Source organism: Chiloscyllium plagiosum, unplaced genomic scaffold (genome assembly GCF_037043375.1).
Source record: "Chiloscyllium plagiosum isolate Xiang-an unplaced genomic scaffold, Cpla_swu_hap1 HiC_scaffold_19, whole genome shotgun sequence".
NCBI classification, from domain to species: domain Eukaryota; kingdom Metazoa; phylum Chordata; class Chondrichthyes; order Orectolobiformes; family Hemiscylliidae; genus Chiloscyllium; species Chiloscyllium plagiosum.
Window position 1 is genome coordinate 29980946 of NW_028270157.1, and position 254779 is coordinate 30235724.

A 254779-nucleotide genomic window follows, 5' to 3' on the forward strand; every position below is an offset into this window, starting at 1 on the left:
CATTTCAGAAAATGATGATGGAATAAAGTTTGAAATTAGCAAAAACCTCAAGGTTGCGATCTGTCAGTTAAAAGATTCTGTTGGCATATGTCATTCATCTGCTAACCACAGTTCAGGAATGAAGACTGCTCACTTTCCGACATGTCACTTTTAATTAACATTGTAATGCATTTGATCATGCATTAAATTTGGATCTGAGCTTTTTAATACCATTATTATTTCATCAAAAACACTTCCTTTCATATAACGGAAAATCATTTTGGGAAATTACATATGATGCAACAAGGGCTGTTGGCAGGGCTGCCAATGAAGTAGTTTTGTTCTTGGCTGTTCGAAAAAGTTGAAAAGAAACGTTCGTGATTTCATTACTGATGGGTTAGTAAGAATTTGTCAAGCCTAGACAATGCCTCATCTCATGAATCCCCTCCCCATCCACACTCCATACCTCAGAAATGAATGTCTATGTACAACATATATGCAAAGAAAGATGTTGCATTCTGCTTTGTTTGGTCCACAAGTTACTGTTGAGATAACGTTGAAGCTGCTGGGAATCTCATATTTTATATGCAAATTCGAGTCACCGTTTCAGGACAGAAAACAAAAACCCAGTTAAATTTGAAAATCCTGAGGTTATTCAAAATGCAATATATTTTGATAAGCTACATGAAAATGGAACTTCATCATTGGTGTTACTTGTCAAAAAAATATTTAATAGTGCAAAGTACCTGTACTTAGCAAATTTATACAAACTAAATTCAGCACAAATCGATAAGGCAACTCATTACCTTATAAAAACGCTTTTAATGTAGTCATGATTTGGAGATGCCGATGTTGGACTGGGGTGTACAAAGTTAAAAATCACACAACACCAGGTTGTAGTCCAACAGGTTTAATTGGAAGCTAGTGTGCTTCCAATTAAACCTGTTGGACTATAACCTGGTGTTGTGTGATTTTTAGCTTTTAATGTAGTAAGTCATAAGTGCCATCAAACAACCTGCCAGCATTAAGTACATTTAAATGTATGTAGCCTCCTACAGGTTTTCATTGTTGTTTCAAATGGTCATTTTTAAATAAAATCTATCTAATATTACTCTTGAAATATAGAAATTTTGTTTGCTTTTGAGTTGCCATGCTAAACATTAAATGGAATAATTAAATCTCAACCATGAATCAAATTATTCAGCATAACTGACGTGCTGAAGTGATGTGTTCCACTATGGGAATTCACTTTCTGTTCAGTCACATGTATGGCTTCTGGTTCAGGTCAAACATTAGATTACCCAGTGGAGGTTGTTGAATAAGCTATTCCATTGGTGCACACATGAGGTATGAACTCTGTTAAAATTTACATATGTAATCTTCCTGTAAATGTGGCTTTTACAGACCATGTTATTTGCATGCGAATCACTTTGATATACATTTAGGAGCCAACATTTGTTTCCTGTGATGCTGAAATCTGAGTTAGCAGGCTTTTCCGTTGTATAGATAGTGGTTTAATGTTTCCTTGATCATTTGTAATCTTATAAGCTTACGAAAGGTGCCATGACTATACAAATAGGAGACAATAAAGCAATGTAATATGAGCAATCATTTGCGTTCTTCAAAATAAATTTTCAATAAATAGGCTGAGTGGTGACCTTATAGAGGTTTATAAAATCATGAGGGTCATGGATAGGGTAAATAGTTACGGTCTTTTTCCTGGGGTGGGGGTGTCCAGACCTAGAGGGCATAGATTTAGGATGAGAGGGGAAAGATTTAAGAGGGACTTAAGGGGTAACTTTTTCACACAGAGGCTGGTGTGTGTATGGAATGAACTGCCAGAGGAAGTGGTGGAGGCTGGTACAATTACAGCATTTAAAAGGCATCTAAACGGGTATATGAATGGGAAGGATTTAGAGAGATATGGGCCAAGTGCAAGAAAATGGGACAAGATTAGTTTAGGATATCTGGGCATCATGGATAAGTTGACCCACGGGTCTATTTCTGTGACTCTATACTTGTATCTTCTATAATAATTTCAACACAATTTACAAGCATAAAATAGATGTATTGATGTCCAGTTTAAGGGACCAATTTTCGTCAGTTCCTAAAGCAGCTGAAAGATGTTTGGTCCTAAATTGGATCCAGCCATTTTTCAAGTATCCAGGTCCTTCACCTAAAGGAGCTCCTTGAGTATACTAATGAGAACATAGTATTGTTTTGAGACATATTGAAGAAATTGGGCAGTCAAGGGCTGAGAGGACTGCTCCACACAGCTTTTCCAAGATGGAATGTAGCTAAAGGTCCACTGTTACAGTTTTGGAGTGGCACAGTGGCTCAGTGTAGACAAGCAGGAGGCTGAAAGAACACAGCAAGCATCAGGAGGTGGAGTTGTCAACGTTTCGGATGTAACCCTTCTTCAGGACTGGGGGTGGGTGTGGGGGGATCTGAAGATAAAGGGGGGATGTTAGTGGGGGAGGGTTTTGGGTGGGGAGAGGGGCGGACTGGTGAAGTAGTGATAATGGAACACAGGTAGAGGGTACAGCCTGGTTGGTCGATGGGAGAAATGAATCCTGTTGATAGCTGAAGGGAAGGGTTGGTCAGAGGAATGGAAGAGAGGGGGTGGCACTGGGAAGGGAGGCTATTTGAAATTGGAGAACTCAATGTTGAGTGCTCCAGGCTGTGGGCTGCCCAGACGGAAGATGAGGTGTTGTTCCTCCAATTTGTGGTCTGATTCGCAGTGGCAATGGTAGAGGCTGAGGATGGTTATGCCAGACAGGGAGTGGGAAGGGGAATTAAAATGAGTGGTGACTGAGAGGTCAGGTTGGCCCCTGCGGGACCAGCTGAGATGCTCAGCAAAACATCTAGGGGAGACCACATCAGGAGTACCGGATCCAGTAAACTAAGTTGGAGGAGAGGCAGGTGAACCTATGTCTCACCTGGAAAGACTATTTGGGCCACTGGATGGAGTTGAGGGGGTTGGTGTGCCAGTAGATTTTGCATCTTTTACGGTTGCAGGGGAAGGTGTCTGGGGTTTCAGAGTCAGTTGGTTTGGAGAATGGCGCAAACCAAGGATTGGCAGAGGGAATGGTCCTTACGGGAGGCAAAGAGGGCTGGGGACAGGTAGATGTTCTTGGTGATGGGGTCTCATTGGAGTTCGTGGAATTGTTGGGGATGATACATTGTATGTGGAGACTGATGGGGTGGTATGTGAGGACAATGAGGACTCTGTCTTTATTGCATTTGGAGGGGAGGGATATAAAACAGTGGAGCAGGGAGTGGAGGAGGTGGGGTGGAGGGTTGTCTGTACGACAGAGGGAGGAAAGCACGTCGTTCAAAACAGGTGGACATCTGGGATGCTTGGGAGTGGACTGTCTCCTCGTCCAAGCAGATGTGGAGGAATTGGGAAAATGCAATGAAGTTTTTGCAGGATACTGGGTGGGAGGAGGCGTAGTCCATGTAGTTATTCAAGCGGTGGGTTTGTAGTAAATGTCCGATAGATGGAAATGGAGAGGTCAGGAATGGAGAAAGAGGTGTCCAAGATGGACCAAATGAATTTCTTTTTGTAAATATTTTTATTGAGAAAAAGATTTTGAATTTTTTACAAAATTATAAAATTACTACAAAATGGTATAACAATCTTATAATATAACAACAATAACAGTAAACAAACTATTACTTTACTCCACAAACAGTTTAAAAGAAGAAAAGCCCCAACCAATACTACAATTCAATAAATAAATTTAAAAAACTAAATTAAATCAAATTGAACCAAGGCAAATTAAACTAAATTAAGTTAGAACACTCAGCGCAACCCCATCAAAGCTCCCCATCACCAGGAACATCACTTGGCATATCCGTATTTATTCGGACTTCTTCCTCCCAGGGGCCCCCGGCCTGCCAGACACAGCCCTCATAGCTACATAAAGGCCCTGACCAATATAGCCAATACGTCTGTGAATATATGGTTCAAAAAGGGCCCCACATCCTATGAAAGAGTTCCATTTTCTGGTGCACCATACTTGTAAGGAAGTCCAGGGGGATGTGCTCTATAACTAACCTACGAGGAGAAAGTGAGGTCTGCAGATGCTGGAGATCAAAGTTGAAACTTTATTGCTGGAACAGCACAGCAGGTCAGGCAGCATCCAGGGAACAGGAGATTCGACGTTTCGGGCACAGGCCCTTCTTCAGGATTCCTGAAGAAGGGCCTGTGCCCGAAACGTCGAATCTCCTGTTCCCTGGATGCTGCCTGACCTGCTGTGCTGTTCCAGCAATAAAGTTTCAACTATAACTAACCTACACCACCCTGAGAATCCCAGAGGATTTTCCAACACACAGCTCAGGGTTCAGAAAAGATTTATAAGGATGCTGCCAGGGTTGGAGGATTTGAGTTATAGGGAGAGGCTGAACAGGCTGGGGATGTTTTCCCTGGTGTGTCAGAGGCTGAGGGGTGACCTTATAGAGGTTTACAAAATTATGAGGGGCATGGATAGGGTAAATAGGCAAAGTCTACTCCCTGAGGTCGTGGAGTCCAGCAATAGAGGGCATAGGTTTAGGGTGAGAGGGGAAAGATATAAAAGAGACCTACGGGGCAACTTTTTCACATAGAGGGTGGTATGTGAATGGAATGAGCTGCCAGACGAAGTGGTGGAGGCTGGTACAATTGCAACATTTAAGAGGCATTTGGATGGGTATATGAATAGGATGGGCTTGGAGAGATATGGGCCGGGTGCTGGCAGGTGGGACTTGATTGGGTTGGGATATCTGGTCAGCATGGATGGGTTGGACCGAAGGGTCTGTTTCCATGCTTACATCTCTATGACTCTTTGACTCATCAGAATGTTCTTTCTTGCACAGTATGAAAGAATATTAAACAGTTTCTTCCCATGTGTGTCCAAAGAAGGGAGATTCGGCAAACCCAAGAGGAGGGACATTGGCTCTATCTTGACCTCGGTTCCCAAGACCCCTTCCAGACACTTGCTATAGTGCCCCAATACCTACAAAGCTTGTGGCATGACCACAAGCAATGAGTAAGAGTACCAATATCCATTTTATATTTGGGGCACATTAGAGACGCTCCTGTCTTAAATTTCGCAAGCGGCTCTGGTGCAAAATAAGCCCTGTGAAGTACCTTCAGTTGCATAGCCTGCGTCTTGTTGCAAATCAAAATCTTTCTTACATTCTCCCAAATATCCTCCCACACCTCTGACGAAATCTCCATCCTCAATTCCTGAATCCAGATCCCATACAGCCATTCAATGTCCTTCAAGACACTACCTCTTAATAAATGATATAGGGTGTTGACCGAAAGAGTACCTGTGGACCGGAGTACCCTCCTCTCCACATCAGACTTACAGGAACTAACCATTATTGTAGTCTTTTTCTGTATAAAGTTCATAATCTGAAAATAATGAAAGAGGTCCCTCCTAGATAGTTCATATTTCTGGCTCAACTGCTCAAAAGACATCAGGACCTCCCCCTCAAATAAATCTCCCAAACAGGAAACTCCTCTAGACTCCCAGAGCCATCAATCCATCAATCCTGCCTGCAATCCTGGCATCCCTACTATGGGAATAAAGGGTGAAGTGTTTTGTAAATTGCCCTCGGAACAAGTGAATTGGAGGGTGGGGTGAAAGTTATGGGCAAAGTTGATGAACTGCTCCAGTTCAGCCTGGGTACAGAATGCAGCACCGATGCAGTCATCGACATAATGGTGGAAGAGTTAGGAGACACTGCCTGTGTAGGCAGCATCTGTGTTTGACATAGCAGATAAAGAGGTAGGCATAGCTGGGATCTCTGGTTATGCCCTGGATTTGGATGAAATGGGAACAGTTGAAGGAAAAGTTATTGAGGATTAGTTCAGCAAGGTGGAGGAGGACTGGATGGATTGGTTGGAGAGGAAGAAGCTGATAGCCTAAGGCCCACCTTTGTGTTGTATGTATGTGTATAAAAACTGTACGTCCATGGTGAAGACAAAGCGCTGGGGATCCGGGGAACTGGAAGTTACTGAAGAGATGGAGGGCGTGGTTGGTGTTGCGGATGTAGGTGGGCAGTGTCTGGACCAAGGGAGAGAGGATGGAGTCAAGATAGGAAGAAATAAGTTCAGTGGGCAGGAGCATGCTGAGACGATGGGTCGGCTTGTGGATATTGGGGAGCAGAAAGAACCACACAGTGTGGGGCTGGCGGACTAGGAGGCTGGAGGTGATGGAGGGGGAGATCACCGGGGCATTGAGGTCACGGACAGTGCAAGTGATTTTGGCCTGATGGGTCACAGTGGGCTTGTGGGCAAGGGGGAGGTAGGACTTGGTGTCAGAGAGCTGGCATTCAGCCTCTGATGTAGATGTCCCACCTCCAGGCTATCACCGCCCGCCCCTTTGTCAGCGGGTTTAATGGTGAACCGGGGCTTGGTATCGAGAGAGTGGAGCGCTGCACGGAGTGGGGTGGGTTTGGAGTGGGTGAGGAGGGTGAAGAAGGCAAGGCCATTGATGTCACATTGGCAGTCAGCAACGAAGGGGTCTAGGGCAGAGACAAGGCCGGTGTGGGATGTCCAAGTGGAAAAGTAAGGTTGGAGGCGGGAGAAAGGGTCCTCAGAGGGAGGTTGGGAGTGTTTGTTGCAGAAGAAGGTGGAGGTGGCGGAAGAAGAGCTCCACATCATGGCGGGTGCAAAATTTGTTGAGGATGGGGTGGAGGCACGAATGACAACCCTTTGCCCTCAGAGAGGTCAGGGGGATGGTGACTACATGGCAAGGCTGAGGGGGTAGGGTTTTGGAGGGGTCCCTAGGAGGCTAGAGGAGGACTTCTCCACCTCCTGATGCTGCCTGGCTTGCTGTGTTCTCCCAGCCTCCTGCTTGTCTACTTTGGATTCCAGCATCTGCAGTTTTGTTGTCTCTAACAGTGGCTCAGTGGCTAGCACTGTTGCCTCACAATCCCAGGGACCTGGGTTCAATTCCAGCCTCCACAATTGTCTGTGTGGAGTTTGCACATTCTCCATTTGTCTGCATGGATTTGATCCAGTTTCCTCCGACAATCCAAAGAAGTGCAGGTTAGGTGGATTGGCTGCAGGGATGGAGTGGATCTGGATGGGCAATGTGGGCTGAATGGCCTGTTTGAATACTAATAAAAAATTTGCTTTAATGAAGTGAAACAATAGGCTGAACTTTCCTGAAAATCAGCTAAGACTAAAGGCTGAGGAATTTCGTGATGGGTGAATCTCAGGCAGGTTTTTCCACATAATTTGCCCTCGCTTACCTTATTACCTCTGCACCACACTCCTCCTGTTATCCTGAGCTACCTTGCACCCACTAGAGATTCTCACTGGTGGAGGGACCTTCCAGGTTTCTCACTGCCAGCACCATATTTAAAGTTAAGCTGTGCAGCAATTTAAATTAAGTGAGCAAGAACTTGCCTTTTGCAGCCCCAGTGTGAGAAGAATTGTCCCAAAGATAGGCAACAGTAGGCACCCCGATTTGCTGACAGGGACCCAGAGGCCGTGGTGGCCCTGATGGTGGAGAGGAAAGCCTCAGAATCAGCAAAAGGCACCATCCTGGTCTGACTTGGCCACCCAAGTTCAGAGTCATTTCTACAGTCCAGAGGAATATACATCTCTGCCACAAAAAGGTTCTTTGCACTCTATAAGGATAAGTTCCACTACCTTCTGTCTGCTACCTCATTCTCAATCTAACTCTGCACCCACCTCCCATCAAGGTTCATTGTCTACCACTTTCATCATTGCATGCAGCATCTTTCCTCAATGGTTCACATTCACTCCTTCCTACCAAACAAACTGCAAATTGCAGGGCCCCTTGCAGACATTTTTGTATCATCTATAAATATGGGTGAGGTGCTGGATGACTGGAGAATGGCGAATGTTGTGCCTTTGATTAACAAAAGATGTAAGGAGAAGCCGGGGAACTATGAATCTGTCATCTGACTTCAGTGGTGGGTTCGTTGTTGAAGGTGATTCTGAAAGGTAGAATTTGCAGGCATCTGGAGAGGCAAGGAATGATTAAGGATAGTCAGCATGGTTTTGTGCGAGGAGGTTTGACTCACAAACTTGATTGAGTTTTTTGAGGAAGTAACCAAGAGGTTGATGAGGGTAGAGTTGTAGACATCATTTACTCAGACTTTAGTAAAGCCCTTGACAAGCTGCCGCATGGTAGACTAATTAGTAAAGTTAGAACACATGGGATTCAGGGTGAGCTTGCCAACTGGATACAAAATTGGCTTAACGGTAGGAGAGTGATGTTAGAGGGTTGTTTTTCAGACTGAAGGCCTGTGACCAGCGATGTTCCACAGGGATTGGTGCTGGGTCCACTTTTGTTTGTCATTTAGTATGGTTAGTAAATTTGCGGATGACACAAAATTGGTGGTGGAGTTGTTGAAGGTGATTCTGAAAGATAGGATTTGCAGGCATCTGGAGAGGCAAGGAACGATTAAGGATAGTTGGCATGGTTTTGTGCGAGGATGGTTATCTTAGATTACAAAAAGATCTTGACCAGTTGGGTCAAAGGGCTGAGAAGTGGCAGATGGAGTTTAGATAAATGTGAAATACTACATTTTCGTAAAACAAACAAAAGCAGGACTGATACAATTAAAAGTAGGGCCTTGGGTAGTGTTGAGAACAAAGAGACCTAGGGGTTCAGTAGATAATTCTTTAAAATTTATGTCACATGTAGACAGGATGACTAAGATGGCATTTAGCATGCTTGCCTTCATTACTCAGACTTTTGAGTATAGAAATGTCAGATGTCTTTTGAGGTTGTACGGGATGTTGGTAAGCCCTCTTCTGGAGTACCGTGTCCAGTTATTGGTCTCCCTGTTATAGCAAGGATATTATTAAGCTGGAGAGGGCTCAGAAGATTTACCAGAATGTTGCTGGGAATTGAGTGTTTAAATTATAAGGAGAGGCTGATAGGCTGGTACTTTGTTCACTACAGCATAGGAGGTTGAGGGTTGACTTTACCAAAGGTTATAAAATCATGAGACGTATAGATAAGGTGAATTGTAGCTGTCTTTTCCCTAAAGTAGGAGATTTCAGGACTAGGGGGCATATTTTTGAAGTGTGAGAAGAAAGATTTAAAAAGACATGAGGAACAACTTCTTTACACAGAGAGTGGTTCGTGAGTGGAATGAACTTCCAGAGGAAGTGGTGAATGTGGGTAAAGTTACAACGTTTAAAAGATATTTAGACAAGTACATGAACAAGAAATGTTTGGAGGGATATGGGCGAAAGGGCAGGCAGGTGGAACTATGTTAGTTTGGGATTATGGTTGTCATGGACTATTTGGACCCAAGGGTCTGTTTCTGTGCTATATGACTCTATGACTCTATAGGTATACCTTACTGCCCTCTGTGCTTCCTACTCACTCATATGGGATACCTCATCACCTATTCCCCAATCACACCAGTGCCAACATCTATGCCAGGCACTTGCATTTCACTCAATCCCACCCTTTGTCCCATTCCAGGGAAAACCATTCCACAATAAGACAGAAAAATATAACACTGTGGGTGGGGTGCCTGACATTCATCTCCTCACCCGACACATGGAAACAATCCCTGAACTCATGGGAGTGGATAGAAATAGTTCATGTGATGATGCCAAAACCTCCATGTGCCAGAACCCAAGTAGGATTCATTGGCCATTGCTGTCCTATTACCACCTCCATGATGTATCCTTAACATGGCCAAGCTTCTACACCTATTTTTGTGACTCATTTTCTTTCTGTTGTCTTCTGCAGGCACAGACTCCATCCTCAAGAGAGCACCTTTCTGTAGTCAATACAAAATTGAATTTATTCGTCTGGGCTAAGAAGAACCAATGATAAACTCTGGCTGCATCCATTAAGATGATTTTCCAATATGTATTGAATCTGAATCCACCTGTGCTTGTTGTTCTGTGCTCAGTTGTTAAGGATGTTGCTTTCATTCATACCATTCTCATTCATCCATATTATGCCTAGCTAATGTAATACATCCATGTGTATCTACAGACTATCTTATCCTTCCGCATAAGATCCTCCCATTGTCCTTTCTCTAAATATCATTTCTAATTATCCCAGAATTTCTGCATTGGCTAATCAAGTTATGGGAGGTTCCCTTTGGGAACTACACTCTGACCTCACTTTTACTGTTTCTGTCATTTCCTCTTTCTTACTATCTGTCACACTGTTCCTCCTTATTCTTTTCACTATGATGATACTTTCAACATACTTATGTGACATAACTGACTTCTTCCGACAGGTAAATCACTTTACAAACTCTACAAACTACAAGATACGGACCACTGGATTTCACTTTCAGAGGTTCACCTTACAAGGGAAACAATACCAATACCTCTCTCTTTCTACTGACACACTATCAACATCTTTTCTTCACTGGCACCCTACATCCACTACCCTCAGCACCAAAACTATTGGATAAGTGCTACTGCCTCCACACTTTATTTCAGCTCTAATGAAGAGTCATCTAGAGTTGAAACATTAGCTTGCTCTCTCTCCATGGATGCTGTCTGACCTGCTGTGATCTCCAGCATTTTAATATTTCTCCCACTTGAGATGTTCTTGTTGTAGAATATTTATCTGTCCATTCTTCAATTGTGTTAATCTACATGTTCCTATGAGTCTTTCTAGAATCATGGACACGAAATCCTACATTGAGGATTCATCTTTAGCTTTTAGAACTTTTTCTGAATCACTTTTAATGGACTTCTAATCTCATAGCCATAAATCAATTGGAATTGACTGAATCCAATAGATTCATTTGAAGAACCTCCAACAGCAAATGGGTATTCGCAATACTGTGTTTTCACAAAGTTTTGAAATTCTGATGGCATCGCTCCAAAACTGCCTGTATTTGTGGATGATTCACAGTGGACTCCAACTGTCTTATTCTAAAACTGCTAGTGATCTTCTGGAAAAGTTTTAACATAAAGCTGGAGCCTTGATCAGATTGTGTTTGATTGGTCATCCATAACAAGTAAAACACTGAGTTAATTGCTGGTTGCAATTGTCCTTAAAGGAATTGCTTCTGGGAATCAGATCATCATAAATATATTCTGATGTCCTGCTTTTGATTTTAGAATGGACCTTCACTACCTACCAACAATCGATTGAATAGCTCTTCAAAAACTGATTTGGAGAAAGTGAGGACCACTGATGCTGGAGATCAGAGTCGAGAGTGTGGTGCAAGAAAAGTACAGCAGGTTAGGCAGCATCCGAGGAGCAGGAGAGTCGACATTTCGAGGCTGATGAAGGGCTTATGCCCAAAATGTCGGTTCTCCTGCTCCTTGGATGCTGCCTGACTTGATGTGCTTTTCTAGCACCATACTCTCAACTCTAAAAACTGACATGAGTATTGAAGGTGCTGGTTTAATTACGCATTGAGATTTTCCTATTACCTGATAAGTATGATACATTTTACAAAACTGCACTTCATCTTTCTGTTGACTGTGTAAATTACCTGTTTATTCATGTTGCATTTTCTGTATTCCTATTTGACCTGCCATAGAAATTTTACGTGCAACTCACAATACTGCATGCATTTAAATAAAGAGACATTAATTTTGCCTTTTTGCCATTTTCCCCTCTTTGACCCTATTTGCAGGTTTTTTTTGTACACTCTGTCGCTGTTTGGGTATCTTCACTTAAACAGCTCTCCTGAAATGCTGTTGACATTTTACAAGCCAATGTACTTCCTCTGCAGAACCCATACACTTTAATTAGTTTAATGCCCTCCCAACAGCCGTAGTTATTTGATTTTTCCAGGACATTGGTCCCAGCACAGCTCACGTGAAACCTGTCTGATTTTAACAGCTCCCTTCCACCCCAGCCCTGGTGCCAGTGCCCCAGAAATGGACACCCATTCTTCCCATGCTAATCTTTGAACCAAACATTTAACTCCTTGACTTTATTTGCTCTTATGCCATTTAGTTTATGTCTCAGGTAGTAATCCCAACATTATTATTTTGGAAATTCTGCTTTTTAATTTAACTCCTAACTGTGCAACATCAAAATGGAAAGTTGCAGGAACTTAATGGTGTTTCCCATAAACACCATGGCAACTCCGAAATAAATACACAGACCACTAAAATCTAGAATCAATGGCCAAAAATGAGTGGAATATTGATGGAGTGAAATCCTTTTCTGTCGATGATCCCTGCAAGTTGATTATAAGGCACTTTCAAACCAATTGGAAGGCACAGTGAATAGTGCCATGCAGCTGAGGAAAGCCAGTGATAATGGAAAATCCCATGGCCTGGAGTATTTTCCCTCCTTACCGTAGATGAGGGCTATAAACAGGTGTAATCTGGAGAAAGCAGTGACAGCCCTAATATATTTATGGATCAAGGCCTGGAAGATACCACACTGGTCCCCAGTTGCTCCTTGAAATAAGCTGATGGCATAAAAACTCAGGGCCACTTTCACCTTGCTAGCAACAAGAATAGAAATGCCTTCAGACCTTTAAAGTGCAAGATCAACTCTAGCAGGTAACACAGTTTGTTGATGATAGCCCAAGGCTTCCTTAGTCTGCATTGTGTTTCCAAGAACTGCAGAAAATGACAGTGAGGTCTATGAATGCGGAGTCTGCACATTGTCTTTGACCATCTTCATACCAATTTTTCACATTCTGCTTCTCCCTCTGGAAGCTGCCATTGGAAACTACTGTTCTTGCGGGGTTTGCTGGCAATGTTGTAATTTTCTGTTCTCTGATACTGTCTTCACTTGGGAAGCAAGGCCATAGGGAATCCAGCAACTGTGTTGTCCATATCAGGTCTGTGAGATGATAATCTGTGGAGGATGTCAGCAATAGGACAGCATATCAGTAATGGTTCTCCTGAGCCCTCACATCAATTACAATGAAGTGTCATTCCCTGGCAGAGTGTGGCCCTGAAGTTTTGCGAGGAGTGAAAGTCTTAACGAGGAGCTCTGAGCTATGTAATCTTATGTATATTGCGGAACTAAATTGTTTGTGCTAAATTTGTGGAGTAAGATGCTGACATTAGTCCACCATATATAACCCACCGCCCCAAAATTGTCAACCCTTGAATGTTGCAGACTATGTCCTTGGATACTTACAGCTCAGTGTGCGAATCTGATAGCTCTGAACCAGTGTCAAATATGAAATTTGATTCAGAAATGGCAAACCCAGAGGAGAATTTTCAGTTAGCAGTTGATTAGACTTATTTATTTGATATGATAAAGAGGAAAATTATAGTGATCATCATTATTTGAGGCCATAATTTCTAATGCTTACTCTTGGAAAGAATTGCCCTGAAAATAAATTGTAGTTTGATGTCAGATGGGTGGTATTACTGTATCAGTGGCTGTATCATTAATGCAATTGCTTTAGTAACACTTCAAATTCAAACAATTTTATTCCACGCCAAAGAAAAAAACAGCAAAATACTCTGTACCCTCTATATGCGGTGACAGCCATTATGTCTCATTACTGCACAATTAACTTTGGATTAAGGATGAAAAGCTTTTTACTACATACTCTATAGAATGACTTACAGGTCCTGTCTGAGACATTGATTGACGTCCCCTCTCCTTTCCATCCTTCAAGTTCCTTTTTGAGTTGATGTCTCTGTCCATGATGAACTTTCAGCTTCAAAGCATTTCAGTTCAGCCCCATTGTGTTACCATTAACAACCCAACTTTCCCCAGAACACGTGGCTTTGCAAATTTGCCATACCCTTGCTGGCCATGCCCACTCTTCACGTAGAAACCAAAGTGATTGTGACTTGTGAAATCATACCTGTCCCAGAGGTGTCCATCCCTTCCTATGCTCAATCAGATCCCATCCTTCTTTCCTGAATTGTGTTCTTTCATCAGTGACCCAACTGAATGAATCCCATTCCTATTGAGCTTTTCTCCCTGTTTAGTCCTCTGACTATTAATGCCCGAGGATTAAACATGGCCGACATCCCCTATACTGAGAACAGCCAGACATCAGCCTGATGTCTCCACTGCAGTCCAACTGAGCAGCCTGTAATCCCTGGGTGCACCTAACCTACAAGGACGACTGTGACCCAATCCCCAAGTGCAGGGACAATGATCCCCTGACTCTGTTTGCACCAATTGCCTGACTGACTGTGGCAAAGCCCCTGGACCAGGATCAGATGAGCCCCATGACTGATTATGGTTACACTTTCTGACTGACAGAAATCCCTCTTGACGCCAGTAAGGATATGTCCTGGCTTTCAGAAATTTCTTCAATTCTATTTTGAGATTCTATTTTGTTTTGATTTTCACTATCTGTTCCCAACCTTTTGACCATTGCCCACTCCATTCAAGGAAGCAGAAAATTCCACACTATAAATTTGATGATTTTCGAATCTTTTTTGTGGTTAAAAGTATCCTTGTGGAATTGATTTTTTTTTTAAAAAGGCACATTGATTCAGTTTGAATTACCACTGCTTTGTTTTATTTCATACATCACACCAAAACAGGCAGTGTACGTTTTATACTTGACGTGTAAGTAGACTCATGTCTTTGGAAGGACACTTTGGGGCTCAAGGATGACTTATATACTGTGATCTCCAGTAGATTTTAAAGGAGGAATAAACAGAAAGGGTTATGGACGGAATTCCATATCTTAGGACACAGATAGCTGAAGCCAGCAATGATGATGAGATTAAAATCAAGGATGCATGAGAGAATAGAACTGCAGGAGCCCTAAGATTGTAAAAGGTTGTGGGGCTAGAGGAGGCTTGATAGACGAGCAGGACCAGGCCTTGGAAGAATTTGCAAACAAGGATGTGAATTTTAAAATCAAAGTAGTCAAAGGTAAGTTAATAAACCACTAACAACATTTATTCCCAGTGCAAATCTATTGAGAGCTGCTCAAATTTCTTAAAAGACAACTTTATGTGTATAGATCATTAGTTACAACACAACACTGGAGATTGTAAGAGAACTGGAATTCCTACCTAAAACATTGACCTCTCTATTTTCTTTCTCCTCCTTTACCATGTTCATTAAAACCTACGAGGAGAAAGTGAGGACTGCAGATGCTGGAGATCAGAGCTGAAAATGTGTTGCTGGAAAAGCGCAGCAGGTCAGGCAGCATCCAAGGAACAGGAGAATCGACGTTTCGAGCATAAGGGCTTATGCCCGAAACGTCGATTCTCCTGTTCTTTGGATGCTGCCTGACCTGCTGCGCTTTTCCAGCAACACATTTTCAGTTCATTAAAACCTACCTCTTTGTCCAAGCGTTTGACCATCTCTCTTAGTATCTTCTTAATCAGCTCCATGTTATATTTTTATTTGCTGATGAATTTGCTAAGTACCTTGAGATGCTGCGCTTTGCTTGAGATGATAAAAGAGCTGTATAAATGCAAGGTTAAATAATCACATTCAAATAATCACACTGAGGTCTTCAACGGCTGCAGCTCAACGGCTGCAAAACTTTCATTTTAAAGCAATCTACAGTCAACAACATTTTACAGATGGTACCCCCTCTAATGTACCTTTCACGGGTTTTTTTTGCAGTGTGCAATCCCTTTACGTTGTTGTGAGGCCATGTATAAACACATATAGGGACATTCTGCTTTTGGATGGCATTTTATTCAAAATGTGCAGCACTTTTTTTTAATTGCTGCAGGCTGCACACCCACACAGCTATGGGGGGGGGGGGGAAGAAGATTGGGCACAGGTAGTAAACACTGCAAACATCATTAGTCTTATGCTGGAGTGAGCATTTGAATTGTACTCTTTATCTCCAGGAAATACGATGGTTAATCGAACATCCCTGGTATCTCATAGTTTCAATGATTATAATCATGCACTTTCGTTTAATGTTCACCTCTGGGTTGTGGGCATCACTGGCCAAGCCAGTATTCATTGCCTGTCCCTAGTTGTCTTGGAGAAAGTAGTGAGAGATAAAATTTTATCTCTCCACCCCGGAGGCTCCCTGTCTCATTCCTGATGAAGGGCTTTTGCCCAAAATGTTGATTTTCCTGCTCCTTGGATGCTGCCTGACCTGCTGTGCTTTTCCAGCACCACTCTAATCTAGACTCTGATCTCCACCATCTGCAGTCCTCATTTTCACCTTGGAGTAGGTAGTGGCAGGCTGCCTTTTGAACCACTGCAGTCCATGTGTGCAGGGAGACGTACAATGCCATTAGGGAGGGAATTCCAGATGGAGGGAAATCCAGGCAACACAGCTAACATGATACTGACACATACATGACAAATTAAGGATGTTAGATCATGTTTATGTCAAAAACTGCTCCTTGGTATAACATTTAAAAAGTTACAGAGTAATTTTATATTTCATTTATTTATCAATCATAACTTGCTTGCTGCGGGTGCAGAATTTGCCTGCTCAGCGCTCAATGTTTATGGTGCAAGAGTGCTATTTTGGGTGCAGACGACACCTGCAACATTTGCACACTGTCCTGTTTCAAAATGAGCCAGAGACCATTTCAGAGAGGGCGTTAGTGTCTGTCTGGGGAAGAATGTAGACAATCATGATGCTGACAGCATGTTGTACTTAAAAACTCACAACTGAGCAGCAAGAAGCACTAAACTCTCCAATAACATTGTTTAAAGGATCATCAACTACATTCATGTTAAATACCAATTGAATCCTACAGTCGTTTGTGACACTTGTGAAGTGTTTGGTGGTTTCTAGTCTACAGCTAGAAGAATGGCTTGTGCTGTAGGATTGTCCTGACTTCAGTGCTCTGCACCAACCTTTTGCTCTCAGACATAGGTGAAGTTTTGTAAATCCCTTTACCCCAAACAGCAGCATGACTGGAAGTAGACACAATACAGAGGAGAGCAAGCTGCTGGAATGGTGGAAGAGGAAGATGGGGTTAAAGACTCTCGGCAGAAGACCATAGTCAATGGGCATATTCAGAGAGGAATTCTCCTACTCAGCAAAGAGCAGTGTGTCATACACCTGTGTTTTCAGGAAAGACATTCTCACTGGAATCTTTCATCTGCTGTAGCAACAACAAGGACAACCTTAGCACCAGGCGAGAAGTATGCTGTCAGCAGCTGTGAAGGTGGCCAAGAACCTTTAGGCTCCTTCCAGATTGTATCAGGAAACATCTGTTGTATCTCCCAGTTTGTCATCCACTATTGCTTAAGAGAGGTCACTAACACTCTGTATTCCAAGTCAACTGAATATGTGAGTTTACAAGAATTGCAGACTTTCCCATGGTGGTGGGTGCCACAAGCCAAAGGCTTCCCTTCATAATGCTTCATTCTGCAGCAGACTGCTGGACTGTGGAACCACTACCACAGAGGCTAACCACTCGGTAACAAGGACTTTCCTCTGACAGTGTATCTTGTGACTTAAGCACTGATGTGTTTCAAATGCATTATGAAAGCCACAATGTCATGTAAAATGTGATAGATTAGGTCATTGAACTGTTAAAACAATACTTTCACTCTCTAGGCCATAGTGGAGGGGTCCTTCAGTATTCAACAGAGCAGACATCACGAATCATGTTGGTCTTCTGTATGCTGCACAACTTCACCATCGTGAGTTGCCCTTGTCTTGCAGCAGGGTTAAAGCTGAAGAATGCAGTAAACCAGTTATATTCATGCCATCACCAAGACTGTCAATTGTCACCTCCATAACATTGCCCAAACACTTCTGTCTGATATCATCTTCTGCTGAATCTCTCATCCAAAGTCTTGGCTTGGGCTATTAAGTATCGAATAATATTTGCGCCATAAAGTGCCAGGCAATGACCACCTCCAACAAGAGAGAATCTAACCATATCCCTCTGTCAATCAATGGCATTACCATTGCTGTACGCCCTCCCCCATCCCCTCACCACCACAATCAACATCCGAAGGTTACTATGGACCAGAAACTGAAATCGACCAGCCATAAGGTAGATGGTACAGAGCAATCTGAGGCTGGGAATTTTGTCATAATTCACCTCCTTACTTTCCAAGTGTGTTGAACATTTACAAGGCACAAGGCAGGGTGTGATGGAAATAGAGTGTGAACTGCTCACACCAAGATGGCCTGCAAAGATAGCCAATATCTGTGACTGCCCAGATGGCACCAGTAATGTCGCACCATGGCAACATTAACTTAATATTCAGACAAAAGAGGGAACTGATAATCTCAACATCTCACAGTTTCAGAAGAGCAATGCTTACTTTAATTTATCTAACAACAATGAAGCATTTTACTCTGAGTGTCAGTTAGGTTCACTTTTGTTGTCCTATGGGACAGGAAAAGTCCTGTGAATGTGTGTTAGAATGAGAAGGTGGCTGTGTGCCTGTGAGGTCTGCCGTTGCGTGCATTTCTCTCCATGGGTATATTTGTAAAGGGAGAGAGAAACTGTGTTTGTCTTTGTACAAGTGTCTATGAAAAATTATGTTGCTTCTCATTAGCTATAACAATAGCTAATGGCATTGCCATTGCTGAAACCCCTAGTTGTAATAGTTGGGTAGGTGTTGGCATTGTTGTAAATCACAAAACTAATAACCCAGAGGTTCTGGTTTATGTTCAGGGACATGGGTTCAATTTCCACCACGGTACTGAGATAATTTGAATTCAATTTTAAAAAATCTGAAGTTGCAAGCTCATCTCGGTATTTGGTAACCATGACAACTATCATCACTTATTGTTTAAAAACCCATCTAGTTCACAAGAGTCCTTTAGTGAATCAGATCTTCCATTCTTCAAACCTACAACAATGCGGGCAACTTTCAAATGCTCTTTGAAATGCCTGAGTGTGATGCTCAGTTCAGGGGTAATTAGGGATAGCCATGCCAGTGATGACCACATTCCATTAAAGAATAGAGGAATAAAAAAGGAGTAAGTGTGGCACGATGGGTCAGTGGTTAAAACGGCTGCCTCATAGCGCCAGGGACACGGGTTCGAGTCCGCCATTGGACAACTGTCTGTGTGGAGTTTGCATGTTCTGCCCATGTCTGCGTGAGCTTGCTCCAGTTTCCTCGCACAGACTGAAGATGTGCAGGTTTGGTGGATTGGCAGTGTTAAATTGTCCATAGAGTGCAGGGATGTGCAGGCTAGGTGGATTAGCCATGGAAATGCAGGGTTACAGGGATAGGGTAAGGCTGGATGGGATGTTCTTCAGGGGGTTGGTGTACACTCGAAGGGCTGAATGGCCTGCTTCCACACTATAGGGATTCTATGAAAACCATACTAATGATGTGCTCTCCATTTGCCTAGATGAATGGATCTTAAACAACACTCAAGAACCTTGACAACATCTAAGACAAAGCAACCTTTTTGACTGGCACCCTATTCACCGTTCTAAACATTCAATCCCAGTACTACTGATTGACAATGTCTTTCCTCAAGGACAATTAGGAATGGCTAACAAATGCTGGTCTGGTCAGTCATGCCCAGAACACGTAGACAAATACGTTTTTTTTAAGACTGGGAGAGGTAGTTGGGAATTTCTGGGTGTGTGAAGGTAAGAAGAAGTTATGAAATATGATGATCAGTCCTAGTTGAATGAGATTGTCAGTGGGTGAGTGATGGGAATATGTTGAAGTTGTAGGGAAAGGGCATTTGAAAATACATTCACTGAACTTACCTACACATGGAAATACAGAGAACAATTTGTACTGCTGCATCCGAGTCTGACTACTGCCATTGACCATGAAATATACTTGCTCCCACTGCCTTTACAGGGTTTATCCAGTAGGGCTCTTGGTTTCTTGTTACACTTCTGTTCTCCCTTTGTATTTTCTTCAGCCTTGATATACAGTGTAGAGTCAGAGAGTTTTCTTGCCCCTATACAACCATAATTCACTCTCTTGGTACGACTCCTTTTTTAAGAGGTTCCCACTCCCACTCTTGTTTCCAATATAAATGGCTCATGGACTTCAGAATTTTATAAAGATAAAACCTGCACCTCCAAGGACTCCCCTTGTCCTCACTTTCAACATCACCACCTCCGTATTCAAAGGATCACCTTTCTCCATTTCTGACCTCCAATGTGATGTTGCCACCAAACACATCATCTCTTCTCCTCACCGTCAGTATTTTGAAGGGACCATTCCCTCTGGGCCAACCCAGTCCAATTCTCTATCACCCCAATATCTCATTACCGTTCATTGGCACCTCCTCATACAATCACAGAAGGTGCAACACTTGCCCTTTTACCACCTGCCTCCTCAATGTCCAAGGTCTCAAACACTCACTCCTGGTGATTTGCTTGTATTTCATTCAATTTAGTCTACAGTATTCACTGCTCACAATGCCATTTCCTCGAATTTGTGCAGACCAGACATGCACTGGATGACAGTTTTGCAGAACAATTCCGTTCTGTCCACAAGCATAACCACAATCTTCCAGTTGCTTACCAGTACATCATCTTGTTCTCATACTCACATTTCTGTCCTAGCCTTGTTGCAGAACACCATAAGTCATAGGAGCAGAATTAGACTATTTAGCCCAGTGATCATGGCTAATATGTTTCACAGCCCTGTTCTCCTGCCTTTTCCCTGTAACCTTCGATCCCCCTATCAGTTAAGAACCTAACTATCTCTGTCTTACATGCACTCCACAGCCCTCTACAGCAATGAGTTCCACAGATTAACCATCCTCTGGCTGAAGAATTAGTAATCAGATGTCCCTTCACTCTGAGGTTGTACCCTCAAGTCCTAATATCTCCTACTGGAGGACATATTGCCTCCATGTCCACTCCATCTAGGGACGTCAGCATTCTGTAAGTTTCGATCAGATCCCCCCATCCTTCTAAATTCTATTGAGTACAGACCCAGAGTAGTCAACCACTCCTTATATGACAAGCCCTTCATTGCCGAGATTATTCTTGTGGACCACCTCCAATATCAGCTGGAGAAACTCAGCAAGTCTGGTAGTATCTATGGAGAGAAAAACAGAGTTAATGCTTTGAATCCAATAGAGAGGTGGAAAAGCAATGGCCGATGGTGATGGCAAGTGATGAAAGAACGGTCACTGGACTCAAAATGTTAACTCTTTGTTCCACTTTGTTTCTCCTGCTTTCCCTCATCACTCCTTAGCCCTCCTTCCCTAGTGTATTGCTTGCTTGGTTTTGCTTTCAGCAGGATTGGTTGATATGTGACAATTAACACCAACTCTAGGCCTATCTTTCTTTTCTACCATTCTTACCACTACTTTTGCCTTTATTTCTGTAACAGCTGTGACCTGGAATCTTGCTCAGTGGTTAGCACTGCTGTCTCACAGCACCAGGGTCCCAGGTTCAATTCCAGCCTCGGGTGACTGTCTGTGTGGAGTTTGCACATTCTCCCTGTGTCTGCGTGCGTTCCTCCAGGTGCTCCGGTTTCCTCCCACAGTCCAAAGTTGTGCAGGTCAAGTGAATTAGCCATGCAAAATTGCCTACAGTGTTAGGTGCATTAGTCAAAGGGAAATGGTTCTGGGTGGGTTACTCTTCGGAGGGTTGGTGTGGACTGGTTGGGCTGAAGAGCCTGTTTCCACGCTGTAGGGAATCTAATCCTTCCCAGATCTTCTCTCTGTTCCACAGGCTCTCCCCACCTTATTCTCTTTACAGTACCTATTTTCCATCTTACGATTGGGTTTAAAACATTAACTCTAATTTTCCTCTTCACTGATTCTGCCAGACCCGCTGAGTTTCTCTGTACTTTTCTAAATTTTATATTTGTGATAAGAAGCAGCTGCAGTATTTTGCATTATAATTATTATTGCAGAATTATTTGCCTACTTAGAGCAGGTTTAATTAGTAACTCATCTGTTACAATTGCAATAGTTGTAGCTGGAGTCTAAGTTTGTGTTTTGTGGCTTATTCTGCACTTGCAACAAGTGACAAGCTGCTGGTATTGCTGCAGTGTGTCAGTGCTGTTTCCTGCCGGCTATTCTGGACACGATGATGTTTTTGGTTAATGCTTGCATCAATTTCCAAAAAAAAAACTATTGTTGCTATCTGGTTCAATTTAATTGCCCAGTTTGAGAATAGGCTGCAGTGATACAGGCATTTAGCAAGTATTTTATTACACACAATGTTGCTGCATAGCTTTATCAGTAACTGAGACTGACACACACCAACAGGAAATATTTTCTAGCCTTCATGAATATCCTCTTCTTTTATAATGGTGCCCCCTGCAGTTTCATTGTAATGAAAACCCCTGCAGGCAAACAAAACTGGAGTGGGAGTGGAGGGGGGTTCTCTTGTGAAGCCTGGGTTCAAATGCTGTCTGCTCCAGAGGTGCGTAACAAGAACTCTGGACAGCTGGATTATGGAAATATCTGCAAACAGAACTGCAGAAAATCCATTTTCCACTCCAGTGTTTGAAAGTTAAAGACACTTGGCATTGTTTCAGATATGAACAGGCAATTTGTTTAAAGAAAGGAGCTAAGAACCCTTGGATGTAATTTATTGACCTACGTGAGTACGGCCAGGAATCCCATTGCATTCGTGGACTTTATTTTTGGTCCTGCAACAGTGTCTGAGACAGGGCCTCATTGCAATGGATTCACGAGTCAGAACATGCACTACTTGGTTTCCACTTGAGGTAGGAGTGAGGAAGGAGCGGTGCTGGGAAGCAACATTGATGAAAACCCTTGAGGACCTAAACTGTCATTCACATCAAAACCTATATAATAGTCTGGAGATTAATTCTCACCTAAAATCCTGGCTACTATCTATTTTCAGCTTCAGTATCTGAAAGATAATGACCGTAATAATTATTCTACAGTCTGAGGCTTCCCATTGATTGCCCCTACGTGATCATTTATTTCTGATAATTGATCTTTACATACTTTAGTCATTCAATATGAGGTCATGCTTACACAGAGAGTTGCCTCGTGCATGTTCAAACCAGTTCTACAATTGATAATGAGCAGCAATTATATTTTAAAGTTCAGCATTCTTGCCTCAAGAAAAACAAAACCTTTCAAGGAGACAATACAAACCAGACAGTTCAATAGACTGGATCTTAATGACACAAGGCACTTTCCTGCTTCTCCTTTTAACAGATGACTAATTAACAAGAGAACTAAGGACAGCAAGTAGGATCATGAAGCTAGAGATCCTGCAAGAAGCCCTCAGCAATGTGATTGACAGCCCCACTGACAAATACAGGAAATGCCAGGTAAGAGAAAGGTAGGGCCCTCAATATGAAGGAAACTTCTAATTGTTTTTGAACAGCTAAAAACAAATTGATTTAAAGTTGTCAGACTGCTACTGTTGAAGCACAATTAGAGCCATCTAACTGCCTCAGCCAGGGAAAATACTATGAAAGCTCTGTATATCTGTTCCCCGTACCAATAATTCCCCATCATATTCTATCTGCTAATTCTTGCCCATTTATTTATCTTGTGCAAATCATTTTAAAGCTGGTTTATATTTTCCTTACAAAACACATTTTCAATTAGCATAGTATCATCTGCAGGTTTGGAAATATTACATTTCTTCCCCTCTCTATATATTTTTATTTAAACCATTTTTCTAATCAGCCTGTTCAGTGATGTTACCACATGCCTAAGGAGCAGGTGGGACTTTAACCCAGACCTTCCAGCCTAGGGGCAGAGACACTACCAATGTGCCACAAGAGGACCCCTTCCCCACCTTTAAATCATTGATATATATTGTGATCAGCTTGGGAACAGGGACTAATCCCAGCATTAACCCTAAAGTCCCTGAGAGCTGCTGGCTTATCAGAAGGTGAATAATGCCCTTAAAAGGACCATAAATGGCACAGTGCAGATGCCAATTGGACATTTTCAGTCGGCAATAACATGAAAATAACCCATTTATTACGACCCTCTATTTTCATGCTAGTACATTCCCTCTTATCCCTTGAGCTTTAATTTTTCTAACCAGCCTCCCATGTGGTACTTTATCAAAGGACTTCTGAAAAATAATTGTACAATATCCAAAGGCTCTCCTTTATCAATCTTGTTCACAACATTTCAAGAAACTCCAATAAGCTCATCAAATACAATCTTTCTTCAGAAATCCACACTTACTATGCCCAATCAGATCATTATCTCAAATCATTGTCAAGCAAGTGTGTTTTATCAGATCCTTAGTAGTAGATTACAGCATGTTCCCTACAACTAATGTAAGGCTAACAGGTCTGTAGTTCCAGGATTTCTATCTCACTCCCTTCTTAAGTAGAAGGGTGATATTTTCTACCTTCCAATTCACAGGAATCATTACAGAATCTATAGAATTTTGGAAGATAGTCACCAAGTCTTCAACTATCTCCACAGCCATTTGCTTCAACAGTCTGATGTAAACAATCAGGTCCTGGGGATTCATCAGTTTGTAGTCCCATAAATTTCTCCCTTTCATCATCTTTTTGCTTACCTATCAAAGATTTTACAGTCCAATTTTATGTCTTCTTGCCAGATTGCATTCATATTCTATTCTCCCATTCCTCATCAGTTCCTTGATGCTCCTTTGCTGTATTCTAAAAAACTTCATACTTCTCAGAATTATTGCTTTGTAAATAATTACAGGGGAGCTGATGGCCTAGTGGTACTATCACTCGCCTATTAATTCAGAGACCCAGGTAATCTTCCAGTGATTCAGGTTTGAATCTTGCCTTGGCAAATTTTAGAATTTGAACTCAACAAAAATCTGACATTAAGAGGCTAATGATGACCATGAAACCATTGTCAATTGTTGGGTAGAAACCTATCAGGTGCACTAATGTCCTTTAGGAAAGGAAACTGCCCTCCTTACCTAATCTGGACTACATGTGACTCCAGACCCACAGCAATGTGGTTGACTCTCCTCTGGGATGGGCAATAAATGCTGGCCAAGCCAGCAATCCCCTCATTCCATGAATGAATAAAAAATAATGACTCACATTCTTTGTTAACCATAGTTCACAGAGTCATAGAGATGTACAGCATGGGAACAGAGCCTTCGGTCCAACTCGTCCATGCCGACTAGATATCCTAAAAGAATCTAGTCCCATTTGCCAACACTTGGCCCATATCCCTCTAAACCCTTTTTATTCATGTACCTATCCACATGCCTTTTAAATGTTGTAATTGTACCAGCCTCCACCACTTCCTCTGGCAGCTCATTCCATACACACACCTCTGCATGAAAAATTTGCCCCTTAGGTCCCTTTTACATCTTTTTTGAGCTCTTGCACCTTGAAGGAATGTATAGTTGCTGTAAGCCATGTAACAGTTATTCAAACTCTATTCATCCCTATGTACAAGCATGCCTTTAAATGTATTTTCCTAATCCACCTCAGCCTCATGTGTTCATTCTTTCCCTTATGCAAATTTAACAGCCTTGCTTCTGAGTGAACTATCTCACTTCCAAACACGTAAAATTCTACTGTGGTCACTCATCCCTAAAAATTGTTAATTAGCCCTTTATCATTACATAATATTAGATCTAAAATAGCATGTACTCTAGTTAGCAGTTCAACAGACTGCTCTAAAAAAATCCTTAACACACTCCAAAACCTATCTGCATTTATGACATTGACCATAGAGTAGCCACCTACACTGTTCTACCAGAGTCCCTCAGGCTCCCAAAGGTGATAGCTGTCAGCCATCCTAATTAGGAGAGAAGAGATCACTTTATGATCTTCAGAAAATGTTTTACACATTCAGAGCAATGCTCAATAACAAAGTCTAAGTGTTCATATTCATGCTGTTTGGAATAAATATAAACTGCTTAGGAACATTAAACAAAAACAAGCCCCATTACATGATGAAAACAATGATAAAAGCTAGAATACATATATATATATTTATATATATATATATATATATATATATATACAAAAATTTATATTATATGGTAGCTTTAACTAATAAAATTCCTCATGAAACCTCTCACAAGCATTACAAAGTTTAACGTTAAGTCACACTTAACAGAGCATGGTCAGAGTGATAGATTTTAAAGAATGTTTTAAGGTAGGAAGCAAGGCAGAGAGACATAGAGAAAAAATTCCAGAGCTGAGGGCCAAAGTAATTGAAGGTGTAGGCACCAAAGATGGACTGATTAAAATTAGCAATGTACAAGAGGCCAGAATTAGAGGAAAGCAAATGTCTTGGGTTTTGGGGGGGTGGTTGTGGAAATGGAGTACATTAGACATAGGGAGAGAGCCAGGCCATGAATAAATTTTAAGAACAAGACTTTACTCAACCAAGACCCACTGTAGGTCAATGGATGAAGGTCAGTGAGCAGAGGGGTGATAGGTGAATGTCACTTGGTGCAAGTCAGGACTATGGGCAACAGAGTTTTCGATGACCTCAAGTTTATCGTGCACAGAATGTGAGAGACCAGCCAAGAATGTATGTAATAATTAAATTAAGAGATAACAAAGGCATTAATGAAGACATTCACAACTGATAAAGTGAGGCCATAGTTTAAAGGTTTGAAAAGGTTCATGTATAGTTAGATCAAAGGAGACAAATTCTATATTTTATTCATCAGATTTTTGTCCTACAAAAAAACAAAGGTCTCTGAGAAATCTACATAACCTAGGTATGTGAGTGGTGGTGATGAATATGGGCTATCAATTTTCAACAGAGTACAATGGGACCTTGATCAGATGGGCCTATGGGCCAGGAGTGGCAGATGGAGTTTAATTTAGATAAATGTGAGCTGTTGCATTTTGGTCAGGCAAATCAGGGCAGGACTTGATTTGCCTTACCAAAAAAATCAAGGCCAAACAAAGAGACCTTGGGGTGCAGGTTCATAGTTCATTTAAGATGGGCTCACAACTAGACAGATTAGTGAAGAAGGTGTTCAGTATATTTGCTTTTATTGGTCAATGCATTGAGAAAAGGAATTGGCATGTCATGTTGCAGGACATTGGCTGGGTCACTTTTGGTACATTGTGTTCAGTTCTGGTCTCCCTGCTACAGGAAAGATGCTATTAATCTTGAAAGGGTGCAGAAAATATTTACAAGGATGTTGCAAGAGTTGGAGGGTTTGAGCTATAGGGAGAGGCTTAGTAGACTGGTGCTGTTTTACCTGGAGCATTGGAGGTTGAGAAGTGACCTTACAGAGGTTTACAAAATGATGAGGTGCATGGAGAGCCAAGGTTTTTTTTCCCACAAGATAGAGGATTCCAAAACCAAAGGTCATAGGTTCTCATAACTTGAGAAGGAAAAGATATAAAAGGGACCTAAGGGGCAACTTTTTCATGCAGAGTGTGATGCATGTATGGAATAAACTGCCAGAGGAAGCGGTGGAGGCTGGTACAACATTTAAAAGACATCTGGGTGGGTACAGGAATAGAAAGGGTTTAGAGGTACAGGGGCTAAATGCTAGTGAATGGAACTAGATTAATTTAGGATATCTGGTCAACATGGATGAGTTGATTCTGTGCTGTACAACTCTATGACTCTATAATTTTCATCACCTGATTGTTATTCCTGAGACGTTTCGTAGGCTTGGAATGACAATGGAGCCAGTCTGAGAATATATTTTCTGCAGCTGCTTTTGAGCAGCATAACAGACAGAAGGAATTCCAACAATGGAGCCTGGAAAACCCTCTCTCCCTTTCCCCATTGTTTTGGAAGACAGTATCTGGTGTGAAAACAAACTGGAAAAACAACTATTTACCAGAAAGTCAAAGGGTTCCATTACTGCTGAGGATTCACATCAATGATTAAATGGCTCCAGTCCCAGGTTAAAAATCTATCATCTCATTCAAGGACTGTAAGGACTTTTAAACTGTGCAGCCTTAATTCTTCCTCGCTCAGACCAATTATCTGTTTTTGTTTGTGTGTGTGTTTAATGTTGTTTTTTTTTCTTGAAGTTCTTAGAAAACAAAATTCTTTTTCTTCCTTTCAATTAAATCTTGCAAGTGGCTTCTTCATTTTGACAAGGTGCTGCATAGGAGGCTGTTAAATAAGACAAGTGCTCATGGTGTTAGAGGGCAAGGTACTGACATGGATAGATGATTGGCTGACAGGCAGAAGGCAGAGAGTGGGGATAAAGGGGTCTTGGTCAGTATAGGCAGCTGGTGACAAATGGAATTCCACAGAGGTCGGTGTTAGGACCACAATTACTCACGTTATTCATTAATCAATCTGGATTAAGGAACTGAGGGCAATGTTGCTAAATTTGCAGATGACACAAAAATAGGTGGGGGGGAAGTAGTGTTGAGGAAGTGGAAAAGCTGCAGAAAGACCTGGATTGGCTGGAAAAGTAGGCAAAGAAATGTGAGAAAGTGTGAAACTATCCACTCCGGTAAAAAAAATAGAGGTGAATAGAGGTTCTTTTGTAAATAAGAAAATCTGAAGCACAAAGGGATTTGAGAGTCGTAGTTCAGGGTTCTCTTAAGGCTAACGTGCAGATTCAGCTGACAGTTGGAAAGACAAATGCAATGTTAGCATTCATTTCAAGAGAGCTAGAATACACAAGCAGAAATGTACTGCTGCAGCTGTATAAGACGCTGGCCAGACCCCGTTTGGAATATCGTGAGCAGTTTGGGCCCGGTATCCAAGTAAGGATGTGCTGGCAGGAGGGGGTCCCAGGGATGAAGGGCTTGTCATATAAGGAGCAGTTGAGGACTCTAGGTCTGGACTCAATAGTGTTTAGAAGGATGAGGGGGAATTTGGTTGAAACTTACAGATTACTGAGAGGCCTGGATAGAGTGGGTATGGGAGAAGATGTTTCCACTAGTAGCAGAAACGAGGACTCAAGAGTACACCCTCACAGTGAATGGAGAATCCTTTAGAACTGAGATGAGGAGGAAGTTTTTCAGCCAGAGGGTTGCTAATTTGTAGAACTCATTGCCGCAGAAGACTGCAGAGACCAAGTGATTATGTGTATTTGAAACAGAGATAGTAGGTTATTGATTAGTCGGGGATCAAGGGTTACCAAGAGAAGGTTGAGAAACATGTTAGCCATGATGAAATGGCAGAGCGGACCTGATAGGCTGAATGATCTAATTCTGCTCCTATTTCTTATAGTCTTCTGATCTGGTCAATGACTGCTTTAACTGAAATGTGATATTGCATGTTAAAAGAAGCAAAAACAAGTTTTTTTGTGAACAGCAGAGAAGAATTAGAAAAAGCACCTGAATCACGCATCCTCACTAGATATGGAGAAACATCGATCACATGGTTTCTTATCAATCAAGTGATTTTCAATCCTCATGCACAATGGTAAAGGAATATGCCTCTAGAGACTAGAATCAATTGCTTCCATCAATTTCCAATTTATTAATCCAATAATAATCAATTTGTGGGCTGTGACTCTTATTAGCAAGGCCCAAATTTATTATCTGTTCCTAACTCTACTTGAGGAGGTGGTAGTGAGCAGCCTTCTTGAATCATTGCAGTCTGTGTAGTCTAGGTACACTCACAGTGCTTTTACTGTGAGACTTCCAGAGTTTTGGCCAAAGAACAGTGAAGGAACAGTGACATAGTTCCAAGCAAAGATGGCATGTGACTCAGAATGGCTTTGACCCATTTGGAAAAGGTTGAGCTGCTGGCAGACTCAACTGGTTGAATAGCTAAATGTTAAAAACACTTCCGTGGTGTGAGTTTCAACATGGTTTTCCCCAGTCACCTTGTGTAACTTTAATACAAGGTCTGCAGATACATCAGAGAAATTGTCAAAGTGAAAATCTTTTGTCTTGCGAAGCTGGCTCAAATGATCAGGAGAATCCCTCCTAAGGTTCATTCCTGTTCATTCTAAATGCATCTGCAACATTCTTACATATCAGGAACAAAGCTATCCCCTGGTTTGTACCAATATTTAAGTTGGATCCGATTCCTTCTTCTAAATTACTCTATGAAATATATTTCTGTGTTAACCTTTGTTTATGTTATTATCACTTTTCAATATCTGACTCCCATTCCAATGCTATCTCCACACCTAACCCACCAATTCCCTGGCTATCTAATCTAGCCCATTCCATTGTGTTGTGTGCAATTGCTGAATGAGGCAGCTTTGGAGCAACTGCATAAACAATGTCAATACCTAACTAGCCCACCAGGAGGTGTATTTGCATAGAAAAACTTCCCATCATTTACCAAGTTGAATTACAGTCCTCAATAACTGTAGTCTTTCAGTATTGCTTTTGATATTATTAGTCCACTGCTAGATAAACATTAAACAAATATTTTAGTACATATGAGTGCCAACAAAATAAAAACTTGCAAGAAAACAAAGGAATCATAACATTTCAAGATTATAACTATTTGTGAAGATAATGCAGGCATAAATTTAATTACCAACAAAATGCTTTAGTAACTTAAGTTATTGTGTAGAAGAAAAGTGGATCTCAAATTTAAACTAAAACACCTCAATATTTAAACAAAAATGTTTCCCTGCAGTTTTGCTTTAAATTGCTGTGTGTCAACAACATTGGACTGCTGGATATTTGCTCTTATAAAGTAGTGATAATATTAACAGCGCTTGCTACAATTCAGTCAAAAGCTGTACAGCAACTTGTGCTGACTGCATATCTGCAATTAAATGCAGAAATCCAGTTGTTGTCCAAGAGGCAGTCCTCCTCTAAAAGATTCCTGCAAATTTTATCTCAGCATATGGATTCCATATTCAAATGTGTTGAATAGTTTGAGGCTACCAGATATTTTCTCCCCTTAACTTTTCTGTTTCTTTTATTTCTTTTTTGCATGCAATTGTACTGTTCGTCAATTAAAACATAGTCCTCGTCAAAAATTAAGAAGCCTATTACAAGGATTTTTTGGGAGAAAAGAAGTATTTACTAATCCCAAAGAGAAATAATAAAAGGTGACATCTAACACACATCCTACAAAGGTAGTTATAAAGGCTATTAAAATAGAGGCTATTTGGTTCAAAACGAAGGTTGAGAATATGCAGTTTTAAAAGTCCGTAGAGTCCTTGAAGTTGGATTTCAACTTCAAATGTTTTTTAATGGATGATAGGTATCTCAGCAGCAGCAAATTCTGTAAATACCCTTAGTTCTTGGTGTACCCACCAAGGGTTAAAAAGAGTGAAGTTGATTCACCCCTCCTGACCTGGCCATAACAAGTGTCATCAAAGAATCTGCTGAGGTCTGTACAGTAATTCACATTTAGGATGTGGTTATGTCGCAGTACCATTCTGAGGTTGGCACCTGCAGATTGCAAAATGCAGCTAGTATGATCCATGTTGCATTGCACTGCCCTCAACTTTGAATTGTGCATCTATACTACCAGCAGATGGCGCTATTCAGACAGGCTGACAATTCGTTTTCAGAACAAGGGCAGGAGATTACAATACTGCAAAGTATTTTAAAACTTTATGAGCTCTCTTGTACTGGTGTTACATCGAGCTTGTACTTCACAAAATATTAAGATCCCATGTTGTATAACAAGCTCTCCAAGGATTCACTCACTGCTTAACTTTAATGTGTTCTACCGTCAGGTCACATGCTGGATAGAGATTTGTTTTCACATTTGTTTTAATTGCTCCTATGTTACCCTTTTTAAAAATCAATTTAACCCATGAAGATCTCAGGTATTGAAACCAGAAGGTGGAAGTTGGATGTTGCTAGTCCATATTTACCATTATCAGAATAGGTTTGAGCACTGATGGAATGGCCAACCACATGGACATCCCATATGTAGCATCACTGCTGTAGACATGCAAAGTCTGCAGCACTGACAAAATCAGCGGCGCAAATGGCATGAAAAAGTGTGAAGAGGATGCCACCTGCTTCCCAGCTTGTGGTTCCCTCCGTATTAAAGGATGCCACCAAAGGGTTCAGGTGGTGATAAATGGCAGTAAAGAGGTCAGCCCTCAGGGGTTTCCATCATTCTCATTGACCTTTATAACTCTTCTGACAGTTCAAACCTCTATGAAGTCACAATGATGCTGGTGTTGCAGTTATTGAGGTGCCCAACCCATGGCACCCAGAGGCATATCTGTCCCAGACAAGCACTAATGAATAGTCTGCCTCCAACCCATTCTCAACCATGTGGGAAACATCTTATTGGAGTGTTCATGAGCATAGGCTACTGCATCAGAAATGTCACTTCATGGGATTGCTTTGGTGTCTCTGATGTAAATAATGTTACATTATATTTCACATAACAATGGGAATGATATTGCACAAGACAGACTTGCTTGTTGTGGGCGACACTCCATGAAGCCCCCAAATTACGTTCAATGTGAACCTAGAATTCAGCGGCAACAATCTGGACAGGGCTAGCCTTCTGTACCACTGACAGTCTGACAGATCAAAGCAGCTGTCCCAATGATGAAAGACTTTTCTGTGCCTTGTTCTTCATCCCTGTGTGCCTTGTGACAGTGTGTCTACCCACTGCTCCTCATCTACTTCAGTCCAACCTACCTCAGAATATCTCTAGCCAATGTCTTTTTACTACCATTATCATTTATATCTTTCCTTCCATTCCACTGAAATGTGTAACATTCCTCAAATTGTCAGTCCTTTGAGTGAAAGGACCCATCCAGCATCCCTCACAGCTACCCTCCACTAACATGTTCTTAGTGAGAATGAGGCGAGCTAATAATTAATTCCCCTGACTGTGTGGGACCAGAGATTATGAAGGCCTTTTATGAACCTTCTCTCTTTGATGAAACATTGTGCTGCAGTCCTGCTATTCTATTTGGCTTCCCACTTTGTTTATGCCTCCTCCAGCACTGTTTGATTCAGATCATGTAAGGAACTCATGCCTTGGAACTAAAACTGGAAAAAAATTACTATGCAGGATAGTTATGATATGCCCTATTTTACCATCAAGTGGGTTCAAGTCCCACCTGCTGCAGAGCTGTGTAATAACGTCTCTAAACAGGTTGATTAGAAAATAACTACATGGTGTGCAGATGGCTTTTCATGAGATTTCCAAGAAGATTGTTTTTGTAGCACATGGGACGTAGGAATTCCAACACATGCGTATCCTAAAAGCTAAATATATAAATACACAGGACCCTATTTTACCTAAACAAAAGGAATTTGTATATAGAGTCATATAATTTTTGCAACATGTAACAAGTCCTTTAGCCCATTGAATCTGCACTGGTCATCAAGAATCTATCTATTCTTGTCACATTTTCTAGCCCTTTTTCTGTAGTCTTGTATACTATGGCATTTTAAATGCTTGCTTAAATACTTTTTCAATGACTAATTGACTCCTCCCTCTGTCACCCTTTTAGGTAGTGAGTTCCAGACACCAGTAAATTTCTGGGTGAAAAATCTTTCCTCACATCCCTTCTAAACTTCTCGTTCTTAAGCTTAAAACTGTGCCCTGGTTATTGATCCCTCTAATGAGGGTAAAAGGTTCTCCCTATCAATATCTATCATAACTTTGTACGCCTCAATGAGGGCCCCCTTATCCTTATCTGCTCTAAGAAAACAAATCCAGCCAATCTAGTTTCTCTTCAGAGCTGAATTGGTTCACGCAAAGCAACATCCTGGTGAATTTCCTCTGCATGCTCTATAATGCAATCACATCCTCCTAAAGTATGGTAACCAGAATTGCACACAGTACTCCAGCTATAGCCCAACTAACATGACATACAGATACATCATAATCTCCTTGTTCTTGTATTCAATACCTTAAACAAACTGGCAAGTATCCCATATGCCTTCTTAACTATCTACCTGTCCTGCTATCCTCAAAGATCCACACACAAGCACATCGAGGTCTCTCTGATCCCCTCTGCTTCCTAGGTCCTGCCATTCTATGTGTACTCCTTTGCCTTGTTAGTCCACCTAAATGCATCCCTCACACTTTTAAGGATTAAGTTATACTTGCCAATGTTCAGTCCATATGACCAACCTATCTATATCATCCTATTGTCTAAGGCTTTCCTCCTAGCTATGTACACCACCAATATCCATGCCATCTGCGAATTTACTAATCATTCCTCCTACATTCATGTCTAGATCCAGCATTAAACCCTCTGGTCTGCCAATGGGGACACAAGCTTCCAGCCACAAAAAACATCCTCTCTCCTTCACCTCTTGCTTCCTGCCATAAACCAACTTTGGATTCAATTCACCAAATTGTCCTCAGTCCGATGGGCTTTTAGCTTCTTAATCAATCTGCCATGTGAGACCTTGTCAAAAACCTTATTGAAATCCATTTGGACTATATCAACTCCACTACCCTCATTTACACAGCTAGTCAGATCCTTGAAAATTTCTATCAAATTTGTTAGATATGATGTCCCCCAGTCAAAGCCATGCTGACTCTCCTTGATTAATCCATGTTTGTCTAAGTGTTGTTGCTCAGATGTACTTTAGTTTCCCAATTGCAGATGTTGGACTCACAGGCGTGCAGTCATGGTTTATTCCTACCATCCCTCTTGAATAATGGTGTCATATTAGCTGTCCTCCTGTCCTCTGGCCCCCTCCTATGACCAGACAGGATTTGAAAATTAATGTCATATCTCTCAAATAAAGAGGTCATGGAGTGAGTCAATCTCTGCTACATCCTCCTGGCAGTGCCCCAGTCTGAGACTTAAGGTTGACAAGAATCTGCTCTTACTTCATCTCCATATCAATAATAGCCCAACCAATCAGGATTCTCTTCTCATGCTGTATAAACTATGGGTCCTTTGTTCAAATCTTTTTCTTGTATTCATGTTCAAGTCTCTTCTGCCCCAGTAGTGTATCATAGCCTGTCATGGAGTCATAGAGATGTACAGCACAGAAACAGACCCTTCAGTCCAACTTGCCCATGCCAACCACATATCCTAAATTAATCTAGTCCCATTTGCCTGCATTTGACCATATCCCTCTAAACGTTTCCTATTCATATACCCATCCAGATGCTTTTTAAATGTTGTAATTGTACCAGCCTCCATTACTTCATCTGGCACCTCATTCCATGCATGCACCACCCTCTGCATGAAAAAGGTGCCCCTTAGGTCCCTTTTAAATCTTTCCCCTCTCACATTAAACCTATGCCCTCTAGTTTAGGACTCCCCCACCTTGTCTATTTACCCTATCCATGCCTCTACAACGTCACCCCTCAGCCTCTGACCCCAACAGGTTGATTAAAATAACTACATTCTTAACACAAACCTCAAAATGTGGCTGTCTTCCTCACAGAATCTCACACCACTGACTTCCAAGATCAGGTCAAGTTTGCTTCATCCTTTTACTGTCAAATTTGAATCACTTTAATACAAAATGACAGTATATTTTCTCTATTTGTTTTTATTTTCTAAAATTTATGAATAACCTTCAGATCTGCCAAATCTTAATAAAAAATACTGTTTTCTAATTAGGCTAGTTCTAACGCCCTTAATAGATTGTGTTTGTTATTTTCTATAAAGTGAAACATTTTTAAACAAACTTAAGTTCTCTATTATGGATTTGTTCATAATTTACTGTCAAATGCAAGTTCAGAAAATATTATTGCGAATACAATACTTCCAAATATGCAAACCAATCACACACATGTAGCCTTGAATACAAAAGAGAAAGAGAACCAAAAAAAGAAGTTTGGAGAGCTCAGTGGACACAGTTTATGCCTCAGCTGAATGATTGTTCCAATGAATGAATGATCATTTGCCATGGACTGCTATTTAATCTAAATCTGTGGTATTTTGTCCAACGCAGATGTTCCCTGTGTGTACATGGTATCAGGCAATGAGTTTTTTTTTGTGTAAAACCTCGCCTCCTTTTCTAAGCGAATAAAATATGAGCAGTATTTTTTTAACTGCAGTTTACATGTAAATGTCACATTCCACTTGCCCCACGGCCATCAGCAATTATACTATCTGCTGTGGCCCTCTGTCTTGACCTGTTTTATATCAACGGGAGTCGTAAAAAAATTCTCTTGGCGACATTCCATAACATTGTGTGTTTATTTGTAAAAAAAAGTTACCAAAGTGAATACTATTAAATAACATGAGTAAACATCAATACAAAAACATATCTGTAGGCTGCGTGGAACTCTTAGTAACACTCGTTCAACTACAGGCCCTACCCACCCATGGTTATCTTGTGATCAGTTGTTGCTTCAATATACCCCTATCGATGACAGCCGTGCATCCAATGCAGGCCTGCCTCAGGACTTCTTGTTCCCAATTCTAATACATTAACTGTCGGGTTATGAGTCCAAGAACAAAAATAACATACTTTGGAGCAAAATGTTACCATCTTTCAAATTGTATATGTATTTTGATTTTACGTGTAATAATGTACGCAATTAATCTTTCTGAGGAGAGAGAAGCCTTTGTTGAGTTCACTCAACGTTATCGCTCAGTGTTTGAAAGGGACATTTAGGAATAATTCCTGGTTTCTCTCTGATTAATCTGAGCTGATCTCATTGATAATTTAATGCACATGAAAGAGATTATATTCCACATAGACTCAAGGTTTACAGAATTTATTTTTTATTTCCGGTGTGATTATCACTTCCTTCAGACAAGATAAGCGGTCGTTCTTAACTTCTTTCGTTGAGAAAAAAAAGTTGTCGAGTAACCTGTAGATTGTGATCGATATCAGTATTGGAGAGATCCGGAACCTGCCTGCTTCTGCGGTGTGCTGCAGTACAGTTGTCGCGTTTTTTTTTCAGGTGCCTGGGCAGTACGGCAATACAACTGGCGAAACTGCAGCCCACCCCCCAAAACACCAAACTCTGCCGATTTAGTGGGGAGTGGGAGGGGACCAAAAGAGAAACTGTCGGCTCCTACTGATCAGGTTGCGTCGCTTCTGGTTGGACGTCGACGGGAAATACTAACTTACTGTTTCTGTCTGCACTGTCCCGAGTGTCTCCAGTGTTTCCTGATTTCAAATCTCCTGAATCTGCAGTGCATTTGTGCAATTACCCTTTCACTGGAGCTAAGAGTGTCACAGTTTTGTGGGCCACAGGCTGTTACTGGGGTTTTTTTTAGACAAAGGATGTTGTTGCCTATTTGAATCTTGAAGGAGGGCGACCAGAGAGCAGTGAAGAAACCCACAGCTCCAATGTGCACAGTGCCAAACCTGCCTTTGGACTCAAGTCAAGTTAGAAGCAATGCTTGATCGTGGTTATGTTCAGATCAATTATCTGATTTTTATTTCTTTGTGAGGTAATAGAGTCGGAACTTTCCTTGTAGTCCGATCAATTGACATGCCTCGAATTTCAACTTTTAAAAAGTTTACCTCTTAGGGCCTGTGACGTTCTTGTCATCTTGCAAGCTTACTGGAACTGTTCAGCTGCCTCTTGCTTCCAAGCACTATGAGGTTTTCAATTCATCGCCACATCAGAGATTCTTCAGAAGACCAAGTTTCACTTTGAAGTGCTGCATTGGGGCCCAAGGTCACCGTTATCAATTCATCGCCACATAACGGTGTTAGCTGTGTTTGAAATGTACTGAACTCAGTTCAGCCAGCCCTGGAGATAAAATATCTGCTGAGCTAGATGCTGGTCAGAAAAGATTCTGTCATTCTCCAGGTTCGCTTTATTAAACCTTACAAGCCTGATTACAATCAAATATAACCTTCTCATTTACAAAAACAGTGAAATACAGATCTCAGGTATGGATATCATCTACATTTAAACCAGCAATATATTTTGCTTCATTAAAGTAACAAAAGGATTGCAAAAAGATCCATTCTCAAAGATCTGCTTTGAGTCATTGGACTACCCCACGGCAAGGAAAATATAATGTAGGATAAGGTCAATCTTGCAAGGCCTGATGCGCAGATTTTTATTCAATGAGATTGCATAGTCTTGAAATGTGTGCAGAGGTAACAATATCAAAAAATGTCCTATCTATTTGCTGATACCTGTTTATGAGACAAACATTCTGACATTGGTCTTAAATTTGCCTTTAACTGGCTTTAAGATCTTTTGATAGCACCTTCTAAACCCACAATCACTTCCACTTAGAAGGACAAGGGCAGCAGATACATGAGAACATCGCCATCTGCAAGTTCCCCTCCAAGCCAATCACTATTCTGACTCAGAAATTTACCACTGTTCCTACACTGTCACTGGGTATAAATCCTGGAGTTCCCTCCCTGATAGCATTGTGGGTCAACCTACAACACATGGACTGTGATCCATCATGGATCAACGTACAACACATGGACTGTTATCCCCATTGTGGATCAACCTACAACACATGGACTGTGATCCATTGTTGAAAAACCTACAACTCATGGACTGCAGCTATTTAAGAAGGCAGCTCACCAGTACCTTCTCAAGGGCAACTAGGAACTGGCAATAAATGCTGGCCAGCTAGTGATGCTCACATTTTACAAGTGAATATAGAAAAAAGCTTAAATACTGCTATATTGTTCCTATTTTACAATACCACTGTAGTGTCAACTCTCAACTATTTCATTTTGAGGCTGAAAAATGCAATTTTTATCCTCTTTACTTGTAACTTAATCGTCATTAGATCATGAGATCTCCCGAGCTTGCATCTTCTTGTGCCTCAATGACTAAAAAAGGAAATGGTATTCAATGTTGACCTGATGAATATGTTATATAATTGGAGTTTGACATTCTCAAATTTGTATTCTTTTGTTAGTTGTATCATTCAACCTAACGTTTGTCTTAATGGATACTGCTTTTCCATGGCCTCAGATTACAATGGGATCTTAATTAGATGGACCAGGAGGCTGAGGAGCGGCAGCTGGAGTTTAATTTAGATAAATTTGAGGTACTTGTTGAGGTGTTTAGCCTCATAACTTTTAAAAATGGACTCAAGACGATACTTGAGGTCTCAGAACATTCAAGGCTATGGGCCTTGTGTGAAAAAGTGGGACGAATGTCAGTAGTAGTGTATTTTGGGCAGTGCAGACACGATAGGCTGATGGGCCTCTTCTACACTGTATGATTCTATGATTTGCCTGCAATAAAAAATTTGCCAGAGGCAAAATGAAGGAAACCATTATCTTGCAGCAAGTGGTTAGGATCTGAATTGCTTTATCTGAAAATATCATGGAGGTGAATTCAATCATGGCTCTGTATCTAGAAATGACAATAGCAATGTACCATTAGATAAAATAATTAGCACCAACCAATGGCAAAGGAATCTCTATCCTGTCCTCTGTTTTGAAATTATAATACTCTCTTTGCACTGTTTTAATTTAGTACAGCTAAAGCAATCACCGCGAAACAGAGATGTCAAAAGCCAGCGATGTTTAAAGTTAAATCAGATGTAACATCGAAAACAGCAGCAGGCAGTGAAGATGTTAATCTGGGTAACATTGTGGCTGAATTTTATGAGAATGAAGTTTGCTCTGGAAAAAATCTGTTTGAGGGTAAAGCCCTTTGATTTGATTTGATTTGGTTGCTTACATAACTCAAAGTTTCACTGATGGGTGAAGTGATATGTCAAGCAATGTTGTGTCACAAACCAGAATAACTGTTAAGTAGGTCAAGCAGACTTTCAGTGATTTCAACAAGAAAACCAAATTAAATGCATTTATTTTAGAACTGTAACCAAAACTGTTTTGCATCATGCATAGGCATTATTTCTGTACAGTCAACAGGTTTAAGAAAGATACTTTATTGTGACAACAGTACTTTTATGGAGAAACAAATCTGATGCATTAATAAAACTAAAGTTAAAATTGAGCAAGAGCAGGTATATATTTTTTTCAGTATTATAAGTTCGAAACTTATGAAGTTAGTCACTGAACTGAAAGAATAAATGTGAGGTGCTGCATTTTGGAAAAGCAAATCTTAGCAGGACTTATACACTTAATGGGAAGGTCCTAGGGAGTGTTGCTGAACAAAGAGACCTTGGAGTGCAGGTTCATAGCTCCTTGAAAGTGAAGTCACAGTTAGATAGGATAGTGAAGAAGGCATTTGGTATGCTTTCCTTTATTGGTCAGAGTATTGAGTATTGGAGTTGGGAGGTCATGTTGCGGCTGTACAGGACATTGGTTAGGCCACTGTTGGAATATTGCGTGCAATTCTGGTCTCCTTCCTATCGGAAAGATGTTGTGAAACTTGAAAGGGTTCAGAAAAGATTTACAAGGATGTTGCCAGGGTTGGAGGATTTGAGCTATAGGGAGAGGCTGAACAGGGTGGGACTGTTTTCCCTGGAGCGTCAGAGGCTGAGGGGTGACCTCATAGAGGTTTACAAAATTATGAGGAGCATGGATAGGGTAAATAGACAAAGTCTTTTCCCTGGGGTTGGGGATTCCAGAACTAGAGGGCATAGGTTAAGGGTGAGAAGGGAAAGATATAAAAGAGACCTAAGGGGCACCTTTTTCACACACAGGGTGGTACGTGTTTGGAATGAATTGCCAGAGGAAGTGGTGGAGGCTGGTAAAATTGCAACATTTAAGAGGCATTTGGATGGGTACTTGAATAGGAAGGGTTTGGAGGGATATGGGCTGGGTGCTGGCATGTGGGACTAGATTGGGTTGGGATATCTGGTCGGCATGGATGGGTTGGACCAAAGGGTCTGTTTCCATGCTGTACATCTCTATGACTCTATGACTCTAATAAGCATCTAATTGAAAAAATAATATATGATATGCTGCTTCCATTATACAGACAAAACAAGGTTTCTGTCAATTTTCTTTTTGTAAAGCTAGTGGTCGTGGTACACATTGTTGCCAACAGCATCCGTACAAAAAGGGATGAGCTCTAAAAAGCAGAAAGTAGGAGTTAAGAAGCAAGTTAAAAAGTAGAACCTCAACAGTAGTGATCTCCAATTGCTACCAGGCCACATGCTGGTCAGAGTAGTAACAGCAGCAGATGGATTGGGAGATGGGGCAAGGGGGAGCATTTCAGATTCCTGGGACATCCCAGATTCAGTATTGTGTAATGAGAGAATAATAATTGACAGTAAAGCTGTACAAAACTCCTTGGGAAAAGTGACCATAAAATATAGAATTCTTCTTTAAAGTGGAGAGTAATGTAGTTAATTCTAAAATTAGGATCATGAATCTAAAGAGGTATTAGATGTGAGCTGGCTATGATAAATTGGGGAACATCACTTAAAGGAGTGAGGTTACAGCAAACAAAGAGAGCATGGATGAGCTGCAGCAGTTGTTCATTTCTGTCTGAAATAAAAATAAAATAGGAAACGCGACCTGAGCGTGGCTATTAAGGAATAATATTAGATCCAAGGAAGGGGCATATAAATGGCAGTACATCTGAGGATTGGGAGCAGATTAAATTTCAGCAAAGGGATTGATAAGGGAGGGGAAATGTAATATGAGACCAAGCTTGAGAGGAATATAATAATTGATCATAGAAGCTTTTCATAGAATCCAGACAGTGTGGAAGCAGGCCATTCAGCCCATTGAGTCCACACCAGCCCTCTGAAGGGCAGGTCACCAAGACCCACAGACACACACACACAAAATCTTTGTAACCCTACATTTCTCATGGCTAATTCACCTGGCCTACATATCCCAGCATACTATGAGCAATTTAGTATGGCCAGTCCACCCAACCTGCACATCGTTGCATTGCTTCTGTAGGAATGTGAAGAGAAAAAAATATGAAATGATTGTAAGTCCCTTACAATCAGAAACAAGAGGTGTTATACTGGGAAACAAAGAAATGGCAGATCAATTAAATTTGATTTTGTCTTCACAAGTGAGGATATAAATAATGTCCTAAAAATGTTGGGAAATGCAGGGTCTAGTGACAGGGAGGAACTGAAGGAAATCAATATTAATAGGGAAACGACAGTGGGAAAATTTATGGGATCAAAGGCCATTAAATCCCCAGGACCCATTAATCTACATCCTAGATTACCTAAGGAAATGAACCTAGGGATAATGGATATGCTGGTGGTCATCTGTTAAGATTCTATAGACTCTGCAACACTTCCTACAGATTGAAGGGAGCTAATGTGACCACACTTCTAAAATGGAAATAGAGAAAACACAGGAAATTGCAGACAGGTTGGCATGAAATTAGTACTAGGGAAAAAGCTAAAGCCCATTGTAAAATATTTAATAGCAGAGCACTTAGGAAACAATGACAAGTGCGGAGGAGCCAGCATAGATTTACGAAAGGCAAATCACGCTTCACAAGCAATCCTTTGAGGATGTAACTAATAGAATTGATAAGGGGGAGCCAGTCTTTCTTGGACTTAAACGTCCCACATAAGAGATTAACATGTAAAATTGAAGCACATGGCATTGGGATAGTGGACTGAAATGGATAGAACCCCAGTTGACAAAGAGGAAACAAAGAGTAGGAATAAATGGATCTTTTCCTGAGATGGCAGGCAATGACTAGTGGGATACCACAGGGATCAGCGCTCAGACCCCAGCTATTCACAATATCATTTAGTACTTTAGAAAAGGGAAGTAAATGCTATGTCCCCTAGTTTTCAGACAATACAAAGCTGATTGGGAGGGTGAGCAGTGTGGAGGATGCGGAGATACTTCAGTGTGATCTGGACAGGTTAAGGGAGCAGAAAAATGCATGGCAGATTAAGTTTAATGTGGAGTTATCCACTGTGATAACAAAAACAAGAAAACAGATCATCTGAATGGTGATTGATTAGGTAAGGGGGAGGTGCAGTGAGACCTGGAGGTCCTTGTACACAGTCACTTGCTTAAAAATATGTTGCTGGAAAAGCGCAGCAGGTCAGGCAGCATCAAAGGAACAGGAGAATCGATGTTTCGGGCATAAGCCTTTCTTCAGGAATGCTTATGCCTGAAACGTCGATTCTCCTGTTCCTTTGATGCTGCCTGACCTGCTGCGCTTTTCCAGCAACACATTTTTAAGCTCTGATCTCCAGCATCTGCAGTCCTCACTTTCTCCTTGTACACCAGTCACTCAAGATAAGCATGTAGATGCAGCTACAGTGAAGAAGGCACATGGTATGTTTGCCTTCAAAGTTAAAGGAGTCAAACACAAGAGAAGGGGATGTCCTGCTGCAATTGTGAGACCATCCCGAAAGTATTGTGTGCAGTTTTGGGCTCCTTATCTGAAAAAGGATGTTCTGACTATGGAGCGAATGCAATGAATATTAACCAGACTGATTCCTGGGATGGCAGGATTTACCTTTATGAAGAGAGACTGGATTAGTTAGGACTATATTCACTGGAGTTTAGAAGAATGAGAGAGGATCGCTTAGAAATCTATAAAAGTTTAGCATGACTAGAGGACTAGACAAGGAAAATGGAGCAAGGGTGTTCCCAATGACCAAGGAGTTCAGAACCATGGAGTCACAGACCAAGGATAAAGGGTAGGCTAAATAGGACTGAAATAAGGCAAAATCTCTTCAACAAGAGAGTGGTGAGCCTGTGGAATTCACTGCCACAGAAAATGATTGAGGCCAGAACATTGCAAATTTTCCAGCAGGAGTTAGGTACAATTCTTAGAGCTAAATGAATCAAAGGGCATGTGGAGAAAATGGGGCTGGACAATTACCCATGGTCATATCGAATAGTGGAGTAGACTCAAAGGCGAAATGGTCTACTTCTGGCTTCTCCTTTGCATCCTCAATCTCTAGGAACACAACTTAAGCATGTATACATTGTGGGCTGCACAAAAATCATAGAATGCTCATGGAAGGCAGGAAACAACAAGGTCAACTTTATCATGGAAACTCATTTTCAAACATTTAGTGGTCATTGGCCTTAACAGTGATATAACAGGGGGCAACAACAGTCTGAATAAATAGTCATCACTGCGCTTAGACATCTCAACAATTCTGTTATAGCAACTCAGCTAAACAGCGTGACAATTACCATGACATATTGCTGTGGTGTCAGGCAATTTGTTTCTCTGACCATAGCAACATTCTCAAGTGCTTCTTACTTCCTTGAAGGCCTCAATTCATTATGCTACATGTGCTAATGCAACTCTTGATTGCTATAAGTGAAGTAAATCAATATGTTATTGCTACCTTGCTTCATGAGAAGGCCAGGTGTCAGAATCTTGGCTTTTATACTTTAGCATGAGCTTTGTGGAGGCTCTTCCGGCTGGATGCAATGTAAACATGGTGTAACCAAGCTACAATCAATCCCAGTATTGACTGTTTGTTAAAAAAAAAGGCTTTGAATTTTTGATAATTGTGAAAAATAAGAGTCATGGCAATTTCCAGATGTCTGGTCTTAACATAAAAGACATCAAGGTTGATACAAAAAAACTATCAGCAAAATACTTTTCTATGTTTTTTTCAGGAAACCTTGCCCTGACAAAGCCCAAAGGTGGCATTTACCATGCCATTCACCCTTTGAAATTCTGCAGGAGCAGAGAAGGCATGTTGCCCTGTTGATAAGGCATCAGTGTCAAAGTTCACATAATGCCTATTGGTGCATTGCTGCACTATGCTCCAGCAAGCCCCTGTCAACCTCCTCATGAGTATTGGAAGGACAGAGAAACAAAAGAAAATGTAGGATTGTGGTCACAGGCGAAGCTACTTCACCATGATTAGTTACCCCTCATGGCTCACGAAGATTCTCTTAAGTTGACTTCGATCCTGACTTAAAGTGGTTTCCTTTGCAAAACTGTAGTCAAACAGATGGTAACTGGGGTGGTGGACATATTGCAATACATGTTTGGATGAGGTGAATGTTCTATGGATTAAGGATTTTATTTCTACCTTGTATCTGCTGATCTTAAGCACTAAAAACAAAAGGAAATGGTTTTCCTTAGGCTAAAAACTGTGCTATAATTGTGATATTATAATTTAAAGTAATTTAATCTAAAGAAGGAAGAAACAAATGGAAAATGCAAGTTAAAGTTATTTGAAGACAGCGCCATAGGATAGTTACTGCACAGAAGGAGACCATTTAGTTCTTCATGTCAATCAGACTCTTTGCAAGAGCCATCAATGAGACCCACACCACTGCATTCTCCCCGTAGACCTGAATATTTTTCATTATGTATTTACCTAGTTTGCTTTCAAAATCCAATCATGTTTCTCTCCACCACACTCAGATAGTATATATCAGATCATAACTAATTGCTGCGTCACTGGGAAGAATAATTCTTGTAAAGATTGGATTTTAAAAACATACAAACGTAAACAAAAGAAAATGCATGTTAAAGACTTTGGCTCAGATTTTCAGGAATTAGGTCAACTCTGGAATTATTTATAAAAGACAGGTCAGTCCTGATTCCAGGATTTTCACTTGCATTCCCAGCACAGGCTACGTTCACTGGCATGGGATAAGGGTGTGGCAGAAAGCTCTGGACTCCTGACTGAGATGGCATAGCCTGTCAATTTTCATGAAGCGAGGCCAGTTTTTCCATGGTGCCTCAATGGAGTTATATAATATCATTTGGAATCTGGAACCATTTTGAAAGGTAAGTTCAAAAAATTTTAGCCATGCCTTGTTGCTGATTCCATGTTCCCCATGTCATCTGCATGGTGTGCATGCCCTCTCCATGGAGTGCTCCGGTTTCCTCCCTCAGTCCAAAGATGTGCACGTTGGGTGGAAAGACCATGCTAAATTTCCCCTTGTTTTATGGGATGTGCAGGTTAGGTGGGTTAGCCATGGGAAATGCAGGGTTACGGGGATAAGGTAGAGAGCTGGGTCTGGGTGGGTTGCTCTTTGGAGGGTTGGTGTGGACTTGTTGGGCCGTATAGCCTGTTACCACACTGTAAGGATTTTATAATTCTATGATCTATGATCATACACCGTCACATTGCATCATGTGGTAACAATAGCAAGTATTGAAAGACACCTATTAAGAAATCATCTGTTAAAAAAATCCCGCTGTTCCTAAAACTCTAGACAAACCCACCATAAGTGTCAGTCATCAGATAACTATCAGAAATGGAAGCTTTGATCACTCTACATCTTTGATTCATATCCAAGTATTCCTTAGAACTTGACGAAAGAGATTTCAGAAAAATAATTATTATAGCTGCATTAACATAATAATCAAACAAACACTCCAACAAGTTGTCAAAACGAAACACATGCTGCACTAAAGCATTTCATAATCTTGGAGCTCAGCCAAGCATTCATAATGAGGTCATCTGGGAATTGAGAACATGTGGTTTCTCCTCTTCATTATGACATCAATGATCTTCTTCTAATGTCAGTGATGTGACTCTGACTTGCCACCTTCACTCCCCAGAATGAAGATCAAACATTATGAAATCCTTAAAACTAAGACAGTAAAGTATCCCAACTCAAGCTACCCATCTCAGTTGTGCAAATCTGAATTTACAATTCCATTTGAGTCAATCTGCAACTTGCTTTGGGAGTGACATTCACTGGTACTTACTCAACATTCCTTGTTTTTCTTTACTTAAGTACTTTGGTTCAGCTAGTGCCAACTGCCATAACTCCCAATGTAGTTAAATGATATTGCTTAGTTAAATATTTAAAGATAAAAATGCATTTTATAAAATTGTGGTGAAACCCGAAGTGATTAATGCCATAGAACATCAAAGATTACTCATCGTGCGCTTAACACTTTCCTAGAATTGGGGCTTTCTGGTTAGAGTTCAACGGCTAAAACCACAAACGTTGGCACATTAAGGTTGCACTTTCATTTTGCTACAATTAAAAATGTGTGTATGTAGAGATATGTAGGTTGGGGATGGTGAGCTGGGTATGAAACAGTATGAAATAAGTACTAGAGAAGAAAAACCTTTCTATCCATCTAGTGGGAAACCTTCACATAGACAAGACTTGAATATTACAATATTAATACCATGTGTTATACATATGGGTCCACATAGCAAACGTATTTCTGGACCTGTCTTAAGTACCCAAGAACACAAGTGCTTTTTACAATGACAATTGATGTCTTATGAATCTTCGCAAAGCTCTAAGTCTATACAAAGTTTCCTAAGAGCAAAGAAAGCTTAGGCAAGGTTTGATAGAATCATTCAAAATCATGAAGGGTCTGGAGAAAGTAAATGCAGAGAAGCTGTTTCCACTCATAAAGGATTGAGGATGGAAGGAGGCTGATTCACAGTATTTAATAAAGAGCAATTCATATAACTAAAAGACTTATTTTGCAGCAGGTGGGTAAGGTTTGGAATTCACTGACTGAATGTGGTTCAATTGAAGCTCAAAAAGGGTCTTGGACAGCTTTGTGTAAAGAAGAACATGCAGGCTTATAGGGGGAGGTAGAAAAACATAACGTGCAATGATCTGGCGCAAACGCAGTGGTTGAAATGAACTCTTTCTGAACTGTAACATTCATAAAACTAGGGAACATTTGGATGGAAACATGAGATACAAGCATAGAATTTCTACAGTGTGGAAACAGGCCTTTCGGTTCGATAAGGCCACACCGACCCTCCAAAGAGTAACCTACCCAGACTCATTCCTCTACGTTTAACCCTGACTAATGCACCCAGTCTAGACATCCCTGAACACTATAGACAATTTAGCACTGCCAATTCACCTAATCTGCACATCTTTGGATTGTGGGAGGAAACCAGAGCACCCGGAGGAAACCCACGCAGACACGGGGAGAATGTGCAAACTCCACACAGACAGTTGCCCGAAGCTGGAATCAAACTCGGGTCCCTGGCGCTGTAGGGCAGCAGTGCTAACCACTGAGCCACCGTGCTGTCATGTGCTATCAAACTCAGCCCAATTAACAATCAGGTAATTTTCACTTTTAGTAGCAATTTAACTTAACTAATGGCAAGTTAATTCACTTTACAGATTTCTTTTGGGCAACCTTTTGAGGTTATTATAGGTTTGAAAGTCTGTGAACTCATACGAAAATGATAAACTGGGAAAGCTGGGAACTATTGTACCCATCACATTGTAAAAGGGAGTAGCAAAGCCCTTCTTTCTCTTATGCCTATCCATGGTTTGAGTGAGACAAAGGAGTGATGTGGTAACAGGCCTACCTGGCATTTTGCTCAGATTGATGATACATTGCACCTTCAAATTTTACATTGGAAAAGTAGATGTCCCTGACCGAGTTTCTCCTGATGTGATGCTCATAATTATCTCAGACTCAGTAACCCTGATTCGATGTTGAATAATCATTCTCTGGCACAGACTCGTCTTTTTACATTCAATTCTTTCAGCTGATTGCCTGCATTGGTTAACCAGTTAGGAAGGCCTAGTCTTCCTCATCCAGCTTAGAGCTGAAATAATTACAGCTAGAGTCAGGTGAGGCCTTTAAGCGGTCAGTAAATAAATTATGTAATGGTCCCAGTTGATGGTGAGGCAAGAAGGTGGAGCTGAAGTCTTTCTGCCCAGTACCTAACTCAGGCAAAGTTGAGAAGCTGTGGGTTTCTGGTCCACCTATCCTGACTGTTGCCTTCCTGCCTGTGGGTGCCTCATCTCCTAGGCCAGGCAATTTCACCCAAAGTTTTGGTTGATACCTGACTGAAGTTTAACCTGCACCAAACAGTTCTGTAGACTATCAAAAAAAAGAACATGAGAACATAAGAACTAGGAGCAAGAGTACGCCATCTGGCCCTTCAAGCCTGCTCCACCATTCAATAAGATCGTGGCTGGACTTTTCGTGGACTCACCTCCACTTACCCACGTTTTCAACATCTCCCTTAATTCCTTTATTTTTCAAAAAAAGTATCTACCTTAGCTTTAAAAGCAATTACTGAAGTATTGTCAACTACTTCCCTGGGCAAGGAATTCCATTGATTAACAACCCTCTGGGTGAAGAAGTTCCTTCTCAGTTCAATTCTAAACCCCTTCCTCTAATCCTGAGGCCATGCCCTCGTGTCCTAGTCTCACCTGCCAGTGGAAACTTCCTCTCTATTTCTATTTTATCAATTCCCTTCATAATTTTATATAGTTCTGTAAGATCCCCTCATTCTTCTGAATTCAAATGAATATCATCCCAGTCTACTCAGCCTCTCCTCATAAGCCAACCTCCTCAACTCCGGCATCAACCTTGTGAACGTCCTCTGCATCCCTCCAATGCCAGTACATCTTTTCTTAAGTAAGGAGACCACATCTGCATAAAGTACTCCACGTGTGGCCTCACCAGCTCCTTGTACAGTTATAACATTATCTCTCTGCTTTTAAACCCAACCCCTTTAGCAATGAAGGACAAAATTACATTTGTCTTCATAATTACTTGTTGTACCTACAGACCAACCTTCTGCAATTCATGCACAAGGAAACCCAAGTCCCTCTGCAAATCAGCATGCTGCAACATTTTACCATTCAAGTAATAATCTATTTTGCTGTTACTCCTACCAAAATGCATGACTTCACATTTATTAACATTGTACTCCATCTGCCAGACCTTTGCTCACTCACTCAATGTATCAATGTTCCTTTGCAAAGTTTCACAGTCCCCTACACATTTTGCTCTGCTACTCATCTTAGTGTCATCGGGAAATTTTGACACTGTACATGTGGTCCCCAACTCCAAGTCATCTATATAAATTGTGAATAATTGCGGTCCCAATACCAATCCCTGAGGCACACCATAGTCACTGATTGCCAGCCAGAGTAGCACTCATTTATCCCCACTCTTTGCTTCCTGTCAGTCAACCAATCCTCTATCCACTCTAATTCTCTACCCCAACACCATGCATCCTTATCTTATGCAGCAGCCTCATGTGTGGCATCTTGTCAAAGTCCTTTTGGAAATCTAGGTACACCACATCCACTGGGTTCCTTGAAATGTCTTCATCGAATTCCAAAAGATATGTCAAGCATGACCTGCCCTTCATGAACCCATGCTGTATCTGTACAATGGGACCATTTTTTTCAAGATGCCCTGCTATTTCTTACTTGATATTCTAATAGCCTCAAGTATCTTCCCCACTATAGAGATTAAGCTCACTGGTCTATACTTCCCCAACTTTTGTCTACTTCCCTCTTTAAACAGTGGCATCAGATTTGCTATTTTTGAATCTGCGGGGACTGCCCCAGAATCCAACGCATTTTTGAAAATTACCACCAGTCCACCTGCTATTTCTCCCGCCATCTCTTTTAGTACCCTGGGATGCATTCCATCAGGGCCAGGAGACTTATCTATCCTTAGCTACATTAGCTTACCCAACACTAACTCTTCTGTAATATTAGTTGTTTCCAGGTCCTCATCTACCTTTGTCTCTTTGTCACTTACTGGCATGTTATTAGTATCCTCTGCTGTGAAGACCGATGCAAAGTACCTATTCAATGCCTCAGCTATTTCATCATATCCCATAACTAATTGCCCCTTCTCATCCTCTAAACTTTAGCCACTCTTTTTCATTTTTTTTAGAAACTTTTGCTATCTGAATTATATATTCTGTACTTTTTTTTATTATACTCTATCTTACTTTTCTTTAGAGCTTTTTTTGAGGCTTTCTGGATTCCTGCTGTTTTTAGCCTTTTGTTTGGTCTTCTATTTCACTTTGATAGCCTGCCTTATTTCCTAAGACACCTATGGCATATTACCCCTCCTCTTAGTCTTTCCTTCCCACCGGAATATATTTTTACTGAGCAAAAGGAGCTCCAAATTGTTATATTTCAACAACTAATATAACTGGAAACCAATCATCTTTAATTACATTTCATGGAATTATTAATGAATTTATTATAGCTAATTCTAGAAATTAAAATTTTATATTTGTTCTTGCTCATTAATCACATAATTAATATGATAGCCGCTACGTGAAAGTTGACCCATTCACAACATTGAAATTATTATAAAGTCTGGTAAAGAAAAACTCATGGATGCATTTTATCTTGCCAAATATTTTCCAAATTAATTTCACTAAGAATGAGTACTGCTCTTTCCTTACAATTTTGGAACCATTATAATCTATGTGGAATTTTAATAGCTTAAAAATATTCTAGAAGTAAAAGGAAGATTATATCCCACAATATATTCCTTGGGACTGACACAATGCAGTTTTGTTTCTTGCTTACCCATCTGTTCCGTTCATTTTAAAGTTAGTTATATTATTTGACATCACAAACTATCAACTCAAAACATGAAACCTGAGCACAACATCACTGCTGGGCTACAAAGGTGAAAAATTAGCTTTGGTTTCCCATACCATGCTGCAGTCCAATGAACTAAAATGGAAATTACTCAATTATTGAACTTTGATGATGACAAAATAGTTCATGGCTTTGTTACCCTTGATTGACTGGAAACCCCGTGGCAACACACGTTCTCAGTTTGTGTATGCAAATTCGTTTGGGTCAGGTATGGGAGATCCACCAGTCCTTGAGCAATCACATCTCAGCATGACTTTGTGTTTAAGGGAAGAGGGGAGAAAGATGAGAACAAAGCAAAACCTTATGAAGTGAATATGCATTCAAACCAATCACTCTATCAAATCTCTTGGCTATTGCAGATACTTGAGTTCACGTAATAAAACACTAGATAATCACATTAAACTTAAATTTTTTATGAAGATGTGGGTAGTCAAGTTTGGAAATAGAAGATAATCATTGCTGAAAAGGAAAATTTAACTTGCGTCATTTTGCACTTTGACAATACTGACTACACCGTGCACGCATGTGTAAAATGTAAATCTTTTGAATCAATCCAAGAGTTAATGACCTGAAATAAGAAAATTAAACTCCCAACTTCACTAATCATCAATTTATTCAAACCAGGCTTGATACTTCTCTCAGAATGAAAGTTTCAGAGCTTCTGACCTAAATTACCACAAGTCATGGAGTTTAGTAATGGACAAAATAAATCCTCCCCCATGGATGCAGCCTGCAGGACTTTTATGCCGCAGTAGGCATGGTGCCCATGGATCAGTTGGCTGGTAAAGACCAGGTTGGTGCCAACAATGTGTGGTTCAATTCCTGTTATGGCTAAATTAGATTTCGAATCTGCCTGGTGAAGCTCATAGTGCTGTTGATTGGACCTGTCCTTCAACAGACAGTTGTTGAAAATGCAACCCATGTAATTCTTTTTTAATTCACCAACAGTGTTTCCCTTGACATAATAGAATTTAGAGAGCTGCAGAATAGATTATTGTTTATTCTTGAGGTCCTTATGTGCTGACCACAGCCTGATGGAGCTCTGGTAAAAGGTATTTTTAGTGTTAACATCTCCATGAACGACAGATACCACAGCATGGTCCAACTGCTTGAAGTGTTCAGCAGCAATGTAGCCAGACCCATTGTTTGCAATACCAGGAACTAGTAGAACATCAGCATGTCGTGATATTTAGTGTTTGTGTATTGAGGATCTACACATAACCTGATGTAGTTGCATGCAAAGCTGGCCTTCAGACTAAGTTGGTTATAACTTTACACTTTTTAGCAAGTGGTTTTTAATTATGTCCCTACAAATACAGTTCGTCTGAGATTTCCAGATGAAATGGAAGATGGCTCAGGTTATTGCCATGGTTGAGAAATGGATCAGACCTGCACCACCTGCAATACTGAGAGCACCTACCACCTGATGACCAGGTTCTTACTCAGAATGAAGAGGAAGCATTGCTTCCACATGCACAATTCTAGCCATGGCTTGTCTCTATTTCCAGTTTTTCGAGCACATCCTTGCCCCTCCAATCTTATCTCCAGCACCATGATCTCATTTGACCTGACAGTGAAGAGGACAAATGATCGGTCAGCCCAGTTCCCAAAGAACAGGGCCATGGTGTTGGTTCGATTTTCTTTAGCTATTTCTATATTTCTGTGTTTAAGTCAAACCAGCTTTGTAACACTGAGTGCATAATTTCCAAGTACTACAGCCGAGTGCAAAGTACCTTTATATCAGCATAACTAAAATTTGTAATAAAGTTTTAGAGAAAATATCAGTGATCCAGCTCAACATCAGATACATATTTTTGAGAGTTAATTAAAGTTAAAAGTTCAACCACACTCTATTGCACTGACAAGTGTATCCAATTTTTAGTGTTAGAAATGCCATTCCATAAAATTTGAATGCTAACAGCAATAATGTTCGTACATAGCTGAGCTATTTTGCACTTTTCAACAATTAGTACAGGGATTGGAATTCATGGTCATGGAACCACTTAAACTGTTTTGACATGAGCTACAGTGAACAAGTTCTTATTTTACAGTTTAGGTTTAAGTTGTCATAATGCCTAATGATTCTTTTATTTGAATTTCTATCAACTGTAAATTTGATGAAGAGGTCTCTAAACCAGCAAAGTAATGTGCATGTTTCACACATCCATGTTAAGAATGAAGATAAATATCTTGAGGTAATGTGTATGGTGTAGGTTTACCTGATGATTTACACATGATGAGCAAGAGAGGATTAGGACTCAGGAATGCCAAATCATACTTATTCCTCTTCTATTTATCATATTTATAGTTCACATCCATTTTTATTTATTTAAAGTATCTACTTTTATGCAAAGTGGTTCAAAAAAGGTAGGTTTTGCACCCTGCCACAACTGAGGACTGTCATTTGAAGCACGGTACACTATGTTGTTACTAGAGAAACTGATACATGTTTTGAATATTTCAGATGAGTACACCAGCTTTATAAATAACATTGTCAACCAAGTAAATGATTTTTTTTGTGCAGATATGTGTTATTGTATGATTGAATGTTTGCAATGTAAAGTTCAGACAGCTCAGGAAATTATCTCAGTAATATAACTTGGTTTATTGTAAGCATACTAACTCTAAAAGTGTGAAGCACTTAGTGATTTATGATGGTAATGCCACCAAGTGATAGCATTATTGTCTTAAACACACGTGGCTGCTATTACAAACATTGTCTCTAATGTATAACAGATAAAAGAGTGTGAAAATGTTTCTATGTGGGATTATTTTTCTTGCAGAAAACAGGTTCAAATATTTTGTGCTACAGTATCTCAGATTTGATTTGTGTTTGTGCTTACCAGTATGCTGTACATAAAGTATTTATACCACAGAGAGCACATTCGACCATTTATGAAAATGCTAGCTCTCTAAAGCAGTAATTCACCAAGTGCTACTCCCCTCACCTGCATCATATAGCACTGTACCTTCTTACTTTTTAAAGAATACATTTATTCTCTCTTGAATGCCTCAGTTGAATCTGGCTCGACCACACTCTCAAGTACTGAATTCCAGATCCTAACCATTTGACGCATAAAAATATTTTCCTCGTGTTGCCTTTGTTTGCCAATTTCTTCAGACCTCTTGTTCTCAAATACCTTCCATCCAGACTGTCCAGAACCTTCATGCTTTTGAATATCTCTATCAAGCCTCCTCTCAACCTTCTTGTTTCTAAGGACAACAGTCCCAACTTCTCCTGTCTACCGAAATGACTAAAGCTTTTCGGCCTCATGCTCATGAATCTACACACTCTCTAATTCCTTCACATCTTTCCTGAAATGAGCTGCCCAGAACTGGACTCAATATTCATAGAGTCATGGAGTCATAGACACACAGTTGAGGCCAAAGGAACGTTTTGCACATATTTACCATAACTTGTTTGCCCTTCGACTCTGTCTCTCTTTACTACCCAACTCAACCTGTCAATGTATTCTGCCACTGTCAATGACTGTATGCACATATAAACCCAAATGCCTCTGTTCCTATAAACCCTATAGAAATTGTTATCTTTGTTTTGTATTGCTTCTCTCATCTTTTCTCCCAAAATGAATCAATTCACATCTCATGCTTCCCTGCAGTGAATTAATAAAGAGGATTTCACAGGCACTCGGTTGTAACCTAAACAGATGAGTGGCTGTGGTTTTTCCATTCATTCACAGGATGAGGCCATTGCGAGCTAGGCCAGCATTTATTATACACCCTGAATTACCTAGAGGGTAGTTTATTACACACCCCTAGTTACCCAGAGGGCAGTTAAAAGTTGCCCACATTGCTGTGGATCTGAAGTCATGTAGATCAGACCAGGTAAGAATGGCAGATTCCTTCCCTAAAGGACATTAATGAACTGGAAGGGGTTTTCCAATCATCGGCAATGGTCATCGTTAGACTTGTAATTCCAGACACTTTATTGAATTCAAATTCCACCATCTGCCATGATGGGAATCAAGCCCATGTTCCCAGAACATTTCCTGGGTTTCTGGACGAACAGTCCAGTGGATTATCACTCTGCCATCGCTTTCCCAGGAGATGTGTAAGGCAGGTAACTATCTCAGTGTGGTGCCTGGCATCCCTTTTCTTGCCTTTACAATCATCTACAAAATCTATTTCTTTCACCAAGTTTTTGATTACCCATCCCGATGTCTCATTGCTTGGCTCAATGCTTATCTTTTTCCTTATGTCTTGGATTATTTTTATTCATTAAAATAATTATACATGTATTAAGTTTTATTGTTTAATGATTTACCATATTCACTCATGTAAAGATTCAATTGTTGAGATCAATATTTTTAAGTCATGTGCAGATGATGGCAGATTTCTAAGTGAGAAGTGTGTTTGAGGGACTGTCATACATGATTGATTTTAACCAGCCATTCTCACAAATGTGGGGGTGCTGCTGGCAGTACATTTTGTCCCTGTTGCCACTCTGGACACTGCTCCACCAACGCAGCTATGTCTGCATCCAATCTTGGCCACCAGACATAACTTCTCACTAACATCCTCATTTTGGAAACCCCTGGATGACGCACTGGTAGAGTTACACCAGTATCTGGCAGCAACCAATACTTTGGGCAATCACAGTTCCTCCCCATAATAACATGCTGTCCTCTACTGTGATCTGGTCTCTCTGGGTTCAAAATGATTTCAATTCTGATTGAAATGGCCCTTTGGTATTCCCCATCACCGTTTGCCAGGAACAGATCTTTCTGCATCCAAAGTCTGATATTGTCAGCTGTGACTGGATGTGTATCCAGAAAATTTTAAATCATTATGGACTCTTCTGGTGGTGTATCTGCCATTGGGAGGCAGCTCAATGCATCTGCATTCGCTACTTGACCTCCCAGATGGCGTTTTAACTTTAGTTATACATATTTAATATTAGAGCTACTGCTGAATTTGGCCTGAAGCTATGGGCGGCACTGCCTTTTCCTCTTTAAATAGACCTAGCAGGGGTTTGTGGTCCAAGCTTGCATCCGAAAATATATTGGTGGAACTTTCTGACTCCAAATATGACCACCAAGCTTTCCTTCTCAGTCTGGGCATATTTACACTCTGCATCAGCCAATGTCCAGGATGCATACGCTATTGGGCATTTCTCTCCATTGGACCACTTATGAGCTAATACTACCCCAATACCATATGGGGAGGCATTGCTTGTGAAAACCAGATCTTGCCTGGAATCACAGTATGCCAACACCTTAGAGAATGATAGCTGTTTCCTCACTTCCATGAAAGCTATGGTTTGTCTGTGCGACCATTTCCAAGGTAGACTCTTTTTTAAGAGTTGCTGCCATTTTCTAGTCAGTAAATATTGAGCCACTCCAGTAGAATCTTTCTTGACCAATTTCACCCCATCAGGCTTGGTTCTGAACCTTTTACTACAGTCAGTGGTAACTGAACCAATTGCATTTCACAAGAGATCTGAACTGAAGTTCAAACATAAGAGCATAAGAAATGAGTGCAGGAGTATTCTCCTCAAGCCTGCTCCACCCTTCAATAAGATCATGGCTGCTGTTTTCGTGAACTCAGCTCCACTTAGCTGACCGCTCACCATAAAAACATTAAACAAGGCAGCCTCAACTGCGTCACAGGGCAGGGAATTCCACAGATTCATAACCCTTTGGGATAAGAAGTTCCTCCTCAACTCAGTCCTTAATCCTCTCCCCTTTATTTTGAGGCTATGCCCCCTAATTCTAGTTTCACCTGCCAGTAAGATTCCTGATGAAGGGCTTTTGCCTGAAACGTCAATTTTCCTGCTCCTCGGATGCTGCCTGACCTGCTGTGCTTTTCCAGCACTACTCTAATCTTGACTCTGATCTTCAGCATCTTCAATAATCACTTTCACCTAACAGAAATAACCTCCCTGATTCTACCTTTTCTTTTCCTTTCATAATTTTGAATGTTTCTATAAGATCCCTCCTCATTCTTCTGTATTCCAAAGAGTATAATCCCAGACTACTCAATCTCTCCTCAGAAGCTAACTGTTTCAACTCTGGAATCAACCTAGTGAACCTCCTCTGTATCCTCCCCAGTGCCACTACATCCTTTCTCAAGTAAGGAGACCAAACCTGCACACAGTACTCCAGATGGGGCCTCAGAAAACACATCATATAACTGCAGCATAACCTACATGTTTTTAACCTCCATCCCTCTAGCAATGAAGGACAATATTCCATTGGCCTTCTTAATGACCTGTTGCACATGCAAACCAACTTTTTGTGATTCATGAACAATGATACCCAGATCCCTCTGCACAACAGCGTGCTGCAACTTTTCACCAGTTAAATAATAGTCCATTTTGGTGTTATTCCTACCAAAAAAATGGATGCCCTCACATTCACCAACATTGTATTCTATCTGCCAGACCCCCTGCCCACTCACTTAACCTATCTATATCCCTCTGCAGACTTTCAGTGTCCTCTGCACACTTTGTTCTACGTCTCATCTTAGTGTTATTTGTAAACTTTGACACAATGCACCTGGTCCCCAATTCCACATCATTCATATAAATTGTAAACAATTGCAATATCAACACAGATCCCTAGAAAACACCATGAGTCACCAATCGCCAACCAGAAAAACACGTATTTATGCCCACTCTCTGCTTTCTGTTAGTTAATCAATCCTTTATCCATTCTAATATATTACCGATAATGCTGTGCACCTTTATTTTCTGCAGCAGATTTTTGTGTGGTACATTGGTGAATGCCTTCCACAAATCCAAATACACACATCCACCAGTTCCCCATTGTCCACCACACATGCAATATCCTCAAAGAATTCCAGTAAATTAGTTAAACATGACCTGCCGTTAATGAACCCATGCTGCATCTGCCTGATGGGATAATTTCTATCCAGATGTCTCGCTATTTCTCTCTTAATGGTAGGTTCAAGCATTTTCCCCAGTACAGAAATAAAGCTGACAAGCCTATAGTTTGCCCACCTTTTGTTGTTCCCTTTATCTGTAAAGGTTCCCCAGTATGAATTCTCTTGTGCAATCTTAAGGTCTTGAGTCCAGAGCTAATTTTGAAAAGACTGGTTCTGCGATCAATGTAACGGCCGTGACAGTATCAACCTCCATTGGAACTGGGGGACAATTTAAACAGACGTTTATTTTGACTGGTTCTGATTTGGATATTGCTAAGCTAATGAAATGCTTCAAAGCAGATGTTGGTGGATTTTGCAGCACGTGCACTCTCCTGGATACCGATCTATGAGTTATTTTACTCAATTTAGGTCTAGCGGGAATCTTTTGCTCTCTCAGTAGCAACTACAATGGTATACTGGTAGTAACTACAATGGCTTGCTAGCCCAGATCCTGAAGAGAATTTTAACAGTTTGGCCAAGGCTTGGCTTTGTTTTGACATTTTGCTGTGGGCTAACCTAGAGTAGCTCTGATCAGGATATGTCCTGAGTGAGGCTATGCAATTGTCTTCACTCGAGTGGTGTTCCCCAAGCTCAGTCAGCCTAGTTAGGGTGTCCACTTCCATTGGAATATCCTCTGATTCATATGCTCCAGTTGCTGCATTTTCCAATGGTAAAGCCAGTTGTAATGCTTGTTTGAAGTTCCAGTTGGGCTTCACTTAGTAAGCACTTTTGTACAGTTACATCAATAATCCCACTCTCCTCGACTAAAATAACTCCTCAGAAGCTGGTACCCTGTTAGCAAGTCACCCTTTATTTACACACGGAGAGTCCTTAACACTGATCCAGCTTCCTCAGAGCCAGCTCGCAGAGTAAACAGGATGTTGACACTCCTGTTTTTGTCAGGGCTCCCTGATTGGACTAGATTAAGAGTCCCAATTAGGGAACTCATATTCTATGAGATCCACCTGGCTGACCCCTTTACGATCACTACAAACATTGTTTTTTAAGACAAAGATCATGGGGCTGGCTTCTCCATAGGATCCATTTTTATCCGAATGTATGCAGTAAACAAGTTTAAGTCCATCAAATTAAGAATGATATAGTATAATCTTTGACAGTCTCCAATTATCAATTTTGGACAAAGCACAACATTATGACAATGAAGCCAAAATTCTAAAGGACTGAATTAACTTGGCCTCAAAATATTGACTTGTTTCTGTTTTCAGAGATAGAGTCATAGAGTCATACAGCATGGAAACATACCCTTTAGTCCAACTTGTCCATGCCGACTTGTTTTCCGAAACTGAATTAGTCCAATTTGCATGCTTTTGGCTCACATCACTGTAAACCTATCCTATCCATGTGCCTCAATGTCTTTTAAATGTTATAATTGAACTCACCTCTACCACTTCCTCCGGCAGCTAGATCCATACACGCACCATCCTCTGTGTGAAAGAATTTCCTCTTGGGTCCCTTTTCAATCTTGCCCCTCTCACCTTAAGCCCCCAATTTTTGATTCCCTGTGGAAAAGGCCTCGACTGTTCACCTTATTTATGACCCTCATGATTTCATAAAACTCCATAAGGTCACCCCTCAGCCTCCTATGCTCCAGGGAATAAAGTCTATCAAACCTATCCAGCTTCTCCTTATAACTCAAACCTCCAGTCTCGGTAATGTCTTTGTCAATCTTTGTGTACCTTTTCCAGTTTAATAAAGTTAAATCACATGGGATTCAGGAAGAGCTTGCCAACTGAATACAAACTTGGCTTGAGGGTAAGAGACTGGAGGCTTGTTTTTCAAACTACAGGCCTGTTATCAGCAATGCTCCACATGCATCAGTACTGGGTCCACTTTTGATTGTAATTAATATAAACAATTTAGGAAACTTGGTTAATAAATTTGTAGATGACACCAAAATTGGTGGTATAGTGGGCAATGAAGAAGGTTCTCAATGTAGGTTTGCTCGCTGAGCTGAAAGGTCAATTTCCAGACGATTTGTCATCCTACAAATAACATCTTCAGTGGGACTCCAGGTGAAGCACTGCTGATAACTCCTGCTTTCTATTTGTAGGATGGATGTTTTGTCCCATCAGCCACCAGGATACATGGACATCAACTAGCCACAAAACCCTCTCTCAGTAGTATCCTTACATACAGATAAGGAAGGACACCACTTCTACAGGGACAACACATCCATCCTAGGACAAGCCAAACAGAGACACGCACGAGAATTCCTAGAAGCATGGCATTCCATCCGGAACTCTATCAACAAATACATTGAGTTAGACCCCATCTACCATCTCCTGAGAAAAAGAACAGGAAATGACATCACCACAGGAAATGACATCACCAACTCAAAGAAACCAAAACATATAAATAGAAAGCAAGTATTATCAGCAGTGCTTCGCTAGGAGGCCCACTGAAGATGTTACCTAGTAGGATGACGAAATGTCTGGAAATGAACCTTCCAGCTCAGTGAACAAACATACATCCAGAACCTCAACCTGAGCCACAAATCTTCTCAAAACTAGCAAATGAAGAAGGTTATCTGAGATTACAAAGAGATCTTGATCGATTGAGTCAATGGGGCTGAGGAGTGACAGATGGAGATTAATTTGGAAAAATATGAGATATTGCATCTTGGTAAAGCAAAAAGGGCAGGACTTATAATGTTAATGGTAAGGCCCTGGGTAATGTTGTAGAACAGAGAGACCTCGGGGTTTGGGTACATAATTCTTTGAAATCTGCGCAACATGTAGACAGGGTGGACAAGAAGGCATTTAGCACACTTTCCTTCATTGTTCATTTGAGTATAGGAGTTGGGATGTCATGTTGAACTTTGTACTAGATATTAATGAGGCCTTTTCTGGAACACTGTATAGAGTTCTGGTCCCCCTGCGATAGAAAGGACATTAGTAACTTGGCAAGTGTTCAGAAAAGATTTATCAGGTTGTTGCTGAGAATGGAAAGGTTGAGTTATAAAGATAGGCTGAATAGGCTGGACCCTGTTTCAATGGAGCATAGGAGATTGAAGGGTGACTTTATAGAGGTTTATAGAATCACAAGGGATATAGATAGGGTGAAGAGCAGGGGTATTTTCCTTTGGGTTGGGGACTTCAAAATAAGGGGGCACTTTTTAAGATGAGAGGAAAAAGATTTAAAGAGGACATGAGTGCCAACTTTTTTTATACAAAATGTGGTTCATATGTGGAATGAGCTGCCAGAGGAAGTGATGGATGCAGGAACAGTTACAACATTTAAACAACATTTGGATCAGTACATAAATATGAATGGTTTGGAGACATATGGGCCAAATGCAGGCAAGTGGGACAAGATTGGTTTGGGAACATTGTTGGCGTGGACAGAAGGATCTGTTTCCATTCTGTATCATTCTATAACATCCTTCCCACAGCAGGGCAACCAAAATTGTATGCAGTACTCCAAATGTGGCATTGCCAATGTCTCATATGTCATAACATCACATATTAACTCCTATATGCAATGCTCTGACCGATGAAGCCAAGTGTGCCAAATGCCTTCTTCACCACTCTACCTGTGATGCTACTTTCAAGGAACTATGTACCTGAACCCTGAGATCTCTCTGATCAACAACCCCCACCTCCCACTTGCCCCACAAGGCCCTACCATTAACTGTGTAAGTCCTGCCCCGGCTTGTCTTACTAAAATGAAACATTTAACCATGCTAAACTCCATTTGCCATTCCTCAGCCCATTGGCCCAGCTGATCAACATTCCAGTGTACTCTTAGATTAGATTTAGATTAGATTATATTACAGTGTGGAAACAGGCCCTTCGGCCCAACAAGTCCACACCGACCCGCCGAAGCGCAACCCACCAGTGCAACCCACACATACCCCTACATTTACCCCTTGCCTAACACTACGGGCAATTTAGCATGGCCAATTCACCTGACCTGCACATCTTTGGACTGTGGGAGGAAACCGGAGCACCTGGAGGAAACCCACGCAGACACGGGGAGAACGTGCAAACTCCACACAGTCAGTCGCCTGAGGCGGGAACTGAACCCGGGTCTCTGGCGCTGTGAGGCAGCAGTGCTAACCACTGTACCACCGTGCCGCCCAATTGTGCCACCGTGCCGCCCAGGTGTACACTTAGATAACCTTCTTCGCTGTCCACTATGCCACTAATTTTGGTGTTATCTTAAAACTTACTAATGATGACTCCTACTCCACAAGCCTCCAGTCTCAGCAAAAGCAGCCATCTACCAGCAAATTCTGTCTCCTACTGTCAAGAATCATAGAATCCCTACAGTATGAAACAGGCCATTTGGCCCAACAAGTACACACCAACACTCCTAAGAGCTCCACACAAGACATGCCCTCTACTCTATGCCTGTAGCTCTACATATTTCCCATGCCTAATCCACCTAACCTGCTGGACTCTATGGGCAATTTAGTACAGCTAATCTATCTAACCTTCACATCTTTGGACTGTGGGAGGGAACCAGAGCAAACCAAGAAATATCACACTGACACAGGGAGGATGTGCAAACTTCACACAAGCAGTCACCCAAAGCAGGAATTGAACACAGGTCCCTAGGGCTGTGAGGTAGTAGTGGTAACCACTGAGCCACTGTGCCACTGTGCCACTCACATCCATTTGGCTAAGTCTAAGGTATTGAATCTAAAGTATCACATCCAAATAAATACCTCTAAGTGCCTCTAAAAGTTTGAGGAAATGCACTTCAGTCAAATGGAGCTCTAACTCTTAATTTAGACTATATATACTACACTTGTAAAATAGGCACAGCTGTAATTTTTGGATTATGGGAAATAGCAATGGGAAGAGTGGGTTGCTCATAACATTTGAAAAGATTTGATACAAAATGTGAAAGGTACTCAGCTGGTCCAATGATCAGTCTTTTCAACACTTTTTTTAAAATGGCAATGTGCATTAGATCGAAATGTGCCATCATCTATGATGGTAATTTTGAAGCAATGAACGACTGACTTTGAGAGGAATTGCAACCATTTGTTCTTTTCTTACCCCTGCAGCAAATCAGGCACATGAGTCATGCTGCAACATTTCCGAAATTGCTTCACAAACATTTCGAACTGAATGTAGAATCACACCCCATGACATCACCAAACGTGGAAATTCTACTTACATATGTCCATGATCTTCGGAATATTTGAATTTCAGAGATATGTAGGAATCAGTTACAAAATGTTCAAATCTATTCAGTACAATGTTTACTTCCTTTTAATAAAAAAATTCCTTGCTGTAATTTACATGGCAATCGCCAATTCTACGTCAATACAGAATGAGAAACTGTCTTTATAAATATTATTGCACTTTGAACATAAAAATAGGCTATGGCATGTCAGATTGAACATTAACTTAAATTTCATTATATGTTTCATAGCCTGCAATCATTAGAACTGGTCTCATTGTGAAAAACAGCACAGACTTGATCGCCGTATTTTCTAAATGTATTTTTATGTTTTAGGAAATTGATTATGTAACATATGCTTTTGTTCAACTGGAACTCAATTTTAGATCAAGTAACTATCCATCACTTTTCTTTTGCTAAAAAAAGTCTCGTAAATAGTTTTGAAATATTTTCCCCTTTTGATAAATAGGATGAATGACTTAATGAGTTTGTTGCCTTCAGTTACCACACTTGGCAACCATCTGACATGCATTTATCCTGTACCAAGTTTTGGTGTTATTATGGCATTTAACTGCACAACATGAAATTAATCCAGAAGTGCGCCAGTTCCTCAGATTATAATTTAACAATCTTTGCGGCAAATCTGCATATCAGGTATTTGCCAGTATTTAATCTGTTTTTGTGATAGACCAGTTAATGTATGTGCTAGCAGTGTTAGGTGCATTTTACACATTTAGTCCATTGGGTTAGAAGCTGTGCTATGTTTCATAAAATAGCTAGTGCCATATATTTGTTCAAAAAGAATGATTCATGAAAGGCAATTAGAAATTATTGAGTAAACACTTGTATAATAAATGGCGACCAATGTTAAAAATTATTATATATTTCAGTGTCTAAATCTGACATAACCTCTCCTATTAATGCACATTGGCTTCACCACACACCAATATTGACTAAGGTGGGGCTGGAATGATATACTCTCGGCCTCTAGTGGCAATGGAATTCCATGAAAACAGATATGCTTGGCTCACTTTCTCCCCCTTCTCCTCTGCATACAACTCTGTTACAAATACGCCTATGTGAAGAAACCTGATAAAAGTGCAGTATTAAACTGGGTTAGTGGTGCTGGAAGAGCACAGCAGTTCAGGCTGCATCCGAGGAGCAGTAAAATCGACATTTCGGGCAAAAGCCCTTCATCAGGAATAAAGGCAGAGAGCCTGAAGCGTGGAGAGATAAGCTAGAGGGGGTGGGGAGAAAGTAGCATAGAGTACAATAGGTGAGTGGGGAGGGGATGAAGGTGATAGGTCGGGGGCGGGGGGAGGGTGGAGTGGATAGGTGGAAAAGAAGATAGGCAGGTAGGACAAGTCACGGAGACTGTGCTGAGCTGGAAGTTTGGAAATAGGGTGAGGTGGGGGAAGGGGAAATGAGGAAATTGAAAAAATGCCATCCCGTATTCCCAATTCCTCCGCCTCCGCTGTATCTGCTCCCAGGAGGACCAGTTCCACCACGGAACACACCAGATGGCCTCCTTCTTTAGAGACCGCAATTTCCCTTCCCACGTGGTTAAAGATGCCCTCCAATGCATCTCATCCACATTCCGCACCTCCATCCTCAGACTCCACCCCTCCAACCATAACAAGGACAGAACGCCTCTGGTGCTCACCTTCCACCCTACCAACCTTCGCATAAACCAAATCATCCGCCGACATTTCCGCCACCTCCAAAAAGACCCCACCACCAGGGATATATTTCCCTCCCCACCCCTTTCCGCCTTCCGCAAAGACTGTTCCCTCCGTGACTACCTGGTCAGGTCCTCGCCCCCCTCTACAACCCACCCTCCCATCCTGGCAACTTCCCCTGCCATCGCAGGAACTGCAAAACCTGCGCCCACACCTCCTCCCTCACCTCCATCCAAGGCCCTAAAGGAGCCTTCCACATCCATCAACGTTTTACCTGCACATCCACTAATATCATTTATTGTATCCGTTGCTCCCGATGCGGTCTCCTCTACATTGGGGAGACTGGATGCCTCCTAGCAGAGTGCTTTAGGGAACATCTCTGGGACAACCGCACCAATCAACCACACCGCCCTGTGGCCCAACATTTCAACTTCCCCTCCTACTCTGCCGAGGACATGGAGGTCCTGGGCCTCTTTCACCGCCACTCCCTCACCACCAGACGCCTGGAGGAAGAATGCCTCATCTTCCACCTCGGAACACTTCAACCCTAGGGCATCAATGTGGACTTCAACAGTTTCCTCATTTCCCCTTCCCCCACCTCACCCTAGTTCCAAACTTCCAGCTCAGCACTGTCTCCATGACTTGTACTACCTGCCTTTCTTCTTTTCCACCCATCCACTCCACCCTCCCCCCGGCCCTGACCTATCACCCTCATCCTCTCCCCCACTCACCTATTGTACTCTATGCTACTTTCTCCCCACCCCCACCCTCCTCTAGCTTATCTCTCCACGCTTCAAGCTCTCTGCCTTTATTCCTGATGAAGAGCTTTTGCCCGAAACGTCGATTTTACTGCTCCTTGGATGCAGCCTGAACTGCTGTGCTCTTCCAGCACCACTAATCCAGAATCTGGTTTCCAGCATCTGCAGTCATTGTTTTTACCCTGCAGTATTAAACTGTTGAGCTGCGAGAAGGGCCATCCACTATCTAAACTGTTCACTCAACAAAGTTTAAGAACATGTGATTATTCACTAAGTGTTCATTTGGGAACTAGTGAATAATTATTGACCAATGTTTTTGGAAAACATTCTAATATAGGGTCAGAAACAGTCATTCAGCTTACTGTATGTGGTAAAGCTCTATTTCTTCAGATTGCTTCATATCATTACCCAACAAAAATCAATCAATCAAAATCTCAAAGTTTCAAATGGCTTTCTGGGAGATGGTTTTAGATTTCTGCTGCCTTCTGTGGAAAAATGCATTCACTCCACTTTCTATACTGAAGGGAACATAGACCACATTTGTGTAAACTATCTTCACTATTTAGCATTTAACCAATGGTGCCATTCTAGTGAATGTATTATCTGTCTTTCAAACTCAGTGTCACTTTCCTTTCAAATTGAATGCAGTCCTCCAGATCAAGCTTGAGAAAAAAATAAACATCTGAAGAGTCAGAGTCGTAGAGGTATACAGCACGGAAACAGACCCTTCGATCCAACTCGTCCATACTGCCGAGATATTCAAACCTAATCTAGTCCCACTTGCAGCACCCGGCCCATATCCCTCTAAACCCTTCCTATTCATATACCCATCCAGATGCCTTTTAAGTGCTGTAATTGTATCGGCCTCCATCACTTCCACTGGCAGCTCATTCCATTCCATACACGCACAACTCTCTGCACGAAATAGTTGCCCCTTAGGTCCCTTTTATATCTTTCCCCTCTCACCTTGTACTCATACCTCTAGTTCTGGACTCCCTGACCCCAGGGAAAAGATCATGTCTGTTTATCCTATCCATGACCCTCATGATTTTATAAACCTCTATAAGGTCACCCCTCAGCCTCTGATGCTTCAGGGAAAACAGTCCCAGCCTATTCAGCATCTCCCTAAAGTTCAAATCTTCCAAACGTGGCAACATCCTTTTAAATCTTTTCTGAACCCTTTCAAGTTTCATAACATCCTTCCATAAGGAAGGAGACCAGAATTGCACACAATATTGCAAAAGGGGCCTAACCAATATCCTGTACAGCCGCAACATGACCTCCCAACTCCTGTACTCAGTACTCTGACCAATAAAGGAAAGCATACCAAATGCCTTCTTCATTATCCTATCTACCTGCGACTCTACTTTAAAGGAGCTATGAACCTGCACTCCAAGGTCTCTTTATTCAGCAACGCTCCCTTGGACCTTACCATTAAGTGTATAAGTCCTGCTCGGATTTGCTTTTCCAAAGTGCACCACCTCACATTTATCTAAATTAAACTCCATCTGCCACTCCTCAGCCCATTGGCCCATCTGATCAAGATCCCATTGTCATCTAAGGTAACTTTCTTCACTATCCACTACATCTCCAATTTTGGTGTCATCTGCAAACTGACTAACTACACTTTCTATGTTCACATCCAAATCATTTATATAAATTACGAAATGCACTCCTTGAAATAAAGTTCCATTAGTCTTTTTGAGTAGCTTTTCTTGATCTGTGCACAAGCTTTTAGCAATTTGTGCATCTAAATCCATTCACTCCACCACAAATCCAAATCTCTCTATATTCTAATTCATTCTTCTTGAATCATTGATGGATTATCTTTCAATTTCCAATCCTGATCTATGCCATAGCTTGCCCACTCTCTTAGGTTGTCTATGTCCTTTTCTGGCTCCCTGTGACTCTGAAACAGAACAATTGGATAGAAAACTTCCTATTCATTCATCCAACTAATTTCTGTATTACGTGTCAAAATAACACCTAAATTTAAATCCTTGGGAGCGTAAGTTATCACATTTAATGAGACCTAAAATGTTCCCTATCCTGTCTACTTGCAACAAATTACCAATGCAATTTGAAAAGTTACATTCAATTGTGTGCACTTTCATTTGTCCTAATAATTTCTTAATAATTCCTAAATGTGTATGTGAGTTCAACTAGACAATATCATACAACCTTTTACAGATTACTGATGACCTCCTCAAAAGATTCAACCAGCACAGTCAGTTAGTTCACTTTTGTCCAAATACTCTTATCTGCTGTTGGAATCTAACAACTGCTCCTAACATGGTGCTAAGCTGATGACAGATCTGTAATATTTTCTACCTTCTTAAATATCACTGTATGTGACAATATAGATAGTTCCATTCATGGTAAATTGACCCATAAATTAAATGGCAAAATTATTTTTTTTGGACACTAAATACAAGGTTTTGCTTATTCATAATCTTTGGGCTCCTGACATATCTTGTTCTTCAGTATGCAAGTTAGCTCACTAAACTTGAAGGTTTGTTTTCACTGTATGTGACAATATAGATAGTTCCATTCATGGTAAATTGACCCATAAATTAAATGGCACAATTATTTCTATTGGACACTAAATACAAGGTTTTGCTTATTCATAATCTTTGGGCTCCTGACATATCATGTTCTTCAGTATGCAAGTTAGCTCACTAAACTTGAAGGTTTGTTTTCAGACATTTCATCACCATACTAGGTAACATCATCAGTGAGTGGCTCTGGTGAAGCCTTATAAAATTTGTGTCAATGTTTTCAATGTATTGTTTCTATTACTCTGCAAACAAAATTGTGTACAGCCTCTACAAAGCATGCTGTTGCTTAATATATTTAAATTATTTGGAATTGGATCATATGCAGAATTCATGCACTCCAGAAAATCTTGCATTTAATTTACTTTTACACAGAACAATCTCATCATTTGGCACTAATTCATTCTGATCATTATACTAACACAGTAAGTTAATTTCAAAGTGAATGCTTTCACTTACCTAAAAGCAGTAGATGCCTCTTATTAAGAGATGGATGAACCTTTCAACACTGTATATTGAAGCCTTACTGCTTGCTGTGTTGCCCCTGCACTAACAAGAATAGCTGTCAACAGAATCTTGATTATTAATAAAGCGACCTGTTTAATAAAAGCATTGAGACAGTACTGAGTCCATTGCTATTTTGTACGAAACAGTGTTCTGTACTCTTTGACTATACAGCTTTTACAAAATGATTTTAAGATGGACAGGATCTGTTACTCTGACTACTTCAGGTATTACTAAGCAAGTTGCTTTATGAGCTGTTTTTTTTTCAAATTGACCTTCTGCCTCCATAAGTGGGTGCATTTTCTAAAATGTATCAGCATAAGAGGTTTGTGCGTAGTAAGTGGTTTAATCCAGGGTTTGCTTCAATGAATAACTGGTGCAGCAGATCACACAATGAAGTGACACACTTCCTGAATGTTAATTTAAGTGAGGACTTCAGTTTTTTCCAAACTTTTCAGATCTCCAGACCTCTGAATAATCCTTTTCTTTTCCTGAATTTTAGCTAATAATTTATTTCACGGTATAAAACCGTCAATTAATACTTCAAATAATCAACAGCTTTGTTATATCATAATGAATAGTTTAGTTAATGAATCAGAAGTTCAGAGGTTGGTTACTATCTTATTTTTAAAACTCCATAGAAAATGGGAAAACTGATGAAAATTCAGGAATGAAATCAAATCTCTGAAATCCAAAGTAAATATACAGAGTCCAAAAGGAGGACTTAAGAACTAAGACAATTAATACAAAAGAGAAATATCTTAGAAAATATTATAAATTATTGCTAAACATATTCACTTATTCATACAATTTATATCAGACATGGCCTGAGCTTGACAGTAATGTTTGTTTTTAATGACTAAACCAGACAGCCTTGGGTACAAGCTCCACTCCAGGAATTGTGTACACTGTCTAGGGTTGATATTTTAGTTCTGTGGAACTAAAACAATGACAATATGGGAATATTGCATTGCCAGGGCATCTATCTTTCAAATTAGAATTTAAATTGAGACCATGTCTGCTTATCTCTTTGCATCTTCCTCTGGTCATCTGAATTATTTGGTCCACCCTGTTGTTTTCATATTACCTGGCAGATGTCATGAATCCTTTTGTCCCAATATTGAAATTATTAACTTGCATACTGAAGAGAAGCTGTGGCAGAACAAACCCCTTAGCTTCCAATCAACTTTTTTACTCTACCACTAATTCCATACTCTTTAATCTTCTGTTTGATATTTTGACAAATTCTTTTTGAAGTTAGATACTTTACAGGCACCGAATGTTTCCATTCAGCATCAATAACCAATGTGAAAAGTGAAAAATGCATCTTGATAGCTCTCAGTTTGGTCATGATTCCAAGGGTTGGATTCATGTGTAAGTACAATTTCCAACTGGAAAACATGGAACAATAAAGTTCAAAATCCAGTACTACCTTTTCATTTTAATTTTAGTTATTAATTACCCACTCAAAATTATCTGAAAGAACATTTCTTAAAGGGACATTGTCTGCATCTTAAATCACCAAACATTTTGACTACATGAAGAATACCTGGAAGAGTTGAGAATCATCTCAATTGACATTGTGCTCATGATGGACAACTTTATAGATATACTTTGGCTTTTATTTTGCATAATTTATCAAAAGGATTACCCAACATTTCATAATGTAAATTGTCGTTTAAAATGCTTAACAATTGTTCTATTATATGATTACAATAAAATGTTTGATCTACTTTTGATTTCCCATTTCCCTTACGCGAATGTGAATGAATATAACTTGAAATCTATGTCATTTTACATGTCAATGTAAAGTCAAATTGTGAGCTTCAATCACTTATTGAATTTTATGTCATAATTGTTGGAATGTTTCTTTGGTTTGTGATTTCAATACCTCTGAGCTTCCTGCCTCATTATTTTATTCTGAGTTTTCAGTATGTTTTTGTGCGTATACTTACATGCATATGTAGTGAAAACAGTGAAAACAGCATTTCTGAAATCCAATCTATAAGATCATAAGAACATAAGACATCGGGGCAGAAATTATATCATTCAGCCCATCAAGTCTGACCTGCCATTCAATCATGGCTGATAGGTTTTTCAATCCCATTTTCACACTTTCTCCCCATAACACACTTGATCCCCTTGGCAATCAAGAACTTATCTATCTCTATTTTAAATATACTCAATGACCTGGCCTCCACAGCCTTTTGTGGAGATGAATTCCACAGATTCACCACTCTCTGGTTTAAGAAGTTTCTCCTTATCTCCATTCTAAAGGGTATTTCCTTTAGTCTAAGGCTGTACCCTCAGGTCCTCAGCTCTCCTGCCAATGGAAACATCTTTCCAACATCTACTCTGTCCAGGCCATTCAGTATTCTGTAAGTTTCAATCAGATTCCCCCTCATCTTCTAAGGTAAGCATGATATAAAATATTGTTAGTTATTACTGTTGTAGTGATGGAAAATAGTTTTTAAATAGTCAAACTAAATCAAAAAATGCCTGGTACCTTTTAAAAATTCTGCCTAACTTTTATTTGCATGACTACAAATTATTTGCACAAAAAAATCATGTTTTATAGACTCTCAGTATGCTGAGTGCATTTAAATGAATAAAAGGAAATAATTAAAGTGCAGGATCAATTGAATATATGGTTTCCTAATTTGTCATGCACATGTTTTCAACAGTTTGTTTTTGCATAGAAGATATGAACCATTTTCTGAGGTTTACATGTTTGACACAACCTTGGAGTTTTAGCACTTATGATCTCAATTGGATTTTTTTTATTCATTTGCAGAATGTGGGGATCACTGGCTGGCCACCATTTATCTCCTATCACTAGTTACCCTTGAGAAGGTGGTAGCAAGCTACTTTCTTCAACTGCTGCGCTCCACCTGTTGTGGGTTGACTCAGAATGCCACCAGGGAGAGAATTCAAGGATTTTGACTAACGATGGTGAAGGAATTGCAATATATTTCAAGTTAGGATGGGGAGTGGCTTGGAGGTCATTTTCCATTAAACTCATCAACTAAATGAACAAGAATCTTTCTACAGTCAACAAAATTTGAATATTATTGACTTCCAATTTTAAAGGGGAAAGTGTAATTTAGTTTATCTTTTGCACTAATTATTTGTTTTATTTGCAAGTTAGGCACTAGACCATTCAACATAGGAATAAGTTGTAATCTGCAATAACGTAATGGTTTATATATTATATCCATCTAAGCTGGATAGAGAACATTTTCTACAGAAAACACCTACTACGTAAATGGCAAAAAAATGAATTGATCAAATACTCTGTGTTATTAAAAATATTTATTTTTAAAAATTAAAGACACAATCTTAAATTTTATGCCACTTAGCAATGCTGATTGCTACACATAGTTTACAGTAAGTAAATACAATGATGTGTATAAAATTATACACAATAAATACATCAGAAATAAATATTCTCTGTTGTTAAGTTAAGAAAATGTGTCCTTCAGAAATTATAACAGATATTCAATGGTCTTGACAGGGTTCCATTATTCGTCAGCTACTGGTTTCCTCTAGTGACCAGGTTCCTTCATGTTTGGTACTGAACAATACTTTCCAATCTCCTGAAGAAGCATGAATAGCTCTCCTATGACCTTGGCTGCCCTCTTCTCACTGAGCTGGAAAAACATTAGCAAAAATAACAGTCAGTCAATCAATGCTATTCATTGGCATATATGCAGACAACTGAGTATCATGCAGCTGAACTCTGGTGAGATCAATTCTGTTTGCCTCTCAGTCTTAGACCAGTGATTACTTTAAGATTAAAATATTGTAAAAGAAAAGAAAAAATAGTGGAAATACTCTGTAGGTCAGGCAGCATCCGAGGATACATCATTCTGCCTGATCTGCTGAATATTTTCAGCATTTTTAACTTTTATTTAAGAATAATGGCTCTCAAAGACAAAATGAATCAGTTTTGTCGAAATGATTACCAGGATTGTCAGAGAGTATTACAATTAACATCTTCATGGTTAGGTTATGCCAAAAACATGCAATGTGTGGGCAATTTACTTCAATCATTACCTGGTTCAGTTTCTGTTTTAGTAGATCAATGTTATGTTTTGCTTGAGTTCTGTTTTTTGTATTCTAAAAAAAAACACAAGTAAATCAATTACAAACATTTAGCAAGTTGTTAGCAGAAAATACTTTTTTTTACTATAGTTGGTATTAACGTTTTATCCTCCAAATGGAGTGTTATAACACTCTTCTAGTGTCTTTTGAAGACACCCTGTGCACAAATAAAACAAAAAACTGCAGACTCTGGAAATCTGAAACAAAAACAGAAATTGCTGAAGAAACTCTGCAGATCAGGCAGCATCCAACCAGAGAAAACACAATTAACCTTTTGAATCCAGTGACCCTTCAACAAGTAGTGGGAGATATAAATATTACCTTTCCCTAGCTACTTTCATTCTAAGAAAGGTCACAGGTCTCGAAAGTTATCTCTGTTTCTCTTTCTACAGATGATGTTGAATTTCTCCAGCACTTTCTGGTTTTGTGTGCTTCAGCCTCGAGTGCATCTACTACAAAATCAACAGAGATAAGGAGATGCTTACGCAATCGGACATGTGCTGTTTCGTCAGAAGAGCCAGAAACTCCTTGATCTCCTTTAGATGTGAATATTTGGCATGCAGGTCCTCAGATGATAGGACGTTTCCAAGGTAGAAATCAATCACCTCCTTAAGCACGTAGCATCTACCATGCCCCTGCAAAATAAACCAGCCATATTTCATTTACTCTACAAATAAAAACCCTCCATGCTAACCAATTTGCATTCAGTCAGCTTGAAGAATGAAGATAGTATCAGGCCAAAGTTTTACCTGGAGTCCTTGAAATAAATCTTTTCCTATAAGTCTTGTGTCAGTATCCGTGTCGATCTTTTGAGCCTGTGAAAATGATACATTTGAATTAATGTTATTAAAAACTCCACGTGAATTGCATGGAATAGATTGAAAAACGGTGGTCTTTTTCTTACCTCGTCAGACAGGGCATGGAATTTGTGTCTCATATATCGTAGCAACTGTTCTTCCACATGGCAAACCATGTTATGGTGCCTTGATTTCAACCAAGGTGCACAACTGGCCATGACTGCAAAATAGCCAAGTACCAGTGCTGCTAAACCCTGGAAGAAGTACATCATGGAGGAATATTATGAGACAGAGCTGGTCCACTTGCAAATCAAAGTCGTCTTACTCTTCACGTTAATCAAGGTTAAGATGAGGCTGGCTGATATTGTGCTGCACCAAGTTATACACAGGACTTAATTTTCTGAATCTTTACACCACCTTGCATTGTTTATATATCGTTCATTGGTAGTACGAAAATTTCCCTGAATGACCTTATGACGTCTATCATTTACTCATCAAGTTTCCGCTTTCTTCCAGGTAATAAGCCGAATGTTTTGCTGAGTGTGCAAATTGATTGCGCTCGGTATGAGATCATTTAGTCAGCTTTTTCTACCTAAAAAAGAACTTTTCAGAAACTATCTATTATTTCGATGTATTGCCTTACAATAGTAATTTTCCACTCTGGTCTCTTACAATACACATATTTACAATAAATATAAAACACTGTTTTACCTTTTAACTAAACGAGAAGCATGAATATTTGGTACTTAAGAGTTTATCACATAACCCGATCAAGCGATTGCAGAAAGGTTGCAGAGCCCCCAGGCGGACTTACAATAGCAAATTGTTGATGATCTCTGCCATTGAACGTTGAAAAGCTGCGTGTCCATCTAATAGTGCTTTTAATAACAGGCTCTGAATTCTTCAGCAAACTGCAAAGCAGGTCGCGTTCTTCCAAGGTCTATTTTCATTCATTGCAAAGGTTGAACTCAATACATTTTGTATTAGAAGGTCTGTCAAAAGACGACTTGGTGTAGGAGTCATGGCAGAATCAATGTAGACATATTTTGTGGCACTTTCTGTCTTAATTAAGGACCAACACCAACAAAATAATTTCATGTATCCCCTCCTTTCTAATCTTCTATACCCAATGATGAGATTTCCTCAATTTCTTCACCTCTAAAATTGCCATCATCTATGCCTTCTTATCTGTCACCTTAAGCCTTTCCCAGTTCACTCCACCGACCTCTCCTTCTTCCCCATCTACTCCCAAATCCCACTCCCAACAGCACCACCACCCAATCCTCCATCATTCTGCTTCTCTCTATTTTCTTTCCTCACCCTTTGCAAACTCTTCAATAATACCCAGTTCCTGCTCTCAGTTTACCCATACTGAACACAACACCGCATGTCTAGCCTTTGTGTTTGCCAACATTGTTGAAACCTCTGTTTGTTTTCCACCACTGTAACTTTGCCTTTTAAAGTCACTGTCACAGCCTCTATCATGAAAAGAAACATATTGAACCACCCCCTCTCCAATTAGTCTCCCGTCTCAAATCTGCCTTACCTCTCTAAAGTTGGCAAGTATAGCATCATTTCTCAGCCATTTGTCCAGTTCTCACTTTATTTATACAAAAGATGATATATAATTACGTTAGTATTAGTTGCTGCTTTCTTAGATGAAATAGCTTTGATTCAAAATAAGTGCTATGAAGTATACCTTCATTTTAGAACAATAATCATGATCTGTTAGAAATTATAGCAGAAACCTACCCTGTAAAAATAAAACAAAAACTACCTATGATTGGAATCTGAAGTAAAACAGAAAAATATTTTCATGGGTCGGTCAGTATCTGAAGAGAGACACCACAGATTATGATGGTTTGGGTCTGTACCTTTCAATGGTTTGAATGATAGTTGCAATGATGTTCAGCCAAAAGTTCTGAGTGATTATCTTTCTTAACCTCCTCCTGAAGTTTCCAGCTTCGCAGATCCCAGGCTTGAGTCAATCTGTTTCACACTATACTAAAGGTACTTAAGAGCAATTCCCTGCTATCTACCAAAAATTGAAGAAAGTTGTCCAGTCCTCAGTTAAAATGGAATTAGCCTATTCCCAATCATTAGCAGAGCTGAGAACAACCATCAAAAGGTTTATCAATCTGCAGATACTTAGCAGTAACATATGCACAGTTGCCCAGTTTGGCTTTCACAAGCACCACTCCAGCTCTGCCTTCACTGCAGCTTTAATTCAAACATGGACATCAGAGCAGAACTCTAGAGTTATAGTGAGAATGACTTTCCTCAACATCAAGAAAGCATTCAATTCAATGTGATATCAAAGAGCCTGGGAAAAACTAAATTCAATGGGGATCTCAAAGAAATTACTCCAGTGACTGGATTCACACCAAGCACAAAGAAAGATGGTTGTGATTGTCATCATCTCAGTCCCAGGACACAGGTATCAAATTAACTATTTTCAATTGCTTCATTGGTGGCCTTTCTTTGATTATGAAATGAGAAGTAGGCTGTTTTCTCTTTGCAAGTGTTCAGCTCCATTTGCAGTTTCTGAAATAATGAAGCATTCCATGTCGAAGTGTGTCAAAACTTGCACCAGTACCAAAAGTAACATATATACTACATTAGTGTCAGGCAATGACTATCTCAACAAAGAGAGGCCCTCTCATAATTTTCCACTGATGCCACAAGATTGGCTGCAGTAGCTCAAGAAACCAGCTCACACCAACCTATCAAGATCAGTTAGGAATGGAAAATGTTGAAAATTGCATTGTGTTTTTTTTTCAACTTAAGGCCACCATAGTCATACATGTACCAGTAGAAGAAGTCTAGAAGAAGAATACAGGAGCCCGTGTTTTAACAGCACTTGCAGTCTGATTGTGAATGCTCCTTCCTCAATTTTTCTAAATCTTGTTATTCCTATTGAAAAGCTTCACAATGTCAATGAAGAGAATGAACTTATGCAACATTGTGTTCATTGATGTACAATGTTTGAAAGATTTTTCTACTTTCTGCTGATGTTTTAAATTGGATTAGGGAACACTTTACACCTGCAGCTTGTTTTAGACACACAAGAGACATTCCAGTTTCAGGCCTTGGTAACAGGAAAGCCTGTATTGTGTACGCACAGACTGATATTGCAAAATAAAACACCTGAACCAAAGTATAATAATTTCAGGGCATTACAAATAGATTTTGCTTATGAAAGAAATGTGATCATGGGCCTTTGAGTACACAATGGCACTGTATTGCTGATTAAAATTGCATTGTCAATGCTAATCTACCATTTCTTTATGTATTTGGAGTTTTTATCCGCATTCCCATGTCGGCAATAGTGGCTGCAATGTTTTGAAAGAATAATAGCAGATTTCACAATCACAAATGAAAGAAGGAAAAGGTCATACTTTTCCACATGGAGGTAAAGGATTTGAAGGTGTTTTCAACACAATTATACCTACATGAGATGAAAATAGCTACAACTCAACAAAATGTTGCCCCTGTCCCCAGACAACTATTCCAAAAACACATAAAGATATCAGAGATGCCAAAATCATTTTTTTTTAACTTTCAGAGTCCAGAGTCACTGAGGTCGAGGCCATGGACAATAAATCCCACATTCCAACTCCTGTGAATGCTGGTAATTGCAGGGAACCAGCTGCAAAGCAATGACACCAGTCTCAGGAATAGAGTTGCAACTTATTCCACTGTGGTGTTGCTTATCCACACTGGATTGTGTCCTGTTGCTGTCAAACAATGTAAAGCCTACGGAAAACTCAACCACTTTGCGTGCCTTTGAAGGTCATCAGTGAAATATTATCTGTTGATTTAAAAATCAGTCATTTCACTGTACATGACTAAGTGCATTGTTAATTTAATAGAAAATGTAAAAACTTCAGAATATATAAGTGTTATTGTTGAGGCTGAATGTTTATAACCATTGAAATATGCTATCCCTCCCATTTATTTAGAAATGGAGATTTATTGAAAATTGCATTTTGTGCACTTGAGGCTACCATGCACATGTACCAGCAGAGAGATTCTAGAAGAAAAAATAATGGAAACAGCAATTCACCTTCTGAATATTCCTTGCTAAATCTTGCTTTTTCTTCCCTATTACAGGTAACAGATGCTAGTTTTGACAGTGAATCTTACAACCCCCTAAGATTATGAAATGAAGCAGTCAGCTTGAGTGTCACCATATTCACTAAATCTGTCTTGCCTCAGTATAGAAATGTGGCTGCAATGTGCATTATGAATTGATGCACAGCAGCAAATAGTGGAGAATTCTCAGCAGCATCTTTCAAATCTGCAATCTCCACCACCTAGAAAGAAAGATGCAGATATATTAGTTTATGTTATACACTATTTGGCTAAAGCTCCTTAACTAAACATTCTGGGGACATTTCATCACTGTCTGTGTGGAGTATGCACATTCTCCCCATGTCTGTGTGTGTTTCCTCCAGGTGCTCTGGTTTTCACCCACAATCCGAAGATGTGCAGGTCAGGTGAATTGACCAAACTAAATTGCCCATAGTGTTAGGTGCATTAGTCAGAGGGAAATGGGTCTGGGTGGGTTACTCTTCTGAGGGTAACTTGTTGGGCTGAAGGGCCTGTTTCCACACTGTCGGCAAATCTAATCTAAATGCAAATAGCTTAACAGAATGTTTTACTAGCAGCACGGTGGTTCAGTGGTTAGCACTGCTGCCTCACTGTACCAGAGTCCCAGGTTCGATTCCAGCCTCGGGTGACTGTGTGGAGTTTGCACATTCTCCTTGTGTCTGCGTGGGTTTCCTCCCACAGTCCAAAGATGTGCAGGTCAGGTGAATTGGCCATTCTAAATGCCCATAGTGTTAGTTGCATCAGTCAGAGGGAAATGGGTCTGGGTGGGTTACTCTGCAGAGAGTCCTGTCGACTGGTTGGGCCCAAGGGCCTGTTTCCACACTGTAGAGAATCTGAAAAAAACTTCTCGCTAATCAACAACGGCCAACAATCCCAGCAGTGCCTGCATCCCAGTAGCGAGTATGCTGCATTGGCTGTGAGTCTATTTAGAGGATGAACTCTCAGGTAGTAACTGCAACGAATGTGAAACCAATATTTTAGTGAATAACATTTAAGGGAGGTAGATCATTTTCTGAGTAATGCTTAAGCTATGATTGAAATAAGTGAACTGTTTAATGGACTCTTATGACATTAGGCAAAAGTGAGGACTGCAGATGCTGGAAACCAGAGTCTAGATTAGAGTGATGCTGGAAAAGCACAGCAGGTCGGGCAGCATCCGAGGAGCAGGAAAATGGACGTTTCGGATAAAACGTCAGGAATTCCTGATGAAGGGCTTTTGCCCGAAACGTCGATTTTCTTGCTCTTCGGATGCTGCCTGACCTGCTGTGCTTTTCCAGCACCACTCTAATCTATACTCTTATAACATTAGACACTGCAGCAGGTGTCTGAGACACAGAAATAAGAGAGATCTGGTTCCTTTAAGTAACAGAATGTTGAAAAATGTACATAGCAGAATGGATTAAATCACTGCCTTCTGTGCTATAAATGTTCGGTGTTTCTAACCGGGGAGCGTGCTGAGATGCAAAATTTGGGCATTGTTGGGAATTAATGTGTATACAAGCGACTGTAACTTGCAGATCCAACCAAGCACCCCCATCATTTGCAGTATCGGCAATTTGTGATAAATGTCTGTCACAGATCATTGATGAATCTTGTCCATTTGGGTGTACATGCTGTTTCTGATGCTAAAACTCCCTCTGAGTTCACAGCTCCTTGTCAGCGTGGGGACTCGGCGCTGCTTTAGCCGAAGCCTTCCCACACACGGTGGGATACTGCTGGCCACTGATAGCCACCTCGGTCGCGGAGTTCCCCGCAGTTCTCTCGCTGTAAGCGGAATGCTGCTACTAAGGTGAGCTAGCTGCACGTGTGGCAGGGGACTCTCTCCGAAACCAGAGCACCTAACTTTCGATCACTGCATGCAGTTGACAGAGGAAATATTGGGCGAGTTGCAGCCCTTTCCTGGAAAGCTCTTCAAATATGCAAATCTTTACAGTTTATATGCAAGAAAAAAAACGCCGCTTTGTTTTATATTTGTGAATTTTACAAATAACCGTCACTTCTCGACATTGTAAGATGCTCGTGCACAAAGAAATACAAATAAGCATTTTATATGATGCTGTGTTTTGGCACGTTCGTACTTTTATAGAGAAAGATACATTAGCTATGCTAATCAATCACTTACTGAACTGCGGACAGCAGAAATTAATTTTGTTACTTTTAAAAGAATCGAACTCTTTGAAGTTGCCAGTTGTTATTCTTACACTGTACGCTGGATTTCTTTTTTGGAGTTGTTGGTAGTAGCTGTTTTGAAAGAAAAGTTTTTTTTTTAATCGTGTTTCCATAGCAGTTGACAATATATGATTATCAGTTCACGACACTCCATGCCTCGTACGGTAGCAATGCAGCAACAGAATTACTGGCGGCCAAAGAGTGATAACTGGCAGGTTCTTCAGCTCTTTATGGACGTTTCATCTGTTTCTTGACAGTTTGCCATCGCCTTCAACTCTCAGGGGCAGGCCATGAAAGTAGATCCTGAGTGTACCTCAGCCAGAACAGAATTGAACCTGGACTGTTAACATTATTTTGAAACTCACAGAGCCATACCAGCAAGTCAGTCTCTTAGGTTACCTGTATGAAACATAAAAAATGTGATCCTCTTTTTCTTTTATCATGGTTTCCACAAAGAACCACAGTGATTGTAGACAGTCTGGTCACATCCTCGCAGGATTACACAAGGTCCGTCATCAAATACTGTACTGATTACAGCAGTTCATGGACATGGCTGCAGTCATTTTTTTTATTTCACCGATGAATTCTGACCACCTCCAGCACTTAGAACAGCTTCTCTCAACTCACGTGGTTCCCAGGATGAGCGATTTTAGTTACAAGGTTAGGTCAACAAAGCTGAAGTTGTTCTTGCTGGAAAGGAGATTAAGGGGGATTTGATGATGAGTTGTCTAAGACCATGACAACTTTAGATAAGGTAGTCAAAAAATGCTTTTTTCTCTCCAAACTCTCCCCCCCCCAAAAAAAAAGATGGATCAATGATTAGGGATACCTGATTGAAAGTTTTGGCCAAGAGAAGTATACAAGAGAGTTTCTTTTCACGTAATGAGTAGCAATAACCTGGACCTCATTGCTTTTGGAAGTAGTCAAACAGGAGACATCAGTGATGAAAGGAAAAGGAAATTGAATGGGCTGTTGTTGGGAATAAACTTACAAGACGACAGCCATAGAGTGGATCAATGTGACGGACTGGAATGTTCCACAGAGAGCTGGAATGGTCTTGAGTAGTCATACCATTTTAAGAGGACATGTGACCTATGTCCTGCAAAAGCAGGAAAATGCTATGGCTGATCAAAAAGCAGAATGCTGCTAATGTCAGAAATATGAAAATGCTGAGAGGCAGGAGTGTGCAAAACAATAGACTAGACAGCATCTATATAGAGAGAAACTAGTTACTGCTTCAGGCCTGTGACCCTTCATTAGTTTTGCTATAAATTCTGTGTCTTACAATTGTGTACTCCACAACCATCTGATGAAGGAGCAGTGCTCTGAAAGCTGATGTTTCCAATTAAACCTGTTGGACTATAACCTGGTGTTGTATGATTTTGAACTTTGTACACCCCAGTCCAACACCGGCATCTCTAAATCATGACATTTCATTAGAACTGGGAAAAATTAAATGTGTAATAAGTTTTAAGCGAAAGATTAATGGAACAAAGACAAAAGGAATATCTGTGATAGGGTGGAAGAACAGAGGTGGAGATGAGTATTGCAGATGCTGGAAATTAGAGTCAAGATTAGAATGGTGCTGGAAAAGCACAGCAGGTCAAACAGCATCCAAGGAGCAGTAAATCGATGTTTTGGACAAAAGCCCTTCATCAGGAATCCTGATTAAAAAAGATCTAATTTCAAATGTTACATAGGGACACAGGAACAGGAAAAAGTTCTTTTGTCACTTGAGACTGATTTCCTTTCAATGAGATCAGGACTGATCAGCAACCTAACTCCACATACTGCCTTTTTCTCATATTGCTTAAAATCTTCAAAGTTATCAACCTCAAATAAAGAATTTACAACTGATTTGTTTGTTGAAGAGAGCTTCAAACTACTACCACCTAATGCGTACACACCTTCCTCATTCAATTGGTGAAAGGTCTGGTTCTAATCTTTGAGACAATACCCCCGAGTCTGAACCTCTGTATGCAGCAGAAATAAGTTCTTACCTATCCTAATAGTTCCTCTTGATAACTTCAAACAAATTATCTATTAACCACAATTAATTTATTCTTCTTTTCTGGTTTACCCTTGGAATCCAGGAATGATTTTAGTAAATCCATGTTGTTCTCCCTCCAAGGCCAATGTGTTGGTCTGGTCCTCACAGTACTGCAGCTCTGCAAAGTCTCTGTTAGACTACACCTGAAATATGAGTTCAATCCCCTTACATTTTGATCCTCTGGATATAAAGCTTAACAGTTGCTAAGACTTTTTTGATATTTTCTGAAGCTGTTGACAGCATCTTAATGTACTAAATTCCCATTGGATCATCACTGTTCATAACTTCTCACCATTTAGAAAGCACTCTCCTACTTTTTATAAATCCAAAGTGGATGACCTCATGTCTACTTACATTGAAATCCATTTGTCACATTTCTGTACATTCTCTTAGTTTATCCATACTTCTTTGTTTTATTTCTATTACACAGTTTACAGTATCATTACAAAATCTGGACATGAGGCTTTCTACCCCATCATTAACTTATCAATTAATACATTGAATAGTTACAGGACATTAATTGCATGATGCCAATTAGAGTAACTGCCCATTATCCTTACCCTCTGTGTCCTTCTGCTCAGCCAATTCCAAAACTTTATCATAATTTGCCTTCAATTCTATCAGCTTCAACATTAGTTGATAGCCTCGGAGGAACTTGAGCCAACAATTTATGGAAGTTCACGTAAATAACATACATAGCCAATTCGCTCCCCACTGTTTTAATTACTTCTTCAAAAAATTCAAGTTCATAAGACATGTCTTACCTTTTGCAAATCTACACTATCTCACTCTGATGAACTGAAAAAATTCAGTGTTCAATCACTCTATTTTTAATTAAAGATTTTAAATTATCCAAAAACATTAGATTGTAATCCTCTAATTTCCCTCAACCTTCTTAAATAGCTTGACAATATGATCAATTTTGCAATCTAAAGGAACAATTCTCAAATCGAAAGAACTTTAGATTAGTCAGTATGAGGGACTAGGTACCAAATTAGAAGCAGAATCTCAAAGGTCACAATCTCTGCATTATCACATGTGCCACATCCAAATTAGCATGGGGCAAATCAAATGAGAGAGCTGAATCCACATCTAAAAGACTGGCTTGGGAAAAGGAGTTTCTAGTTCATAGCATCACTGCATCACAACGAGGGAAATCAGATGGTCTTCATTTGACTTGATCTGGGGACAGTATTCTTGTCAACTACACAACCAAGATAGTAGAGATAGTTTTAAATTGAATAGCGGGGCAGGGATCAAAGAGTAGAGTCAAGGCCAAAGAGAAGTAATAAAGAGACAATGGCAGGAAGAGAGAGAATCTATAAATCAAAAGTCAACCAACAGATAAGACTAAAATCTACAAAGAGATTAAGAGTATGAAACTAAAAACCCTATATCTGAATGTATGTAGCATTCAAAACGAAAGATGAACTGAGAGTGCAAATAATAATGAACAAGCACAATCTGGCATAGTTACAAATCCACGGTTGCAGGGTGACATGAATTGATATCTGACTGTTGAAGACTACATGGCATTTAGTAAGGACAGGATGGTAGCAAAAAGGGGAGAGATGACTGGGTTAGCAAATGGTAGTTTGAGAGAGAAAGGAGCAAATCCAGAAGGATGTTCTAAAAATTAAATAAGGGCTGCAATGAGAGCATGAAAGCAAAACTGGCTAAAGCGAATTGGCATTAAAAAAATAGGTCAATAGAGATGCAGAGATAGACATTTAAAAGAATATTTCATGATACACGGAATAGATACGTTCCACTGAGTAGGAAAAAAATCTAATTCTAACCATCTGTGGTTATTGAGAAATGATAAAGATAGTATCAAGCTTAAAGAAAAAGCATATCAATCTGCAAAGATAGGGGCAGTTTAGAAGATTGGACAGCAAAGAATGACCCAAAAAAGTGAAAAATTAAAGTATGAGAGAAAGCTGGTCAGAAATATAGAAGCAGATAGTAATGGCTTCAACAGATATTTAAAAGAATAGTTAATAAAGCAAGTGTTAGTCTGATAGAAAATGAGACGAGAGAAGTAAACATGGAAAATAAGCAATGGCAGATATTTTGAACAATCATTTTGCATCAGTCTTCCCTAAAAAGGATACACGTAACATCCCAGAACCAATGATAAATCAGGAAATTGAAGTGTGATCTGAAGTCAGGAAAATCACAATGACCAGAGAAGCGATACCAAACAAATTGTTGGATTTGCAGGCTGATGGACTTCATCCTAGGGTTTTGAAATAAGTGGATAATGATATAATCACTGCTTTGGTTTTCATTTTGCAAAAACTTGTTGATTTAGGGATAATCATCTAGATTAGATGACAGTGAATGCAACTCCTTTATTCAAAAAAAGAGACAGAAAGCAAGAACCTACAGGCCAGTTATCTTAATATCTATCATAGGGAAAACGTTAGAAGCATTTATTAAATAAGTTACAGCAGAGTACTTAGGTAAGTATGAAGTAATTGGGTAGAGATTGGATTTTATTAAAGGGAAATCATGTTTGACCAAACTACTGGAGAATTTTGAGGAGGTAACCTGTGCTGTGAATAAAGGGGACCAATTGGATGTACGGTGCTTTAGTTTTCAGAAGACATTTGATATGTTGCCACATCAAAGGTAAATGCAAAAAATAAAATCTCCTCGTGTAGGGGGAAGCATATTGGCATGATTAGAAGATTGGCTGGCTAACGGGAAGCAGAGAATTGTGATAGGTTGGGTTTTTCTATATTGGCAAGATATAATGCATGGTAAACCACAAGGATCAATTTTGGAACATCAACAGTTTACAATAAAAGGAGGAAGACAGACAAAAAGTCGCAACCACATGGTCAGTGAGGGAGAGAGAAAGAGGGAGCTACAGTGCTGACACAGCAGTAAATCTGCACAATTACTGCCTCTGTTGTTTGAGTTCATTATCCCTGGACGTCAGAGTGTGTCCAGGAAAAATTAACAAAACAGTGAAATGCACAGCTGACCTTGGAGGAACCTATGTGAGAGAGCTCACAGTGCAGGAACAGATAAGTGTATAGCTTTTACTTGCTGTAAGCTTGCTGCAGGTCTAAATTACTGAGTAGAGTGTGTTCTTTTAATTGATTATGTTTTATTGAGATCTGTGTCTTGATTAAATTTTTAAAACATAATCTATAAGTACTAAGTTAATCCAGAGCACTTTCTTTTTAGAGCAATAAAACGGTGCTGTTTTCTGGGTCTGTAGATTATGAAGGAGCAGAGATGGCCTTTAGTAGAGTAATACACTCTTACTGTTGGACGTGGGAGTTTAGGGAGAGTTTCCATATTACTGATGATTGTGTCTACAGGAAGCAACTTTGGGAGCAAATCCTATTGGATCGCATGGATTGGTTGTTGCAGCAGTTAGACGCAATGACGAATTTACAAGAGCTAGGGGGTGTGATGGATAGCAGTTATAGAAAGATAGAAAGACGCAGATACAATCAGGTAGACGGGTTAACTCCAGGAAAGATAGGAGGGGGAGGCAGGTAGTGCTATTCCCATTTCAAACAAGTATATTGCTTTGGAAAATGTCAGGGGGTGGGGGAGGGGGGATGTGGACTCTCAAGGGAATATAGCATGAACAGCCAAGTTTCTGGTATCAAGACTGACTCAAATATAATTGGGGTACAAGCGAGCAATTGCGATAGGGGACTCTCTAATCAGAGGCACAGACAGACACTTCTGCTAACAATGCCATGTCCCTAACCATGCCCTGAGTTCATCTCAGTTTAATTTATCAGTCCTACCGTGTTCTCTGCTTTGTTCTTGCCTGCAATGACTGTTTGACTTGTTCCTTTCCTAACTGTACCAGTCTCAGATTGATCTCTTTCCCCAATATTGCACTCCCCCACCCCCCACCGACTTTACTAGTTTAAATGCTCCCGAGCAGCTCGAGTCAAATCTCCCTGCCAGTATATTAGTCCCCTTTCAATTCAAGTGTAATCCATCCTTCTTGTACAGGTCACTTCTACACCAGAAGAGATTCCAATGATCCAGAAATGTGAACCTTTCACCCCTGGACCAGCTCCTCAGCCATACATTCATCTGTTCTATCCTCCTATTCCTACCCTCACTAGCTCGTAACACCAGACTTAATCCAGATAATACTACCCTCAAAACCTCATTTTTAAATTCCTGCCTAACTTTCTATATTCTCCCTTCAGAATTTCATCATTTTCCCTCCCTATATCATTAGTTCCAATGTGTACAGTGACCTCCTGCTAGTCCTTCTCCTCTTTGTCTCAATCCCATAAGCAGGGACTGATAGCAGTCCCATGCAATTATGCCAATTACAGAGACATGACTCAGGGATAGACAAGAATGGCAACTTAATATTCCAGGATACAAATGGAATAGGAAGGACAGAAATGGGATTGGCATCTTGGATAATGGATAGCATTACTGCTATACTTAGGGAGGATATTCCTGGAAATACATCCAGGCAAATTATTTGATTGGAACTAAGAAATAAGAAAGGAATGATCACCTTATTGGGGTTGTATTATAGATCCCCTCATAGTCAGCAGGAAATTGAGAAATAAATTTGTAAGGAGATTTCAGTTGTAATAATAGGGTGGTTATGGTAGGGGATTTCAACTTTCCAAACATAGTCTGGGACTGCCGTAGTGGTAAGGGTTTAGATGGACAGAAATTTAAGTGTACACAAGAAAAAATTCTGATTCAGTATGTGGATGTACCTACTAGAGAAGGTGCAAAACCTGACCTACTCTTGGGAAATAAGGCCTGGCATGTGACTGAGGTGTCAGTAGGGGAGCACTTTGGGGCCAGCAACCATAATTCTATTAGTTTTTAAATAGTGATGAGAAAGGATAAACCAGATCTAAAAGTTGAAGTTCTAAATTGAAGAAAGGCCAATTTTGACAGTATTAGGCAAGAACTTTCAAAAGCTGATTGGAGGCAGATGTTCCCAGGTAAAAGGACAGCTGGAAAGTGGGAAGCCTTCAGAAATGAGATAATGAGAATGCAGAGAAAGTATATTTCTGTAAGGTTGAAAGGAAAGGCTGGTAGGTGCAGAGAGTGCTAGATGACTGAAGAAATTGAGGACTTGGTTAAGAAGAAGGAAGCATATGTCAAGTATAGACATCAGAGATCGAGTGAATCCTTAGAAGGGTATAAAGGCAGTAGGGGTATACTTAACAGGGAAATCAGGAGGGCAAAAAGGGGACATGAAATAGCTATGGCACATAGGGCTAAGGAGAATCCAAAGAGATTTTTACAAAAACATTAAGGATAAGAGGGTAACGATGGAGAGAATAGGACCCCCTCAAAGATCAGCAAGGCAGTGTATACATGGAGTCACAGGAGATGGGCAGATACTAAATGAGTATTTTGCATCAGCGTTTACTGTGGAGAAGCATATACAAGATATAGAATGTGTAGAAATAGATGGTGACGTCTTGAAAAACTTCCATATGACAGAGGAGGAGATGCTGGATGTCTTGAAATGCATAAAAGTGGATGAATCCCCAGGACCTGATCAGGTGTACCCAAGAACTCTGTGGGAAGCTAGGGAAGTGATTGCTGGGCCTCTTGCTGAGATATTTGTATCATCGATAGTCACAGGTGTGGAGTTGGAAGACTGGAGGTTGGCTAATGTGGTGCCACTATTTAAGAAAGGAAAGGAAAGGTGGTAAGGAAAATCCAGGGAACTATAGACTGATGAGCCTGACATCAGTGGTGGGCAAGTTGGAGGGAATCCTGAGGAACAGGATTTAGATGCATTTAGAAAGGCGAGGACTGATTAGGCATAGCCGGCATGGCTCTGTGCATGCCTCACAAACTTGATTGAGTTTTTGAAGAAGTAATGAATTTATTGATGAGGGCAGAGCAGTGGACATGATCTATATGGACTTCACTAAGGCATTCAACAAGGTTCCTCATGATAAAGTGTTTAGCAAGGTTAGCTCCCATGGACTACAGGGAGAACTAGTCATTAGGGTACAGAACTGGCTCCAAGGTAGAAGACATAGGTGATGGTTGAGGGTTGCTTTTCAGACTGGAGGAGTGTGACCAGTGATGTGCCACAAGGATCAGTGCTGGGTCCACTACTTTTCATCATTTATTTAAATGATTTGCATGTGAACATAGTTAAAAATCACACCACCAGGTTATAGTCCAACAGGTTTATTTGGAAGCACTAGCTTTTGGAGTGCTGCTCCTTTATCAGGTGGTTATCCTGAGCAGCGTTCCAAAAGCTGGTGCTTCCAAATAAACCTGTTGGGCAATAACCTGGTGTTGTGTGATTTTTAACTTGGGTACACCTCAGTCCAACACCAAGACCTCCAAATCATGTGAACATAAGTAGTATAGTTACTAAATTTGCAGATGACCCCAAAATTGGAGGTGTAGTGAACAGTGATGAAAGTTACCTCAGAGTATAACAGGATCTTGATCAGATGGGCCAATGGGCTAAGGAGTGACAAGTGGAGTTTAATTTAGATAAATGTGAGGTGCTGCATTTTGGAAAAGCAAATCACAGCAGGACTTATACACTTAATGGAAAGATCCTGGGGAGTGTTGCTGAACAGAGATCTTGGAGTGCATGTTTATAGCTCCTTGAAAGTGGAGTTGCAGATAGATAGGATAGTGAAGAAAGCATTTGGTATGCAAGCATAGCAGTTGCAAGGACATTTTGCAGCTGTACAGGACATTAGTCAGGCCCCTTTTGGAATATTGCATGCAATTCTGGTCTCCTTCCTATCAGAAGATTGTTGTGAAACTTGAAAGGGTCCAGGAAAAGATTTACAAGGATGTTGCCAGGGTTGGAGGATTTGAATTTCAGGGAGAGGCTGAATAGGCTGGGGTTGTTTTCCCTGGAGCGTCCCTGGAGAACAAGTCAACATGGATTTAGTAAAGGGAGGTCATGCCTGACAAACCTGTTGGAATTTTTTGAAGAGGTAACAAGTAGGTTAGACCAGGGAAACCCAGTGGATGTGGTCTATCTAGACTTTCAAAAGGCCTTTGATAAGGTGCCACACGGGAGGCTGCTGAGCAAGGTGGGGGCCCATGGTGTTCGAGGTGAGCTGCTGGGATGGATTGAGGATTGGCTGTCTAACAGAAGGCAGAGAGTTGGGATAAAAGGTTCTTTTTCAGAATGGCAGCCGGTGACGAGCGGTGTCCCGCAGGGTTCGGTGCTGAGGCCACAGCTGTTCGCATTATATATTAATGATTTGGATGAGGGAACCGGGGGCATTCTAGCGAAGTTTGCCGATGATACGAAGTTAGGTGGACAGGCAGGTAGTACTGAGGAAGTGGGGAGGCTACAGAAGGATCTAGACAGGTTGGGAGAGTGGTCCAGGAAATGGCTGATGGAATTTAACGTGAGCAAGTGCGAGGTCTTGCACTTTGGCAAAAAGAATAAAAGCATAGACTACTTTCTAAATGGTGAGAAAATTAATAAAGCCAAAGCACAAAGGGATCTGGGAGTGCTAGTCGAGGATTCTCTAAAGGTAAACATGCAGGTTGAGTCCGTGATTAAGAAAACGAATGCAATGTTGTCTCTTATCTCAAGAGGGTTGGAATATAAAAGCAGAGATGTACTACTAAGACTTTATAAAGCTCTGGTTAGGCCCCATTTGGAGTACTGTGTCCAGTTTTGGTCCCCACACCTCAGGAAGGACATACTGGCATGGAACGTGTCCAGCGGAGATTCACACGGATGATCCCTGGAATGACAGGTCTAACATATGAGGAACGGCTGAGGATACTGGGATTGTATTCGTTGGAGTTTAGAAGATTAAGGGGAGACTTAATAGAGACGTACAAAATAATACATGGCTTGGAAAAGGTGGATGCTAGGAAATTGTTTCAGTTAAACGAGGAGACTAGGACCCGTGGACACAGCCTTAGAATTAGAGGGGGTCATTTCAGAACAGAAATGCGGAGACATTTCTTCAGCCAGAGAGTGGTGGGCCTGTGGAATTCATTGCCACGGAGTGCAGTGGAAGCCGGGACGCTAAATGTCTTCAAGGCCGAGATTGATAGATTCTTGTTGTCTCGAGGAATTAAGGGCTACGGGGAGAACGCTGGTAAGTGGAGCTGAAATGCGCATCAGCCATGATTGAATGGCGGAGTGGACTCGATGGGCCGAATGGCCTTACTTCCACTCCTATGTCTTATGGTCTTATGGTCTTAAGCTGAGGGGTGACCTTATAGAGGTTTATAAAATCATGAGGGGCATGGATAGGATAAATAGACAAGGCTTTTTCTCTGGGGTGGCACAGTCTAGAACTAGAGGGCATCGGTTTAGGGTGAGAAGAGAAAAATTAAAAAGGACCCAAGGGGCAAATTTTTCATGCAAAGGATGATAAGTGTATGGAAAGAGCTGCCAGAGGAAGTGATAAAGGCTGGTACAAATGCAACATTTAAAAGGATGGATATATGAATAGGAAGGGTTTTGAGGGATATGGACCAAGTGCTGGCAAATGACTAGATTAGATTAGGATATCTGGTTGGTATGGACGAGTTGGACCGAAGGGTCTGTCTCCGTGCTGCATATCTCTATGACTTAGATGAAGGGACAGAAGGCATTTTTGTCAAATTTGTTATTCACACAAAGATGGGTAGGATCTTTGTGAAAAAGAGGGTACAAAAAGGTATTAATAGGTTAAGTGAGTGAACAAATTCTTAAGTGAGCAAAGATGTAGGAAATTGAGTGTAACATGGAAAAATGTAAAAATGCCCATTTTGGCAAGAAGAATGAGAAAGAAGCACTTCTTCTGAATGGTGAGAAGTTGCAGAGCTCAGATGCAAAAGAATCTGGGTGCCTTTGTACATGAATCATAAAAGTTTAGTATGCAAGTAATTAGGAAAGTTAATAAAATGTTACCATTTATTGCAAGAGAAATTGAATACAAAAGTAATTGTGCTTCAATTATGCAGCTGGGGAGTTCACTGCACAGTGCTCGTGAACTTACTTAAACACATTGAAGGCAGTTCAGAGAAGGTTTACTTGGAATGAGTAGGTGGATTTTTGAGGAAAGTTTGGACAGGTTTAGCTTGTATCCATTGGAATTTAGAAGAGAATACTTGATCAAAACGTAAGAGTCTTGACAGAATAGATACAGAGAGATACAAGAATAGATATTTCTTGTTATGGGAGAATCCAGTACTGGGTTAAAAGAGATTAGTTGAATCTTTTTTAGCTGACGACACCCCTGTTGTAGGCGGATAGCAAACAATGAGGTGACAGAATACAGGAAAGAGATAGAGTTCTTGGTGGTGTGGTGGAAAGATAACAATCTCTCCCTCAATGTCAGCAAAACTAAAGAGCTGATCATTGACTTCAGGAAACGAGGAGGGCAAGCCCCTATCAAATCAATGGAACTGAGGTAGAGATAGTTGAGAGTGTCAAGTTCTTAGGAGTGACAATCATCAATAACCTGTCCTGGACCACCCACATTGATGCAATAGGCAAGAAGGCACAGCGCCTCTTCTTCTTCATCAGAGTGCTAAGTACATTCAGCATGTCAAAAAGCGCACTCACTATCTTTCACAGATGCACCATGGAAATCATTATCTGAATGCATCATGGCTTGGTACGGCAACTGCTCTGCCCAGAACTAAGAAACTACACAGAGTTGCGAACACAGCCCAGTCCATCACGCAAGCCAACCTTCCATCTATTGACTCCATCTACACGTAGCCAAAGACTCCTCCCACTCCAGTTATAATCTCTTGCAACTTCTTCTGTCATGCAGAGATACAAAAGCTTAAACGTACGTACCAAAAGGTTTAAGAATAGCTTCTTCCTTGCTGTTATTAGACTTCTGAATGGACCTCTCAAATTTCAAAACCAATGTTATTATGAATTTTGGTGCACCTTCTTTGCAGCTGTAATTTTGTATTCCTATCTCGGTTCAGTCACCCAATGATCTTTGTATGTTATGATCTGCCTGTACAGCATGCAAAACAAAACTTTTCACTGGTTCTTAGGTAGGTTACAATAATAAACCAAATCAAATATGGAGTCTTTGGAATCATCCCCCTGAAAAGATGGTGGAAAGAGAGCTTGAATATTTTGACAGCAGAGGTAGATAGATTCTCGTTAAGCAAGGAGCTGAAAGAAAATCAGAGGTAGTTGGGAATGTAAATTTGAGTTACAATCAGATCAGCCATAATCTTATTAAATGTTGGATCAGGCTTGAGAGGCTGAGTAGCTTACTCCTAATTCATGTGCTTGTCTTGTTATTTGGTGAGAATATTTTCAATGCTTTTTCATTTGAAACCTTGAAATGGAAACCATCTGGTCTTGCGTATTTATCACTGTTATACGCAATTAATTTCTTCATTACAATTACTTTGTTTACATTGACTCAAAACGAATAGTGTCCCTTATTCAACAATAGATTGAGGGGTGCTATTATTATAAATACTTATTCAAGGTTGTAATTCAGGATGTCCACCATTCACTTATCATTAATAATACCACAACATGCTTTCAAGAAATACAGCTTGCTTACAATCACCCACTTTTTACTAATGCAACTGTAAAACTTGTTGATTTTAATATGCATCACAAGCCTTTCATTCTCCCTTTTGTAGCTTATATTGGGCATTCTTTGCATCATTTATCAGGAACTGTGCTGTTTTCACATTTTAAGTTATCTTATATTATCACTCATCTCCTTAGCTGTGTATGACTATCTTTGATGGCAAGTAGACCCTTTGGCCTTTAGGATATAAACATGTTCAACATCATGATCTTTTGAGAACAGTACTGCCACAGCTTAAAAAAAATTTACTCATCAACAGTTGTGCAACATTTACAATGGAAATTCTGTCTCATAGTGCTGAAGTTAACCTTACATCAATCATGAATTTTAATAGTTATTTTGATACTGAGGCAGTATGAGACTAACGGTGCCCTGCAAGAATCTGTGTTAAGACCACAACTATTCAATGCATTCATTCACAATCTTAAATGGTGGTGTAGAAAGCTGAATACTCAAACACTTTAGTAGATTAGATTAGATTCCCTACAGTGTGGAAACAAGTCCTTCGACCCAACAAGTCCACACTGACCCTCCAAAGTGTAACCCACCCATACCCATTTCCCTCTGACTAATGCACCTAGCACTATGGGCAACTTAGCATGGCCAACTCACCTAACCTGCACATCTTTGGATTGTGGGAGGAAACCCACACAGACACAGGGAGAATGTGCAAACTCCACACAGGCAGTCGCCCAAGGCAGGAATCGAACCTGGGACCCTGGTGCTGTGAGACAGCAGTGCTAACCACTGAGCCACCATGATGCTTGACTATACTTGACATAAAAAGTGTGTTTGGGTGAATGTGCCATCAAAGAACTGAAGTAAAAGTGAAGTAAATAGGTATTAAGCAGAACATTCCACTAGCTACAGGTATATGCAGTTACAACTGCCAGAAACTGTTCAGGCTAAGGACCACAAATAGCGAAATTCTGCTTTGTGTTGATAATATGCAAGTTCAATAGCTGCCATGCAATAACCAACCCCAAGGAAAGAGTGTCTAACCACCTCTCTGTGGCATCCTGTGGCATGGTCAACTATCAACATCTTAGGAAGTCAACCATTGACCTGAACCTTAACTAACTGCATAAGTAACTTGGCTACAAGAGCAAGTCTGAGGTTGGTTTTCTATGTTGATCCACTCCTAATTTGTCAAAATCTTTTGCAGATGGTAGAAAGACATGCCAGAACTAGAATGGAAAGCACTTCACTTGCCTGGAAGGGTGCTGTTCCAGCAACACAAAGTCCCACTCTGGACAAAGAAGCCTATCACTTTAAACAATCATTCTTCCATCACAGTGCACCATGGGTACAAGATGTATTGCAACAATTCACCAAGGCTCAAAAACATTACAAAGACAACAGCAGCAAAAGTATGGAAAAAAACATTACCTATAAAGTCCCATCCAAGTCACACACCAACACAACTGACATATATTGTAATTGCTTCATTTTAACTGGATCAAAATCCTCAATCTCCTTCCTTAAAACTATAGTTACTTTCACAATATGGATTTCAGTAATTCAAGAAAGTGCTTCACCAACATCATCCAAAGAATAATTGGAAATGAGTAATAAATGTTGGCTTCACTAGAAGCTTCCACATTCCATTTATGATTTTTATTTTTTTAAAAAAGAATTCATTGAAATTGCTGCAGACAAGATTTACAAACAGTAATTTAATATTCTCCATAGAAATTAGCTTATTTTAAATATCAACGTAACGTAAAGCAATATACTGGTAATCAACTTGACTCTTAGATCACAGCTCAAAAGCATGGGCCAATATAAAAACAAATATATTTTAAATAACAAAAACATTGGGAAAAGTCAACATTTATTTTATACCAAAGAGATATTCATATTCAAAGTTGAAGTGGATTGATTGCTCATGTTTTATTTCAAAAATGTTAAAGCCTTAAAAAAACCTAACAGGTCCTTCCATGAAAAAAAACAATTTAAAAAAGTTTAGTTCATGAATTTTTGACCCAGAAATTATCTCTTCTTTTCTGAGCACGCTCAAGGACTTGAGAGGCAAGTGAGCTGGATGCTGCTGATCGTGCAGAAATCTGTGACATTCGATCATCTTCTGAAAGAGAGAATAAGATGGGGTTGAATCATAGTTATTAAATTATTGTAAAAGTTTTGTAACAACAATTCATATCACATATTTGCACAAAATAGGAGAGTTTGGATTCTAATTGGCACTCAGCCTGGGCTAAAGTGCTGTATCTCAGTGTCAGAGAAACTCAGCAGGTTTGGCAGCACCTGTTAAGGGTGACACAAAGTAATCATTGAATCTAATGACTTCTTCAATTCTGTTTAGAACATTAACATTCAGAAATGTTAACAGTTTCCCTCTTCACAAGGCTGTCAGACTTGCTGGATTTTTCCAGCACTTTGTTTTGTTTGAACTCTTCAGCATTTGCAGTACTTTGCTTTTAACTCTGTGTTACCAGGCTGCACTAATTTTAATTATTCGAATGTGGGTTAGAATCATAACCTGGGATAAAAACATCCAGAATGTAATAGGCTAACAGAGTACATGGAGAAGGATGGGAGCAGGTTAATGTGGTATATAAAAACAGGATAGAACATTTGGGCTGAATGGCCCATTTTTACTGTACATTTTATGGAACTTCAGTCTCTGCTCCTTTCCATCTTCCCAAATTGAAAAATCTATTAGTCTACAAGAAATCTAATTTCTTTCAAACTTATTCCTCCTCCTTTTTTCTGAGGTGGCATTGGTTTAGGCTAGAGTCATTCCACTGGACTTATCAAAATACAATCTGAACAAAAGCTAATACCAAAAACACATATGAAGACAGACATGGTTTAAATATGACAGTGAACAAACATCAATATTTTGAGCTTTTACTTTGGAGTTGCAGAAATTGACAAAATGTATTTAGATCGTATTCGCAAGACAGTGCTCGCTATCTACAGCAGTGAATGCATTTCTGCTTTCTTATAGACATCAGTCGGTCAAACAGAAAACATCTTCACTGTATTTCAGCTTCCTTAAATATGATAGTAACGTCAATTGATCTGCTTTAACAGTTGACAGCAGAAGAATAAACACTTCACTAGATCATGAATTCAGTTTAAAGACAATCAGATTTGTTAAACAATAAATGGCTAAATGAGCAGATGAAACTATACATTAGGCATTTATCTAATGTTAAACTTACAGCTATCATTCCTTACAATGCAAAAATATTTGTTGGGTGTACCAAAACGTATAACGCTATTTGTTTTTCAAGTTGCTCTTTATCAAGTTAACTCATCTTTATGTTTCATCTTTCCTGCACCTTGACTTCTGTAATTAATCATTTCCTCCCCAGTTTATTTGAATATGGTTAATAGTCAGAAATAAAAGTTATAAAACAATTTAAACTGCTAGACAATGACAACTTTTGTGAGAATCTTTGATCAAATAACATTAAACTGCTCTTCGAGTTATAATTAACAATTCAATAAGATGGGACAGCATGGTACTGGTTTACAGTAGGCAACTTAATTTTGTTTCAACTTTAAAATCTTCAAATTACCATTATCAGCAGCAACTGGGTCTGTTGGTGGTATCCTCAGCAGACTTGCCCTTAGTCCTCCGGTATTGCCTTTATGGGAAGTTGTAAAATAACTTTATTTTATTGATTCTTAGTTGTGCTACAGAATTACTAGATACAGTTGTACCAAGCTTGTTAAACCCCCATTACTCTTCTTTACACTTTCTTGAAACATTTTAATGCTAAAACACTACAATTCCAAACAAATTTCTAACATGGAAAAACCATACAGAATAATTGTACTCAATTCACTACTGTATCAGGAGCTGCAAACCGCATATCACATTTACCATCAAAATTCACTAAAGAGGAGAGCATTTATGTTATAAGAGAACCAGGCACTGTGTGAATTTGACAAGTTTAGAATGATTAGATAGCTACCTACATTGAACCAAGGAACTGAAAATTCCAACTAGCTGAAGGAAAAGGCCATAGTAATTTAGAAAGGTTTAAATATCTCTAGAAAACTATAATTTCACTTTTCTAATTTTGTATCTATCGTTGTATCTTGTTTCAATAAAATTATGTATTTTTAATCAGTTTGTCCTACATGTACCCCAAGGCACCTCTGTTCCTGCATGTGGTTTAAAATTATGCCATTTTGTATTAAATGTCATTTGTCACATGTCTGCCCAGTTCACCAGTCTGTCTGTGTTCTCCTAAACACTGATTAATATGTTGATTACCATTATGTTGGAACTCCGGATGTCTAAGAGTTCCTTGTATCCGATGAGGGCAGTTCTGAGATGGTAAAACAGTGACTGAAGCAGATTTTGCATTAACAGTGGGATGAAATTTCAACGATGTTAAAATAGAAGGTTCAGACTTTGCATGAGATGGGCTGTTGAGATTTGCAGATCTGTATTCTTCCCTCATAGGAATGGGATCAGAAGTCTTAACACCTGCAGTAGGGGACTGCTGGAGTGATTCAGTCTAAAAAGTACAGAATAATATGCATTACTCAAATAATTTAAGTACAATGCTGCAAAGATTACAAAACTATCTGGTAAATCAGCTTCATCTAGTGATTTAGTGGGTAAATGAAGTCACGTAAGACAAAGTTTCAGGTTCCAGTGTAGGGCTGCACAAAGTTATCTGAATTCAGCCTAGGCAGTAGTGGGGGCACTATAATAACTTAATGGCTAAGCAGGAGGGAAATCATCTAGGATTCCAACTCTGATTACAGTTTAATAATTTTACGATATTGCTCTAGTGAGACTCGACAGACTGATGAGCCTTCTTTATTTCTATAAAGACTCTAGAACCCTTGTTGGAAAGTTTAGAAATGTTTAAAAAACTGAACTTGGCTATGCGGTAGTCTGGAGTCAAATAACTGAACAGATACTGGTTATCTCAATTTGCAAGGAAATAGGCGCTCAAGTTATATACCCCAAACTTGAGGATGCTAGTTTCTTTTCTCTCCAACGCATCCCAAGATGCTTGTGTTAATTTATTTGTTAAAACATACTTACTTACACGAATCTAGTGTGCCACTTTCTAAATAAAACTATTTTCCCTAATCCAAGTGCATGTAAATCAATTCAATCTCACTCATTAGCACATCACCCGAGACCAGTTGATTGGTCATACATAGATTGAATTTCAGGCCTGCTGTATTGCACAACACGAGTTGGTCAAGAAATACCTTTGCTAACGGGAGCCAAGATATCTCTCATAAAAGTTCTGTACCTTTTTCAGTATTTTGCTTGGTGATTCTGATAAATATTTATAGGGCGAATATGATTTTCCCAATGGAGGCTCTCTCCTTCTGCAATGGGATGGTGGCAATCTGACTTTACAAGGAGAAACTAAAACAGCACCCCCTGGTGGAGAAAAATTAAAATTAGGATGTAACAATTATTAGGTGGTTAGTCTAAATGGATTTGTAGAGGAGATTGAGGCCTTTGTATACCACCCCTGTCCTTCCACTTACACATACCACCTACAATTTCAGCAGTGGAAGCACACACAAAACTTTCTAAATTACAATTACCTTGAAGTATACATTTTGTTAAAACAAAATATATAATCTTTTTGAAGGCTGTATAAGCTGTATTAACTGATCATTTTTTCCAGACCTATGTAAAATTGGTTATTGTTCTGCAACAGTTAATTTGCTGCAATTTTAAACATCCTTGTTTTTGGTATCTCCATTTTACTACATTGCTGGCTTTCTGCATACTGTGAATAACTGATACAACCCATAGTCATAAAAAAATTAAACCTTTTTGGTTACCTTGGTGATTTACAGAATGAATGGAAATTTTCATTTGAGTTCAGGTTTTAATAACTCATAATTACATTAATATTTCTTTGCAAAATTAGTCATTCTTGAAGCGCTCAGCCCTTCTCTCCTTCTGGTCTACATTTCTGATTATTCTGACCACTTCCCACATCTTGATTTAATTTCTGCTTATTCTCTGGATGGTGGGAATTAAGAATCCCACTAATAAAATTAAATTTATTAATTAAACTGAGCCATGATTAGCTAATGCCAGTCAGCATGAATATGTTTACTTTCCATACCATAATGCTGAGCAGCAAGAAACACGTACATGGTGCAGCTGATATAAACAAAGAGGGGAGCAATTTGGGGTAAACAGGAGAAAAAAGGCGCAACAGGGAAAGCTAGAGCATATTTTGTAAAGGATTTCTCCAAAATAGTACACAAAGCTGCCTTCTAATCTAGTAAAAAGTACATGTCAAAACTCTTATTACAATTATTAATTTCCACAACTTTTGAAATCGCACTTAAGGGTAACAAAAAAAAGCTGAATCTCTACAATTATTATAGACAAATGATATTTGTACCAAATTAAGAAATGCCCATACCAACAGCTGGTGTGGTCAGATCATGATGTGTTCTCAGCGTTCCACCCGTTGACTTAAGTTTTGGTGTAGGTAGCCGCCCACCTGCATCAGAATCAAGCTCGGAATGTCCATTTGATTCTGAATTTACTGTTGCATCACCTCGTACTTTTACAGGGACAGGATCACTAGAAATTTAATTAAATTAATATTATTCCATTCTTACAGCAATTAGTTCATTTGGTTGAAGAAAAAAGGATCTTGTGCAGAAGAAAATAAAACTGTACAAATAATCAGCTTTCTAAAATGGTGCAGAAAGCAGCTACGAAAGAAAGTTTCTACTGAGCAGACAATTCATTTAAAGCACCACTTGTGCCAGCTAAGTTTTATTTCTGTAAAAGTTTAATTTTAAAGTTAAATGGGGACTATTCACACTTTGAGATTTAGCCAAAATCCCATGGATAACTTTTTAATTCACCCCTCAAGTACATGCAGAAAACATCGAAAATTACAGGTCTACACTAGACCAGCAGTACAGTTGCAACATAGTACGGAGAAGATAGAACATACAACAATACAGCACAGTACAGGCCCTTCAGCCCTCAATATTGTCCCAATCTTTTATCCTATTCTAAAGATTAAACTAACCAACATACCCTTCATTGTACTACCTTCCATGTACCTATCCAAGAGCAGTTAACAATTATTATAAATAGTTCTAACATGGGGAAATAAAGACAAAATTTAAGGACTGCTCATTACCTATACATTTGAAATGGGTCAAAATGACTATTGACTATATAAAAGGCTGTGACAAAATTTCATTCCAAAGCTTTGGAACTCATTTTAATACACATTCCCAAATAACCCCTTCTCCAGTTAATACATCAATACCTTTCAATAACTGTTTCCACTTCTGCATTTCTCTCAATTTCAATTTCCTTCTCAGTTTCATTATTTTGGCTTTGGTTGCCTCCATGTTCTGGTGCACATGGCTTCTCTTCCTCATCATTCCATGCCAATTTCCTGCTAACTGGAAGGGTAGGAACATCTGACATACTATTGTCTCCCATACCATTATATTTTGCTCTGGCTTTCTCTGGTGATGCTTGTGCTACAGAATCAGACTGCAGTTCTTGTTTTGTTGTGCTGGAAGTATTTGGTATTTCTGTTGTTCTAAAAATATTAAACAAATATCCTCTAAGCCAGCAATATTGAGATATGTGCTCATCATTTAACTGGAAAGACTTACAGCAATACTTACATGTGATTCATGAAATGTATTAGATTCAACAAAGCCACTAATTGTGTATAAATAGGAGCACTTAACATTAGATATTTTTGAAAATTATTCAAAATTACATTGGTAAACTCTTAGTGCTGCAGTAGAAAGCATTCTGGAGCTCTAAATATGATGGATAAATTTTAATTCACACTTGCTATTGTATGAGAAAACATGACTGCTGCCAAGGGGTTTAGACTACTTCCTGCTGCGACAGCATATGTTAAAAATAAGTTCCAAAATATGTACTAATCTACTGATTCATACTTGCAATTATTTTATACACACAATCAAATACCGAAACTGCTGGAAAGGCTCAGCATGTCTGGCAGCATCCATTGAGAGAAATCAGAGCTAATGTTTTGGGTGGAGTGACCCTTCCTCAGAAGGTTCTGCTGAGCTTTTCCAGCAGTTTCTGTTTTTTTTTTTGATTTCCAGCATCCACAGTTCTTTTGATTCAATTAATTTATGCAGGTTTATTTGTTATTAATCTATACCTTGCAAGGTCCAGAGTTTCGACATTGTCACTAACTGTTTCTTCAGTATCAGATGAGGAGGACACCTCCCATAACCTATTTTGTTCTGACAAAATTTGGGTGAGATGATCTCTGGAGAAGTGAGTGCCCAGTGCTCTCCTTTTATATGCTTCTGCTTTTTCTCTAAGTTCTTTTACCTGCGACAGCAGAGCAGAAGGATAAAATTAAATCTACAGCAGCTCTGATCAGTCTTTCCATAAAATTGTTCAATTCCTGTTATGGTCGACATTGTGTAATTTTAAAAGCTACTTAAAGATAAGAGATCTTTCTGCTCTAAATATATAAAACAGTTGCTGATCTTGCATCTTCAAAACTGCAAACAATGGTAAAGAACAACACTAGCATAGTAAGGTAGTTGCTAATCATAACTACTTAAAGAAAAAGTTCACTTTGCTAAATATGCATTTATAAAAACCAGAACATGCATGGAAAGTACAATCTAAAAACTAACCTCAGCATACCAATAAGAATTTAGGTTATTTTCAGTACCCTACAGAGAAAGAAGGTAGAAATAATTTGTAAATAGTTTGCTTTTGAAAATCTAATAGCATTAAATGTATTCTAAATTGAAATTAGTGAAACATCAATAATTTGCTGCAAGCATTGGCTGAGGAATTGTAGCATGGTACAAAAGCGCCCCCTGGAGTGTCCTATAAAGACCAGTTTTAAAAATATAACTGGATGAATATACAAATCTTCAAAAGAAGATCATTTCAATTACCACAGTTATCACTGAGGTATTGGATTCAGTTAGGCTATTTTCAAATTAACTATCCTGTTTAAAGGGGTCCCAATAAACTTCAGGAGTGTTAAAAGCAAATATTGACATTAGTACTGTGATCCATTATTCACCTACCCCTTCAGATCGGTATGCTCCTCTACTGTAGTCATATTGACAAGGAGGCCTAAACTTAGTCTTGTATTCAGATTTAATTTTTCTGGAAAAAAGAAGATGCAAATTGTAACTTTTGCAAATTTGAATGTGGCAAATCATACCTCATAATTAAATTGCACATTTTAAGCATACAAAGATTGTACCTAAGCCCTTTGCGTGAGCAGATGCGTTTATGTGGATTCTGTTGCTTTAGAAGCTGTTTATCTTGAGGTGGTTGTTCCTTAGTCTCCTGACCCTGGTCTTTTGAGGTGGATTCTGTTGACTTAGGATGAACAGTCTTCAGCTTATTATATTGAATAAATTAAAATTCAAAGACCCCCCAATGAATGTAACATGCATTTTTCACAACTTCTCTCCAAAGAAAATTAGACTCCTTTAATTATGGATACTGCTTTCATTATTGTATAAAATGATTATTTTATACAATAAAATGGAAAAAATAACAAAAATTGAATCTTTAAGAATAAAAATAAGAATAGAAAGAAACAATATTTAAGGTAGTTGTCAATTATATTTGATATATTTCAATCATCATTTTGAAAACAGGTACAAAGATTAGATACTTCAGGTGACTATTTAATCTGGCCTGAACTGTGCACTGATGAACATGCTAGAGCAGGGAGTGTCATACCTTGGGATAACGTGAACTCATGACCTATTAAGAGAATTGATATCCTTGCAGAATCATCTAATAACCATCTACAGAAATCTGAAAGCCGATTCCTTGTCAACCTTTTCTGCTAAAGACGGTTGCCAAAAAGCATCAAGAGGGTGAGACATTTTGATCCATGTTCAGCAGGTCACAACTAAACTACCATTTTTCCTTGACCATAAACAGAAAAAGTGAGCAAACAACATCCAATTACCTTTATTGGAGACAGATTTTCTTGCTCAAATGCTAAAGCTTCTTTTCCTTCAAAGTCTTTACGGAAACGCAATCCTTTAGGTGGCTGCATACCTTTAAACTGACTTGAATATTCAGTTTCACTGAGCATCTTACTGAATTTAAATGGATGCACATGCTTATTTCTGGAGTGAAAAATCTAGAGAAAGGGACAATATTTCTTAATGTTATGAATAATAAAGATGATACCCTTTAAGGAAACTTCCTACTGCAATCCCTCCTTGTTAAAATATGAACATTCTTTGTGGTATGACATAGACCATATTAACGAGGTAAAAACAATGACTGCAGATGTTGGAAATCAGATTCTGGATTAGTGGTGCTGGAAGAACACAGCAGTTCAGGCAGCATCCAAGGAGCTTCGAAATCGATGTTTCGGACAAAAGCCTCCTGATGAAGGGCTTTTGCCCAAAACGTCGATTTCGAAGCTCCTTGGATGTTACCTGAACTGCTGTGCTCTCCCAGCACCACTAATCCAGAAAATATTAACTTGAACAAGGAGCTAGAGAAAGAAACATTAACAAAGTATTAGTTTTGATCATCTAATATGAATTAAGGAGAGATGGTGGCATAGTGGTAATGTAATTGGACTAGTAATCCTGAACCCCAGACAGAAGCTCTAAGCACATGGGTTCAATTCTCACCAAGGCAGATGGTGAAATTCTGGAATAAAGTGCAGTGGTGACCATGTGACCACTCAATTGTTGTAAAAACCATCTGGATCACTAATATCCTTTAGGAAAGGAAATCTGGCATCCTTATCCAGGTTGGCCTACATGCAAATGCAGTTGACTCTTATCTACCCTCTGGGCAATTAATACTGGCCCAGCCTCTCATTCGATAAATGAATACAGAAAAAAATAGCAGGTTAATAAACCCAATGTCTTTTGTTTACACAGATATATTTAGTGGAATTACAATTTGAAAATAATATTTTCTAAACTATCCTCCATTCTCACTACAGGTAGTGCTGCAATAACACCGTTGTTGCATTCCAGCGGAACCTCGCTTAACAGAAAATCACTTAATAGAAATAATGGGGCCTATGGGAAAAGTGAGGTTAGAGGCAGACCAGCAAAAACAAAAATCACAATTGAGCGATTGATCAAAAATCACCCAAAAGTCTAATGCAAAGAATAGCACAGCCTGAATGAAGGTTGAAATCACATTTATTAACATAACAAAACAAAAGCAAATTTAACACAACACATTTAAAAAATGTAAGAAAGCTGGTCTCTGTACAGTACCTCTCACAGAAAGTTGCTCTGTTGGCAGCTGACATTAGCGCATGCACAGAACAGCAGACAGACTTCGGCGCATGTGCAAAACGACACGAAGCCCGGTGTCGACAGCGCACATGTGCAGACACACACGCATGCATAGCACGGCAAGAACACTGCCGCATACACAGAACGGCACTGAGATTTTGGGACACACATTGGCACATGCTGGAACCATGATATTGCCATGAACAATTTAGAAAATGATGCAGCCATCCAGGCATTCAGCTCCCAAAGGTCAATCCTTAGCACCTGGTTCGCATTTAAAGCCCTCCTCTAACATATGCTTAAAATCTAACTCTTTGACCATGCATTTGCCACTCCCAGCCCTTCAACTGGCTCAATTTTTAAAAACTAATTGCACTCCTATGTATCTGGGGATGATTTCTTATTATATAATTAATGGTAGGCCTTGGGTAGCATTGTAGAACAGAGGGACCTAACTTCACAGCCAGTCTTATTAAGAATTCCTATTTTCTTAAATCAAATAAGCAAAGATAAACGAACATAAAAATAATGAAACACATAAAAGAACACAGGAGCGAGAAGGGGACATACAACCCATCGAGTCTTTTCCATCATTGCTATGTTCATGGTTGATCTTGGGCCTCAACTCCATTTTCCCACCCACTCCTCACAACCCTTAGTTCCAAATTCTCAACCAGCCCTAAATATATTCAATGATGGCACATCCACAACACTTTGGGGTAGTAAATCCCAGAGATTTGCAAACCTCTGAGTGAAGAATTTCCTCCATCCCGATCCTAAATGATCAGATGCTTGTCATCAAACCATGCTCCCTTGTTCTAGAGTTCTCAGCGTCAGGAAAATTTGTCTTAATACTTACAATGTTAAGCCCTTAATAATTTTGATTGTTTCAATGAGATCACTTCTCATTATTCTAACTGTCAGGGAATATAGACCCATAATTCAGCACAGGACAACCAACTCATCCCATAAGGCCATACGAGGTAGGAACAGAATTGAACCCATTCAGCCCACTGAATCAGCTCCCCCATTTGATCATGGCTGATATGTCTGTCAATCCCATTCTCCAGCCTTTTCCCTGTAACCTTTGAACCCCTTATTAATCAAGAACTTATCTATCTGTGTCTTAAATACACCCAATGACTTGGCCTCCACAGCCTTCTGTGGAACTGAGTTCCGCAGATTCATCACATTCCCAGAAATCAGTCTAGTCAATCTTTGCAGTACTGCCTCTTATGCAAGTTCTCCTCCTAGGCATTCACATGGATAGTGGATGATTTTCTTCTGCTCCTTTGTTGTGGGTCCTATGATGACTAAGTAGTCCAATGCTGGATATGCATCTCTTGCGTCAGATGTTGCTCGAAGACGTAGGAGTGTGATGCTCAGATTTTTGTGTGCATCTTCCAGTGTTTGTATTGATTTCCATCTGGACATAGCACTTTTTCTCCAATTTGGGCAGTCTTGAGTTGTGGTCTCACCAAAACCCTGTACAATTGTAGCAAGCCTTCTTTATTCTTGTAATCCAATCCTTTTGTAACAAAAGGTAAAAATAGAAATTGCTGGAAAAGCTCAGCAGGTCTGGCAGCATCTGCGAAGAGAAATCAGAGTCAACGTTTTGGGTTTTGGGTCAAGTGACCCTTCTTCACAACGTTAACTCTGATTTCTCTCCACAAATGCTGCCAGACCTGCTGAGCTTTTCTAGCAATTTCTATTTTTGTCTCTGATTTACAGCATCTGCAGTTCTTTCCGTTTCTTTTGTAATAAAAGCCAATATGCATTTTACTCCCTCATTGCTTGCTGTACCAACATTCTAACTTTCAGTGCTTGTTGTACAAGTATACCTCTGAAAACCAACACTTAAAGTTCCATTCATTCAAAAAATGTTTTCTATTCTTACAAAAATCAATAACCTCACAATTACCCATACCAAACTCAGTTCAAACATTGTTACTGACTCATCCATATATGTATCTTTCTTTACAGGCGATGTATACCCCTCAATGCTTGCACTCCCTGCTAAATTTGAATCAACAAGTGTAGGTTTGTTTGACTACCTCTTCACCTAAGTTATTAACACAATTTATGAATAGCTGAAGCCTCTGCCAAACTCCACTGTTCAAAAGATCAATATCCATACGTTGAATTAGGCAGCAAAAAACTTTCAGAGATTTACAGATGTTTTATTAAATCCATAGTTCAGCAAAAACATCAGTTTCCACCTTTTCTTTCTGGAGAAGAAACAAACTTTTATTTTAAAAAAGATAAATTAACAAATTAAAAAACCTGTCCCCTGGGGTACCGTGACCTTAGACAAAAACCCACCACCAAAAGGTAGAAACTGAGGGGGACTAAATCAAAATATCATGGGAAGGGAAAATAATGCATCCCAGTTACCCCCCCCCCCCCCCTCCTCCTCCAAGCACACAGAGAAACCAGCTTCTATTTTATTTTCAGCACCCACCACAAATCACCCCACTAATTAAATAATCCAATAACAAATTACATTCTCTGCCTGCCAGGGGCAGTATCGCAATAACAAAGTAAGAAGAGCGGACAAAACAAGGCAGGGGACAAAATCAAATTAGAGTCAGTGAGGAAAACTGATTCACTGTAGCCACCATGGTGACCCCCTACTCAAATAGGCTTCAAGGTTAGCAGTGGGGACAGTGTGTTTGCTCTCAGAGGATGTGGAGAGAATCCAGATTTTCCTTCAATATTTTAATAATAGGTCTTTGTATTTTCGAATCAATGTTGTTACATATTTGTTTCGAACAATTGGGACACAGAACTTGCATTTCTTACACTGACATCAGCCTGTCAACTTGAAAATGCCTCATTTATCCCCACCATCTCAGAAAGTATATAATGTATGAGCAGGTAGGGAAAGAGTTCAGTTTAAAGTTGCTTGACAAAGACTCAGCTAGCATGACTTTGACTAGATATGAACTTGCAGTAAACAATGCAGGTGCTGGAGGCAAGGGGAGTGGTTTAACAAGGTGAAGAACATCTATTGTATCATACCAGATGGCTTATTCTTTACTGTTGATGCTTGCTGATTGTAACGGTCACCCAATCAATGTAGATGTTGCCTTATTTGGATGTTGCTCCCTGTAAGTAACGATATAATTCCTTAAGAATCTGCTGCTCGAGAGAAGACAGAAAACTCATGTCCTCGTGTACATGGGCGATCTCTCTCTCTCCAGGGCTCGGAATAAAGGTGAAGAAGGTAGAGCCATACTGTGCCTAATGGTTTGCTTCAACTGATACGGAAACGTGACAAGATTGGCGTGCCAGGTAGGAGTCCAAACGAATAGTTACAATCGGATTGTGTCCAGTGATTGCCCAGAACAAGACGGACAGGCCCACAAGGTAAACCTCAGTCCCTCTCGATATTCCTTTGCGTTGGATACTGTCTCCTCATTCATTCGCTTTATATTCTTCGGACTCCTCGAATGGTAATTAGTTCAGTCGAGAGACACAGTTTCGTAAATGCACTGACAAATAGGGGTTCTGGTCCCCTGGGCTTAATAAGGTTTCAAGTCCCTGGACATATAGAGTAAGAAAAGGGGTTTCAGTCCCCATGAGAAGTAAAGTGAGAAAGGGGTTCGAGCCCCCAAGGTAGAAAGGGATTAAAATCTCTGAGGTAAAAGGGGGTTAAAGTCCTCTAATGGTGAAGTTTGAGGCTCTGAAAAAAAAATTTAGCAATCAGGAACTTCAAAGAAAAACTTCTAAACAAAATTTGGTACTTCTTAAAGTTATTGCCTCTATCCCTTACACCTCCCCTTAGAAGTACCTTTAGGACAACATGGGAAAAGGGAAAACAAAAGTGGAACCCGTCTGTTCAGATCCCGACACTGAAGTGCATTGACTGCCACGGAAGCTTTGTCCGGGTTTTTATTGTGGGAGTCTCAGTTTCTGGGCTGTGGACTTGACTTGTTGAGTCTTTTTTCTGGGTAAGGGGAGTGGCTTGTACTGCAGTGCCGTGTGGTCCACTGCAAATGTTTTATTTTTTAAGTGTAATTTCATCAAGAGGATGCGAGAAAAAAAATTAGATATGCTGAAATTATGGTTGTACTAATACTTGGATTGAAAAAGGAAGTTTCAATATAAATTATGCCATACTAAAAGTGTTTGATATTTAAATATTTTGGTTTGTTAAAATACTGGTTCAGAAAATCCTTTTAAGTAACTGTCTTGCCTTAGTTGAATTAGGATCTCAATTCAATGTGTTTTATGGGCTACGTAATAGGGCAGATTTTGTTTTTATATTATTAGGAGTCCAAGGACCTGCATGTCCTTGGTGGAGTGGGAGGGGGAGTTGAAGTGTTGAGCCATGGGGTGATTGGGTTGGTTGGTCTGGGTGTCCCAGCGGTGTTCTCTGAAACGTTCCGCAAGTAGGCGGCCTGTCTCCCCAATATAGAGGAGGCCACATCGGGTGCAGCGGATGCAGTAGATGATGTGTATGGAGGTGCAGGTGAATTTGTGGCGGATATGGAAGGATCCCTTGGGGCCTTGGAGGGAAGTGGGGGGGATAAGATGTGGGAGCCTCAACCTCTCCACCCCTCTCACCCACTCCAACATCTCACCCTTGGAATATGCACCCTTCCACTCCCTCCGTTCCAACCCCAACCTCACTATCAAACCGGCAGACAAGGGAGGCACGGTGGTAGTTTGGCGCACCGATCTTTATACCGCTGAGGCTAAACGCCAGCTCGCGGACACCTCCTCCTACTGCCCCCTTGACCATGACCCCACCTCCTCTCACCACCAAACCATCATCTCCCAGACCATCCATAACCTCCATCTCCTCAGGGGATCTCCCATCCACTGCCTCCAACCTCATAGTCCCACAACCCTGCACCGCCCGTTTCTACCTGCTGCCCAAAATCCACAAACCTGACTGCCCCGGCCGACCCATTGTCTCAGCCTGCTCCTGCCCCACCAAACTCATATCTGCATACCTCGACACGGTCCTGTCCCCCTTAGTCCAAGAACTCCCACCCTACGTTCGGGACACCACCCACGCCCTCCAACTCCATGATTTTTGCTTCCCCGTTCCCCAATGCCTTATCTTCACCATGGACATCAAGTCCCTGTACACCTCCATCGCCCATCACGAAGGACTCAAAGCCTTCCACTTCTTCCTTTCCCGCCGTACCAACCAGTATCCTTCCACTGACACCCTCCTTCGACTGACTGAACTGGTCCTCACTCTGAACAACTTCTCTTTCCAATCCTCCCACTTCCTCCAAACCAAAGGAGTAGCCATGGGCACCCACATGGGCCCCAGCTATGCCTGCCTCTTCGTAGGATATGTGGAACAGCCCATCTTCCGCAGCTACACTGGCACTACCCCCCACCTTTTCCTCCGCTACATCGATGACTGTATCGGTGCTGCCTCGTGCTCCCACGAGGAGTTTGAACAGTTCATCGACTTTACTAACACCTTCCACCCCGACCTCAAATTTACCTGGACCATCTCAGACTCCTCCCTCCCCTTCCGAGACCTCTCCATTTCTATCTTGGGCGACTGAATCAACACGGACATTTACTATAAACCGACCAACTCCCACAGAGACTACACCTCCTCCCACCCTGCCCCCTGTAAAAACACCATCCCATATTCCCAGGAGGACCAGTTCCAATACCGAACAACCCAGATGGCCTCTTTCTTCAAAGACCGCAATTTCCTTCCAGACGTGGTCGACAATGCTCTCAGCCGCATCTCCTCCAATTCCCGCTCCTCCGTCCTTGAGCCCCGCCCCTCCAATCGCCACCAGGACAGAACCCCACTGGTCCTCACCTACCACCCCACTAACCTCCATATACATCGTATCATCCTCCGTCATTTCTGCCACCTCCAAACGGACCCCACCACCAGGGATGTATTTCCCTCCCCTCCCCTAACAGCGTTCCGAAAAGACCACTCCCTCTGTGACTCCCTCGTCAGGTCTACACCCCCCACCAACCAAACCTCCACTCCCGGCACCTTCCCCTACAACTGCAAGAAATGCAAAACTTGCACCCACACCTCCCCCCTTACTTCCCTCCAAGGCCCCTAGGGATCCTTCCATATCCGCCACAAATTCACCTGCACCTCCACACACATCATTTACTGCATCCGCTGCACCCGTTGTGGCCTCCTCTATATTGGGGAGACCGCCTACTTGTGGAACGTTTCAGAGAACACCTCTAGAACACCCGGACCAACCAACCCAACCACCCCATGGCTCAACACTTCAACTTCCCCTCCCACTCCACCAAGGACATGCAGGTCCTTGGACTCCTCCATCGCCAGACCATAGCAACACGACGGCTGGAGGAAGAGCGCCTCATCTTCTGCCTAGGAACCCTCCAACCAAAAGGTCTGAACTTAGATTTCTCCAGTTTCCTCATTTCCCCTCCCCCCACCTTGTCTCAGTCCCAACCCTCGAACTCAGCACCACCTTCCTAACCTGCAATATTCTTCCTGACTTCTCCGCCCCCACACCTACCCCAGCCTATCACCCTCACCTTAACCTCTTTCCACCTATCGCATTTCCAAAGCCCCTCCACCAAGTCCCTCCTCCCTATCTTTTATCTTAGCCTGCTTGGCACATTTTCCTAATTCCTGAAGTAGGGCTCATGCCCGAAACATCAATTCTCCTGCTCCTTGGATTGAAACAGTCACCCAATCAATGTAAATGTTGCCTTATTTGTATGCTGCTCCCTGTAAGTGACTATATCATTCCTTAAGAATCTGCTGTTCGAGAGAAGGCAGAGAACTCTCATCCTTGTGTACATGTGCAATTGCACACTCTCTCGGGCTCGGAATGAAAGGCGAGGAAGGTAGAGCTATACTGTGTCTGAGCCAGAAGGTACAGACTGTATATCTGAGTATTTGCTCCGATTAATACGGAAATGGGACGACACATTTACTCTCTGTTCATTAACTAATCCTTTACCCATGCTAACAGATGGCATTGTCCACAGTGAACCCTTATTTTGTGAGCAAGATTTGGTGTAGCACCTTATGATTATTTTTGGAAAAGACAAACATAATAGATATATACTAATTATATTTTTAAAAAATGTCTAAGAATTTTGTCAAAAAGGATTACCATTTTAAAAAATGTCTAAGAATTTTGTCAAAAAGGATTACCATTTTTTTAAAACCACGTTGATGTATTCTAACCAAATGAAGCTTTTCTAAGAGAATTGTTAAGACTTCTTTAATATTAGGTTCCAGCACCTATTATGTGACTGATGGAAAGCTAACTGACCACTAGATCCTCATTTTCCCTCACTCCTTCTTTGTGATAGCAGTGGTACATTTACTAGCTTCTAATTGGTTAGGACCATTCCAGAATCTAGGAAGCATTGGAAGGTCGTAGCCACCTTTGCAGCAATTTCTTTCAAAACTCTGGAATGCATGCCACCTGGTGATTTGTCGGATTTTAGTCCCTTGAATTCTCTTACTACTTGTCTGCTGATTTTAATTATTTGATTTCTTTACTCTTATTCCCTGAATTATTCGGTTTCAGGTATATAATGCATGCCTTCTACCAAGAAGACTAAAAATATCTTTGTTCAATATACAAAAATTAAAACTTCCCACAATTTTTGTGACAAGCTCCAATATTTTCTTGCTTAATGCCATGTTCAGTAGTATACCTATTATTATTGGGCCTAGAAAACACTCCCACTAGTGTTCTGCAACTATTATTATTGCTAATTTCCAACCATACTGATTCTGTTTCTTGATTTTCTGAGCTAAAATTCTTTTCTCCGAATGCATAATTTTACTTTCAGGGCTGCCTCTTTTCCATTTTGCCTGCCTTCTCTAAATATTGTATATGTAGAAGATTTATTTTCCATCTTTGCTCATCTTATAACCATGATGATTATCTCTCAACCATTTTTCTCAATATGTGTTGCCATATTCGCATGCAGCAAGACCTGGACAAAATCCATGATGTGGAGGTGCTGGTGTTGGAATGGGGTGGACAAAGTCAGAAGTCACACAACAGCAGGTTTTAGTCCAGATTTATCTGAAATAACAAGATTTCAGAATGCTGCTTCTTTGTCATTTCACCTGACAAAGGAGCAGTGCTCCAAAAGCTTGTGATTTCAAATAAGCCTGCTGAACTACAACTTGGTGTCATTTGATTTGTGACCAGACAAAATCCAAGCTCGAGCTGCTAAGTGGCAAGTAATATTTACAACGTACAAATGTCAGACAATGACCATCTCCAATAAGAGAGAATATTACCTTACCTTCATGACATTAAACAGCATTACCATTGCTGAATATCCCACTATCAATATCCTGGAAGTTACTATTGACCAGAAACTGATCTAGACAGCTATATAAATACTGTGACTATAACAACAAGTCAGAGAGAGTGAGAATTCTAAAGGGAATAATTCATCTGTCAACTCCCCAAAACCTGTCCACCATTAATTCCACAAATCAGGGTTGTGATTATGAATACACTCCACATCCTGGATGAGGACTGCTCCAACAATACTCATGAAGCTCAATACCATTCATCACAAAACAACTAACTTGATTAATGCTCCAGCTTAAACATCCATTCACTCCGTCACTGATGCACAGTAGCAGCTTTGCATACATTCTATCATCTAGAGGATAAGGAGATAGGACCTGTAAATTTCCTTCACAGCCACACACCAACAACAATTCCGCTCCCTCACTGTCACTAGGTTAACATTTTGAAACTCACTTTCAAACACCATGGGAACACTTACTTCAAGTTCAAAGTTTGTGAGAAGATTTGTAGCTCGGGTGCTTGTTGCTGTGGTTCTGTTCGCCGAGCTGGAAGTTTTTGTTGCAAACGTTTCGTCCCCTGTCTAGGTGACATCCTCAGTGCTTGGGAGCCTCCTGTGAACCGCTTCTGTGGTGTTTCCTCCAGCATTTATAGTGGCCTGTCCCTGCCGCTTCCGGTTGTCAGTTTCAGCTGTCCACTGTAGTGGCCGGTATATTGGGTCCAGGTCTATGTGTTTGTTGATGGAGTTTGTGGATGAGTGCCATGCTTCTAGGAATTCCCTGGCTGTCCTTTGTTTCGCTTGCCCTATAATGGTAGTGTTGTCCCAGTCAAATTCATGTTGCTTGTCGTCTGCTTGTGTGGCTACTAGGGATAGCTGGTCGTGTCGTTTCGTGGCTAACCGGAAGCGGCAGGGACAGGCCAATATAAATGCCGGAGGAAACACCACAGAAGCGCTTCACAGGAGGCTCCCAAGCACCGAGGATGTCACCTAGACAGGGGACGAAACGTTTGCAATAAAACTTCCAGCTTGGCGAACAGAACCACAGCAACTTACTTCAAGTGTACTGCAGCAGTTTAAAGTGGCAGCTCACTGGCATTTTCTCAAGGACAAGGAGAGACACTAAATGTCATCTGCACAGCCCAACACTGTAAACACTCTGTCTTACATCAATATACTTTTCTACTACCTCAACTTTTACTTTTGTTTGTCTTTGGTTTTCCAAATCTGTCTTTGATTAAACCCTCCTCCCCACCTGTCAATTTAAACAATATGTACTAACGCACTCTTATGTTTATCTGCTATGTCCCTTCCTGCCACATCCTATTTACTCTTACTCATATTGACATATTGTGCTAATCCTCATTTAAGTTTCCAAACCTCTCCTGATGTGAACCATTTCCCTTCTCCACCCTTTTTTTACTTAAGGTCCTCGCCACAGTCCCAATTTAATGATTTGCCAGAACACTGATCATAGTGTGGTTCAGATGAAGACTATGCCAATGGTACAGCTTCCTTTGCTCCTCTCGGTATTGATGTCTGTGCCTGATGAATCAAAACCCATTCTCCCACACACAATCCTGCAGCTGGCCACATTAAGTTCTCAGATTTTATTTTCCCCACGCTAAAATAATTACTTGTTGTAAATGTACACATTTGTAGTAATTTAACATTTGATAAGTTACACGTTTCTAATGGAGATTATATTATGAGAACAATTTAGTTTCCTCAGCAGCTTTTGCACTTTCACTTATTACTTCCATACTCGGGTATTTACTAACAAGAATTTTCTGTGAAGCAGAAAACAGAATTATAAACTATACCTGTTCTGCAGTCAGTAATGGGGAATTGTCCATCCGACTTTTCCAAGCAAATTGTCTCTGGTACTCGGAGTTTTTTTTTAAACTCTTCTGTGGTACAGTTTTCAATGGTGCTGTTTCCTTAAATGCATAGCTCATCTACCAATAACAAGCAGAACATCTTTAATCCTAATGCTGACTTTTCTCATTTTAAAGCATACTATATGAAAGTTAATTTATAAAAATGGGGAATTCAAGCCACACACGGAACCTACCAGTATGGAAGATAAAGTTATTTTTTGTTATGTTATGATGGAATTAAATTTTCTTTTTATTTCTGATCTCAACCATTAACAATACTCCTCTTCTAACACTGAATTTTTTTCATAATTTTTAAGTATACTTTTACACAACTTCAACATCAATCTTAAGTGAATATTACTCCCTATTTCCACCCGTTTTAGAAGACCAGTCACAGAGGACTTGCACCTATGCAGGGTGTACATGACAGTTTTCCTTCCGTTGAACTGGAAAGTGTTTCACCAGCTAACAGGGAAAACAAGAAGCATGGCTGGGAGGTAGTGTAGTCACAACCAAAAGGGATTCTATATTTGATCACTTCTAGCAACAAGCCGAAAATAAACAGCAGTCACCAAGAAATGATTAAGCTATGATTTTCAGCTAAATATATTTTGGGCAAAAGGAGTATATTTAGCAAATTAATTGTTGTTAACACATGAACTATAACGGTCTTGACAGAGCCCTATGCAATGCTGAGGAAATTCCTTCACTGGGAAATATTATGCAATAAGAAGGTACAACAGTGAAATGAAAAATTGGAGCAGTCATAACATGCCATTACTTGAGAGCTAGTTTGGAGTGGAAAATGTGGTGAGAGAAAGAATGTGTAAAGGCAACTAGTAAATGGAAAGCAGCATTCAATGTAACAAAGAAGCAATAGTGATCTTGAGGGGAGATTGACCAGATCAAATCAAGATATTTCATACAGTTATATGCATCCTATTATTTAAAGGAATTTGCCTGATTAAATGGACTGCCCAGCACCAAACGCACATGAGGTGGGCTGAAAAGTTCAACCTCGGTATCGGAGGTATTGCCACAAATATTCTAATTCCCAAGGTAATTCATTCACTGTTATCAGAACAGAAATAAATTACGAAATATTATTTTGGTTTTTCGAAAGACTCATTAAAACATTAATTGCATAATAAGAGCAAAACAACAATAACAATCAGCAATTAACCTGACTGCTAAGATCATTCAGGATAAATGTAACAAGGGCTAACTGTGCCGTATATATTAATTTCAAAACACCAGTTTTATTGTTCTGCAATTGCAAAAAGTATTTTGCAATACCATTACCCACAGCCCCTTAAAATTAGTTTGAGAATGGGTGAATATTAGAGAAGACATTTAATTTTCAGTTGCTTTAGGGCAGCTTGCTAACAGGATGCTGATGTGTATTTTTAAATAATTCACATAAGTAAACAAAACAATTGTTACTAAAGATTTAAAATATAATTCTCAGTTCACAGTTACTAACCGATCATAAACTACCATGCCAGCAACTTTGTTGCTCTGTTTGCATCAATTGTTCTCTTTACATATTCCAGAAATGACTATTCTATAGCTGTGTACATTTCTGAGAATAGTAAAATCGTACTGCACAGTCTAGTCTTTTTCTGCACAAGCATATGCTTGCATCCAGGGCTAAATATCTGCCAGAGAAATAGATCAGGTTAAGATTTTTTTGACTTTTGATTTATTGTTGTTACATGGATATGGATACAGTGAAAACTGTTGTTTCATATGCTATGCAGGTAGATTGTATCATACAAAGTGCATCAGGGAGCAGAATAGAGTGCAGAATCCAGTGTTGCAGTAGGAGAGAAGGTGCTGAGAGAGAAATAAACATTAACATTGAGAGAACCATTCAAAAGTATGATAACAGCAGGGAATAAAACATAATATGTTCTAAATGACTGCTGTAATCCATTAACTACTAGGACTATGATTCCTCAATAAAAGATGTGCAATTGCTTTAAAAGACTGACTTCTTAATAAGGTGGTAAATGTAACAAGGTTCCACATAGACATCCTCATGGATCTTAAAAACAAATCGAAGGATTAATACAAAATAATTAAATTTTTTGATATTTTCAAAAGGTAGTTGTAAATATAAAATTTAATTTTGTCAGTTATTTAATACAGTCTACAGAAGACTAAAAAACAAGTGGCATAAAATTTTAATTGTCATTCCTACTTACACCATTATGAACTGCCTTATCCCCACTCTTTTTTCCAGAAGACATGTTGTCTTCTTTTCCTTTCTGAACAACTGCAGCCAATTGCCTGTCTCTAGCCAGTGATGGTTCTAATTCTGAATGCAAATGACAGTCCGCAGACCGTGATCTGGCAACTTTAGGCTCTCGAGGAGCATTGGGAGTTTTGGATTCTTCTTGGTTATCTTGAGCCTTCTCAGTTCCTCTTTCATTTAAAACAGAAGACTGTGGTTTCATTAGTTCAGATATTTTGGGTTCTGGTTCATGAGATCTACTATTTGAATCACTGCTCCAGTCCCACTGAAAAGATTTTGAAGCTTGAAGTCTGTAGTATGGCACACGTTTCTTAGAGATAAAATTTGGCTCCTTTGTATTCCCTATAATACAAAAAGATATTTTTTTAAATCCTTACCATAATCAATAAAATTGTAAAATCAGATTTCAGATTTTGCCCCAGTAAACAAACTGCATTTATACAGCAGATTCCATATCCATTGGACTCAAGTTGTCTTACATTCTGGATTAGTGGTGCTAGAAGAGCACAGCAGTTCAGACAGCATCCAAGGAGCAGCGAAATAGACGTTTCGGGCAAAAGCCCTTCATCAGGAATAAAGGCAGAGAGCCTGAAGCGTGGAGAGATAAGCTAGAGGAGGGTGGGGGTGGGGAGAAAGTAGCACGGAGTACAATGGGTGAGTGGGGGAGGGGATGAAGGAGATAGTTCAGGGAGGAGAGGGTGGAGTGGATGGGTGGAAAAGGAGATAGGCAGATAGGACAAGTCTAGCTTGATGAAGGGCTTTTGCCCGAAACGTCGATTTCGCTGCTCCTTGGATGCTGTCTGAACTGCTGTGCTCTCCCAGCACCACTAATCCAGAATCTAGTTTCCAGCATCTGCAGTCATTGTTTTTACCTCAAGTTGTCTTACAGTCATGGCTAAATATATTTGAACAAGCTAGAGCATCATCATCCTTCTAATGTAAAAAATATGACAGCTTGTGCACTCTCAGCAAACTCCCATAAATAGCAATATGATAACGACCAGGTATCAGCTTCTCTAATGTTAATTGAGTGACAAATATCGTCTCATATGGAAAATGGCATCTCCAAACGTGCAGGGCTCCGTGGTATTGAACTGAAGTATCACCTTTGATTTTTGTTCCCGAATGTAATTCAGAAGTGAGTGTGCTGCCAACTGTGTTCCACCAGCTGATTGTTGTTTCAAGGACTATTTGTGACACTGCAGGTTCATGTCCTGTTAGAACTGATTCCTGCATGCCAATCTTTTTTACGTCTCTTGTGGAGGAATGGTAGTGTCCTGACCTCTAGACCAGGAGACTCAGATTTGAGTCCTACTTGCTTGAGAGGTGTATAATAGTAACTCTAAACAGGTTGAATAGAAAATTTAAAATATCAACCCCTTTTTGAAACAAAATATTCGTGACAAAATTTAGTTTTAAAGCTTTACATGACATTTCCAACAAGCCTCACATTCCCCAGCACACAATTTATTTTTGGAGATACTTCAGCAATGTACCTTGGGATACCTACATGAAATATAAGATTAAAATAATATTTTGTTGTTTTCCAATTTAGCTTTTTATCTTTTGAAATGTACTTTTCTGCACATGTTCAAAATCCTGCATTAGATTCATTGTAACTTCCTCTGTTCCAGCATCGATATGGTTGGAGTGTGATACAAGGAAGAAATAACATTCAAACTTTTCTTAAAAAAAAATCTTTTATTCTGATTAATCTTTACAGCATCATATCCTGCCTCTAGTTGGATGCCCATAATTGCATGCAACATTCCAATTTCACCAAAACAATTACTCTGCAGCTGAGTATCATTAGTTTGCCACTGTACTGAACACTTCTATCTAAAACCATCTGTAGCTTTCATATGGTCTTTCAATTTAAATTCCCACCTCTAAAATCAATGCATCCTGGTACCCTTTGATATTTCTCTTTCTCCAATTTATTACTGTTTTAATTTCTACTTTTCTCACTGCTGATTTGCTACAAAAACGATAAGCTCATGTTTGCCTGCAATGATCTGGCAACCTATCTCTGAACTCCTGCACTTTTACCTTATAATTTGTTGTACTCCTTTATTTGGTATTAGCAAACATCAATATAATTCATCCCAAATCAATATCAAATTTATAGGGAGCATGGGATAAAAAGAGGGAAGAATCACTTAATTACTTTATACCTTATTAATGAAGTGTTAACTCTTTTTCTCTCATCATAAATACTACTTGGTTCAATCAGTATTGTTAGCACTTTATTTTTAACTATCTAACACTCTCAGTTGGACAATTGTGAACTTATTTTGGTTACAAAAGCAGCGCCTACAGTTAAATGTTTATTGAAAATTATCACTTGTGTATAATAGGCTTACCCAGCTGGTCTGAGGGCAAACCTGCCCAAGGTACTTTTTGCTTAGAAAGGGGACTAGAAGAATTTGATCTCCGAGAGTCGTTCCATTTGAAATTTCGTTTGTATTCGCTTAAACCCTAAGTAGTAAGGTAGACAAAATAATTTGAATTCAATGTCAATTACTGAAAAGTCAAACATTTTCTTTCAAGAAACAAAACTATCCAATACATAATATATACCAAAAACAGACTTTAAAAGGATACATCTTCTTGGTTGACTGTAAGATAATTATAAGAGATGCAAGGAAAAAAAAAATGTTTCTTTCACATCTGCATATCCCAAACTACATCACACTTAAATAATTACTTTTGAAATGTAGTCAATATTGTAATGTAAGCTAACATCACAATCAACTTGCTCACTGTAAGAAATTATTGATTAGATTCTATTTGATGGTGGCATTTCAGCTGTGTAAGCTGGTCTGGATAGAATATCTATGGTTACCAATACTCTTCGCATTCCTGAAGGAGTGATCACAAAACTTTTATCAAACATTTAGAATTTTCAAACATTGTTGCATTTTTTAAAATAAAAGTTTGGTTCCCTAAAGGAGCACGTTTACTCCTTTTTCAGACTGTTTGTAGTAACTAACTGCAGTACCAAAATTAGGGAGAAAAAACAGGATTTTATTTTCCCCCAAGGGCACCATATATCTGCAAAAGATGCACTCTGATGTCTTCACGAAGTGTAAACTGAAGTCTTTCTATCATCCGAGGACTGTGCTCTCTGATCCCAAGAGATGAAAATAAGGCCACTTCCTTACAGTTGTTATTATTTTGCTTGATAACTGCCATATTCACTCAGTTTACTGGTTCACACGTGTACTAAAGTAGTGCTACCAAATACTGTCCACTGCACAATGCCCATCAAAACTCAGTCTTCTCTCAAATGATATATTAGTACTGTTTATCAATCCTACTTTTTCCCAAAGCTGCTTGCATTCCAAAGGTGCCCAGGCAAAGAACTCTATTCCTGAAGACTCCCAGAAAATTGTAGGGAGAACACTACTGCTCTTTATATTGTGCCAAGGAAACTCGTACATGCACAGAGTAGGTAGAAGTGGGAGGGCCACAGCTTGACATGCAAATGGCAAGAAATCAGACAATACAACCTCTTTCAGAACTATACTGGAGCGTGTAATGATTTATTTAAATCCTTAAGACTGGCCAGCCATCCTACTGATTCAAGGTCTATAGTGATTAATCTACCAACAAATTATAAATCATACTCATCATGATGCTATTTTTTAAAATTACAATTTCTATTTAAATACACCTAATCTATTCATATTCCTGGTTCCAGTTTAGGCAGTAATAAGAATAAATCGTGGAGGACACTTTCACTTTCTGTCCATATAACTGATTCAACTACTTCATTTTGTGGAATAGAAATTAAACAAATTATAGGCAAAATATTCAGATGTAACCTTTTATCAATTGCCTTTGAAAAATTAATCCAACTCAACATCAAATAATGCGCAATCACAGCCAGATGGTGTGTTTATTTATAGGTACTGTGCTGCAGCAATAATGCATGTAGCTTTGAATCCTTACCTAATCCGAATGGTTTTAATCACATTCATCTCCTGAGGGGTAGTTATTGCCAGATTATAGGAACTGATTTTAATTTGTATTAAAAGGGGACTGGAACTGTATTTTTATTTGATCACATCTATTATCTGATTTTGTAATCATTTTTACAAAGGTTGAATTTTCATTAACACCTGTTAAATAACTGGGCCTGGACAGGAAGAAAATATTTCAAGGATGGAATGAGTAGGGTGAGAGATGGGGTACGAGGGGGAGTAGGTGAGTCAGAGGTTAAGTGATGGGGTTGAGGGCAGGCAGGGGTTGAACGAAGGAGATGAGGGATATTGAGGTTTATAGCAGGGGGAGGGCTATGAGTGAGAGGAAACCGCATAAGCGGAGGAAAAGGAGAAAGTGAGGACTGTAGATGCTGGAGATCAAAGCGTGGCACTGAAAAAGCACAGCAGGTCAGGCAGCATCCGAGGAACAGGAGAGTTAATATTTTGGGCATAAGCAGTTCATCAGGAATGTTGGGGTAGGTGGGGAACTGAGACATAAATAGGAGGATGCGGTGGGGTGAAGGTAGCTGGGAAGGAGATAGTGGAAGGATAGAGTGACAGGGGAAGAAAGAGGGGAAAAGGAGTGAGTGAGGAAGAGGGGAGGTGAGTAAGCCACAGGCAACAATTTTGGCAGAACTGCATGTTACTAAAATTCGACTGTTTTACATTAAAGATCAGAGAGAGAACTCACCTTAAAGTGCAAGGGCATGTTCCCGGCAATCCGGCCTTTTGACCCCCCCCCCCAGTTTCTCAGAACCTAGTGGCACCTCCCCCTTACTGAGATCCCCATGCCAACCCCCCGTATCCCTCCTGCCTGAGATGTTCAATACCACCAGGCCCCCACCCAGTCCACTAACCCCTCTATTCCACCCCCCCCCCCCCAAAACTGAGATGTTTGGTGCCTTGTCCCCAATATCGCCAGTAACCTCCCCCCCCCCAGTATCTAACACCCCTCCCCCCGAAATCCCCACTGTCCCAGTATCTCCGTCCCCGGTATCTCCCCTCACTGTCCCCTGTACCTCTCCCCCCCCGCTATCCGTCTGCTGTCTCTGTTGCTTTCGCCGTTTCCTTGGCGAATGCCGCGTCCTTCGCCACGCGCAGGCGCACTGAGCACGCGAACTGAGCATCAGAAAGCAGAGCCTCTCTCTTAAAGGGCCCACCGCCCCGTCTCAGCAGCGCTCCTTGTGGCCGTGGTCATGACTCACAGTTGACTCGGAGAGGAGTGTGCTGCGACAGCTTGCAATTTTACATGCGTGCTGTGGTATGGGGATATCCGAAGTAATGGTAGAGGCTCCAGCTTCCTTTCAATAGCGTGGCCTGCTAAGGACTTGTTCTTATTTCCCTGTCATGGATGTACATGTTGGAAGGATATGCAGGTTGATTCTCAACCTTTTTGTCATGTAATTTATGTAACTTCCTTTGTCATCAGGTCCTGGAGTGGAACGCAATAGCTGAACTTCTGCTTCAGAGGCCGGGGCACTACTCACTGTACCATGAGCCTCCTTCTAGCAATTGCATTTGACCATAAACGTAGTGAAGCAACAATGGGGATGGGATGGGCTTTGCATTTCAATTGAACATTAATTACAGATGCACTTCTGTAGTGGATCAGATGAGCATCCTAAATACCAGAAATTAGCCATATGTTGCCACTCTCTTTTCTGTCTCGTTAAAACAGTTCACAATCCATGATGTTAGCCCTGAATTCAAATTTAGGAGTTAGTAATCTTCCATGAAAGACAGAGATGAAGAGAAAACTTTTCTCTCATAATTCTTTGTAAGTCTCATGGATCTTTAGAATTCTGTTTCCCAGAGAATTGTCATTGGAAGCAAGATCATGTAATATATTTAAGGTGAATGTAGACAGATTCTTGACTATCAAGGAACTGAAAGGTTGCTAAATTAGGCAGGTATTAAGGGAAGAGGACACAATCAGACCAGCCATGATCTCACTGAATGGTAAAGCATTTTTGAGGGACTGAATGGTCCACTGCTGCTTCTAAGGCATATATTTCCATGAGCCTCCATCCTATGAAAGACTCTTGTGTAGAGTCATAGAATGATTACTGCTAAGGAGGTGGCAATTTGACTCATCATGTTTGTGGCGGCTCTCATATTTTCCTCTTGGTCCAACTTCCAGCTCTATCTCTGCAAAACCCATAAGGTTCTGTCCTATGAAATTAATAAACCATATGTCAGGTTACTATGCTGCTATGTCACATGCTTAATGAAGTAATAGAGCTTTGAAATTGGTCATTAATATCTGATGTTTGATGTATATTTCTTAATTAGAATTTTATGACAATTTTATTTGATGCAGAAAGTTTTTTTTTGTTTCCTCGGGTTATTGTGCAAAGTCTATTTCCAGCAACAGGACAAATTTACTATTCAATATTGAAAATTAATAAAATGCTGTTAGATGTATAAACAAATTAACAAAACTATCTTCTTTCCTCCAATTCAACTATGAGTGTGTTTCTAAATATTTAATGATCAAGATCTGTTTAGAATAAGATATTGAGGGTACAGTGATATGGTCTCTCCCTCTGGGCCAGGACATCTGGGTTCAAGTTCCATCAGCCTCAGAGACATATCCGAACAGATAGATTAAAATAAAGTATTGGGAGCTCTTGTGGTACAGTGGTAGTGTGCCTCCTTCTGGCAGGTTCCACAAAGTCTAGCTTCAATTCCCAGCTGCCCTAAACATGGGGCAGGTTGGTTAAAAATAAAAAGAGAGTTGATAGCATAGTGATAATGTCACTGGATTGGTAATCCTGAACACCTGGTTAACGTTCTAGGAGCTTTTGTGGCACAGTGGCCAGGAAAGTCCCACCTAACAGGTTGATTAAAAATGTCTACAACACAATATTCATAATGTTTGTGAACTGCAAGAAAACTGTATTACTAATGTGAAAGCTGGGTTACTTACCTTTGATATTTTCTCTTGTCACATAAAGCTTTATTACTAGAATTAATTCAAACATTTATTCAATCAGAATCATTCCTACAGGCAATGATGAATGTTATCACAGAAGTATGCAAAGTAAATGCATACAAAGGATCTAAATGAAGTAAAACAGATCATGTTAGTTGCAAAGACCATGCTGTGCATCATTCTGTAATAAGTCTTCAAGATTGTCAATAAGTTACACATTTTTAGAACAATCCACAAGTAATTCAAAAAGTGTTTTTGTTTGTTTAATTGTAAGTATTCAATTTTATCTTAGAATTAATTCAAGGATATTAATTTTATTACTAATTTGATTTAGTTAATATGTGAAAGATGTGATGTCCTTATGTTAGGTAATTCTCATATAAATATGCTTCCCAAAACTGCAAATATCAAAGCCTATAATTAAAATCTCAATACTGGTCACTGACATCTTTGCATATCTATTGCAGTGCAAGATTTCCAGATACGGTTTTCCTAATTTGTTACACTCACCTGTGGATATAAATAAGTTGAATTATTCAGTAGGACCATGTTGACACCTTTCACATTTACAGTGAGACTTTGTAAAATGAGACTTTTGTATTCTGCTGACCATTGGAGGATGAAAATATTTTCCACAATTTTTCAGGATGAGGATACCTCTTTGGAAAATAATATTATAGCAATAGAAAATAGTCTAAAACTATTTGATGTTTGTGTTTTGTCATTAAGAAGTAATGGTTATAACCACAAATTTATTTTGCTTCCATTATTTGCAAAATGCATTACAGCTTGTCAATTCACTACTGAAAACAAAACTGCAAAGAAAAATGGCCCTGGATGAAGCATCAGCAGACAATGAGCCAAGGACGTCTCTTTGAGCAGAATAGAACTACAATATTTACTTTATGGGACATATTATGTTATTATGGTAAACCTAACTACAATGAGAAAAGTCTGAAGACCATTTTGTTTAATATGAAGCAAGTGCCAGCTGCTTGAACATAATAAAGGTGCCCTCAGTGATGGGACTTATGCTGACATCTTTTGGAACTTTCATAGCAGCTCTCAGTGGAAATTCTTCCTTTTATCTCTGCTGTTCTTGCTCCTCCTGTCTTCCTGAACTTGCTGACAGTTTAGCCTGTCTTTCATTATCACCAAATTTTGCAGTACACAACATAACCCTGGAAACACAGTCATAACTGTGGTAAAGAAATGCTCAATAAATTTTCTGTTGGTAACAGGATTCTCATGCTATCACAGCTGTGCCATGGCCCCAGCAATGAGTTATGAGCCATGTCAGAAGATGGTAGTTCTGGTCACCTAGTAGCCAGCTGGGAACATGGCAGGCTGGTTGAAATGAAGACGGTAGCGTTAACCAGAGCATGATATGAACACCAGCCATAGAGATGCATGATAAGCGGGTTAAGTTGGAAAGCAGATTGGATGTTCAGAGTGTGGATTTTCTTTCTCTTCAATATATCAGAATACTGGTGGTCATGACATACTGTGTGTTTGACTGGATGAAGTCCATTGCTCTCTGGTCCTGTTTCATATTCTGTTGATTAGGAAAGTAATGCAGCTTTTTCTTCTGGTATAGAGACCCTCTGAGACTTCACTGACTAGTTGGTATATAGTAAACTAGGATATAGCGATGTACAACTAACAGGAAATTGTCAATGTCACCTGCTGCAGTCTGCAATCATAGAAGGTACTCATGGAATCCCTACAATGCAGAAAGAGGTCCATCAAGTCTGCAGCAATCCTCCAAAGAATATCCCAACCACACCCAGCCCCCTACTCTCTCCCCATAACCCTACATTTACCTAATCTATCTAGTCTACAAACCTTTGGACTGTGGGAGGAAACCAGAGCACCCAAAGGAAACCATTGTAGAGATGGGAAGAACATGAAAACTCCACACAGACAGTCACCCAAGTTTGGAATTAAATCTGGGTCCCGGACACTGTAAGGCAGCAGTGCTAACCACTGAGCCATTGTGTGAAATATCCCTGTAATATAAAAGTTAAGGACCAGGAGACCAGGACAGCTACAGTTAATACTCTTCTTTTGGTTCAAGATTCCAGTTGTGGCTGCAGCAGGTAAAATAACTTGGTGGAACATCTTCAGTAAAATTGGATGGATGGAGCCCAACGTATATTGCAGACATCTATATTTTTGCACCCTCAGGCAACTTAAACAATGGTAATTAATGATTACTACCAAAATTCTGTATCAAAGTCAAATCTTCAGAGGTATCTCTTCTTAACAGAGATTCCATTCAGCATGTATTTTCACCTTTTTACCAAAATAACCCTCAAAATGCCTAGAAGTCAGCTTTAAGGTTAGATACTAATAGGACAGCCGAACATATAGACAGAAGTAGACTCTTAACTCAGGTTAAAATTAAGAACCTAAAATCAGCTATTTCCTTTAGAATAATTCTACATTTAAGATTAAATCCATTCGAAAATAAGTATCAGGCTATCATAAATGGTGTGAATGTATCTTAAATATTCAGCATTGTGGTTATATTACAAATCAATATTATCTCTAGAAAGGAGAAGATGGAAAAGTGATCTAATGGAAGTCTTTCAGATTATGAGAGGCTTTGACAAGGCAAACATAGAGAAAATGTTTCCACTTCTGGGCAAGATCAAATTAGGGGTCATATACATATAGCACAGTTTTCTTTGCAGTCAGGAGCATTATTTTATGGTTTTGTTTGTACAACTATTTAAATATTTAGTAGCTATACTTCTGGGACTCAGTATAATTTAGTTTTGTTTATTTTTCAATTACATAATTTAATTTCCACTATTTTTAATAGAGTTATATAATTTTGGTCTGTTCGCCGAGCTGGAAATTTTTGTTGCAAACGTTTCGTCCCCTGTCTAGGTGACATCCTCAGTGCTTGGGAGCCTCCTATGAAGCGCTTCTGTGGTGTTTCCTCCGGCATTTATAGTGGCCTGTCCCTGCCGCTTCCGGTTGTCAGTTTCAGCTGTCCGCTGTAGTGGCCGGTATATTGGGTCCAGGTCTATGTGTTTGTTGATGGAGTTTGTGGATGAGTGCCATGCTTCTAGGAATTCCCTGGCTGTTCTTTGTTTCGCTTGCCCTATAATGGTAGTGTTGTCCCAGTCGAATTCATGTTGCTTGTCGTCTGCGTGTGTGGCTACTAAGGATAGTTGGTCGTGGCGTTTCGTGGCTAGTTGATGTTCATGGATGCGGATCGTTAGCTGTCTTCCTGTTTGTCCTATATAGTGTTTTGTGCAGTCCTTGCATGGGATTTTGTACACTACATTAGTTTTGCTCATGCTGGGTATCGGGTCCTTCGTTCTGGTGAGTTGTTGTCTGAGGGTGGCTGTTGGTTTGTGTGCTGTTATAACTCCTAGTGGTCGCAGTAGTCTGGCTGTCAGTTCTGAAATGCTCCTGATGTAGGGTAGTGTAGCTAGTCCTTTGGGTTGCGGCATGTCCTCGTTCCGATGTCTTTCTCTTAGGCATCTGTTGTTGAAATTGCGTGGGTATCCGTTTTTGGCGAATACCTTGTATAGGTGTTCCTCTTCCTCTTTTTGCAGTTCTGGTGTGCTGCAGTGTGTTGTGGCTCTTTTGAATAGTGTCTTGATGCAACTTCGTTTGTGTGTATTGGGGTGGTTGCTTTCATAGTTCAGGACTTGGTCTGTGTGTGTGGCTTTCCTGTATACCTTTGTGGTGAATTCTCCGTTCGGAGTTCTCTGTACCATCACGTCTAGGAATGGGAGTTGATTATCCTTTTCTTCTTCTCTCGTGAATCGGATTCCTGTTAGTGTGGCGTTGATGATCCGGTGTGTTTTCTCTATTTCTGTGTGTACTAATGTAGTGTACAAAATCCCATGCAAGGACTGCACAAAACACTATATAGGACGAACAGGAAGACAGCTAACGATCCGCATCCATGAACATCAACTGGCCACGAAATGCCACGACCAACTATCCTTAGTAGCCACACACGCAGACGACAAGCAACATGAATTCGACTGGGACAACACTACCATTATAGGGTAAGCGAAACAAAGAACAGCCAGGGAATTCCTAGAAACATGGCACTCATCCACAAACTCCATCAACAAACACATCGACCTGGACCCAATATACCGGCCACTATAGCGGACAGCTGAAACTGACAACCGGAAGCGGCAGGGACAGGCCACTATAAATGCTGGAGGAAACACCACAGAAGCGCTTCACAGGAGGCTCCCAAGCACTGAGGATGTCACCTAGACAGGGGACGAAACGTTTGCAACAAAAATTTCCAGCTCGGCGAACAGAACCACAACAACGAGCACCCGAGCTACAAATCTTCACCCAAACTTTGAATTTTGGTTTATTATGTACAGAAGCTAAAAATGTGCATATTCCACTCAGAAACTGTTATATTTTAATCCAATTGATGAGTTTACTTCTCACTGTTATTTTTCCTGTCAGTTCATAGAATCATAGTTACTAAATGTAAATTAATTTATAGTAGATGGTCTCATTTGCACTCTAACTGTGTTTCAATGGTAACATACATAGGCCAAGCAACCTGAAATGTAACGCAGTGATTGAACCTAATGGTTCCCACTTCCTGAGAATTCTTGCATTTTATAATGTCTAAAGCTATTGAAAAGATACTGGTATTGAAATAACTTCAAAATTAATTTTAAGATACTTAATAATATGGATGTTTTATTCAGGTGGCTGCTCACAACATACATTTATAGCCATTTAGGTAATAGTGAGGCTCCTTAACAGAACTACGCCAGATATGGAGTTCAAAACAGATTTTCTGTATTTGTAGTTATAATTACTGTGTGCAAGCAATGATTAAAAGCTGGATTGAAAGACCAGACACTCAGTACTAATAATACTTCTCTCTTCTAATTACATTTTTGCTCAGCTGAACCTCATCCTGTTGCAGTGTCATTGAATTTAGTTGGTTTGTAATGATCATGGAATTGGAACTTTTAGCATTAGTAGTTTACCCTGCAGTTCTGAGTGGAACTATTTATTTTTAAAAGCAGCTTTAATTAAAATGAATAATATCAAGAGCTCACCTGGCACTCCTCCAGGACGATCAGCTTTAATGTAGGCTCTACAATTGAGGACACTACAACAGTGAACTCATACCCAGCTGTAACCTGACCCCATTTATGTTGTGACAGGCTTAATAGGCTCAAGAGAACAGCAATCCCTGAACTACTGAAATCTGAAGCTATGTTGAATTGTACAGTAAGAACATGCATTTTTAAAACATTGGTAAAACACTTTGTTGTTTTCAATTGCAATAAGTATTAGAAGTGTGAGAAAAACAAAAATGTATAATGGTTAAAAGTTTTTTAATTAACATGCAATCCCTTTATGCACAGATTGTTCACAGTATCAAGACAGCTACACCTGCATCAGAAAGTTCCATCTCCTCAGCTCAGACTGGAAATTGGTCCTTTGCTGCAGCAGTGTAACAGTCTCCCAGTTTCCACAACATGCATATTTACATGGGAACATGACGCCTGACAAGCCTGCTCTATCATTTAAAAGGTTAGTTGAATATTTTAATGTATTTTTTCCATAATATCCTCATAACTTTTTTATGTCAATGGTAATCAGAAATCTATCAGTATCTGTTTTAAATATACTCAGATACTGAGATTCTGCAGCCCTCTGACATAGAGAATTCCAAAGATTCATAACCTCTCCAAGTAAAAGTAAAATCTCCTCATCTCAGTCCTAAGTGGCATCCTCTCTATTTTTGAAATGTGCCTCCTGGTTCTAGTCTCCATAACCAGGGGAAATATCTTACCTGTGTCTATCCCTTCAAGTATTTTGTTGGTTTCAATGAGACAACACCTCATTCTTTGAAAATGTAGGGAATACAAGCTCAGTTTTCCCAAACTCTTTTCATAGGACAGTCCTGCCATCCCAGGAACTAATCCGGTGAATCTTCATTGCTCACCTTCTATGGCCATAATATACATCCTGAGGTAAAAAGACCAAAACTGCACACAATGATCCAGGTGCAGCCTAAGCAAGCTTCTGTACGATTGAAACAAGACTTCATTAATCCAGCACTCATATTGTCTTGAGATAAAGGATAAAATTCCATTATTCTTCCTAATAGTTTATTGCATCTGCCTTTTTGCTGTCAATAACTTATTGATAAGGATATTTAGGTCCCTTTGTAATTTACACTTTCCAACCGCTTTATAAAGGAAGTTGGTTCAGTGCTGAATTAGTGGAAGTTCGTGATATCTATAAACTGGGGCTGGTGAAACTGAATTCACATATAGGTCCCTACAACCAGCAAAATGAAGAAACTCATCTAAACCAGAGGGCTTAAATTATCTAACATTCCTATTATTTCATCTTCTTAAAATTTTCCAAAAAAATTAGGATTCCAGGTGTGTAGGATTCCAGGGATCTGTTCCCTTCCTGCTGGGCTGTATTTTTCCATTTTAATGTTTTTATACTTCCACTCAATGTCCAGTGGTTGACTATGTGAAAATTATTGATTGGTGATTTGATCACTAATACCATCTATTTCACCTTCATAACATCTCGACTTCAGCCATCTTAGCTCATCTTCTACTGAAACTCTCATTCATGCCTTTGCGATCTCTAAACATGACTATTCAAACACACTGCTTACTGATGTCCCATTTTCTTCCCTCCAAATCAAGCTACAGTTGACTTTAAAATTCTCGTCCTTACTTTCAAGTCTTTCAATTACCTTGTACTTCTCTATATTTGATATCAAGACTGACAATCCTCTAGATATTCCTCTAATTCTGACCTGTTGTACATTCCCACATGTAATTGCTCCACATTGAACACCATGCCTTCTATTGCCTAGGCCCCAAGCACTGCAATCCCCTGCATCTCTACTCTTTCATCTTTTAATTCAATTTTTAAAGCCTACCTTTTTACTAAGCTTCTGTTTTTCTGGCCTAATATCTGTTTGTATGATTCAACATTTTATAGTTGCTGTATTAATTTACCAAGATTACTACACACATGTAAAATTTGTAAAGTGCCACTTGTGTTAACCTACGCTAATTTGTTGTACCGGTTATGGTATATTCCCGTGATTCATATCCCAATGATTTCTTTTTCTCCGTTTAATTAATTTCACACATATTCAATTAATACTTCTCCTCTGTGAAGCCTCCATAAATCTTTTTCAGCTACCTCATAATTTCAGTCCCGACCTTTGTTTGGGTGCAATTACCACCTAAAAAGCACACTGGCAAATTTTAATCTGTTACTGATTAAAACTGCATACATGAAGGATATACTTGTAATGAATTTTATGAATTTTAAACTGTAGTCAAAGGATCAGTATAATTATTTTTAAAAATGCACAATTTGCAACTTTGTTGCATATTAACTTGATTCCTTTATGGGATGTAAACATTATTAGCAAGGCCAGCATTTGTTACAAATTTCTATTTTCCCTTCAGCCTGGTGGCATGGTAGGCCATTTCAGAGGGCTGTTCAGTTTTGGAGTCACACTTAGGCAAGACCTGATTAGGATAGCAGATTTCCATCTCTAAAGTGAACTAGTGGAATTTTACAGCTATCAGTGGTAATTGTCATGTTCACTAATATTGAGATAAGTTTCATAATCTAGATCTATTAAATGAATTCAAATTGAATTAACCACATAGTGAGATTCTAATCAATGTTTCCTAGAGCATTAGACCAAGATTACTAGTCTGGTGATATTATGACCTTGGATGGTAACAGAATGTCTCAAATTTGAAACTAAATCATACTATGAGCATATCACAGCCAGTATCAAAATATTAAAAGGTCCTCTTATTGTTTTCAAAGAAAATATTATTCTTAGAACTTAGAGACACATTAGTTGGCATTTAATTATGTCATATTCCAAAAATCCAAATCCAACTTAAATTCTTACAAACAAAAGGGGCAAATACCCTGAGATTTGCAGATAATTAAGAAAAGCTATTTCCATGTGAAAATAATAGTTATGATTTAATGTTCCGTGGTTAATATTACGCCACATTCTTTTAGGATGTTAAGGATGCTTTCACAAGCTAAGAAAAGGCTAACTTGTCCTAATGAAAGATAATGAGAAATTCAATTCTGTATATATATTGGCTGTGATACTTCCTGGGTGTAGTTGTCAATATTTGTGAAAATCCCCAAAAACATTATATGTGGTGTGATATTCAGTAATTGTTCACGTTAATTTACTTAGACTATGTATACTGAAACTTTACTACATTAAGTTTGTATTTTTACCCCCAGCATATATTCACCTGTAGTTTCTAGCTGAAATTGGTCAGGTCCTAATTGATAAGCTGTATCAAGGCACAGTTTGCATCCACAACTTGCCTGTTTAATGCAAATGAGGCTCCTCTTAATTTTGATCAGATCTCAGATCAATATCTTTGGCTGTCTGCCCAGCTGTTCTGCTTATTTTGTGCCAGAATTCCCCTCCTAATATACATTAATATACATTAATATCCTTTAACGGCAGCCAGAATGCTTACAGGTCTTTAGCTAACACTCCAACTGATGGATTGCCCTCTTGTGTCTAATTTCAGTATGATAAATATTAATAACATTTTCTACAAAGTTTAGTTTTTCCTTTTATCAAGCTAGAGCCATGCTGCATGCTGATTCTGCTTTAACTGCTGATTTTTGTTGAATCAAAAAAATGAATCCTTTTGTTCCCCCACCCATTTCCTCTGACATATTTACTAGGCACTTCTCACTCATGCATTTGTCCTTTGCAGAAACATTAAAGTGAATTGATCCCATGACATTTCAGGAGGTTAGCAGCTTGAGTATGGAATCTCACCCAACCGTATTTTCAGCAACTAATTACAGAACTCATTTCTGAAACACGTGTCTGAATATTATCTTAGACAATATTTGTCCTTTGTTTGTAATATAACTTCTCCTCTCTTATTATTTCATTTGTATCTTTTGAAAAAACTAGAGCAAAGAATTTTTAACTCGTAACACTTCCCTGACTATGTTGTGATTCCAGCTGACATTACTATTGGACAAGTGAGATGCCCATATGAAATCTGGCTTGATAGATCATGTTATGTTTTTTTAATTTAATGTACATTTCACTGAAATGTAAACACACAAAGCAACAGATTTGGTTTCAACAATTAAACAAAGTTATTACACAAAATAAATAAAATTAAAATAAACCAGGTTTTCTAAGACTAATACAGTTTGAATGAATGCTAAACATATGACAAAATAAAATCCATTTACTCTCTGACATTGTCACTTTACAGTTAATCAAAATCCAAAGGGGTCTTCCTTCTCCATCAGAATTGTATATTTGATTTAAATGTGTCTTCACAGTTTTTATCTTGTGAGCTATGGAGCCTTATTTATTGATAATTCACATATCTAAGCTGACAGCTTGGACTTTCTCTGTCTTCCAGTAGTCTGCAGAGTTCTAACCAAACACTCCTGGTCTGGAAATTTCACAAACCACACTCTTTCACTAAGGTAATTTATTCCCTTTATTGGTCTCCTTTTCTCCACTCCTGGTTATCATTTCCTTTCCTGTATCAAAAAAGGTTTTGAAATATTAATTGAAGTGAAAATATTGGTATAACTTTGCAGAGATTGTCAGGGCCATAGTGTTGAGCACAATTCTGCACCTGGAATTTGGAAGTGGTAGTGGCAGGAAGACTGTTGTGATCTTTCTAGAATTGGCCAGTTAAGGATTGTCAGCAAAATAGGGAAGCACAGTCCCAAAAAGTGGGGCCACAGTCCAGTATTGCTGGCAGTTCTACCCAGAGAGGTGGGTGTGGCTGATGCATATCAGAAGACACAAGGATGCCTCAAGATGAGGCAATCATTGCAGAATTATAAAAATATAAAAAATAAATGGTAGCCCTCCTATTGCTGGACCACCAGTGTGAAAGATGCCCGACATTTACAACAACAAGATCACGGGGCATTTGAAGCAGGCATCACTGTATCTCTCACATGGCAACAACCAGGCTTCAGCTTCAGTAAGAGGCTCATCTGTTATTAGGAAGAGCCTGGCACATCACCAATTTGACAGCAAGTGGGCATTTATTGAGTGTAATTAAAAACCTGACACATAGCTGATGCTGATCAGAGCCCTGCCTCTGACAAGATCATTTGGAATTCAGATTGTATCAAGAAGTAACACTGACCATGGCCAATTGCATCTGAAACAGATTCTAGTATAAATTCTAAACTTCTAGCCCAAATACTTATCCACTTCCCATTTTAAAGCTCATATTGACTTAAATTCTGGTACAGGTAGGATATTCCTTTTAACTTCTCCCCATATGCTTTTGGTAATGATCTCAAGTATCTAGTCAAGTGATAAATGGAAATGATTCCTTCCTAATTGCATTATCCAAAACTTCTCTTAATTTTGAACATTCTATACAAATTTCCCTTCATAGTTAAATCCTTTCATCACTGGAATCATTCTGGTAAATGGTTTGTTGTATATTCTTTCGCCAAGACACATTTACGAAAGCAAAGAGCCAAAGCTGTAGATATTTCTAATTAGTCTGTCAGAGAGGTTATTACACATCTATGAATCTGGGCCTTTTGGCTCAGCACCTAAAGTTCTATAAAATATTGAAATTACCCCTAATTGCTGATATGTGTATGTTTAACATTACTCCAGTTTGTGAATGTCCTATCCCAAATCTCTAAAGCAATTAAAAATAAACTTCATCAAGAAGTCGTTATGCACTATGCTATATTCCTCAAACAGCATATTCCACTCCCCATCACTGGCTTGTATCCCAATGCTTGACAGTGATATGAAAGAAAAACCTCTGTAATATTCAGTAACAAACAAGACTATGGTAATTCCAACGCTATTGATGATCACTAATGGCAACACTTGTGCTTGCTTTGCACAAAATGGAAATGCATCTATATACAAAGAGCACTTCAAAAAGGTAAATCAGCTGTGTTAATTTCACGATTCAATGCATTTTAAATGAGTTTGTTTTCCTCCTTTCTTCTGCATAGAAACTAATAGCTGCCTCATTCTGCTGTAACTAAGCTAATATTCTAATCAGATTAAGGACTTGGACAACAAACAACTGGCCCAGTGCAACATTCAGCGTTAAGGATTGCACAATACATGATTTGATTTGAAACTGTGTAATGTTGGATGAAATAGTATTGAGAATTTATCTTATATACATGAAATGTACTCTAGCTTTTCTCAACAAGTTGCGTTGCTTAACATTGTGTATCTGCATTTACAGTTTCTATTAGCAGAATTCTTCAAGCCCCTGAACAGCATGGGCAAAATGGCAAGTTAATTAGGAAAATATGGCAAGATCAGAGAAATAACATTTTTAATGTTGAGGAGAAAAAGACTAATTTTTCACCAAAGGCTTGAATCTCACTAATAAGTAACCAAGCAGTCTGTTTGCATCCATATGTTATCTATGCAGGCATTAACGTTCGATTATTACCATTTCTTTCCTTATTTATAATCATTTTGCTATTCTCTCAGAGGGCAGAGAGAAAGTAGGTGGCAACATAAAAGTCAGAGCAGGTAATTGGCAGCTCCATTTTCTCCTCCAGGCCTCCGTTTTGGCTAGCAGTCAACAATATGTCAGAGTACATTCTGTAAGCGGTGATCATCAGCATCGTTCATTCATGGAACTTTGCATCGAACATGTACCAGCTTCATCACATTATGGTATATTTCCAGTTCACTTAGAATAAAGATTATCACTTCAGTACTGCATCTTGGAGGGCACTAAGACCTTGGGTTGTAATGCTGCTAACAAGTCCCTTTGCACAGAGGGTCAGACACCCATCCTGTGCATCAGAGCAATGTGCATCTCATGGCCCCCAGCTTGCTTTCTTATTGTACTTTGATTTTGAACCTACTTTGATGCTCAAGTATTGCTGCCTTTCTTTTTCTTGCCTTTTTATACTTCGCCCCCTCAACCAGAACTTTAAGGTCCATGGTACTTCTGCCTTGTCATTGACACAAAGCCAGGCAGCTCCTCATGGTTGTCAGCAATCACCAGTCAAGGGCATGGACATATTCTGTATGGCACTATGCTATACCAATGTGCCAACAACTCACATGGCAAACACACTGCATGTGCTTCAGCCTCATGGTCATGTCTCAAAGTCAAAATACGGTAGTCAAAGGCAAAAGTGAGGACTGCAGATGCTGGAAACCAGAGTCTAGATTAGAGTGGTGCTGGAAAAGCACAGCAGATCAGGCAGCATCCGAGGACCAGGAAAATCGATATTTTGGGCAAACGCCCTTCATCAGGAATGGAGGCAGAGAGCCTCCAGGGTGGAGAGATAAATGGGGGTCGGTGGGGCTGGGGAGAAGGTAGCAAAGAATACAATAGGTGAATGGGGATGGGGATGGAGGTGATAGGTCAGAGGGGAGGGTGGAGCACATAGTGGGAAGGGAGATTGGCAGATAGGACAGGTCATGAGGACAGTGCTGAGCTGGAAGTTAGGAACTGGCGTAAGGTGGGGGGAGGGTAAATGAGGAAACTGGTCTACATTGATGCCCCGGGGTTGAACTGTTGGAGGGGTGGGGTTTGAGGGCGGAGGTGCGGGATGTGGATGAGATGCGTCGGAGGGCATCTTCAATCATGTGGGAAGGGAAATTGCGGTCTCTAAAGAAGGAGGCCATCTGGTGTGTTCTATGGTGGAACTGGTCCTCCTGGGAGCAGATACGGTAGAGGTGGAGGAATTGGGAATACGGGATGGCATTTTCGCAGGAGGTAGGGTGGGAAGAGGTGTAATCCAGGTAGCTGTGGGAGTTGGTGGGTTTGTAAAAAATGTCAATGTCAAGTCGGTCATCATTAATGGAAATGGAGAGGTCCAGGAAGGGAAGGGAGGTGCCAGAGATGGTCCAGGTGGAATGTGTTGGTGAAGTTGATGAACTGCTCAACCTCCTCGCGGGAGCACGAGGTGATACCGATGCAGTCATCAATGTAGCGGAGGAAGAGGTGGAGAGTGGTGTTAGTGTAACTACGGAAGATGGACTGTTCTATGTAGCTGACAAAGAGACGGCATAGCTGGGGCCCATATGGGTGCCTATGGCTATCCGTTTGGTCTGGAGGAAGTGGGAGGATTCAAAGGAGAAATTGTTGAGGGTAAGGACCAGTTCAGCCAAACAAATGAGAGTGTCAGTGGAAGGGTACTGTTGGGGACATCAGGAGGGGAAGAAAAGGAGGGATGGAGGCCCTGGTCATGGCGGATGAAGGTGTAGAGGGATTGGATGTCCATGGTGAAGATGAGCCGTTGGGGGCCAGGGAAACGGAAGTCTTGGAGGAGGTGGTGGGCATGGGTGGAGTCTCGAAATTATGTGGGGAGTTCCTGGACCGGGGGGAGGGGGGGGAATAACACAGTATCGAGGTAGGTGGAGATGAGTTTGGTGGGGCAGGAGCATGCTGAGACAATGGGTCGGCCAGGGTGGTCAGGCCTGTGGATCTTGGGAAGGAGGTAGAATCGGGCGGTGCGGGATTCCTGGACTATGAGGTTGGAAGCTGTGAATGAGAGATTTCCTGAGGTGATGAGAATGTGTATGGTCTGGGAGATGATGGTTTGGTGATGGGGGGGGTGAGGTCATGGTCGAGGAGGCGGTAGGAGGAGGTGTCTTCGAATTGGTGTCTGGCTTCAGCGGTGTAGAGGTCAGTGCGCCAAACTACCACTGCACTCCCTTTATCTGCTGGTTTGATGGTGAGGTTGGGATTGGAGCAGAGGGAGTGGAGGGCTGCGCGTTGTGAGGGTGAGAGGTTGGAGTGGGGGAGGGGGGTAGACAGGTTGAAGCGTTTAATGTATCGGTGGCAGGAGGAAATGAAGAGCTCAGGGGCGGGTAATAGGCCAGCGCGGGTTGTCCAGAAGGATGGAGTGTGTTGGAGTTGAGTGAAGGGGTCCCCGGAAGGTGGGCGGGAGTCCTGATTGTAAAAGTAAGCTCGGAGGCGGCAGAAGAAGTGTTCGACGTCACAGTGCGTATTAAATTCATTGATGCGTGGACGGAGGGAGATAAAGGTAAGGGCTTTGCTGAGGACTGATCGTTCATCCTCAGTGAGGGGGAGGCCTGGAGGATGGTGAAAACTCAGCAGGGCTGGTAGCTAGGACCTGGTGTGGGTGCGGAACCTGTAACTGGAGTGGGCGTGGTGGTAGGTGGAATGGGGGTGGAGTCATGAGTGGGGGTGATGTTCCCCTCAGGTTTCTGGGGAGCGGGGATGGTGACAGTGGGATCTGTGGGGTGCATGTCATCAGAATGCAGGTGAGTGGCGTTGGTGGGGCGGAAGTGGTGGCGAACATGGCAGTGGGGGGGGGCGGAAATCGCTGAGTGTGTGACATCAGCACTGATGTAGGGGGGGTGGAAGTGATGTCACGTATGGTGCTTAGACAAGTCAAGGGGTCTGTCATTATTCAGGATTTACGAGCACAGTAAGTCAAGGACATCATCAGATATCAGTTCAAGGACTTGGACACGAAGCTTTGGTTTCTGAGGCCAATTGGAGTCAAACAGTCTGGATCACTACAGTGGAGTACTGCTCGGTCAGTCATGCATGTCCATTCGACTGGTCTGCACATAATTGTGAGTCAGTCAGGGGTCTGGTCACTCATCTGTTAGGATTGTCTTTCCAAGTCGGTTAAGGCAAGGGGTCAGGGTCAGTCCAGGGGATCTGTTCACTGAAAGTTCAGCAGTTACCAGATGCCAGTGCTATGATGGGAAAACCGAGAAAATAAATTGCTGAATTGAAGGCAACATGCTGGAATGCAGAAGGATTAACAGTTGTTAAGGGGACAACTCAACACATAAGGGAAGGAGCCGAGGAGCAGGAAAATCGACATTTTGGGCAAAAGCCCTTCATGCATTCCTGATAAAGGGCTTTTGCACGAAACGTCGATTTTCCTGGTCCTCGGATGCTGCCTGACCTGCTGTGCTTTTCCAGCACCACTCTAATCTAGACTCTGGTTTCCAGCATCTGCAGTCCTCACTTTTGCCTACATAAGGAAAGGAGGTAATATGGTGAGAGGGCAAAGAGTACTCCAGAAGGTTCATCAATGGTCACCACCACCCTGGCTTCGATGAGTGTGACAATGTATGACTAAGTTGTATGCCTGAAGGTCAGTGAGTAAACTGGGGAGATCGGCAGTTCAATAAAAGAGTTGGGTAGATTGTGGATCAATACCTATAGGTTAGAGTCAAAGAGCAATAGAGTTTTATGGTAAGAAAGAGGTCCTTCAGCCCATCATGAAAAGGAGGGAAAGGCAGAAAGGAACATGAGCACTTTAAGGCAGGGTCACTAAGATTAAACAGCTGAGTTTGTGACTCACTCCATGAAATGCTATCTGTGTGGCCTTCCAACCTCATCTCAATCCAAAGTACACAATTGAAATTAAAATTGGCTATCACTATACTACAATAAGTAGAGTAACTTTTTTTTCTCTGAGGGTGGTCTTTTGTGCATTGTAAGATCCTTTAAAGGCAATAATATTAACAGACACTCACAATAACAGGGTAAAGATATCTTTTATTTCAAAACATTTTGGATCTGAATCTCATTCATTGACCAACTGTGTTGACTAAAAATCTTGGCCACAGAAATCTTGACCGTATCATTCAATATTAAAATTAATCCTGATAATAGCTGTGAGGCACAAGTAAAGTCAGGTTAACTGCGAAAGCTCACTTTAGATGCAAAAGCCACAATCACCTCCCAATGTGCTATCTGCACGAGCTACTCACTTAACAATTTGGGCTATAAAATGTCCACACTGTTATGCTGTTTGCAATGTTGCCTTTCTTGACAACATTGGGAGTTGGGGTTGGAGGGAGGAGTTCCCATTATTACTACCACATGAACAATCTCTAACTGTATATGTGCCAAAAGGTTTGCAGAACATACATCTGAATCAGATCAATAATGTGCAATGTTGATAGGGAGGCAGCCTCTTGATGTGGAGTTTCCAGCCATGGATGCCCTCACAATGAAACAAAGATGTAGGAAAGCCGCAGTAACTTGGCTTTGACGTAATGCCTTACAGATGCCATACTCTGCTGAGAGAAGGTAGTGAGATTACCAGGTCATGATATCCAGCACATTTACAGTGAACACCTTCCACTGGGGCCATAAGATGTCTCCTGCACATCAGAGTTCCATGCAGATCATGTCTGAGGTTCATTGCAGTGACCATGCAAGCAGAGCTTAATCCTTGGATTCTTTCTCTGGACATCAGGGAGAGCTGCAGCATTGCACCAAGTAGGAAAAAGAGGTATTTCATCTGAAAGAACAAGTTCTTTCACATCATACAGCACAGCTGCATCAGCCAAAGCAGGCAGGACAGCATGAAGTTATCTTTCATTGATGGTGCAATGGCCAGCATCCACTGTGTAATCCCAACTGCAAGTGCAGCTTACTAGTTTTATCTTTCAATGCTTTTTTCTCTAGTTTAATAAAAAATGCATGTTACAAATTAGCAGAAGCCTTTACAATACCTGATGTTCCCTCAATCATATTCCATGCTAGTATGGGTGCTACAGGAAGAATAGATTTCATTCAGACAGGATAAGAACATCATGTGACACTAATGATAGTAAGCCTCTCTATCTGCAGTGTATATTTGCAGCTAAAATAAGGGTCACTCACACAGCTGATGGTGAAAAGTAAACATACACAGAGGAACCTCGATTATCCGAATATCGGATTATTCAAAGGTGAGCTCGAGGTCCTGCTAGAAACATTACTTCAAAGAGGTGTTTCCAACACTGATCGCACCTTTTATTTACAATGATTAAAAACAAACTCGTCTTACTGAAATGCTGCCGAGAACAGTCCTGGACATCGATGGGAGCCTAGGCACCATCTCCAAATAACTAACCTCCTGCCCTCTCTCCCTCTCTCCCTCTCTCTCTCTCTCCCCCCACACTTTCCCTGGAGTTCTACACAGGGGTGTGCTATTTGAAGACTCACCCCCCAAGGAGTCCAGTCTGGCTGCCCCGGGTTGCCCCAGAGGAGAGGCATTGAATCAATTAACCGAATAATCAATTATTCAAATGAAATAGTGCCTGCCCATCTCATTCAGATAATTGAGGTTCCTCTGTACAGTAACTCCTCTGGCTCCGTGAAATAATGAATCACAAATTTACCCATCCACACTAAAAAGTAACTAACAACGAAGTTCAGTATCCAGATGCAAAACTGGTGTATCTGATTTTTAACCTAATTTTAATCTACTTTAAAAAGAACTTTACACATGAATTTCATCATTCACGGGAATTCTCAGGAACGGGACCCTTGCGGATATAGAGGAATAATTATATTTACAAATATGAAAATTTACAATGAAGTCTCCCCATAGCACTTATGTGCCTTCATAAAGTTTCTTTCTCCTTTCCTTCCTATTATGAGTTGTACAGTACAGAGCAGCCCTTTACCCCGTCAAATCTATATCAACCCATCTACATGCATCCCATTTTCCAGCAGTTGTCCCAACATTATGACATTTCAAGTGCTCATCAACCTACCTTTTAAAGGTTGTGCAGTCAGGATCTGTGGCTGGGCTGGAAGGATCCTACCCTGTGATGACAATTTTGCCCTTGAAGGTTTGGGTAGGATACCCCAAGGGCTCTTGTGGTTAGAGTGGGCAGATGTATCAAGAGTGTCCTGGCTAGATGCATGTTCACCCTTCTCTCTTGGACTCCCATGGGTTGGAGCTTTTAAGCATGGTGTATGTGGAGGTGCCAGATATGTCTAGAGCATCTAGAGAGCATACTAGACTTCTGATGAGACTGTTAGCAGCTCCTGTTCAGGCTGATTGCCAACTGGACCCAATCTGTCTCCTTGACTGCAGTAAGATTAAAGTTCCTCATCTCCCATTTGGCTTGAGGTTAGTTCTGATGACTGGAGTGGTGGCGTGTAAGTCTGTGCATAGATCTGACTGACAGATGTGCTGATTCTGGGTCTTCATGACAATTAACTTGTCCATGGAGGCAGCCAGATGGCCGCATGATGGAGGTTGCCCTGTAGAGATGTTGTTGGTGGACTCCTCCAACTTTAAAGTCTATTTCCGCTCACCTATTGTTCCTGTGCCTGCAACTGCTTTTGAATGAGGTTATTAATGCCTAACACCACAGGGTCCTCTCCTGATGGGCTGAGCAGATGGCTGGCCTCTGGCAGTTCTCTGAGAGCCAATGACCTTGGGTGTTTCTTGCTAGGCCAGTTGCAGAGATGTGTCAGGGATGTGCTCACCAGAATGTCTTTCCAACTCTAATCTTAAGTATTCACTAAGGTTTCAGTATCTGAGCTGATGGGCGGCACATTTTGCTGGTACTTCCTCCAAGCGATCAATGGCTTCTTTGGGTCTGGGTGGGTTGTTCTTCGGAGGGTCAGTGTGGACTTGTTGGGCTGAAGGGCCTGTTTCCACACTGTAAGTAATCCAATCTAATCTTCTTCCATGTAGATGCCACTGGTGCCTTCAGGAGACAGGAGAATGAATTGCAAAATAGTATAGAAGTTTGAGCAAATTAAGAATTTATTCACAGTGGCAGTAATGGGAAACCAGCACAGCACTTGACAATGAATATTACTTGGTTGCTGGGGCATGGAGGTCTCAACGTCACCAAATGAATGGTCATGTTCCTCTCTCATTCAGGCAAGGATGCTGTCTTCATAGAGGGTGAGGAAATAAATTTCAGGTACTTCACACCCTGTCTTTTGGCTTTCTCCATCCTACCATGGGATGTTTTCTTCTGTAATGAGACATAGTGGGGATGAGTGAGATTAAAGTGTCTGGCATGGCTGTTACAGCTGGTGTAGGTGCTCAACGGGCGGTGAAGTTTCCAGAGTACACAGGAAAAGCAGAGCACAGGAAGGGTATGTGGAGTGGGGTAGGTGTGAGCAATTAAGAGAAGATGCTGCATGCAACAGTGAGTGTGGTAAGCCATAAGCCTTGTTGGGAAGTGAGTGCATTAACAGAGTTGTGGTGACTGTGGTAGCAGCAAGAAGATGGTGGTACTTACCCTGGTGAAGCACAGAAAGTTATTAAACCTTCTTCTTGTATTTCTAAGAATTCCTCTGGACCATGGAGTGACTCTGGGGGAAGCTTCAGATCGGCTTGTGAAGGACTGGTACCAATGTCTCCCCACATAGTCCTGATGGAAGAGGATGGCCCTTGTCCTTATCACCCCATCCACCAGGACAACTAGGTCTCTGTCTGCAAATTGTGGGTGCCAAATTACATCTGTCACCTGCAATAGAGTTAAGATTTGGGGCAATTCTTCCCATTCTGCAACTTGGATTGGTACTCCTACACATGCAGCAATCAACCAGGTGTACAGTTGAGGTTTAAATATGACACCAGCCATGGGAATCCCAGAAGATTTTGACATTGGCATGTATTTCTGCTCTTGTTGAACATGAGAGCTGCACCATAGAAGCGTGACATTCATGGTATAATTCAGTCCTATGATTTACGGATCACAACTATTACAGTTCAGAATAAAGCCATTCAGCCCATTGTGTATGTACCAGCTTTCCAAAAGAGCATCTCTCCTTGTGAACATTTGCTTTGTAACCCAGCACAGTGTTCCTTTTCAAATAATGATCTAATGCTATTTTGAATGCTCCATCACACTCTACAGTTCAAACATTAATCACTCTCTCTGTGAAAATGTGTTTCCTCATATCACTTTTGCTTCTTTACTAATTACTTTGAATCTGTGCCTTCCCATTCTCTATTTATTATGATTATATTTTTCTTTTTAAATTCTTATTCTGAGCTTTTTGCTTTTACATTTTCTCTATTAAATAAAATGGTGTAAAATATATGTGTATTCATTGAGACACATATTACATTATTCAAACATTACATATAGTTTGCAGCATTCAAAAAGTTAATTAATTTATGCTATCCAGTGTTACATTCTTTCACACCAGAGAAATTATGCCATTGCACATTCTATAATGATATTTCTTTATAAACCTATGCAGGCTTAACATAGGAAAAGAGGACTTAGGACTTGTGAACAGAAGTAGATCATCGGTCCTTCAAACATGCTACAATGTTCAATAAGATCATGATCTAATCGTGGTTTCAGCTCAACTTTCCTGTCTACTGTCATAACCCCTGACTCCCTTGTCTATCAAAAGCCTATATAATTCAGCCTCAATAATTTCATGGACACAGGAATAAGGAATCTAATATTTTACTTACATTTTATAATATGTATTTTAAAAAGAACACTTATTTTTGACAACTTTCCCACAGATATTAATGAATAATTGCTGCTTCAATTTTGCCAGTCTCGCCAACATTTTTGAGTCTAATCTCAAAAGTTGAACACGTGCAATCTCATACCATCTTGAAATTACCTGCCAAAGTCACATGATTTCTCTTCCCTCTCTATGACAACTCATCTAGTACCTACCATGGGCGAATCTCAGGAGGCATGTTAACAGTATCTATTGATAATTTCAGCATTAGGAGAAAATATTCTGAGTAATAACAAAAATCTTAATACATTGAAATTCCTTCAATCAGTCCCAAGTGCAAACAAATATATCACTTGAATGTTTATTCCCTTGGCTTAACATTCAATAAAGCGGTTGGAAGTGTTCCATCTAAATGCTCAAATGCTTACTGTGAAAATGATAGTTTAAGGAATCAATCAAGCAGCACAAATTTGATAATAATTGGTGTGAACAGGTACTCTGAAATACCTAGCAATTTTTTAACATTGTTTTGAACAGTTTCTTGATAGCCTTGGCTATCTCAGTGCTTTGTGCACAATCATACCTCTTCACATTGCCAATGATTGAGGCCTTGCCTCAACAAAGATGTCTTGGGACAAGATCCAAAGCGATATATTGCTTCTCCAAAAGGGAAGAAATTTAAAATGTTTTTCATACTCATCTTTCACTCCCTTCACCCGCATGCCCCACCCATCCATCCCGTGCACCCCAAAAGTCTCTGTCCACTCCCATAGACCTTGACCCCCCATGCAAAATAGCATCTACTTTCCTGCACCATCCCTTCTCCCTTCACCTGCCATGAATACTTACTAAATATCCACAAATACACATGCAAAAAAAATATAGTTCTATTACTTAATGTTCTCTACTGCCTAGTACATTCTATTGAGAAAAGTTCCTCATTTATATATTTTTAAAAAATTAACAGTTCTTGAGTGGTCAAAACTTGTGTCATGACAAGTCTTGACAAATTTTACAATTCCCCAAGCTTCTCCTCAGTAAACAACACCTGATTCTCCCTCCCTCATGAAAGGATATCTAATATCCCTGCAACCAAAGGAGTTTTGAAGTACCCTACCTTACCCACATAGGAATCTCAAATTTCCAAAGAGGTTTGCTGGCTATTCAAAAGAAATGCACTGAGAGCAGGCCTACACATCCCTGGGTCTAATCTTCGCACTCCAAATTCCAGACACCAGGGACTCCATTTAAATAGTCAGCTGCCTGTAGGAATCAGGCGTGTGCAAACTAGACCACTCAACTTATTCCTGCAAAAATGAGAAATCTGTGTTCAAGAGTGGGGCTTGGGATTCCTAATGACTTCTGGCACTTTCTGAATGGCAGAGATATTCTCCATCATGGTGACAATCCAGACTATTTGGAAATTTGCTGATAGCTGCCTGAACAAAACTGTACTCTTTTGCTAACCCACTGGATGGATTTCGGTCGGCCAGTTGTTTTACAGTAGATACAAATTTATGCTATGTTGGTATCATTGGCAAGTATAAAGAGAGATTTGGAAAATGGATGCCAAGAGGGGGCTCCCAACATCAGAAAAAAGTGGGCTATTTTCCATGACTTGGCTGCAGGAATGGTGCAGGAGGGAGGGTTTTGGATTCTTGGATAATTGGAGCTCTTTCTGGGGAAGGTGTGACCTCGTCAAACAGGATGGTCTTCACCTGAACCAGAGGGGTACCAATATCCTGGGGGGGCGCAAATTTGCTAATGTTCTTCGGGGGTGAGCGGTGGTTTAAACTAATGCAGCAGGGGAATGGGAACCTGAGTTGTAGTTCCATTGTACAGGAGGTTGAGGGTTGTGAGGGATCGGGCTACAAGTTCACGAGAGGGTACCGGCAATCAGAATGTTGGTTTGAAATGTGTGTACTTCAGTGCCAGGATCATCCGGAATAAGGTGGGTGAACTTGCAGCATGGGTTGGTACCTGGGATTTCGATGTTGTGGCCATTTCAGAGACCCGGCTAGAGGAGAGACAGGAATGGTTGTGCAAATTCTGGGATTTAGATGTTTCAGTAAAAACAGAGAAGATGGTTAAAGGGGGTGGTGGGGGGGGTGGCATTATTGATCAAGGGTAATATTACAGCAGCTAAGATAACATTTACGGACTCATCCACTGAGGTAGTTTGGGCTGAGGTCAGAAACAGGAAGGGAGGTCACTCTGTTGGGAGTTTTCTATAGGCCTCTGAATTGTTACAGGGATGTAGAGGAAAGGATAGCAAAGATGATTCTCAATTGAAGTGAGAGTAACAGGGTAGTTGTTATGGGGGACGTTAACTTCCCCAATATTGACTGGGAATACCATAGTTCAAATAGTTCAGATGGGTCAGTTTTTGTTCAATGTGTGCAGGAGGGTTTCTGACACAGTATGTAGATAAGCCAACAAGGGGCGATGCCATATTGGATTTGGTACTGGGAAATGAACCCGGCCAGGTGTTAGATTTGGAGGTAGGTGAGCACTTTTCGGTTATGCTTATAATAGCAATGGGGAGAAAGTGAGGTCTGCAGATGCTGGAGATCAGAGCTGGAAATGTGTTGCTGGAAAAGCGCAGCAGGTCAGACAGCATCCAGGGAACAGGAGAATCAACGTTTCGGGCATAAGCCCTTCTTCAGGAAGAAGGGCTTATGCCCGAAACGTTGATTCTCCTGTTCCCTGGATGCTGCCTGACCTGCTGCGCTTTTCCAGCAACACATTTCCAGCTTATAATAGCAATGGGCAGGGATAGCTATATACTGCAAAGAAAGCGGTATAACTAGGGGAAAAGCAACTATGATGCGATTAGGAAACAATTAATATGCATAGGATGGGGAAGGGAACTGCAGGGGATGGACACACTTGAAATATGGAGCTTATTTAAGGAAGAGCTACTGTGGGTCCATGATAAATATATACCTATCAGTCATGGAGGTAGTTGTTGAGAGAGGGAGCCATGGTTTACTAAAGAAGTTGAAGCTCTTATCAAGAGAAAGAAGAAAACTTATGGGATTGTGGTTGACAAGGAGGAGGTTTTAGCAATTTTAGAAGTTTGAAAATAGATAAGACCCCTGGGCCAGATGGGATTTATCCTTGGATTCTCTGGGAAGCCAGGGAGGAGATTGCAAAGCCTTTGGCTTTGATCCTTATGTCATCATTGTCGAGAGGAGTAGTGCCAGAAGACTTGAGGATAGCAAACGTTGTTCCTTTGTTTAAGAAGAGGAATCGGGACAACCCTGGTAATTATAGGCCAGTGAGCTTGTGGGTAAGGTGTTGGAAAAAGTTATAAGAGATAGGATTTATAATCATTGGAAATAAATAATTTGATTAGGATAGTCAACACGGTTTTGTGAAGGGTAGGTTGTGCCTAACTAACCTTACTGAGTCCTTTGATAAGGTGACAAAACAGGTGGATGAAGGTAAAGAAGTTGATGTGGTGTATATGGACTTTAGTCAGACGTTTGATAAGGTTTCACATGGTAGGCTATTGCACAAAATACGGAGTTTCGGGATTGAAGGTTATTTAGCGGTTTGAATCAGAAATTGGCTAGCTGAAAGAAGACAGAGGGTGGTGGTTGATGGGAAATGTTCATCCTGGAGCTCAGTTACCAATGGTCTGCCGCAAGGATCTGTTTTGGGGCCACTGCTGTTTGTCATTTTTATAAATGACCTGGATGTGGGCGTAGAAGGATGAGTTAGTAAATTTGTGAATGACACTAAGGTAGGCAGAGTTGTAGATAGTGACAAAGGATGTTGTGGGTTACAGAGGGACATAGATAAGATGCAGAGCTGGGCTGAGAAGTGGCAAATGGAGTTTAATGCGGAAAAGTGTGAAGTAGTTTATTTCAGAAGAAGTAACAGGAATGCAGAGTACTGGGCTAATGGTAAAATTCTTGGCAGCGTAGATGAACAGAGAGATCTCGGTGTCCAAGTGCATAAATCTCTGAAAGTTACCACCCAGGTTGATAGGGTTGTTAAGAAGGCATATGGTATTTTGGCGTTCATTGATAGGGGGATTGAATTTCAGAGCCACGAGGTCATGCTTCAGCTGTACAAGACACTGCTAAGGCCGCACCTGGATTACTGCGTCCAGTTCTGGTCACCACATTTTAGGAAGGATGTGGAAGCTTTGGAAAGGGTTCAGAGGAGATTTACTAGGATGTTGCCTGGTATGGGAGGAAGATCTTACGAGGAAAGTCTGAGGGAACTGAGGCGTTTTCGTTGGAGAGAAGAAGGTTGAGAGGTGACTTAATTGAGATGTACAAGATAATTGGAGGGTTAGATAGGGTGGACAGTGAGAGCCTTTTTCCTCGAATGGTGAAGGCTAACATGAGGGGACATAGCTTTAAATTGAAGGGTGATAGATTTATGACAGATATCAGAGGTCATTTCTTTGCTCAGAAAGTAGTAGGGGTGTGGAACGGCCTGCCTGCAACAGTAATAGACTCGCCGACGTTAAGGGCATTTAAATGTGCATTGGACATATGTATGGATAATAATGGAATGGTGTAGGTTAGATGGGCATCAGATTAATTTCACAGGTTGGTGCAACTGCGAGGGTTGAAAGACCTGTACGGCGCACTGACATTCTATTTTCTATATGTTCTATGACTTCACATTAACCTTAATTGACTGGCAAGGTATTGTGTGTGGGAGGCAATTGGAAGAAGTCCATAGTTTTCTGGGTGTCAAAAACCCATTTTCTCATATGCTTTGGAAACAATTCATTCGTGGCCCAGAGCTCAGTTTCTGAGTGAGCACACATACAAACACAATGTACACACTCAAGTGTAATGACTGAAATTGGATACCTCCACCCAATGGGCTTTGTAAAAGTAAAACTTGTCTGGTACCTCAGTGACTCCTCCTCAGGAATAATTGAGTGCTATGATTGCCCAGCTCACCTTAATGAGAATGCAACATGCCTGTGTCATCAGCACATACGCTCCTGCCCTTCAGGCAACAATAGATGAAGCCAAGTAGGCATTCTATACAAACTGTAAATAATCCAGCCCCCTAATCTCGGTACCAAACTGATAATTTGTGGTGGTTTCCATATTAAAGTCGGAAATCTCTGGATGAGTGTGACGGGCAAGGAAGGAGTGGGAAAAGCAAACTCTGACAGTGTCCCCATCCTGACAAAATATATATGACATAATTTTATGATAATCGACAATGTTTTTCCATCAGCAAGACAAACACGACCACGCAACACCACAGTCAAAACACTAGTGCTTGCTCAACTCCATCACATTTGAGCAAAGGATGGCAGAACTGACCACATCACCTACACCATGATAGGTATGGACAACTTCTGATCACTGACTTGACTAACTATCATCTACATAAGCCCCAATCTGAAGTAATGGAGACAACAGAAGCAAAGTGCCAAGAACATTGCCATTGAAGACCTCAAATATCTTCCAAGGTGACTCCTCTCAGCCAGCAAATCATTGCCCTACTCTGTGCCAAATCAGTGCCTACAGTCCATAGTGCCTACTCAGTGCTAAATTCCAGCATAATACCTGCAAAGAAGTCCTTGGTCTGTCTATTAGGGAACATTGTGACTGATTAGATAAAGAGACTAAGAGATCACAGGACAGGAACAAGCACAGAGGTTTTGCAGATTGTAAAATTAACCACCCCTCAAGAGAAACAACTTTAGCTGAAGGCAGCGATTCAGCATTAAACCCACAAAGTAAAGAATAAACAACAGATAGAAAGAATGTGGGATATCCAATAACTCATTGACAAATGGTTTCTTCAGTGCTGCCAAAGTGATATTTGGTAAAAGCACTTCATGGCTTAGTCTGGGGTTGTCAATACACCTAAAATGTCTCAAGGAGTACTGGACTTGATCTCAACCTCTATTCGTTTTTAAAAGCCATATGGGAGATTTTAAAAAGCAAAGCATTCACTTTGTACTTAGAAAGCTGCAGATCCTCAATTTGACCAAGATGTAAACTGTACAGTAGTACTGAGTGAGCTCACCAACAGGCACAGACCTAGGCCTTACTGTACTACAATTCTGTGGTTGCACTTCTGTCTTAGTTATGTGCTGCAAGTTGTGTTAGGGCGGAGCATACAGGCTCTGGTGGTTTTTGCTATTAGAAAGGGAGCGAGATTAAAATAGCTAAATATTGATATTTCAAACATGTGCTACTTCAAGTAGATCAGTCCAAGGCAAGATGGACAGACACAGTTTTCTGTATCCATGTTGAAATTTGTTTGCCTGTGAAAGCTGTTAGTTAAATTATTCACATCTCTGAATTAGGAAGACTGTCAAAGGAATTTATAATGTTTTACATCACATCACCTGTTGTTGTTGCCACATTTGATGCACTTCACTCAGTCCAGACTAAGTATTTTATTTGCGTTCTCTAATGTTGGAACATTGAACATAACTCATGTTGGAAGCCAGAATTCAACATTTAAAAATATCAGTTGTTGCTTGGGAGAGAAAGGAGCTGGGACAACAGTCAAGGGAAGTGGGGTGTTAAGGTGGGGTAGATGGGAAACTGGACCAGTGAAAAACTTCACGCATGGAGGCATGCTGTGATTTTCCATGACATATCCTGGATTATGTCGAGCTTGAGTTGGGAATTCTAAAACCACCCTGCTGTCTCCAAACCACCATTTCTTGACTAGCTGGTTCAATTAAAATAATCCCATATGACCTTTTTACCTGGTGTAGTAATAATTTCATATTGCTGGCTCAAATTCAAACTCTTCATGCATTTATTTCCGTTTTCTGAAAAGTAATTCTGCAAAGGGTGCTAAACTTCTGTACAATCCTCAGTAACAATTCTTCACAGGAAGCTCCACCCTCTGGTCAGTCCAAATTGTTCTTATTACTATTTGTGCATACAACAAAACACTTCAGCGTTAACAGTCCAAAAGAACAAGAGAACTACACTCATAAAGTAGGAGAAAACTGCACTAACGCAGAGACAGCGAGAGCTACACACTGGGAAAAAATGAGGACTTCAGATGCTGAAGATCAAAGTCGAGAGTGTGGTGCTGGAAAAGCATAGCAGGTCAGGCAGCATCCAAGAAGCAAGAGAATCGATGTTTCAGGCATATGCCTGAAAAGAGCTGCACACTGACAGAGGAAGATACACATTGACAGAAAGAAAGACATATATACTGAGAGCGATACAAACTGACAGAGAGAACAATAAAATTGTCTAAAACACAGAAAGAGAAGGATAGCTTCATATTGACTCAGAGATGGAGAGGAAGCTGACAGGAGAGAAAGCTACACCCCACAAAAACAAAGAGCAAGAGGACCACTACCAATAGAAATAGAAATCTACATACCATAACCAAATATAGCTACACACTGAATCAGAGCTAAGGACTGAGGTACCTTTACCCATTAAACATTCAGGGAATTAGAAGAGACCAGGATCAATGCCTTTGCCATTGAAATGGAGCGAGAGGAAAGAATACCAGTTTCTGTTGAGTTTGGCAGCCTTATTTGGGGGAGAGGGGTTGCTGATGCAGTGAAGTTCTGCACTGCAGGCTAAGGGTTACTTTGCTCATTTGTAGTTTTAAAGTTATTTTCATAAGATCTACTTTGTTTATAAACAATTTGTAGAAGTACGCATATAATTCACACTTAACATTACATAAATTGCAACACATTTCAGTTTCTTTCAATACAGTATGTAGCATGCTGGGATGCCTCATTACATTTACACTTACAGATTATATTCACAATATACATTTCTATTTCATGTCAAACATTCGCTGGTGCACAAAGGCTGAGACACCACGTGAATTTCAGGTCAAATGAACAAACTCCATTTCACTGACAGGAGAGTGTCTCTTTTTTTCTCTCTCCCTCTGTTTTCAGGATGGCAATTCCATCAGTCAAACCTGGAAACAACATTTCTAACAATTCTTCAATTATGAATCCATAGTGACAGTTGATACTCTTTGGGCTGCTTCCAGTATCCTGTGGAAAAATTCACAGGTGAATCATCTTCTAATGGGTAAACCTACAACCAGTGAGAAAAACAATAAAGTCTGCAGCCACGCGATATTTCAGCAGAAGTCTTCAAAGCTAGTTGGAAGACACCATGCACTGCTCCTACAAATTTGGGAGGCAAAATAACTCTCCTTCTCTCCAAACACACACCACCTTCTCTAACTTAAGGAGTATGACAGTTGTAACTATCATAAGAGGTCTCGAAAAATTCTACCAGCAATTGACTTCCCCGCACCCTCCAGATTCACTGAGAGGATTGCAAAACCATGAAGCCAGTTTCATAAACTTTCAGACAAAACTCCAGTAAAATCAACAATTTAGACCAGATACTGCGTTAAGATGATTGAAAATAATCTCTCCCTAACAAGTCCTGTTTTTTCAATTCTCAAATGGCCAAAATTCAAAGAAAACGTTATAAAGATACACTGCAGCTCTCGTTGAAATTTGGAGGGATTGACGTTAATAACTGGAAAGGGATTGCTAGAAATCAGTCAAAATCGTAATCAAGCTGCATCATGCTTTGAGTCTAAATGCCTGAATGATAAGGAAGATCATTTCACAGAGATGGCAGGGAAAGGAAACCAATCCTGTCCTGCAGATCCCACTAATTCATAGGACGTTTTTCCGTGTGTGCCCAAAGACTTGTGAATCCAGAACTAGTCTATTCGGTCTATGAACACCCACAACAGATCTTGTGACCCTGTAGGACAGGAATAACATGTCACTTTTCTTTCTTTTGCCAGTTTATTTAAGTCTGTACTCTCTTATTCGTGATCCTTTCACAAGTGGGAATAGCTTATCCCTATGTGTTCTGTCTAGAACCCTCATGGTTTTGAATATGTCTATCACAAATTTCTAAACAGGCCCCAACTAGTTTCTCCAAGAAGATGAAATATCTTCTGCACATCTACCCTGTCAAGACCTTTTAGGACTTCATGTGTATTAATCAAGTCATCTCATACTCTTTTAAACTCCAGCAGGTACAAGCTTACTTTGTCCAACCTTTCATCATAAGACAACCTGGAGGAGAAACTGAGGACTGCAGATGCTGGAGATCAGTTGAAGTAGTGGTGCTGGAAAAGCACAGCCGGTCAGGAGGTATCGGACTTGCATTTCCTTGGCAGAGTGATAGGGTAGGGCGGTGGGGTTGTTTACTGCGTGTGTCCCACAGATGTTCTCTGAACGTTCTGCAAGTTGGAATGCACTAAACAACCCCACTGCCCAGTGGCTGAACACTTTAACTCCCCCTCCCACTCCGCCAAGGACATGTAAGTCATGGGCCTCCTCCACTGCCAAACCCTAACCACCCAACGTCTGGAGGAAGAACACCTTATCTTCTGCCTTGGGACCCTCCAACCACAGGGAATCAATGTGGATTTCACCAGTTTCCTAATTTCCCCTCCTCTGCCTTATCCCAGATCCAACCTTCCAACTCAGCACCAGCCTCTTGAACTGTCCGACCTGTCCATTTTCATTCCTACCTATCCGCTCTACCCTCCTCTCCGAGCTATCACCTTCACCCCCATCATTTTCTACCTATCACATTCCCAGCTACCTTCCCTCCAGCCCCACCCCCCTCATCTCCCAGCCCCCTTGGGCCACAAGCCTCATTCCTGATGAAGGGCTTATGATCGAATCGTCGATTCTCCTGCTCCTCGGTTGCTGCCTGACCAGCTGTGCTTTTCCAGCACCACACTCTTCGACTCATAAGACAATCTGTCCTTTCCATGTAATAGTCTCGTAGACCTCATCTGAACTAGCTCCATTGCATATACATTCTTAAATAAGGCGACAATACTGTACACAGTGTTGGAGATGTGGTTTCACTGGTGTTCACTGAAGCATAATCTACCAACTTTTGTATACAATTTCCCTCACAATAAATGATAACATTCTGTTAGCTTTCCTACTTATTTGGTGTGCATGCATACTTATCTTTTCAGATAAGTACATGAGGACACCCAGATTCCTCATCACCTGAGCTCTGTAATCTCTCACCATTTAAGTAATGTTATTATTTATTATTCTTCCTGTCAAAATGTGTAACTTTACTCTTTCCCACATTAGAGTCCATTTGCCACATCTTTGCCTGCTCACTTACTTTATCAATATCTCTTTCAACCTTGTTATGTCCTCTTCACAACTTATTTTACCAAACTTATTTTCCTACCTCCACAGCAGAGAGCTGTTGGAGTAACGTTATGTGGTCAGTTGTATTAAAATTTAAAATTTACTAAATGCAAGTCTAATACATCAGCTCATCTACAGTTGTTTGTAGTGTTGAGATTCATTTATTACCATTGCACTTCCATGTTCCTTGTTACAACCTGCAAACTTGAAGATTATTTCTCTGATATTTGTTTCTAGATCATTCAAAAAGTCATTGATAACAAGGATCCAAATACTGACTATTGACAATCATGACTGCTGGCTGGTCTTGAACTAGATTCAAATCCTTCTGCAAGCACTTCCTGTCTTTCTAATTCTAAAACAAAGATGTCTCCTTGTTTTGTATTACTCTTTACTAGGACATAGTTTCTCTCCATCTGCCTTATCAAATTTCTTAAGCATCCATAAACCTTAATTAATTCACTCATCTACCTTCTAAACAGAAGGAATTCATGCCAAATTTCTGCAGTTGTCCTTGTAATTTAATTTTTTAAAGCTTGGCATCATTCTAGTGATGCTATGTTGTGTCCCTACAAGACCAAATTTTTTTTTTTATGAAGATGTGGATGTACTTTAGAACTACGAGCACAACACCATGCATTCTCAGTAAGGCAACAATGTAAGACTTGGTCGAACAATTCGATTAGCTTGTTGCCTTGAGACAAAATCAAATTCGTTAACGCAGATGCGTTATTGCGGATTTAAAGATAAGAATTTGAGTCTATTTTGTTGGAGTCTTATGTTACAGATTTTTCATTTCAAAATCATACATGTTGCGGGTTGGAAGAATATAATCGCAGATGCATTATCGCAGATTTAACTGATAGAGTTTAGATAAGATTTGTCTTTATTTAATATATATAGGTATATGGGAAAATGTTAAGGTGAACTTATATTAAAGTTATCTGTATGTTAGGGTAATGTGTTTTAAAAATAGAGAAAGAGATGATGCCATCTTTTCATTTTTCTTTTTCTTAACGGGTAGTCGTTAAGAAGATGTGGGTGTACTTTAAGAGAGTTAAAAGCAGCAGAACTACAGGACACAGCACTAAGTGTTCTCAATAAGGCAACAATGTAACACTTGATCGAACAACTCGATTAACTCATTGCCTGGAGACAAAAACAAATTCGAATTTGGCCAATCAGTTTAAATTATACCCCGAAAAATATCAAACTCCAATCCAGTTTGAATTGAGTATATTGACAAACTTAAAAACCAATGACACAATCCGATGCTTTGAGGGTATAAGACCAGGGAAAATTGAACAGTTGAGAGGAGAACTGACAAGCCCAGCATGTAAACGGACTGCCTAAAATAGCTCTCCTAAAAGTACCTTTTCAATCAGTAACCTGTGATGAAGAAATTCCTAAGGAAAAGAAAAGAAGACACAGGAAGATCCGAATAGAAAAATGAAAGCTGCCCGGTTTTGAGATAAGAAGTGTGGTTATGTAAATCTTAATTGGAGTTTAATCAGACTGCTATTATAGAAGGGAAGGTAAAAGATATGTTAGAGGAAGAAATTGTAAATAGTGGTTAGTTAATTATTCTCTGTTATACTTTAAGAAATAAAGTTGTTAATTTTTACTTTAAATATTTCTTGGCCACTCGAATTTTTACAGATTACTGCACAGGATAAATCTTTTCTGTGTTGCTGGTTTTAAATTTAGCAGGAGGGTTTACCCCGTGACATAACAATTTCTTGAGGTTAATTGTCCAAAACAGATTATATTATAGGTTCTGATTAAAGTTCTGCACAACTGAAGCATCTCTACTTTGGAATTGCAAACCTTTTAAGATAAACTATTAATATTTTGGTCATATTTTGCACTGGCTTTTAATTACATGCACGCACATATAACCCATCTCCTAGCCTCTCTCCATTAAATGATTTTTATTTCTGTGATCCAAAGTTATAATTTATCCAAACTGTAGTGATTCAAGCTGACATTTCCTACATTGAACTTCAAATGCCATGGTTATGTCAACTCGGTTATTATGTCTTCTTCGCTTTAAATTCTGTCTTGTTTAAGGAATTTATTGTGCAACATAATTTGGACTTGTCTTAAAACTTGGATTTACAATACTATTCCTTCAGCCAAGTCAATAGTAGATATGGTTCCAAGCTGGCCCAAAGACAAGAGGGGAAGTGGTAGAATATTGTTAATATCACTGCACTAGTTATCCTGTTCCTAGGCTAATGCCATGGGATGGGGTGAATTCAAATGCTACCAAGGCACTGTTTGAATGTATATTCAAGTAATGATTGAAAACTAGATTCAATAATGGTGGCAGTGAAACTATCATTGATGTTAAACTAAAATTGATGTTAAAAATCACACAACACCAGGTTATAGTCAAACAGGTTTAATTGGAATGCTTCCAATTAAACCTGTTGGACTATAACCTGGTGTTGTGTGATTTTTAACTTTGTACACCCCAGTCCAACACCGGCATCTCCGAATCATAAAATTGAAGTGGTCACTAATGTCCTTTCATGAAGGAAACATGCTCTCCTACATAAGACTCCACACTTAGAATAATGTAACTGACTCTTAAATGCCCTCAGAAATGGCCATGTGATATATTTAATTCAAGGGTAATTAAGTATGTTTAAAACATGGGAAAATATTGTTTAGACTCAAATGTTAATGTACCAGTAAATTAAGGTTTGTCCCAGCTGCAATGAATTTTAAGGCAATGTATGCATCCAATGTTAGGAACATTGACAGGGTTTTGAAATAGATTTAAACTGACAACTACCTTTTGAAAACTTGCTTCCCAGTTGTGTTGGAGATAAAGGAGACCAATAAAAGGAGGTCAGATGATTAGTATGCAACTATTACTTTCATGGATGAATTATTATAATGTCATTGAAAAACTAAACCAGAAAGTACAATACTGGCAACACCTCATTTAATTTTACATCATACATTATCTTCACTGTTACTACCCTTGAGACTGATGCATCAATATTTTAGTTAGATCTAATTTTATCTTTACTTGCTTTACCAATTTCTGAATGCTATTCTCTGATTCAATTAAATTTGTGATATTTAATTTACAAACTGTGTTTTTCTAATGAAAAGTACTAAAATATTAAACTGTACAGGAGTTATTCTTACTGTTGAATAGACTAAAAATGTGGACACATTGACCTGAGAATTTGCAGAATCTATAAAATGCAGTACAGAATAATTTTGTAATCCAGTGAATCACAGAAACTTTGTATCATTATAGTGTATGTGACCATTCCCATGCTTGTCTCTCATTTGAAGTCTTTTCAGAGAATCAGAGAATCCCTACAGTGCAGAAAGAGTCCATTTGGCCCATCAAACCTGCACCAACCCTCCAAAGAAATTCTCACCCAATCCCACTCCCTTTACTGTATCTCTGTAATTTCATATTACTCATGGCTAACCCTGCACATCCCTGGACACGATAGTATTTAGTGCAATTTAGTATGGACAATCCACATAACCTGTACTTCTTTGGACTGTGGCAGGAAATCAGAACACCCAGAAAAAACTCACATGGACTTGGGGAGAATGTGCAAACCCACAGAAACAGTCCCCCAAGTCTGGAAACAAACCCATGTCCGTGACACTGTGAGATAGCAGTGCTAACCACTGTGCTAACCACGTAATAATAATGTAGTATTCTTTTATTACTGTAATATTACTAAAGAATTTAATTGCAAATAGATTTTGGGTCTTAAGAAGATACAGACTCACATTGCAGTAGAATAATACGCTGTGCCTTATTATGACAGTGGGAAAAATGGATTATAAATTTTCGACTTCTATCATCTGATTTTTATTACTTGGAATCTTTCAGGGATTAATGTTTTTCTGAAAGAAAGAAAGCACTAATTTAAGATGCCTGCATTGATCACCTGACCAGATTGAGCCAATTAATAAACAAGAATTAGTCTGAACCCAAATTAATGTTTTTATAAAAAGGCAGTGATTAGACTTACTTGACAATGAAGCCATAAAAAGGCAAAACTCAGATCTGTAGCTCCTGGTTGATTAAGATCATTTTGGAAGTTTATAACTTGTGCTGAAAGCAAATTATTGAGCTTCAAGAAACAGTGAAGTCAGATATGAGAATATACAAGAGAACTATATTTCAAGCATCAGCTTTTAGCAAGAGAGATAGAATGTAATTAGATTCATACCAGCAGAATTGAAAAGCTCTCTTTCCTTGAACTTTCTCTTAGCCTCTCAAAAAACAAGGCCTGGTAAAATTCAAATTAAAGAAGTATGCATCGTCAGAACAATATTATGAAATGTTAACTCAGCTTCTCCCTCTATTGATGATGCCAGATCTACTGAGTTTTTTCGAGCACTTTCTGTTTGTATTTCAAAATTTCAACATTTACAGTTCTTTGTTTTTATTATTGCAGAAATATCCATTCACCAACCCAACATCTGCAGATTTTGCTACTACTAACAATGCAAATCGTCAGTGAAACAATCATGGTTTTACGTTAAAACCTAATACCTGAAGGTCTCTAAGAAATTTTTAAACTGCCTATCCTTAATACTTGTTTTGTTCAGGAGACTCTCCCATTTTTCAATGAGGGGTGAGGGGTGACCATGTAGAGGTTTATAAAATTATGAGAGACAAAGATAAGGTGAATAGCCAACGTCTTTACGCCAGGATAAGGGATAGCCCAAAATGAGAGGACATAGATTTATAATGAGAGGGGAAAGATTTAAGAGTGACCTGAGGGACTACTTTTTCACACAGAGAGAGGTGCGGATGTGGAACAACCTGCCAGAGGAGGTGGTAGAGGTGAGTACAATTACAACATTTAAAAGACATTTTGACAGGTATATGGATAGGAAAGGTTAAGAGAGATATGGGCCAAACACAGGCAACTGGGAATAGTTTAGTTTCGGAAACCTGCTTGGCATGGATGAGTTGAGCCAAAGAGCTTGTTTTTATGTTGTATACTTCTATGATTCTAAAACGTTACACAAATTTGTGTGTATGTATGTTTCATGTGCATTATTATTTTTTTCAGGCTAGAATGGAATAAAGTTCTCTTTCTTTCTCTCAAGGAAACCTTGCAATTGACTCCTTAATTTGATTAGTGGAACATTTCAATTAAAGTAAATTTAAAAACTCACGCATGCTGAAAAAACAAATTTAAAACCTTTTTACAGTCAATTGAGGATGCTGAAATGAAAGGAACAAATTTGCCCCTCCTCACCTGATCATAACAACGTTACATAGTAGCAATGCTTCCTGTCCTAGAATTTAAAGAAACAAAATTGCTCATGGGATGTGGATATCAGTGGCTAGGCCAGACTTTATTGCCCAGAGGGCAGTTAAGAGTCAATCACATTGCTATGGGTCTGCAGTCACATATAGGCCAGACCAGGGAAGGGCAGCAGATTTTCGTCCCTAAAGGGCATTAGTGAACCGGATGGCTTATGACAACAATTGATGTAAGACTAACAGTTATTGAATTGAAATTAGAACGTAGAACATTACAGAGCAGTACAGGCATTTCGGTAGTACCGACCTATGAAACCAATCTGAAGCCCATCCAGCCTACACTATTCCATTTTCATCCATATGTATCAGACCATCTGTTATGGAAGGATTTGAACTCATATCCCCAGAACATTATCCTGGGGCTTCTAGATTATAGTCCAATGACATGACCACTACTCTACCACCTCCCCCACATTCTATCTTAATTACCATCATAAAAATCTATCAATAACAAGCGATCATACATATGATTTGCATGTTTTCCCATAAACCTTATAGAGTGATAGAGATGGACAGTACAGAAACAGACCTTATTTCCAGCAAGACTCCAATGTTAACCTTTACAATGGGAAACAACTTTGTTTTCATCTTTGTATGTAAAATGTGAGCATCTCTGGTGAGGCCAGCAGTTTAATTGCTCTGGAGAAGTTGTTAGGCTGCCTTCTTAAACCGCCAAAGACTTTGGTTATAGCATCATCCACAGTGCTGTTAGGAAGGGAGTTCAGGATTGAGTTCCAAGTTAAGATGGTATGTGGCTTGAAGGGGAACTTGTACATGGTGGCATTCCCATGTATCCGCTAACGTTAAGACCATAAGACCATAAGGCATAGGTGCAGAAATTAGGCCATTCATCCCATCAAGTCCGCTTAGCCATTCAATCATGACTGATACGTTTCTCAACCTCATTCTCCCATTTTCTCCCCATTATTCTTGATCCCCTTGATACTCAAGAAACTATCTATCTCAGTCTTAAATATACTCAATTACCTGGCCTCCTCAGCCTTCTGTGCCAATAAATTCCATAGACTCACCAATCTCTGACTAAACAAGTTTTTCTGTATCTCCATTCTAAAAGGTCTTCCCTTTAGTCTAAGCCTGTGCCCTTGGGTCCTAGTTTCTCCTACCAATGGAAATATCTTCCCAACATCTACTCTCTCCAAGCCATTCAGTATTCCATATGTTTCAATTAAATTCCCCACTCATCCTTCTAAACTCCATCAAGTATAGACCCAGTCCTCAAATGTTCCTCGTATGTTAAACCTTTCATTCCTGGCACCATTCTCATGAATCTCCTCTGAACACATACTAGGACCAGTACGTCCTTCCTGGGATATGGAGCCCAAAACTGCATACAATAACCCTTGTCCTTTTAGATAGTTAAGGTCATGGGTTTGGAAGTTTGGAAGACTTGGTGAGTTATTAAAATGCATCTTGTAGATGGAACACACTCCTGCCACTGTGCATCAGCATTGAAGGGAGTGAAATTTGAAGATGGTGGAGGAAGTGCCAATTAAGCGGCTGTATTGTCCTACATGGTGTCAAACTACTTGAGTGTTGTTGCAATTGCACTCATCTGAACAACTGGAAAGTATTCCATGACATGCCTGACTAGTTCCTTGTAGATGGTGGACAGGCATTTGGTGAGACAGGAGGTAAGTTACTCACCACAGAAGTGCTAAATTTTTGAAGTATTTTAAAATATTTCTGGACAATGGTAATTTGTAGGATGTTGATAACGGGCGATCCACCAAGGAATGATGGTTAAATTCTTAATTGTTGGAGATGGTCATTGCATGATATTACTTTCCAGTTATCATCCCAAGTCTGGATATTGTCCAAGTCTTAGTGCAAATGGACAGAGAATGCATCCACATCAGACATGTTATAAATGGTGCTGAACGTTGTACAATTAGCATAAAACATTCCTACTTCGACATTATGATGTTGAGAAGATTATTGATGAAAGTGCTGAAGATGGTTAGGCCAATACACATTACCCTGAGGAACTTCCACACAGATGTCTTAGAACTGAGATTACTGACCTACAACAACCACAACCACCTTTTTTTGTGCTAGGTATGACTCCAATCAGTAGAGATTTCCCCTGATTGCCATTGACTCTCCAATTTTGCTGTGGCTGTTTGATATCATACATTCGTGAATACTACCTTTGATGTCAAGGGCAGTCACTCTCACCTCAAATAATAATAATGGAATTCTCTATGTTACAAGAAAGCTGACTTTCAGTACTGTGATAAATAATATGTACTGAGGAGTAAAGCAAATCCTTCATTTCTAATCCCAATCCTGACTTCCCAGCAAATGTCAAGGGATGAACAGTGCATGTAGTATACCATTTATATTAATCCTCAATTTGGTTATCCCCAAGCTGCTGAGTGAGTGAAATATCTTTTTGTGTAAATTTGTGAAGAAACAAACCATACTTGAAGTCATACACAAGATCATATTTATAATTACAAATTACAATTTTAAGAACAAATTGAGCAGCAAACGGCAACATAGACAATTCAGTATATCATTCAGCATCCCTATCTGATCTGCTCTATATGTGACTATAGACCTAGAATAATGTGGATAAGTTTCAACTATCCTCTGAAATGGCTGAGCAAGCCAACTCAATTATATCCAATGCTAGAAAGTCTCAAAAAAGGTACAAAACCAGATAGACCTAGCTACTGGCAAACATAGCTCTGTTGAATCTCCAAAATCCTCCTTTACTAACATCCAAACTGTTGCAAAAATGCAAAATAGGAGTGCTGTCTCATAGACAGGTCAAGAAACTGCCTGACATAGTCATGCTGATGGTCAATGCCCCAGACACCACCATCACTATCCCTGGATATGTCCTGTCCTATTGGCAGAACAAAACCAGCAGACAGGCAAACGTGGGAGCTGTCCTACAGTCATCAATGTTGACTCTGAATGCCATGAAATCTCATGTTATCAAGTCAAACATGGACAAGGAAACTTTTTGCTGCTTAATGTCCTCCCTTTGCGTGTTGAATTAGTACTTCTCCATGGTGAACATTCAGGTGGAGGAAGTCCTAAGGATGTCAATGATATAGAATGTGGGGGGTTTAATGTCTACCACCAATAATGGCTTAGCAGCAGCACTACTGATCGAACCAGCCAAGACCTAAAGGACGTTGCTGTCAGACTGGGGCTGCGGCAGACAGTAAGGGAAACAATAAGACTCAAAAATTGGCCTGCCTTAGATATGTGTACATGAAAGTTTCAGGAAGAGTGACCACTATAGAATCATTGTGGAGACAAAGTCCTGCCTTCACAATGAGGATACCTTACATTGTGTTGTATGGCATTATCACCAAGCTAAATGGATAGGCTTTAAACATATCTAGCAATTCGAGACTCAGCATTCACAAGGCTCAGTGGGCCATTAGCAGCAATAGAATCATACTCCAACACAATCTGAAACCTCATGACCTGGCATATCCCCCACTCTTCCATTATCATCAATCAGGGGATCAATCCTGGTTCCATGGAGGATGCAGGAAGGCATGCCAGCTGCAGCACTAGGCATACCTTAAAATAAGGTGTCAACCTGGTGAAGCTCCAACACAGGATGGAGAAAAGTGCAGTTTGAAGAGCGGGCTGGGCAGAGAGGAGGCTGGAATGAGAGATAGATGTAGAAAGCCGAAGTTTGAAGAAAGGGATGGACAGTGTGAGGGATAGAGATAAGTGCAGTTTGTAGAGGAATTGGCAGAGAGAGAGGGATGGATAAAGACAGTGATGGAGGGAAGTACAGTTTAAGGAGAGGAATGGACAGACAGAGATGAAGGGAAGTGCAGTTTGAACAGAGGGATGGACAGAGAGAGGGATGGAGGGAAGTGCAGTTTGAGCAGAGAGGAGGATAGAGGGAAGTGCAGTTTGAACATAGTGTTGGAGGGAAGTGCAGTTTGAACAGACAGAGGGATAGAGGGAAGTACAGTTTGAACAGAGAGAGGGATGGACAGAGAGAGGGATGGAGGGAAGTGCAGTTTGAGCAGAGAGGAGGATAGAGGGAAGTGCAGTTTAAACATAGTGTTGGAGGGAAGTGCAGTTTGAACAGACAGAGGGATAGAGGGAAGTACAGTTTGAACAGAGAGAGAGATGGAGAGAAGTGCAGTTTGAACAGAGAGAGGGATGGACAGAGAGAGGGATGGAGGGACGTGCAGTTTGAACAGAGAGAGAGATGGAGGGAAGTGCAGTTTGAACAGAGGGATGGACAGAGAGAGGAATGGAGGGAAGTGCAGTTTGAGAGAGGGATGGACAGAGAGAGGAATGGAGGGAAGTGCAGTTTGAGAGAGGGATGGACAGAAAGAGGGATGGAGGAAAGTGCAGTTTGAGAGAGGGATGGGGAAGAGCAGATTGAGCAGAGGATGGAAGGACAGAGAGAGGGATGGAGGGAAGTGCAGTTTGAGCAGAGGGATGGACAGAGAGAGGGATGGAGGGAAGTGCAGTTTGAGCAGAGGGATGGACAGACAGAGGGATGGAGGGAAGTGCAGTTTGAGCAGAGGGATGGATGGACAGAGAGAGGGATGGACGGAAGTGCAGTTTGAGCAGAGGGATGGAGGGACGTGCAGTTTGAGCAGAGGGATGGATGGACAGAGAGAGGGATCGAGGGAAGTGCAGTTTGAGCAGAGGAATGGATGGACAGACAGAGGGATGGAGGTAAGTGCAGTTTGAGCAGAGGGATGGATGGACAGACAGGCAGAGGGATGGGCAGACAGGCAGAGGGATGGACAGACAGGCAGAGGGATGGAGGGAAGTGCAGTTTGAACAGTGGGATGGATGGACAGAGAGAGGGATGGAGGTAAGTGCAGTTTGAGCAGAGGGATGGATGGACAGAGAGGGATGGAGGTAAGTGCAGTTTGAGCAGAGGGATGGATGGACAGACAGAGGGATGGAGGTAAGTGCAGTTTGAGCAGAGGGATGGATGGGCAGACAGGCAGAGGGATGGACAGACAGACAAAGGGATGGAGGGAAGTGCAGTTTGAACAGAGGGATGGATGGACAGACAGACAGAGGGATGGACAGACAGACAGAGGGATGGAGGAAAGTGCAGTTTGAGCAGAGGGATGGATGGACAGAGAGACAGAGGGATGGACAGACAGACAGAGGGATGGAGGGAAGTGCAGTTTGAGCAGTGGGATGGATGGACAGACAGACAGAGGGATGGAGGTAAGTGCAGTTTGAGCAGAGGGATGGATGGACAGACAGACAAAGGGATGGAGGTAAGTGCAGTTTGAGCAGAGGGATGGATGGACAGACAGACAGAGGGATGGACAGACAGACAGAGGGATGGAGGGAAGTGCAGTTTGAGCAGAGGGATGGATGGACAGACAGACAGAGGGATGGACAGACAGACAGAGGGATGGAGGGAAGTGCAGTTTGAGCAGAGGGATGGATGGACAGACAGACAAAGGGATGGAGGTAAGTGCAGTTTGAGCAGAGGGATAGATTGACAGACAGGCAGAGGGATGGACAGACAGACAGAGGGATGGAGGGAAGTGCAGTTTGAGCAGAGGGATGGATGGACAGACAGACCGAGGGATGGACAGACAGACAGAGGGATGGAGGGAAGTGCAGTTTGAGCAGAGGGATGGATGGACAGACAGGCAGAGGGATGGAGGGAAGTGCAGTTTGAGCAGAGGGATGGATGGACAGACAGACAGAGGGATGGACAGACAGACAGAGGGATGGAGGGAAGTGCAGTTTGAGCAGAGGGATGGATTGACAGACAGACAGAGGGATGGACAGACAGACAGAGGGATGGAGGGAAGTGCAGTTTGAGCAGAGGGATGGATGGACAGACAGGCAGAGGGATGGACAGACAGACAAAGGGATGGAGGGAAGTGCAGTTTGAGCAGAGGGATAGATTGACAGACAGACAGAGGGATGGACAGACAGACAGAGGGATGGAGGGAAGTGCAGTTTGAGCAGTGGGATGGATGGACAGACAGACAGAGGGATGGAGGTAAGTGCAGTTTGAGCAGAGGGATGGATGGACAGACAGACAAAGGGATGGAGGTAAGTGCAGTTTGAGCAGAGGGATGGATGGACAGACAGACAGAGGGATGGACAGACAGACAGAGGGATGGAGGGAAGTGCAGTTTGAGCAGAGGGATGGATGGACAGACAGACAGAGGGATGGACAGACAGACAGAGGGATGGAGGGAAGTGCAGTTTGAGCAGAGGGATGGATGGACAGACAGACAGAGGGATGGAGGTAAGTGCAGTTTGAGCAGAGGGATGGATGGACAGACAGACAGAGGGATAGAGCGAAGTGCAGTTTGAGCAGAGGGATGGATGGACAGACAGACTGAGGGATGGACAGGCAGACAGAGGGATGGAGGTAAGTGCAGTTTGAGCAGAGGGATGGATGGACAGACAGACAGAGGGATGGACAGACAGACAGAGGGATGGAGGGAAGTGCAGTTTGAGCAGAGGGATGGATGGACAGACAGACAGAGGGATGGACAGACAGACAGAGGGATGGAGGTAAGTGCAGTTTGAGCAGAGGGATGGATGGACAGACAGACAGAGGGATGGAGGTAAGTGCAGTTTGAGCAGAGGGATGGATGGACAGAGACAGTGGGAGAGCGCCTGCGCCTGACGTCAGGGGAGCCTGTGTGCGGCCGCCGCCGGCGCTGACGGAATCGGGAGCGGAGGCGGTTTCAGAGCGACCGCCGGCCGCAATATCGCAGCGAGAGATAGCGACAGCGATTCCCTTCCTGCGCCCGGTGAGTGAGAGCGCCCGCGGGAGCGGGCCTCAGGCGGAAAAGCCCGGTGTGGGTGTCCGAGGGATGACTGAGGTGACCCGGGGTGGGTGGGCTTGCGGGAGACCGAGTGCGGGGCCGGGGGGGAAGCGGAGGAGGGCGTCGGCCCGGCGGCGGAGGAGGAGGAGGAGGGCCGCGGGGCTGGGATGGATGGGACGAGCGGCGGCCGCTGTCTGTAAGATGGCGGAACGCTTTCTGTCGGGAGGCACCGGCGGCGGTGGCGTCTCCCCCCGACCCCGGGCCGCTGGCGTCGGACATGCCCGTTGCTGGGCCCCGATCCGGGGAGGGGGAGGATGGAGAGAGGAAACTGAGATCGACCGGTGTCCGCCAACACCCACCTCGGGGGCAGCGACCACCGCCCATCCCTCCGGGGCTCGGGCTCCGACCTCGGCGCATCCCCCTGGGGCCGCGACCACCGCCCACCCCCCGGGGCCGGATTGAAGTTCAGCAGCGGAAACGAAAACTTGTACTTTAATTCATTGAGATGTTTCAGACTCTTTGGAGAAACCGGCTGCCTCTCTTTTTATTCAGAATTAATGTTTCCCTTCTGCTACTTGATTTCCTCCCCCGGTATGTGTTTTATAGATACTGTTTGTCGACACTAATTGACTGTGGTATATTGTTAAAGTTAATGTAAAGCAGAGCCCCACCTTAGTGGGATAGTATCCCCTGAGGCGGATCCAGTGGCCAGGGCGGATGCTGCTGATTCACAGGCTCTCTGCACTGTTTCACACAAACGTTCAGCCGCATCCCAACTCGAATGCTGAAATATTAATTATTTAGCACCATTTTAGCTCTTCAGTCTTTCTCAAATCGGATACTTCTTGAATTCTCTCCTCCCCGCCCCCCAACAAAAAGGAAGTTATTCGCTGAAAGCCTGTTTTGTTTTAAACATGCCCATGTTTGCGTGCATGTGTGTTGGGGTGGTGGAAATGAGTGTTGGGTTTTTTTTTGTTGTGTACGTCTACTCAGATATATTGGGAAGGTTTGAAAAACATTGCAAAACTGGCCTTCGATTTTGTCAAAGTTAATACATCAAAATGTAACGCTTTTCTTCCGGTTGGAGAATGAGAGAAAGTTTTGCCAAACTCATTATTTATGTTAAAATGGCAGGAAGTGATCTCGATAATGTGTGAAATATGTAAGTCGTGAGATGAAGGCATGGCAAGTTGTATACTTCCTGTGTGAAGAATGTGATAGCTGAAGGATCAACTTAAATTGAGAATTTATTTACTCTGAGCCACCTTGGAAACAATTGAAACACTACTGCTTGTATTTGTGTAGTTCCTTTGAGGAGTACAACATCCCAACATTGGGATGATAGCAAACAAAAATTCTTGAATATGTGGTGAGTTTGAGAGTTTGGTAGCTGAAGTAACTGTCAGTAATGGTCTAATTAAAATTGAGAATGCTAGAAGTTAGAAATGGTGGAGCAGGTTGTAAGGTTGTCAGATTAGAAAAGCAGAGGGTTAAGACTGTGAAAGGATTTAAAAACAAGGTTGAGAATTATAAAATGGAGGCATTACTTAACCAGGAGCTAATGTAGGGAAGTGAGAAAAAGGGTAATTTGGAATGAGCAATACATGTTACTTTTGCCAATAACAATTATCACATCCCATAAGAGTTTTATAAATGTAAATATTCTTTTATGTAAATTAGGGCAGTGTAATGAATGGCCTCTAGATTATGAAAGCGACTGTGAATTGGGTGATGTTATGGAAATGGAAATAGACTTTCAGGATGGTGGGGATCTGATGCTGGAACTTATCTGTCAAATATTGCATAAAGACGGAGAACAATCTGCTCAGCCTCAGTTATCAGGGTGAGGGATATAATTTTTGACAGAGGCTACAGGGACGTGGGCATTGCTGAATGGCCAGCATTTATTGCCCATCCCTAGTTGCCCATTAGAATGTGGAGGTGAGCTGTCGTCTTGAAATGCTGTAGTCCCTGTGTTATAGATAGATCCACAATTCCAGGATTTTGACCTACTGTTGGTTTCTGTCTCCTATTTAATTGAACAAAATTTATATTGTTGGGAGTTCTTTACCTTTTATAGATTAACAGCTTGAAAATATGTCTGGACAATGGGTTACGATGTATAGGGTCTAAGAGGTTTTCCAATCTAATGTAAAAGCAAATTGCCAATTATTGCACACTTGCAAAAGTTAGCTTTTAAGATTATTCTTAAATGGAACAATAAGAAGCAAGGTGTACTTGATTAAGTTTGTTTTTAAGTTTTTTTTAGACTTGAAAGAGATGTCTGAAGATTAATCCATTGCAAAAAATAGGAATTAAGTATACAAAATGTCTGCAAAGGGATATTGATGGATTAAGCAAGTGTACAAAAATTAGTAGATGAATTATAATGTGGAAAATGTGAGCTTGTCCATTTTGGCAGGAAGGATGGGGGATACATAAACACTAAATGGAAGAATGCTCTGGTACAGAAAGATCTGTGTGGCCCTGTACATGAATCACCAAAATAAATTGCAGATACAGCAAGTAATTAGGAAGTAAAATTGAATGTTAGTCTTTTGTTACAAGATGGATGGATTTTTAAAATAGGGAAATCTTACAACAACTGCACAGGGGATTGGTGAGAACACAACTGAGATTACTGTGTACAGTTTCATTCTCTTTTATGTAATAACATTGGAAGTAGGTCAAAGAAGATTTAATTCCTAGGACGAAGAGATTTGTTTTATGAGGCAAGATTGAGCAGGGTTGGTCTTATTCATTGGGAATTTTAAGGTATGAGAAGTGATCTTATTGAAACACTTGATTTGTGTGGCATGGGAGAGTGCGAAGTCTTGATAGGGTAAATGCTGAGAATGTTTCTGTGCTTGGGCAAATATAGCACCAGCGAATACAATTTAAAATAAGGGTCTCCCATTTAATTCAGAAATAAAAACTTTTGTCTTCTGAAGTCTCTTTCCGCAAGAACAGTTTTGAGTGTGCGCAACTATGTTAGATTTCTGATAACGGGAGGCGGGGAAATCAGCAATGAGGAGTTGAGACCTATGCAGTCAGATCAGACATGATTTTATTGAATGCCAGAATAGGTTCAAGGGACCAAGTAGCCTACTTCTCCTATGTCACATAATTTTATGATCTTCAAGATGTTAGATTTAGAATCATTATAACAAATGCATTGATTCATTTGTATTAAGGTGAAGTGATGATATTCTGAGTGAATAGTAACTTGTATAATCATAACTTTGCACCTTTTGCATAGTTTAATGTACTCAAATAATTCTGTGTACAAATGGAATAGCGTGAATGCCACCAATATCAAATTATATATCTGGCTCATTCTTGTTAATGTTCTTAATTATAATTGAATTTCCTGCACTTTTAGGATATAAAATTCTGATTAAGGCACTGTTAACATATTTGAAACACGTGCCGTTTACCATCAGGCCATGCTGATTCAGTTAAATTTTCTATGATACTTGCATTTTGGAAATATGTATCATGACTCTGATTCTATGAATGCTTGACATTTCTTAACCTCAAATCTTAAATAATAGCCTTTAAGATTTTTTAAGTGAGCAATTTTGATTTTTGTGGTTTTTTTTTAAAATTCCCCAGTAGGTAACTGAGTGTTTGAAAGGTTATTGTTTATGAAATTATGGTATTAATTTGTGGAATGTATGGTGTTACAGTGGCCTAGAACGATACCATTTAACCTTTAGACCTTTGATTTTAATACACCTCAAAAATAATATAGTGGATAGAAATCACTCAGGCCTAAGGGATGCCAGCTTCACTAAATTAGTTCAACACTTTTAGCTCATTTCCTCAGAGGCATGAGCTCACAACACACAAATGTCTCTAATTTAAATATAATTCAGCCTCACTTGAGAGAAGCCAAATAACAAATGGTTGTTAAAAATGCAAATTTTACAATTTGATGTGCTATTTGAAGTTGTAATAAAAGCACATTGTTTGACATGTTAATGAGCTTTACCTTGCTTTTGTTCCAATACTGCTTTGATAAAATTGCTAAAGGTGGAAGTATGTTCTAAGCAGCAAAGCCAAGTGGTGTTATAATAGATTTAAATCTATGAAATTAAGTTACAGCGTGTATACTATGTTAATGAAATGGCAGGATTTTGTTTAATCATTGAGTGTGTTTGAGTCAAAATTCTATGACATTAACTCCTTTGTTCATTTTTGCACATTGTGTATTCTGCCTATTAATAATTCCCTCAACTAGTTATACATCATTGTTCTCCCTTTACAAATGTGATTAAAAGTGGCACTAATCAGGAATATTGTGGAACTCTTGGCAACTAACTCAATTGCAGCGGTAATATATTTAGTGTATTTGCTGACTGGACTTCGGATACTATAGACTGCAAGGATTGGACAAAGGTAGAGGGAGATGTCGTATGGTATGATAGAAAATTTGTAATCTGCTGTTTTGTTTCCTTTGGGTCTAGATTAAAGCCAAAAACTATGGAATTGGTTTAATTGTAATCTTTTCAAACAACTCACTTTATGTTGCATTACATTTAAGGATGTGACTCGACCATCACATACTGAAATATATTAGAATATATTGGTTAGCACTACTGCCTCACAGCGCCAGGGACCCAGTTTCGATTCCAGTCTCGGGCAACTGTCTGTATGGAGTCTGCACATTCTCCCCATGTCTGTGTGGGTTTCCTCCAGGTGCTCCGGTTTGCCCCCACAATCCAAAGATGTGCAGATTAGGTGAATTGGCCATGCCACATTGCCCGTAGTGTTCAGGGATGTGTCGGTTAGGTGCATTAGTCTGGGGTAAATATAGGATAATACGGTAGGGAATGGGTCTGGGTGAGATAATCTTCGGAGGGTCGGTGTGGACTTGTTGGGCCGAAGGGCCTATTTCCACACTGTAGGGAATCTATGATTAGATTCACATTAAATGGAAGTCAGAGCTTCATATTAGGATGAAAAATTCTATTTTCTCTTTAGCAAGCTTTCACTTCTGTTTAAGATACTTAATGGTATAGAATTTCTTCTGGTATGCAATTGGTAGAATCAATTGGATAGCGTCCTGGTACTTCAGATATGAAGTTTGCAGGCAAGTTGGTTTTCATAAACTCAAACAGAAATTCTTCTATCACTCAGTGCAAATCAGTGTAGTGATCAGAATCAATGTGTGACCGGCACTGGGCAATCTCAGAGAGGTGGGTTCACTGAATATTCATTGTCATTAACCGGCTTTAGTATTCTTTCTTTTTAATTGGCATCAGTTGACTGATCAGATCTGTTCTTGATACATGAGACCTATGAGATGATTTCTAATCAACCTGTTCAGAGATGTTATCACCCATCTCTGGAGAAGGTGGGGCTTGAACCAGAGCCTCCTCATCAGGGGTAGGAATGCTATGCTTGTACTATAAAAGGACATTCTGAGACCCATGACCAGGCCATTAAACTGACACAGGTGTGTTCTGCTTTTCTGTAATTTACTGAACTCAGACCAATTAAAACAGAATTTGAAGTAATTGTGGCATTCAGAATAAACACAACAGAATTGGGCTTCATTTGACCAGTCAGTGCTAGTACAATTAATTAACACTGAATCCATATGTCTGGTGTGTACGCATCTAATGTGGCACAATGTGATGAACATCAATTCTCAACATCAAAAAAGACAGTGCCTCTACCCATCAGGTTCCACTTAATAACCAATCAGCACTCTCCTCTCCGAGAGTAAAAAATGTCTTTTCTCTTTACTTTGATATACCTGATAAGTGGAAAAAAATAAAGCGTTGACAAAATATCTTTTTCAGCAATACTGCTTTCTGTTGGCCTGGTGTTTATATGGAACACTAGCCTATGTGTCTTCTGCCCAAAGTTCAGTTGTCATACCACTCTGCCTCCTCTGCTTTCCATGCCGAATGTATTGATAGCTTCCAAGTTCTTGTGTTCAAAACTTCCTGTAGTCTGGCACCACCTCTTATACAAACTTTCAGTTGTATATCTTCTTAAATTTGTTTATCTCTGTGATCAGATTGCTTCTGATTATTTTGCTGTCTTTTCCAAAAAACGATCCTTGCTGCAGTCAGGACTTCAAAACCCATCTGTCTCACTATCTTCCTATCTGCTTGCAAAGTCTTCCTCATAGCATTTTCGCTACCAAATGCTATCTTTGATTTTTAAAAAAAATTATCACTGTTTCATTTTACAATGTGCTCCAAGACGGTCTTGATGTAAGAGCTATTATACAAACTTAAATCAACCTCTGCTTATGTCATATTTTGAGTGCAGTATTTACTTTAATATGTTTTGACTTGTGATTTGTGGATTGGAAATCATTTAATGTCTGTGCAGCTTTGAGTTACAGTGATTATTATTTATATGATTAAAAGGTAATGTACTTGCTGGTGTATAACAGAGTTCCAGATGAAAATCATGGTTTTGCAGAATGCAAGTGATTTTTTTTTCTCTAACATTTCAATATAGTACGAATGTCTGGCATTTATGTAAAAAAGACATAGCAGCAAAATCAGGTTATTTGACTCATTGAGTCTGCTGTACCATTTGATTCATGGCTGATGATGTTTCTCAACCTCCTTCTCCTATCTTCTCCCTGTAACCTTTGATCCCCTTAGGAATCAAGAAACTATCGAACTCTGTCGTAAATAAGTGGTGACTTGACCTCCAAAGTGTTTACCCCAAACCTTTCCACACTGTATTCCAGCTACCACTTCTTTGCCTCCTCCCAAGTCCTTCAACAGCTTCCTGCCTACTCAACCCTACCTGTCCTTTACAACTGTCTTTGAGTCATCTGAAAATTTAGCAAGTGTCCTCAGTTGCTTTATTCAGATCCTTAATGTATAAGGACAAGGAGAAAGTGAGGACTTTAGATGCTGGAGATCAGAGTCAAAAAGTGTGGTGCTGGAAAAGCACAGCAGGTTGGGCAGCATCCAAGGAGCAGAAGAGTCGATGTTTGGGCATTAATCCAATTCCCAATGACCTGTGCATTTCCAGCACCGCGCTTTTTGACTCGTTAATGTATAACATGATTAGTTCTGGTCCCAATGCTGGCTCCTATGAAGCTTCACTGGTCACTAGCTACCGTCATGAAAAAGGCCCCTTTATCCTTCTGCCAGTCAGCCAATCCTCTATCCATGTCAGTAGCTTGTCCCCAGTGCCACAGGTTCTTATCTTATTTATCAACCCCTGTATGCCTCCTTGCAAATCCAAATACTGTAGGTCACATCCACAGGCTGTCCTTTACCTAACTTGTTACCTCCTCAAAGAATTCTAACCTGTTTATTGGCTATGATCACCTAGATGAAGCCATGCTGACTTCGGCTTATTCTACCATCCATGTCCAAGTACTCTGCAATCTCATCTTTCATAATGGACACTAAGATCTTACCAACAACCAAGATCAGGTTTAACCGGCTTATAATTTCTCATCGTCTGCCTCCCTCTTCTTATCCGGTGCATTACGTTAGCCATTTTTCAGTCTTCTGGGACTCTCCCTGACCCAGTGATTCCTCAAAGATCACTACTAATATCTCCACAATCATCTCAGCTATCTCCTTCAGAACTTTGGAGTGTCGTCCATTTAGTCCAGATGATTATCCACCTTCAGAACTTCCAGCTTCCCGTACTACCACCTTAATGATGGCCACTACAGTCACCTTTACCCCGTGACTCTCTTGAAGTTCTTGGATGTTACTGGTGTCTTCCATTATGAAGATTGATGAACAATACCTAGTCAGCTGTTCTGCCATTTTTTTGTTATGAATTACTGCTCCAGCCTCATTTTCCAACAGTTCAATGCCCGTTCTTGTCTCTCTTACCTTTTATATATCGAAACAAAACTCTTGCAGTCATCTTTTATATTACTAGCAAGCTTACCCTCCTATTTCATCATCATCTCCATCTTTTTTTTATGGGGAGGTGATGGCCTAGTGGTATTATTGCTGGACTGTTAATTCAGAGACCCAGATAATGTTCTGGGGATCAGGGTTTGATGACAGATGGTGGAATTTGAATTCAGTTTTTAAAAAACTGGGATTAAGAGTCTAATGATGTTCACAAATCCATTGCCAAACCCATCATCTGATTTACTAGTATCCTTTAGGGAAGGAGCTGAAAAATGTGTTGCTGGAAAAGCACATCAGGTCAGGCAGCATCCAAGGAGCAGGAGAATCGACGTTTCGGGCATAAGCCCTTCTTCAGGAAGAAGGCAAGGTCCAGCGAGGACTTATCGTGGTAAGGGCATCAGTAGAGGTGTTCTGGCATGATGGCCAAGCACAGTCCCCTTTGCCACACTGCTGCCACTGACAAAAATTAGCCACTCTTTTCAGTGCCATCGCACCTCCACTGATGCCCTTATCACGATAAGTCCTCGCTGGATCTTGCCTATGCAGCCAAAGCTGAGGCCGCCAGGTCTTGTATTGGACCCAAACTCGCTTCCGTCACCGCCTCCATGAATCTGCGCTGGACGCAGATGCCTTCGGGAACCTAAACTCTCCTCTGCCCTGAGTCAGTGCTGCTGGGCCTATTCACCATGAGAATCTGTACAGGGTATATGCAGGCAGAGAAAGAGTTAAGCTCTGAGTTTTGTGAAACAAGAGGTTCAGCTGAGCATGACTCAGATCACATGGGAACTTAGTTAACAATGGGGCACTGGAGGTAAGGGTAATAGGTTAACGAGGTGGCAAGGCATTCATTAGGTAGAGCCATTAACAAGATGAGGTAGCATTCATTATGTAACGTCAGTTCACAAGGTGAAAAGTGTTCATTATGTGAATTTAATTTGTTGTGTAACAGCAAATAGCTGAATCTTTACTGTTGATGCTCGCTGATTGTAACAGTCACCCAATTAATATGTATGTTGCCTTATCTGAATGCTCCTCCTGTAAATGACAATATAATTCATTCAGGAACTGCTGTTCCAGAGAAGACCGTGAACTCATGTCTCTGTGCACATGGGTGATCGTTCTCTCTCCCTCCAGGGCCTGGAATAAAGATGAAAGAATAAAGATGAAGGAGGTAAAGCTACTGTGTCTGCGAGTTTTGCTTTGACTGAGGAGGGAAGCAGGATGACAATATTGGTGTAGTTGGCAGGCTCCTTCTCGAAATTCCTGTGTTCCGGAGACCGTCCCCTCTCTCGATCGCTATCTATTCTATGGACTTCTCGAACAGTAATTAGTTCAGTCGATAGACACAGTTTTGTAAGCGCACTAGCAGGCAGAAGTTTGAGTCCTCTGCGCTGTTTGGGGGTAGGGGGATGTGATTGAGGTTCAAGTCCTCTGTGCAGTACTGTAGTTAGAGTCCCCTGGTGTGGTTTGGTTGAGGTTAGAGTCATCTGAGTGGTACTAGGGTTCAAGTGTACTGGGCGAGTTGATTTGAGCTTCAAGCCCTCCACAATGTGCTGAGGTTCAAGCTTTCTGTATTTAATTGGGATTCAAGTTTTCAGTATTTAATTAGGATTGGGTGCTCTGTGTTTCAGTGAGATTCAGGTTGTCTGCGTGTCAGTGAGATTCAAGCAAAGTGAGAAAGGGGTTAAAGTCCCTTAGTGGCAAAATTTGAGGCTCTGGGAGTCGTCGTTCTGGGGGAAGAGAGTGCCTTGGATTGCGATGCCGTGGGAGCTTTCTCTTTTTAGAAGTATAATTTCAGTGAGAGGATACAAAAAAAAGAGAAAACACTGGAACTAAGGCTGTACTAATACTTGGATTGAAAAGGGAAAGTTTCAATGTAAATTACACTATGCTGTGAGTGTTTGATGTTTAAAAATTTTGGTTTGTTAAAATACTGGTTTGGAAGATCCTTAGAAGTAATTGTTTTGCCTTGTTTGAATTAGTATCTCAATTCAGTGTGTTTGGTAGGATATGTAATGGGGCAGGTTTGTTTTTACATTGAAATTGTACAACATTATGTCCTTTTTAAAATTATCAAACTTGTAACATTAAAATAAATCGAGTGCCTTGAGACCTTGATTTGTTTGAAATTCTACAATTCCTGTTTTAAAACAACAGTTGGGTCAGTGACCAGATGAGAGTATTGTATTAAAATATCTTTGCTGTGTTTTTAATGTAGCCAAGAGTGCAATTTTAATTTGACGTTTTAAGATTTTCTAGAGAATATTAGAACTCAAGGCTGAGCTGTTTAAGTTCTGTGAATTATTATTAAGACTGCATTGGCCCCTTCATATTGCAAATTAAAAAAATATTAATCTCTACCAAAATTGCCACCGTAATTTCGACTGTTTTATTTGGGAAGTTTCATTTGGAGAACGTATTTTAAAATATTCAGCATTTGTTTCCCATGAATATTTGAAATTTAAATCCAAACTGAAACTGCCTCTTCAATTGCTAAAGCACAGGAAACATTTTGTTGCTTTCTTGCTGTTCCAGACTTGTGAAATACTTTTCCTGACAGCTTTCACATTAGCCAAGTATCAATTTGTTAAAGGAAAATAATTTTTGACTAACCTGAATGGGGTACCCGAGGGTTTAATTGATTGGTGTTTATAATTGTTTAGGCAGTACAATTTAGATGTTTCTGGATTATATTAAACTTGATAATGTCATAAATAATCAACAGAATAACAGACTTCAAGATGACTGAGAATGTTGAAATAGGCAGATACAATTTAATGTAGTTAAATGTGCGACTGTCTTCATTCTAATTACCACCTCTCCCCGCGTCCCCTTATCCCCCACTCCCCTCCCCGTGTCCCCTCTTCCTCCACTCCCCTCCCTGTGTCCCCTCTCCCCCACTCCCCTCCCTGTGTCCCCTCTCCCCCACTCCAACAGATTCAATCAGCTCCCCAGTCATGAGGGTGAGAAGTGAAGAAGTTAACAACAGTGAAGAGGTGGTTGGTATGCTTTTTGTCAGTGGCCTTCCTATGGACATTAAGCCAAGTGAGCTTTACCTTCTCTTTCAATCATTTAAGGGATATGAAGGTTCACTGATCAAGCTAACATCACAACAGCCAGTTGGCTTTGTTACATTTAACAGCAGAGTGGGAGTAGAAGCAACAAAGAATATTGCATGCACCTAGCCTGCAGCTGCAACACTGCAAGCTCCGATGCGCTGGTATCCTCTACCTTAAGCAGCTCAGCAAGGACGGACGTCTCATCAGTTTTGTGAAGCATTTAACTGCCATTATCCAAGAAATCAGATTTCTCTGAGGAGTAATGCAAGAATAGACTGAACTTTGTTTTCAGGTTGGACTTTATTGAAGGAGGTTTTGGAGAACTGGCTCATTTCCACTTGACTTGGAGGGGATGGAGTGGTCACTAAGGACTGTGAATTTAAGAACTTCACAGGTGATTTTTTTTTTCCACATAGAAGGATTCTTCAAATTTTATTTACTGTAATAGACTGGTAATTTTTGTTATTATAATCACTGCATGTTCTCTATCAATAACTTGCTTAAATGCTGGCTGTCAGAGTCTTATGAAAGCTGGTCATCTCATTGGTTATCATGAAATGAAAAAGGAGGGAATGAGAATGTGTATAGGGTATAAACTGGCAGAGAAAAAATTAATTTCTGAGTTTTGTGAAACAAAGTTCAGCTGAGCATGACTCAGATCAGATAAGATCTAAGAGTTATCCATGGGGTGCTGGAGACTAGTGTAATGGGTTAACAAGGTGGAAAAGCATTCATTGCGGAGAGCTATTTAACAAGGGCAGGTAGCATTCAGTATGTAACGTCAGTTAATAAGGTGAAAAGTATTCTTTATGTGAATTCAGTTATTCATTGTGTAACAGCAGATGGCTTAATCTTTATTGTTGATGCTTGCTGATTATAACGGTCACACAATTAATATGTATGCCTTATCTGGATGCTCCTCTCTGTAAAATGCCTATATAGTTCATTGAGCAGCTGCTGCTCTAGAGAAGACCATGAACTCATGTCTTTGTGCACATGGACGATTCTTCTCTCTCCCTCCAGGGCCTGGAATAAAGACGGAGGAGGTAAAACCACTGTGTCTCTGAGCGTTTTGCTTCAACTGAGGGGGGGGAATGGGACGACAATCGCTACCGATGCTGATACCATGACTAAGCTCTTATGATGGGATAATAGGACTAGAAGTAGGTGAAAATGGATGATTGTATTAAAAGGAGCCCATGTCATAACAGGATTGTGTGTGGGGGTGGGTAAAATCACACAGAAGGATGGAATCAGGCTGTACAGTTAGCGAATTCAATGTTGAGACCTAGAAGTTGCAGAGTGGAAACAAGCTGATGTTCTTCAAGCTTATGCTGTGGCCTGCTGGAACGCTGCAGCAGGCCTCCAACTGAAATGTTACCATAGGAACGTGGTGGTGTGGTATGCCCAGGGTCATTTTTACAGAAAGAAATTGGGTGTTCTGCAAAGTAGTTACCCATCCTGGAGCAAACAAGCATACAGAGTAGATTAAAAGTGAATTTGCGAGCCAATCAGGCACAGAAAACTGATTGAAAAAGATAAAAGTAAAATAAGTAAACACATTTCCCCCTTTTTAAAAACTATCTCCAACTAAAAGACAAACCAATGAGACCCTACCTTTGTTACAGTTAATTTCCAGTGCCATGGAGAGGGTTTGACTTATAACGCTATTAGATTGAAGTAGACAAGCTTTAATGTTTTGTGGTGAGTTTACTTCCTATCTGTGTGCAAATGCAGGAATGTCATTTCTTCAATGTATTTGAATGGTGAGTCAAACAGAAAGAAACCTTATTCATTTGGGCAGCAATATTTTTGACTTGTCTATTTAGCCATTAATCTTGCCCTCGCTTGGAGTTACTGGGTGATTTGTGATCATGGTGAGTTAAATTAACTCTTATTTTAACAGCATAGTATGACCCAGTATCTGAAGTGTAAAGTTAATGACATCTGACACTTAACTGTGATCAGATTTATGTTGCACTATTTCCAGTAACTAGCCAGCATTACCAAAACGAATAATGGGAACTTTTATCAGTTTATAAAAAGAAAATAGCTGAAACAAATTTGGTATCTTAGAAGCAGAGACAAGATACCTTATTTGGGAAATGATAAAACGGCAGCAAGAGTGAACAAATATTTTTTGTCAATGAGATGTACATCATGGAAAGAGACCCTTCAGTTCAACTCATTCATGCCGACTAGATATTCCACCCCAATGTAGTCCCACCTGCCAGCATCCGCCCCATATCCCTCCAAACCCTACCTGTTCATATACCCATCCAGATTTAAATGTTGCAATCGTACTAGCCTCCGCCACTTCCTCTGGCATCTCATTCCATGCACGTACCACCCTCTGTGTGAAAAGACCTCTTTTATATTTTTCCCCCCTCACCCTAAACCTATGCCCTCTAGTTCTGGTCTCCCCCACCCCAGGGAAAGGACTTGCCTATTTATCCTATCCAGGTCCCTCATGATTTTATAAACCTCTATAAGGTTACCCCTCAGCCTCTGACGCTCCAGGGAAAAGAACCCAGCCTGTTCAGCCTCTCCCTATAGCTCAAATCCTCCAACCCTGGCAATATCCTTGTCAATCTTTTCTGAACCCTTTCAAGTTTCACAACATCTTTCCAAAAGAAAGGAGACCAGAATTGCATGCAATATTCCAACAGTGGCCTAACCAATGTTCTGCACAGCCGCAACATGACCTCTCAACCTCTGTACTCAAAACACTGACCAACAAAGGAACGTATACCAAATGTCGTCTCAACTATCCTATCTTCCTGCGACTCCACTTTCAAGGAGCTATGAACCTGCACTCCAAGGTCTCTTTTTTCAGCAATACTCCCTCGGACCTTCCCATTAAGTGTGTAAGTCCTGCTAAGATTTGCTTTCCCAAAATACAGCACCTCACATTTATCTAAATTAAACTTATCTGTGGCTTCTCAGCCCATTGGCCCATCTGATCAAGTCTGATCAGTACCCTTCCACTGACACCCTCCTTTGATTGAACTGTTCCTCACTCTGAACAACTTCTCTTTCCAATCCTCCCACTTCCTCCAAACCAAAGGAGTAGCCATGGGCCCCAGCTATGCCTGCCTCTTCGTAGGATATGTGGAACAGTCCATCTTCCGCAGCTACACTGGCACCAACCCCCACCTTTTCCTCCGCTACATCGTGCTCCCACGAGGAGGTTGAACAGTTCATCCACTTTACTAACACCTTCCACCCCGACCTCAAATTTACCTGGACCGTCTCAGACTTCTCCCTCCCCTTCCTAGACCTTTCCATTTCTATCTCAGATGACCAACTCAACACGGACGTTTACTACAAACCGATTGACTCCCAGAGCTACCTAGATTACACCTCCTCCCACCCTGCCCCCTGTAAAAATGCCATCCCATATTCCCAATTCCTTCGCCTTCGCCGTATCTGCTCTCAGGAGGACCAATTCCAATACCGAACAACCCAGATGGCCTCCTTCTTCAAAGACCGCAATTTCCCCTCAGACGTGGTTGACAATGCTCTCCACGCATCTCCTCCACTTCCCGCTCTTCCGCCCTTGAACCCCGCCCTTCCAATCGCCATCAGGACAGAACCCCACTGGTCCTCACCTACCACCCCACCAACCTCCAGATACATCGTATCATCCTTCGTCATTTCTGCCACCTCCAAACAGACCCCACCACCAAGGATTTATTTCCCTCCCCACCCCTATCAGCATTCTGGAAAGGCCACTCCCTCCGCGACTCCCTCGTCAGATCCACACCCCCCACCAACCCAACCTCCATTCCCGGCACCTTCCCCTGCAACCGCAAGAAATGCAAAACTTGCGCCCACACCTCCCACCTCACTTCCCTCCAAGGTCCCAAGGGATCCTTCCATATCCGTCAGAAGTTCACCTGCACCTCCACACACATCATTTACTGCATCTGCTGCACCCGATGTAGCCTCCTATACATTGGGGAGACAGGCCGCCTACTTGCGGAACATTTCAGAGAACACCTCTGTGACACCTGCACCAACCAACCCAACCACCCTGTGGCTGAACACTTTAACTCCCCCTCCAACTCCACCAAGGACATGCAGGTCCTTGGCCTCCTCCATTGCCAGACCATGGCAACATGATGCCTGGAGGAAGACCGCCTCATCTTCTGCCTAGGAACCCTCCAACCACAAGGGATGAATGCAGATTTCTCCAGCTTTCTCATTTCCCCTCCCCCCACCTTTTCTCAGTCCCAACCCTCAGACTCAGCACCGCCTTCTTGACCTGCAATCTTCTTCCCGACCTCTCCGCCTCAACCCCCTCTCCGGCCTATCACCCTCACCTTAACCTCCTTCCACCTATCGTATTCCCAACACCCCTCCCCCAAGTCCCTCCTCCCTACCTTTTATCTTAGCCTGCTTCGCACACCCTCCTCATTCCTGAAGAAGGGCTTATGCCTGAAACATTGATTCTCCTGCTCCTTTGATGCTGCCTGACCTGCTGCACTTTTCCAGCAACACATTTTTAACCATCTGATCAAGATCCCGTTGTAATCTGAGGTAACCTTCTTCACTGTCCATTACACCTCCCATTTTGGTGTCATCTGCAAACTTACTAACTGTAGATCTTATGCTCAATCCACATCATTTATATAAATGACGAAAAATAGTGGACTCTGTACCAATCCTTGTGGCACTCCATTGGTCACAGGCCTCCAGTCTGAAAAACAACCCTCCACCACCACCCTCTGTCTTCTACCTTTGAGCCAGTTGTGTATCCAAATGGCTAGTTCTCGCTGTATTCCGTGAGATCTAACCTTGCTAACTTGTCTCCCATGGGGAACCTTGTCGAAAGCCTTACTGAAGTCCAGAGAGATCACGTCCACCCCTCTGCCCTCATCAATCCTCTTTGTTACTTCTTCAAAAAAACTCAACCAAGTTTGAGACATGATTTCCCACGCACAAAGCCATGTTGACTATCCCTAATCAGTCCTTGCCTTTCAAAATACATGTACATCCTGTCCCTCAGGATTCCCTCCAACAACTTGTCCACCACTGACATCAGGATCACTGGTCTATAGTTCCCTGGTTTGTCCTTACTACCCTTCTTAAAGAGTGGCACCACGTTAGCCAATCTCCAGTCTTCCAGCACCTCACCTGTGACTATCGATGATACAAATATCTCAGCAACAGGCCCAGCAGTCACTTCTCTAGTTTTCCACAGAGTGTTAGGGTACACCTGATCATAGGGGGATTTATCCACCTTTATGCATTTCAAGACATTCAGCACTTTTTCCTTAATATAGACATTTTGCAAGGTGTCACCATCTATTTCCCTACAGTCTACATCTTCCATATCCTTATCCACATTAAATACTGATGTAAAATGCTCATTTAGTATCTCCCCCATTTTCTGCGGCTCCACACAAAGGCCGCCTTGCTGATCTTTGAGGGGTCCTATTCTCTCTCTAGTTACCCTTTTGTCCTTAATGTATTTGTAAAAACTCTTTGGATTCTTCTTAATTCTATTTGCCAAAGCTATTTCATGTCCCTTTTTGCCCTCCTGATTTTCCTCTTAAGTATATTCCTACTACCTTTATACTCTAAGGATTCACTCGATCTATCCTGTCTATACCTGACATATGCTTCCTTCTTTTTCCAAACCAAACCCTCAATTTATCCAGTCATCCAGCATTCCCTATACCTACCAGCCTTTCCTTTCACCCTCACAGGAATACATTTTCTCTGGATTCTTGTTATCTCATTTCTGAAGGCCTCTCATTTTCCAGCTGTCCCTTTGCCTGAGAACATCTGCACCCAATCAGCTTTTGAAAGTTCTTGCCTAATACTGTCAAAAGTGGCCTTTCCCCAATTTAGAACTTCAACTTTTAGATCTGGTCTATCCTTTTCCATCACTATTTTAAATCTAATAGAATTATGGTCGCTGGCCCCAAAGTGCTCCCCCATTGACACCTCAGTCACCTGCCCTGCCTTATTTCCCAAGAGTAGGTTAAGTTTTGCACCTTCTCTAGTAGGTACGTCCTCATACTGAATCAGAAAATTGTCTTGTACACACTTAACAAATTCCTCTCCATCTAAACCCTTAACACTATGGCAATCCCAGTCTATGTTTGGAAAGTTAAAGTTCTTTACCATAACTGCCCTATTATTCTTACAGATAGCTGAGACCTCCTTACAAGTTTGTTTCTCAGTTTCCCTCTGCATGTTAGTGGGTCTATAATACAATACCAATAAGGAGATCATCCCTTTCTTATTTCTCAGTTCCAACCATATAACTTAATTGGATGTATTTCCGGGAATATCCTCCCTCAGCACAGCTATAATGCTACCTCTTATCAAAAACGCCACACTCCGCCTCTCTTGCCTCCCTTCCTATCCTTCCTGTAGCATTTGTATCCTGGAACATTAAACTGCCAGTCCTGCCTATCCCTGAGCCATGTTTCTGTAATTGCGATGATGTCCCAGTCCCATGTTCCTAACCATGCCCTGAGTTCATCTGACTTCCCTTTTAGGCCCCTTGCATTGAAATAAATGCAGTTTAATTTATTAGTGCTAACTTGTCCCTGTCTACCTTGACTGTTTGATTCGCTTCTGTTCTCAACCAAATCAAAATCTGTGAATCTTTATCCCAGAACATTGTGTTTGCATTTAATGCCCATCCCTGATTGCATTGAGAAGGTGTGATAAGTTGCCACCTTAAACTGCTGCAGTCTATTTAGTATAGATCCACCCACAGTTCTATTAATGAAGGAATGCCAGAATTTGCATCCATAGACATTGGCCGTTCCTAAGCTAGAATGGTGAGTGGCTTTACTGACAACTTGCAGGTGATGGTGCTCACATGTATTCAGCCCTTGGCCTTCTAGATGGTCGTAGTTATATGTTTGGAAGATCAGGAGGTGAGCTACTCTCCGCAAGCTTCCTTGCTTTGGACCTACTCTTGTAACCATATTATTAAGATGGCTCATGCAGTTTTGTTTCTGGTTGCTCGTAACCCAAGGATGTTGACAGTGGGGTTCAGTGATAGAAATGACATTGAATTCCCTCTTTTTGGAGATGGTCATGGTATGGCATTTGTATGGCATGACTGTCAGTTGCCATTTGTCAGCTTGAACCTGGCTGAAGTCCAGGTCTTGCTACATTTGCATGTGAACTGCTTCATTATGAATTGTTGCAAATGGGTGCTGAACATTGTTCACTGATGATTGCACATCGCCATTTCTGACATTATAAGGGAAGTTCATTGATAAGATAGCTGAAGGTGGTTGTGCTTAGGACATTACCTTGAAGGACGCCTGCAGAGGTATCCTGGAACTAAGATGAATAGCCTGCAATTGCCACAGCTATATCCTTTTGTGCCAGGTACCATTCTAACCAGTAGAATGCTTTTCCCTTGATACCCAATTACTCTAGTTTTGTTCGGCCTCCTTGATACCAGGTTTGGCCACATGTGAACTTAACATCAAGGGTAATTACTCTCACTTCACCTCTGGAATTCAGCTTTTTTTGTCCTTGTTTGAACTAAGGCTGTAATGAGGTCAGATGCTGAGACACACTGTCGGAACCCAAACTGACCCTCAGTGACCACATTATTGCTCAGCAAATACTGCTTGATAAAATTTTTCGCACCTGACTGTGGAAGTGTACTAGAAATCAAGCCCCACTATTTCTGGAGACCACAAAAATTCAAGATTTTATAAGTGTGCAAAAAAAAATTCTCGAAGTTACTGGAATTTTTGGACCCAGGTTGACATAAGCACCAGCCGGGTTACTTAACAAGAAATACTATTTATTACAAACAAATAGCTTCTATCTAAAAATAATTAACTATGAATTGTTGACGTAGAATTCTATTAGTTAAAAAGGCAGTTGGTTTATCTCAGTTTGCTGGATGATTGGTTTGTGAAGCAAAGTGATGCCAATAACGTGAGTTCAATTCCTGCACTAATGGAAATTGCCGTGAAGGATTCTCCTTTTCAACTTCTCCCCTCGCCTGAGGTGTGGTGACCCTCAGGTTAAATGATCACCCATCTTTCTCTGTAATGACAGAACAATTCTGTGGTCTGGTAAGACTTTACTATACCTTTAGTAGTTAAAAACTCATCCTTTTAAAACCTACCCATACGCATGCATGATTCTCCACTCTCGGTACTTGCACTTGCTTACAAGAGGCACCAAATGATTGATTCAAACCTTAATAAGTTTTCGATCTATTGAAAGCAAAAGATTACATCAATTAAATATGGAAAAGCAGCAGCATAAACAAATGATGAGTTAATAAAACTGATCATCTTCAGTTTTAGGTTTTTTTTAAAACTGCAGAGACAGGACATAGGTTTGACTTTGGGTGTGGCAAGTTCTGGAGCACAAAATCTTCAGGACTATTGCTGATACAGGTCATTCTGTAATAACACACATTTTGATAATGCAAATTTGTTATAACATAAATCGGGGATACTGTTTATAAAGTGCGGACTTTTAAAATATTTGCTATATGTCACACGATTACATCGTCAATACTTTAAGAACTGTTTGAAAAGCACAATTTTTCTATAACACGGGGTTGCACAACAATCCAAGGATGTGCAGATTAGGTGAATTGGCTATGCTAAATTGTCTGTAGTGTTCAGGGATGGGTGCATTAGTCAGGGGTAAATATAGGATAATAGGGTAGGGAATGGGTCTGGGTGAGATACTGTTCAGAGGGTCGGTGTGGACTTGTTGGGCCGAAGGGCCTGTTTCCACACTGTAGGGATTCTATGAGTAGATTCATATTAAAGAGCACAACTATCGTGTTAAAGAAGAACTATCTGTGTGTTGTCAGGGTGTATAGCCATTGCAATATCCAGAGCCTCCAGCTATTTCTTGACATCACCTAGAGTGAATCTAATTGGCTGAAGACTGGTATTATTGAGATCTCCAGGGGTGACTGAGGTGATCATCCACTTGATACTTCTGGCTGAAGATTGTTTGCAAATGCTTCAACCTTATATTCTATTTTAAGTGTTCCAGCTTGGAGATTTAAAAATAAAAGTTGCTTAGTATTTATATATTTAATTGAGTGTATAAAGTGGTCCACATGGTGATGTAGTTGCTGTGAAGTGGATTTATGCAGTGGTCTTTGATTATAGGAGAAAGTGAGGACTGCAGATGCTGGAGATCAGAGCTGAAAATGTGTTGCTGGAAAAGCGCAGCAGGTCAGGCAGCATCCAAGGAGCAGGAAAATCGACATTTCGGGCATGAGCCTTTCTTCAGGAAAGATTCTTCAAGATTCCTGAAGAAGGGCTCATGCCCGAAATGTCGATTCTCCTGCTCCTTGGATGCTGCCTGACTTGCTGTGCTTTTCCAGCAACACATTTTCAGGTCTTTGATTATAGTCAACTTTCCACACATTCCAAAATACGGAAGTCTATCTTGTTTTGACAAATCGTACTGGAGGTTAATTGGACCTTCACTATCTTCATTGCTGTCCTCTTCACTGATGTAACTAATTTCCCCTAGATAGGTTTAGATAGCAGAAGACATAGTGATGACATTACTCCACCTGATTATTCCTGATGAGGATAGTTGGAAACTAAACCAGAAGCCAGGCAACACCTGTGGAGCTAGATAGGATGGTAGTAATTAGCAGAAGTGTACCTCCGAAGTCCATTGAATTCTAGGAGATATGCAATATATGTGACCCTAGAGAGAAAGCAGGAGCTAAAACATTCCCTTATACTACTTTTTAGGGAAATTGGTTAAATTTAATTTTCATCTGTTGGAAAGGTTTAATTCTGAAAGCAAAGTTAGGTAGTTGATGTTGTACAAATGGATATGTATAGTAGATTAGTTACTTAGTGACCACACGTCAAATGTTCACATTCCTTACAAAGCACTTTGGGGAAAACTCAGGTCAAGAAGGGTTTTATAAGCATAGATCTTTTAAGAATAACTAGTGGGCAGTTTGAACAGTTAATGGCCTGCTTTAGTGAAATAAATATAGATACTGTTAGGAGTGCACAGAATATACTGCATAAAACAAACCATTTAGCTCAACTAGTGTATGCTCCACAGGAGGCTCTTGACATCCTTTCAAATAAAGCTTTCCCAAGGATCTTGTGGTACAGTAGTAGCATCCCTACCTCTGAAATAGAGGTCAAAATTAAAGTTTCAACTGCCCAGAAGTGTATCGTAACATGTCTGAACAAGTTGATCAAAATAACTATCTTTCCATCACCTTTACTCATTAATCTGTCTAGCTTTATTTCTGAATGTTTGTCAGCTGTGGCGAAGCTGATGTTCTTTTGCCTTTGAGTCACAAGGTTCTGAGCTCTAGTCCGCGTCCAGGACTTGAGTACAAAAATCCAGCCTCAAATGCTTCAGTAGGTTTAAAAAAAAAGGCACCATGACACTATTTCAAAGAATTGCAGAAGAGTTATCCCCTGTGTCTAGTGCAATCTTTCGTCCTCAAAGTTGCAAAACAGGTTATCTGCTAATTATCTCTTCGTGGCAACTTGGCAAGAAATGAATTGGTTCCCATTTTATTTCAGTTACTATAATTCAGAGCTATTCCATTGACTGCAAAGTGCTTTGAAATGTCGAGTGGTTCTGAAAGGATTACATGAATGCAATAGAGTCGATTTAGCTCAGTTGGCTGAATTGTTGGTGTGATGATAGCAGCATTCCTTAAATTCCCATCAACAGTTTGAGGGTTACCATGAAGGACTCTCCTTCTCAACTTCTTCCCTCGCTTGAGGTCTGGTGGCCCTCTGGTTAAATCACCACCAGTTGTTTCTCTCTAATAAGAGAGCAGCCCCTATTGTCTGGTAAGACAATGGCGGCACAACAACAAAGGGATACAGCCTAAGATATTAGAGGAAGTGCATGCACTGATCATAATCTTCCAGGAATCCTAAGTCCCACAAATGGAAAACTGCCAATTTAACACCATTGGTTAAAAAGTGAAGGAGACAAAAAGTAAGTACCTAGAAGCCAGTTAGCATAATGTCTGTTACTGGGAAAATGCTAGAGGCCATGAGCAGTCCCTGAGTTGCAAATGGGTTCTGTTCTGGAGTCCATTCATCGGTCAATTTGTGTTTAAGTCATAATATAGTACAGGATAATATAAAGTAGCCATTTCTAAGTATGGGAAATGCCTGTATGTCATGTCTTTAAAATCACATCCCTGTAGAAGATCATATGGCATTTGTAAGTCCAACATGCATAAATCAAAACCCTCTTTATTATAAAGGATATAATAGAGGAGCATTTAAGAATACATAATATGATCAAGCAGAGTCAGCTTGGCTCCATGAAGGAGAAATCGTGCCTGATAAATTTACGAGAATTCCATGAGAAAGTACAGTCAGTAACTTGATTGAGTTTTTGAAGAAGTGACAAAGAAGATGAAAGCAGAGCGGTAGACGTTGTCTAAATGGATGTTAGCAAGGCATTCGACGAGGTTCCGCATGGTAGATTGGATAACAAGGTTAGATTACATGGAATCTGGAGGGGAGCCAGACAAGTGGATACAAAATTAGCTTGAAGATAGGAGACAGGGTGGTAGTGGAGGGTTTTTTGGACTGGAGGTCTGTGACTGGTGGTGGATCAGTACCGGGTCCAGTGCTTTTCATCATTAATATAAATAATTTGGATGTGAATATAGGCAGTATGGTTAGTAAGTTTGCAGATGACACCAAAATTGGTGGTGTAGTGGACAGCGTAGAAGGTTATCTCCAAATGCAAGGGGACCTTGATCAGATGGGCCAATGGGTGATAAATGTGAGGTATTGCATTTTGGTAAGGCAAATCAGGGCAGGACTTGTATAGTTAATGGTTAGCCCTGGAGAGTGTTGCTGAACAAAAGGACCTGGGATGCAGGTGCATTGTTCCTTGAAAGTCCTGGAGCCACAGGTAGACAGATTGGTGAAGAAGGCATTTGCATGCTTGACTTCATTGATCAGTGCATTGATTATGGGAGTTGGTATATCATGTTGCAGCTGTACAACACATTAGTTTAGGCCACTTTTAGAATACCTGTTTGATTCTGGTCTCCCTGCCAAAGGCAAGATGTTGTTAAATATGAAAGTGTTCAAAAAGGATTTGGAAGGATGTTGCCAGGATTAGGGGTTTTGAGCTATAGGGTGAGGCTGAATCGGCTGGGATTTTTTTCCCCCGGATCATCGGAGGCTGAGGGGTGACCTTATAGAGGTTTATGAAATCGTGAGGGGCATGGATAGGATGAATAACCAAGGTTTGTTTCCCAAGGTAGGGGAGTCCAAAACCAGAGGGCATAGGTTTAACGTGAAAGGGGAAAGATTTTAAAGTGACCTGCATGGCAATGTTTTCTCGCAGAGGCTTGTATTAAATGAACTGCCAGAGGAAGTGGTGGAGGTTGACACAATTACAACATTTAAAAGGCATATGGATGAGTGCATGAATTTGAAGAGTTTTGAAAGATAGAGGCCAAATGCTGTTAAAATAGGGATAGACCAATTTAGGATATCTGTCCGGCATGGATGAGTTGGCCGAAGGGTCTGTTTCCAAGTTGTATGACTCTGATTAAATAAAAGCAGGATAAATCAAGGGGCAGCAGTGGATGTAATATGTTTGAAGTTTCAGAAAACACCACACATGAGGCTATTTAATAAAATACGAGCTGTCTGTGTTTAAGGTATTAGGTGGGTAGAGGATTGACTAAATGATAGAAGATAGAAAATTGGGATATGGGGTGCATTTTCAGGCTGGCAACTAGTGATGTCCTACAGAGTTCTGTGGACTGAATTATTTGCAATATGTATTAATGACTTGGATGAGGAAAGTGAATACTGTAGTCAAGTTTGTGGATGACAAAAATAAATAGAAAGGAAGTGGTGAGGATGACAGAGTCTGTCGAGGGATAGAGACAGATAAAGTGAGTGGGCAGTATTTGGCAGATGGAAAATAATGTGGGGAATAAATGTTTCAGCTGCAATTGTTCCAAGTGCAGTGAAGGTGATTCAGCTTGGTTCTATTCCTGGAGGATGCTGTATTGAGTGTGAAGTTATGTAACATTGACCTTTTCTAACCTAAAAAATTGCTTGCCTAGAGCTTCTTAAGATTGTTTGATTTCTGCAGAGTATTCTGAAGGACATTGTGGTTGCTGTCTTCCAGGATAAATTGTAAACTACTGTTGATGCATTGCCACTGCAACGCATTTTAATAATAGGTTTTTCCCCATACATTTCCATGTTTTGACACCCATCCTAACAGTTAGTAAGGCAAGTCTTCCTTTTAGATGGTTTTGTGTTGAACCACAACTGGCAGTAAACACAGCTTTGTTTCCTGAATTTCTCTTGACATTAAGGGAAGTAACCGCATTACAAATTTGTAAAAATGAAAGTTTTCAGGCCTGCTGTCAGATCAAAATGCTTGTTCATGCAAGGTTAATACAGCAGTCAAGCAATGCGTGTGTCTGTATAATTGACCAGAGTGGCATAGCCCTTGTACTAAGATGAATATGAATTTTGCACAGTTGGTAATGGTGGCTTCTAAACTAAAGACAAGCGCAGTGGTAAAAGGGGAAGAAAATGTAAGAAAAAGTAGTTGCCTCCAATTGTTCTTATGGATCCTTATGCAACAGGTTTGTTATTTTATTTGCTCTGCATTGAATCTACATTGTTTCACCCTCTTTGCACCAGTTTGGGGAAGGAAATCAGGTTAGAAATAGAAAGACTTGAGTTTCGGCAGTTGCCACTAGTGTATCCTAATCACATCTTTCTCCTTTGGAATGTTAGACCAGTAATAAAAACTTTAAATTTCCTATAAATGTTATAAATTGAGCAAATTTAGGATAACAATAGAAAAAGTATGCTCTGTAGTCTCCTGTAAGAAAATCTTAGTACAGCTCACGTTGTTTAAATTCCTGATTTCTAAAATGAAAGTTGAACCAGTTAGAACTACTTTGAGTGCATAGTTACCAATTTCAATTTATACAAAAGGTGAATATTTTATCTTAAAATTACCTTTCAATTTATAACTGTTGCAACTTTGAAATTCAAAATAGCAGTCCAAAATAATCGATTAACATCTTTTTTGGAAAATTGTCCCTGCAAACGCTTGATTCTTGAAGCTGCTTGGAAACATGAACCTGAATTATTTGATTTACTTTTATGTTTGTAAAATCTCTCTGCCATCTGACCAGTAATGTTGCAATTCTGGTACTTCATCTGGAGGAGCACGTGTGTTAGACTGTGAGACTTACTGGCACCACAAGAACCTACTCGAGAATTTTGCAGTCACCCTTCATCCTAAGAAATGCTGTATCTTTCTGTTTTGTGTTTTTAAAATTTTTTTTACGGGGTATTGAGAAAGGAAATGTCACAAATCTTGTAGAAAAGTGCATACTTTCGCAAGGTTAGTTAGCTGTTGCTAAAATGTCTGCATAATTTTATTGTTCATTTTATATTTGTGAGAATGAATTTTTAATCGTTGATGCTATGCATCTCATTGCTGTATTAAATCTATAATTTTGTAGGTGGAAGGGCTAGAAGTCCGACTCCAGATTCTGCATCGCTAAATCTACTGCATTGACGAACAGGGCCTGAGACTTGTAAGTTACTAAGCCACATGATAAAATAAGTGGTTGTCTTCTAAATATGAACTGCCAGAATTTCCATAAGCAGAATCAAATTATACTTATGAACATCTAATGCATAAAACCATGCTAATTCACACTTCATTTATAGAGGTATATTGAGCTGTTGACTAGATAAAGTTTAGAAGGCAGTTTGAACCATCTAGTCAAAATACATTATAGGTGCCGGGGAATATAAAAGATAATATTGTTGTAGTGCAGTTTTTTGTTCTATAACAAAATTTTCCTGCTAATGACAACCCAGACCCATCTGTCATTGAAACATATGTGAAAAAGACAGCTTGGAAAATGATTTTGGAAACTGATCATCTGCAGTAGGAAATTGAACCCTCATGGAAGTTGTCAGAATTTTACTTCAGAATTTAAAATTTAAGTGTGACTGACTTTCTGCAACTATCCTTTGCTAATGGAACATTACTGTTTAGCCAGTGCAACCTCATTTTTCATTTGGGCTCAATGGTAAAATCAGTGGTTCTTCAGATAGAATGGCAGCTTTTAGTTTTCTTTTTGATTAGTGTGATATATTGTAATACTGAATGCCAGAAATACGTTTGATTTTGCAAATACCGGTTACTGACTGAACTACAGAGATAACTACCGTAGATATCAAATTAAATAGAAGGCAAGAGCATAATGGCAAGGTTGCTAGGCTAATAATCCAGAACCCCAGGCTAATATTTTTGAATTCCAGCATGGCAGATGGTGATGTTTGAATTCACAAAATTGGAATTAAAAGTGTTAGACTCGTGACAACCATGTAACCACTGTTAATTGTTGTTAAAAAATAAACACACCTGCTTCGCTAAAGGCCATATGAGGAAAGGAAATCTGCCATCCTTGCCTGGTCTGCCTTAGGTGGAACTGCAGACCCAAAGCAAGGTGGTTGACTCTTAACTGACTTCTCTGCAATTAGGGATGGGCAATAGATGCTGGTCTAGACAGTGGCACCCACATCCCATGAACAAATAAAAGAAAAAAAATTGCAATTGTCAGCATCTGAAAAGGAAGTTTGAATTGTAGCCTGAAATGTTTTACTAGGGGTTCTTGGCCACTTCCCCTCCACTCCAAATCCTACTATGTATTTTCAGGATCTGTTGCTAGTTACTTCTTCCAGGACTTGCACTTGTGGTACTGCTGAGGGTAGTGTTTGTCTGCCACCTTTTGCACCATCCAATCAGGAAAGCACTTCTTCGCATGCAGGACAGAGCAACCTAATATTCATTTGTGGGATTTGGGTGTCACTGGCAAAGCCCATATTTATTGGCCATCCCTAATTATTTAGAGAATGTGGTGAAAGTTATGTCTTTGAACTGCTGCAGTTCAGGAAGAACATGTTTCCCTGGTGCTCTAAGAGTGGGAGTTCCAAGATTTTGACCCAACAACAGTGACACTGGTGATCTACAAGTCATAATCATTGGTAACCTTAAAAGGGCATGATTTCTAATTCATTTGCTCTTCTGATTGGTGGAAGTTTGGGTTGGTGAACAGCTGTTGAAGAAGTCTTAGTGAATTGCTGTAGTGTATTTTGTAGATGGTACACCATAAAGCATTTGGACAACAGTAGTGAAGGATGTGAATGGTTACGGTTATGTCAGTCATGCAGGCTGCTTTGTTCTGGTTTTTGAAAAAAAATCCTCTACTGTCTTTGGAGCTGTAGTCAAGTGGTGAATATTGCATCAAGCTTGTAACTTATTCCTTGTAGGTGATGGGAAAGCTTTAGGGAGGCAGAAGATGAGTCACTTGCTGCAGAATTTAGTGTGCCAAATAGTTCTGTTGAAGTCAACTAAACTGAATTGCAGTTGGAGTGAACAACAGGTGACTGCTGTGATATTACCTGCATCTATCATCACCCATATCCAATTCACCATTGTGGACTTCAGTATTGTGCAGCAGAGCACCTGATATTGTAATTTGATAGTGATGATTTAAATCCCTGTTTCTGTGTTTTCATTTACCCATGTATTAGATTAAACAAAAGTGACACAAGCTCAAATTTCACAGGGCTGAGTACTGTAATGGGACACTACCATTGGTGAATTTGAACCGTTTCTAGGCCTTTGTGACTGGCAATTTACATCTTTGTAGGTGTAAAGTTCCAATGGTGAATTACGAAAAAAAACTTCCCTCCCACCATATTTTAGTAAAAACTCCACTTTTTTTTAAGGGGTGAGGGAAGAAAGAAATGTTTTCTATCTCTCCTCTTTCACAACCAGCCAAGCTCCCCACTAAAGAAAAAGAAATAGGAGGATTTTTCCGCATTGGGTCGGGCGGGGAGGGGGGGGGTGAGGAGAAAGTGAGGATGACTTTGTTTGCCGACTAATGATATATGCCAGGAATTACTGTTAGTAATCAGAGTTTGAACCCTTTATAGTACATGTAATGAAGTATAAAATGTAAAGCTCCATATTTAGTGCCTAATAGAGCAAGTTGGGACTTGAATTATGTTTATGTTAGGAAATTTTTTTTGTGTTTTATGACTGATGGACCAGTTCTGTTTCACTATAATCTTCACCACTTATTTTTGATCCTACATAACTCGTGAGGAGGAAGGAAATTGCTGCATTTGAAATGTAATAATATGTAAGAACTATTTGGATGTTTTCCAGCCAAAATTCCTTTTTAATGTAGTAGAAAGCTGGAGTGTAATTCAGTATCCTGCTACACCCTTCTGTCAAGACAAGAAAAAAGCTGCAGATGCTGGAATCCAAAGTAGACAAGAAGGGAGCTGGAGAACACAGCAAGCCAGGCAGCAGCAGGAGGCGAAGAAGTCGATGTTTCGAGTATGACCTGAAAGAAGGGTTATGCCCAAAGCATCAACTTCTCCACCTCTAATGCTGCCAGGCTTGCTGTGTTTTTCCTGCCTCCTCATCTAAACCCTTCTATCGATTGTCAGAGTAATTTTCTGCTGTGCATGGCGTGGCTTTTATAGAATCCCTACAGTGCAGATCGAGGCCATTACTTATAGAGTTTGTACCAATCCTCCAAAGAGCATCTTGTCCTATCCTTGTAATGCCACGTTTACCATTGTTAACTCATATCGCCTGCACACCATGGAGAAATTTAGCATAACCAGTCCACCTAACCTGCACAACTTTAGACTGTGGGTCAAACCAGGGGAAACTCTCTGTCACACGGAGAGCGTGCAAGCTCTACACAGACATCGGCCCAAGGCTGGAATCCAACCAGGTCCTTGGTGCTGACGCAGCTGTGCTAGCCACTGTGCCATTATGTCACCCTATTTTTGGACCCAAAAAATTTATAACACAAGCATCGTAACAATACAAAACTTTCATTGTCTTTTAAGATTCTAAGGAATAAAATATAAAGATCCAAACTTTGACTTCTATTAGATTTATCTTAAGGGCAATTATTTTTGATGACTTTCTCTTTGAAATTAATTGCTGCTTCAGTTTTTTTTTTGCAAACTGCCCAGCATTTTAAAGTCAAACTTAAATCACTAGACTAGCATTGTACATTATTAACAACTTAAGACACATTGCTAGACTTGGGTACATGGAAGCAAAGTTGTCATATTTAAAATTCTGTGTATCTTCATCAGTTTTATTGTTTGCAACTTGGATGGCTGAAAGTTGCAAAGGGTGTTTGGGCAAACAGAGTCATAACCAACTTTTTAGACTGAAGAGCATGAGGGAATCAATCTTACTTATTGACATTCCTCAGATGTCTGCAGTTCGATGTCAACTTCAATTTCTTCAGATTTTTCTAAATTCTCCTCTTGTTAAGCAACCATACTTGCATGGCAAAAACTGTTTGAAATACTGCTGAGCCATAATACCCCATCTTCCAGTGATATACTTCTAGCAATGCATGGGAACGCCACCTGCAAATTCCCCTGAAAGCTACTCATCACCCATTCCTTCACTATGGGTCAAAAACCTGGAATTTCCTCACTAAAGGCATTGTGAGCCTACTTACAGCAGATGGACTGGAGCGTTTCAAGAACGCAGCTCTATACCTTTTCAAGGGCAACTAGGGTCAGGCAATAAGTGCTGGCTGACCAGTGATCCATGTCCCATAAGTGAATTTTTAAAATTCATTGTATCCAGGAAACTGGTAGAATTCAGTATTAGGCATTCCTAATAGTGACTCTTGAAAACCTTGATAACTCTGCTGTTAATTAGCAGACACTCAGTATTGATAGTATTTAGAAGGTGGACAGGATCCACATTCCTTAGAGCAGAAATTTCCAAGGTAGCTATCCATAATTATTAACTTTGTGTCTGGGGTCAATGCATTTGATTGTGACAATTTCTTCGAGTTATGGCGTGACTGATTTCATTTTTTGATGTATCTGGGACTTACGCTACAGAAATTACTTTTTTACAAAAAAATTTCATATAATCATTGAATCCCTACTGCACACAGACGCCATTCTGCCCATAGAGTCTGCACTACCCTTCCGAAGAGCATCCCACCCAACCGAGCATCTCCACCCTATCCCTAAAACCCCCATTATCAGTGGTTAGTCCACCTATCCTGAACATATCTGGATACTACAGGACAATTTAGCATGGCTAATCCACTTAACCTACACATCTTTGGACTGAATTTTTATGAGTTTTTATTTAAATTACCATTGTTTAAACGTTTCAAGGTGCCCCAATGTCACAGTATAAAAATGCTTAATTTTCATGTCAAGATTTTATGCTTCTGATTTTTTTTTGAGGTAGAATCCCGTATCTGCCACATTTTATTGATGGCTCACTGAGTGACACCGTACTCTCTCGCTAATCCATTTGATTAAAGCACATTTTTATACTTGGGGCTCAAATACAGATACATATGTTTTGAAAAATGGCATATCTTTTACATAAGAGTTGCTGTCACAGCTAAAATTACTTACTCTAACATTGTCAAACATATGCATCACATAATGAGCTTCATCCTTGTAAGAGGTTGGAGCAACTATGCTTAAATAATCTGGTCAGGTCAACCTCTGGTTACATTTGGTTCACCTGATGAAAATTGGAGGACTGAAATGTAATAATTATTCATTTGTTAATTAATTGGGACCATAAGATGTTGCAAAGTTAAAAAGTTTATAATGTAACTGTAATGATGTACATAAAATTTTGAGTACAAAACATAGCATGCAAAAGAGGGGCTAATTACCAGTACAACATTCTACAGATAGTGACTTAACATGTACACCTGACTGAGGAAGTGGTGGTAATGTTACAGAATCAATAGTCTAGAGTTCTGTCCAAATCTTACCATGGCAGCTGGTAGAATTTAAATTTAGTTTATAATTTTGGAATTGCAAACTAGTTTTAGTAGTAATGACCAGAAGGTTGTTGTTGAATGCCACCTTTGAAAACCATCTGCTACACTTGCGTCCTTTAGGGAAGGAAATCAGCCGTTTTATCATTTCCGCCCTACATTTGACTTCAGACACAGAGCTACATGATTGACACTTGAAAACTCTCTGAAATGGTTTGGCAAGTCATTTAGTTCAAGGATAGTGAGCGGTGGATGAGAAATGCTGTCATTTCCAGTGATACCTAAACCAAAAACAGAATTAAGTTTTAAAAATGAACACGCTCAGTTGATATTTCTACAAAGTTTATTTTACGCTGTTAGTTGATTAGATTAGATTAGATTCCGTACAGTGTGGAAACAGGCCCTTCAGTCCAACCAGTCCACACAGACCTCCGAAGAGCAACCCACCCAGACCGATTTCCCTCTGACTAAAACACCTAACACTGTGGGCAATTTAGCACGGCCAATTCACCTGCCCTGCACATCTTTGGACTGTGGGAGGAAAGCGGAGCACCTGGAGGAAACCCACGCAGACATGGGGAGAATGTGCAAACTCCAGATACTCCTTTGCAGGTCTGTTCATGTCCAATACAAAGAAAGATGGTTAGAACATAGAACATAGAACTGTACAGCACAGAACAGGCCCTTCAGCCCACGATGTTGTGCCGACCACTGATCCTCATGTATGCACCCTCAAATTTCTGTGACTATATGCATGTCCAGTAGTCTCTTAAATATCCCCAATGACCTTGCTTCCACAACTGCTGCTGGCAACGCATTCCATGCTCTCTCAACTCTGTAAAGAACCCGCCTCTGACATCCCCTCTATACTTTTCTCCAATCAGCATAAAACTATGACCCCTCGTGTTAGTCATTTCTGCCCTGGGAAATAGAGTCGATAGCCAGAGACTATCTACGCCTCTCATTATCTTGTATACCTCAATTTGGTCCCCTCTCCTCCTCCTTTTCTCCAATGAAAAAAGTCCGAGCTCAGTCAACCTCTCTTCATGAGGTAAGCCCTCCAGTCCAGGCAGCATCCTGGTAAATCTCCTCTGAACCCTCTCCAAAGCATCCACATCTTTCCTATAATAGGGCAACCAGAACTGGATGCAGTATTCCAAGTTTTATAGAGCTGCAACAAGATCTCACGACTCTTAAACTCAATCCCCCTGTTAATGAAAGCCAAACCACCATATGCTTTCTTAACAACCCTGTCCACTTGGGTGGCCATTTTAAGGGATCTATGTACCTGCACACCAAGATCCCTCTGTTCCTCCACACTGTCAAGAATCCTATCCTTAATCCTGTACTCAGCTTTCAAATTCGACCTTCCAAAATGCATCACCTCGCATTTATCCAGGTTGGACTCCATCTGCCACCTCTCAGCCCATCTCTGCATCCTGTCAATGTCCCACTGCAGCCTACAACAGTCCTGTATACTGTCAACGACACCTCCAACCTTTGTGTTGTCTGCAAACTTGCTGACCCATCCTTCAGTAAATAAAAATTACAAACAATAGAGGCCCAAGGATAGAGCCCTATGGAACACCACTCACCATGGACTTCCAGGCAGAATATTTTCCTTCTACTACCACTTGCTGTCTTCTGTTGGCCAGCCAATTCTGTATCCAGACAGCTAAGTTCCCCTGTATCCCATTCCTTCTGACCTTCTGAATGAGTCTATCATGGGGAACCTTATCAAATGCCTTGCTGAAGTCCATATACACCACATCTACAGCCTGACCCTCATCAACTTTTCTAGTCACATCCTCAAAGAATACGATAAGGTTTGTGAGGCATGACCTGCCCCTCTCAAAGCCGTGTTGACTGCATTTAATCAAGCCATGCTCTTCCAGATGGTTATAAATCCTATCCCTCAGAATCCTTTCTAACACCTTGCAGACGACAGACGTGAGACTGACTGGTCTGTAATTGCCGGCGATTTCCCTATTTCCTTTCTTGAAGAGAGGAATTACATTTGCCTCTCTGCAGTCCTCAGGTACGACTCCAGTGGAGAGGAAGGATGCAAAGATTTTCGCAAGTGGCGAAGCAATTGCATTTCTCGTTTCCCGAAGCAGCCGAGGTTAAATCTGGTCCGGGCCTGGCGACTTGTCAATCTTAATGTTCTTACAGTAATTTTTTTTGTGTGGAATGAAATCAAATGGGATGGAGTAAACTGATACTGCTGCCTGCATTATTCCTGCCTCGGTCCAAATATTCTCAGGCCACTTGCTGATTCCACTTAGTCTCAGTTCCCTAGGTGCAGCATAGGCCTGTGTATTTGATATCATTTCTACAAGTTAATTTAAATGCAATTAATATAGCTTTTACTGTAATATTGTACAGGTCCGTCAGTGTGAGCTAAAAACATTACATTCCTTGGAGATGTCATCAATCATCTGTGCTGCCTTGTTCTGTATGATTTAGATCAATAAGCATGCCGTTGGGGGCAATCGGTGCATCAGATGACTGCTGCTGATACTATTAGAAGCAAAATAATTTGGCTTGAGCAGTGATTTGAATGGTTGCCTGCAATGAAAAATGCCAACTATATAGATGCATGATAATTTGGGTAATCTTGGATTCAGCAAAACTTGTTGCCCAAACGATGGTTTGCACTGAGATTGACTAGCATAAATTTGAAATCAGACTATTGAAATTATAAAATATGTCTTTACATTGTTGTGCCTGTATATTTGCATTGTACCTTCCAAAGAAGTGTCTGTGTCCATCTGCCTGCGTGGTCACCTTCTTTGCTGATATTGCACTCTTGCATCTGGCAAACCTCAAGGATCTATCCTAAGCTCACTTCTATTTCTCAGCCATATACTCATCTTGACATGAGTTGAGCACATCATTAGTTTTCACAATTTACATTGATGTCATCAAGCTCTATCTTATCATCATCTCTTTTGACTTCATCACTAAGCATTACTGATGAAGGGCATATGCCCAAAACATCAGTTCTCCTGCTCCTCGGATGCTGCCTGACCTGCTGTGCTTTTTCAGTGCCACACTTTTCATCTCTGATCTCCAGCATTTGCAGTCCTCACTTTCTGTTCCATCACTAAACTGTCAGACTGCTGACCCAGGCTTGAATGTTCTTCTTTTGAAGTGTCATTGACATCCAACATACAGTATGTGCCTTAACCTCCCACCTGTCCTGGCTACAAAATCTGTATTGCCTGCTTGATCCCCTGTGCACAGTTACAAGGTACTGATGAGTAAAGCATACATTTATGGGTGAAAACACAGGCTGACAACTAACTTGACTGTAGTTTGCAATACAAGGGTTGCATAATACACTAGATATCTGTAAAAGCTTGATTCTTCGGACCGGAAAAATAGGGTGGAAGTATAGTCTTACATGCTTGGTTGACAAACAGACTTCAGCTTATGGAAATTTAATTTGTTCGTAAAGCCTATTTAGTTTGCAGTATGGTAGAACCCTAGATTTGGAAAACAAAAGACATGGAACAAAAGGTAATACTTGGCTTGACTGCAAATTGTCTACTTATGAAAATAGAACTTTCACGTTCCATTTTTAAAATGTTATGCTCTGTTAAATTTAACACTACTTTCAACATTAAAAGAATCTAATTTATAATTTTTGAAATTAGGTTTTCATTTTTAAACTACGTCTTGAGTCAAGGCATTCAGCCAAGTCTCCAGAATTGCTCGCTCAGCAATAAAATAAACTTCTTAGATTAGATTACTTGCAGTGTGGAAACAGGCCCTTCGGCCCAACAAGTCCACACCGACCCGCCGAAGTGCAAACTACCCATACCCCTACATTTACCCCTTCACCTAATACTACAGGCAATTTAGCATGGCCAGTTCACCTGGCCTGCACATCTTTGATTGTGGAAGGAAACTGGAGCACCCGGAGGAAACCCACGCAGACACGGGGAGAATGTGCAAACTCCACACAGTCAGTCACCTGAGGTGGGAATTGAACCCGGGTCTCTGGTGCTGTGAGACAGCAGTGCTAACCACCATGCCGCCCACTTCACTCTTGAAAGGTTGCCAGATAAATAACCGTATTTTAGCATCTATTGTTTTTTGGTTGTCAGAAATAAATTTCTATTTAAGTTCAGAAGTCACACCACACCATGTTATAGTCCAACAGGTTTATTAGAAATCAAGCTTGTGGAGTGCTGCTCCTTCAGGTCAGAAAGCTTGTGATTTCAAAATCTGTTAGGCTGTAACCTGGTGTGGTGTGACTTCTGACTTTGTCCACCACAGTCTGTTATCCCATTCCTCCCCCTCAGTCGAAGCAAAACGCTCAGAGACACAGTATGGCTTTACCTCCTTCATCTTTATTCCGGGCACTGGAGGGAGTGAGAACGATCGTCCATGTGCACAGAGACATGAGTTCTTGACCTTCTCTGTGGAACAACAGATTCCTAATGAATTAGCCATTTTACAGGGAGGAACATCCAGATAAGGCAACACCCATTTTAATTGGGTGACCATTGCAAGTAACGGGTGTCAGTAGTAAAGATTAAGCCATATGCTGTTACACAATGAATGTTCTTAACCTTAACTGGCTTCACATAATGAATACTTTTTGCCTTGTTAAACTGACCTTACATACTGAATGCTTCCCATATTGTTAAATAACTCTCCATAATGAATGCGTTTCCACCTTGTTGACCCATTACCCTTGCCACCAACACCTCATTGTTAACTGCAAGTTCTTATCTCATCGGAGTCATGTTCAGCTGAATCTCTTGTTTCATAAAACTCAAAACCTAATTATTTCCCTGTCTGCTCATAGCGTATACACATTCACGAGTCCAACTTCAGCACTTCTACATCATGTTTCTCAATTGTTCTTTGCCCCATATCTAATTTCAGAAACTTTTAAAAGCTTGCTGTCATACATGAAGTCATTTACATTTGTATTCCATAAAAGTCTCATTTCTAGAAATCAACGCAGTAAGAAATGTCAATGCATAATTCAGTCTAATATGACTACTGTGCTTGATACATCTTTTGTTGGGTTATTCAGAAGATTCTTTAATAAGCTATAATTAGTTCCATCTTAACAATGAGCAACATTCTCAGTAATTAGGGTGTGAGGATATTAATGCATTAACAGTGGGCTTTCTCAACTGAGCAGTTAATCATTACATTTTAATGCATTTTTTACAGTACATGCCACTTGTAGTTTAATATTCTGCTAAATTAGGCAAATGATCAATTTAAGGATATACAGATGCAACTAACATTTCTCAGAAGAGAGAATTTTTTGGACTAAAATTTGCTTTTCAAAGCAGGAACTTGTTATTTTATCTAAATTCATTAATCCAAGAATGCTAAAATGTTTCCATTATGATCTCTGTCTTTCTCATTTTTCTTTAAATCTATTTCCAAACCCACAAACACTTGCTCACTTTTCTTTCCATTTTTTTGGACTCACTGCATGTGTGGCATGAGTAATTTTATAATTTTGAGCTCACCATAGAAGTGCGAATTGTGGTTGCTATAAAAGAGTTGAAGCTTTTGGCACATGAGGTCTCACGTTGGAGATGTATTGCTATTTGCAAACTGGAAAAGTCTCAAAAGAAGGGTATGACAAGCTTGTTTCACTGCTATCCAGAAACCACAAATAGTATTGTAAGGGATGGTTCCAGAGCATTTGTCATAGGGATTCTAAATGTGTTCCTTTTGTTAAAAAGAAAAAGAAATAGTTCGAATGTTGCATTGACATCAAAGCAGCATTTAACTGAGTATGGTATCGAGAAACCCTAACAAAACTGAGTGAGGGAGAATCCCAGGCCAAGTTCTGCACTGATTGGAATTATACCCAGCATAAAGGAAGATGGCTGTGGCTATTGGAGATGAATCATCGGAGTGCCAGCACATTGCAGAAGGAGTTAATCTGTATCCTGTCATATGCTCAACCATCATTAAGGTCAGTGGTGAGATTTTCAATAACTGCACATCAAGACCTGGACAATATTCAGGCTTAGGTTGGTATGTGGCACAAATATTATTTCCTGCTTAAGTGCCAGGCTATGACCATCTGCAGTAAAAGGAATCTAGCCATTTCCCCATAATAATCAATGACATTTACCAATGCTGAACTGCTACTGTCAACATCTTGCAGATTACCATTAACCAGTAATTGAACTTGATGAGCCATATATAGAAAGTTGGATTATCCGAAGGAGATCTCGCGGTCCCGACGAAAACATTACATCAAAGACGTGTGTCCAACACTGGAAGCTTTTTCTTAGTGATTAAAAGTGCTGCCAACATTACATCAAAGACGTGTGTCCAACACTGGAAGCTTTTTCTTAGTGATTAAAAGTGCTGCCGAGAACAGTCCTGGACTGATGGGAGTGTAGGCACTGTCTCTAAATGAGTGACCTCCCACCTTTCTCGCTCTCTCTCTCTCTCTCTCTCTCTCTCTCACGCTCGCTCTCTCTCACGCTCGCTGTCTCAGTGTCTCTTGCTCTCTCTGTCTCGCGCGCGCTCCTTCGCGTTCCCCCCCTTGCTCTCTCCCCCCCCCCCCCCCCCCCGTGCGCTCCTCTTCTCCCCCCCCCCCCCGCGCTCTCAGGTGGGGGGTGGGGGGGTGGGGGGCGGGGGGGATTGGATGCGGTTGGGGTGGGGACAGTGTTAGACACTTAGGGGGAGGTTGGGAGCAGTTGGGGGCCGGGTTGGATGGAGTTGGGGGCGAGGTGCGGTCTTGGACAGGGTTGGGGGCTGGGATGGATGGGGTTGGGGGGGCAGGCGGGAGGGCGATGTTGGACGGGGTTGGGGGGGCAGGCGGGGGAGTGGGCGGTGTTGGACAGCGTTGGGGAGACCGGGCCAAGGCTTTCATGCGGTGTGCTGCTGCCTAGCCTCCTGAACGCGGAGCAGACTTAATAGAAAACTCCGAGCCCCAGAGGGAAAGCATTTAATCGATTAACCGAATAATCAATTAACTGAACAAAATAGGGCCCACCCATCTCGTTTGGATAATTGAGGTTCCCCTAAAAATACTGTGGCTAAAAGAGCAGGCGTGGAATTCTGCAGTAATTCTTGCTACCTCACTCCCAAAGCTTGTCCATCAACTACAAGGTACAAAACAGAAATGCAATGATACTCTGTTCTTGCCTGGTGAGTGTAACTCCAACAATACTCAACGTTTGACACCAGCTGGAACAAAATCTGCTTGATTGATTTCCTATCCACCCCTAAAACATTTGCTCTCTCCACCAGTGTTGCAGAATAGCAGCAGTAAGTATCATGTACAAGATGCATTGCAGAAACTCACTAAGGCACTTTCAAGAGCATCTTCCAAATCCGCGACCTGTACCACCTCAAAGGAGAGGGCAGCAGATGCGTTGGAACACAACCACCTACAAATTCCCCTTCAAGCCACACCATCCTGAGTTGTTACTACATCACCGTTCCATCACTGTCACTGGCTTTATTTGTTTTCTTTTATCTTCCTTCCTGACAGCACTGTGGTTGTACATATACCCCATGGACTGATACAATCCTTGAAAGCAGCTTAGAACCACTTTCTCTAGGTATCTGGAGATGGGGAATAAATGCTGGTCTAGCCACCAATGTGCACATTCACTGAATTGGTGAGAATAAATTTGATTAATAAAGGTTTAGACCCATCACTTTTTGTGATTACTGAATACATTTCTTCAACTAAAATCACCCTAAGGGATTCATGCAAGATAAAAAAAAAAATTCCAGTGAAATGCTGCTCAGGCGAGGGAAGAAAGTCCTCTTGAGAACTGACAAAAGGCGAGGCCCAATGTGATAAATTAAAGGAGATAGAATTTTCATTCTTACTGGGGTGCAGTATTCCTCAATTGTTAAACAACGTTTTGATATGGTCAACAATTGTCTAATTCCAGTTCTCCAGCTCAGTGAAAATACCCTTATTTGGTCCTACTCTTGATCCACTCATTTGTAGCCGTAGCACCTTCAGTCATGGCTTGTCTTCCTGCCTATGACTGTTACCTCCAGAATCTAGCAAGGGTATCTCCTTGGTCAACTCAACATCTCTGATGATCATTGTCAAAAGCATCTGTACACATTGGATCCAGTGCAACATTTATACACATGTCCATATTTGTTGACCCTTCTGCCTGTATTGTCAGATTGCCAACCCAGTATCCCATACTGGATGAGGTGCAGTTTCTTCTAGTTCATTGTTGGGAAGAATGAAACTGTTTTCCTTCACTCCACTGGAATGGTAATACCATTACCAGTGGTTTCACCTCTCTTGAACTATTGTCAATGTTAATCAGGCTGTTGACATCTTGTCATGATACTTGATCTGAAGTTGAGCCTCTCATCCAATAAATCCTCTACCACTAAAGATCACGTCATCTTCCTCTGTGCCATTAGCTGCTTTAACCCATCTTGAATTAAATTGAACAGATGCCCAACGTGATATTTACCAAGGTTGCTCCAAAAAGTGTAAGTTGTGCTGGTTGACCTTTTAATAACTCACTTGAACTCAAGATGATTGCTGTGGATCAGATAAAAGTTCATGACATTCGAATAAGTTCAAACTGATAAATTTGTTCAATTAACTTGATATGTGTTTCAGGAAAATTCTTGGGAGGGATCGTAAGAAATGTTTTGTGTAACCACCTTGATGGGTGTTTCCAAAGGTTGTACAAAGTGATTTCTTGAAGATGATATCTGATTTTTTGTTTGAGGTCCTTAGTGGGTTGTTGCGTAAAGATAGCTGATCAACATTGTATTTTTGGATTATCAAAAGCTTTTGACAAAGTGCAAAACATGTAAGAAATGTTTTCATTATATAAGAAATTGTATTCTAAGGAAAGTATTGTCTAATAGAAACTGTCTAACAGCTACAGTTATGTATATTGCAACATAATGTTAGGCATATGTTAAATGTAGCCTTAAGCACAAGTTGGATATCTTGTCTATGCATGTTGTATTCTACACTTGTAATTTGAGTATATGGTTGTCTTATTCTTTCTAAAAAAGTTTAGAGATACACTGGAACTGAAATCTGATTCGTCAGCATAGGCCTAATTGGGCACAAAGGGATCTGGAGGAAACAGACAAACAAATCACTAAAAATGATAAATGTTATTAATGCCATAAAACCAAAATATTGTAGTTCTATTCCAAATTAATAGATTGGATAAGTGTAACTAAATTTCCATAAAGATTTGGATACATTGTGTTTTATAATATTGAGAATAGTTTTGGTCACCTAATTATGTCACAAAGAATTAGAGGCACAGGCAAGAAATAAAAAAAATGTACAAGGATAATACCAGAATTGAGAGGTTGTATAATCAGCAAAGATTGAACTATAAATTGAATTCTAAAGGAGAGACCGTTAGTGATCTGATCAAAACCTTAAAGATTATGAAAGCATTTAATGCAGCAGCCATAGAGAAGTAGCTTCATTTGTGGAAGAGACCAAAAGTGGTAATAAATCCTGTAAGGCATTCAGGTGACACATTTTTCCTTCTCGGAATGACTATAATGTGGAACTTTCAAACACAGAGTTGAAGTGATAGCACTACGTATGGAGGTAGGAATAGAGTCATAGAGATGTACAGCACAGAAACATACCCTTCGGTCCAACTTGTCGTTGCCGACTAGATATCCCAACCTAATCTAGTCCCACCTGCCAGCACCTGGCCCATATCCCTCCAAGCCCTTTCTATTCATATACCCATCTAGATGATTTTTAAATGTTGCAATTGTACTAGCCTCCATCACTTCCCCTGGCAGCCCATTCCATACCCATACCACCCTCTGCATGAAAGCGTTGCTCCTTAGATCTCTCTCATATCTTTCCCCTCTCACCCTAAGCCTATGCCTTCTAGTTCTGGACTCCTCCACTCCAGGGAAACGACTTTGTTTATTTATCCTATCCATGCCCCTCATGATTTTCTAAACCTCTTTAAGGTCACGCTCCGATGCCCCAGGAACAACAGCCCCAGCCTATTCAACCTATTCCTATAACTCAAATCCTCCAACCCTGGCAACATCCTTGTCAATCTTCTCTGAACCCTTTCAAGTTTTACAACATCCTTCTGATAGGAAGGAGACCAGAATTGCATGCAATATTCCAAAATTGGCCACAACACGACTTCCCAACTTCTGTACTCAATACCTTTACCAATAAAGGAAAGCATTCCAAAAGTCACCTTCATTATCCTATTTACCGGCGACTCCACTTTGAAGGAGCTATGAACTGCACTCCAATGTCTCTTTGTTCAGCAACACTCTGTAGGACCTTACCATTAAGCATACAAGCTGCTAAGATTTGCTTTCCCAAAATGCAACACCTTGCATTTATCTAAATTAAAGTTCATCTGCCATTCCTCAGCCAATTGGCCCATCTAATCAAGATCCTGTTGTAATCTGAGGTAACCTTTTTTGCTGTCCACTATAGCTCCAATTTTGGTGTCATCTGCAAACTTACTAACTATACCTATTGTGCTCACATCCAAATCATTTATATAAATGGCGAAAAGTAGTGGACACAGCACCGATCCTTGTGGCACTCCACCGGTCACAGGCCTCCAGTCTGAAAAACAACCCTCCACCACCACCCTCTGTCTTCTACCTTTGAACCAGTTCTATATCCAAATGGCTAGCTCTTCCTGTATTCTGAGAGATCTAACCTTGCTAATCAGTCTCCCATGGGGAACCTTGTCAAATGCCTTACTGAAGTCCATATAGATCACATCTACTGCTCTGCCCTCATCAATCTTCTTTGTTACTTCTTCAAAAAACTCAATCAAGTTTGTGAGACATGATCTCCCACAAATAAAGCCATGTTGACTATCCCTAATCAGTCCTTGCCTTTCCAAATACATGTACATCCAGTCCCTCAGGATTCCCTCCAACAACTTGCCCACCACTTACGTCAGCCTCACTGGTCTATAGTTCCCTGGCTTGTCCTTACCACCCTTCTTAAACAGTGGCACCATGTTAGCAACTTCCAGTCTTCTGGCACTTCACCTGTGAGTATTAATGATACAAATATCTCCACAAGGAGCCCAACAATCATTTTTCTAACTTCCCACAGAGTTCTAGGGTACACCAATAGATTAATTAAAATCAAAATACTGTGGTTATGGAAATCTGCAATAAAAATAGTGCTGGAGAAACTCAAGTCTGGCAGCTTCTGTGAAAAGAGAAACAAAATTAACATTCCAGTTCAGTATGAATATTCTTCGAGAGTTCAACTAGATTCAGAATATTAGCCGTGTACTCTCTGCAGATGCTGTCATCCATCCTGAGCTTCTGTTGCAATTTCTACAGAAATTGTATTATGCTGCTCTGAATAGATGTTTTTGAGAAGGCTTGTGTACCACTTTTACAAACCTGTTGGCTTGAACAGCATGCTTCTGTGCTATGGTTCAGTGTAATCTTTGTAACACTGTAGCAGGTTTTACTTTATTCTGAAATTAGCATGTAATTTTTCTTTGCAGCAACATTTTATCTAACAATCGTGAAACTTATTTTGATGCAGCTGATAACTGTACACACAGAAAACGCTTCACAATGCGCGAATATAAGTTGGTGGTCCTCGGTTCAGGTGGAGTTGGGAAGTCAGCTTTGGTGAGTCAAAGCATTGAAGTGAAATATTTATGTCTATCTCCAGTTTCCTTTCAACCATCATTATATGGGTCCATTGTTGCTGGCAGTCCTTGTATTTAACTCCAGTGGCTATGTGTAAATCAAACTCTAATTGGTTAATTAATCATGGACCTCCCTCGTTGTTTCTTATTGAGAGGTGATTCTGACATGTGCACACGTTTGTTTGGAAAAGATACAGTAACAATTATAGTAGTGTTGATCATTTTCAGGAGAATAGACAGGCTTGTGAAACGGGCATATAGGTATCAGATGAAAATTGAAACCAAAAGGTGTGCCACGATATACTTTGATAGGAAAAATGAGGAAAGGGTACAGTTCATTTAGGGTATATGTGCACAAATACCCGAGGTGGCAGAGTGCATTGAGAGGTTAAGCGGTAGCGAATGGTTACTAGGCATCTTGGTTCAAGGACTTTACAAGTTGATACAGCGCAGAGTACTAAAACAGGATACTATGGTGAATTTTGGTTTGGCCTCAATTGGATTATTGTGTGCAATTTTAGTCGTCATGCTGTAAGAATGAACCAAAGGAATTTTAGAGGGTGCAGAAACGCTTTGAGAATACTTCCAGGAGTGAAACACAAGTTACGTGGAAAGATTGGTGAAGATGAGACTGTTCTCCTTGGTGAAGACAAGATTGACAGTAAATTTGATAAAAGTGTGCTAAACCATTAAGAATCTGGGCAGGGTAAATAGGAGAACTGTTCTTCTTGGCAGAAAGCTTGAGAACCAGGATGGGTTTTTTTTCTGATTAGTTAAAGAATAAGAGACAGCATAATAACCTTTTGAGTAGGGTCCAGAATGCACTGCCTATGAGGTGGTGGTGCAGGCGCATTCAGTTATAGCTTTTGAAAGACAATGTGATAATTATTTGAAGAGCAAACTACAGAGATAAAGTGGGAGGGTGAGACTAGTTAAGTTGCTGTTGTAGCAAGCCAGGCTGCATGACCTGCATCTAATGTTTTCACAATTCCATAACTCGACTTATCCTAAAGGTTGAACCTGGGACTATTCTTAGTTTGTAGGTCAGAGTAGCAGCATATAGTACTTTCATCGGAAAACATTTTTTTACCTTTTCCATTTTTCTTAAATGCTGGAATTAAAGCTGTAATTAAAGGTCATTATTGTATGTTATAACTTGACATTAATCTTCAAAGTTTGTGCGAAGATTTGTAGCTCGGGTGCTCGTTGTTGTGGTTCTGTTCGCCGAGCTGGAAGTTTTTGTTGCAAACGTTTCGTCCCCTGGCTAGGCGACATCATCAGTGCTTGGGAGCCTCCTGCGAAGCGCTTCTTTGATGTTTCCTCCGGTGTTTATAGTGGTCTGTCCCTGCCGCTTCCGGTTGTCAGTTTCAGCTGTCCGCTGTAGTGGTTGGTATATTGGGTCCAGGTCACCCAATATACCAACCACGACAGCGGACAGCTGAAACTGACAACCGGAAGCGGCAGGGACAGGCCACTATAAACACCGGAGGAAACATCAAAGAAGCGCTTCGCAGGAGGCTCCCAAGCACTAATGATGTCGCCTAGCCAGGGGACGAAACGTTTGCAACAAAAACTTCCAGCTTGACATTAATCTGTGAAGTGCGACTTCTGTATAATCATCTGTTTTCAATAGTAATGTTGAGTCAATTGCACTGTTTTGCAGACTGTACAATTTGTTCAAGGAATATTTGTTGAAAAGTATGATCCGACAATAGAGGATTCTTATAGAAAGGTGAGTTTATTATGAAGTCAAAAAGCTTAATGTCTCCAAAGCTAAAGCCAGGATAAAGTACTTCCATCACTTCCCAGGGCAGATAGTTCTCTGAAGATTTTCACCACACGCACGAGGCAGTCTTCTGAGCTGCACGGAATAGCTCTGTTGCAAATAAAACTTGATTAGTGATAAATGATTTGTCAAGAAGAAGAGAATGGTTCCTCAAGCGGATATAGTTAATAGCTGTGCTATTAATATTTATTTTTATGGATCAGTGTTCAACAAATCATATTGTACAGAATCCTTTATACCACAGCATTTTTCAAGCTTCTTTAAACTTTACAAGATTCTGTGAAGTAGAACATGTAATGCAGATTTGACATTTAAGATAACACTGATTTGTTTGATAATTAATTCAACATTATTTTCTATTTGATTCAATGTAGAAACAATTTGACTAATCCCTTTTGGTTCCAATAAATATTTTTTTTATGGCAGCAAGTTGAAGTCGATGGACAACAATGCATGCTCGAAATCCTGGATACAGCTGGAACGGTAAGATACAGTTACATAGAATATATGGAAAAGAGTGATCAGTTTGGAGTAACCAATCTCTGCTAGTTTTGAAATCGGTCTCCTCCCATTCCATCTGCCTCATCTTTGAGCATTTTGTTTCCTTGTTGTGGTTCTGTTCGCCGAGCTGGGAATTTGTGTTGCAGACGTTTCGTCTCCTGTCTAGGTGACATCCTCAGTGCTTGGGAGCCTCCTGTGAAGTGCTTCTGTGATGTTTCCTCCGGCATTTATAGTGATTTGTACCTGCCGCTTTCGGTTGTCAGTTCCAGCTCTCTGCTGCAGTGGCCGGTATATTGGGTCCAGGTCGATGTGCTTATTGATTGAATCTGTATTTTGTTTCCTTTTCTTGTGTACTCATTTGGTTTCCTTTTGAAAGCCACTTCATTCTTAGTCTCAGCCACTTTCAGTGGTAGCAAATTCCACATTTTACTGACTCTAAATGAAAATGTAGTTCCTTGTTTTGCTAATGAATTTATTAATAATTACTTTGTAATGATGGTTTCTGAAAACATTCTCACAAAAGTTGAGCTTTGAGTAACATGCAATATCTTGTTTATATTTTACCTTAAATAACTTGAATGGCTGAACATTCCAGCAATTTTTATGATGGCTCAGAATTTGTTTTGTCAACTCGGCTTTGTCCAAGACAAATCAAAATATCACCTTTGCCACTATCCATATTATGTGTAAACTATATATTGAGTATAGTGCTTTTGAAAATTCGTCAATGAATGTATCAATTTTTCTTATTTGTTCATTAACTGTGGGGCATAGCTGGCAAGTTCAGTTTTATTGAGGCCCCTAATGAAACTTGAGAAGGTGGTGGGGAGATTTCTTTTGCTACAGAATTCTGCCGGGGTGATTGGGGTGTTGTGAGCCATGTGCAGCACCAGGGCCTGTGATTTCTGTCCCTGTATCATTAAAGTATTACCTCCTGCCATCAGTTTTTTATTTCTATTTCTGGAGCTACAATCCTTTTCGTCTGTTCTTTTTATTTCAGGCCTCTGTTTCTTTTCATTTTTCAGTTTGTTTCTTGCTTTGGAGTTTATTTCTTTTGTACTCTTTCAAGCATTTGCAAACATCATTGTCTTAAAATTAATTTTTCTGTTTACTTTAAATTTAGCGCTTTATCACCCTTCAGTTAGATTAACTATCAATTTCATTCTTTTTTTTATACCAAAGTCTATGTTGTGGACTGAATGAACTTGTGGTTTGGGAATGTTTTAATCTGTTGAATAATTATTCAATTGACACAGGATGTCATTTTTCAATTCTGAGCCCATTCTCTATTTTTAATGTGCTTTTTCTGACACTTCATTTTGCTCTTGTTCAGAATGGCTAACATTTAATTTTCAACAAAACTGATTCTAAAATCAAATAACTTAAACCTCGCCCTATCATTACAAGCTAAGAACTGTTGGAAAGCTTGGAAAACCTCTCAGTCTGAATTGGCCATCATTGAAATGAGTAAAACATCCTCATTTAGATCATGCCAATGCAGTAAAAGCATTCATTTCAAGAGCGCTAGAACACAACAGTAGAGTGGTACAGCTGAGGGGGTTGTATAAGGCTCTGGTCAGGCCACATGTGGAATGCTATGAGCAATTTTGAGTCTTATGTATAAGGAAGGATGTGCTGACTTTAAGGGGATCCAAAGAATGTTTCCAAAATTGATCTTGAGAATGAAGCGCATGTGAAGAGCGGTTGAGGACTCTGGGTCTGTGCTCATCATTTAGAAGGATAAGGGTACATTTCATTGAAACTTGCAGAATACTCAACTGCCTGGATAAAGTAGACGTGGAGAGCATGTTTCCACTAGTAGGAGACACTAGGATGCAAGGGCACAGCCTAAGAGAAGGAGCAGCTGTATAGAACTGAGATGAGGAGGAATTTCCTCAGCCAGGGATTAGTGATTCTGTGGAACTCATTGCCGCACAAGGCAGTGGAGGCCAAGTCACCGTGCATTTAAGATAGATATGGATAGGTTCTTGATTGGTGAAGGGATCAAGGATTCCAGAGAAAAGGCATGAGAATGGGGTTGAGAAACCTATTGGCCTGATCCGTCATGACCCCGGGGTTTTTAGGGGCGGCACAGTGACTCAGTGGTTAGCATTGCTACCTCACAGTCCCAGGGACCTAGGTTTGATTCCACCTTTGGTGACTGACTATGTGGAGTCTGCACATTCTCACACGTATCTGCATGTGTTTCCTCTGGGTGCTCTGATTTCCTCCCACAGTCCAAAGATGTGCAGTTAGATGGATTGGCCATGCTAAATTCCCCATAGTATCCAGGAATGTGCAAACTAAGCGGAATGGCCATGTGAAATGCAGGGTTACAGAGATGGTGGGTATTGGGGGGGTCCTGGGTCTGGGTCGGATGCTCATCAGAGGGTTGGTGTGGATTCGATGGGTATAATGACCTGCTTCCACACTTTAGGGATTCTATGATTAAATAGTGGAGCAGACTTGAAAAGACTCAATGGACTCATTCTGCTCCTATATCTTATGATTTGAGTTATTTAAGCTTTGGGGGTAAATATGTACTGTAAAAGTTTCAAGTTTTTAAATTAATAAATTTAAATTAATCAAGTTAAACTCAAGAAACTGTAAACATAACAGATATACTTTATTTGCAGGAACAATTTACAGCAATGAGAGATCTGTACATGAAGAATGGTCAAGGTTTTGCATTAGTATATTCTATAACAGCACAGTCGACATTTAATGACTTGCAGGATCTAAGAGAGCAAATTCTTAGAGTCAAAGACACTGATGATGTAAGTATGTGCAACTAGCTCTTTCCTGGAAAGCCTGATTCAAACTTTTCTGGGTTGACTTTTGTTTCAATGCTAACTATGAAAAAGCAGAGAAATTAACAGAGATCCAAAATTCACTTCCAGTTTCTATTTCAGGCTAATTTAAAGCCAAAAACTTCTGAATCCATGCAGTACAGATAAAATTGTTGTATCATGCCACAAGCTAGTGGGGTATTGTTCATGTTTAGATCTCTGAACTTTCTTTGGTGTTGTCAAAGTGGAAACTAGATTTTATCTAAGATAGGGAATGAGATTGGTAAGGGGATATAACCAGGTTAGTTTATATGTTGTTAGCACCACTTTAGAAATGAGGTTATGATGTTGAAGAAGCCACCAACAGCTCCTCCAATCACACCCTTGTTGGAGCTGATCATCATATGGTTTGAAGAGCATAGGGTGGAAGAGAGCATGTTTTGTCAACTCCACCACTTAACCTGCCCCACCCTGGAACATGGCCATAAATAATTGTATCAACGCACTGGGTTTTGTCAGGCACTCCTGTTCCTGTTCAAGACCAGGCAAGCCAACGGCTTCAATACATCAGCTGTTTTGGGGTCCCTGTTGGATTTTATACCCATCTAGAAGTTACAGAGCTGCATTTGGGGTTTCAGTCCTTAAAAGAAAAATCACCTGGTGGAGCACCCAATACTGTGATAACATGCCAACATAATGCTTCCCTGCCACATATTCGTCTCTGCAGGTGCTATAAAATTCAGACCATTGTTTCACCCCTCGAAATAACACAGTAAATGTAACAAATTTTTAATTTGTACTATTTGAATAAGCTGTTCATAGACTAATTTATAATCATTCAGACATTGTTGATAGTCCAGACTTCAGATTGAATCTTGAATGTGAAATTCTACCATAATGTTGGAGGAAATTCTTTTGTTGAGATAAGGAATAAGATATTAAGTAGCTCAGTTTTAAATCATTTCAGCACTTAGTGCTCTCAATGCTTACATAATACAAATAACTTGAATCAGTTGAGTACTGTTACCTTTAAAAAAATCCTGAATGTGTTATTTTCATGTCAAAATCAAGTACAGAAAGATGTTCATGGTATTATTTTTCAAATTGTTTTGGAATGAACTTTGTTCTATATAAAGGACACCCTCTCTATCCAATGATTTTTGAAGTTGGGGAGATGTTAGCCTTGACTTATTGTTAATAGACCTCAGTAGAACAGCTCTGTTATTTTGGTGAATTTAAAGTACTGCAGGTGCTGGAAATCTGAAATAAAGGCAGAAAGTTCAGAAGAATTGTTTTGGTATGCAATGTTAACTCCACTTCTTCCTCTACAGATGTTACTGGACCAGCTGACTACTTCAAGCACTTTGTGCTTCCATTGTTTTGAACCTGTTTACCATAACTTTGTGAAAATGTGGGAAATATGTAAATACTCTTGCTGAACTTTGTACCTTTACAGATGTGAGCATATAACCAAGGCCTCCATTTTTCACATAGCACTTCTGGAAGGAACATGTTTTTGAGTACCTCAAATTGCAGCCAGTTCTATTGAACCAAAATACAAAGGCATCATATTTATTTTATTTCCCCGATTGCTGTTTATGACTTGTTACTGACTTGTTACGCTTTGAGCCTGATGTAGAGTTGCATATTTGTCTTCCTGCATTCTCAAAGAAAGGTAGTCTGATCTTGTAGAGAATTCCCATTAGTCGATCTCTTTTTTCCTTTCTCTCCTCCCCTCCCCCAACATGAAACATGGCCCCGCCCTCAAAAACCCTCCATATTGAAAAAAGTCATTGACAAGCTAGTTTTGCCAAATGATGGTTGTAAAGGGAAACAAAAGAGGAGGAAATTCTTGAACACGTGTTTAAGAAAAACTTTGAAGCAAAGTCTTCAGAGGGAAAGAAGTTTGCTCTGAGGAACACAAAATGATTTATTCTATCAGATTATTATGTAACCTTTTCTTCCATACCATCATCTCAACTAGTAAGTTTTAAATGTGTTTACTTTAAATGCCACTCATTAGCTCATGAACAGTTTTATGCTGTCAGAATCTGCAGATTTACAAAATGAAGTCAACCTTTGACATTACAGTGCTTCTCGGGTATTAGGATTAATCCTAAAGCATAAAGTCAGCAGCTGCTCCACAGTATGATGGCACCTGGATCAGCGATCTGCACCCATCTACTTGACTAAGGGTTCTGAAGGAGAGTCACTGGACCAAAAACATTAATTCTAATTTCTCTCCAAAAATGCTGCCTGACTTGCTGAGTTTTTCCAGCAATGTCTGTTTTTGGTTGCTTGAGAATGGTTTTCCTGTCTCGGTGTAAATGAAGTTCTCCAATATCTTCCAGATTCCTCCCCTCATCTTCTACTCAAGCAGCAGCCAAACTTGTACTGATATCAATGTATTTGAGTGTAATAAATTTGAGAAATTAATTGACAGCTGTAATAATCAGTGACTTTTATGGCAGTCAAACTACCTGACAGGAAATGGAATTTGTGCTGAGGAGTTAAATCTTCTAATTGTGGTTTACTGCATATGCTTATCTCTTAAACACTAAGCAAAGTTGAGGCTTTTTGAAGGATGTTAAACCACAGATGGTGCTTCTGCCAATATAGCTGAACAAGAGAAAAATTGACAAAATATTGACATTTGCCTCTTAATATGAATGAATGTGAGATATTCAGAGGACGAGGTATAACAGAGTTTAATCGAGGAAGTACTGGAGATTTTTGTGAACCAAGGGAATTAGGACTCTAGTTAAAGGGGCACAATGGTGAAGAACTGATACCTTTATTGATAATAAGATATAGCAAATGTAAGTGCAAGCGATTACTGTGTTTATGCAGAATGTGTGTCTTGACATACTGAATAACATGAGAGCCAAAGTGCATCTGGGAGAAAACAATTGTGTGAAGGGGTTTTGAAAATTTTACTATACTACTCAAAATACAAACACTGAGTCAACTGAATTTTTTTTAGAAATGAAATAGATGCTGACTTGGACACTTTGACGTGTTTGGGGATTGCTATTCTTATGAGCTCTTGCACCATGTGTATAGAAATTAGCTGCAGTCTCTAAATCCAAAGAATCTTGTTTATATTTATTTTCCAAGAGAGTTGAAATATTGTTCAGTTTTCTTTGTTTAGTCAGAATGTATTTTGAAGAATTACTTTTTGTGAATTTGCTATGCCTCCTGTTCATTTATATTTTTGCGATTACTTAAATGTGTTGGATGAAAGAAAATCCAGCCTAAGTAACCTTTTAAGTATTGTATCCAAATTTCAGAGCACAAAATATTTTGAAATGAAATAGGCCACTTAACATTGTAATTCATCTATACACCCAGAAAAGAAAACCTTGCACTCTTAAATACATTGCTCTAGTTGGTTCTTAAATAAATCAAGGTTTCATTTTCTTCTTACAATGAAGTCCATTCTAAGTGTTGATTTATCTGTATGGAGAAAAGAGCCTTCTTATCCATTGTAAAGTTACATTTTGTTCGTTTGAACTCATATCCACATCCTATTGCACAGTTTTATTTGTAGAATTCAGGGTTAACCTTTACCACCTCCACTTTAAATATCCGAAAATGACCTTTCCACTGTCCATTTTACAGTCTGTAAAGCCCAATTCTGAACCTGGCTCCTTCACACTCATTGCTCGACTGTTTCCTGTATTCCCAGGTGACCAGAGTTTAACACAGTGCTCAGATTATAGTCTAACCAGCGCATAATATAGATGGATTATAATTTCATCTGAGTGACGTTCGACCACTTTGGCTTTCTTAACACTAACCTATGCTCTTCAAATCTGTACCTAGTATTAACTCACTCACATCTATTTTATCCGCCAAGTTTTACTCAGCTTTGAACTTAAAAGTTCCAGACAAATGGTAACTAATGAAGAGGTGTCTCTTTGAAGTTTAAGACAGTGTGATATAGTTTGCCACATTGACTTGTGCTGTCATTTGCTGAAAGAAATAAAACAAAATCAGGATTATTTTGAACTATATCATTGCATAAGCAACATTCTAACCCTAAATAATTCAGCTGTTTTATGCAGAATTGAAATTATTTGTTTTTTTATTTCTGCTGTTCCCTTTTTTATTTCTGCTGTTCCCCTTTTTTATTTCTGCTGTTCCCCTTTTTTTATTTCTGCTGTTCCCCTTTTTCGATATGTCCTGATACAACTAATTTTAAATTGATTGGTGCCTTAATAGTAATGATTATCTCACAAATCTTCCTGCAAGTTTACCTTGGCACTCTTAGATAAGTATCATCTAATCCAAGCCAATTTAACCCAATTTACTGAAGACCCCACAAGTGAAGATATTACCAACAAGATTTCACTTTTTGTAGCTTTTATTTTAACAGGAATCAGAACTAATGAAAATGACACAGAAATTAACAGGAAGTTGATATTTAAAATGGAAAATACTGTAAATTTCACTTTGTACTGCAAACTGACGTTATTACTGGTCAAATCAGATCCCAGACTGAAATCTGACTTGATTATTTTGATTATTTTTGCTTACAAATTAGGTGATCTCTCAATGAAGCATAAGCACACTGTGTGCAGGTTTGCTTTAACCATGAAACAGAATTTGGTTTCGCAACAGAAATAAAGATAAAATAGATTAACCCCAATCCCACAACTCCGCTTTAGAGATTTTGAAAACATGGTAAAATATAATCCTTTAATCACAACAATACCCCTGTACAGCACTTGATCCCTCGGATAGTACTTTCACCAGACAAAATAATCTTTTTCCTCTCACCTCTCAAAGTTAATTTAACTGTGACGTCAACTCCAAATCTGGAATATGTGAAAGCTTTTTCCTGGAGCTTCCGAGCACTGAAGTTTAAGCATTCTCGGTTTCAAATAACTTCTTAGCAGTTTTATTCAAACACCTCTGGTTTGGAAGTGTAACTAAACCCCTGACTCTAAGGTGATCTGTTTTGCTATCATCTCCCTTTCACGGGAGCACAGTAGCATACATCCATCTTCATGAAGGATTTATGTAGTACAGCCATATTAATACTAAAAAACCTTTATCTTCAAGCTATGGGTGTTGACCTAAACTTTGAAATTTATAGGTTTATACTCAATTTTACCCTTACTCAATCTTTTATGTGCCTGATTGTAAACTCTCCATCTGTACATAACCAATTAGTTCTGAAAGCAACCGCTCTGTGAAGTTATAAAAGAAACCACCATGGCTGCAGAAATACTCTCAAGTTGATTATTAAACTCTTCAGCCACATAGAAAAACCTATATGTCACTAATTTAAAATTCAAACATTAAAACAAGTATTAAAATATATGTATGTCACGCACTCTACATAATAACTTGAAACAGTTGGTATAACATTTACTACTTACACAAATACAAACCTTTGCGTGGGCCAGACAATGTCTTATTGGGTTATGATGTCATCAAGGGATGTTTCTGCAAGCCCCCTCAAGTCATGATCGTCCTGATAATATAATTTTCAGAGTCCTTTTTATCTGACCAACCAGTAACATCCAGGATCACAGTTTTGGTCACTTCTGAGAAACACCAAGCTCTTTAGAATTTCCAAGGTAATCGCAATGTTATCTAGGTTTCAGATGTTTTTGAGCTAACTCCCACACTACCTCCTAAGTGTACCTTTCGCTTAGTCTGCCAAACGTAAAAACTGACCTCTTCCCGACAATGATAAAATTCTTGTGAAGAGAAGAAGCATGTATGTCAGCCTTTCCCTTGTGCCTGTATCCCTACTGAACATCATCACCTTCCAGATAATGTTTCATTCCTTCATGACTGCCAGTTGCACAATTTCATTCTTAATTTTCTTGTTGATACTGCTTCCAGGTCATTATTACCTAAGAAATTTTAACTGAGTGCATGAAAGGGTCTGTTTTCATGCTATACCTCTCTACAACTGAATAATTGGTGAAGGTTCTTCAAAATTATTTTCAAACATCTTAAAGACAATTATAAATTCCAGTGACTTTAGGAAACTGCACATTTTTATTGCTGCATCCAGGTCAAAAACCATTACAGGTATCCATTTAAACATTAATAACCCGATAAGCACTCTTATCTCCTTTATAACAAAGTTTTGAATTAACTGAGGCATTCCTTGTGAGGTGGCTAAAGACATTTTCCCAGACACCCAAGTTTACAGACTGTTCGGTCCAATTCTTCCACGCTGACCAGTTATCCTAAACTGATATAGTCCCATTTGGACCATTGCCCTCCAAACCCTTCCTATTCATGTTCCCATCCAGATGCCTTTTAAATTTTGTAATTGTACCCACATCCACCCCTTCCTCTAGCAGCTCCTTCCATACACGCATCACCCTCTGTGTGAAAATGTAGCCCCTCAGCGCCCTTTTAAATCCTTCCTGTCTTACCTTGAACCTATGTCCCCTATTTTGGGCTTCTCTACTCTGGGAAAAAGTTCTTGGCTATTCGCCCTGTCCATGCCTCTCATGATTTCACAAGCCTATAAGTTCACTCTTTAGCCACTGACATGCTGAGGATTAAAGCCTTAGCCTATTCAGCCTCTCCCTATAGCTGAAACCTTCCAATCCCAGCAACATCCTTGTAAATCTTTTCTGAACCCTTTCAAATTTAACAGCATCTTTCCTGCAGCAAGGATACCAAAATTGAATGTAGTATTCGAAAGATGGCTGAACCAATGTCCTCTACAGCCGCAAAATGACGTCCCAACTCCATTACCCAGTGCATTAACCAATGAAGGCAAGCGTGCCAAAAGCTGCCTTCAACACTGTCTACCTGTGACTCCACTTTCAGGAACTATGCACCTGCATTCTTAGGTCCCTTCGTTCAACAACACTCCCCAGGGCCCTACCATTAACTTTCTAAGTCCTGCCCTAGTTTGCCTTACTGAATACAATACCTCACATTTATCTAAATCAAATTCCATCTGCCAATCCTTAGTCCTTTGGCCCATCTGAGATAACTTCCTTCATTGTTCTCTACACCACCAATTTTGGTGTCATCTGCAGACTTACTAACCATACTTCCTATATTCACATTCACATTTTTATGTAAATGACAAAAAACAGTGGATTCAGCTTCAGTGCTGTGGCACATCACTGGTCACAGGCCAGCAGTCCAGAAAGCAACCGTCTAGTACCACCCTCTGTCTCCTGTCTTCAAGCCATTGTATCCATTTGGCAAGCTACCCATGGATTCCACATGATTTAACCTTGCTAACCAAACTACCAAGCGGAACCTTGTTGAATGAATATTTTGCATCAGTATTTACTGTGGAAAAGGATATGGAAGATATAGACAGTAGCGAAATAGATGGTGACATCTTGCAAAATGTCCAGATTACAGAGGAGGAAGTGCTGGATGTCTTGAAACAGTTAAAGGTGGATAAATCCCCAGGACCTGATCAGGTGTACCCCAGAACTCTGTGGGAAGCGAGAGAAGTGATTGCTGGGCCTCTTGCTGAAATATTTGTATCATCGATAGTCATAGGTGAGGTGCTGGAAGACCGGAAGTTGGCAAACGTGGTGCCACTGTTTAAGAAGGGCGGTAAAGACAAGCCAGGGAACTATAGACCAGTGAGCCTGACCTCGGTGATGGGCAAGTATTTGGAAAGGCAAGGACTGATTAGGGATAGTCAACATGGCTGTGTGCGTGGGAAATCATGTCTCACAAACTTGATTGAGTTTTTTGAAGAAGTAACAAAGAAGATCGATGAGGGCAGAGCAGTAGATGTGATCTACATGGACTTCAGTAAGGCGTTCGACAACGTTCCCAATGGGAGACTGATTAGCAAGGTTAGATCTCTCAGAATACAGGGAGAACTAGCCATTTGGATAGACAACTGGCTCAAAGGTAGAACACGGACTATTGTTTTTCAGACTAGAGGCCTGTGACCAGTGGAGTGCCACAAGGATCGGTGTTGGGCCCTCTACTTTTTGTCATTTACATAAATGATTTGGATGCGAGCATAAGAGGTACAGTTAGTAAGTTTGCAGATGACACCAAAATTGGAGGTGTAGTGTAAAGCGAAGAGGGTTACCTCCGATTACAACAGGATCTGGGCCAATGGGCTGAGAAGTGGCAGTTGGAGTTTAATTCAGATAAATGTGAGGTGCTGCATTTTGGGAAAATCTTAGCAGGACTTATACACTTAATGGTAAGGTCCTATGGAGTGTTGCTGAACAAAGAGACCTTGGAGTGCAGGTTCATAGCTCCTTGAAAGTGGAGTCGCAGGTAGATAGGATAGTGAAGGCGGCGTTTGGTATGCTTTCATTTATTGGTCAGAGTATTGGGTATAGCAGTTGGGAGGTCATGTTGCGGTTATACAGGACATTGGTCAGTCCACTATTGGAATATTGCGTGCAATTCTGGTCTCCTTCCTATCGGAAAGATGTTGTGAAACTTGAAAGGTTTCATAAAAGATTTACAATGATGTTGCCAGGGTTGGCGGATCTGAGCTACAGGGAGAGGCTGTTTTCCTTGGAGTGTCGGAGGCTGAGGGGTGACCTTATAGAGGTTTACAAAATTATAAGGGGCATGGATAGGATAAATAGACTCCCCTGAGATCGTGGAGTCCAGGGTGAGAGGGGAAAGATATAAAAGAGGCAACTTTTTCATGCAGAGGGTGGTACGTGTATGGAATGAGCTGCCAGAGGATGTAGTGGGGGCTGGTACAATTGCAACATTTAAGAGGCATTTGGATGGGTATATGAATAGAAAGGGTTTGGAGGGATATGGGCCAGGTGCTGGCAAGTGGGACTAGATTGGGTTGGGATATCTGGTCGGCATGGACGGGTTGGACCGAAGAGTCTGTTTCCATGCTGTACATCTCGATGACTCTATGAATGCCTTGCTGAAGTCCATGTAGACAACATCTACCATTCTGCCTTCATCAACCTTCTTTGTCACCTCTTTAAAATACTCAGTCAAATTAGTGAGATATGATTTCCCCGACACAAAGCTAAGTTGACGATCCCTAGTCAGTCCTTACCCTTCTGACTACATTTTTCCTCAATGTTCACAAGGAATAACATTGAGTATTTCTGCCTGGAACCAGCATTTTGTGCCCTGCAATAACATTTTCTGTTCTTCGCCTGAAACTGAGATTTAAATAGGCCATCTATCCTCTGTCTTACTGTTTCAGTCACAAGACATGTGTTTGCAATAAGAAGCAGTTGCTGATCTGTCTCCTGATATTGTTAAAGGATTTCCATTTAATAGACTCACATTCAGGTCTTTTTGTAGCTCGATCAAATTTATACTGGCAGGAACACCCACTGCAAAATTGAGCCTGCTGCTATATTTTTCATCTTTACTACTGTCGTGTCAAAGGTTGAGAATAAAAATCTGTGTTTAGAAACGGTAGTATCTCAATTTTATTTCTCTTCTTGCATGTCACTCATTGTTAAGTTATCCTTTGTTTATTGGATATCATTCTAACCCACAGCAGTTGGGTGGAAAAAGAGAGCTTTGCTCTTTTTTTTGTTCTCTTCCTGGAGGTGGAGATAAGTTTGTGCTCATTTCACTCCTCTACTCTGTTTTCATTAATTTGTGTTATTGCTAGAATCCATACTGAGATTACGGTGGCTTTTCTTTTTGAAAAATACTTGAATTCCAGTCTCTATATATCCCTCTATGGATGGTACACATAACTCATGATTCTTTGTAGAAACTGTATTGTATAAATTTTTTTTTCCTTCTAATAAATAGCTTCATTTGGTATAAGAACAGAAAATTCTGACACTTTCAGATCAGGTAGCATCTGTAAAGAGAGAAATTATTTGGTCTATGTCTGACCAATTTACTTTTTCTAACAATTTCTATTTTTATTTCTGGTTTTTAGCTTCAGTATTTTGCATTGCTATATTTCCTCCTCCTATCTTAGAACTTTACAGAATTTCACTTTTGACATCAAAATTCAAGTAATAAATAATTGTATTTGTGAAAAATGGCCATTTGTCTTGAACGGTTGGCTGTTCCTAATCTGTGAAAGTAAAAATTAGTGTTTTTAAAAAGAAATAAATTAAAGAACACCACTGGAGGAAAATTACTGTAAACGGAAGAATGAAATTGGAGGAAGCTGCAGTAAGAGTGAACCTATAGGAGTCTCTAGATAGAGATTTTGGAATTTGTATGCTGCCTGTATAGCATGCACCAGAATACGTTACACTATATGTCAGTATGTGTGACAACAATAAATCAAACACTCTGGTTCACTAATATCCCTTAGAGAAGGATGCTATTGTCCTTACTTGGTTGGGTTAGATTAGATTAGATTCCTACAATGTGGAAACGAGCACTTCGGCCCAACAAGTCCACTCTGACCCTCCGAAGAGTAACCCACCCAGACCCATCTCCCTCTTACTAATGCACCTAATACTATGGACAATTTAGAATGGCCAATTCACCTGGCTTGCACATCTTTGGACTGTAGGAGGAAACCGGAGTACCCGGAGGAAACCCACCCAGACAGGGGAAGAACGTGCAAACTCCACACAGTTGCCCAAAGCTGGAATTGAACCTGGGACCCTGGTGCTGTGAGGCAGCAGTGTTAACCACTGAGCCACCATCCCACCCCTGACATGTGATTCCAGACCCACAACAATGAGGTTGACACTTAGTCGCCCTCTGGGCAGTTAGGGATGGACAATAAGGGCAGGCCTAGCCCGTGACGCTCACATACCATGAATGAATGAAGAAAAGTTCGTGGTGGTGATGGTACTTTGACATTGATTCACCACACTCAGCATTTCAGAGGTTCATTCTTCCATTTTGAATTCCAGTTTCCCTTATCTGTCAATTGTTAAGAGCGTGTCAGTTCTTTGTAATCTTAGTTAAAATTCTTCTTTCTTACTTTTACCCGCAATCTGTATCTAAACAGTCTGTTCGGACCATTAATGTTGTGTCTTCCATTTTCTGTTGTATGGCCAATTGCCTAAATTGTGCTATGAAGACTGCTGAAAAGAAATGCTATCCAAGCATTTTTTTAGTGCTTCTGATATTTGTTGTATCAGTGTGGATCTGCAAGTTTAACTTGCATTAAAACTAGAAGTACGTCTCAATTCCATATTTTAGCAGGGTCTAATAACTTTAAATGCCAGCAGAGTTTAGGAAATTTCCAAGTAGAATTTCTATAGTCTTGCAGGCCGTGTACTGAATTTCATTATGTACTCTTCTACAAGACTATCTTTGTTCTTCCTTAACTAAAATCTGATCATTATTCATAAATAGTAAATCATCTTTTAGTTAAATGTTAGTTTTTAGATTTTTATTGTCACATGTACACAAGTTCAGGAGTACAGTGAAAATTGCATAATGTTGCCAGGCACGGTGCCATCTTAGATATCAAAAAACTGCTTAAGTACAAGGTAGTAAGAGAAATGAGAGTTAATATCTTAAGCATTAGTTCATAGAGTAGTAGAAAAATAAAGAAGTAGGTGATAGCTTACATTAAAGTCTTTCATAGTTTAAACTAGGAAAATACAGGAACAAATTAAAAATTCAACAGCCTTTGTGTCCTCTGCTTATCTCGTCTTGGTGTCTATTATTGCTGCTGATGCTGAAACTGCTGCCTCTCAACTGTCCCCGTTTCCTCAGGAACATCTTCAGGCAGGATCCACTCGGACGCTGAGTCGAGATATCACCGTGAGCCGCTAAGATACCAGCTGGGAGCTGCTGAGAGACCAGGCCGGGAGATAAAAGGGATGGAGAAAGAGGGGAAAAAAAGGAGGGGGGGGGGGAGGGAGAAGGAAACAAAGTGGAACAGCTCCAGCTTGAGTGTCCTACTCCACCGCCATCTTGACTGGTATCCATGAAACTTCGTATAAATCTTCATTCGTATCCATATCATCAGTTTCCAATTTTGGAAAAAATCCTTCCTATCCTTTTTTTTTAATGGTGAAAGAACCAAAAGCCAGACTTTGTTCCCTAAAGAAGTAATGCTCGTCTACCTGGTTACTTTTATTCTTCTACTGTTTATAAGGTTTATATTGAGAAAATGGGTGGATAGTCATTCTTGGATACTTTAGTTTTGTTTACATCTGTGAAGTTTTCTCCAAATGACTCTTTGGAGAGAATAATGCTTAGCTTTAATCTTTGATTTGCAAACAGCTAATCATCATTTGCTACTACTGTTAATCAGAAAAATTATAAAGTTGGTCAGGCTTACTTTTCCAATCAGCATTTTATTTTCAGCTTGGACATCAGAACACTCCAGTATAATGTGGAGAAATAGTATACACAGACAAAAATAAATATTCTTGGAAAAGCTCAGCAGTTATGGCAGCATCTGTGAAGAGAATCAGAGTCCATGTTTCAGGTCAAGTGATTCTTCCTCAGAACTGATGGTAGCTAGGAAAATGTCGGTTTATATGTAGAAAATAGGGTGGGAGGGGATGAGAAGGCGTAAATGATTGAGCCCAAAGAGAGAGAAGAGCAGTTGGACAGGCAAACAATCTGGCTAGGAGGGTGAATAGCAGTTAATGAGGATTGTTAGTGGCTAAAAATGGTTAGTGTGTAATAGACTATGTGATAACAAGGCCTGGTGGTAGGAGTAGGGGTAAGGACATGGGAGAGCTCAGGCCCTAAAGGTATTGAATTCGATATTGAGTCTGGAAGGCTACAGGGTTCTCAGGCGGAAAATGAACTGCAGTTCTTCCACCTTGTGCTGAACTTGACTGGAACACTGCGGCAAGCCTGAGACAGAGGTGTTGGCCAGGAAACAGAGTGGTGTGTTAAAGTGTTAGGCAGTTTGAAGCTTAGGCTCTCTTTTACAAACCGAACACAAGTATTCTGCAAAGTGGTCATCCAGTCTGCGCTTCATTTCCCCTGTGTAGAGGAGACCACATTGTGATCAGTGAATGCAGTAGACTGGATTGTATGAAGTGCAGGTAAAGCATTGCTTCACCTGGAAGATGTGTTTAGGCACTTGGATACTGAGGAAGGAGGAAGTAAACAGACAGATGATACATCTCCTGCAGTTGTAGCAGAAGATACCATGAGGTTGTGGGGTGTGGCTGTTAGGAATGAAAGAAAAGTGAATCAGTGGGTCCCAGAGGGAACGGTCCATGCTCAAGGATGACTAAGGAGGGGAAGAGAATGTGTGTCTGGCTGTGGCATCTTACTGAAGGTGGCGGAAATGGCGGCTACTGATCCTCTATGTGAATGCTGGTGGGATGGCAGCTAAGGACAAGGGGGACCATGTCACTGTTGCAGGAAGGGAGGGGGTAAGGGCTGAAGTACAGGAGATGCATCCAACCGGCATTTTATTTTTTTATTTAGTATAATAAATAAAAAATGATGCACCCAGTTCTCACCCAATTATCTCTTAATTATCTTCGCAATCACCTGTTTCCTCGTTCTATTAGATTTTTGGGCATCTGTGCCAAATCTTAATAAATGATGATACTGGGGGCCAAGAGTGGAAGAACCCAAGGGAGTTACAGATACTCAGTCAATGACTAGATTCAAAACTGGGATTGATACCTTTTTGATCATCAAGAGAATCAAAGGATACAGGAATGGGGAAAGAAAGTGGAGTTGATGCGGAGCTTCCTCTGCCAAGTGGGAAGTGGCATTGTTTTAAATAGGTTTTTGTAGAATTACATACCGTTGCAATTATTTCTAACCCATTTAATACTTATCACCCTTAAATCACTCTTTGCGATAAGTATGCCTTATTGTGTAAACATTCTCTTAGTGAAGAAGGCAGCAGTTTACTGATAAGATTTTTCCAGCAGTGTGAACATTGTCTTTGGAATGCAGAGGATGTGTGAAACATTTTGCAACCAAATGATTAGTCTTCTAACCTCGATGGCAGCATCTAGCAATTGGAAACCTCATGCACAGTACTGTCATCAAAACAATTGTATTGCCTTATGTAAAAGAAAACTCATGGCAATGGTCACTGATGATTCTGTGAGAGTTAAAGGTACAGGTATATTTCTGTAAATTAATCTCAGCAATTATTTTCAGCTGACACAATCATTCTTTTCATAACAAAGATAAAGGTCTTAGGTTGTAGGCTGCAGAATGATTCATGTAGCTTTCAGCAGTAGTATTGCTCTTTTTCTATATGGTTTTATCTTTATAAGTCCATTTGAATTTGTGTGAAATTATGAAGATAAGTGCTAATTAAAGGTATTACGTTCAGTTTGGAAAATGGATATGTTGAAATTATGTGAAAGTAAAAATGGACTACAAGTCATCTTGTATATATTGTATATTAAGATTACACAGCGTGTACATTCTTTAAAATGTCAGTTGTCTCTCTTTAAAATGTTGTCATCATTCTATGTTTGACCTGTTTAGTTTTGGTTCCAAAAGTGAGAGTTTTTGCGCAGTTGAAAAATTAAATAGAATTAAAATTTATGGCAAATTGTGCCACAAGTGCTGTCTTTTAATGTTCAGAATTGTTCATCATTGTATTACTAAAATATGCAGTTGTTGTGGGTACGTTTGCCGAGCTGGGAAGTTGGTTTGCAGATATTTTGTCCCCTTTCTAGGTGATATCCTCAATGCTGTGGAGCCTCCTGTGAAGCACTGCCTGAGGAAGGAGTGGGGGCTCCAAAAGCCTGTGGGTTCAAATAAACCTGTTGGACGATAAACTGGTGTCATATGATTTTTGACTTCGTCCACTCAGGTCCAACACCGGCACCGCCACGTTTATTAAAATAGGGAAAGGCTAAAAAAGTGATTTTTTAAAAAATTGTATTTGCATAAACTTGCACACACCTCTAACAGTAATTCAACTTTTCACTTTTAATATAGGTGCCAATGATTTTGGTTGGTAATAAGTGTGATTTAGAGGAAGAACGTGTGGTTGGAAAAGAACAAGGACAGAATCTAGCAAGACAGTGGTGTAACTGTGCCTTTCTAGAATCCTCTGCAAAGTCAAAGATTAATGTTAATGAGGTGAGACTAATGTGCAGAAACACTGATTATTAATGCATCTTTGTTGCACTTTGTAATTCAAGTAATTATTTCATAATAGGAGACTCTTACCACTTAATATTTGCCTTATTTTTATGTACAAGTACTGGAAAAACAGCATTTTTGACTATTTACATTTTTGTAGTCTTCCTTTACTATTCTGGATCTCCCATTGTTTCATTTTTCCAATCTTTCCATAGTTCTGAGTCCTTGAAGTACTTGTCAAAACGTTTTCCCGATCTTGATGGAATAAATTCTATTTGACATGACCAGTATTTGTTGCTTGCCCATAACTGCCCCTGAAAAGGAGGTAGTGAACTGCTGCCTTGAATATACTGCAGTGCATTTGGCATACAATACTATTAGGAAGGAATTTTCAAGGCTTTGATACAAATCCAGTGAAGCACTGGTGATGTAGTTCCAAGTCAGGGCAGTGTGTGGCTGGGAGGGAATTTATAAACAGTACTGCAAACTGTACTTGAGTGTCATGTTCTAATTTAAAAGTGTGCATGCTTCATGATTTAGATTCCCTACAGTGTGGAAACAGCCCCTTCGGCCCAACAAGTCCACACCGACCCTCCAAAGAGTAACCCCCACCCCACTCTGACTACTGCACCTAACAACTATGGACAATTTAGCATGGCCAATTCACTTGACCTGCACATCTTTAAAATGTGGGAGGAAAACCACGCAGACACTGGGAGAATGTGCAAATTTCACACAGACAGTCGGCCAAGGCTGGAATTGAACCTGGGATCCTGGCGCTGTGAGGCAGCAGTGCTAACCACTGAGCCACCGTGCCACCCCTACTCATGTAAAGTAGAATACTCGCCAGAAAGGTAGTGGAACTGAAATTTCTGAAACCTTTTTCAGAAGCAATCGGAGATTGGATAGTAAAATGTTGAGTACCTGTATTCAGGCTAAGTTAAGGATTGCTGATTAATCTCTCACTTCTGGCTATCTTATAATATTTTTAATGTCTGAGAATTGAGATATATCATAAATTTAAATTATAAGGACTTTTTTAGTCAATTGTTTCATGACATTTATTGCTTAGTGAATTTAATCTCCATCTGTGGTGTGTGCCTTTTTTCACTGTAACATATCTCTTTGAGCTATCCAATTAGTCCCATGACCACTTTTTCCCTACAGACCTGCAAAGTTCTCCAACAAGTGTATTTTTCTTTTAAAATTTATTGAAACTGGTTCCTCCGCCCCTTTTCAATCCATTCGAGAATGAAAAAGACTATGTGTCTGAAAGAGACCTAGAAATTGATTCTCACTGTGCCTTGGCATTTTTTTAAAATTAATTATCCCATGATCTCTGGTTATTGATTATCTGCCAGTGGAAGATTTCTTTGTATCTACAATCAAAATGCTAATAATTTTGAATGCCTATTATTAAAAGCCGTTCAATCTTCCCTGCTCCAGCGATTACAATATCATTTTTTTTGTGTTTCCATATTTCAGAAAACCCTCATTCATGGTATTTTTAAAGTAAGTCTCTGCTACACACTCAGTAAGGCCTTGACAAATGCACATAAAGTGTGGTATCTAGAATTGGATATGCTTCTTTAGTTGACACGTAACGAGTGATTTCCATACCTTTCTGGCTATTGTTCACCTCAATTCAACTTAAGATACGTAATTTATTAATGTTGTACATGAGTCTGAAATTATCTAAGTCATAGATAATGTGAGGTTTGGATTGATTATTCCTTGAAGTATTCCATTCTTAGCAATAAATGTCCATTATGCAATACTAGGACATTGTGAAAGATTTTTAGTTTACTTTATTTAGAATAAGTCTCCAATATTAAAGTATTGTACTACTGCCATGACGTCAGTTGTTGGATGGAAGAAAGGATTTCAAAGTTTGAATGGTATTGATTGTACTATCCATCAGGTAGCATATTTTATTAATTGTGAAGATAATTCAGTAATTATGTAGCCAATTTTAAGATCAAAATATCAACTGTATAAGTGCAGTTATAACTGAATAATGCAGTTAGCAAACTTGAGTTGAATGCACAAGTTTCTGATCAAGAACATGATACACATAGACCAACTATCCTGTAATTGACAAAAAGTGTTATTTGCAGAAGTTTTGCTTGGTCCAAGCCATTTTTTATAACTTGAATATAGTCGCTTCTGATATAACGTGATAGTTCTGTTCTCGTGTGATCTTACATTATAAAATTGCGTAGTAGTCCTGCCATTTAAACTAACGGGGTCAGAATCACATTATAGCCAATACAGGTAAGAAACGTTTGCATTCGACATATAATGGCCTAAATTCTTCAATTGTATTAAAGCCAATTTGTGTTGAAGAAGCACATGTTATAGCAGAACCAACTGTACTTAAAAATTGAAGCATTCCTGATTTACAGGAACTTTAAGAAAATTATGGACCTTATTTAAAAACTTACTGGAATTGTTGTGTATTGCAGATTTTCTACGATCTGGTCCGACAAATCAACAGAAAATCTCCAGTTTATGGAAGGCCTCAAAAAACCTCAAAATGCCAGCTGCTTTAATACAGATCTATTCTAACTTCGAGTCAGGTGAAAAAAAAGGATTGCATGCTTGTTTTGGAGAAGGAGGACAGAGAAAGAAAATAGTGAATAGTGTAGACTATGGTATTAGCTACACATATTTAATCATTAATTTCTTCTGTGTAATAAATGCAAACTTTTTTTGAAAATTATGTGCACACATTTTTACCACAAAACAGAATTCAATCAACTAGTAAGCTGAAGAATATTCCTTAATTTTGACTAAATTTGGTTTTGTTTTATCACTTTAAATGAATTAGGCAAGGAACCTTCATTAATATTAATACATAATATTTTTAAAAGTTCCATAAAAACATAATTAGAAGCATGACTAGGCAGTTCGGCCCCTTGTGTCAGGTCTTCCATTTATACGGTCATGACTGATTTCACCTCGATCTCAACTCCACGTTTCTGCCTGCTTTCCATAACCCTTCAGCGCATTACTCATTTAAAAATCTCTAGTTTCCCTGCATAAATTTGCTCAGTGTACCAGCATCAACCACAAAATGGAGTTGTGAATTTCACAAATTCATGACTGAGAAAAATATATTCTCCTCATCTCTGTTTTCAGTCGGCTACCCCTTATCCTTAATTATGATATCTTGTTCTATATTTTCCCACATGAGGAAACCTTCTGTCCATATATCTGCTTTGTCATCCCTCTTTGGCGTTTTACATATGTCAATTAAATCTCCTCTCATTATTCTAAATTCTAGAGAGTGTATGCCTAAACTGCTCAATCGCTTTCATAAGACAAACCTCTCATCTTTAGAATCAATCTAGTGAACGTCCTTTGAACTGTCTCCAATGCAACTATATCCCTCCTCACGTAAGGGGACCAAAATAGTATGCAGTACTCCAGAAGCAGTCTCCCTAATGCCTTGTACAATTGCAGCAACACTCCCCTACTTTTATACTGTATCCTTTAGCAATAAATTCCATTTGTCTTCCTATTATCTGCATATTAGTTTTCTGCTTTCCATGCATGAGGGCAGCCACATCCTTTTGCTTCCAAGCATTCTGATAATAAGCTGCCTTTTAAAACCTCTGACGAAAATAGATAACCTCACACTTAGTCGTGTTATGCTTCATCTGCTAAGTTTTAGTCCATTCACCTAACCTATCCATATCAATTTGCTTATTTCTTAATTGTTCATTGCTACTTACTTTCCCACCTATTTCAGCATATTCTGCAAATTTGCTGAATTACTTTCTATTCCTACATCAAAATCATTAATGTAGATTGTAAATAGTTGGGGCCCAAAGACTGTACCCTGTGCCACTGCACTAGTTGCATCTTGGCTCTCTGCTTCATGTTGGTTAGCCAAGATAATATATTATGCTAACCCCATGTGATCTTAGCTTGTGTGTTGCCCCTTTGTGCAGCACCTTCTCAAATGTCTTCTGAAGTCCAGATATACTACATCATTAGGTTTCCAATTTTCCATGTTGCTTGTTACATCTTCAAAGAATGCTAGCAAATTAGTTAAATATGATTTATCCATCCTAAAACTATCCTGACCACATGCAAACATAACGTAAATCCCATGCAATATTAAACATTAAAGGTTTGAACATTTGTAAAGTTACATATCTATTTGCAATAGCTCAGTTTTCCTAGTTTTCCCTCCACTATCACCACTGCCAACCTCAACCTTCTGCTCCCTGTTACAAAAGGTTTGAGTTGCATTGAGGAACAATTCCATTGTTCAAGCTGAAAATTAAGTGACAGCACCTTTTAAGGAGTGGTCATATGGCAGTTTCAGAACATACGGGTAGAGGAGAAATGAGTGACTGCCATGAGTCTAGGAATGCTTAGCAAGCAATGTCTGTGTGTACACTGTTCACTAAACAGTTTTGGATACAGATTGAGTGTGATGGTTCTTCGAGGGAAAGCAGTGTAGCAAAAGCCAACTTCAACTTTGATTTACCTGCACAGATGGAGGAGAAGGAAAATAGAAGAGCATTAGCAGTACAGGATTCATTGGTTTGATCAGCCATGATCCTGTTGAATGGCAGAGCAGCCTTGAGGGGCCAAATGGCCTACTTCTTTTCTGATTTCTTATGGTCTGGTTCAGAAAGCTTTCTATATTGTTCTATGTAGGACAATAATAAACAAAATTACAGCATTTGCCATGAGGGGTGATATGCTGTCATGGTTCAAAGATTGGCTAATTGAAAGAAAACCTCTTGCAAGGTAGACTAGCCATGCTAAATGCGGGGTTACAGGGATAGGTTGGGGGCTGTGTATGGGTGGGATGTCTTTGGCGGGCGAGTTAGTGTGGACTTGATAGGCTTAATGGCCCCTCCGCTATGAGGGGATTCTTTGATTAATATGAAATGAGGGCATTGTCAGACTGTGATTAATGGATATTGTAAGGATCAATGCTTGGGGTTTCACAGTTATTATGAATAATTTGGTTGCAGGGACCAAATGTAATATTTCTAGGAATTCCAATGACTGGGGAGGCATTGATCTAGTGGTAATGTCATTGGTCTAGAATGCCAGTTCAATATTATGGGGAGGTGGATTCAAATCTCACCATGGCAAATGTGAAATTTGCATTCAATACAAATATGGAATAAAGAGTTGGCCTTATAGTGACACTGTAACCATTATTACTTCATAAAAATCCACCTGACTCACCAATGTGAAAAATTCCCCTTCCTGATGTGCATTCAGGAAGGAAATCTACTATCTGGCCTACATTAATGTGGTTGGTTCCTAATTAGGGGGTAATAAATGCTCGCCTTATCAGCATCACTTGCATCCCATAAACAAATTTGAAAAAGGCCATAAATGACACAACTAGCAGGGGTGTGTATTAAGAACATTTGAAGAGAATTCAAGATTTGGACGAACTGATATTAATGGCTGAGCAGACTCAAAGGGTTAAATTGCCTACTGCTCTGATGTTGCTGTGTCACTGGTTGGGGGCACTCTTTTGACCATGGATAGTGATTTTTTGAAAACGGGTAAAGACAGACAGACTATCGCTAGATTGTATTGAAGAAATGGTGGTAGAGCTGCAATAGAAATTAATGTTTGGGCACTGAGACTAACTATAATACTATGCTGAATAAAACGTACAACTGGTACGATTTAGAGCACGCAGTACAGATTTACTGTATCAACTCCAATCTGTCCTCTCCAAGGAAATGAGATCTAACTGCCTTTACTTATCCTTGGGTCATTCTCACGAGTCTTTGCTGCATTCGTTCTCTCCAATGTCTTCAAATCATAAGGTGTGATGCCCAGAACTGGGCATAGTACTTCAGTTGAGATTTATCTAGCATTTAATAGGAGTTCAACATAATTTTGTACTCTATACCCTTATACCTAGGATACACTCTGTTTTTCAAAGTTTGTGAGAAGATTTGTAGCTCGGGTGCTCGTTGCTGTTCGCCGAGCTGGAAGTTTTTGTTGCAAACGTTTCGTCCCCTGTCTAGGTGACTTCCTCAGTGCTTGGGAGCCTCCTGTGAAGCGCTTCTGTGGTGTTTCCTCCGGCATTTATAGTGGCCTGTCCCTGCCGCTTCCGGTTGTCAGTTTCAGCTGTCCACTGTAGTGGCCGGTATGTTGGGTCCAGGTCTATGTGTTTGTTGATGGAGTTTGTGGATGAGTGCCATGCTTCTAGGAATTCCCTGGCTGTTCTTTGTTTCGCTTGCCCTATAATGGTAGTGTTGTCCCAGTCAAATTCATGTTGCTTGTCGTCTGCTTGTGTGGCTACTAGGGATAGCTGGTCGTGTCGTTTCGTGGCTAGTTGATGTTCGTGGATGCGGATCGTTAGCTGTCTTCCTGTTTGTCCTATATAGTGTTTTGTGCAGTCCTTGCATGGGATTTTATACACTACATTAGTTTTGCTCATGCTGGGTATCGGGTCCTTCGTTTTGGTGAGTTGTTGTCTGAGAGTGGCTGTTGGTTTGTGTGCTGTTATAAGTCCTAGTGGTCGCAGTAGTCTGGCTGTCTCTATATAGGACAAACAGGAAGACAGCTAACGATCCGCATCCACGAACATCAACTAGCTCCGAAACGACACGACCAGCTATCCCTAGTAGCCACACACGCAGACGACAAGCAACATGAATTTGACTGGGACAACACTACCATTATAGGGCAAGCGAAACAAAGAACAGCCAGAGAATTCCTAGAAGCATGGCACTCATCCACAAACTCCATCAACAAACACATAGACCTGGACCCAATATACCGGCCACTACAGCGGACAGCTGAAACTGACAACAGGAAGCGGCAGGGACAGGCCACTATAAATGCCGGAGGAAACACCACAGAAGCGCTTCACAGGAGGCTCCCAAGCACTGAGGATGTCACCTAGACAGGGGACGAAACGTTTGCAACAAAAACTTCCAGCTCGGCGAACAGAACCACAGCACACTCTGTTTTATTAACTGTTATATCAACCTGTCCTGCCACCTTCAATGACCTGCATCCATTTCCACAGAAGTTTCTCTACTTGTGCACCTCCTTTTGAGCTGTCACTCTTAATACCACAGGGGATGTAATTATTTTGTCACTTAAAAGTTTTTTTTGGAAACTCAAATTGTACATACACAATAAAGTATTTGATACATCAATTTTAAATTTCTTTACATTGGAAACACATGCTTTAAATTGGATTTAATTACAACAAGTGAAACAGCATCAATGACTTCAACTTGATAAATTTTTTTGGAGAAAAGGGAGATTGAAGGAAATGTTGAGATAATGATGGACTTTGATTTTGTCAACAAAGAGATGGCTCAATGTTCTTTGTGAAGTTTCATTTAAACTGTCAGTAAAGATTATTTAGCCTGTGCTTAATTCCAAGTGGTCTCTAGACTAGAGATGATATAGCATGAATTTAACTTTTTTTTTAATTGCAGATATGATGAACTATTTCCCATTTTGACAGTGCCAGCATTCCACTTTACTAAACCTATTGACATCTGAAAAATGGACTTTCCTGTGGTGGTACCCTTCAACAAATGGATGAAAGCTCCCAAGTCATTTTGCACATAAAGTAACTATAATATTTTCAGCATTGCAAGAACAGAAAGCTTTTTTTACTCTAAACATCCTAATAGTAGGAAACTGTTAAACCTAGGACCTACATTCAGTGTTATTGATGATCACATGGAGCAAGTACTCCTTTCACCAATGTTGCATTAAACTAGTAAATAAATATTGGTAATTCCCTTTTTTGTCAATTAAGTTATGTAATTTCCTGAAAGCACCACTATTTTAGCATAATAAAGATGGAAGTCCAAAGATATCTTTAGAATAGATGAGTTCTCACAGCTAACACTGCTTCTTCAATATTTGTAGCTTTTAAAATGGAGATGCAAAATCATTGTTTTAGTGTATAACTGCGCTCTGATAATTGCAACAGCTATTAAAGTATTTGAGTTTTTATTTCAGTAAAACCTGTGGAAACAGTGATTTCTATGTATAAAAAGTGTATGTTTTTGTTTTAATCATATTTTGTCTTTGGTCTACACTGTTGCCTTCAAATAGCTGTTAACATTTTCAGAAAAAAATGTCAAGTCTATCATTGTATGTTTCCTTTCTGTTTACATGGATAATGTTTATAAAGGATTGTACAGTGCGGGTCGACAACAGGAATTATATATTTTAAAATACTTATTTTAAAACTTTACAAGTTAGCTTGGAGATCACTCTTGATATGCTCCTACACCTGTGGGTTCTCACTAATTCTGCTTGCTTATGCATATTTGTAATTATCAGTACCAAATATACATTAAATTAGACATTGCCTGTTAGTGGTTATGTTTCATGTGTAATGTTTTGTTGAAATGTTTCCTGGTGGAAGAGTACTGTGGGTATTGATGGTGACTATGAGAAATAATTTTTATTAGAGTGTAATTGGTCTCACGGCCCAAGTTCCGCTGATTTATTTAACAATGCCTTCATGCTTTGTATGCATTAACTTTTGGGTAGAAGATTGTGTATGGAATTGAGCCACAGTATTTGAAATGACCAACTTAATGCTGCAAGTGCTTTAAGGTGGCCAAATGTAAACTTTAAAAGCCTTAATTTCCATAGAGTGGTGCAATTTTTTTGTATAACCTTGTATCAATTCACTATTATGGATTGCCATGCAAGGGCTTGCATTATGATTATCTGCCACTTGAATGTTTTGTCATGTTTTAACTGCAAGTAAATAAAGTATTCGTTTAACTTTTGTAAATGTAATACATTTTGTGTATATTAAGTACCATGATCTACTGTGATTTTTTGGTGGTTTTTACACTTTTGAAGAATACTTGGAACAATCTAAAAACAAAAGATAAGCTGCAATTTTTTTTCTTTGTATTGGAGTATAGGCTCCAAGTTTATTTTCAGTTCATAGTTCATGCATTACAACAACACAAATTATTTAAAAAGGATACTAGCTAGGGTAACTTGATTGTTAATCCTTGATTTCTAGAAATATTTCATCCCAAGTAAAATTTTTAATTAAAAGTATGTCTTTTGATTCTGTACAATATACTTAAGATCACTTAAGTCTTAATTAAAAATGTAGTATTTACCCTTTTGCAGGGTTAACATTTATCCTTGCATCCCTGGTACTTAAGATGCAGAATGGTGTAGCGTGTTTTTAATTAAATTCATTTATTAAGCAAGATTTATTTTTTGCAGAAACTGGGCATTACTGCAGTTTCTATCTCGTTTTTAAAAGTTCAGTGGCTACTACATTTTAAATTGAATTATAGCTTTTATTATAATATTGTTTGCTTGTGGGAAACTGATGATCCACTAATTTGAAAAGTTATATTTGATTTGATTTGATTTTGTTGATCAGACATCTTTAAACAATCTCCCACATTTTCAGTAGATGCCAGTGTCATGAATTAATTAATTGCCAATCAGCATTGCCGTCAAAATGGTGACAAGACCCAGCAATTTCTGTGTCCAGCTCACTAAACTGCTTTTTAATGGACTGTTTCGGAATTGCATTCATAATGCCAATCCTTATTCAGAAAGGGAAGGAGACAAAGTAGGAAACTGTAGACTAGTTAGTTTAATATGACGTTGGATTCTAACTATTTTCCATTATTAAGGAAGTAACAGCAGGATGTTTGGACAATCAAAACACAATTCATCAGAGTCATTATGGTTTTATGAAGGGTAAGTCAGGTTTGACTAATTTGTTAAAATTCTTCGAACTTGTAACATGCAAGATGGAAAATGGGGATCCTGGAGATGTCCTAAAGCTGAACCTCCAGAAAGTATTTGATAAGATGCTGTACAAAAGGTTAATGCACGTGCTAAGATCACATGAGGTTGGCAGTAATTTATTACCTCGAATAGAGGCTAACCAACAGAAACCTGTGTCAAGATAAATGGGTCTTATTTCTGGTTGGCATGATCTAACAAATGGGGTGCCACAAAATTTGGTCCTCAGGACTCTGACTGTAATCAGTGTTAAATGAATTGGATGCAGGGATAGAAAGTACTGTTGCCAAACTTGCAGATTACCCTAAAATAAGTGGGAAAGTAATTTGCAATGAAAAAATAAATTTGCGAATGGATATAGATAGGCTAGGTGAATGGAGCAAAGTTTGGCAGTTTAATATGGATAATTGTGAGGTTATCCGTGTTGGTTAAAAGCAATTATAGAAATGGAGAGAAACTTCAGAGCACATGAGGTTAAAGGAATTTGCATGTCCTTGTGCATGAATTGCAGAAAGTTAGTATGCAGGTACAGCAGGTAACAAGGAAGGCAAATAAAATTTTGGCATTTATTGCTAAAGGTGTAGAATATAAAAGTAGGGAAGTGTTGCTGCAACTGTACTAGGTATCAGTGAGACCACACCTGGAATATTGTGTAAAACTTTCTTCCTTTCATCTGAGGAGCGATATAGTTGAATTGAAGTTTAGAAGAATGAGGGGAGATTTAACTGAGATATATAAAATGTGAAAGGGGATTGACAATGTAGGTGTAGAGAGAATATTTCTTCTCATGGGGCAATCTAGAATAAGAGAACGTAGTTTTGGATAAAGATATTGATCTTAGGGATCATGATCACAGTCAATAATTGGTAAGTAATTTCGATAGGTTTATTGAATTTAATGTGTCATACCTAAACTGCTGCTGCTTAATTAATTAGATAAAGTAAGTATACATCTGTGACAATTGGGAATGGTTCACTGACACCAGAGGACAAATGGGCCATTGGTGCAGAATGTTTCAGTTTTGTTCAAGTGATAGTGGCAAATTCTGCTCCAGCCAAGGTGTTAGGAAACACTTGCCTGGGTTTTCCTTCTCTCCTTCTGGTCTGTCATCCATCTGGCTGGTGAGGCTTGCTCATTGAAGACTGGTCTCTGGGGCCAGTTCAATGAGATCTGCCCTCGATGAATTCCTCTCTGCTGCTTGCATTTATGTCATATTTCTAAGGGGCAGGTTATTTTCTCTGTCAATCGATTGAATACCAAGGGGCAATGGTTAGATTTTATCTTATTGGAGATAGTCATTGCAGTGAATATTACTTACCATTTGTCAATCCAGACTTTGGATATTGTTCAGGGCTTGCTTCATTTAGGCATCAACTGCTTCACCATGAGGGGTTGCAAATATACTGTACATTGTTATCATCAGTGAATACCCCTACTTCAGATTTTATGGCTCTCCAACAATCACAACCATCTTTCTTTGTGCCAGATACAATTCTAACCAGCAAAGACTCTTCCTCCTAATCCCCATTAACTCTATTTTTGCTAGGGCTCCTTGCTGCCACACTTGGTCACATGTACCATTGATGTCAAGGGCTGTTACTCTCACCTCATCTCCGGAATTCAACTCTTTTGTTCATTCTTAAGAGAAAATCTAACAATTGCCCCTTAGTATTCAGTGGCATTACCATTGTTGGATATTTCTGATCACCCAAAGGGCAGTTAATAGTCAACCACAATGCTGCGGATCGCTAGTCATATATAGAACAGACCAGGTAAGGATAGCAGTTTCCTTCTCTAAAGCACATTAGTGAACCAGGTGGACTTTATGACAATAAACAATGATTTCCAATATCATTAGACTCAATTCCAGATTTTTATTGAACTCAAATCCAACCATCTGCTATGGTGCAATTCAAACCCAGAGTCTCTGGATTAGTAGTCAAATGATAATACTACAAGGCTATCAACTCCCCACAGCATATTGAAATCTACCCCAACATATTTATGACAGACAGACAGCTGCTGCAACCCTATCTCTAGATAGTAATGTCATACTGCAGTGCTACGTTTGTTGCTCTATCTCCCAGTGGTGTTAGAGTCAGGCATCCATGATCAGGTAGTTAGGCCACAGCAACTGCTGTGAAAAACTTCAACGATCGAAAAGTGTTGTGCAATTGTTAGTACCTGTACTCTGAGCTCCATGGCAGTAATTGTTGCTCCACATTCGCAACCCCAAAATTTCAGCTGGCAAGTCCATTGGAGATTGCAGTCCACACTTTGGAAAGTTCTACCCCACTGAGTGCACAGGTCACAATTGCTAAACTTGGAAATTATGCAAAACCTGGGAATATTATCAACTGCAAGGAGATAATTCTCTTAAACAAGATTTCAGTTGGTGGAATTGATGACAATTGGCAGATAAGATTTAATGCAAGGTTATACATTTGGTAAGAAGAATAAAGAAGGTCAATGTAAACCAATTCAGTGAAGATGGCATGATAGGTTGAGAAAGGCATACAGGATTCTGGGCTTAGAGAAATAGGGTACAAAAGCAAGAAATTTAGAGTGAACATTTCTAATCTACTGGATTGGTCTCAACTGGAGGCTTATATCAAGTTTTAGGCACGACATGTTTGGAAGGAAAATGAGAGTGTATGAAGAGATTAAGAGTCATCAAGTCATACAGCATGGAAATAGATGTTTTGTTCCAAATCGTCCACGCTGACCAGACATCCCAATCTGAACTAGTCACATTTTCCAGCATCCTGTTCATAAACCCATCCAGATACCTTTTAAGTGTTGTAATTGTGATCTCTGCAAGTTCTTCTGGTACCTTGTTCCACATGAAGACATTACGCCTCAGGTCCTTTTTAAATCTTTCCCCTCTCATCTTAAACCTATACCCTCTAATTTTGGACTCCCCCATCCTGGGAAAAAGACCTTGGCTATTCATCCTATCCATGCCTCTCATGATCTTACTAACCTCTATAAGGTCACTCCTCAGCCTCCAATGCTCCAGGGAAAAACGCCCCAGCATATTCAGCTTCTCTCTATAACTCAAACTGTCCAGTCCCAGCAACATTCTTATAAATCTTTTCTACACTCTCTCTTTCCAGTACCTCCTTTGCCCTTAATGTATTTCTAGAATCTCTTTGGATTCTCCTAAACTCTATTTGCCAAAGCTATCTCATGTCCCCATTTTGCCCTCCTGATTTTCCACTTGTGTATACTTATCCTCCCCAAGGGATTCACTCAATCCCACCTGTCTATACCTGATATATGCCTCCTTTTTTGACCGCCTCAATTTCTCTAGTCAAGCAGCATTCCCTACACCTACTAGCCTTGTCCTTCATACTCACAGGAACATATTGTCTCTGAACTCTCATTATCTCATTTTTAAAGGCCTCACACTTCCCAAATGTCTCTTTACCTGCAAATAGTCTCTCCCAATCAATTTTTCAAAGATCATCTAATACCATCAAAGTTGGTCTTACTCTAATTTAGAAATTTAACTTTTTGATCAGGCCTATTCTTTTCCATAACTATTTTAAAACCAATACAATTATGTTCATTTGCTCCAAAGTGCACCCCCACTGACACTTTTGTAATTTGCCCAGCCTTATCTCCCAACAGAATGTCATGTATTGATCCTTGGAGGTACATCCATGTATTGAATAAGAAAGTTTATTAGAACACACTTAACAAATATCTCCCATCCAAGCCCTTAATACTATGACAGCCCCAGTCTATGTTTGGAAAGTTAAAATCTCCTATTATTACAACTGTCGAAATGTGCACTCTGGGGCCAGGTATCAGATAGCTGACCTTGTTTTGCCATAAGTGTATAGTTTCTCAAGGTTTCCATTTGTTTGATCCCTTCTTATTTCACTTTGAATCAAATAGTTCACTTATTTGCACATTTCTCTCTAGAATAATATAACAGGAACCAAACAGATCCTGGATGATAAAAACCTAAAGAACTGCAGATGCTGTAAATCAGAAACAAAAACAAATTGCCAGAAAAGCTCAGCAGGTTTGGCAGCTTCTGTGGAGAGAAAGCAGAGTTAACGTTTCGGGTCCAGTGACCCTTCCACAGAACAGATCTAATAAAGTTTATTTTTAACAACAAAGTGATTTAAAAATGTTTTGATGGATGCATTCAAATTTAGAATCGTTAGATTCTGGAAATGTTCCAGATAAAATGATCAATATAGATAAAAGGATTAATGGTAATTATATTTTCCCTGAGGTAAGGGATTTCAAGACGAGAGGGCACATTTTAAGGTGAGAGGAGAGAGATTTAGAAAAAATATGAGAGGCAAATGTTTTACACAGAAGGCTGGTCACCTATGGAATGAACTTCCTGAGGAAGTGGTGGATGTGGAATAATTGCAATGTTCAAAAAACATTTGGATAAGTGCATGAACATGAAAGGTTTGCAGGGATATGGGCCAGGAGTAGGCAGATGGGACTCTTTCAGTTTGGGATTGTGTTCGGCATGGATTAGTTGGACAAAAAGTCTGTTTCCATGTTGTGTGACATTGGCAGTTTTCCACTGTAACATGTCTACTTAAAAAGGGAAGGAGACATAAAACAGACACTCTCAGCCAGTTAACTTAATTTTCTTAATTGGAGTCTCTTATAAAGGATGGAATAACAGAAAATTTAGAAATACATGGTATGATCAAGCAGAATCACCATGGCTTCATGTAGGGGAAGTCATGCCTGACAAATTTACTACAATTCTTTGAGGAGATAATGAACAGGATAGATATAGGGGAACCAATGGATGTGGTATATTTAGATCTTCAGAAGGCATGCAACATGGCACATGAAGCTACTTAATTAAATAAGAGCCCATGGTGATGTCGATAGAATATTAGCATAGATTGAAGATTGACTAACTAATAGAAGACAGAGTTAGGATATTGGGAGGCATTTGTGAAGCTGGCACCCTGTGTGCAGCAGGAATCAGTGTTGCGCTCACAATTATTTACAATATGTATTAATGACTTGCTAGAGGAAAATTAATGTATGATTGCTAACTTTGTGGACTTTAGTTGCCTTCTCACATATTTTTATAGTCAGAATAAAACAAAGAGTCTATGGAAGGATATAAACAAGTTAAAGAGAATGGGGAAAATCTTGCCAGCATTCGCAGCTCTTTTGGTTTTTATTTAGATAAAAGGAAATCATTGGATGTAATATATTTTGATTTTCAAAAGGTATTTGATATGGCACTTTAGGCCACTTAATCAAACAAAATTGACCCTCAAGTGATTGAGAGTTGACCAGATTTTCCATGAAACTTTGAAACCTGGGACTTCACCATCAGGTCAATTACCAGGTATCACTTGGTTGTCTAAATCAACCAAATAGTGTACATCAAAAGTTGAGACTTGTAACTTTGTTGGGTACAGAGTATGATTTGTTCGGGATTACAGGATTTCAGAAGGAGTACTATGAATAGTTTTGGGTCCCTTATCTGAGGAAAGATATACTGACATTGGAGGCAATCCAAAGAAGATTCACTGAGTTTGTACCAGATATGGAGGGACTATCTTATGAGAGAGGTGAGCAGTTTGGATCTGTATTCATTGCAGTTTAGAAGAATGAGAGACAATCCTATTGAAACATATAGAATTCTAAAGGGACTAGACAGGGTAGTTGCAGAAAGGCCGTTTTTCTTTGCGGGAGAAGGGGGTGGAAGCAAGTCGAGAACTAGAGGGTATAATCTCAGAATAAAGGGTCATACATGAGGAAGAATGTATTCTCTCAGAGTGAGAATCCTTTACCACAGAAGGCTGTCGATGTTAGGTTGTAGTGTATTTTCAAGGCTGTGATAGAAATATTTTTAATCCGTAAGGGCAGCAAGGATTAATGGAAAAAGGCAGGAAAGTGAAGTTGAGGATTATCAGATTAGCCATGATCTCAATGAATCGCAGAGCAGAATCAATGGGCTGAATCAATACCTCTGCTCCTACATTTTATGGTCTTATGATCTTCCAGAGAGAACATCAGACAAAAAAATTCAGTAGCTAAAATTTAGCTACTGCAAATTTAGAGAAGGTGGGTAAGTAGTTTAGGGTTTGTTGAGGTACATTTAAATATTTGGTATTTGTACGGCTAGAGAAGCACTTTTATTTGATGTCAAGATAAACAATCCATTCACTAGCTTCAGCAAATGCCATGTGAATGGTTGTGCTGCAGCTGGTGCTAGATTTCTAAGGGCAGGAGTTCAGTAAATGTGTGATGGTCCGACTTGGGTGACAGATTATAGCTGTTCCTCAAGTTCCAATGGCGGAGCAAGTGTCTACATTTTTCTTAGTCAACCTCAAGTGTTGAGGGATGACCAGATTTTCCATGAAGCTTTGAAACCTGGAACTTTACCATCGAGGTCAGTTGCCAGGTTCCACTTGGTGTTGTGCTATCAAGAGTTGAGACTCATCATTTTGTAGGATGTTGAATATGTTTTGTTAGGGACTACAGGATTTCAGATGAGAACGTGTATTATATTTTAGCTCTGAGATGTGTGTGCATGCGTGTATACTGTATACCTCACTAGCTGTCAGCCAGTGCTGTTCTTTGAGGAGGATGTATTTCCTGTGGGCATCAGGAGGTGCGCTTGCACAGGAAGGCACTCAAATTAAGTTGGTTTCAAAGTCCCAGTAATAATCATCATGGCTTGATGCGAGAAAACAGCACAGAAAATTGACTGCATACACTCAAGTTGAAAGACATGGAAACTCCTATGTCACCTGGAAGCAGCCCAGCAACAACTACATTGATATCCCAAAATCAAATCTGTTGCCATTGCTTCACAGCTCCAAGTACATTTAAAGATACCGGACAATAAGAAAGATAAGTAGCTGTTTAAAAACAGTGCAGATGCCATCTCTCAAAACTGCCCTACAACAGACAGACTGTTCAGGTCTTACACACAAGAGGAAGTGGTGCCCCGACAGCAACTAAATCAGGCAAGGAACCTGATGTTGATTGGATTTACCCAGAACTTCTGAAGAATACTGACTCACAGACAAGGAAGTGGTTAGAAGAGCTACATATGAACACCCACAGCACAGGGACACTTACAAACGTCCAGCAGCAATTCAGCACAGTAGTCATTAGCAAACAAGGGAAGCTGCTCAATGATCCACACTGAAATAATTCCATAGAGGTTGGTATCCTGTCACCAATACACCCTTTATTTACACTTGGGAGAGTCCTTGACAATGATCCAGCTCCTTCAGAGCCAGCTCTAACTGAACAGGATGTCTGACACTCCTGATCTTTTTTTTTTGCTTATATTTTTCCTCGCACCCATGTTGTGTGTGTGCAGGTGTGAGACACAGTGAAAGACAACAGGTGTACAAATCTTTATTCAATTTCCACCACCAGGAAGAACAGAAACACCCAAGTGTCCAGTGACAAGCAGTGCCCTCCTCAGAGGGCAATGCTGACTCCTGGTTTTTTTTTCAGTCTCCACTCCTCTTTAATACAGGAAAAAAAAGAGCAGAGTCCTTCACTCACATTGATCCAGCTTCCTCAGAGCCAGCTCTCAGAGTGAACAGAAGCCCGGACACTCCTGTTTTGTTTTTAGTCTCCTCTCCTCTTTAATACAGGAAAAGAAAAGCACAGTCTTTCTCTCACACTGATCCAGCTCCTTCAGAGCCAGCTCTCAGAATGAACAGAAGCCCGGACGCTCCTTTTTTTTTTCTTTTTCCTTTTTTCCTCTTTTGACACTGCTTTTTTTAAATTTTCTTTTTTCTTTTTATTACCCCAACACTACCACCTAACTGTGGTAGTGCTTATTTTTCCCCCGCACATATGTTTGTGTGTGTGCAGGTGTGAGACACAGTGAAAGACACAAGGTGCATGAATCTTTATTCAATTTCCACCACCAGGAAGAAATGAAACACCGAAGTGGGTGGTGACAAGCAGTGCACTCCTCAGAGAGCAATGCTCACACCTGGTCTTTTTTTTCTTTGCTTTCTTTTTCTCCTTGCGGCGCCCACCTCTTCCTGAACAATTAGAGAGTATTGGTGGACACCGCGTGCTCCTTTACCAGAGACACCCGGGCTCTAACATAACCGCGGAAGAGGGGCAGGCAGTCGGCCCTAATGACCCCCCTCATGGCCCGCTGCCATTCCCGATTATTTTTTTTTTCCCCTTTTTACCCCCACACGACCGCCTAACTGGGTAGTGCTTATTTTTTTCCCCAGCACCCATGTTGTGTGTGTGCGCAGGTGTGAGACACAGTGAAGGACACAAGGTGCACAAATCTTTATTCAAATTTCCACCACCAGGAAGAAAGGAAACACCCAAGTGACCAGTGACAAGCAGTGCCCTCCTCAGAGAGCAATGCTCACTCCTGGTCTTTTTTTTTCTTTTTTTTGACACTGATTCAGCTCCCTCAGAGCCAGCTCTCAGAGTGAACAGAACCCCTGACACTTCTATTTATTTATTTAATCCCCCCCCCCACACTACCGCCTAACTGCGGTAGTGCTTATTTTTTCCCCAGCACCCGTGTGTGTGCAGGTGTGAGACACAGTGAAGGACACAAGGTGCACAAATCTTTATTCAGTTTCCACCATCAGGAAGAAAGGAAACACTCGAGTGGCCAGTGACAAGCAGTGCCCTCCTCAGAGAGCAATGCTCACTCCTGGTCTCTTTTTTTCCTGTTTATTTTTTATATATATAATTTAACCCCCACACTACCACCTAAGTGTGGTAGTGCTTATTTTATCCCCAGCACCCATGGTGTGGGTGTGCAGGTGTGAGACACAGTGAAAGACACAAAGTGCACGAATCTTTATTCAATTTAACCACCAGGAAGATAGGAAAACACCTGAGTGACCAGTGACAAGCAGTGCCCTCCTTAGAGAGCAATGCTCACTCCTGGTCTTTTTTTTTGTTTTTTTTTTTCAATTTAACCCCCACACTACCACCTAAGTGTGGTAGTGCTTATTTTATCCCCAGCACCCATGGTGTGTGTGTATACATGTGAGACACAGTGAAAGACACAAAGTGCACAAATCTTTATTCAATTTCCACCACCAGGAAGATAGGAAAACACCTGAGTGACCAGTGACAAGCAGTGCCCTCCTCAGAGAGCAATGCTCACTCCTGGTCTTTTTTTTTATTCTTTTTTTTTCCACCACCAGGAAGATAGGAAAACACCCGGGTAGCCAGTGAATCTCCTGTTTATTATTTTTTTTTCTTTTTTTTGCACAAAGCGCACAAATCTTTATTCAAATTCCACCACCAGGAAGATAGGAAAACACCCGGGTGGCCAGTGACAAGCACTGCCCTTCACATCAAAGGGCAGTGCTGTGTGATCAAAACAGTGAAATAACCTGTTTATTTTTTTTTCTTCTTTTTTCTTTTTTTATGGTGTGTGTGTATACGTGTGAGACACAGTGAAAGACACAAAGTGCACGAATCTTTATTCAAATTCCACCACCAGGAAGATAGGAAAACACCTGAGTGACCAGTGACAAGCAGTGCCCTCCTCAGAGAGCAATGCTCACTCCTGGTCTTTTTTTTTATTCTTTTTTTTCCACCACCAGGAAGATAGGAAAACACCCGGGTAGCCAGTGAATCTCCTGTTTATATTTTTTTTTTCTTTTTTTTACACAAAGCGCACAAATCTTTATTCAAATTCCACCACCAGGAAGATAGGAAAACACCCGGGTGGCCAGTGACAAGCACTGCCCTTCACATCAAAGGGCAGTGCTGTGTGATCAAAACAGTGAAATAACCTGTTTATTTTTTTTTCTTCTTTTTTCTTTTTTTTATGGTGTGTGTGTATACGTGTGAGACACAGTGAAAGACACAAAGTGCACCAATCTTTATTCAAATTCCACCACCAGGAAGATAGGAAAACACCGGGTGGCCAGTGAATCTCCTGTTTATTTATATTTTTTTTCTTTTTTTTTTCCTTTTTTTTATATATTTTCATCCCCCCAGCACCCATGGTGTGTGTGTGTGCAGGTGTGAGACACAGTGAAAGACACAAAGTGCACCAATCTTTATTCAATTTCCACCACCAGGAAGATAGGAAAACACCCGGGTGGCCAGTGACAAGCAGTGCCCTCCTCAGAGAGCAATGCTCACTCCTGGTCTTTTTTTTCCCTACGGGCAATTTAGCGTGGCCAATTCACCTAACCTACACATTTTTTGAACTGTGGGAAGAAACTGGAGCACCCGGAGGACACCCACGCAGACACGTGGAGAATGTGCAAACTCCACACAGACAGTCGCCTGAGGCGGGAATTGAACTCGGGTCTCTGGCGCTGTGAGGCAGTAGTGCTAACCACTGTGCCACCGTGCCACCCACCTCACTCCTGGTCTTTTTTTTTTAACAAGTCCACACCGACCCGCCGAAGCACAACCCACCCATACCCCTACATTTACTCCTTACCTAACACTGGGCAATTTAGCATGGCCAATTCACCTGACCTGCACATCTTTGGACTGTGGGAGGAAACCGGAGCACCCGGAGGAAACCCACGCAGACACAGGGAGAATGTGCAAACTCCACACAGTCAGTCGCCTGAGGCGGGAATTGAACCCAGGTCTCTGGCGCTGTGAGGCAGTAGTGCTAACCACTGTGCCACCGTGCCACCCACATCACTCCTGGTCTTATCTGTCAGCGAGGGGTCTCTGATTGGACCAGATTAACAGCCCCAATCAAAGAACTCATATTCTATGAGGTCTACCTGGCTGACCTCATTACAATCATACACACACAGCATCCACCTCATCATCTTGCTCTTATTATCATAAAATGTCCTGGAATTTCTCCTGCTAAACTGGCAGAATTCCTCCCAAACAGCAATGCCTCCCAGAGAGGCAGGTGTTTGCACAGAATACAATTGCAGCGAGTAGGTCCATGCTGCTAATACATATTAAATTTGCTTTTCTGATAATTCTAAAGGGAAGAGCCCTCTTTGACTTATTCTGTGCCTATTATGCACAGAAATACTGCAGAAATTCTCCAATTTGATCTGCCATCTGTAAGCCCAGGAATCATTAATTCCATGATCAGCAAGCTGTTGCTAAACCTTGCCAAACCTATGGTTTCAGTCTTCTTACCTGAAAAAGCCAAAGCTGAGGCACAGCAAGGCAATGGCCTAGTGGTATTATTGCTAACTATTAATTAGGAACTCAGCTAATGTTCTGGGGACCTGGATTCAAATCCCATCATGGCAGATGATTGAGTTTGATAAAGAATATGGAAATGAAACTGCCACTCTGACCTACATGTAACTCCAGACCACATCAGGGAGAATGTGAGGATGCAGATGCTGGACATCAGAGTCAAAACATTTGGAGCAGGATGCTGGCTGTACTTTTCCAGCACCACACATTTTGTCTCCGGGGCCATATCAATGTGGTTGACTCTTAACTACCCTCTGGGCAATTAGGGATAGACAATAAATATTAGTCTTGCCAGACACACCAACATCCTGTGAGTAAATTTTTTAAAATCTACTTGGTGGTCAACCAGTAACGACGCTGTCATATTAGTACCAACAGTTGGCCCAGTCCATTTTTTGGACTAAGAAACAATCCAAAAACAACAATCAAAAAACAAATATAATGTTAAATTCAAGTCAGGGCATTATAGTACAATACAAACTACAGTGCTCTGGATAGGCTGTACCTTGAACACAGTATGCAAGCTTCATCTGACCAAAACAAAGGAAGCCTTCAAATGCTGCAGGCAGTGGAGCAAACCCTAATGGGGAGGTCTGAGTTACAAGGGAAGACGAGAGACCACTTGATCTTACAGGACAGAAAGAAGTCCCTGAGCAATGATTTATAGGAGTACGTGCTGAACTGAGAAACTTAACCAAAATAATTAAAATCTAGGTGTAAGATACAATGTAAAGAAATGAACCTAGTAAAAGTTCTTGACACAGAGTTATCAGCAATTGGAACAGACCTTTAGGCAGAGGAGAAAGCTTTGGATTTTTTCTCAAAAAAGGTGCAACCATGGATACTGTTTTGATGAAAAAGCTAGAGATCGTTCAATGACTATGCTCATCCTATTTTATGTGCTCTTTTGAATTAATGTGAAGTAATTTGCAGGAGACAATCCCAAACTTTCAAATTGTGAAATTCAAACAGTAGAAACCAGTGGAGCAAAACATTAAAGTTTAAATAGAGACCATGTTTGAACATTGATTATGTACAGCAGCTTGGATGCCCCATATTAATGGAATATTGGAGATCAGGTTTCGAGCAATTTTGCTGTCTTGAAGCAACAATTGAATGGTAATGGTGTAGGTTACTGCAAAGGGTTAAAGCTATCTCAGGACCATTGCCTTTAAAAGAACATATTTATTCCTTAGTTGAACCAAGTAAGCAACAGGATGAATTTGACATTACTACTGAAATGTGCTAATAGCTTTCTTTGAACTATCTACCCTACAATAATGCGCTCAATCGCTCTGAATACTAATCTGAAGGAATGTCGAGACTTGACACTGAGACATCAAGTTGCAATTACTTTGCATATAAATATTTTCACAGATGGAAAATTACAGACAATAATTTGTAATTATCATTCACTTGTATTTGGTTGCCACTAATTTTGTTTTGGAAGTGTGTATATGGAATTCAGCAATTTTGACAGCCACATTCCATAAATTATGCAATACCTGATGACAAGTGAATGGCATTATATGGGTTTATTTCACAAATCCATTCTGCTGGTATAATTAAAATCTGAGTACACACCAATTCTGATTTTCAATGTCTGCTCAAATATCTTATGTTACTGAGTAGGACTCCCCTACAGTCGCACAGAATCGTATCTCTTTGAAAAGAACTGAATAATTGTATAATCAGACAAAAGGATATTGCAGTTTACTTGCTACAAACATGGCATCTCCTGTGGGTGGGATCATGTAGGGGACTGAGCATTGTGGAATATGGCAAAATTTGTGGCAGAATCAGATGAGAAGTCTGGCAAAGCCTTTCTTGATGAGGTGAGCAACTAACTACACCCTTTATGCTTTTTGCCAAGCAGTGTGGCAAGTTTCCAATTAAGGGGAATTTTAGCTTGTTAAATGCCTTATTAATGCCAAACTGCAGCTGCATTTAATTTGCAATTGCTTCTTTGACTAATGCAACATCTGAGAAATTAATATGCTTGGGCTTCAAATGCTGGTGAAAAGTGATTTGCACCATGCCATTGGTCCTTGCAAATGGAATCTTGACATCCCAGTGATGCAGAAACCAGCAGCAATGACTTCAAATAGAGTTCAACGTTGCCCAAGGTGAACCATTAATTGTGCAACTTCCAAGCAACTTTCCTACTAAGTTGTGTGACCACGCTACCATGTACAGGGTCAGTGCATGCAGATTACTGTGCTGAAACACTCATTTCTAGAGACATACTCACTTCTGGTTTTGGAAGTCGCTGCCATTCACAGACCTTGGAGGTGAATGTATTTTCCAAAAGTGTTGTGGGAGGTGCAGGCCCAACATTTATCATATAAGTTTAATGATTGTCTATATTGAGTACAATGAAAAGTTGAATAGACAACATGGGTATGGGTAAGAAGAGGGTCAGAGCACACCAGGTGGTCCCTTTTGATGTAATGTGGTCACTGAGCCATCTTTCACCAAGTTGAGGCTGAAGCTGAACGAATAATTGGGATGCAGCATGTCTCACCAGATGATGAAGTGTGTTTAGCCTTTATTTGCAGGGTATGTCATAAATGGCTCTTGTGTTCTCAACCTAGGCCATTTCCACTGAGTGGTCCTGGGCTGTGTTGCGAGTAGATTTTGGTCACTGTGGCTATGCTCCTAAGAAAGTGAAGCAGGATGACAAGGACTAGGACCAACAGCAAATCCAGAAAGAACAGGATACCCCTGCAGCACCCAACTCAGTGAGAGGTTGTAGAAACAGGACCCCATTAGGATGCATCTTTTCTAGGCCTCAACATCTTTCTAGGTCTCAACATGTGGAGGGGTGAGGCTTGGTATGTTCTGGATTCACTGATAGTGAGACCTGAGGGCTGCAGAAGGCATCTTCTCCTGGTGGCTGTGAAAGTGACAGTCAAATTGAATTTCTGTGTGACCTGTGTGAGATCTCTCAGTCATGCAGCCACAAATGCTTCACAACATTGACTGATGCCAATTCATTTGGTTCACGTTTTCCCCCCTGTGATGAGATTGGCGCTGCAGCCTTGACAGTACAATATGGGAACACAGCTGCTTTCCCATGTGTGTCTGTGACTACACACACATGGCACTTAGAGGGTCATGTCACAATATTTTGGAATTCATCAACAAGAATGGCTTCCACTCGGTTAACGTTCAGGTTATCTCTGATTATTGTTACCACCTCTACGGGTACTTACCCACTACTTTGGTAGGTGGCCATCATTCTTACGTCCTGGAGCACTCTCATGAACTTGGTATGTTTGAATTCCAGGTACATTACAAGGTTGGTTACTGGGGGACAATGATAACTACTGTGACTTTGGCTTATGGCACCTTTACCTAAACTCCTGACTGATGTGGAGCACAGATTCAACACTTCAATCATGGCCATAGTGGAACTGTTGATAGGATTGTTCAAGATGGGATTCCGCTGCTTAGACTGGTCTTGGGAGGAATGGGGTGGAACCCTACAGTATAGTCCCAATAGAGTGTGCCACATCACCCAGATGTGCTGTGTTCTGCACAATTGGAGCAGACAATTACATGATGTGATAGATGCTGAGGAACTGGAAGAATGGATCCAGTTCTTACAAGAAGAATGGTTAGGACAGTAGAGAGAAGAAAGCTGTCATTGTCCATGACATAGCTGGGCATGTCAAGTGCTACAAGTCCCACAGAGCCTTTGATTTCAGTTTGAAGAGATAGGAGCTAAATGCAGAAAACCATCATTGACTTTAAATTAGACATTGGTCATCATCCAACATTTGGTTGTCATTGTTGGGATGAACCACAGTCTCTATTGGTTTGTTTGTGTTCACTCTTGCTTACTCTGGAGAAGTACCACCAGCGGTACCTTCACAAGATTCTCCAAATCAGGTGGCATCCTCTCCCAAGCTAAGTGCCCAGAACTGTAGTGTTAATAATTCAAAAACAGCTTGGCTGAGCAGCAGAAATCATTGTATGACTAACGTGAGGTTCTCAAAGCAACTGCTCTAGTTGTAACATGGTTGTGACATGAGAATCTCAGGATGGAAATAGAATTCCTCTCTTCTTTAGAGATCTCCTCTCTTCTTTAGAAATATCCTCAGAGCATCCCTGAAGAGGTCAAAACATCTGCTGTCTCTTGTGAGTCCTTGACTTATCATTGACCAACATGGAAAAGTTTTTGGAAGGCACAATGTGCACCAATAGACTTTATTGGGAACACAGACCCAAAGTTGAGGTCTCAGAGAGAGCACAGCACACAAACTTTCCAAATAAACTCATTTATATGATCCTCCAAACAACATCTGCCTTCTTCAATAAGAGGTTTGAGTATTGGTGTGGTTAATTTTGGAATTTATTTCAAGAGGACTAGGATTTAAAAGCTTTATAAAGCTCTGGTCAGACCACACTTAGAGAATTGTGAGCAATTTTGGGCCCCATACCTCAAGAAGGATGTACTGGTCCTGGACTGGGTCCAGACAAGGTTCACAAGAATAATCCCAGGAATGAAAGACTTAACATATGAGGAATATTCAAGAACTCTGGATCAATACTCAGTGCAGTTTAGAGGAAGAGGGAGGGACCTAATTGATACTTTCAGAATAGTGAACAGTCTAGACAGAGTGGAAGTTTGGAAGATGTTTCCATTAACAGGAGAGACTAGGACCCGAGGGCACAGCCTTAGAGTAAAGGGAAGACCCTTTAGAATGGAGAACGTAAGCCAGAGATTGGTAAATCTACAGAATTCACTGCCACAGAAGGGTTTGGAGGCCAGATCATTGAGTATATTTAATATAGAGATAGATAGCTTCTTGATTGTCAAGAGAATCAAGGGTTATCAGAGAAGGCAGGAAATGGGGATAAGAAACTTATCAGCCATGATTGAATGGCTGAGCAGACTTGATGGGCCGAGTGGCCTAATTTCTGCTCCTATGTCTTATAGTCTTATGGTCTATGGAATGATGTAGAAGTGCCAGTGTTGGAGTGGGGTGGACAAAGTTAAAACTCACACAACCGGTTATATTCCAACAGATTTATTTGGAAGTACAAGCTTTCAGAGCACTGCTCCTTCGTCAGGTAGCTTGTGGAGCAGGATCATAGGACATAAAATTTATAGGAAAAGATTAAAGTGTCATACAAATGATGCAATGTACTGAACAAAGCTCGATTGCTGTGAAGTCTTTAATCGGTTAGAATGGGTTGCAGGTTTCAATTCATTAATACTTACATCCTAGGACTTCTTTCAAGTCACATTCCTGGATAACTTCAGGTTCTATAAAAAGGTGACATCTCAGCTCAGACAATGCATTAAATTTGTGAGGTTGGAGTCTTGTCTGTATCTGGAAATGTGTTGCTGGAAAAGCGCAGCAGGTCAGGCAGCATCCAGGGAACAGGAGAATCGACGTTTCGGGCATAAGCCCTTCTTCAGGAATGAGGAAAGTTTGTCCAGCAGGCTAAGATAAAAGGTAGGGAGGAGGGACTTGGGGGAGGGGTGTCGGAAATGTGATAGGTGGAAAGAGGTCAAGGTGAGGGTGATAGGTCAGACTGGGGTGGGGGCGGAGAGATCGGGAAGAAGATTGCAGGTTAGGAAGGCGGTGCTGAATTCGATGGATTTGACTGAGACAGGGTGGGGGGAGGGGAAATGAGGAAACTGGTGAAATCCGAGTTCATCCCTTGTGGTTGGAGGGTTCCTAGGCGGAAGATGAGGCGTTCTTCCTCCAACCGTCGTTTTGTTGTGGTCTGACGATGGAGGAGTCCAAAGACCTGCATATCCTTCGTGGAGTGGAAGGGGGAATTGAAATGTTGAGCTACAGGGTGGTTGGGTTGGTTGGTCCGGGTGTCCCAGAGGTGTTCTCTGAAACGCTCCGCAAGTAGCCGGCCTGTCTCCCCAATATAGAGGAGGCCACATCGGGTGCAGAGGATGCAATAGATGATGTGTGTGGAGGTGCAGGTGAATCTGTGGCGGATATGGAAGTTTCCTTTGGGGCCTTGGAGGGAGGTGAGGGGGGAGGTGTGGGCGCAAGTCTTGCACCTCCTGCGGTTGCAGGGGAAGGTGCCGGGAGTGGAGATTGGGTTGGTGGGGGGTGTGGATCTGACGAGGGAGTCACGGAGGGAGTGGTCTTTACGGAATGCTGATAGGGGAGGGGAGGGAAATATATCCTTGGTGGTGGGGTCCGTTTGGATGTAGCGGAAATGACGGCGGATGATGCGCTGTACATGGAGATTGGTGGGGTGGTAGGTGAGGACCAGTGGGGTTCTGTCCTGGTGGCGGTTGGAGGGGCGGGGCTCAAGGGCGGAGGAGCGGGGTGGAAGAGATGCGGTGGAGGGCATCGTCGACCACGTCGGGGGGGAAATTGCGGTCCTTGAAG

At 40.4% G+C, this 254779-nt stretch overlaps 3 protein-coding genes and 2 long non-coding RNA genes across 13 annotated transcripts; 2 read left to right on the top strand and 3 right to left on the bottom strand.

Moving 5' to 3' along the window:
- Positions 1-71503: 71503 nt before the first annotated feature.
- LOC122559390 (interleukin-22-like) lies at positions 71504-73476 on the bottom strand. Its single transcript, XM_043708839.2, has 5 exons — positions 73219-73476; positions 73064-73129; positions 72800-72949; positions 72267-72329; positions 71504-71860 (listed from the first exon to the last, which is right to left on the bottom strand). The coding sequence occupies exons 1-5, from the start codon at positions 73381-73383 to the stop codon at positions 71756-71758; spliced, it is 549 nt and encodes a 182-aa protein (XP_043564774.1). The 5' UTR covers positions 73384-73476; the 3' UTR covers positions 71504-71755.
- Positions 73477-93589: 20113 nt separating this feature from the next.
- Positions 93590-120380, bottom strand: saxo6 (stabilizer of axonemal microtubules 6). Of its 7 annotated transcripts, XM_043709616.2 has the most exons (15): positions 120329-120380; positions 118015-118129; positions 115602-115993; positions 113338-113472; positions 101941-102117; positions 101218-101336; positions 101036-101117; positions 100631-100669; positions 100141-100316; positions 99256-99537; positions 98386-98549; positions 97243-97376; positions 96240-96486; positions 95536-95604; positions 93590-94073 (listed from the first exon to the last, which is right to left on the bottom strand). In XM_043709616.2, exons 1-15 carry the CDS (start codon positions 120344-120346, stop codon positions 93958-93960), a joined length of 2265 nt encoding a protein of 754 aa, XP_043565551.2. In that variant the 5' UTR covers positions 120347-120380; the 3' UTR covers positions 93590-93957. The 7 variants fall into 7 exon arrangements, with proteins under 7 accessions (XP_043565551.2, XP_087853300.1, XP_043565556.2 ...); XM_087997174.1 differs by lacking the exon at positions 113338-113472; XM_043709621.2 differs by lacking the exon at positions 101941-102117.
- Positions 120381-120881: 501 nt separating this feature from the next.
- On the top strand, positions 120882-142373 carry LOC148146748 (uncharacterized). The gene is made up of 4 exons (XR_015760424.1): positions 120882-121013; positions 127954-128122; positions 132019-132085; positions 141657-142373. It is a non-coding gene; the product is annotated as an uncharacterized LOC148146748 (long non-coding RNA).
- On the bottom strand, positions 138107-165912 carry LOC148146749 (uncharacterized). Its single transcript, XR_015760425.1, has 3 exons — positions 165727-165912; positions 140115-141338; positions 138107-138832 (listed from the first exon to the last, which is right to left on the bottom strand). It is a non-coding gene; the product is annotated as an uncharacterized LOC148146749 (long non-coding RNA).
- Positions 164901-236261, top strand: LOC122559705 (ras-related protein Rap-1b). Of its 3 annotated transcripts, none has more exons than XM_043709624.2 (9): positions 164901-165040; positions 190477-190551; positions 207327-207456; positions 209140-209208; positions 209689-209745; positions 212400-212540; positions 227334-227477; positions 229946-230059; positions 234932-236261. In XM_043709624.2, exons 3-8 carry the CDS (start codon positions 207400-207402, stop codon positions 230030-230032), a joined length of 555 nt encoding a protein of 184 aa, XP_043565559.1. In that variant the 5' UTR covers positions 164901-165040; positions 190477-190551; positions 207327-207399; the 3' UTR covers positions 230033-230059; positions 234932-236261. The 3 variants fall into 3 exon arrangements, with proteins under 3 accessions (XP_043565559.1, XP_043565558.1, XP_043565560.1); XM_043709623.2 differs by having other exon boundaries at positions 164902-165040; positions 207368-207456; XM_043709625.2 differs by lacking the exon at positions 190477-190551 and having other exon boundaries at positions 165012-165040; positions 207368-207456.
- Positions 236262-254779: the final 18518 nt, after the last annotated feature.

Excerpts from the sequence above, each read along its gene's own strand:
- saxo6 (XM_043709616.2), bottom strand. Across the intron at positions 99,538-100,140 it reads GAAACTCTGGACCTTGCAAG|AACAACAGAAATACCAAATA; the intron begins GTATAGATTAAT and ends TAATATTTTTAG. Across the intron at positions 96,487-97,242 it reads CAAGCAAAATACTGAAAAAG|ACTGAATCACTCCAGCAGTC; the intron begins GTACAGAACTTT and ends TGTACTTTTTAG.
- LOC122559705 (XM_043709624.2), top strand. The coding sequence starts at position 207,400 with ATGCGCGAATATAAGTTGGTGGTCCTCGGTTCAGGTGGAGTTGGGAAG. Across the intron at positions 207,457-209,139 it reads GAGTTGGGAAGTCAGCTTTG|ACTGTACAATTTGTTCAAGG; the intron begins GTGAGTCAAAGC and ends ACTGTTTTGCAG. Across the intron at positions 209,209-209,688 it reads TAGAGGATTCTTATAGAAAG|CAAGTTGAAGTCGATGGACA; the intron begins GTGAGTTTATTA and ends TTTTTATGGCAG.
- LOC122559390 (XM_043708839.2), bottom strand. The coding sequence starts at position 73,383 with ATGATGTACTTCTTCCAGGGTTTAGCAGCACTGGTACTTGGCTATTTT. Across the intron at positions 72,950-73,063 it reads ATTTATTTCAAGGACTCCAG|GGGCATGGTAGATGCTACGT; the intron begins GTAAAACTTTGG and ends TTTATTTTGCAG. Across the intron at positions 72,330-72,799 it reads AACAGCACATGTCCGATTGC|AATACAAAAAACAGAACTCA; the intron begins GTAAGCATCTCC and ends GTTTTTTTTTAG.